We start from the raw sequence: 253,970 nt of genomic DNA, 5'->3' as shown, positions 1-253,970 counted from the left end.
AACTTTGGCTCCAGGAGACTAAAAGATGGCAAACGGTCATGACCTAAACCACAGCCTGGGCACACCTGAAGCTTCATGCCTGGCTCTCCCTGTTGTCTTCCAGTAGCATCCACCCTGCAAATGCCTACAGCCACGCCATAATATTGATGACTGTCTGGCGTGTTGGGACACCAGTTAACCCTGCTTTCCTCAGGGAAAAGACTGAGGCCCAGAAGGAAGAGTTTCTTGCATTAACCTGTGGGCGTTAGGCATCTCAGTCCTGGTGCCTCGCAGCTCTCATGCTCAGCCCCACGGTCATTGGCAGGTTCCATGCCCTGGGCAGGATGCTGGGCCCAGCCAGGACAGCTGGAGGAAATGGTAGAAGCAGAGAGACTCGGTCCTGGCACAGCACCTGCCTGCAGGTGAAGGCAGGAAGATCCTGGGAAGACAGAGGTGAGCTGACACTATCTGAGGGGGAAGAAAGCTCTCCCGTGTCCCTGACATTCTGCAATGTTCAGACATTTCCACTCGCACTGTCATTTGATTTTTATAGCTTCCCTGTGTCATTGCGGTTTTACTATCACCACTTTTCCAGAAGAGAAAGGAGGTGAGCTGCTCAAGGCCGCACATCAGGAAGCAAGCTGGCACCACAAGCCAGGCCCCCTGACCCTATCCAGTCACTGGGCCAGTCAACCCCCATTCCTTTGGCCCCACAGTTGGCCCTGAGTTCCCTCTTTTCTCAGGACTCCTTGATTTTGTTCAGTGATAACATGTCACCCAGTTCCCCTGAGTCTACGTCTCATGGAGAAGCATGAAAAAAAGAATAAGGAGGCCATTGAAGCAGTCCAGTTGAGAATTCATTCAGTAAATATTCTGAACACCTGTTATGTAAAAGGCACTGTCGACGGTGCTAGGGATACAGCAGGAGACAAAAAAAAATCCTGGCCCCTGACACCAGAAGCCAGTGAAGGCACGAATAAGCAAGGTGCGTGGGAGAAAGAACTACAGTGGTTTCATAGTGGCAGGGATGGGGGTAGGAGGGGGGAGGTACTCGAGAGAAGGTGGGCAAGGAACATCTGAGCCCTGAATAAGTCAGCCAAATTTCCAGGCTGGGGTAGCAACATGTTTAAAGCCCGGTATCTGAACAATATGACGAGGCCTGAACTGGCTTAGTAAGTGGGAGTGGAGAGGAGTGGATTCGTGAATACTTACATGGAAGGAATAACAGGATAGAGTGAATGGAGTGTCCGAATGGAGTGGCACCTTGCTGGAAGGAGGTGCCCAAGTTAGGGAGCTCTTAGAGCTTGAGGGTTTTAGCGACAGGCCTTTCGCCTCTAGGGGGCGCTCCTCCCATCTGTACGATAGGTTGAGCAGATAATATAACCAACCACCAAGGTTAGCACTTCAGAATACTATGATCCTCACACTTTCCTAAATATCAAATTGATCAAGATTACAACATAAAAATCAGTTCTAAAAGTAACAGGATAGGGACCTCCTTAGGGGTCCAATAGTTAAGACTCCAGGCTTCCAATGCAGGGGGTAAGGTTGGTTGGATCCCTGGTCAGGGAACTAAGATCTCAAAATGCCCTGTGGCATGGGGGGAAAATTTTTTTTTTTTTTTTTTTTTAAGAATAAACCATGGGAAGTACTTTTAAAATTTTTTTCTAAGCTCAGAGTGAGGAAGGCCTTTCAAACTACAACACAAAATCCAGAATCAAAGTAAAAGGATAAATTCGATCCCATGAACATCTGTTGTTTTTGCATGGCAAAAAAGCACTCTAGGCAAAGTCAAAAGTCAACAAACCGGGAAAAAATATTTGCAACTCATTTGACAAAGAGCTAGTGAACTATAAACCTGTAAGAAAAATCGGCAGAAATATAAGCAGACACAGACACAGCAGAAAGAGAAAATATATCTCTTAAATATATGAGGCTCACCGCACTTAACTGCAAATTAAACCATTTCTCAGCTAACAGACTGACAAAGATCATAAAGTTTAATAACGTGTTGATGAGGAAATGGAGAAAGCTCCTTTTCTACTCTAATGCAATGATTTTCAAATTATCAGTCTATTAAGTGCAGAATTGTATGTATAGTACATCACCATTTACTTTGTATGTATAAAATACCTCTAAAAGGCCATTTACAAACGGATTACATTGCCTCTAGGCCACCAGAGGTCAGAGCTGGTTAAGGTTTTTCACTGTATACCATTTGAACCAGTTAATGAATTATCCGTTCAACATATGATTTTTAAAATAAATAAAAACAGTAGAAACAAAACTTCTTTGTGGTTCTAGGTAAATTGGATTAGTGAAAAGAGACCCAATATTTATCGAGCTTCTACCACGTTCCAGATACTGTCCCAAGCTCTTTCACATCCACTTTTCGTTACCCTGGTAGTCCACTAAGATGGGATAAATTATTCTAATTTTACAAGTTAGAAAATGGTCCAGTGATGTAGCCAGTATCAAGCCTAATCCAGCTCCATAGTTCCAGCCTTCTTCACTTTCCACGTTGCTTTCATTAAAACAAGTCCTATTTTTAAAATAATACTGGTGTTACTTTATTGGGCACTTATGATGCGCTGGGATGTCCTATGGTTGCAGTTACTCTCCCCTTTTATAGAGAAAACAAACGGGACTCAACGAGCAGGGCGTAACGAGCCCAAGGTCACAGATATTTAGATGATTAGAAGCCAGGTTTAATTCCAAATCTCCTGCTCGAAAAGTCGAAGCCACTCCCGGTGCAAAGGACAAAAGCAGAAACACTGGCAGGATTGTGGAGGGAGACATGGACGCTTCCGGCGGAAGCGGCGAAGCCAGCGGGCTACGCTGCGCGCCGAGCTCGCGAGAGAACGTGCCGAGGGGATTGAAGGCCCAGCACCCGCCCGCACCGCCTGTCGATCACCTGGCCCCGCCCCACGCCGGCGCGCCCCCGGGCAGGCCCCGCCCCCGTCCCTGGCCGGGCGGGAAGCGAACGTGCTCTCTCCCTCCCGTTACCCTCCGCCTGCGGGGAGGCGGGAGGCGCGTGCTCGCGAGCTGCGTGCTCGCGTACGTCACCGGGTTCGGCTACGTCCGTCCCGCCACCCGCCCGTTGCCGCCGCCGCCGCCGCCGCCGCCGCCGCCGCCGCCGTCGCCGCGCTCTCGCTTCGCCGGCCGCCGCCTAAGGGGGGCTGGGGCCGGGCCAAGTAGCCGCCGCCGTTGCCGGGATGCCACGGGTGTACATCGGCCGCCTGAGCTACCAGGCCCGGGAGCGCGATGTGGAGCGCTTCTTTAAGGGCTATGGGAAGATCCTGGAGGTGGATCTGAAGAACGGGTGAGGAGGACTGAAGAGGGGCCTGCCATGTGGGAACGGGGCCCCCGGCGGTGGCGGGAGGCCATGGGGACGGGAGAGGGACGCCTGCCCCACTAGAAGCTGCTACCGGCCATCTCCGGCTCCGCCATAGTAGCGGCGCCTCGGGGGCGCGGGTAGGCCCCAGTTCCCACTGCGCCTGCGCGGGTGGGGGTGGCGGAGGGATAATGGGAGCGATGGTGAGCCGCTGAGTGGGACGCGGGGGAGGAAAACCCGAGTGGGATTGGGGCTGCGGGCGGGAGGGCACACAGCTCCAGGGCGGCCTGGGTTTTTCCTTCTCGGGCCCTGGGACCGGGGCCTGGTTCGTCTCCAGCAGAGACCAACCTTTCCCGCTCTGAGGGCTGCTGGAAACAGATTTCGTGCTTCCTTTTCACCTCTTACCCAGTTTACTGGATCAGATGGTCACAGCGCATCTCTCCCAGGGATGGGAGCTCTGAAGGGACCGCCCCCCCCCGCCTTCTTTTTTTTAGATTTGCCATGTGCTATTCTTTTTTGGGGCGGGAGACTGGTTTGAATAGTCTAGGGATGGTTTCAAAAGTATCGACTTGCGGTTCTGAAAGCCTTCACCGTTCCCTCTACAAGGGTAAATTAAAAGTCTTAGCCAGCTATCTTTTAAGACTGCGTACAGTTTCCATGCTGGGGTTTCCGTTCCTCAGCTTGCCAGGAAATTGCTCTGAGGTTGTCGAATTTGTTGGAGAATAGTGGCCACCTTGAGTTGTCAACTCGTTGATGTAGACGGAGACCTACAGTTAGAAAATTGCTGACTTCCTATACGGCTATGGTCTGTTACTTGTATTCTGATCTATCTTGGTAGAGCAGGGCCCACAGGAGCTACAAGTTTCAGGGATAACAGATGAGTCAGGACTGGAGAAGATATTCAACAGGGAAAACTGAGAACCAGGAAATGTTAGGTAGGACTTAAAAGACATGGATATTAAAAAGAGGAGTAGGGGAAATATTTTAGGGTACTAAACCTTGGATGTTAGAAGAACTCTTGGCTGCCTCGCCCCTTTTTAAGACCTGCTCTGCAACAGGTCTGACATGACTAGAGTTTATTCCCCAAAGTAATACCAGCAGCTAACACTTGAGAGGTTTATGAAGTTATAATTGAACATTGGAGAAAATCGGAAGCTAGAATTTACTCAAACTGTTGGCTGGGTTTAAAAAGTCATTTCAAATTGATTGTTAGGAAGAATCACCTTCTTATTAAGGGAAATGTTCTCCATCAGGTGTTCATTATGAATGCTAATTTCATTCAAAGTAGAAGGCTTAGGACATTCTTCATTTTGTACATTAGAGCTTTCAGCTCTTAAATTGGGCAGGGGGTTGTTACTGTGATAAATTTGTGTCTGAATGATTAAGTTCAAACTCCCGGTTTTCTTCGGAGCCCAACCAAGTTGACAGAATGAAAAAGTTTTGGGGAAAGCATGGGTTTTGAAAGCAGACAGGCCTGGGTCAAACCCTATCTTCACTACTTACTTTCTATGAACAAGTGACTTCTCTGATTCTGAGTTTCCTCATCCACCAGGAAAAGGAAGATTAGAGATAAGAACTGTAAAGCATTTGGCTTATAGCTGTAAATGGTGTTTATAATCAAAGGGATCTGACCATGATCATAAGGAGACAGCTTCTTAAGTGTTTAGTAGCATGAAAGCGTATTTGGTTAGGTCTGTTCTCTAAGGTTACTCAAGTGATAGTAAGAAATAATGTTGATACTAATGGGAAAATAACTAATGGAAACTAATTAATGAAAATGTTGATAACAACCAAGATGTCTGTTGATGTGCTAAATGAAGGGAGGAGGCAGAAAAACAATTCCACTAGAGTAAATTAAGTGCCTACATTTGAATTAAGAAATGCTTGCTCTCTGTTTAAACTCAGAGAGTGAAACTTGGAGTGGTTTGTTTGAAATAGGCTTTGAAGTATGGATTGCCGGCGTCTTGAAGTGAAGTGTCTGGGAATAGTGTATGTCTTAACTGGTGATGGTTGAATGAGGAAGAATTTTGAAATATAGTAAACAGCCTAGCTTGGATGAGTCTCACAAATGATCTAGAAGTTTAAAAACATAAATCAGAAACAACTATAAGGTTTTACACTAAACATTCAAAATCACGTGCTCTGGAGGGAACAATTGAGCAACCTGAGAAATGGTGATACAAGAGGAAGAACTACTGCTACTTCCAGGACCATATATACATGGGTCTCTAAGGGGAACTGTTTTTGCAGTTGTGCAGCTAAACCATGGTATGCATGAAATCTGCAGTTGAAAGTCAAAGGAATGAGGAATGGGAAGTCATTCTAGGGATTTGAAGGCAGGTGTGACAGACACCAAACTGGTGCACCTCCTGCAAGCATTCAGGAATCATTGCAGGGGAAGATGACTTCTGAACAAAGTAGATAGATGTATTTCAAACACAAATTGACTGGATTAGATGGCAGTAGTGCAGAGGAGTTTAAAAGGATGGCATAATTTAGCAACATATGTAAATTTATAGTCCTGAAAACTTAGGAAGCATAATAGAGCTCCTTGAGAATCATTTTTAACACATCTGGATTGTGATTATTAGTATCTCTGAAACTGAAAAGCAGAATTTTGGATGGTTAGGGCTTTGAAGATTGCTGAAGAGTTGGAAATTTGTAGAAGTGAGATTTATTGGTAGACAGTAGATAAGTTGAGCTGAAGGCCTGTGGGTAAAGTTCAGAATTAAATAGGCATAACGCAATGGTATACATAGAAAGTTTGACCAAACGAGGAAGCAGATGAACTCTCCAGAGGAGATTTAGTATCCAGAAGAGCATTTTATGGACCCTCTTGGGATCAGGAGAAGGGAGATGTATACAGGAGTGCATTGCCTGCTTTTATTGTACCAGGTAACCCTAATCTAGATTGCCTTTGTTTTAGAGAACTCCTGGAAAGATGGTTCAGTTTGGGACCACGAACACGTGCTGTAAATCTCCCACGACCATTTAGGCCTCTCCAGATCCCCTCTGGTCTCCTTCATCTGTCTGTGCCACACTGACTCCAGCAGGAGCACTGGGGGACCAGGGGTCAAGGAAGCAACAATATTAGCACCTGTTAGAGCCTTCCGGCTCTGTGGTAATTTTTGCTATCTTTGATTATTTGTGAATTCTGTGAACTTTCTTGTTAGTCACTTTTTTTCTTTTTTCATGTAAAATGTAGATGGTTTTTTTAATACACTATTTTGCCACACAATATTGTAGTCTTGCTCATAGATCTTTATACTTAAATTTTTTCCGTATTTTAGTTAGTGAATGAGACAGATCATATACTAGGATTATTTTATTTGCCTGGTAGCTGGACAGGTAAACCCCCAAACCATTGAGGAGTTGGGGGGGGGGTTGGTTTTTTCAGTTGGTTAAATGTGTGAATTAAAACTCTCCAGGGAAACTTCGCTATAAATTTCAAAACCTGTGTTTCATATTACAGTGAAACTGTGAACAGCCAGAATTTTCAGAGATGTAATTGGATTTTCGTGATATCTAAGTATTACCAAGAAGTTTTTTGTTTTCACTCTTTGCTTAAAATTCCTTCAAGTAGAAGATACCGTAGTTAATTTTTTAAATGTATTAAGGCTTCAGTGAGTTGCATCGTTTTTCTGTTAGTCCCTGAGCACTGTAGGACATTGTTAGGCCTGAGATACTGGGATAGAGTCTCTGCCAACCCCAGAACCTACACAGGGATGTTCTCTTTTGACTAAATCCTTAATGAGAGCTTGTTTTTTGTCTTGTTTTTTAAAGAGGCAATAAGGAAAATATAATTGAATTTGAAGTTATTGGTTTCTGGCTAATTGAACTATTATTAGTTTATTATTAAAAGCCCATTCTTGGGAATTCCCTGGCAGTCCAGTGGTTAGGACTCAGCGCTTTCACTGCTGAGGGCCTGGGTTCAGTCCCTGGTCAGGGAACTAAGATCCTGCAAGCTGTGAGGCATGCCCCACCCCCATCCCCAGAAAAAAAGCCCATACTTAATTTGTATGACATTTCAAAATACTGTTTTATTTCTGGTTAAAAATTTTTCATATTGTACAATTTTTAAAATACAGAGGACAAAAAATTAAAATGGCACTGTCTGCACTTGGGCTTTGCCTTCTCTTGCATGCACTTCTTCAGCCTCCTCGGCTCCCTTTTTCACAAACTTGGATTCAAGCTCTTAGGTTCTGTTTTGTAACCTGCTGCTACCTAACAGTCTGATCCTCTTCTTTGTCATTGAGTGATCTCCTGCAACCTAGTTCTTAAGTGCTACGTAGTATTCCCACATGTAAATACTGTTTAATATAATGTACATAAGCAAAACCATGTTGTACAACAAGGTGATTGTCTTTGGTCTTCCACTGTTTTGTACATATATAAATATCTTCCATATAAATATGGCAAATATCCTTTATGTAAATCTCAGGGCAGATTCCTGAAAATGGACTTGGGAGACAGAGTGTATACCGTTGTCCCTCAGTATACTCACAGGATTGGTTCTGGGACCCGTTGCAGAGACCCAAGTCTATGGATGCCCAGGTCCCATAGTCCACTCCCCACACCCACAAGTTCAATCAGCCACAGATGTGAAGAACTGACTATACACGTTTTGAACTTTGGCTACCTTTTGGCTTCCATATAATTTATTTATATTTTCACTTGCCATATTGAAGAGTTCCTATTTTTCTGAACTTACTTTTTACCATAATGTTTTAATATTACGACTTTTTAAATTAGAATATCCAAATATATGTTAGGAAGTTATCTTGCCGCCTTTAAGCCTTATCCATTTAGCTTACCAAGCATAACAGATTGAAGAACTTTTTTTAAAAAGTAACTTTTTGACTTAATGTTGAATAAATACAGAAATAAATATGAAAATAAATACAGGTTCATTGTAGATAATTTAGACAATACCAAAAGCATAAAGTATAAGTTATCATTAGTAACCCTTTTAACATAGACAAGGTTTTATGTGCAATTTTATGTCCCTCTTTGTATGCTTAATTTTTCTCACATATTTTATTCTGTTACATTAAAATCTTTGACATAAACATCATTTAGTGGCTACCTAAAATCCATTCTATGGCTGAATCATGCTTTACCCAAGCATTCGTCCTAGGTTGTCTCTAAATTCTTGCTGTTGTGTGTAACCTTGTGATGGATGTCATGTGTATAAAACTTTGTTTATATTTTTAATCATTCCTTAGAACAGGTTCTATGAAATAAAATGCATGTCACAGCAGGCGTGAACACTTTGAAAGCTCTCCATGGGTATAGCCAAATAAGTGTCAAGCAAAGCCATGCCAGTCACACTTGTATCAGCCGTGCATGGGCACACCCATCACAGCAGCTCATCTACACTGAGCAGCTGTGTTGTTTCAAGTCTCTGTTAGTTTACCAGGTGAGATGGTTTCAAGCGTCTTACCAAGAGCTTTGCTTAAACAAATAAGAAATCATGAAAAAACAGGACTGTGGATTAAGTAGCATTCTGTCACTGTTTTGTTATTAATGTAACTGTTACAAATGTGACCAAGTTGTTTTTGTACTGAAGTCAACATACCTCCAAAAAATATATATATTAAGTCTGTGTGTGTGTGTATATATATATATATTTTTTTTTTCCCCCCTTAAGCCGTGGGTAATTTTTAAATTTCTGTCTTTTTAAAAAGTCAGTGCCAAGAAATCATACCATGCTGTGATTTGACCAAATGTTACCTACCACCTTAAACTGCCCTGGCTTGAGACTTCCACTCCTCGTTCCTGCTTTCCCAATCAGTTTGTGAAAAGAATAAACATCTTCTATAGTAATCTGTCCAAGTCATCTTAAATCTCTATTCTCACTTTAATAGCTTGCTCCTCCTTTCCTGATTGAGGTATCAAATGAATATAAGGGCCACGTGAAATGTTCTTCCCTTCTTAAAAGGTAGGCACAGGATGTAAACTAGATAAAATGTGGTTTGGGTTCCCGGGATTTTTTTATTCTTCCTGGTAGCCTAAACAGAAGATTGTATTTTGAGTTCCTCAGAAGAAAGATGCTCAAAGCATCTGAGAGAATACTCTTGGGGATAGTATTTATGAATTTATAAGTTAACACTGAGATTTTAAAATAAACAAGTGTTATGTCTAGTTGGTACTGACAGGGAAACTGAGGCACAGGAATTTAGAGTAACTGGTCCAAGGTCACAAAATGAGTTATTAACAACTCTGGAAGCTGAAGATCTTCTTTATGCACATACCAGATACAACATGGGCTGTGTAAGTCAAAGCTGCTCTCACACTGTTCCAGATGGTTCAGTCCTGTCCTTTGGGGCCTCGCCTCCAGAGTGAGAAGATAGTTTGGGTTCCACCTCCAGAAGTCCTTAGTCTCTGCACCAGCTTCCAGCAGACCGACAAGTTACTGCCCGAAGTGAGATGGGGGTCTGTTTTGTGTTAATGACATTGGCCCTGGGCAGAGACTGCTCCTGATTCTCCTCAGGCTACTGTTTGAAGAGCTAAAGGGGGGTGTCAGCTCGGTGATGGCTGAGAACCAGGGTAGGATTTTGTGCAGGTAGAAGGCGTTGTTGTGCTGTCGTTGCTAGGGCTGGTCTTGGAGTATCCTGGAGGTGAGGGGTGGTTTGTGCCCTGGATTTGCACGCCTGTGTTTTGAGGAAATGCCCTCCATGACTTTTGCTGTATGTGGAGATGAAAGTCTAGAGGTCCTGGAACGGCACCTCTGGATTCCTGAAGAAGCACTCAGGACCCTCCGCCAGGGTCCCCAGCCGTGTCTTGTTCCTGGATGACAGAGGCAGGCCTTCATGAACACCGGTCTCCAAGACCCAGGGTGGGTGGGAGGACTGGAGGGAAAGAGGTGAGCAGGAGGCCCAAGCAAGGGGTTCAGGAACCACAGACCAGATGAACTGACTTTGAGAAAAGTTACTTCATGTGGATGAAATGAAGCTATTGATCCATTAATGTTTAAGGAATGTGAAACATGCATTAAAATATTAAGTGAATTAAATAATTTTCACGGGAAAGGCATCTCCAGGGTAGCATGGGGAGTGGCATCTTTAACCCAAAACAGAGACTGTGAGGCGGTTATGAGGGACGTGGAAAGAGCCAAGATGGTCCCAAGAGGCATAACCTCTCAGAGGCTTTAACGTCTGTTACCCTGCTTGTAGTGTCGTTTAGAGGTAAGTACAAACTGGTTTTGTTTGTAGCTTTGCTGTGGATCCAGATAGTGTTGTCTGCTGAGTGTACACCTTTGTTTCATTAACTGCAAGTGACAGTGATTCTATCTTCCATTCCAAGAGTTTTATTCTAAATCAGCAGTACGACTTTCATCTCTTTGAGTTCTTTTAAACTGTTTTTAATTTGTGAACGAGTCTTCATGAACCTCAAGTGTGTCATCAGAGAATAAAGTTAGTCTCTCAAGTCGTGTCCGACTTTCTGTGACCCCATGAACTATACAGTCCGTGGAATTCTCCAGGCTAGAATACTGGAGTGGTAGCCTTTCCCTTCCCCAGGGGATCTTCCCAACCCAGGGATCGAACCCAGGTCTCCCGCATTGCAGGCAGATTCTTTACCAGCTGAGCCACAAGGGAGGGACAAGAACACTGGAGCGGGTAGCCTGTCCCTTCCCCAGTGGATCTTCCCGACCCAGGAATCGAACTGGCGTCTCCTGCATCACTGGGGGATTCTTTACCGACTGAGCTGTCAGGGAAGCCCCATCAGAGAATAGTTGACCTCTTTTGAGACTTCTTAATTGCATTTACCCCTAATGTTGATAAGTGTCAGGAAATTGAAATGGATGCAGGTGTGATTGTGTTTACCCTCCCTCCTTTAAGGAAAGCAGCCCTGTTGACTTTAAAGGTCACAGTGATAGATTTCATTATGACAGAGGAGTTATGGTTGTGATAGATTCATCCACAAACTATTTACAAGTATGTTGCTTTCTAGGGGTAGTCCCATTTTTAGGGTAGGAATATGGTAACTGCATAGTGAAAGTGAATTTTCTTGGTTCATTCTTGAAATAGTTTGGATAGTTGAAAAAAATGGTAAATAAGCTCATAGACCGGTTGCACAGTAAAACTAGATGTGAATTTGGTTATAGATTCCCCTCTTCCTCCTGCTTTCTGAAGGAATTTTGTATTATCACTTAGTTTTTAGAATAATGAGTATTTGTGTTCTCTTTTCCTCACTCCAGTATGTGAATATTCCCTCAGAGAAGGGCTGGTGTCTTCTTAATGACTATATCATCTTTCTGTATATTCCTTGACTGGTGTTAATTTTGATAATTGACATATAGGTTTGGTTCCACTAGTAGCTTAGAGAATGTTCACAACTTACCAGTATTAGTGCACATCAGATGCAGAAATGATATTCCTTGTCATTTAATATTTCTCATAAGATGTTAATATTCATGTGGGCATTAGTCTTCCACAACACATAATTTGATGTAGCTGGTTTTCTGTGCTAGAGCTTATATTTCGCAAAATGTTTGCTCTATGGAGCACTTCTTTGCACTGGCACGGAGACAGTAGAGCATGGCGATGGAGTGTTGATTTTAGGTGAGGACCTAGGTCTAAAGGACCCCAGATATTGGGTAGCCTTTATTTAACTGTTCTAAGTCTTCATTTCTTCATCTGTGAAATTATCAGAAAAGCTCGGAGTTGTAAACATTATTATAGGGGATAATAATATATTATTATATGAAAAGGGAAAGAGGTGGGCTAGAATAGTCATGTTAATAGTGGTTTGGAAAAAAAAAAACAGTGGTTTGGAGTTAAATTATAGATGCCTGTCATCTGCAAAGTATTTTTCTAGTTTGCTGCTATAGTCATTGTTTAATTGAAAGTCTGTAAACCTTATCATATTCTTTGATTTCTGGTCTGTTTTTTTCCCACACCATTCATGCTTATATTTTTTGGTCCCAGTCACCATTCCTTACAAAACTAATTAAATGCATCCTTAAGTACATAATACTGTCAATGTCCATTCACATTTACCACCTCTAGGCCCAACTTTCCATCATCTCTATGCTGGTCTAGTTTTTGCTGAGCCTTAAAACCAAAGACCGATTCCAGGGGTTAATATGGGGCCTCCAGAATGGGGACTGCACAGAATAATCTTATTTTTCCTCTATTCTTCTAGTCTGTTATGTTCTGAACCCACACATGTTTTCGGAAGGACCAGATGGCTGACACTGGCTAATGGGAACCAAAAGAGGAGTGAAAGTAACCTGGTTGTCACATACCCCAAGCTTAGAGGTTCTTCACCTTCCCTAACATCAGTTTCTTTTTTGCTCTGGAGAATTTACCTGACTGTATCCAAAAAAAAAAGGTTAATACAGCCTGGCTTATCTGAGATTAGATTATCAAGCCAAGCAGCAGCATTTGTTGAATTTGGAAGAATTATATTCAGGACTGTGGGAGAGAAGAAACACCTGCCTTTACAAAGGCAGTGTGACCTTGTGGTTAAGAGCTTGGGTTTTGGAGTCAGATGGACCTGGGTTCGGAACTCCTTGACTCTGTGCAAATTGCCTAACCTCTCCCAGCTTCATTTTCTCATTGCAAAATGGGAGTAACAGTAGTGCATTCTTCGCATATCATATGAAGAATGAATGAAATATTATAGATGAAGTATTTACTTGTGCCAGGCACTATTTAGATACTAGCGTTTGTTAAAGAGCTCATAATCAAATGAGAAGATAAGCGCAAAGGAAAAAGAACAAGGCTTGACATTTTTCTACTCAATTATATTTTAATACTGAAAGAAATATGTGAGACCTAGTCAGTTCTGCCTTGATTAAAACTTAATTCCATTATATTCTGTTAAATCTGGTGGAAAAGGAAAAAAAAAGAACAAGGCTTTAAAGGTCACCAAAACATTATCATGTAAAACAAAAAATTGAATAGAGGTGCTGATGCGAGTTTTTGGGACTCGCGGAAGAGAATTCTCACGTCTACAGAAGCCGGTGGCTCTGATTCACCTTGTGTAATCAAGGCATTCCAGAGTTAGAGAATGGATCAACAAAGATTTTAGGAGTCAATATAGACCTCTGAGCCAAAGAATGATACAGCAGCTGGCTTTCCCTGCTACATGTAAACAGACAAGTTGACTAAGTAAAAGTAGCCACGTTCTAGAGCGAAGTGAGGTGAGACCCTACTTGTCTGCCAGAGAGGAAGAGAGCACCCTGAGAGCCCAGCAGAGGGAGCGCACTGTGGAGCGAGGCAGTGCACTGAGGGGTCACCGGGGGAGGCAGGCAGGGGCGATGACAGGGTGGTTAGGAGTGAATCTGACGGTCGGGGGACCGAGAAGAGAGGAATCATGAGGTAGGTTTTCTTCTTTGAAGGTGGGGAAAGATCAAGTGCAGACTGAGATGTGGCCAGCGTTTGCAGACCAGGAATCCACACCAGCTCTAAGCAGAGAGCTCTTGGTGTGCGGGAACTGCCAGTGTGCCGACGTGAAAAGAGCCCCAGACTGGGTACTGGTGAGCCCTGAAGTCGCACCCCAGCTCTGCCACTCAGTGAGCACGGGTAAGTCATCCACCTTCCACGGGTGGCCGTGATGGCCCTCCCTCCTTGGAGGCTAAAGAGAGGGAGGCCGGAATGCCCAGAGCAGCCTCCTTCCTGTCTCAGGATAGAAAGGATCTCAGGAACCCACTTTGTGTGGTAGCAGCTCCTAGCGGTGGGTTACATACAACCCCCAGTTACCGGGGTCGCCAAATTGCAACCATAATCCGTGACCCAGGGCAGTGAATGGGACATTGGTCAATTTTACTTTGAGGGCCTGACCACTGCTTCCCTGGAATTTTGCAGACTTTTGGTATTGGGGATAGTAACACAATTGGCACAAGCTTTCTGAGTTGGCCTCACCTGAGCACTAGAGAGTTGGTTGCAGAAGTGCCTGTCTGCAGTTTTCCCAGCACTTTGTGCAGAGAGCAAGAATTTCTGGTTTTTATTACAGTCCTGTCCGTGTGCCCCTTTTGCACCTCATCACACAAACTGACTGGAGCATAGGACCAACACTGAGTGCTTTGAAAGAGAGCTGTTTTGATTCCTGTTCACTGAATGCCATTTCTTTCAGGGTAGATTTAAGGGCTGTGCCCTTAAAGTACATTGCTTTTGACCCTAGTTTCAGGGTTCAAGCCACCCCATGGGTTAACTTCAACAGATGAAAATTTTTCCTTGGCTACAGCAACATCCCTAATCCTGACCAGCCATGGAGAGTTTCGGTTCTTGCCAGTGAATGTGGGAATGGCTCACCACATTGGGAAAACAAAACTCACATCCTGCTGATGTTGGCTGAGGACTGTCATGTCCACATACAAAGAAAAGCATGTGGCACAGTTTTAGGACAAAGGTGAGCAGAGATCCACCGTGGAAAGGGGCAAATTTTTCTTATAGAGCGAACATCCAAGGCGTGCCCCGCGGTAAGCAGCGCTGGCGGGTGAGGGCAGGCACACGCATGGAGGCTTGCTTCCCCTCGCCCCTTGGCCCCACTCCCCATCAGTCAGCTGGTGGTGCACACCCCCTCAGTCATCCCCATTCAGGGAAGGTGTCTGGAAGACAGAGGTGGCCCTAAGCCCTCCCTAGAGGGGTAAGGCAGACTCCCCATCCTCTTCAGTACGACATACAGAGTGGTATTGGGGACCACTGGTGTACGTTATTAGGATCGGGATGTGCAGCAATATCCCCACCTCGGGTGGTCGTTTTTCTTAGGTGAAAAAATGATCAGCTTTTCAAAAACTGAAGTCTTGAAATACTTCAGTTTTAAAAGCATGTCATTCCAGCTCTAGCATTTCAGAGTTCTGACTGACAGTCTGAGCAGTCCGTTAGCTGTTGAATGGGGAAGACCCGAGCATTGGCAGTGATGTCAGAATGGATTGAGGTTTAGAACCGCCCACGTAACTCAGAGGCTTTTGTACTGTCCCGATCACCTGTTACTGTTCAGTAAGAATCATGGTGCCCACTTTTCTTAGAAAATGGCAGGGATTCCTCTTCCCTCATTTTTTGACTAAATTTGTCAGGATTAAACATATTCTAGAGGAAAACAGTTTGGGAAAAGGCAGTTGTAAAAGAACACTGAAGAATTTTTCTTTTAATTGGAAAGATTTGCATTTAATAGGTAGGCCAGGCTTTTTGTTCTTTTACACAGGCATAGAGAGAGAGGGCAGATGTAACATCTGAGAGTCAAGCCAGAGGAGGCATACTGGTGGGGTTTTGGTTTGTGTTTTTATCAGTCCCTGCCTTAGAGGGATTTTATAATCTGTCATAGGTTCATTCTCCCAAATTCCTTCATCTTCATTCTCATACTAGAGTTACTGAAAGATGGTCATTTGGAAGGATGTCTTTAGCTAGAATTAAGAAATTTATCTGCTAGGTTGTGACCATCAGGCTTGTGTGCAGGTCACTTCAGCAGTGTCTGAGTGCACGCATGCCGGCTCATAGTGTGCATGCGTGCGAGTGTGTATTTTGTATCCCTACTTTGGCAAAGAATTCAAGAGGAGAGTGCTTTAGGGGAGAGGAGATCAGTTTCATGGGTCTTTTTGTTTGTTTGTTTGTTTTTGTTTTTGCTGCAAAGCACAAAGGAATTTTAAGATCTATTTAGAAAGATTCTCTGATGTTACCAGGGAGAGCTTTACTTTCTTAAAGGCACAAAAATTTAATTCAGAGACAAACTATTTAAAACTAAAAATTTTGTCCCATCATTAAGCCAGAGGAGGACTAACTTTATCATACATTTGATGTTAGGAGAAACCTGAGAGGTACGTAGTATAGCTCCCTAGGATTCAGAGAAATAAAATGATTTTAATGTGCTTTCAGAATTGGTTTGCAGTGGAACCCGAACTAAAATCCAGGCCAGTTCCTGCTGCTCCAGTCTTAATGGTGTTCTGAAGTCAGGCCGCAGCCTGAACATCTTCTGTTTTAATTGTTTAATGTAGTGTGCCTCAGTTTCTTCATCTGTAAAACAGATAACGGCACCTGGTTCTTGGGTACTGTGTTTATTAAATAAGTAACGTTTAGTACATAGAGGTTACTTAATATTAAGTACCATTTTATTGTTGCTATCTAGTCTTCTGCCTGATTTGGGGAACTCATTCACTCCACTTAGTGAGGTCATCCTTTTGGTAAGACAGACCTACACGAACAGTGATACGGTGGAAGCAACCACACACTGATCTGATCTTTGCTTAGAGAACAGGAATCATACCAGGCATGGTGTATGGGGCAGGAGGATGTTTTGCTTCGTCTTCCAGGCCCACCCAGCAAGTCAGTGACAGAGAGGAGTGACGGTCGGGTCCTGATTTAATCATTGGACTGGACTTTGGCATTAAAACGTTACAGACAGATTTTGTGGCTTTTCACAGAGTGGTAGCCAAGATTTTTCTGTGGGATAAATTATATCTTAAGTCAGCTGTTTTAATAAGTGGCTAAGATAGCCCCAAAATGTGGCTACTAAGTAATCGGCTCGCTCGGACTTCTTAGAAATGTAGTAAATACTAGGGAAGAGCTGCAGGGGTCATTTTCTTGTGACGAATCGCTGCAACTCAGGAGAGTTTTACTGGGAAGATGTGCCTTGCGTCAGCCTCAGCTGCAGAGGAAGACTGATCACTGTGAGCATTGTTGTTGTTGTTATCTTTTTTTAGATAACTGTGCCTCCACTTAGCAGATTGTCATCTTCTCTCAGAGGGCAGGATGAGCTCTTAGTGTGCGCAGGGTGATCCTGGAGTCTGGGAGGATGCTCTGCCGCAGGGTTCTGACCTAAGCTTCGCTTGTCAGCACGCATCTGGCTTTCTATTTCAGGTCACTTGCAGGGCTTGGGGTCTTGCATTCTCTGACTCCCAAGTGGTTGTAAACGCTAATCGTTGTGAAGAAAACAGGTGTTCTGTGATGTCTTTATATGATCCTCGCAAGTCAGCCGTAGTCCTTCTGACATCACATCAAATGAATTAAGGGCACTGAATGGTGCTGAGCCAGTGAGAGGGGGGAGGCCACTTCATCATGCCCGTGTTGGATGTTTTCTCTCATCCCTCTGTACTTGGCATCTGGGCAAGTTGGCAAAGCAGACCTGTGACCAGTCTTGACAGTTAAATTAAGCAATGTACTTCTGGGGGCAAGGAGGTGTTTTATTATCTATTTAGAAATAAACCAAAGTAGAAAAAAAAATTTTTAATTAGCTCTTTAATTTTGCCTCTAAAAGCAATAGTGTAGCTTTCCTGAAGACCCACTCTACTTGGGAAAAGACAGCTAGCTGCAGTGTATTTTATCTTTTAGAGATTTTTTTATGATCATAAAGCACTTTTTAACATAGTAAGTTACTGATTTGGAGAGGTTTTACTTGCTGTATCAACTGTGACAGTCATGGTCAAAACCATTCTTACTAAGCTGCTAGGCAGTTCCAGCTCATGGGAGGGTGAACCCCACTTTAAAGTCTCCATAAGCTGAACCAGGTGTTTTTTGAATTCTGTTCCTGCAGAACGTTTCCCATTAAACACTGAGTGTTTCTATGTTACTTTTCTTTAATGGAATTGAGCTTCAGTGACTCTTGAGGTTTGAATGCCACTCACAGACATTTCAGCATAACAAAGTTTTTAGCTATACATTGTCACCTTGAGAGACTCTTTAGTAAAGGAAGACGTCCTCAGTTTTGGTTCTCTTAACATGTTGCTGAGTACAGCATTACCTGCTAAAGAAGGTGGAATAATTTTGATCAGGCTGGATGAACTTCCGGCAGGTCTTATAACTTGTTTTTAGTTTCAGTAGGTTTAAACCCAGAGGAACACCAGTCAGTGTCTGTGTACATAGCTCTGTTAAAAGTTTAAAGGTGTTGATTGTAACTTGTATGATTAAGATGGTTTTGGTTTTTCAGTATAGGCAGTTCTCACAAAGCTAGACCTTTCACAGCCACATCAGACCAAACTAAGTTTATTGATAATATAGTTTATAGGGCGTTTGTTTGACTTTGCTTATAAATATCTTACAAATTTTGCATTTTGGTTTTATAAGTTTTTCCCTTCAACAGGCATTAATAGGATTGGGATAGGGGGTTGTTTTCTTTTGGATCTGTGTTAAACCACCAAACCTGTTTGTTTGCTGGGAAATTCCTAGCAGTACTATGTAAAAGAAGTTTGCACAGTTGTATATAGATTTTAGAGAATTTTAGCCTACCTATAAAGCTCATGGAAGTGAATTTGGAATATCATGAAGAAGAGAATAGCTCCAGATTTTTTTCATTGGTAGTTTTTAGAATAGTCAATTCACCTGTGACTTGTTTAGGTAGAGAAAAGGGGACTTTAAAAGCTTTTTTCTTTCACTGAGAACTACGATACTTTTTTTTTTTTTAACTTGGTTTATTACTTCAAGCATGATCTAACAGTTAAGACACAGTGCCTGAATGTAGATCTAACTACTCTCTAAGATACTACTTTGAGGCTAAAGCTAAAAAGATGAGTTTTTACCATGAGTCGAAAGAGCAAATATTCAATCTTGTAGGATTACATATTTTAATACCTTATACCAAGCATCCCTGTGGAGGTCTTTGCAGTTGCCACCAGCTACTTGGGGAACAGAAGAAATGATCTCTGAATATTTAGCCAGCCTCCTACTAGAAATACAGGAGTCAACCTTGAGAAGTCTCCCTGCCCTTTTGCGTGCCCACGGACACAAAACTGAATGGTTTCAGCTAAAGGGAAGAGAAAGCTGAGCCGTAGTTTGCCAAACCTGCCTAACCTTTGCTGAGCATGAACCTCAATGCTTTCTCTTTAATGTTAGTGAAACTGGTGTCAGAATGGTACCAGCCCGGATTGTGTTTGCTCTTTTCTAGATATGGGTTTGTGGAGTTTGATGATCTGCGAGATGCAGATGATGCTGTTTATGAGCTGAATGGCAAAGACCTTTGTGGTGAGCGAGTAATTGTTGAGCATGCCCGCGGCCCACGACGAGATGGCAGTTACGGTTCTGGACGCAGTAAGCATTTAAAGGGCATTTGTATCGGTGACATGCCTATGTTATTAAATGTTAATTTTTAAATTAATTAACTGATTAATGTTACATTAAAATGTATTGATTATTTAAGCCATTTGATTTATAAATTATGTATCTTTTTAAATGTAAAATTGTAAATAAACATCTTTAATAATGTTTAATTTTAATTAAATTAATGACATAAATTTCTTGTTTTAATACTTTATAAATATGTTTAATGATGTGTGTTTGTGTTGTTGTTTTTTTTCTCTGTAATGCAATTGTTTAACATAGATTTAACAAAGACCTCAATGTTTTAATTAAAAGAATCCTTTGAGGCTAAGATGACTGCCTGTTCCATTTGCTGACCTTGGGTTACCTTTCCATGCGTGGCTCTTTGAACCATTGTGGCCCTTGGCTGACCAAAAACAGGAAGCCATGTGACGACCGCAACCTTTCCCCATTAGACCTGGGTGGTGAGGATCCCAAGGGTTAGACACAGATGAGATTAAACTGAAATAGGTGCCTGAAAACTTTTTTTTTCCATATAAAATATTCACAAAAACTTTAATCACTGTGAGTAACACCAGTAACCGATTTAGTAATTTGGTTACTTATTTCTAAATTGTTAATAATTTGTAATTTATGCATGTTAATTTTAAATATAAGTATTAATGAATATATATACTTACAACTTTGTAAATTAAATTAAATTTTTGTGTTAGCTGATTGCTTATTTTAATCTAGATTAGAATTAAGGGTGGGGATGGAGTTAAACTATATATATATTCTTTGGGGTGGGGGTAGATGGTGCATTTAATAAGGGGAATGTGTGCTGTGTTGCTTTTTCTTTTTCCTCCACTGAAGTAATCTCATCTATTTGAACCTTCCAAAGGTGGATATGGTTATAGAAGAAGTGGCCGAGATAAATACGGCCCTCCTACACGCACAGAATACAGACTTATTGTGGAGAATTTGTCAAGTCGGTGCAGCTGGCAAGACCTAAAGGTTTGGGCCCTGTTAACCTTCTGGGATACAGTTGGGCAGGAGTTAAGGTTGGGAAAGAGGTCATTTTATACAGGCCCAGGCACACCGAGAAAGCTTTCCCAAAGTATCTGAAAATTTTCCACAGGAAAATTGAAGTTTCCACAGGAACACAATCAGAATCTCACTATCCTGTATGTTACAGGACCAGCATGCCGGGGACAACCTATGTTAATGAAGCTTGCTCTGTGGAGAATGTTAGAGAGATTACAGTGTAGTTTTGCCCTAATGAAAGAAAAAATTACAACTAACCGTGTTTCCTGCAGTAGTAGTTGTAATATGCAAGTTTGTGTCAGCTTCCAACTGGTGAAAATAACTATCTGACCCATGTTCTTTTCTAAGATTTGTTTGTTTTTCATCGAATTTGTTTACTACTGTTAATTGTTTTTGGCCACGGGGCTTGTGGGATCTTAGTTCCCCTATTCCTGCTGAGGATCGAACCTAGGCCCACAGCAGTGAAAGCACTGGACAGCCAGGGAATTCCCTATCCTGAACAAGTTTTAATCTCAAAAGGGAAAAAACCTTATTGAGTAGTGTCTTAACCTGAATGGTCTTAGGAGGGCAAATGTAAAGGAGGATTGGAGTTTCCTATCTCACTTCTTATTAAACAAGTTATCTCTAGCAAAATGTTAACTGCTCTCAACAGTCTTTAGCTAACAAAGATGAAATACAGGAAATGTTAGTTCACAGTTGGTCGTAGCAGAAGAGCTGGGATTAAAACATATGCTGGTATTTTTTTCTAGCACACTGTTGGTGTCAGTATTACAGCAGGCCCTGACTGAGTGTCTGCCAGCAAGACTGTGTTCCCCGAAGAAATGACTCCAGTATTCTGAGAATTAAGAATTGAACATTATGAGTTAAAACTAGAAAGACTTTCAAATTTGGGGTTAAAATGGAGCCTAGCCAACATCCTCAGTTGGTATTATGCTTCCATGCGCTTGGCAATTTAACTCAGGAGAGGAGAGCAATTGAGTTGATTTCCTAGGAAGTCAAGGGAGCCTTCAGAGCAGGACTTAGGAGCCCACCTGCCTGGGTGGATTCCCAGCTCTGCCACTTACTGGTTATTTTACTTGAGTAACTTACTTTCCTCTTGTGCCTCATACTCTTGACCTATAAAATAGGATTAATATTCATGTCTGTTGACAAAAATACTAATGCATTTTTATATGAAAAATTTGAATGGTTCCAGGCACAATAAATGCTAGCTATTAACCAAGAAAATGCAAAATAAAATAAGCGAAAGGAATACTGTCGGTTTTTAAAATGTGTAAATGCATGCTACCCACTGGTGATGTTGAGATGAACTACAGAAAATTGGTTGTTTCACCCACAGTGTGGGTGGTACTAAGAATTTACATTCTGAAGTCTGGATGTTATGTTCAGATCCAGCTCCTTCGCTTAATATTAGTACCTGAATGATCTTGAACAGTTTGCTTAATATCTCTTGTATTTCATTTTCCTGTAAAATGAGAGTAATGATTGTATCTACCTCATGTGACTGTGTATAGGACTGCATTAATTAAATCCTACTTATCAAACAACAGTCAATATGTTAGCTGTTATTAACAGTTTGGAAGTATGGCAATATCTCAACTTGCCCAGCATAGTCCCAGGTATGGCATAATGTAATAACATTTTCCTTACTCTTTAAGATGTATGCCAGTTTGGATGATAAATCACTGATATATGGGCCTTGTGCCTTTTGCCCAGAATCACCACTCCTGCAAATAATTCAGTTAAAGAAATTTTTGTATGAAGATGTTCATTGCTAGATTATGAATAGTAGCAAAAGACTATATGTAAAACCTAGAAGTCCCAACAGTTAGGAAGTATTGGACACACCAATTATGAAGAATGTAGGTTATGTTAAGACATGTAAATGTTTTATGACACTGAGCAAAGGAGTAGTATCACACAGCATATATTCAGTGTTGGTAACTTTGTAAAATATGGAGAGGAAAGCAATAACAAAAACGAATTGCTATGGGATATTTATGCATTCATTCCACAGATACTTATTTTGGGGTATATATTATATATGAACAAACATGGGGAAATTGGCCACAAGACCCTAAGTTTTAAATTTATCCAGATTTCGTTCTCTTTTTAAACACTAATCACGTCTCCTGTGTTCATCTGGCATGTTGGTTGTATTCTCTCCAGCCAACCAATTGCATTATAGTAAGTCCTCAGAGAGAATGAGCAAAGAGCCTTACAGTAGTCATTGCAGAAGCCAGGGCTGGACAACACTGTTCTGTTGTCTTCTTGTCTTTGCTAATCCATTATGATTTTGTTTACATTTTACCTTAGATATTTATCAACAACTATACATGTTTTCAATAAGAATTTATAATAAAATGTAAAAGACTTGACTTAAATGTAGTAACTTGAGTTTCTAAAGCTTCTATAATCAGAGAACCTACCACTAAAAAAATTGGGAAATGATGGTTAACTAAAAAATTTTATTTTCAATTGTAAAATTTATATTCAAACAAAACAGTTTAAAGGAACAGTTAAATATTTATCATCTCTACTACCCACCTAATGTCTGATGCTTTAAAGAACCTCAGTAAATAGTTGGTGTGTAGCTGGAAATACTTAAGGTCAACTTCATTCTGAGAAACCTGGCATTTCTTCTTAAAGGCAAGGGAAGACTTTCATGTTGATGATTGTGTTAGGTATTTTCATAAAATGTGTCTTAACCTATTCGGGGATTTTTTTTTTCTTAGGATTATATGCGTCAGGCAGGAGAAGTGACTTATGCAGATGCCCACAAGGGACGGAAAAATGAAGGGGTGATTGAATTTGTGTCTTACTCTGATATGAAAAGAGCTTTGGAAAAGTTAGATGGAACGGAAGTCAATGGCAGAAAAATCAGATTAGTTGAAGACAAGCCTGGCTCCAGAAGACGCAGGTCCTACTCCAGGAGCCGCAGTCACTCAAGGTACTGTTGATGTCTTCAAGTGTTAGAGCTTGCTATAAATTCATTAATGAACATGTGTTGTTTAGTCGCTAAGTCGTGTCCCACTCTTTGTGACCCCATGGAGTGTAGCCCACCAGGCTCCTCTGTCCATGGGATTTCCCAGGCAAGAATATGGGAGTGGGTTGCCACTTCCTGCTCTAAGGGATCCTCCCAACCCAGGGGTCAAACTTGAATCTCCTGCATTGCTAGTGGATTCTTTACCATTGACCCATCTGGGAAGCCCCAAAGAGCACATAGATAATCCATCTTCATTGTCCTGTGGAAGTCTTCAGTACTGTGGTTCTATCTGCTTCAGTAACTCAGAACTTTGACCTGAACATTTATTTGTAAAACTCTTGAACACTTTTGTCATGAGTACAAATAGAAGTAAAGTCCTTTCTCTGAGGCAGGTATCAGTGACCTCCTTTCACGTTTATTCCAGAGTCCCCTAGATTATACCATTACTGGGGGCAACATGACCACTGGCCCATTGGCTACTCTCCCAGATACTCCAGCTACTCAGGAATGGAGACTTGGTCTTATTCAACAGCTGCTCTGCAGGTGGATCAGACACTTGTAAATAAGACAGATAAGGTCCACGCTCTCATGAATCTCAGTCTAGTGGAGATGACTGGCATTGAGCAAATAATTACCATCGTGCCAGGATGTTAAAGGAAAAGTATACAGCCCCACTCTGAAGAACTGGCAGAGACTTCCCTGAGAACATGTCATAGAAACTGAGCCCTAAAGGCTGTGTTGGACATGATGGGCAAAGAGAGGGGATAATGCCTTTTAGGCAGAGATGACAATGTGTTTTGAAGGCGCTGTTGGGGGAATGAACAAAGCAGAGGAGGGCAGCTTGTGAAGAGACAGCAAAGAGCCAGTTACTGCTGAGCCACAGGCCAGATTAAGGGTTAAGAGCAGTGGAAAGGCATTAATCTAAGCTTTCCAGGTTTTGGTATTTTGTTTTTTAACTTTTTATTATGGAAAATATTAAATATATAAAACATTAGAGAAAATATGAACCTCAGCCCCTTAAACTTGCCCATCCAGCTTCAGTACTTTTTATTTTGCCAGTCTTGCTTCATCACCCTCTCCTGCTACACTGTTTTAAGGCCAAGTCTAGACATCCTGTCATTCCGTCTATAAATACTTCAGTGGGTATCTAACCTTGTAAATAAAATAAGCCACATCACAACAACACATCTGCGTTCAACTTTCCCCAGTTGCCTCAAATACATGTGTATATTTGTAGTTGGTTCATATTAGAATCCCAGTAGGTTTACACACTGCAATCAAATAACGTGTCTCAGTTCTTTAAATCACAACTATCTCCTTTACCCTCCTTATTCTCCATGCATTTAGTTGTGAAAGAAATAGTGTTCCGTTTTGAAGATTTTCCACAGTTGAAAGTTTGCAGATTGTATTTTTCTGGTGGTGTAGACACATCCCTCTATCTTATCCACTGTGTTTCCCATAATGTTGTAGTTAGATCTTGAGGGCACTTAGAGTAAGGCCAGGATTTTAGCGGGTGCTTTGTACTTCTGTTGCATCCCTTGTGTGGGGTCTGGATATCTCACTTTGAATGATGATAACATTTATCGGCGTGAGCCGCCCATTACACAGTTCTGCAGCAACAGTCCACCCCACAGTGTCAGTGTCTGCTCATAGTCATCGCCTCAGACCATTCAGTAGCAGTTGTAGCATGATGACTGTCTAATTTTCTCATTCTTTGTGCATTTAAAGACCTTAGTTCTGTGAGGGATGATTTCCCTCTTATACCCTTTTGCCACCACCCTAACAAAATATTTGTATAAGAAAAGGAAAATCAAAGTTGATATCTTTATTTACCAGTTTCCAGAATATTGAATGTGCCCAGCAACACCCAAAAGTGGTGATGAGGTTGTTTGTTTGGCATCATTTTGAATAAATTGTTGGATCTTGGTATATTTAGTGTTTGATGCATTGCAGTCAGTTTTCTATTGACTCGAACTATTCTGTCTTTGATCATTGGAAGCCCTTCAAGCTGGCTTCTGTGTCTTTTGGTTTTGTTTGATTTCTGTGTGAATGTGCTTTACTAAAGATTTACCCAAATTTTTCATTACAGCATTTTTAAACATTAAATGTTGACAGAATAGTTCATGAGCATTCATGCCCTCCCTGTAGCTTCAACAGAACTGAAAGTTTGCCCTTCTCTCTGTTTATAGACACACCCTATGCATTTATTTTGCTGTACCATTTAAAGAGAAGTTGTAGAAATTGACACTTCACCCCAACTACTTAATAATATGTCTCCAAGAATGAGATTAACCACACATATTTTTTTTAACCTAACAACGTTCATGGTGATTCCATAAAGTCATCTGATGTCCAGGTCATATTCAGGTCTCCCCAGCTGTTCATTGATGGCCTTGGAGCTGTGCTTTCTCCTGGCCAGGATCCGTCCAGTCATGCGTTGTAAGGAGTTGTTGGGTCTCTTCAGTCTGAAGTAGTCTGCCTGTATCATTCCCCGCTCCCACCCCACAACGTTTACTTTTCTTAGTCTCTTTTTTTTAAATACTGCCCCACATTCTGAATTTATGTTTTCTCTTTATATTGTTGAACTTATACTTTATTCCCTGAATTTCCATAAACTGGAGGTTAGGTCTAGAGGGGTGTGGTTGAGATACAGATTAAGTATTTTGAGCAGTTCTTTCATAGATAATAGTGTCCAGAAATCTTTGAAAGTCTCTGTCATGGTGATAAGTCCCATCTTTGCTTTTCCTGCAAAAGAATTGGTCATTTTCCCCAAGGAACCCTGGTTGCTTCTGGTAGGAAACAATAGTCTACAGCCTCGGTACTAAAGGTTTTTTAAATTTGAAGTGCACAGTTGACCCTTGAACAAAGTGGGGGTCGGGGCGCCTGCCATTCATATACAGAGTTCCCACACGCATGGATCCAACCAGCTGCAGACTGTAGTATTGCGGACCATGCTTATTGAAGAAAACCCCGTGTGTAAGTGGACCCGTGCAGCTCAAACTCACGTGCTTCAAGAGTCAACTGTAGATCTCAGTGAATTGCATGACTAGGTGAAAGGCAGAAGTGTATGTAGGAAGGCCAGTTAGGGGTCTCTGTGGTAGCAGGAGAGTGGTGGTGGCTTGCGGGGGGCGGCCGACGTAGTTAAGTGGAGAAGATTAAGAGGAGAGTCGCCAGTGCAGAAGAGGGTGAGGGAGGGAGGCATGTCCAGGATGGCTGTGGTTTCTGGCGCCAGGAGCTGGTGAAGCATGGTGGCATCGGTGGGAATAAGGAAGAAACCCGGCAAAACAGCAGGTGTGGGGGAGACGGGCGTTCAGTTTTGGAGGAGTGTTTGCAGGTGACTATCTCTGGGCCCAGAGCGTGGGAGAGAGTTCGCTTTCAACTTCGTGTCTGGAAACTGCCAGGGTCATGCATGTTTGATTGAAAAGATGTCTTAATTGACTTTTCACTCAGTGTTTTGTCAGCAAGTATTAAAAATACATATTTGCTCCCCTAGGTCTCGCTCTCGAAGCAGACACTCTCGTAAGAGCAGAAGCCGGAGCGGCAGCAGCAAAAGCAGTCATTCTAAGAGCAGATCCAGGTCCAGGTAGGCGTTCCTGGGGTTCGTGCAGGGCCCACCTGCACCTAGTCCCGCTCTGATGGTCACTGTGTTCCCAGCCTTCCCTCACCCCAGTTTTCTTAGCTCTAGGACTGCAGTCGTGGGGGTTCGGAAGGCAGTCCTGGGCCAGAACGAGCCGGGCCTTCTCTTGTGGGGCAGAGCTCCACGGGTAGCTGTAGTCCATCTCCCCTGACGGGGCCTGAGGTTTGAAGTCCCACGCAGCGACCCTGTCCCCCTATCTCACCAGGTCAGGCTCCCGTTCCCGGAGCAAGAGCCGCAGCCGCAGCCAGAGCCGCAGCCGCAGCAAGAAGGAAAAGAGCCGCAGCCCCAGCAAGGACAAGAGCCGCAGCCGCAGCCGCAGCGCCGACAAGCGCCGCAGCAAGAGCAAAGACCCGGCGGAGGAGAAGGTGCAGAACAGCGACCGCACTGGCAAGTCCAAGAGCCGCAGCCGCAGCCGGTGCAAGAGCAAGAGCCGCAGCCCCAGCCGGCGCAAGAGCAAGAGCCGCAGCCCCAGCCGGCGCAAGAGCAAGAGCCGCAGCCCCAGCCGGCGCAAGAGTAAGAGCCGCAGCCGCAGCCAGGAGAGGGGCGCGGAGGAGGCCCGGGGCAGCGCGAGCAGGAGCCGAAGCAAGGAGAAGAGCCTGCGCAAGAGCCGCAGCCGCAGCCAAGGGGGCAGCCGCAGCCGCAGCCGCAGCAAAAGCAAGGACAAGAGGAAGGGGAGGAAGAGGAGCCGGGAGGAGAGCCGCAGCCGCAGCCGCAGCAAGAGTGAGAGGAGCCGGAAACGGGGTGGCAAGCGAGACAGCAAGTCGGGCAGCGGCGGCGGGAGCGGCAGCAGCAAGAAGAAGAAGAAGGAAGACGCGGACCGCTCGCAGTCCAGGTCACGCTCCCGCTCGGGCTCCAAGGAGAGGGAGCGTGCCAAGTCCGAGTCCGGCCAGAGGGAAGGCCGAGGGGAGGGTGAGGATGCCGGCGCCAATCAGGAGACCCGGTCCAGGTCGAGGTCCAATTCCAAATCAAAACCAAACCTTCCATCAGAATCACGCTCCAGATCAAAGTCCGCCTCAAAAACCCGGTCTCGGTCCAGGTCTGGGTCCAGATCGCCCTCCCGATCTAGGTCCAGGTCTCACTCGAGGTCCTAACTGGCCGCGGCCACAGCTGGAACTCCCCGAGCTGTCTTTTTGTACATGTTTGGTAGCCGTAGCACAAGTGATTGGAGTAAAACACATGTCACACTGTACATTTTTACTTCCCCTAATGGTGTGTCTACAACTGTTAAATCTAAGTGCTTCCTCTCCATAAAGCCGCCTGGGCCCAGGCCTTCCTGCTCGACTGAAAACAATCTTCTCTTTGAAAACCCCTTTTACTCATGGCCCACGGTAGAATATCCAAAATGCCTTGGCTTTCAGGCCTGGCCTTTCCTACAGGGAGCTCAGAACCTGGATGGCTTTAAGGCTGGAATGATGTCATAGGTAGGTATGGTGAGTTCAACCATTTTGCCCCTGGATTGATGCCCTTTGATGTATGCCATTTAGTGAAAGTGCTAAGTCTTAAGTTTCCTACCACTTTGGTTTCATATTTTTGGACTTAACAAAGTTGTGAATAGCAAGCACAGTCAAGGAAAACTGATACCTGCAGTAACCCATAGGAAATAAACTGTAGAGTTCCATATTCTGGTATTGTGATTATATTGTTTTATATTAAAAAAAAGAAAAGAAAAGAATTTTTTTTAATTTTATTTTTCCCCGTCTTGCAAAGTATAGTGACCCCTGTTTCCATTAAATTTGAATAAAGACTATTTTTGCTTGACAAAATTTCATGTTGCTTGAATTAAAGTTTTGTTTCCTGATCTTTCTTGATATCTTTTTCTTAGCATAAAAAGTTCATGGTATAATTGCTATTTTGTTCCTTGAGATCACCCACGGGTAGGAAGCCAACACTTTGCCTGAAGAATTTTTCTCACCCTCAGAGTATGGTCACGTTTCCTGGAAATTCATAATTCCTTCCTCTCAAGACACTTGGAGCCAAGCTGATGAGAAGAGAATCAGTTTGGCAACTCAGCATCACTGGATGAGCTCTGAACAGAGATGTCTCTTCTGTGCTATTTGTTGAGGGTCTTGGCCGTGATCCATCTGAAGCGTAGTACATCGTCTTAGAATTGGGCTTAATCAGAACCAGAAGAAAAACCATTCAGGAACTTTGTCCCATTTGTCCCCTGCGTCACTTGTCTGACCCATCTCTAGAGGAGGTTCCAGAGATAAAGTGGTTCTGGTCTGGCCTCCACCCTTGGGAGGCTGTAGAAAGGCATCTGTCAAAGCTGGAGGGAAGCTGGAGGGCCTGTGTGGCTCTGCACCGAGCTTGGGAGGAGAGAGCACCACTTTTCAGACTGCTTCCTGGGCACCCACTGGGGGCTGTTCCTAGGCTTAAAATACTGCCCTGGGCCTTTTATAGACCATACCCTCTACGACTCACAGGGAAGACCCCGTCAGTGTTTCTTGCCCTCCTGGAGTTTGGTTGCAAGTGGTAAATACCACTGGGGTAAAGCAGGCACTCGGAGAAGGGAGTTGGAACTTCGCCTAGGTTCAGAGACGTCGAGAAGGAGACAGCCCTGAGGCTGAACCTTTGGAGACGGTGAGTTGGGTCGGAGGCCTTCTTAAGGAGATGGCTGTGAGCAAAGCCATGGAGCTGGGAAAGCATTGTGTGGGGCACTCTGTGGACTTCTGTCATGGGGAATAAGGAGGTTTGTCAAAGTGGATCAGGTCAGACGACTTGTAAATGTGTGGGGGAGGAACTCGGCCTTTGGGGAATGTAGAAGGTGCTGGAATAGAGAAGGCAGGTTGTAGAGCTGTGCTGCTGGAAGGTGGGCCCGAGGGCTTTCTCTGCAGTCCTGTGTCATCCTGACAATGACGGCTCCGGCCGTAGACCTCCCAGTGCCTCAGCTCTCAGGTTGGTCTCCAGTTGTTCAGTTGCTAAGTCACGTCCAACTCTGACTCCAGCAGATGACAAGGATTCAACATCCCTTAATTTTATCCCTGCAAGGTTGTGAACATCTGTTTGAGGGGGTTTTTTCCTCCAAGTTTAAATTTTTTTAAGCCTATTTTTTAAAAATTCACTCCAATTTTATAATTTCTAACAGAACTTTCTTTCCCCAAATTATCATTGTTTGTACTTTTAAACAGTTCTGTTGTGTTCATATAATTTAATGAACTTTGTCATGATGTCCACCCACCCCCGACAACTGCTAGGTTAACATTGGTAGCTTCTATGGACCAATCTCTGTTTTTGCAATTGCTCTGGTTAAATTTGAATTGCTCTGTCACTTCATCAAGACTCAAAGGCATGCCTGGGAGTGCCCATTTGGCTAAACCCAGGTTGTCGTCATCCCAGATCCTAGATGCCAAAGAGTGGTAAAGAGGGTGGCTCATTTTAGCGTCTATGATGCAGAACAGTACATTCATCCCCACAAAAATGCATTCAGTAGGGAGTTTCCCCAAAATTGGAAGCAGCCAAAGAAATGCCCAATATAAGTCAACTTCAGGATGCTCAAAACCCTGAAGTACCCTTCTTTCCAATTAATCTTCCTCTCCCCTGCCTCCTAAAAAGAGTGAAAGACAAAAATAGGAGCAGAGAACCAAGGTAATGGTTAGAAAACTATGTCAGAAATCACTTCAAATAATACTCTAAGTAACTGGGTTAAAAAGACCCAACTATATGTTGTCATTATTATCTAAAATGGGTTTCCTGCAGACCTAGTAGGAGTAAAGGTGTACAGGAAGATACCATAGTAACACAAATCAAAAGGTAGCTCTATTTCAGACAAAGCAGACAAGAGCAAGGAAAATTAGCAAGGACAAAGGCACTACATAATGATAAAGAGGTCAGTTCTCCAAGAAGATTGGGCTAATGCGTATGCACCTAACAGCAAAGCATCAAATATATGAGGCAAAAACAACCATAAGGAGAAAGAGATCCACTATTCAGATCAACGCACAGACATCTTTGAACAGTGCCATCAATGACTGGATCTCATTGACAGTGATACTTCCACCTACCAACAGCAGAATACACACGTTCTTAAGGCTTACATGGAACATTCACCAAGATCGACGACATTCTGGGCCATTAAACATATCTTAAATTTAAAAGAACAGAAGTCATTCTAAGAATGCTCTCAGACTACCGTAGAATTAATCTAAAAAAGTCAACAAAGAGCTGGAAAGTCCCAAAGTGCTTGGAGATTAAACAGCACACTGGTGTTTGTTTTTGGCCGAGCCGTGTGCCATGCAGGATCTTAGTCGCCCGACCACGCCCCCTGAATTGGGAGCACAGTCTTAATCACTAGACCATCAGGGAAGTTCCAAGCAATACACTTCTAAATAACACATAGATAAAAGGAGTCAAGAAAAATATTTTTGAGTTAAAGGAAAATATAACATCAAAATTTGTGAGATGCAGCAAAAGCAGTCCTTGGACATTTATAGCATTCAGTTCAGTTCAGTTCAGTTCAGTCGTGTCCGACTCCGCAACCCCATGAATTGCAGCACGCCAGGCCTCCCTGTCCATCACCAATCCCAGAGTTTACTCAAACTCATGTCCATCGAGTCGGTGATGCCATCCAGCCATCTCATCCTCTGTCGTCCCCTTCTCCTCCTGCCCCCAATCCCTCCCAGCATCAGAGTCTTTTCCAATGAATCAACTCTTCTCATGAGGTGGCCAAAGTATTGGAATTTCAGCTTTAGCATCATTCCTTCCAATAACACCCAGGACAAATCTTCAGAATGGACTGGTTGGATCTCCTTGCAGTAAAAGGGACTCTCAAGAGTCTTCTCCAACACCACAGTTCAAAAGCATCAATTCTTCAGCGCTCAGCTTTCTTCACTGTCCAACTGTCACATCCATACATGACCACAGGAAAAACCATAGCCTTGACTAGACAGACCTTCGTTGGCAAAGTAATGTCTCTGCTTTTCAATATGCTGTCTAGGTTGGTCATAATTTTCCTTCCAAGGAGTAAGCATCTTTGAATTTCATGGCTGCAATCACCATCTGCAATGATTTTGGAGCCCCAAAAAATAATGTCTGACATGGTTTCCACTGTTTCCCCATCTATTTCCCATGAAGTGATGGGACCAGATGCCATGATCTTCGTTTTCTGAATGTCGAGCTTTAAGCCAACTTTTTCACTCTCCACTTTCACCTTCATCAAGAGGCGTTTTAGTTCCTCTTCACTTTCTGCCATAAGGGTGGTGTCATCTGCATATCTGAGGTGATTGATATTTCTCCCGGCAATCTTGATTCCAGCTTGTGCTTCTTCCAGCCCAGCGCTTCTCATGATGTACTCTGCATATAAGTTAAATAAGCAGGGTGACAATATACAGCCTTGACGTACTCCTTTTCCTGTTTGGAACCAGTCTGTTGTTCCATGTCCAGTTCTAACTGTTGCTTCCTGTCCTGCATATATGTTTCTCAAGATGCAGGTCAGGTGGTCTGGTATTCCCATCTCTTTCAGAATTTTCCATAGTTTATTGTGATTCACACTATCAAAGGCTTTGGCATAGTCAATAAAGCAGAAATAGATGTTTTTCTGGAACTCTCTTCCTTTTTCCATGATTCATTAAATGCATCTATTTAAAAAGAAGAACTGAAATCAGTAAGAATCTGCTTCAGGGAACTAGAAAAAGCAAATTAAGTCTAAAGGAAGCAGAAGGAAAGAAATATTAGAGCAGATATCAATGAAACTAAAAGCAAGAAATCAACAAAAGAAAACAAAAGCTGAGTCCTTGAGAAAATTGATAAAACTTCTAGGCTAACCCATAAAAGGCTATGGTTTTTCCAGTGGTCATGTATGGATGTGAGAGTTGGACTGTGAAGAAAGCTGAGCGCTGAAGAATTGATGCTTTTGAACTGTGGTGTTGGAGAAGACTCTTGAGAGTCCCTTGGACTGCAAGGAGACCCAACCAGTCCATTCTAAAGGAGATCAGTCCTGGGTGTTCATTGGAAGGAATGATGCTAAAGCTGAAACTCCAGTACTTTGGCCACCTCATGTGAAGAGATGACTCATTGGAAAAGACTCTGATGCTGCGAGAGATTGGGGTCAGGAGGAGAAGGGGATGACAGAGGGTGAGATGGCTGGATGGCATCACTGACTCAATGTACGTGAGTTTGAGTGAACTCCGGGAGTTGGTGATGGACAGGGAGGCCTGGCGTGCTGCAATTCATGGGGTTGCAAAGAGTCAGACACGACTGAGCAACTGAACTGAACTGAACCCATAAAAAAAAAAAAAAAATGGAGATGATTACTAATATCAGAAACAGGGATTTAGATCAAGATAGTAGAATGGGACATTCTAGGAGCTCACCTCCCCCCCCATGAACACGTCAAAAATACATCTAGATGTGGAACAGTGCTCATAGAACCACTCACTAAAAACTAGCTGAAGAACTCCTATACAACCAAAGGTGTGAGAAAGATTTCCATGTAACCAGGTAGGGCAGACAAAAGGTGCGTCGGGACCTCCAGCCTTGGGAAGGGTCTGAAAGGAAGAGAAAGTCTGCATGGGTGGACCCTCATCCTGGGGAGCAAGCGGGTCAAGTTACCGACTGGGTAGCCCAGTCTGGGGTCCTACACAGAGGAGACAAGCCCCTTTGGCTACTGGGAGAACTGCAGGGATTGAGGGCTGGAAAAGCCTAGACTGCTCGTGAAGGGTGTGTGGGTGCTGGGTTGTCAACAATCAGAGCAGAGAGAGCTCTGCACTGGCAAGCTACCACCTTGCCACACTGCAAGTAGGGTGAACACTGCAGCCCCACCCACCCCTCACCACAGCTTGGTGCGGGACCTGGGCCAGACAGGTCCTGGGAAAGACCCAGAGGCAGCTTGGGGGCCTGGGGTGTGGCCCGAGAGGCCACAGTCACCATTTACTCCTGCGACAGCACCACAGGAGCCAGCATGATACGTTCAGTCTCCCAGCCTAGAAAAGACTCCAGCCCCACCCAACCCACCCCACGCCACAGTTTGATGCTGGATCTGGGGCAGAGAGGTCCTGAGAAAAGACGACCACAGAGGCACCCCAGGTCTCTGGCAACAGCACAGCCATCTTGATTCCTGCAGCCACAATGCCCTGACTGCCAGCCTAACAAACACCCTAGCTGCTCACTCTCCATGCCACAGCCTTGCATTAAGTCGGGTACAACCACAACAGAGAAGTAAGTGACCTTGGGCTACATCTAAGCTGAGCATGCTAAGTCGCTTCAGTCGTGTCCGACTCTTTGAGACCCCATGACTGCACCCCACCATCCTCCTCTGTCCACGAGATTCTCGAGGCAAGGATACCGGAGTGGGTTGCCATGCCCTCCTCCCAGGGATCTTCCCAGCCCAGCAATCAAACCTGTGTCTCAGGTCTCCTGCATTGGCAGGCAGGTTCTTTACCACCAGTGCCAGCTGGGAAACCCTGAGCTGAGCCAGACACCTACAAAGGCAAGGCATTTGACCTCCGAGGGCATGGGCCTCATGTGCTTCAGCTCTCCCACCCTTTGGGGCAGGGCAGCCACTCAAGGAGAATAACCCCTAAGGCATTCTGACCTGCAAGCTGACCCTTAAGGCTTCTAATCCAACAACGACAGAGCAGATCCCACCCCTGACAGAGCAGCAACTGCCCAGGCAGCCAAGAGGAAGTCCCGCCTCATGCCCTACACGGGCTTTAGAATCTCCAACACCAGCCACGCCCCTATCAAAGTGATAGCAGCCGCAGACCCAGAGGAAAGGCGTGGCTGGCCTCCTTATCAAAACCAGCTCTTATGGACCAAAGACACTGGACACGTGCAGTCCACACAGGGACGTCCCCACAGGAAAACACCCTTTCAAGACCGCAATAGGTAACTATTTCTCCTCAATTCATAGAGACAGAGAAAGTCAAGTAAAAGCAAAGAAATTGAGAATTAGTCTCAATTTAAAGAGCAAGAGAATTCCCCTGAAAGAACAAATAATGAAATAGAGCTCACCAGTCTGCTAGATCCCGAGTTCAAAAAGGTGGTAATAAGAATGCTAACTGAACCAAGACTGCCAGTATTAATGCAGAGCACTGTAACAGGGAACTAGAAACTGTAAAGATGAACCAGTCAGAACAGATAATTCAGTTTCCAAGACAAAAAGCAACCTAGAAGCAATGAATAGCAAACTAAATAACAAGGATAAATAAGTGAGCTGGAAGATAAAATAGAAACTGCCCAATCAGAACAGCAGATAGAAAGACAAATGGGAAAGAAAAAGCAACATACATGGGATAATACAAAACATCTCAACCTATGCATAATAGGGGTTCTAGAAAAAGAGAGGAAGAAGGGGATCAAAAACAATATGAAGAAATTATGGCGGAAAACTTCCCAAACCTAAAGAAGGAAATATAACCAGGTATAGAAGCAGAGAGAGTCCCAAAAGGATGAACACACACAGATCCACACCAAGACACATAATTAAAATGGCAAAAGTTAAAGAGAGATTTCTAAAGGCAGCAGGAGAAAAGGAGCTATTTACAAGGGAACCCTATAAGGCTCTCATCTGATTTGTCTGCAGAAATTCTGAAGGCAAGAAGGGAGTGACATGATATATTCAAAGTTCTAACAGGGAAAGCCCTGCAATCTGAGATATTCTACCCAGCAAGATAATCATTAAGAATAGAAGGAGAGAAAGAATCTCTTAGACAAGCAAAAGTAAAATAATTTAACAGTACTAAACCTATCCGAAAAGAAATATTGAAGGGTCTTTTCTAAATGAAAAAGAAGCAAGAATCTGTAGGAAAGAGAAAATCCCAATAGGAAAGGCAAATATATAAGACTGAGGATCACTTAATAAGACAGTATTTAGATTAAAAAACAAACCAAAAAATTATAAAATTGAATATAGCTTCAATAAAGAGTAAAAAGACAAGTATGAAGATGTAAAAACAGGACATCAAAACCACAAAATGTGGGATGGAATCTACATCTGAAAATGTAAATCTTTTAGAATGCGTTTGAACGACTATCAGTTGAAAGCAAGTAGACGTGATTAAGGGTTGGCAAACATGAACCCTGTGGTGATCACAAATCAAAGAACAGATTCACAAAAACCAGAAGACAGGAACTCAAGCGTACTCCAAAAGAGGATCGATTCCCGAAAGGAAAACCAAAAAGACAAATGAGCAAAGAAGAACTGCAAAACAAGAAATAAAATATCAATAAGTACATACCTGTAATAATTAAAGGCCAATGGACTGGGAATTATGGGATTAACAGACAGCTACACTACATAAAGCAGGTAAACCACAAAGTTACTATACAGCACAGGGAATTATATCCAATATTTTAAAATAACTTACTATGGAATATAATTTTTTTTAAATGAGCCACTATGCTCTACACCTGAAACTAACACAATATTGTAAGTCAATTATACTTCAATTAAAAAAAGGAGAAAGAAATGAAAGGTGCCATTACCACTGATCCCATGGCCATTAAAAGGAAAATAAAGGAATATTATAAGTAACTCTGTCTCCACAAATTTGATAATATGCATGAAACAGAACAATTTCTTGAAAAACACAATATACCAAAACTAACAGAAATAATCAAACATGCCTATATCTATTAAAGAAACTGAAGCTGGGAATTTCCTGACAGTACAGTGGTTAGGACTTGGCACTTTCACTGTCAGAGCCCAGGTCTCACCCCTGGTCATGAAGCTAAGATCCCATAAGTTGCTCAATACAGCCAAAAAAATTAAAACACTTGCTTAAAAAAAAAAAAATGTAGTGGTAGGAAAAAAAATAAGGAAATTGAGTCAATAATAAATTTTCGAAATAGAAAGTTCCAGGCCCAAATGACTTATAGTGAATTCTACCAAACATTTGAGAAGAAATTATGCTGCTGCTACTGCTGCTGCTAAGTCGCTTCAATAGTGTCCAACTCTGTGCGACCCCATAGATGGGGGCCCACTGTCTCTGGGATTCTCCAGGCAAGAACACTGGAGTGGGTGGCCATTTCCTTCTCCAATGCATGAAAGTGAAAAGCGAAAGTGAAGTCGCTCAGTCGTGTCTGACTCTTTGCGACCCCATGGACTGCAGCCCACCAGGCTCCTCCATCCATGGGATTTTTCAGGCAAGAGTACTGGAGTGGGGTGCCATTGCCTTCTCCGAAGAAGAAATTATGCCGATCCTCAAAAATAGAAGCACAAGAAATACTTTCTAACTTGAGACCAGCACCAAAATCAGACAGACATTATAAGAAAGGAAAACTACAGACCAATATTCATGAACACAGATACTAACATCCTCAACAAAATATTAGCAAATAGGATCCAATGATATAAAAAAAATTATACACCATTATCAGGTGAAATTTATTCCAGGTTATGCAAGACTATTTCAGCATTCAAAAATCAATTAATGGAATTCATCACATGAACAAAAAAAGCAACATGAGCATATCAACAGTTGCAGGAAAAACATTTAACAAAATCCAACACTTGATAAAAAAAAACTCTCAGCAATCTAGAAATAGAAAGGAGCTTCTCAACTTGATAATGAAATCTACAAAAGGCCTGCCAGTAACATCATACTGAATGGTGAGAAACTAAATGCTTTCCCCTAAAATCAGCAATAAGACAAGGATGTCTCCCCTCAGCACTCCAATTTGACCTCACTCTAAAGTCCCAGCAAATTCACTAAGACAAAGGGAAAAGAAGGTACGCAGGCAGGAGAGAAAAAAATTTAAATGGTCTCCATTTAGAAATAGCATGATTTGTGGGAAATCTCAAGAATGACATCAAAATTCCTGAAACTAATAAGCAATTATAGCAAGTCTCCAGGATACAAAATTCACATACGAAAGTCAATTGCTTTCCTGTGTACATCAATAAAAATTAGAATCTGAAATGAAAAACAATACCATTTACATTAGCACCCCCCAAAAATTAAATACTTAGATATACATCTAACAAAATTTGTACCAAGATCTCTGGTGAAAGAAATCAGAGAACAAAAGTCAATGGAGAGATATTCCATGATCACAAGTAGGAAGACTCACCATTGTTAAAAAAAAGTCTGTCCTTTCCAAATTAAGCCATAGATTTAGCGCAATCCCAGCAAGTTATTCTGAGGCTGTTACCAAACCAGGTTCCCTTTGCTGGACACGCAAGCAAGCCAAAATGCTGACACGCTGAGGTTTGCAGCAACGAGAGGCTTACCTACAGGGCAAGGAACTTAGGGTGTTTATGGGATTAAGAAAAAAGAGGCAGGGTGGTCTGAGGCACTGGGGGCGTGGGCCAAGGTAACCGGGGAAAGCTGTAGTAACTGTCATTCTGCACAGGTGTAACCAGGTCACAGGCCTCAGTGAGTTCAGAGGGTGGAGTTTCTGGCCCTCTGATGGCAAAAAGGAGACACTCACATATGCCCTGGTGGAAGGGTCAGGGGTCCTTAGCCAGTCTTAACTAACTAGAAGCAGTTGACTCTGAGTTCCTAGACAATAACTCAGGCAAATATGTAATCACGTAGGCTGGTGCCACTTGGAGGTCACGCCAGTCTTAACCTCGATTGGCGAAGGCAGGTAAAATGGATTTAAACTGATTTTCAAGTTTACACAGGCAAGCAGAAAACCCAGAGCAGCCAGCACCGAACTGAAATTAGACAAAGTCAGGGGACGCATACGACCCACCTTGAGGACTTACCCTGAGCTTCAGTCACCAAGACAGATTTGTACTGGCTGAAGACTAGACAAACGAGATCAATGGGACAGGATGAAGAGCCCAGAAATAGACCCACTGGTCTCTGGCAAAGGAGCAAAGTCGATGGGGCAACACAGAAAGGCGTTTGTTCAAAAACTGGTGCTGGAAGGGACTTTCTGGGAGGCTCAGTGGTTAAGAATCCCCCTTGCCAACCCAGGGGACATGGGTTCCATCCCTGGTCCAGGAAGATTCCACAAGCCCCAAGGCAACTGGGCCTGCCCCCCGACTACTGAGCCCCCCGACCACTGAGTCCAAGCCCCAGAGCCAGGCTCCACAACAAGAGGAGCCCCCACAAAGAGACGCCCCCACGCCACAACGAAGAGTAGCCCCTGCTCACCGCAACTAGAGGAAGCCCGCACGCAGCAGTGGAGACCCAGCACAGCCAGAAATAAATAAATGTTAAAACAGGTGCTGGAACGACCGGACCTCTACATGGAGGAAAACGAACCTAGATACAGCCCTTACAGTTCTCCCAAAAATCTTAATTCAAAATGGATTGTACACCAAAATGTAAAACACAAAACTGCCACAAGATAAGAGAGGAGAAAATCTAGATGACTTTGGGGTTGGTATTGACTTTCCAGCGTAAGACGCTGATAGAACAATCCATGAAAGAAAAACTGGTCAGCTGGACTGATCATTAAAAATTTCTCTGTGAAGGGAACTGCTAAGGGAAAATATTTGCAAACACACATCCAACACAGGACTTGAATCCAAAATATATACGGATTTTTTTAATTGAAGTATAGTTAATTTATGACGTGCCAATCTCTGTCAGTGTCAGCAAAGTGACTCAGCTATACATATATATATTCTATTTTATATTTTTTTCCATTATGATTTTTCACAAGATACTGTAGTTTCCCGTGCTATACAGTAGGACCTTGTTTATCCACTGCACACATAATCGTTTGCGACTACCAACCCCAGACTCCCAGCCCGTTCCTGTCCCTTTCCCCTCCCCCTTGTCAACCGCAAACCTCCTCTCAATGTCTATTGGTCAGTTTCTATGTTGTGGAGAACTTCCTTTGCGCCGTTTGTGAGGTTCCATATACGCGTGATGTCATACGGCGTTTGCCTTTCTCTGACTTCCTTCTCTTAGGATGATAGTCTCTGGTCGCATTTGTGTGGCTGCAAATGGCATTATTTTGCTCTTTTGAGGGGCTTTCCTGGTGGCTCGGATGGTAAAGAATCTGCCTGCAATGCGGGAGACCCAGGTTCGATCCCTGGGTTGGGAAGATCCTCTGGAGAAGGGAATGGCAACCCACTCCAGTACTCTTGCCTGGAGAATTCTACAGACAGAAGAGCCTGGCAAGATGCATGCAGTCCACGGGGTCACAGAGAGTCGGACATGACTGAGTCACTGACACACACACACACGGCTAAGTAATATTCCAGTGTATGCGTGTACCACATCTCCATCCATTCACCTGTCAGTGGGCGTTCAGGTCTCCACGTTTGGGGCACTGTGAACAGTGCTGCAGTGAGCATACAGGTATGTATATCTTTTTGAATTCTAGTTTTGTACAGGTGCTTCCCTGGCAGCTCAGAGGTTAAAGCATCTGCCTGCAATGCGGGAGACTCGGGTTCGATCCCTGGGTTGGGAATATCCCCTGGAGAAGGAAATGGCAAAGCATTCCAGTATTCTTGCCTGGAGAATCCCATGGAGAGAAGAGTCTGGTAGGCTATAGTCCACGGGGTCGCAAAGAGCTGGACACGACTGAGCAACTTCACTTTCACTTTCACAGGTATATTCCCAGAAGTGGGATTGCTGGGTCATAGGCTAAAAACACAACATTCAAAAACCTCAGATGATGGCATCTGGTCTCATCACTTCATGGCAAATAGATGGGGAAAAATGGAAACAATGACAGACTTTATTTCCTTGGGCTCCAAAATCACTGTGGACAGTGACTGCTTCCATGAAATTAAACGACACTTGCTCCTTGAAAGAAAAGCTATGACAAACCTAGACAGCATATTAAATTGCAGAGATATTACTTTGCCAATAAAGGTCTATCTAGTCAAACCTATGGTTTTTCCACTAATCATGTAGGAATGTGAGAGTTGGACCATAAAGAGGGCTGAGCGCCAAAGAATTGATGCTTCCATGCTGTGGTGTTGGAGAAGACTCTTGCGAATCACTTAGACTGTAAGGAAATCAAAGCAATCAATTCAAAAGGAAACCAACCCTGAATATTCATTCGAAGGACTGATGCTAAAACTGAAGCTCTAATTCTTTGGCCACATGATGCCAAGATTCAACTCATGGAAAAGACCCTGATGCTGGGAGAGACTGAGGGCAGGAGGAGAAGGGGGTGACAGCGGATGAGTTGGTTGGATGGCGTCACCGACTCAATGGACATGAGTCTGAGCAGGCTTCAGGAGATGGTGAAGGACAGGGAGACCCGGCGTGCTGCAGTCCGTGGGGTGGCAAAGAGTCAGAGACAACTGATGTAGGAGGGTTCCTTTTTCTCCACACCCTCTCCAGCAGTTATTGTTTGTAGACTTTTTAATGATAGCCATTCTGACCAGTGTGAAGTGATACCTCATTGTAGTTTGATTCACATTTCCCTAATAACTAGTGATGTTGAGCATCTTTTCATGTGCCTACTGGCAATCTAATGTCTTTTTCAAAGAAAAATCTATTAAGGTCTTCTGCCATTTTTCGACTGGGTTATTTGTTTTTTTGTTGTTGTTGAGTTGTAAAAGTTGTTTGTATACAAAATATACAAGAAACTTTTCAATCTCAATAATAAGAAAAATAAGCCAAAGTATTCATTTACTCTTTGGCCACACTGTGCAGCATTTGGGATCTTAATTCCCAAACCAAGGACAGAACCAGTACCCCCTGTATCAGAACTTACCCCTGGACCACCAGGGAAGTCCCCATTTAAGCTGATTTTTTAAAGGAAGTTTCTGCAGGCCACCTGTTATGAATCTACAGAGCAATCATAATGTTCTTAGTGCATTGAGACTCCAGCAGAAACTTGGGAACCCTACTGGATGCTGGGTGAGCATCCAGGCAATTCAGGACAACCAGCAGCAAGTTCCAACCAGCTGGTAGAGGGGGATCGAGTTTCCGCAGATTTGGAGAAAGGGGCGTGGCACTGCCTCCCCAAGACGCTCTGTAATGGGGATGGCTCCCCCAAAGTAGAAGGAGGAGGCTGGGAGGAGGGCGGTCAAACACCCACAAAGTTCTGCTGCTGCTAAGTCGCTTCAGTCGCGTCTGACTCTGTGCGACCCCATAGATGGCAGCCCACCAGGCTCCCCCGTCCCTGGGATTTTCCAGGCAAGAACACTGGAGTGGGTTGCCATTTCCTTCTCCAATGTACGAAAGTGAAAAGTCAAAGTGAGGTCGTTTAGTCGTGTCCGACCCTCAGCGACCCCACGGACTGCAGCCCACCAGGCTCCTCCATCCATGGGATTTTCCAGGCAAGAGTACTGGAGTGGGGTGCCATTGCCTTCTCTGCAAAGTTCTGCTACCTATTCTCAAAATCTGGTGTCATGTCCTGAGGAGGATTCAAAGATGAAGCAGAGATGAACCAGGCGTGGGACTCATCTTCAAGAAGCTTCACAACCTGAGTGTCCATTAACAGATGAGTGAATAAGGAAGAGGAAAGGCACACTGCAGCGGAACACTGCTCAGCCATGAAAAGAATGACGCCTTGCCGTTTGCTGCAACATGGATGGGCTTAGAGAGGGTTATGCTAAGTGTAATGAATCAGACAAAGACAAATACTGTCTGACATCACACAGCGAATACTGCACGATCCCACTCATATGTGCAGTCTGAAAAACACAGCTACTGAATACAGCCACAAAAAAGGAGATTCACAGACACAGAGAATAAACTAGTGGTCACCAGTGGGCACGGGGCGGGGGAGGGGCAAAATGAGGTAGAGAACTCAGAGGTACAAACTATTATGTATAAAATAAGCTACAGCCAATGTTTAATAATAATTATAAATGAAGTATAACCTTTAAAAATTGTGAACCAAGCATTCCCTGGTGGTCCAGTGGTTAGGACTCCACCCTTTCACTGTCAAGGGTATAGGTTCAATCCCTCCCCAGGGAACTAAGATCCTGCAAACTATGGCAGTGAGGCCAATAACATAATAAATAATAAAAAAATTTTAAATAAAATTGTGAATCACTATATTGTATACCTGTAACTTATATAATGTTATACATCAACTATAGTTCAGGACTTCCCAGGAGGTAAAGTGCTTAAGAGTCTGCTTCCTAATGCAAGGGACACAGGTTTGATCCCTGGTTCTGGAAGATTCCACATGCCTTGGAGCAACTAAGCCCGTGCGCCGAACTACTGAGCCGATGAGCTCTAGAGCCTGAGCTGCAACAAATGAGCCCACTCCCCACAACTACTGAAGTCCATGCGCTCTAGAGCCCAGCACAGTCAAAACCACATAAATAATTTAAAATATTGTTCAACACAAATTTCCTAAATGAGACTCAAGAGTTCAGAAAGCCTCATTTTTAATGCTAAAATCCAAATTTAAATTAATCCATGCTTGGTGCAGGAGTGCTAGCTGGATGAGGCAAAAATGCCAGGACTTGAAATGTAGAATGTTTCGTTTCAGCTAACACCCTAGGTAAATCAAAGAAAAGCAAAGTCACACAAGGAAAAAAGAGAGAGAAGAAAAAATAAAAGCAAAGCCAGCACCTGCACCTTTGGTGCAGACCTGCCAGCAGTAGGCAGGTACAGGACTGTCCTTAGCAGCTTTAAAGTAAGGGCTGGAAACTAGAAACAGCCCCAAAGTCTTTTCAATAGGAAAGTGGACAAGCCATGGCGTGTTTCTGTAACAGAATGAATACGAACGCAGAGGAATTTTACAAACTAGAAAGGCCAGACACACAGGTGAACACGACCTTAACCCCATGTACATAATACTCTTGCCTGGAGAACCCAATGGACGGAGGAGCCCAGCAAGCTGTAGTCCATGGGGTCGCAAAGAGCTGGACACGACTGAAGTGACTAAGAACACACATATACACTTCTACAACAGCCCCAGCTACACTGTAGCTGTTTAAAAAAAGAAAATAAAACTAAACTGTAACATTAGAAGTCAGAACAGTGAGTATTTTGGGGCGGAGGGAAGAGGAGGTGGTTGGAAACGGCCTCCTGGGGTGTGTCTGGTGGGAGTTAGGGGGGAATTTGCTTCAGGAAAGTTTATGGACCCTCAGGTTTATGTGCATTCCTGGATGTGTGTTATATTCACAATGAAAGAGTTTTACCAAAAGGCAAGAGGAGATTGACTCAGGTCCATGGGAACTGAAATTCCTTTTTTCCTAGATAGGATCCTTATCCTTATTTCACACTTCGCAGGAGATCCTGGTGTTTCTTAGAGAGTCTGTTAAGAACCTGAAGATAACCCTAAGAAAAGCAAATTTGAACAACCATTGGTAGTGTGTTTGCCTGTATCCACTATGAATCCCGGCTGTGATTCCAAGTGGGCACTGGGAGGGAAGCAGGAGGGAAAGCGCTGGGACCCCTGATCCCAGGCTTTCATCCTAAGGTGACAACTCAAAGAAAAGAGCTCCAAGTATTATACAAAGGGATTTATACTGGTGCCATTTATAAGAAGAAGATGCATGAGAACCATCCACGTGGGACCACAAGGCACTCCCCACAGTCTGTGTCCTAAGTCCCCTCCCAGGCCATTTCATAGCCCCCCACCATTGGAAGGAAAGTTATGACCAACCTAGACAGCATATTCAAAAGCAGAGACATTACTTTGCCGACTAAGGTCCGTCTAGTCAACGCTATGGTTTTTCCAGTAGTCATGTATGGATGTGAGAGTTGGACTGTGAAGAAAGCTGAGCGCTGAAGAATTGATGCTTTTGAACTGTGGTGTTGGAGAAGACTCTTGAGAGTCCCTTGGACTGCAAGGAGATCCAACCAGTCCATTCTGAAGGAGATCAGTCCTGGGTGTTCTTTGGAAGGAATGATGCTAAAGCTGAAACTCCAGTACTTTGGCCACCTCATGTGAAGAGATGACTCATTGGAAAAGACTTTGATGCTGGGAGAGATTGGGGGCAGGAGGAGAAGGGGACGACAGAGGATGAGATGGCTGGATGGCATCACTGACTCAATGGACGCGAGTCTGAGTGAACTCCGGGAGTTGGTGATGGACAGGGAGGCCTGGTGTGCTGCGATTCATGGGGTCACAAAGAATCGGACAAGACTGAGCGACTGAACTGAACTGAACTGAACTGAACTGAACACCCCAAATCAATGTGCAATTCCCTCCCTCAGTCCTGAGTTTATGTCTGTGAAAAATCTTACAAAGGCTTAAGAATCAAATATCATTCAGTGAATCACCTTTATTGGGAAGGCTTGAATTACTTGAAATGGACAATTCATGACCACACACATCACTGGCTCTGATATATGCTATCTTTGTTATTTAGCCACCATTCGTGTTGACTGCGGGGTCTTTCAATGACCTTTTAGCCATTTTAAAAGGTTTTCCCTCAAGCACCTCTTGGCAAGAAATCTGAGCAGTCTCTTGGAGCATCAGCAGTGGTTCTTCCAAACCAAAAACTTGTGCCAGAGCCAGCAATGTCACAGGCGAACAGCGAGTGCCCCAGACAGCGGCATCTTAGCTTGATGGCCAGAGGCCCCAGTGTGCCAGTAAAGAAGCTCTGCCGGGACTCGCGACTGTCTGAGGACATCGTCTCCTCCTCCTCTTGGCTATCTCTTCTTACTGGAATACGATCTGGGACATAAGGCTCCCGGGAAATAACAGTAGGGGACCAAGTGAATGCTCTAATGCCACCTGTGTGCCAGGGGCAGTGAAGGGTGGGGGGGGAGGTTGGTTACCAGTCAAGTCACCAGCTCTGTAAGGTCGGCGTGCTGTCCAAATTCTACAAATGAGGACATGAGAGATGCTAGGAAGGTGGGGACTCTCATTACTTTCTTGCTCTGTGAGCTTGGACAAGCCACTTAAACTCTCTGGGCCATAGTGTCCTCCTCTGGGAAACACGAATAATAATTCATATCCCCTATCTCCCAACTCAGTGTGGAAAAGACTCTGAAGTCAGACAGACTTGGCCCAGAGCTCTGATCCTGCGCCATACACTGTGTGACTTGGAGGATCGAAAGTCATTTCACCCACAGAACCTGGAAACCAGAAATAATCCAGTCCCTGCTACACTGCAAGGGAATGAGGTCAGTGGCCTCCTGCAGGCCGGGTGTAGAGTGCTCAGTGCGTGAGAGGTTTCCTCCAGCCCCAGGTGCCTTTCCTGAACCTTGAGAGTTCGCCTCACATCAGCTCCTCCATGGGGGCTGCCTCCTCCAGTCCCCACCTCTCGGCTTGGAGCTTCGAGGCTGGGGGCAGGGAGGTGCGGGCATCGGGGAGGGCTCTGCAGCCCCCCGCGTCCGTCCTCTTCGAATCATCTGTAAAATGGGCAGCAAAGCTACAAGGATGCGGGTGCCCCCGGGGCGAGCTGCTTTCCGCACCTCCCGAATCGGAAGTGAAGGCTGCCGGGGCAGGGGGCCTCGGATGTCCCCTCTGCGATGGGAAAACTGTCACTATAAATGTCAAAGGACGTGCGGCCTGATTTTTAAAAAGCCAGGATCTGCAGGCCAGAGCTGCACGGCCGAGCCAGGGACCCGGCCAGGGACGAGAGTGGAGGTGGGCAGGGGCGCAGGCGAGCCTGGGGCAAGTAACCCAGGGCTGGAGTCTGGGCTGAGAGCAGACAGTCCTGGGGGGCCCACCCAGCCCTGTCGGTACCTTTTCGTGTCTCCGAGCCGATCGCAGGGCTGGGCTGGGCCAGTGCTGCCCTCCCTGGGCCGTTAGGACATCGCAGGGGCTCCCATTTCAGGCGAGTATGACTCCAGCCTCCATCCACCCCCACGGCCACCCCTGGCTTTGTCCCCTGCGACCCGGCCCCGTCTCCCCCGACGTCCCCGGTGGGCAATCCTTTCTGTCGCCGGCAACCTGCAGTTTGCTCCGAATTCATCCGCGAGAGCCCAAGGCCGGCTACCCCGGGTTCGCAATGACCGCCAAAGACCGACACGTGCGCGCCCAGGATCCCCGCGTGGGGAGTCTGTGGAGAGACGGGATTGGGCCGCCGCTTTTCTATTCCGAGTGTGGGGGCGCGGCGACCCCTGGCGGGCCTCGGCGGGCTGGGTGCAGTGCCAGGAACTGTCCGCCAGGCGGCGCCCGCACGGGCCCGCCGCGTCCAGGCTTCCCCGGGCAGCTGGTCCACAGGCTCCCTGGCTCCACGGCTGTGCCTGTGACGCGTTTCTCGCCCCCGGCCCTGCCTCCGGCCGGGGTACCAAGGTTTCTGCATGGCCCGGAGGCAGGGGACTGCTGCCTGGAACTGGAGCCCTGCCTCACTGTGATAGGAGAGGGTGAACTGGGATGACTTGACTCTTCATCTTTCAGTGTCCTGTCTGTTTGCCTTTTCATGCTGTTCATGGGGTTCTCAAGGCAAGAATACTGAAGTGGTTTGCCATTCCCTTCTCCAGTGGACCACGTTTTGTCAGAACTCTCCACCATGACCCACCCATCTTGGGTGGCCCTACACAGCTTGGCTCATAGTTTCGTTGAGCTAGACAAGGCTGTGGTCCATGTGATCCATTTGGTTAGTTTTCTGTGATTGTGGTTTTCATTCTGTCTGCCCTCTGATGGAGAAGGATAGAGGCTTGTGGAAACTTCCTGATGGGAGAGACTGACTGAGGGGGAAACTGGGTCTTGTTCTGATGGGCGGAGCCATGCTCAGTTAAATCTTTAATCCAATTTTCTGCTGATGGGTGGAGCTGTGTTCCCTCCCTAGAAAACGAAGATCATGGCATCTGGTCCCATCACTTCATGACAAATAGATGGGGAAACAGTGCTTGACTTTATTTTGGGGGGGCTCCAGAATCACTGCAGATGGTGACTGCAGCCATGAGATTAAAAGACACTTGCTCCTTGGAAGAAAAGTTATGACCAACCTAGGTAGCATATTAAAAAGCAGAGACATTACTTTGCTAACAAAGGTCTGTCTAGTCAAGGCTATGCTTTTTCCAGTGGTCATGTATGGATGTGAGAGTTGGACCATAAAGAAAATTGAGCACCAAAGAATTGATGCTTTTGAACTGTGGTGTTGGAAAAGACTCTTGAGAGTCCCTTGGACTGCAAGGAGACCCAACCAGTCCATCCTAAAGGAGATCAATCCTGAATATTCATTGAAGGACTGATGCTGAAGCTGAAACTCCAATACTTTGGCCACCTGATGTGAAGAACTGACTCATTTGAAAAGACCCTGATGCTGGGAAAGATTGAGGGCAGGAGGAGAAAGAGACGACAGAGGATAAGATGGTTGGATGGCATCACCAACTCGATGGACATGAGTTCAAGTAGGCTCTGGGAGTTGGTGATGGACAGGGAAGCCTGGCATGCTGCAGTCCATGGGATCTCAAAGAGTCAAACGCGATTGAACGACTGAACTGAACTGACTCTTCACTGGGTTGTGTGACCTTGGACATGCCACTCACCCTCTCTTGGCCTGTTACTGTATCTTTACAGTACAGAAAACAGTTCATTCAAGATCTCTGGATTCTGGCACTTGACCCCATGTTGTAGACAGAACTGGCACCAGTTCAGCGTTGCAGTGTGGGGGTCGGAGAAATTGGACTGTATGATCTGAGAGCCTGAGAGCTGCTCTCTGCGGGATCAGGGTGACTGATAGGTAGATGGACAGAGAGAGAGTCCCCGCTGGTCCCTGGCTCTTTTGGCACAAAGGATGGGAGGATGCCTGGCTGGGCATGCTGCCAACACCAGGGCTCCCCTGACCAAGGGGCCTTGCCCACAGGATTCTCACCTTAAGAATCCCAGACTCCAGAGGGGCCAGCCCTACCCCCATCCCCAGTGCTGTGGCACTCCCTGGCTCATCTGCAGTGTGACTTGTCACCCAGTGGAGGTGCCACACCCCTGCTGTTTCTGTGGCAAGGACTCCTAGCCGTCTCCCGGCATCCATTTCCCAGCCTCCCTTGGAGATGAGTGTGGCCATATGCCCAGTTCTGACCAGTGGGAAAGAACATTCCCATTCTCCCTGGTTGGTCTGCAGACTCAGAACAGGGGATATTGAGCATCTTCAACTATGAAGATGGGGAGGGTGCTGTACCCTAAGGATGACAGAGCAAAAAGATGGACGGAGCCTGGGTCTTTAACTCTGCTGGGAGGGGGGTCTCCTTATTGATGCTGCACAGCTAGTGCCCCAGCTGTAAAGAGAAATACATGTTTAACTTGCTTAAAAATCTTTGTTCTTAACTTCTGCTCTAGCAACATCAGCAGTTTCCTTGTTCGGTCATTGAAATAAGACAATCATACGACTGCTGCTACTGCTGCTAAGTCGCTTCAGTCGTATCCGACTCTGTGCGACCCCATAGACGGCAGCCTACCAGGCTCCCCCGTCCCTGGGATTCTCCAGGCAAGAACACTGGAGTGGGTTGCCATTTCCTTCTCCAATGCATGAAAGTGAAAAGTGAAAGTGAATTTGCTCAGTCGTGTCCGACTCTTCGCAACCCCATGGACTGCAGCCTTCCAGGCTCCTCCGTCCATGGGATTTTCCAGGCAAGAGTGCTGGAGTGGGGTGCCATTGCCTAGCTACTATTTAACAAATGCTTACTGCACCAGGTGTATTAGTCAGCTTTCACTAGGTTATGCTGCAGTAACAAATTAGTGCAATCCCAGTGGTGTACAACAAACACACACTTCCTGATAGTGTTACATGTTGGCGGTGTGAGTTGTCTGCAGCCCTGCTCCACTTGAAGACATGCCTCCCTGAACAGTGCTGCTGTTCCTAACTTCCAAGGGAGGAGGGAGAACATGTAGGTGTGATTTTCTTGGATGAGGTTTCTTGCTCTGAGTTTCCTACTGTGACCTGTCTGCTGTGAGCCCTCCAGAGGGAACAGAGGGGAAAAAGATCTTCACTGGGAACCTCCTTTGCTGAGCACACATCATGGCTAAGGCCGTAGGTGGCAAATAGGTGCCCAAGGTCACATTTCTGGCCAGCAGGAAATCTTGCTAGGAGATCACTCAACTCCCAAGGCCCCATCTCTCTCCCCTAACCTGGCAGTCAGGACCTAGCAGCCTCCCCCAGGCTTCAGAGAGAATCTACATTTCTAGCCCCTACTCATTCGGACCTCCTGACCAGTTTCCCATTTCTAGTCCTTAGCTAATTGGACCAAAGAGACACCTGATCCAAGCTGAGCCAATCTGAATATTCAAGAAATTGAAAAAGGACACAGAAGATGAGATAGAATATTGGAATTAAATTAATAGCAATAGAAATAGTAACAGTGAAAATAACGGCAGCTAAGGTGTATCAGGCGCTTCTGGGTAGGATCTGTGAGGGCTTGACAAGTATGAAATCCTGGTAACTGACGGTAGTCAGATGAAGTGATCTGAGTCTCAGAGAGGGGAAAGGACTACCCTGAGGTTATCTGGGCATGCATACCTCTGTCTCCCCTGGGATTAACTTCTTGAACAGGGCATTCCAGGATCTTCAAGACCTGGTACCAGATCCCCTTCTACCCCAACCCCCCCCCCCTTCCCCCAGCTTTCTCCAAATGACTCACAATTCCTTTCCTTCCCACCTCCGCGCCTCTGCCCTTGCAGTGACTTCTGCCTGATCTTCTCCAAGTCCCTGCTCAAATACCTCCTCTTCCAGAAAGGCTCCATCATCTCTCTCCACTGCAGATGCCCTGGGCCCCCAGCGCTGGACACAACCCAGAGACCACAAGCGGCGCCCCCTCTGTGTGTCCATCTGCCCCGCAGATTGGCCTCCTTAAGGGCAGGGCCCGCTTCAGGTGGGTACAGGGAGCTGAGCCCTCTTGTGCCTGTCCCACTTCATTCTTTGGGAGCGGGGGATTATGTTTATATCACAACACCGCTTTACAGAGAGTGAAAGGGAAGGCTTGGGAGCACAGAGTGGCCTCCCCTGGGTCACACAGCCTGTTAAGTGGCCGAGCCACAGTTCCAGCCTCAGTCTCAGATGGCTAGGTCTGGGCCCTGATCTAAATCACTTCCTTCTCTAACTTCCTTCACTCCTGCCTCTGAAAAAGGAGGTGAGGAGGGTCCCAGGGCAGGGGTGAAGCAAGGGAACTGGGAGAGGTCTGGGTGGGCGGAGGCCAAAGCAGTTGGCTTCAAAAACAGAACCATAGGGCCTGGGAGATGGGGACTGCTGCTTCCAGACACTTTTCCCCTGGCTTCCTGGGGCCTCATCTCCTTTTGCAGGTGGTAAGTTTCCCCACCTGCTCCTGGGTCAGTCCCAGCTCCGTATCACGCCACTGCTCTCCCGGGCTCTCGGAGAAACAATTCAGGTTCCACACCGACAGTCTGTAAAGTCCTTCCCCAGGTACACAGGGATCCAGCCTCTCCTCTGTTTTCAGACCTCCAAGGGCTCGCAGTGCCAGGGGCTGAGCCCCAGGTTTTGAGTCTTCTGTTTGAGGTTCTCTGTAGTCTGGCCCTGACCCTGTTTCATGCCATGCTCTGCTCCCCTCTAGCACGTGACTCCCACCCATGCCTCCAGATCGCCTGCCTGCTCGCCTGGAATGTCTCCCCGCTCTGCAGCCAGAAAAATACGCTGACCCTGAGATCCAGCGGGAGGACTCTTCCTCCATGAAGTCCTCCCTGCTGTGTGCCCCTGACATGGGGTCAGCTGCTGCTTCCTCAACTTTTGGTGGCTGGTCTTTTTACCACCCCCACAAGAAGCATCTGGATGGGGCCCAGGGTTGATGCCTCTCTGGTCCCCAACAGCCAGCCCAGAGGAGGTGGCTAAGGAGACACAATCGCTAGCCTCAGCTTCACATTTTATTGGTGTAAGAACCGCTAAAGGCCAGAAAAACTAGCGTGGGGCTCCATCCTCATCGTAGCCCTTTGGGGTCATTCCAGCCATTGTCCCCACTTTGCAGAGGAGGGAAGAGAGGCAGAAAGCAAGGAGCCGATTGGGCCGCAGTCACGGGACTAGTGGGAAGTTATGTAACATCGTGGTTAAATCCGGTCCCCAGCTGTGCCACCAACCGCCGTGTGACCACAGGCAAGCCTGGATCTCACTGTCCCTGTCTCTGTACGCGTTGGCAAGGGGTGATGACGATGCCTTACTCTCACAGCTGCCTGGCACACTTAGGGAGGTAATGGGTATGAAGGGCCCGGCAGCAGGGAGCTCTGCGCGATGGTGGTGTTCCTGCTGTTGTCTCTCTGTCTAGGGGCTCAGGTAGGAGGCTGGCTTCATCCTGTCCTCCCAGGGCGGGGGTCTCAGCTCCCTGCCCTTCCAGTGTCACCCCTGCCCCTCTCTGGACTGCGGAGGGCAGCAGAGATGGGGAGCTGGTTCTGCCTGTGGCCCCGAGACACCTGGTGAGAAGCCCAGCTTGCCCAGCTCAGAGCTTCCCTGGGTGGGAGGAAACGGCTTTGGGGCCCATATCCCAGAGCCCTCTAAGGCCTTGAGCCCCAGTGGGACCTGTGACTCTGGGGCCTTGAAACCCAGCTCGCTATTTACCAGCCGGGTCACCCTGGTCAAGGCCCCGCCCCTCTGGGGCTGTTGGTGTCCATTCTTGTAACAGGGGGCCTCGGGACTGGGCTTCTGGACTCTACTTACCCATCAGTTCTCACTGAACGGGCAGCGCAGCCCTTTCCTCCCTGGGAAGGTCACGTTACACAGACAGGGGCTGTGACCTGGCTGAGGGCACCCAGCAAATGACTGAGCAGCGTAATCAAACCTGGGCTCAGAGCCAGGCTTCCACTCTGAACCAGGGTTCTGGATTCTTAGTTGAGGCTGTGGTTCCGGGTGCGGGTTGTGGGGAGGGGGAGCCCACTGGCACAGGGCTGTGAAGGTTTTAGACACCTCTGGGGCTCGGGCAAGAAATCCAGGGCAGACTAGCCCCAGGCAGATGCACTGTTCTAAAAATGATAATGAGAGAAGATGGATTCCCAGGTCCTGCCGATGTGTGGCCCCAGGGTGGGGCTGGGACACGCAGGTGTCACTAGTCGCTTCCTCCCCATGGTGGCTTATGGAAAGCACCTGGAGCCTCAGTTAGGCAGGGACCTCAGGGTCACCGTGTCTGTTTCTCTGCCTTCACGAGGGTCAGTGTAGCGCGCTGACCACTGTGGTCCCTAGGGGAAAGCTCACCCAGGTCCCTCCTGGTTCAGAAGTGGAGGGGTCCAGGTGACACAAGGCCAGGGTACAATTTGAGATCAGTGTCCCAATATTGAGACACTGGCTGTCTCCACACCTGCACACCAGGGCTAAACCATCAATGGACTTCCCTCTGTGGAGGGTCGGGGGCCACCAATGTGACTGCGTGTCTGCGGGCATGTCTCTTTGCTCCTCTGAACCTCATCTGTAAAGTGGGCATAATATTGACCTCCCTGAGCCCTCAAGAGAATTGAAAGGGGTTGTGTCCAAGAAGAGGGGCCCTTTTCTCCCCAGCCACCCCAAATGACCAGAGAAAGTTTCTCTGACCCACAAACATTGTCTTTGGGGTCTGACGCCCACGGGCAAAGGGGGAGCAGCTATTCAGTGGATGACCGCTTTGTGCCAGGGGCTGAGGACGTGGACTCTAACCTTCAAAACAACACTGGGAGTATTACTCCCCGCTTTTTTACAGATGGGGAAACAGAGTTTTATTTTGTTTTGTTTTGCTTTTTACCTCCTGTTGCCTGAAATGGGCCCCAGGGGTAGAAATTAGGAGGGGCCCAGTGGTGGGGGAGATGGGCCAGTTGAGGGCCAGTGGTGGGCAGGCACTGAGCTGGGCACAGGGGTGAGCAAGACAAGCTGAGTCCTGCCCCTCAGAGCTCATGGCCACAGAGGACACAGACAGGAAATAGACTCAGTTCCCAAACACTGATTTCAATTCACCTATGTGGAGTGCTGCTGCAGGGAGTCTTCTGTGTGTGTGTAGGTGGTGGGGGCGGGGAGAGGGAACAGAAGGGTAGAGGACAGGCTGGGCTGGGCTAGGGGCCCAGGGGAAGCCCAGCGAAGGTCTGAAGGATGAGTAGCAGGCAAGGGGACAACCAGGGGCGTGGGAGCTCCCAACAGGGGGCAAGGCACGTGCCAAGATCGGGAAGCCAGAACGCAGAGGATCTGGGGATAGAAACAAGCTCAGCTACCCAGGAGGCACGAGTGAGAGGGGCAGGGCTGGTTTGTGGAAGGAAGAGGGATCTAAACTCAACTCCAGTATTCTTGCCTGGAAAATCCCATGGACAGAGTAGCCTGGCGGGCTACAGCCCATAGGATTGCAAAGAGTCGGACACAACCGAAGCGACTTAGCACGCAGCACACAAACTACACTTGGAAAAAAACTGGGGAGCCCCCTGAGGGCTTGAAGCAGGGAGTGAGTGAGGAGTTCAGATTCACCCACCTCTGAGACCTGGATTCATCTGATCCTGAGTAGAAAGGTGCTTGGTGCCCACCTGCGGAGGAGCAAGGCCTGGCCTGTAGCAGGACAGGGGCACTGGGGCACTAATTCAAGATCCCTGGACCAGGGTCCACAGGGGCTTGATGGATTAGACAGAACTGGGAGAGGAAGGCGCCCCAGTTGACCCCTGAAGTATCTGCCCTTAGGCTGGGTGATGGGTCCATTCACAAAGTGAGAAGACGGGAAAGAGCAGGAACCGACTGCTCCCCGCGGTCCAGGCAGATGGCTGGCTGCTGGAAGCGGGGTTCCTCCTGGGGCTTAGGATGGAAGAAGCCCCAGCACTGAGGAGGGCAGAGTCCTGAGGAGGGCAGAAGGCGGGAGGAACAGGTGGTAAACGGCGGGGCAGGCGGGGCAGCGGGACGAGGCCCTGGAGACCCCGGGTTGGCCTCTGGAGTTGGTGACCCAATGAGCCAAGAGGGGCGACGGGGTCGGATGGGCCTTGGGGAAACGCTGAGAGGGCGGAGGTGGGGTCCGTGTGTGAGGAGCGGACCGAGGGCGAGACGAAAGGTCCTCCTGCGGAGCAAGAAGCGGGAGGAGGCAGGAAGAAGGCTGCGGCCCCGGCGGAGCGCCGGCCACAGCCCAGACGCGAGCTAGGGCCGCAGCAGCCTCGCGGCCCAAGCGGGCGGCAGGAAGGCGGTCTCGGACCCGCAGGGATGTGGCTCCGGGGAAGCCTCGCCCCCTTGCGGCCTCCTCGGGACCCAGGCCTCGGCGCGGTCGGCCCACCCGGGGAGGCCCCGCCCCCGGCAGTGGCCTCGGACTCTCCCGAGGATGCTCGGTCGCCGGTGGCGGGGCGAGGCGGCTTCCGGGGCGCCTACGCCACCCCTGGTCTCCTCGGCCGAGCTAGAGGACGGGAGCCTGGGTTCGAGGCCCAGTTGTGCAGTGTGGCTCCGGGACCCGGCAGCGGGCTTGGGGGCCCCGAGTTCCCCCGCCTGGCCCCCCGGCGCACAGCCGGGTCTCATTACTGCCCATCCCCCTTCACGAGCGCCCCGCGGGCCGGGGGGTCTCGGCGACCGGGGGAGGGGCGGGTTATAATCAATCCCAGGCCGGAAATTCCTCCCGAGGGGCCCTAGCTGGGCTGCGGGAGTGGGGTGTGGGGGCGGCCGGCGCGGAGGCTGGCAATTTGCCCGTACCTCCCCGCCCCCTCCTCCTCCGCCCCCCGCATCATGGAAACTGGGCCGCCGGCCGACCCCCTGGCTCCGCGCCACATTCTTGCCTCTGGGGGCGGGCGGGACACGAAGGCCCGGCAGCCCCCTGTGGACCGGTCCGCGCGGGGCGCCGCGGATTTCCGAACCCGCCTCCTGATTTGAGACGAGCACCGTCTCCCCACTCCCGCTAGGCAGCATCTTCTTCGGGAAGGCTAGGGAGGCCGGCGACGCTGCATCCGATTCCCTCGGCTCTGAGAATCCGGTTCTTCTCTATTTACCCTCCCCGCCAACGTGATTGGAGCAGGGCATGGCCACCGACTCCAGTATCCTGCCTGGAGAATCTCAAGGATAGAGAAGCCTGGCGGGCTAGAGTCCATGGGGGTCCCAAAGAGTCAGACACGACTTAGCAACTAAACAGCAAAGTGATTTCTCTTCCGAGCGCTCGGAGGCGTACCCCCGGCTGTGCCCCTCTAGTGTGCCCCGCCCTTGACGCCGGATTTTCACCCCTCGGCATCTTGTGAAGCAGAGACCATCACACCCATTTTACAGGTGAAGACTGTGAGGTTCAGATGCAGGAAGGTTCAGATAGTAAGGTCGGGCGGAGCGGGAACTCTGGCCGCCTCCTCGGGAAGCTCCTCGGACGGCGCTTGGCACCTGTGGGCTCTCAGTTGCCCTAGGGTCCTCTCCGGGGCACCTGGAAGGGACGGACTGTGCGAGGCCGGGGGAGGGCGTGCGGCTTCAATCCTGGGTCTGCTCGCTCCGGCTGCGGGGCGAGGCAGGGGTTTCAGTCTTCCCACGTGGGGAGGGCACCCTCCCAGGCCTTCTGAAAGACGTCAGCCGGGGACTTGGGGCCCTCGGATCCTCCGAGTCACCGAGAGTGCACACAGCTCTTACCTTCGAGCCTCAGCCTTGAGACTCGCTGCCTCCTTCCAGCCTTGGGGCCGGGCCGGACACTGGCTGGACACCGGCCGAACTGGCCCGGGGGCTCCCGGTGGGCGGGGCGGGGGCGGGGCCGGACCGGGGCGGGACCGGGCCAGGGGGCGGGACCGGGCGCCAAGAGTCCACGGAGACCGCGGCAGGGCTGGAGCCCAGGCGTGCGGACTCGGACCCGGACCCACTCCGGCGCTGAGCGCCAGGTGAGCGAAACTAGGGGCCTGGTGGGGTTCACCTCTCCACTTTCCCCAACTTTTTGTTTGGTCGCTCCCTCCAGAAAGGCCCTGGGCATGGGGAGGAGCGGGAGCGGGGTTCCCTTTTTTCCCGCGGCAGGAGTGTGGACGCTCGCAGAGGCGGGACCCCGGAGTGTTAGGAATCCGGCCCCCAGCAACTTCCTGCGACCAGGGATCTTCGGACTGTGGCTCCAAGTTGCTGCCTCTCCCGGGGTCCCCAGCGTCGACTCACACCCTCCAAAATCTCAGTGTCTGAGCTTGTCCCCATCCCTCTCTCGGCAGGCCTCCGTTTCCTTCCCTACTCCCCAGGACCCGCGGGTGGCTCGAGAGTTGGGACGGGGGCGCCAGCTCTGGGCTGGGCCGGGGGTGGTCATTTCTCCAGTTTGGGGCTGGGGAAAGAGCTCCATACTCAGAGACCAGGCAGGGAACGGGCCTCCCCTCCTCCCAGGACGCTCCCAGGGCTGTGCCGAGAAGTGCCCAGGGTTAGGTCCTGTGTGGACCCCGCGTCCTGCGTGGCGTGCGCTGCGTGACCCCAGCAGACCCATCCACCTCTCCGGGCCATAGTTTCCCTCTGTGAACCCCAGGCCTTGGACGCGGAAGACGCCGGGCTCCATGCTAGGGCCTGGGCCTTCAGCGCTCCTGTCGGAGGCAGGGATGGGATGTCCTGCTTTGAGCTTTGGGGTGCGGATGGGGAGAGGGAAGGGTAACAAGGCCTCCTTCCTGGCGCCTCGGCTACGGGTTCCAGAGATGCAGCTGTTAGGAAACCAGACTGGGGCAGTCAGGACGCACCACTGGACAGCACGGTCCTAACCCTCCTCTCCTGCGGGACCCGGAGCGCCTGGGCCGGGGCACCGTTTCCTCCCACACCCAGCCTTTCGTGGGGGCTACAGCACACGTGTCCCGGCTACTCCCGGCTGGCCCGGATTCTGTCCCTCAGGCCGCAGGCCGGGCCGCACCAGCAGCTGGGAAGGGCTTACACCGGGCGGCCCAGACCCTGGGGTGCAAGGGCGGTGCTGCTCTGGCCGGGACGAGGCCACTAAGGCCTCGGGCTGAGGAGGCCGGAAAGGAGGCCAGGCGGCGGGAAAGGGGGATGATTCATCCGGAGGAGCCCGAATTGGAAGCGCTGCAGCCTGGGGAACAGTGTTGCCTGGGCCGACAGGAGAGCCAGGAGAGGAGCTCACCGGCAAGGCCCGGAGCCTGGCACCCACGGCCCCCTGCCTCCTGCCCAGACCGTGGATGGGCGGCTGGAGGAGGGGAAGGGGGCTCTTCGCGGAGTTTCAAAAAATCCTGCGCAAAGTCTGCCGCTGGTTTGGTCTGAGCGGTCTTCTTGGAGTCTAGCTCAAGTCTGTCTTGCTGCAGCTTCAGTGCTGACTGAGGAGGTCTGGAAGAGGGGGCGGGCAGGAAGAGGCTGGAGTCCGTGACAACCCCCCCCCCCTTCCTCCGCTGCGGTACGTGTAGCGCAGTAGGGGGAAGGGGGTCCGCCAGCGACCCCGGCGGACCCGGGCGGCCAAGTGCCCCCTCCCTCCTTTACTATATGGTGCAGCCACGTGCGGGGGTGAGCTCGATCGCGGGCGGGACTTACCCTGCAGACGCCGCTGCCGGGGTCCCCACGCCTCCCTGAGCCCGGGACCCGCAAGCTGGCCAAGAGGGCGCCGGCGGCCGGAGCCCCGCAGCCGAGGATGCGTCAAGGAGCTGCCCGCGCCCCCCTCCCTCGTCTCCGCCCGCGGGCCCGGCCAACTCCGGCTTCTGCCGCGCGTCCCTGGCTCGGAGCTCCGCTGCGGAAAACCCGAGCGGGGGCGGCTCCCCGCCTCGCAGCCCGGGAAAATCCGGGGGTGGCCGCCAGGGATCTCCAAGCGTCCTGGGCGAGGCGGCCCCATCTTCCCTCCCGGATTGGGGCCCCCGACCTGGCGCTCCGACCGTAGGCCCGTCGGTTCAGTCCCTGCCTCCCCACTTCTCTCCGCAGAGCGCCCAGACGGCGGCGAGATGACGGCCGGGAGCCCTGGAGACTGCGGGGAGGTGCGGAGGAGCCCCGAGGGCCGCGTCTCGCGCCTGGGCCGCCGCCTGGGCCGCCGCCGGCGCGCGCGCTCCCCTCCTGAACCCCTGCGGGTGCGGGCGCGGCTGCGGCTGCGCTCGCCGTCGGGGGCGTTCGCGGCGCTGGGGGCGCTCGTGGTCCTGGTGGGCATGGGCATCGCGGTGGCCGGCTACTGGCCGCACCGCGCCGGAGTCCCGGGACCCCGGGCTGCGAACGCCAGCGCGCCTCCCCTGAGCGAGCTGCGGCGCGAGGGTCGCGGCGCCGGCCGAGCTCACGGCCCGCACGAGCGGCTGAGACTCCTTGGGCCGGTGGTCATGGGCGTCGGCCTGTTCGTGTTCATCTGCGCCAACACGCTGCTCTACGAGAACCGCGACCTGGAGACGCGACGGCTTCGCCAGGGGGTGCTGCGGGCTCAGGCGCTGCGGCCCCCGGACGGCCCAGGGTGGGACTGCGCGCTCCTCCCCAGCCCCGGCCCCAGGACTCCCCGAGCCGTAGGCTGCGTGGAACCAGAAAGCTGGGACCTGTCCCCGCGTCGGGGTACCTCACCCGTCCCGTCAGTGCGGAGTCTGCGTTCAGAGCCAGCTAATCCTCGCTTGGGGTTACCTGCCCTGCTTAACAGCTACCCGCTGAAGGGCTCAGGGCTGCATCCACCTTGGGGTCCGCGGCCCCAGGCCGGCCATGTGATCATCACCGTGCAGCCCTCCGGCTCCTGCATCGAACATTCCAAGTCTTTGGATCTGGGCCTCGGAGAGCTCCTGCTGGGGGCCCCAGCGGCTCGGGACTGTGCTCACCGAAGCTGGCCACGGCTGGACCGCCTCAGTCTGGGGGGTTATGCCAAGTTGGGAGCAGGAGGGGACTTGGGGGCCCGGGTCTGAGGAGGAGGGGCACAGCCTGCTGTGAGGCTGCAGCGTGGACCGTGGCACAGCCCTAGGAGTCCTGATGTCTAGCAGAGGTTTCAGTCACATCCCAGCGCGGGGGATGGATGCTCCAGCCCCAACAGCTGCCAAGGCCTCCTGACTTGCATGTCGGCAAAGAAATGCCAACTGCACAAGGGCTCAAAAAGCTAGAGAGGATGTGTTTCAATGTGGACTCTGGAGACCATCATGACTCAGCCTCAGGAATTCCCTCAGCCTCCAAAAGTGGCCTTAGCCCTGGACAGATACCTGATGGGGCTGGAGGTCCAGGGATGCATCTGGTGGGTGTCTTGGCAGACCCCAAGTGGTGGGTGAGGATCCTCAGACCTGGAAGGTAGGTTGTGGTGTTACAGGCTCCAAGGTGGCACTGGTGCTGGGATTTGGGCCTCTGGGAAGATGGGCAACGCTGTAGAGTTGAGACCTTCCACTGCCATCTGGGACTGAGCCTTTAACTCCCACCACCTAAACCTCTTTCTCCCTCAGCCGTGCTGGGTACATCCCGGTAAGGGCTATACTACTGCCAATGCTTCCGTACTAGGGTCTGGCCCCTCCCCAGACAGGTCTGAGAAGCCCCCTTCTCTCCTTTGTCCTGTGGCCCATGCTGTGAAATCTTCCTCCAGGTGGCAAAAAGCATTTGCCAGTTCTCAGAAATCCTTTTATATGTTGAAGCACCCTTTTGGTCAGTGTGGACAGCCTTAGAAAATGGCTTGGATTTGGGTTTCCCAAGGGGAAAGAGAACTTTAAAAGTTGATCAATCTTCACAGAGTCAGGTTTGTTTTTTTTTTTTTAGTTTATTGAAAAATGCAATACAAGAAGCAAGACCAAACAGTATCTAAACACTACTACCACTTCTCTTACTACAACAGGCCAAGATGGCAGACCTAAATATCGCCTATTTAATCTAAAGTTGTTGTCAATTTGATTCGGCTGCCATAGCTTCCTATTTTGTCGAGAAATGAAAACAACTACTTGATATGATTCATAATTTTTTTTTTAATTTACAAAGCTCCTTCATTTTTGTCACCAAAATAAAACATTTGAGATTTGTAAAATCAGCCAGCCCGGGGACTGAGATACTGGGCAGGTATTTCCCATGAGCATTCCTTGGTGTTGGTCAGGCCATAGCTCTGGCTCCATTTCCAAAGGTGGATTGCTGCCTCGCCACCCTTCGCTGCCCTGAGGAACACACGGCGGGGGCTGGAGGCGGGCAAAGATTCCCTGACAGGTCCCTGCAGCCAGGCTCTGTGGGCCCTCCGCTGATAAATTCAGGTCCTGCTTTGCGGGTGGGTGGGTGACAGAGACCTCACGTGGCTTGGAGGAAATCTTTATTTCTCAAGTGGAATAAAAATCAAATTGCAGCAAGAGTTGGTACTGTGGTGTGTCTGAGTCACTTTAGGAAAATGGCCGCCAAGTTGTTGACCCTGGAAATGAACTCTTCTCCCCTCTTCACCGTTTCCACCTGGACAGTCTGTTTTTCTTCTCACTCACGCACGCACACAATTGCAAGAAGGAAAATAAAAAATTCAAACAACTGCCAAACCCCAAGTTCGGTAACCAGAGAAGGAGGAAGGTGAAAGAGGCTTGGAAGGACACCCCTCATGTTGGCTTGTCCATATCATGGCTTCGCAGTGCCGGCAGGGCATTGGAGACCTTCTGGTCCAGTTTATAGTCAGGGAAGCAGGGAGAAGTGAAGTGAGCCGGTGACAGACCGAGGGGAAGTTCAGGCCCCCGATGAGTGGTCCAGGACTGAGAAAGCTGCCACTCTGAGCGGGTATCATGGGATATAGGGGCATCAGATTCCTGACGCACGTGCCCTGGCCTCTTCCTTTGCCCATCTCCATTCCACAGGTGTCAGCTCTGGGCTCCTGCAGCTCTTCCAAGCAGCAGAGCTGGCCACCGGCAAGCAAGCTCATCTGGCACACCTGCTTGATATGAGCTGGATTTCCAACCTCGCCACCACTCCGGGCCACAAAGCCCTTGGCTTGGGCACTGCCTGGAAAGCCCCGTCGCTCCAGACCTATGCTCCCAGGCTGTAAGTCTGTTCCTGAGACAGGGCGCTCTCCTTCCCTCACGGCCAGTGACACATCCTACCTGAGCTCCTCCCTGTCCCTGCCCAGAGAGAGAGCTACCTATGGGTTAGTAACAGTCTCAAGGAAGGACTCAGAGAAAAACGCACACGTGTGAGATCAGTTCAAACCAATCACGTCTGTCAAGACAAAGGTCAGCCAGTGCACTCCAGGCACGTGCTGCTGGGTCCCACTGCGGGGAGCAGAGGCTTGTAGCCGCCTCTGCTCCCCGCCCTGGAGCCCCCAGTGACGGCTGGGTGTGACCCACTGTCCACCTCAGGGAGCTGACCTTCTGTCCTAGACTTAGGATTCTAAGACCATGTAGGGAGATCTGTCTGTGGGAAGCGAGCTGGAAGATTAGAGAAGGCCTACTGAACAAAAATGCACCCCCCCCAAATCTTTACCAGGAATAGTGGAACTGGGGACATCAGTTCCTTATTTTCAAAAACAAACAAAAAGAAACCTTAAACCCACCACAAAAATCAAGTCACAAAACCGGACAGACCTCAGATGGCAGGTGGGAATGAGCAGAGCTGGTGTTTGTGCCCCTTTGTCAAGGGGGGTTTTGTGGGGAGGGAGGCCCGTGAAAGCCATTCCCCTGCTCCAGAAAGGATAATCTGAAAGCAGGTGCCGATGGTGAGGAGTAAGGTCATGGACCACAATTGCCTGCTGGGTTACACTCCTTGTCACCCAAGGATTAGAGAGAGAGGCCCAGGGATGGTCTCCTGGAAATACGTCCGAGCAGATCCAGCTGAGGCAAACCCCACCATGCTCCCATGTCAAGTGCACGTTCCCAGAACTAGAAAACCTTGAAAAAAAAATCTCATCAGCTTGCTTTGTCCACATCACCAGTAAAAATGTGCCGTCAGTGCTTCTGGCCCAAAGTGCCTATTTTTCGGTGAGTTCTGATCTCCTGAGATGGGAGGTGGCAGGGGAGCTCTTAGCTGAGCCACTGCTTCTGATGAGGTAAGAGGGCAGGGAGGGTGGGAAGGTGAAGGCCACGGATACGGTCAAACATTCACAGCATCAGATATGTCTGAAGCAACGTCTTATGTCTTTGATCTAAAGAGGCTCCAAAGAGAAAGAGCAGGGGAGAGGAAGGGAAACAGCGCTGCATTCTGAGCAGAGTCTCCGCCTCAGCAAAGGGACGGGGGGCACTCGCTTAGGGCCTGCGCCTTAGGGCAGCTGCCCTGCCTGACATTCTGGTAAAGGGACATCACTGGCTCTGAGGAAGGGCTGGTTCATGAAGTTTCTGCAGTCGTCTACAGACTATAGACTAGGGGAGGATCGGGGAGGCCCCATTAAGCTGGCTCTGTCCCCCCAACACAGCTGACAGTGTCACTGGAGGATTTCCAGAATGCTATGGACCCTGTCAGTCTAAGTGGGGAGAGGCTGGTCTGAAGGGGTTCCAAACCACCCCATTTAAAAAAAAAAAAAAGGAAAAAGCTCTTTAAAAACAGTCCATAGAGTGAAAAGTTGCACAATTTCTTGTATCACAATATAGAAAAATGTATTCAAAAGGATCAGTGATGTCTAGAAGACTTTCTTGGTATAAACTCCAAATAGAAAAAGAAATTGATTTTCTGGTGGTTTAGAATCAATCATCTTAAAAGTGAAGTCTAACTATTGCTGGTTAGCTTCTTTATCATTCCGCTGGTTTTTCTCTGGGATGGCAGACGGGCAGGGGGTGGGGGGTTGAGGGGAGAGGGTGGGAGAATTCCTAGAGGAAAGAAAGAAGCAGAGTTTAAAAATCTTGCAAAGGAGACTTCCTCATCCCCCTGCCAAGGCCACAGGTGACAATCAAGGCCTGAGTGGATTTTACAGGGCCCTGTCCTACCTGGTGGCTTCTTCAAATTATTTGTAAACTACTTTTAGGCATGGATTTATCTGGAACCCTGGTTCCCCAAAAGTCAGCTACCCTGCTTCCAACTCTCTAGTCTGGCCCCAGGGCTTCAGCCATCTCTCTCCTACCCCCGAAAAAGCCTCATTTCAGGACAACTAGTCCTGCTTTTCTTGGCTTTGTTCTCTTCCTCTGACCTCCCAGGACTAGACTCAGAGAGCCCTGTGACAGCAGAGAACACAGTAGCAGGGAGGAAGGGAGGTGGGGAAGCAAGAGGGTGAGGGATGATTCAAGAGGTGGGTGGGGTTTACATCCACGCATGGAGAATCTCTTCCAACCCATCACTGATGGGACTGCTGGGGCAGGAGGACACCTAGCTGCTTTAGTTGGGTGCCAGGGACTTAACAACCTCCCACACCCTCCTCCTCGGCCTTCCTCCGCCTTCAGTTGATCAAGTGTCGGTGTGGACCCCTCTGGAGGGATAGGTCTGCCCCCCAAGAACAGCCCCTACCTGAGCTCACTCCTCAGAGATTTCGGTTTCCTGATGGACGACCACCTTGGTCACTGACATGTCTGGGTGCTGCTCCTTTGCCTCCTTGATGGCCTGTACCAGGACCTGAGGAAGAGGAACGATGCCCATCAGACAGAAAGCAGCCTGGCTAGTGACGAAGGAAAGGGTCACGGGACCCCACTTCTCTGGCAAGTTCAACCTTGCTGTCTGTGGAACCATGGCTGAGGGTACGCTGAGCCACACTGATGATGGCTGAACCCATCCCGTGCTGCTTAGGGAGGGTGCTGGACTAAAACACCGACATGGGGAAAGCTAAGAGCTGTCTTCAGGAAGTCAGGGAGGACTTCAGAGGTGACAGCCTGGGTGGGTCTGGGAGGATTCAGTCAAGACAGGGCGTCTAAAGAACAAAGCAAAAGCTGTGCTCAGTGCAGGGTAACCGGGAAGCTCGGGACAGGAGAAGCAGATAATGAAGCATGACGCAAGAAGGAAGAGATGTCTTTGGCTGAAGTAGAGAAAGGTGTGTGACATCCCATTACTTACTATTATCTCTTGATCTTTACAACAACTCGATGAATCAAGGTAGTATCCTTAATTCCATTTGATAGAACCAAGGTTCAATGGTTAAAATGCTTAATGTTTCAGAGCTAGTAAGTAATATAAAGGGGATTTTCACTTAAGTCTATCAGACTTTCCCCTCTACCAGACTGTTTTTCAGCTTCAGCAGGAGGTGGAAGGGCATGATGACCCTATTTTAGTCTCTGGAGGAGTTTTGATCATTTTAGGAAAGCAAAAGGAGCAGATGAAAAGTTAAAGAAGAGTAATGACACCACTGGGCTTCCCTGGAGGCTCAGCGGTAAAGAATCCACCTGTGATGCAGAAGACACAGAGACCTAGGTTCAGTCCCTAAGTCAGGAAGATCCCCTGGAGGAGGGCATGGCAACCCATTCCAGTATTCTGGCCTGGAGAATCCCATGAACAGAGGAGCCTGGGCTACAGTCCACAGGGTCGCAGAGAGTCAGACACGACAGAAGTGACCAAGCACGCACGCACGCACAACGACACCGCTACTCCCCTTGGGCTGCAAGTCTCTGAGCCTCAAGCTCAGAGCACCCCAAGGTGGAAGAGCCCACTACACCCTTTGGGGGACGGCCGCATAGGATTATCAGAGACAGCCTGCGCCCCACCCTACCACCCACCAGAAAGGGCTCGAGGTTGATCTGACTGGCTGATTGTTGAATCTGGCTCTTAAGACTACCCCTAGGAGGGATGGGAAGAAGGGAAAGCCCTCTTTTGGTCTCCTGACTCCATGAAAGCCATTCCTGGAACTGCTACCCCTACAGAGCCCTGCTCATCCCCCCTCATCCTGTTTGCTCAACCAAGGCCCCGCCCACGCCCTCTCTCTGGTTCCTCTGGTCTGCACCTGCTCTCTGACAGCCTGCATCTTCTTCAAGAGCCCCCTCCCCATCCAGAGCCCGCCATGTCTTATTCCTGCCACGTGTCCCCATGTCTCAGGGACTGGAGGACAACCAAGCACCGCTCTGAGCTAGCAAGTTGCACGTGTCCCTTTGTCACAATAGCCTGAAAGAAACCTATGATTATTTTTGTTTTACAGATGGCAAACTACAGAAGAGAAGTCAAAGAACTTGCTCAAGGACATATAACCAGCAAGTTACAGAGTCAGGATTCAAGCCGGGTCTGTCTCACAGCAAAGCCAAAGCTCCTTCCCAGGCCGTCTAGCACAGACTAAGTACGTGGCAGGGGCTCAGAACACATCGGGCCGCGTGGGTGGATGCAGGCTGGTAGCGCGGCAGGATCCCCTGAGCTGGGGCAAAACCGGCTGCCAGGGCTCCCACCTGGGCTTCTGCAGCCTCGCTGCTGGGACCCTCAGTCCAGTGTTCTTAGCTGTAAGTCTCAACCCTGCTACCAAGGGAACGGCCAGCACTGCAGCTCAGTTTTTTTTTTTTTTTTAAGGCACTCAGCATATCAGCATAAAGGCCACAGAACTATGGCTCCAGCGCTCCTGTCAATGATTCCAGAAGCATTTGCATGCAGTCTCTTCCACCCCCTCTTCTCTGCAGCTTTACTGTTCTAACTTCAGCTCCCAGAGAATTGGGAACATTAATCCTGACCTTATTACTTGCTAATTGCTTCAAGCACACAATTAGCACCTAATTAACATAAAAGCATAGAATTTGAGCACTCACAAGGGCCCAGAAATGATCTAGATCAACCTACTCTCTTTTAGGAGACGAAACAAACAACCAAAAAAAAAAAAAAAATTAGAGGTAAAGTGATTTGCCCAAGGTCACACAACAAGTTCATGATAGGGCTGGGAAGAAAGCAGGTTCCAAGTCTCCTGAGTCCCAGCCTCTCACATGGTGTCCCTGCTCGCTGGCCCCTCCCAGTGCAGAGACCACAGGCTGGTCTGATCACCTCTACTGCCTCCAGCACAGGTTACAGGATCCCCCCTGAACAGCAGCAGTGTTTCCATTTGCTTGGAGTCCACTGCGTGCCACACGATGTACGTGTGTATCTCACTTGATTCTCACAACATCCTTGAAGGAAGATCTAGCTTATAGATGAGGAAACGGAGGCTGACGGAATTGGAGCTAAAATCTGGTAAGAACCAGGATCCGAGCTCAAGTCTTTTTGAGTCTACAGCCCATGTTCCTTTCATTCCACTTTGCTGCTTCCTCGATCTGCGGCACCCCCTCCCCACCCCCCACAGGTCTCCTGATCTGATTCCCTTTGTCCTCCTTCTTAATTGAGGGCTGGAGAAGCTGAGGGGGCTCTTTGGAGATAAAGCTGTTGTCTTGTGCAAGCCAACTCTGGTATCCATCGGTCAACCCCCTGGGAAACCTTCCCACATTCAGAATCTCCTTGGCATCCCCACCTGATCGTGGTCAATATCCGCATCTCCTGTGATCACAATTCTCTTTTCAATCCGGGTCTCTGAAATCCCACCTTTTACAGTCTGAAACCAAAGAGAAAAGTTATCATGTAAGAAAGAAATAAAGAAAGGAAGGGAGGAAGGAAGGAAGAAAAGAAAAACCCAAACAGCAAAACAAATAACAGCAAGCAGTCAGTCTGAAAACTATACTCCAAATTTTAATCTGCTGTGGGGTACTGCATAGAATCGCATTCTCACACACTTGTTCACAATTCGGACTGGATCTGCTAAAATGAGCACACCTCTGTTCCTCTGTATTGCTAAAAATTCTTAATAAGCTAAACATAATTCTCTGTGTAAACAAAACAGGTGTTTCTTTTTGCTCTTTTCCTGTATATTTTGATTATTTTCAAGAGGAAAAAAAATCAGAAGATTATAAAGAAAAATGTCATGCAGCTTGAAACTAAGCTCTTTGTTTTAAAACAGTTCCCTATGACTAACGTCAAACGATCCTCAAATAATGCCCCCTATTTGATATCTGAGGAAACCAAGGTCTAGATACACGAAGTAACTGGCTTCCATTCATCTGAGTGTTGATGAAGGAGTTTGGTCAGGTATCTAGATTTCTTACTTACAAGAACATGCTTTTTCCTCTAGTGCCACCGCAAACATGGATCATCTCTGATTTTCTGGGAGCAGTTCCAATTTTAGATACTTTGTCCCTCTTGCCCCCATAAACAATATTCTAATGATTCCAATATTTCAGCATCTGAACTATAGTTCCCATGGCCTCGATCCTCTACATGGCATAAAAATTCTTTGTGAGACCTTCTTTGTGAGACCCCAAGTTCTGATTTTTGGCTTAGAAAATACGGTTGCTTAATAATTCCAACAAAACTTGCCTTTAAACTGACCTCCCCAGCCAGACAGAGGACGCACTGACCAGGAAGACAGAGGAATGTGTAAAGAGAAAACCAAGTGACTCTGAGACCTCTAAGGAGGTGGGGATGCTCAGGGTCTCCCTGGCTTTATTACTGGGGAGAAAGCAGCAGGGCCTTTCCACCTGAACATGGGGAATGGGGAATAACTTGCCTCAGTAAGGATAAAGCTGAAAATCCTTGTTTATGGACTAGGATTCTTGCAGAGAGGCAGCAAGCCTGGCATGCCACTCGATTTCATAAGGAATTTCTAGCTGTCTGTTACCTTGGTAATTTGAGTTGTGGTGGTACTGCTGGTGGTCTCGGATGTGATGGTCTGAGCTGTCAGCAAAACTCCTGGGTCCAAGTCGCCGTTGCTGTCATCCGTCTGCAGAAGGAGACACAACGCGTCAGCATGCCTCTCAGGAAGCCTTGGGGGCAGATGCTGGAGATGCAGCTTTGCTCTGCAGCTGTACATCCTAAAGCAAACCCCCAATTCCCTTCCAGTGATCTCTTACTTAATAAATAAAAATAATCTCCTGGGAACAAAGCTCCTCCCAAAAAAGCTGGACGAGTCCAGCTTCCTCAGCATCGGGTCAGGGATAGGAGTGGATCAGAGACTGGAGGAGGCTGTGTAACCACAGATTCAAAACCAGTGACAGTAACTATGCGTAAGTATAGAGCATGTGACAGCTCACAAATGACTTTCAAAATGACTTCAGCTTGTTTTGATGCTTACATGAGTCCTATCAATATGAGCAGAAAAGGCAGAAACTTATTAGCACTCCCAGGTGAGACGTGTGTGTGCGCGCTTCGGTTGTGTCCAACTCTTTGCAACCCTATGGACTGGAGCCCGCCAGTCTCCTCCGTCCCTGGGATTCTCTAGGCAAGATCTGGGGTGGGTTGCCATGCCCTCCTCCAGGGGATCTTCCCGACCCAGTGATCTAACCCGCATCTCTTACATCTCCTGCACTGGCAGGTGGGGTTTTTGTTTTTGTTTTTGTTTTTTTACCACTAGAGGTAAGACTCAGGCTCAGAGAAAGTGAATGGTTTGCCCAAGGATTCAAAACCAATCCTCTCTACAAGTCTAGAGCTCTTTACACACCACCCAAGGCAAGAAGGAAAGGTATAAACTCTTGGTTGCTAAAGCAAGGCTAGATTCTGAGTCATATGCCAGAACTTTCCAGAAAGAACCAGGAAAGTTCCCTGCTGGGGGATAAGGAATCTCGGGCTATCTTCTTTGACGATCAATATGGAAGACTGGAGCACGTGAGGTATGTTCTTTCAAGGCTAAGTCGGGGGGAAATGCATAGAATATCTCAATGACAATTATTGAGACCAAAACTATCATTGAAATGATAAATCCCTCATTACAGGAGGGGTTTAAAAGTATTTCAAATGCTGGGCTACACAACTAATCTACATAGAGAACAAGGGCTCGGGCTACTTCTTGTTTCTCTGGAGCTCACTCTGCTAGGACCAAGATAAATATATGATGATCAGGCTGAGAAATGACATTAGCAAAAAATGAAGAGAAATGTTTGGCAGGAGCCAGACTCGGCCTGATGAACAGTTATCAGCAAGCATTTGGGCCAGTAGCAGACTCAGAGCTGCTGACAATCCCTGACCAAGATGAAAAGAAACGAGGGGAGGAGGATGGAGGCTACCTACAGCTACAAGCTTTTCAGACAGGCGTGGCCGGAACCGCCTGACACTGGCATCCTACACTGACTCAGCGGGGGATTTAGAGAACTGCAACTGTTTTCATAAAGTATCCTGCAGCAAGCAATGTGTTGGTTACTCTTTCTCTGCCTCTTTACAGAAGTCATCTGTATTACAAGCAGAGGCCTCCAACCCTTTTGAGTAAGGACCACATTTCATTGAGCCAAAAATTTGAGGCACTGGGGGGAGGGCAGGAAGAGGAGAAGAGCATTAGGGAAGAGTCCCTGGCTGGGTTCCCTTCCAGGTAGGAAGCTGGACAAAACAGAGGGAACCTGATGGTGTCACCTAAGTCTTTCACTCATGCCAGCCACCCTCATGCCAGGCATATTACTGACTAGTTCACTAACACCTTCTTCAGCCCAGACCCACTGATCTACCTTAGATTCAGACTCAACTAGTATTTATTGCACTCATGCTATATGCCAAGCACATAATGCAACTGTTACCTCAATCACACCTATCGATATCTGAAGCAGGTTCTATTATTACACTACATAGAAAGTTAACTTTCTATAACTTAACTATATAGAAAGTTAAGAAAACTGAGGTCCAGAGAAGTTAAATAAACTGTCAAGGTTCTATGCTAGTAAGTGTTTCAATTAGGACTGAGGGCAAAGACATCTTGTCTGAAGATTGGGGTTCAGGTCCCAGCTCAGACAGTGGCTGGCTATGGGATCTTAGCAAGTCATTCTGACTTTTCTGAGTTTTAGTTTTTCTCACTTTTACAACAGGAAATCTTGTGCTCTGCTTCCACTGTAGCTGTGAAGATCAAAAGAGATTTGAAAAATAAAAGTGTGTTGTAAGTTGTTAAGAATTTGTGTCCCAGTATACACACAATGGACTACTACTCAACCATAAGAAAGAATGAAATAATTTTGCCATTTGCAGCAACATGGATGAACCTAGAGATGATCATACTAAGTGAAGTCAGAAGAAGACAAACATTACATGATATCACTTATATGCGGACTCTTAAAAAAAGATACAAATGAACTTATTTGTAGAACAGAAAAAGATAACAGACACAGCAAAAGCAAGCTTATGATTACCAAAGAGGAAAGGGTGTGTAACAGAGAGGGATACATTAGGGGTCTGGGATTAAAATACAAGCTATTATATATAGAATAGATAACCAACAAGGACTTACTGTTGGTTATCTATAACCAACAGGGAACTATATTCAATATTTTATAATAACCAATAATGGAACAGAATCTAAAGAATGTATGTGTGTGTGTATATATATATATACACACACACACACACATATATACATATATATATATAACTGAATCACTTTGCTGTGTACCTGAAACACAACACTGTAAATCAACTGTATTTCAATATTTTTAAATTTAATTTTAAATTTATTTATTTCAATTAATTTATTTTTTAATTGAAAGCCACTTGCTTTACAGAACTGTGTTGGTTTCTGCCAAACATCAACATGAATCAGCCATAGGTCAATAACATTTTTAATTAAAAAAAAAAAAAGAAAAGAATTTGCGTGCCAGGAGGGCTAAATCTTCTTGAAGAGCTCCTCCTCTACTAAACCTGAGAATCTATTATCATCTACCTCCACCCACCCCCTTATTCCTCCTTTTCTGTCTTGAGAAGGTAGAAGAGGGAGGAGACACTGTTATGATTCCTGACTTACACTCTTCCCACATGGGGCCTCTTTTCTTGCCAGTGTTTCCTAGAAAGGGTACTGTGGCTTTCACAGTTGCTTATAAAGTTAACCATTCCCTTATCCTATGACACAGCAGTTCTACTCTTAGGTGTTTACCCAAGATAAGTGAAAACATGTGTCCACAGAAAGACTTGCACGTGAATGTTTAAAGCAGCTTTATTTATATTTCTCCCAAACTGGAATCAACTCAACTGTCCACCAAGAAATGAGAGGATAAACAAACTGCGGTATATTTGTACAACGGAATACTACTCAACGATACAAAACAGTGGACTATGGATTCATATAACATGGATGACCCTGAAAAACATCTTTAGACAGAAAAGGGTATGACTGTATACTTCCATTTATATGAAGTTCAAGAATAGGCAAAGACTGGAAAAGGCTATGAAGAAGTTTTCAGGGGTCATGGAAATGTTCTGTGTCCCCAAAATGTCTTGGTTACACAGATAGACACATTTATCAAAACCAATCAAACCGAACTCTTATCACCTGTGCTTATCACTGTATGTAAATATTACCTCAAGTACGCATACATACGTATACATGCAAAAAGTAAAAAACGCTTCCCCACCTCCTCTCACCATATCCCAAAGTGTAGGAATTATGGACCAACTGAAATAAGGTTCCCAGGTTTACTTGTCTGGCAAGATAATAAAAACAGGAGCAGAAATAACTATAGTAAATAGTAACAATAGCAAATAATTATCTGGTGCTTATCATGTGCCAGTCACTTTTTTTTATATATTACTTATACCATACTGTACTGTGCTTTTTCATTTACCAATTTATCATGTAGATATTCCCATTAGGAGCTTTAAAAAAAGTAACTGTAAAGAATTACCATAATTGGATGTACTATATATAATTTATTTAACCCGTTCCCTATTGAGGGGTATTTGGGTTGTTTCTATGTAGTGACAACTTAATCTGAAAGGCACATTTTATGTACATTAACTTATTCATTCCTTGCAACAACCCTATGAGGCAGAACTATTATTAGCCCCATTTTACAAGTGAGGAAACTGAGGCACAAAGTGATTTAGTAACTTGACTGGATACTAGTAAGTGATGGAACAGATTCAAATCCAGTAAATCCAATTTCAAAGTCAACACTTCCCCACCATACTTCACTGTCTAGTCAGTAAGAAGTAAGACAAATTACAAATTTTTTTTAAGCCTGATTAAAGTGAGATAAAGGTAGATGTATGCAAGTGAAATTCACTCAGTTGTATCCGTCTCTTTGCCACCCTATGAACTAAAGCCTGCCAGGTTCCTCTGGCAACGGAATTCTCCAGGCAAGAATACTGGAGTGGGTAGCCTATCACTCCTCCAGGGGATCTTCCCAACCCCCGAATCAAACCAGGGTCTCCTACATTGTAGGCAGATTCTTTACCAGCTGAGCTACTAGATAGCTGGTAGCTGGTTAAAGTGTCTTCAGCCTGGTTAAAATGAAATAAAGGTAGATGCATAACAATATAACAATAGCTACCATTTTGGAATAGCCACTATGCACCAGGAAAATACTATCTTTATCTCAATAACCTTATAAAGGTATTTCTCAGAAGAGAAAGCTAAGGCTTGGAGATTAAGTGACTTGCTAAAGGTCACAAAGTTACCAGGTGTTGGAATTAAGATCTAGGTTTCTTGAGGACTTCCCTGGTGGTCCAGTGGCTAAGACTCTGTACTCCCAGCACAGGGAGCCTGGGTTGCATCCCTGGTCAGGGAACTAGATCCCGCATGCCGCAACTAAAAGCTTGCATGCCACAGCTAAAGATCTCCCATGCCAAAATGAAGACCCAGTGCAGCTAAATAAATAAGTGACTATATATATATAAATATTTAAAGAAGATCCAGGCTTCTCTAACCCCAGGGCCCACAGGCTTTACCTTGTACATCATGGGGCCTCTGTATTTCTCTTACATGCTAGCATATTTTACAATGAATTTTTGTATGGGCTACACTCAAACCATACATGGGCTTCTGTGGGCAGAATGGCGCTAACAGTTTTTTAAGTAATTTATTTTGAACCATTAAAATTTTTTTTGATATGCACTTGTTACAAAATTTAAAATATTGAAAATGGAGATGAAATGTCAGTGTCCCTCCCACTCCTGACCACAGACTGAAGTCCCAGGCCTCTTCATCCCAGGCCACCCAGTGGTGGGTTTTTGTTTTTGCGTTTTTGAGTACCCACTCAAGAGACAGTATATTCACATATAAGCCTTTGTATACATACCTGTACATACAACCCTTTTCCCTCATATGAACAGCATATTATTTATAGCATATTGTACGGCGTTTTCTTCATTTACCAATTTATCACATAGATTATTCCCATCAAAAGTTTTTTTTAATGGTTACACATTATTACCTTAATTGGATGTACTATAAATTACAAACCTGTTCTCTATTGACAGACGGGTTGTTTCCATGGTAGTGACAGCTTAAAAGAGTTCCCTCCCATATGCAAGTGCTTCTTTTCAAAACACTCCTGGCTCACTGTGTGCACAATCTTAAAGGAACGTCCTCTGCCTTCCTCTGCAGTCCCCTCCACTGCCAAGTCCTGTTCATCCATCTCTGTCTCTCCTGACATAGCTCTTTCTTCTCGTTTCCTCAGGCTACACTTCAGTTCTTCGCAAGCATCCCCCTAAACCTGCCAGAAGCCATATCCCTGTCTCCAGGCAGCCCCGCCTTTAATAGATTCAGCACACAGCTTTAGGAACCATCTTCCAAAACTGCTTAAATGAGGCGACTTTATCACCACTGCCAGAAAAGCTGAAGCCATGGAGCAAACCATTATTTATCAAACTCAAATTCCACAGTTTAGACCACAAGAGGGAGAAGGCGGAAGTACACAACGTTAACCGAATGTCTAGGAACACACCAAGCACTGTCCAGACATCATTTCACTTCATCCCTCCCCAAAACTTGCAGTCGTAGGTAGTACTAGCCCCATTTTACAGGCAGGAAAGAGAGGCTTAGAGATTAGTGATTTGTTTAAAGTTATCCAGCTAGTACATGGTTGAGCTAGGATATAAATTCCACTTGTCTAATTGCAAAGAATGTGCTTTTAATTGGCGAGTGACAGTGCTTCCCAAAGGTGGATGTCATCACCCAGTTTATGGTGATGTGAGGATTAACCAAAAGGATTTGTGTGAAACCAGCCAGCCAGAGCTCCACACGGCCGCCTCCTTCCCATCATGCAGGCTTCAGCTAAAATGTCACCTTTTCAGAGAGGATTTCCTTGACTATTCCAGGCCCAGAATAGCAACTCTTCATGTTATCGTATATAGTCTGACTCTTGATCCTATTTTAGTTTCTTTAAAGCTCTTATCACTGTCTGAAATGTGTACATCTGTGTTTTATTGCCTGTCTCTCCAGACTAGAATGTCAGTTCCAGAGAGAAGGGCCTGTGTCCACCCTGTACATTGCTTTGGCTTAATACATAAATGCTCAAACAAATACTTGCTGCAGTAATGAATAAACAGTTCAGTTTATAGAAGAAGGGAAAGTTTTTTGCACTTTTGGCTTCTGTGAATGAAAAAGGAAATGACTCAACCTAAGCAAGATGAGTTCATTCAAATTATTAACAAGGAAGGAGAAATTTTACTAAAAGTTGGAAGTAAATAAAATTTTAAGCACTAAATTCTTATATGATTTTAATTGTAGTAAATTCATTATAATTGTTTTAGCTCTTACTTACTGAGACTTCCATGGTGGCTCAGACAGTAAAGCGTCTGCCTACAATGTGGGAGACTTGGGTTCGATCCCTGGGTCGGGAAGATCTCCTGGAGCAGGAAATGGCAACCCACTCCAGTATTCTTGCCTGGAAAATCCCATGGATGGAGGAGCCTGGTAGGCTACAGTCCATGGGACAGCAAAGAGTCGGACACGACTGAGCAGCTTCACTTTCTTTTACTTACTTACTTACACTTTCAGGTGTGGTGTTCAAGTACCGTCTTACACAAGTTTCACGACAGAATCATGAGGTAGATACTAAAACGGTGCAGGCGGGCGTGGGGGGTGGAGCGGGGCATCAGGGTTCCCAGATGCTCATCCACTTGTTTAAGTTAATATATGGAGAAGCTGGGACCTAAGCTCAAGTTTGTTTGACCCAAAGCCCATGTTCTCAACCATCACACTGGATTGTCTTCCCTAACTGAACTGGATGAATATAAGCCATCAGATCCAAGATAATTTTGCTTTTAATAAAGTATCTGGGGACATCTTGAGATGAGTGATCCCTTCTGAAAAGGACTACCCCAGAAAAGCCTAGCATTATTTGCAGCAAGTGATGAGAAACCCTGTGTAGAGAGGTGATACATCATGCTTACTGGATAGTCTCTGGTTCTGAAACACCGAACCATGTCCCACCTGGGCAGCCTCGTATGTGATGGTCTTGGTCTCCGTGTGGACGATAGGGACGTCTTTGGTTGGAATTTCACTTTTCACAGCATTGGCAGTGTCTGAGATGGTGACAGTCTGAGTCTTCACCAGGGGAGGCTGTGAGGCAGTAAAGAAAGAGAGTTACCGGAGTCCTCTGAAGGCTGTGGCTAGCTAATCTGACATTGATCTGATCAAAGTGATTGCTCTGATCAAGCAAAGGGCTAGCTCAACCTCTGCCCAGGACTTGGACACTACTCCAGTGTAGCCCTGCCAAGGTGTCGAATCACCAAGGACATTAAAGGCCGGCGCTACGGTTCACTTTCGCAGGCTCAATGGAAAGCAATAGCATCAGACAGCTACGCGTGGTGATACAAAACACTTCAGATGGACCTTTAGAATTTGAGTATAAAACTATCTGCCAAAGAGCAGTCGCTTCTGCTTGTCCTTGTGACTGTACCATTAAAATTAAGGAAATCAGCCACATTTCCTCCCCTTAGTACAAATGGTACATGACATAGCACTGGCCTTGGAACACATTACCCTGGAATTCATTAACTTCTTTCAAATCAATGTCAGACATTCACTTTGGAGTTATTGAAAATAAAACAGTATTGGGAAAAGTGGAGAGAAGAGAATCAGTTTTACCACCACCTGGTGATTAATCTCAGAATTTCCGAAGAATGAACTTAGGCGAAATATCATCAAAGGTTTCCTGTCCATCAGCTCGCCTTCCCCGAGACTATAAATCACCCTGAAACTAGCATATGATTGTGGTAGAGTTAAGTGGCCATCCACCTTAGCATAGGAGATTAGCGCCTACGATCACGGAAGCTCCCGTGAGTGCGGTCCGTGGGAGTGGTGGGCTGCACTGTGTGGCTGCAATACACAAGCCATTATTTGGGGCCTGACCCCTCATTTAAAAAGTCAATTACCCCTTTTAATTAATTAATTGCGTTTTGGGGGCAGGGTCTCAGAACACAGAAGGCCCCTCATCACAGAAGTCTCAGAAATTTGCCTCTTTACGAAGCTCGTTCTCAATCAAGGAAAAGACTTTTGGGGGTAGTGTTAATGACTCTGAATACATTTCTTTGTAGTAATCAAGAACTGCAATTTTATTCTGTGATTTTGGAAAAGAGCCAAGAGGCAACTATCCTCACCACTGCCACCACCAGCTCCTCCCAGAGTAGATCCCGGCCCTCTCCCAGAGTGAGTCGTTAGACCTGCATCACTGAATCAGTTACTACCTGGAAACTTCGAATGACGGTGGGGAATTGGTTACCCACACAAGAGTCAAGCAATGATCCGTTTTGCTTTCCCAGTGGCTCTCCTGGTGCAACACGTTGCTCACTACTCTCTGCCTTTTTGTCCCCAAGTTGCAGCTGGGAGGAAGCTGGTGAGACTGAGGCCTGTAAGGCACTGGCCTGTTCCTCCACTGCTATACACTCCCCACCGGGGCCGCTCAGCTCTTCCTTGATATCAAGAGAGCCAGCTGCCTCCAGCTCCTTCTCCTCTGTCTCCTTGCTGCTTAAGGAGAGGGAGCCAAAGTCAAAGTGTTTTGGAGACTCCGGTGAAGCGGTCATTTGGCTCTTACTAGGAATTACTGAACGCTTGGGGCCCTCCCATTCAGAGTCAGGGTTGGTAGATGGCCCCGTGGCCACGGCAGCCACCTCCTCGGTGCGAATGCCATTTATGTTCTACAAATGAATGAACACACACAAGAGCGAGAAGATTAGGAGTAGGTGGGGAACACAGTGAACTCTGAGAATCAACAATGATTTCTAAGAGGCCTCGAAAATATTAATACTAATATAAACCAGGAATCTTAGCTCCTGAAGGTGGTCAAAAGGAAGAATTACTTGCTGTTCGCTAAACACGTCAGCAGCTTAAACAATTCCAACCTCATTTTGGTCACAGTTTTACAACATGGTTAATCTGAGAAATGACTTTGATGTGCCTCACAGAGGAACAAACAGTTGGTGTCACTATGGTCTTCTCTGTTAAAACATACTCTTCATACTCAGAGGGGGCACTATTCCTAAATACCTAACTCATTGCTATGCACAGGACACAGTGCAATTCATGAGTCGATAAAACATAGCTAAATGAGTCTGCTCTGATCGAAAAATGTTCCATACATCTCCAAGCCATATGTATCATCATGCTGGCCCATGATGGAGAAGCTGAAATCTAGACTTTGGTTGGCAGAGATACGGGAGGTGAGTACATCCAGCACAGACAATCCAATCATGGCCAAAGAATTAACTATCGTATCAGAAATAGTGAAACAATGCTTTTAAACAGAATAAACGTGACTTATCAGCAGTTGAGAGGTATTTCTCCACAGATAAATGACAATGTCTGCAACTCCTGAGAAAAATAAATCCTGGAAACACAGAGTTCCCTCTTGGGCTAAATGCCTCACATCAAAGGATAAACAGATCTAAAATAAGAACTTTCAAGAGAATGTGGAAGAGAAGATAACATCACAGCATGTGGACCTATTCCTAATGTTTAAAGAAAAGTGCTGTGGTTGGAAGAAGAGTAGGCGCTCACACTAGCAGGAAAAGAACATGGACCATTTGAGAAATGAACAATCTAAAGAAGCCAAAGGTTAGGAAAACTGGCACGTGCTCACCAGAGAGCTATGAAGAGGCCACGCAGGCCTGAAATTTTGGTAAAATCAATTTACCATATTACATGCCATATAAGAAATTAACAGAAAAGCACTCTTTTAAAAAGGTGTTCCTGGAATAAACCACTTATGCTTGGACCAGCCTACACGTTTTAGTACTGAAATCACACTATATGTATTACATTTAAAAAAAATCATTAAATTGTAAACCAGTCTACACTGTGATGAATATAAACCAGCGGTCTAGTAAGAGAAGAAGAGATCCACTGCACTTAAGAACTCCAGGCCAACTTTACTTCTAAGAACAGTCTAACTTGAGAGCATCTCAAAGCGGTACAAGTTGAACTGACATTAGGTAGGTCTTTCATTGACTGATCATGAATATTACTTAGGACATGAAAAATGGAATTCAAAGATGACAAGAGAAACTGTCTTTGTCTGAAGATGTATCAGAGATATACAAACTATTCATGCTAAGCATATATGAATTTCCTCATATTTAAAATGAGAATAATACTTCGCTTGACTTACAGGGCTCTGAAAGATCAAATACAATAGTATATGAAAGCACTCTGTAAATTCTCAATTACCACATAGATTCACTTAATTCAATCAACATTATCTGAGCACCAATAATAGGCTAGGGCCTGGGGGACACCAGAATGAGTTTGTTGTTAAGTTACTAACACTCTGTACTACTTTCTAAGGCACTTATCTCACCATTTCTTTCGAGTCAGACAAGCTGTTATGGAGCTGCCCAAAATAGACTCGCTGGTAATAAACAGATAGGCTTTCTCAAATTGCTGTATGCTAGCTCTAATGCTGTGAACAGCAAATCCAAACCCACTCACACGGAGAGGCTTCTCCAAATAATTCTGTCACAACTGAGAAGGTTGATTAATAACCAGGAAAATGCCTAAGATAATCAAGGGAGAGCCAATTTTATACCAGTCTGACCAACTGATAGGTAGTGGTCTGTCATCAAGAAGCCATTTGTGAATCAAACATTGCTGAGGCCAGCACCACCTGGCCCAAAGTTGCCTATTGCTGAGTAAAATTAGATAGATCGAACATTTTTTTTCAAAGCAGGAATAGAGGAGACCAAGGGTAAAAGCTGTGGCCACAGTAATATCAATTCAACAAATATTTACTGATCACTGAATACATATTAGTCATTGGAAATAAAAGGAAAACTGATAACAGTTGGGTTGGATTACTACTTAGAGCACTCTCACATATGGTCGAATCAGCCGCTCCAGTTGGCTCTGCTGTCAAGATCTCAGGGACAACGCAGCCAACTACTTACTGGACACTCTCCCAGGCATATGGGATACAATATGCCCCAAACCAAACTCATCCAGTCCGCTTTAGTATGTCCCTTATCTGCTCTTCTCTATTCCCACACTTCACGTCTTCATTCAGGCTTTTATAATGCCTCACCCCGCTTACTACTAATGCCCTAAACACATTTGCTTTTCCTTCTTCCTTTCTCATCTCAATCCTTTCCTGAACACATCCTTGATTCTGCTATGAAAGCGTCTATTTCTAAAAATGAAACATTGAAAATTCCATTTTTCAGTTTAAAGTCCTTCAGTGACTCTTCACTGACTTTTGGGTAAAGTTCAGGTCCTTTTCTAAGACACAGAAAATACTTTAAAATATGACTCTTCTCTCTCTCTCCAGCTTCACCCTGCTATACCTCCACACACACCCTTCTCCTTACTAACTCAGGACAATTTGCAATTCTTAGAACAGAGCATGCTTTCTTTAGCCTCTGTGCCTTTGTCAATATTGTATTGCTCCTTCTGCCTGCAAGTCCACACTCAACTCATGTTAGTTCTTCTGGAAGTTTTCTCCTGGATGCCTAAAGTGTGTTTAGATATCATGACTCTTTCATTCCAGTTGACCCTGTCATTATTGATTTAGTCTTCTGTCTTTTCCATTAGACTGAGCTCCTTGGGGGATAAGGCCTTCTATAGTTCTTAGCTCTATATCTCTCTTGCACAGTTTTTGGCACATAATAGATGTTCATTAAAAACTTGCAGAAATTATACTAGATAAATTCAGGAGCCCTGAGAACTGTTTTGCCTCGAGCTATTTAAAAACTGAAAAGGCTTGTTTAGAAAGAACACAAAAAGTGGCTCACTTGACCAGACCAGCATTCAATGTTCTACATCAGTAAAATAAGAGGAAAACTAACATTACTGCATATTCACCATGTGACAGTCACTCTAACAAGTTTTCTCTTTTCATTTTTCACAACCTCATTACGAGGTAGTCACTATTTCTATTTTATAGATGAAAAAATGGAGAGGGTAAGCAGGTGAGAGCTAGGAACTAATGGAACTAGAGTTTAACCCAACCCTAAGGTCAGTGTCTGCTTCTAAAGGCTATTTCTTCCCACGGCAACAGAAAGTATTTCTGGTAGGCCCAAAGGACACGTCGTATTACATTCAAAAGAATATAAAATAAACCTGACTTTTCTTTTGGGAAGTACAAAAATTGCCCAAAGTCCTCTTAGCAGAGTCTGATTATAGTGGCTAACACCATACTTTGAAACATAAGCAGATGGCTGGAAAGCCAGAAGAAGAGACTGGGGCAAAAAGAAGATATAAAATCCTTATGACATAAGACACCCACAATTTGGCATCTAACATGAGTAAAGAATTTTAACTGACAGTGCTGTGCCTTTGGCTATGACCATCAGCATGGACCATTGGATTACATAAGATTCTGCACAGCTCCATATACCAAACTGGCCTGGAAACTTTAAACAGATCTTCTGAAGGATAAGTCACAAGGTTGTCTAGTTGGTTTCAAGAATATGAGAAGGAAAAATGTTAGACCAGTATTTAAGTGAGCAGGAACATTGTTTGACTGAAAACTCTGTTTTACTTAAGAAGTCAATAGTTCCTGCTAAGTATGATAAATCAGTATTTTCTTTGGGGGAGAAAAAACTCTTGATTTTTTTTTTGAAAAAAACTTTTCCCCTAAAGGGCTTTCTCTTGTAAGTGACTTACTCAAACAGATTATGTCACAGGATCATCAAGCCCTGAGCATGTATGTGCCTTTATGAGTTATAAATAACCTCTCTCTTAACTTAGGGATTACAGATATTATTAAAAGTGGGGTATGGGTGTTTTATATGTATTTTTCTGTTATTTCATTAAATGTAATCCAGAGTCTTCCTTTTTAGGTTATTTTTGAAGGAAGGGATTTATATATTTTATTGAAATAAATACAGTTATGCTGACAAGACCCTCTTATCCTATAAGCATCACAATGAAGATAAATCCTGAAATCTTTCTAAAATTTTGCTGCATAAGCAAGAGCCATATACTCTTTTTTTTTTCTTTTTTTCTGGAGGGTCTATGTAGTAATCCTCTCCATTCTGTCACTTGTTCTTTGCTTAGTAAAGTCCAATTTTACCTTTAGATGGCGATGGGAAAATAGTTCCTGTCTCTGTTAAAAAAAAAAAAAAAAAAAAGAACCTGCTATTGTCTCACTTTATCTTCATATATATTAAAATCCTGGGTAGGCAGTTAAGGACCAAGTGAAGAACAGCAACTTTTTCACTGTCAACCTTGTTACATGATTCCGGGGATATACTTTGATTTTAGGACCATGATTAGATTGTTGGAATGAGGGAAGGCGGCAAAAATGCTAACTTCAAAGACTAAATCTTCCTCTTGATAATATACTATGTTTTATTTCTTACCCATTTAAGAATTATACTTTCTAATATGTGTAATTATACACATGAAAAAGACCTCAAGGTATACTAAAATATCAATAGAGGTAGGACTGCAAGTAATTTAATTTCTTTCTTTATGTTTTTCACAAACTTTTTAAAATGAATATGCATTACCTTTATAATAAAAATGCTATTAAATGATTTTTCTTATGCAAGCTTTTACACTGGTTTCGTAATGAAATGATCTGTAAAACCTGAGGAGTCTGGTAAACTATATATGAAGGAAGTGACAATAAATCCTTAATATCCTCCAAGCCTTTGAAAACAGTTAAAAATAAACCTTAATGGTTTCCTAAATGAAAAAGCAGTTAATGGAAATAATAATAAGAAACGTCAGCAACTGGTAATAGTATACAAGTTCTTTTATATGGAGAATATAATATACAACACTAGTAATTTAGTGTTTTGAGTGGGGTTTGAAAGTCAAAGTCAATGGTGATGGACTTAATCTATTTGAGTGGAAAATATAGCTCAAATTTAAAGTGTAGCTTCATCACATTTTGTTAGAGATGGCAGTGATATTCTCAGGCATATGAATAAAAATATGGCTGTATCTGTGAGTTGTCACAGATTTTCTGTGAATGTCTTGTTAGACATCTGAAGACACATGGAAAATGATCATTCACTTGCCAAAGTCACAAAAGCCACTGGGAATATAAAATATTAAAGTATCCCAAGACCTGATCTGAACATTAACTCTAGATTAGTGATATTGACTATGGATAAACACGTACTTCACATCAGAATGCTTTATATTTCTTTTGTGTGTGTGGGTTTTGTTTGTTTTGGCTGAGTACTCTATACCTCAGGTTGAAATCTTCTCTTACTAAAATTAAGTACAAGACATCAGAATGAACTGACCAAATTCAGTAAATAGCTGTTTAATTGTCACCTCAGAAGAGAATCCTCCTCTTTTAGGTGATTTTGAGATAAATAAAAGAAGGAAGTCATCCAATTTCCAGGGTACTTAGATTTAGCTGAATGAAGATATTAACAATGATATATACAGACAGCAGTTGAGTATGTCTGCATAATAAACTCGGAGCTATGTGATGGTTGGGGCAATGATGGAAGCTTGGGGAGAAGGCAAACTTTTATCAGACTGGTGAGTAAGCTTAATTACAGTGTCTTGTGCGTGTGTGTGTGTGCATTTTCAGGTATTATAACATGACACTAAGCACTGAAATAAGCCAGTCAACAATGTTATTGAGTCCACCATTAGCAGAATTAGAGAGCTAACAGAACAATGTTAAAAGAAGGAATAAAATAGAGTCACATCAATTACAAAGCTAACTTCTAAAGAGAGCCTTGGAATCAAAGGTATGTTTAAGTTTTCAGAAAAATACTTCTCCTTCGTATTCTACTCAGTGTTTTCCAAGATCTATTTTTAGAATACCAATGAAAATTTTATCATCAAATAAACACATGCATGTGCAAACAGACATTATAGACAAATTAATAAATATTACACTTGCTGAAATTATACAGGACAAATTTTAAGAGAAGGGCAATTAACAGGATAAGGTGACATTTTATTTTATCAAATTGATTAAATTGAGAAGCAGGAAACACAAATGATGACTGCGAAAGAATTTCCTTAGTCTGGCCAGACCAAAATACAAATTCTGTCACTAAATGCATAACTATCCTGTCTTAACCCCCACTTTACCAGCGTCATCTTAAAGAGTCTCTAACACTCTCTTCCGAATCAACAAGAGTTTCACTTTTACATAAGTATACTTAGAGGCTTAAGCACAAAAAAACAGAAATACTCTTTGATGAAGAACAAATAATCATTACAGTTATAAAATGAATGTCTTTTGGTTCGATGACAACGTGTTTCTAGTTTGTTTCCTTTTGGACCCCAATATGATTTTCCTCAGAACTGGTACTTGAAATCTGATTTAATTACTGGGAATTTGAACTACTAATCTATCTGTTAATAATATTTCCAATAAATGTGTAAATGAAACAACTATTTTCTTCCAAACAAACTATTTTCTTCTGAATGATTTCAAGACCAAGAACCAGATTACCCCCAAGGCCAAAAAGAAGCCCTGAGACTCTGTCTCAACAATAGGCAAGGCTGCTTTTCTTTTTTTCTTCTGTATTTTGGCCACACCATGGCATGCATGATCTTAATTCCCCGACCACGGACCAAACCCATGCCCTCTGCAATGGAAGTGCAACGTCTTCACTATGGGACCACCAGGGAAGTCCCAAGGCCTCATTTCTTATGCCCTTCTGCTGGTTCCTACTGACTGAAAGATCCTGTTTCAGGTTCTGAGACATTCTATGAAACCACTTGAGGGATTTAAGGCAAGTTAAGGGCAGTCCAGGGTTAATAAATCAACTCATTAGTGGTTGGGGATCTTAAAGCACCATTTTTAATACGCAGTTTTATAAATCACTAGAGTCTCACAAATTCCAGCCTTCTTAATTTACTTTCTGCAACTTTCATCACATTTTCACTTGGGGACTAAGTGACTTAGGATATAGCTGTGGCGTAACAGAATACCATTGAACTGAAACATCAAAACCCTGCATTGCAGCTCTAGTTCTCTCACTTAAAAACTGCCTGTTCTTGAGCAGTCCTTGAACTGCCCTGAGACTCAGTTTTATCATATAAAGCCAGAACACCACTATATACCTGATATGGGTATTGTGAGGGATAACTGTGTCCTGTGTTCAAAATGAAGTGCTAAGCAAATACTAGATATTATTTGTCATTGTACTGTATTTCTCAAAATACTCCTTTTTGCAAAGAAACACGAACCAGAACTAGTCCCTGTATGAGTGTTTCTTAAGTATCCAAATTAGCCAACCCTATGGATTTAACTAATAGTAAAAGAAAGCAACCCTGAATATTCACTGGAAGGACTGATGCTGAAGCTGAAGCTCCAATACTTTGGCCACCTGATGTGAAGAGCCAAGTCACTGGAAAAGACCCTGATGCTGGGAAAGACTGAAGGCAGAAGAAGAGGGTGACAGAGGATGAGATGGATGGATGGCATCACTGACTCAACGGACATGAATTTGAGAAAACTCCAGGAGATAGTGAAGGACAGGGAAGCCTGGGGTGCTGCAGTCCATGAGGTCGCAAAGAGTCGGACACTACTTAGTGACTGAACACCACCACCATGGATTTAACTAGGCCGGTCTTCCTTGCAGCTTAGCACGTTCTGAGTCAGGTTCTAGTTATATATTAGAGGATATCACCGGTTAGAACTTAGAAGAAATTGTGACAGAAGATACTAACTAAAACTGATACACTCTGAAGAAATTTAAGTATTTCTGAGCCAAGATTCTCATGAAGAACACTGGATAGGCTATTTTAATATTTTTGAGAACATTTCTGATCAGTTACAAAAATTACTACTTTAGATGCTTCATAGATTTATTGCTGTTTCTAAGCCTAAAGTATATCTTTTTGTGTTACTACCCACAGATTCTGCTTCCAGAAATTACTGAATTTTCTGTAAAGAGAGGTTCAGAGTCAGCATACTGTCTCTATAATCACTTAACCCAAAGGAACCCTAAATCTCCTACATCTATTCAACTATCATTGGGTTTCCCATCTTCTTCCTTCTATTCTGCCATTCAATCAAGTAAACCGAGAGTCAGAACTGACCTTGGAAATCATGCTTAATGATACGATCAAATCTGTAATGTCACCATCATCTTTGCAATGACTTTGTGGCCTGTTGAAATGCAAATATCTCAGGGAAAGTTAACACATTAAACGTTTATCAGCATTTCTGCATGTCAGAAAAAAAGGGGGTTGGGGGATTCGTTAGGCTTATACAATTTCAAAAAACAAATTTTGATAAGGCAAAGGGAATGAGCAGAAGGTGGCAGTGGGATTGAGGGGGAGGGGTGTGCACAGACACACATACACCCACGTAGCACATTACCCTTGCTTTGCAAACCCAGTAAGAAATGCTTTGCACTGCAAATGCCCACAGAACCAGCAGGAATCGAGGTTATCTTGCTAAAGCACAGAAGGAAGATACCCAGCAGAAGAGTCCAGCTCCTGGTTCTGAACTAAAGTAAACAATAAATATTACAGTCACTTAAATGATCAAAATGTATTTAAATAACACCCCCAAAAGGTCTACAACATGCAAACTAAAAAATGTAGACTCCAATCCTGATAAAATCAGTTAATTGCGAGTGCTTTCTTTCCACATACTTCTCTCTAACAAAATATGGCAAGTTTATGTCTTAGCAAAGAATGGCTTTAAGTGCCTTGGGAAAAAGCTCTAAAAAACAAAACATATATCTTTATATATTTACTGTATTATTAATATTTATAATCTTATCCCTATTTTGAAAAATTAATAATATCAGTATTTCCCCTGGTTGTATAACAATGCTAACCTGGTGATTTTTTTTTTAATTTGTTAAGTTAAAACAAATGCTTTTAAAGGGGCACTTGCAATAAGAGATAAATCAGATGTGGTAATGGCTTCTTTTGTAAAAGCCATGTGTAAACAGCACATAAAGATGACAGGTCAAGCAGCAGTAGCCCATTCTTCAGCCAAAAAAGGAAACCAATGAAGAAAGGAGAACAAAAATCACCCAAAAGAAAAACACCCTCTGGCCCCTCCACTCCCAAAAGCTTCATAAATAATAGTTTTGATACACTTTTGGTGGAAAACTCAGATCAACTGGCAGTTTAGAAAAGGATATTAGGATCACAAGCACTCAAGATGGGGATAAACTAACAACAGAGTGGACAAGCAGCTAGCAAAAGATGGTTTTAAAATCCCATCTTTCCTCTCCAGTGGTTTTTTTTTTGCCACACTATACAGCGAAGAGGGATGGAACCCGGACCCCTGACAGTGAAGCGCAGGGTCGTCATAATCACTGGATTGTCAGGGATTTCCCATCTATGGTGTCATTCCTAATCATACAATATGTTTATCTTCATCCTACATTTTCTTTCTTGTCTATGTCCTCTCCTACTTTTTTTTTTTTTTTTTAATAAAGCTAGTGTGCTACTGGTGGTCCTTGGCTAGAAATACATCCTTGGGGTGATCGCTAGCTTCTCCACAAAATTTGAGTCATTTTCATGGTTCACTACTATTCTCTCTCGTATAAAAACTACATCTGGACAAAGGAGCTTATTTAGGAAGACACTGGCCTTTATTAAATTACAGTTGGTAGAACTGCCTATTGCAGGAAAATCACTCTAACGCAGCCTTTCATGAATGCCAGCAAATGGAATTTGCCAATGACAATTATCCTTCAAAAATAGTTTTTATCATTTCCTAAATAGTGCTGTTATTAGATTATCCCCAGAATAGGTGAATGCAAAAGCAAATTGCTGTAAAATATCAGTGCCTGATGCAAAATTTTAACTATTACATAATAGAAAATTTTGCCTTAACACTACACTCACCAGCAAGGACTCCACAGATCAAATGAGGGCTCTCAAACCTAAATAGAGCTATAGAAATCAAAGTGATTGAGCATATATTAAAGGTTATACTAAACACATCTAGGAGACCAGAAGCCTTTGGTCAGCCAATTTTATTTCATTATACTAAGAAGGGTTGAGTTGAAGAGAAGAGATGGAGAGTAAGAATCTATAATCAGCAATAACAACTCTGATCACTTAGTATGGAACACAAACATATTTGGCAGGATTTCTCAGAAGTCCCAATTCCAAAAATGATTAAAGCCATAATAAGCACTTAAGAAAAACATGATACCCCGATCTGATATCTAGAAAATAGCATCTTGGTTCCACAGAACTACATACAACAGAAAACAAGGATCAGATATTAATTAGCTGTGTCTTCTTTTCCTGAAAAATCCTATAATAATGAAAATGGCTTTCCATGTTAACATTTTCAATCAATTCCCAAAAGGAATATAGAGAAACACTACAAAATTTTGTATTACTCAGACATGGCCACAAGGTACATGCTTTGTGCTAGTAAATAGACCACTTCAAAATGTGTAATGTTGGTTTTAAGTAACCACCTGGGTAATACAATAGAATCTAGGACTGTGAGAGTAAGATAAGAGGTAAGGTTTGCCCATGGTTAAATAAGAGATTGAGCAGTGAGCCTTCTGTTAATTATAAAAGCAAGCTCTCTTCACACCTATATGTCCATACCTGTCCATCTGCTGTAGTAAAAAGAGAGAAAAGGAAAAAAAAATCTCTCTTTTTCCTGCAACATATCTTCATTTCTCAATATGATCAGAGAGGTATTAATAACTACTAATTTGTAGAGTGCTTCTTAAAAAAAAGACAAATTTAGCATATTAAAAATGCTTCTAACAGATGTGATAATTACATGTGGTGTAGTGACTGATTATGTGGGGTAGAAAAAAGTTATTTTTAAAACTTGGTATAAATAAGTCAAATCATTCCAAAGCAAATTTAAAACATTAATATTCTCAGAACTGAATGCATGTCAATAAATTATGTCTGTTTTAGGACTGAGCATAAGACAATTACTGGGCCACAGAAAAGTGAAAATATGGGGACAACAAGAGAATTGTTCTAGAAAGACTGGCTGACAGTATCTCTTGCTGATTTGCTGAAGCAGAGGTTCCTCCTCACCCCGCTTTTGGGTAGTGGGTCTATATATGTGCAGGATCGCTGACTCCTGTTTCTTTAATGATTAGTATCAACCAGAATCAGACTTGCAATAAGATTTATTCATGACCAATTTACATAATAACAGAGCAAGTAACATGAAAAAACATCAAAGAAAATATTCCCCAAAGAGAAGTATATCTTGCTCAACTCTAATGGATAAACAATTTATTTCACTGAGTGTCGTAGCTGAAGGATCCTGGACCAGGGGACTCAAAGGAACATAGTTTAGGAATGTATTACAGAGCACCTCCCAAAGCTAGTTATAGGTATGAAGAAATCCTTTAGAACACAACCATGTTGACTAGGGCACAAAGATGCCTCCAAAAGGACATAACTTTATTTTAACTTATTGATAAATACTGCCCAAGTAGGCCCTGAATTAGGGAATTCCTCTCAGAGAAATCTCTTTATTTTGAAAGGGGACCCTTTCAAATGTCTCCTTTAGTCCCCCAACCTTAAACTTACACACTATGGTGTACCAAAAGTTCAGAGTGAAAATCATGTCATCTTTCTTACCATGTTCACTAGATATCTTTAAAACCTGGCCAAAGAGAAGGTGAATTTGGGAACCTTAAAAATCCAACAGAACAAGGGGTTAACCGAATTTGTCACTGAATACGTTAAGAGCACAGCTAATAGAGAACAGTCTAGAAACTGACAGAGGCAGGGGTGCTGCGGTAGTGTGACATTTTAGCTTATAGTTCACATGTATCCTGACTGCCAGATAAACAGGAATGAGTGCCTCGTCTTTTGTTTTCCATTTCTAATCATAAACAAGACCAAAAATACTTCAACACTGAATGAAGATGCTAAGTGACTACAGCTCTTTGAAACAATACAAAGGCATAAAGTCTAACTAATCAGTTTTGTTTCTCTAGACCTATGTTGGGGGGTCAGCAGACTACAGCTCGCACCCAAAGCCAGCCCTTTCCTTGCTTCTGTACGGCTATGAGCCAAGAATGGTTTTACGTTTTTAAATGGCTAGGAAAAACACAGAAAAAATATTCAGTGACACAAATGATAAGAAATTCAGATTTCAGTTTGATTGGGACACATTCATGTTTCTTGGTTTATTATTGTCAATGCTGTTTTTACTCTACAACAGCAACGTTGAGTAGTTTTGATAGAGACGCTATGGCCTGCAAAGCCTAAAATGTTATCTGGTCCTTTACAGAAAAAGTTTGTGATCCCCTGGCCTATCTGATACACAAAAACTCTTGACAGCTCAAGTGCTTGATACATTTGGTGTTTTTATATCATGTAAAACACAAGACAAATGTACCAAACTGCTTTTGGAAATGTATTTTAGATTAAAAAAATGTCAAACAACAGGTACTCTTACTGATATCATATCCCAGGATGAATTTACACACATAAACAAGTACCCTGGTCTCGATAATATTGACAGTCTGTAATGAAAATAGTTGATTATTACCGTGATAAATGGACAAGAGCATTTAACTGAATCAAATTATAAGACATTAACAAGAGAGACTGACAACATCATAGAAGTGTATGTAGAGTCTTTGAATAAACCAAGGACTGTACTACATGATTAACAGGAGGGAGAGAGGCGTCTGGGCTGAACAGGGATTGTTTGGGCTACCTGCGTGGGCCTGCGGGGATCACTTGGTACAAATTTGTGCCCCAGTACAAGAGATTCTAAGTGAAAAGTTAGACTTTATCCATTATTGTAGAACTATTTAATTCAAATATTAATTATTTGTTATATATCTGAGATACAGAAGTATCTTTGGCAAAGAGATAAAACAAGGTTTCACACCTCTGAGAACCTCATGGCTTTGAGGAGACAGGTAAAACTAAAAGAGAGAGATTAACATTTCAAAATTTTAGTATCACTTTCTCTGGTGGGGCTCTACATCATCATCAGAATGTTACACAAAAAGTAAGTTTCTGTAACTATATCATATCAAAGTGGAATAAATCAAAGCACGTGGGGGTATTGCAGGATGCAAATCAGAGAAGGCAAGCAAACTTAGAATGCACACTCTGGGGATATGCTTCATGAGGGTACACTAATAACATCAATATAATCTTGTCAACAGGTTCTGGGCTACAAAAAGCTTCCAAAGCCACAAAAACAATCCCACCCCAGCCCCAACTCCTTCATCTAACAAACAAACAAACACCCCCTTGTGCCTTGTGATCTATGGTGAAGTTGAGATCTCCAGGAACTTCACAATGTTCTTTTAGAGAGGGAGAGTCAATGGCTAGGGACATAAAACTGAATAAACCACTGGGAATTAACCAAAGGACAATGGAGCCAGAAAGAAAAAGAGCTGATTAAACAAGAAAAGCTAGAGGAAGAAAGGAGAAGGATAACCTGCTAGGGGGAAAACTGGGACAGACCTGGATATCAGATGGTAAGTTATCTGAGGGCAAGAACTGTGACTCATTCCAGGACGACTTACTTTTAACTCTGTGAAGAGCTGATAATGTGGGAGATGGAAGATTCTTCAGAATGCCTCCATTTAGGACCCAGACTTTTGAAAGCTACAGGGAAACAGACTTTGACTGAATACATCAGTGATTAATACCCAAAGATCTGGGATGTCCAAAGACATAAGGTGTTATATCCTGGGAGATAATTAATCACAGGCTGGGAGACCACTTGGTCTCTGAATCTCTAAATGATACAGCACAGAAGAATTGAGCACTGGAAGGGAGAGGAGTTGGACTGGGGACCTATCCCATCCTAAAATTCTGATAATGCTGCCTCTTTGCTTCCCATCCCTGCAATACACTGCCTAGAGGGCAGTGATTGAAGAATGGATATCAGTAAACAGTGCTTTGCCTTTAATTCTAATCCCCTGTGCTGCATTGAGACAGGATTCTGTATATATGGAAACTCTTCTTTAAAGAGACAGTAGAGGTGAAAATGAGGGATTTAACTGCATCCGTTATTGATTTGGGGTCCCTGAAAAGAGAGTTGGGACTCTATGCCTCTCCACCTCCTTTAATCTTTAAGAGTAGATTTAATCCTGTTATTTACCCCAAATGGGATTTTGACTATCAAAAACCGGAGAGCCCCCTTCTAGGATATCAATCACAAAAGATTAGAAAAGCATTCTCAATGCAGATGTTTCCTTGGCAATTTGTCATCTGTATGTTTGGTTAGACTATTATTAAAGTTATTTAGCTTTCAACCTTTATTTCTGATCTGTGGGAGTAAAAAACCACTCTATTTTCTCTTCTTTTTATCTTTCAAGTTCTAGTATGGCAGGAATTCCATTTACAAAATGAAATACTTCATGAGTTTTTAATTGCTGATCATAGCTACCCTTCTTCCTCTTCCAACCTGACTTCCTCACTTTAACAACAACTTCTTAACCATTTCAAGCATCCATTCCTAAGGTCCACATCAACTTGTTTCTTTTTGCATCACGTTCTGACGCAGTAAAAAGAAGATCCCAAGGTATGAGGGGTAAAAGCAGCAGAAATGAACCAGACTTATGGATATTCTTCCCTACGGTGTAGAGGAGGCAGATGGAGTCATCCCACAGATGAAGAGTTGTCTCTGCTTCTACTACCAAAACTACCAACAACAGGGCTCATTTGAGTGCAGTGTAAAAAAGCAGAATTTCCATATATAATAGAATCAACATAACAATAATCTCTCTCAGTGTGACAGAGAATGCTGCAAAGAACTTTGGGATCTTACAATTTCTATGAAGAACAAAAGTGAAGAAAACTTGGTAGAAAAATTCTATATAGCTTTACTCTGCTCAATACTCCAGGCAAGAAAAAAAGCAACTTCCTAGTGTTTCATACTATTTTTGAATTTTCTGTCTTCCTTTCGTAATTACGTGGTCACTGGTAAAGTCTACATATAAATTTTGATTGGTTACGCCTTCAAAAAATAACCAAACCTCTGATGCAAAGATGTCTTGTATTCTTTTCTGTAGGAAATATTACAATAGTGACTTAGGAATGTAGGAAAAGGTGAATTGTCTTACATCCACAGGAATTTAAGTAACGTTTAATAGGAAGTACAGTAATATTTAATAGGAAGAAATGTACTAGGATCTGAGATGACAACAAAATCTAGTCCACAGATAATCCCTAGTCTCATGTTAGTCAACAGGGTCAGTATCTTCTCCCTTCAAAACGTTTGCTAAAGATACAAAGAAGTAATAGAACTGACCCATGAAAACTGAAGCTCCTTCATAATCCACATGTCTAATAATCCATATGTCTAGCATAAGAAGATGGCTAAAAGACAGGTCCAAAATACAGATGCTGGATTTATTTTCAAGAATGGTCCACTCTAAGTATACCACAGAGGTAAGATGAATTGCTTAAGAGTAAGAATTTCTAACTTTAGTTAAGTGTTTGCTCAAATATCTATAAGGAGTAGATGGAAATAAATACAGCTATTTAATTGCTTACTTTTATTTAAAAAATATCCAGGAAGCAAATGTGTCTTTGCTATTTTTTTTTTTTTAAAATTTCTAGTCCCCAAAAGACCAAGCATTCCATGCCCACCAGAGCTTCTGGTTCCTGGAACATTCTCAAGAGGTAGGTTTGTCTCTATATTATTAGGTGGAACTCTGGGCACCAAGGAGTTAAGTCAGCTTCTCAGAGTCACCCTAGGAATAAACCAGTAGCAAAACCAAGGCAAAAACCCAAGACTTTTTACTTAGCCCCAGTTGCTTTTTATTCATCAACCTGCTGTTAAGAAGGTTGAAGAAAAAAAAAAAAAAAAGGAGATTGAATCAAGCTAAAACCAACACACAGCTATTTGGATCTGTCTCTGGTATCAAGAATGAAATGAGATGTGAGAGGTAAACCAAGACTATTTACAGCTCTATGTTACACCTATGGACAGCAGTGTAAAATATTTTCCCTAAGATAACCGGACTGGCCCTTCTCTTCTCAACCATTCTTATTCTATTAACAGAAGAAAAGGCCTCTCCTTTGACCATCTGAGAACTCCTCCTGCTCTTCAGAAAACCAAAAAGGATTGCTGGCTTACACTAGAATTTTAATAGACTTGAAATCAACTCCAGTACAAAGGGAAACACAACTCAAGGTGATGCTTTAACAATAATAACGAGTAAAAAGCTATGTACAAGGATGCAAACTGGAAATATAATCTGAAACAGTTAAAAAAGTATCAATAAAATCCTAAGATTATTTCCTTGTTTCTCGAAAAAAATTTAAAAGAATCTAACTGATAACTATAGCTTTGTTACTTCATAAGGAAAGCTCCCATATGTCTATTTCAGATAAAGGGGAATATTATGATGCTCACTTTCTGTCTTACAGAACAGCTCTGCAGTATCAGATTGATTTGAGGTTTCTCTTTCCTTGTTATGAGTATAAACAAATAATGCTTAATTACAAAATATTTCTTATAAACAGACATAGCCTGCGACATGAAAGATATACACTTATACCAGACTTTAAATTTTAACTTGCTTTTCACTTCTTTCCCATCTTTTTGGAGAGCCTCTAATAACCTAGTCACAGTTTTCAGGAAATGCCATAGTATTATTTCTACATGTCTCCAGAAAGAATAACAGTGGTGGGTATTGAAGGACAAAAGAGTCTTGGCTCTACTGTTCTCTGTCTCTTTTTTTAAACTCTAAGAAGCTACCACCTTAAAAAGTCTTGTTTAGAAGTTTCATCAGCTGGAAAGTGTTGAGAAGTAAAGTGCAATAATCTCAGTTTGACAACTCTATGAACTCAGATTTCAAAACAAATATTTGAGACAACATTAACCAAATCATCCACATTGGTACATTCAAGTGCCATAAAAAGCAGGCTACATGCAAGATTTCATTAATACTGAGGGGAGAAAAACAGGTTAGGCATCCGAGTTGGGTTGTGAAGAGAGAGCACACGCATATTTACCACAGGGAAGCCTTAAAATCAGCATGCAAACGGAAGACACGTACTTGTCACAACAGAGCCTTAGCTCACAAGACCATGGATTAAAGACAATTAATTTCAATGCACATGTAAGAATAAACAGGTCTGAAATTTATCAGAAAAACAAAATATATCAATATATACTTTAACCTTATCATAATGGCTAAATATTGCTTTTAGCAATATAATTGCTTAATTCAATAAAGAAGTAACACAGTATTCTGATTCAGAGAAGGGTATGCGTATGTCCAGATCTTCAAGAAATTTGTTATTCCAGGACTTTTGCAGATGGGCAGAGTAGTCTGGAAAATTCAGCCCTGGCTGGAGGTTAAAGGGCACCAGCACCATTTTCCTTACACCATCAACATTACATTTGTGGAAAGCGCATTTAACTTTTGCAGACCTCTTCTGTACATTGGGCAGGATAAAAGTTGTTTGTCCCTGTACACCTCAGAAACATACATAAGAAGGCCACGGAAGTCAAAAGCCCCTTTCAGAAAAAGGGTTTTGTATGCACTGGCTTGATATCTCAAGAAAAGGAGTGGTTATGGATTCATAGATTAAAATGTACCATTTTAAGGCTTTGGAAAGGTTAGCAAGTTGAATTTTTTTTTTAACTACAAAGCCCATGCCACACAAGTAACTATCATCAAATGTGTCTACAGGATACCCTGCTTTGTGAGAAGCACTGGAGAGGAGTACTGAGCAACAGTATACAATAAGAACATGCAGAATAAAAGAATTAAAGCTTCTGGGGAAAGTACCAACCTGCTGCATGCTTAAATCCAATTTGCCTAAACTTGTTAAACTTCGGTGAGGAAAACTGGCTTTGGCAATCCATGGCTACTCCTTTGTACCCCACGATATATCGTCTACAAAGAGTAACATTGTATTGACAGAACATGATCACAAGCGCTCCCCTGGGACAGGAACTATCAAGGTCAGAGGGTAACACACAGGAGGTAACACAGTAGAAGCGAGCGACAAAGTTCAATGGTTTTAGTCTTGACATTTTAGACGAGCCCCCTATTTTCCGATCACAGAAAGACCAACCACCAGACAGCCAGTGCAAGAATCACGAGAAAAGACATCACGAAAGGAACACGAGGAGATGAAAAAGTACTAGAGTAGAGGTGGCACTTTTTGAGAAACTTGTGATCCTCAGGGATTGGAATAGAAACCTTGGGAAGAGTTTCTTCATTTTCTTGCTGGGGCAAGGCTCTTTCAGCAGATCTCTCTTGCCTTTTAATTTTCTCTTCGTCCTGCACTAACAGAGCACGTTCCTGTGTCTGCTTTCACGGTAGGAGATCAAGAAAGACAGAGAAAGATGAACAAAATGACAGATGGAAAATGCTCAAAAATGATACTTGGGGATGTGCAAAGGATTTGGGAAGATCTTTTGGACACTGTATTTTACTTTGCTTTGGTAATTATCCTAGCAAAGTTTCTATAACACAGTAGGGTACTCAATAGGTCATTTTTTGAGTGAATGAATGAAGATCAGAAATCCTCAAAGTTCAAGGAATCACTGGACTTCATTAGTTACAGTATTTATTCCTCTTTTAAGGATATTCACACCAATTTTCAGTCATTTTTCATTGCTTTGGTGCTGCCAATTTTTCTTAGATTAATTGGGCAAAGCCAATAATGAAACATTCTTCTTGCCATCAGAAAAGTTACTTTTATTACAAATAGAATGGCAGAATATAAAATGTTATCCTCGTATCTCTTCATATAGGCCTAAAAAAACTGCAATAGTTCATTCAGTATGGCAATTAGCTTTTGCTCAAGGGAATAAAAATCTTAATCCTATACATTTCAAAGATTGCAAAAAAACCACAGAAGTATAAAAGTTTATATGAGCCTCCAAGATCTACCAGAAAAAAATAAACCCTAACCCAAACCCTCACAAATCTCAATAGTTACAAACTCCCTCCCCACCCACTCAGAATCATGATTTTAAATAATAATCAGGACCATCACAAAGGTTTATACATCACATTAAGCAAACGTTTTTGATACTTTTAAGGAAAATTATTTTTTCCCAATTGAGAAATTTTTCTCCCCCAGCAATTCCTGTACTCTGCCATCCAGTCAAGACATATGTTTTCTATGAAAGGAAAAACTTGGCTCTAAGTTCTCTCAGTTGAGCCAGCCTTCTCTGATCTGTTCGGAAGTTCGACACTGGTTCTTTGCACACCCCTAAGTGATATGTATCAGGGAGAAAGTAGCTGGGGGACTGGTCAGCAAAAAAAGGAAAAAAAGGAAAATAAAGGATGCAAAATTAAAATGATTTTTAAAAGAACATAAGAGGGAGAAGAAAGACAACATAAAAAGAATAGGGTACAATTAAATTCGTTTTTCTCTCTGAATACATATTTACATCTTCATGCAGCTTTTCAACCAGCCATGCGCGGAAATAAGCAAATTGAAAGCTGCAAAATGCAGCAGTGAAAATGTTATATGTGTTAGGTCCAAAGGCGGTGGATATGAATTTACTAGTATAGCCAAAAGAAAAAAAAATCACTGAGCAGCTGCTGTTCAGTTTTGGGGGGACTATCTGCTTAGTGCCATAACAAGAGCAAATTCTGATTGAGAAGCACAAGTCATAACAGCAGCTTTACCTCTGGCCCACCAACCTTTCTTTCCGAGGGAAGGACAGAGGTTTTCTTCACCTGGTCACACACAAATTATATAAAATTCAGTTGCCTTGCAATGCAACAACAATGCTGTCAAAGGTGGAAGAGGTATCCCCAGAGAACAGAAATACTGCCCTAATTATCAAAGAAAAAGTAAGATATGCCAGAAAGTAGAATTAACCTACATAAAAGGTTATCACAGTATAGTTCTTATTTATTACATTATTCATTTAGAGGGGTAATACCATAACCCTAGAGCTAAAGCACTCCATATTGATCTAATTTAATTTGTAAAAGTCATTTCTTCAAAATCCACAGAATGAAACAGATATTCCCTAAATCAGCCCTGAGATGGTTTCTGAAGGGTTTCTATTAAGACACAAGATTATTTTCTGGAAATGGAGACTGGTTTGAATTTACCAAACCTCATCCAAGAGGGTACTAAGTTACTTTTTCAAAGTATTTGAGCATCTTTTATTACCTGCAATGAGTCAAAAAGAAAACATATTTAGAAAATATGCAGTTATGGGTTGCAGGGTTAGCCAGGTGAGGTAGCAACAGGTGCTTTCTCATGAGGTCATGGGCTTATAGAAGGTAGTCACTGTCTCATGCCCCAGGGCACGTGCAGATTTGGGATACGGAACTAAGGACCAGGGAGTGGAGGCTGAGAGGACAGAGAATAGGAAAAATTGCATCCTATCATCCCTGGTAACTTTTTCACTGCCCATCATTCAGGAATTCTCCAGCCTCTTGGTGAAGTGGGTTCAACTCTATTTGGAGAGCTATTAGCCAATTTTAATCACAGTTTGAAAAATATAAAATGTATCCTTTGTGAACAAACTTACTATCTTCTCCAGTTCCAGAAACTAAACAGTAAGTTGGAATAGTTTACCATGAACTCTGAATATAAAAACTAAATTTTGAAAAATTATTAAGATATCACTCTACCTTTCTTAAATAGAACTGCTATTGTTTTCAGGGAAAATCAGCACATAATTTTAAAATCATTACACTGTGACTATGACTATATATATACATACACAAACATACATACTTAACCTGTACAGGGTAAGATTAAGTAAAGGATTTTTGAATATGTGCTCAAAGTAACTTTCAATATGTTCTCATTACACAGATTCATTTATTCAGGTGTCGGATTTCTAAAATAGGGAATGACAACAATAATAGAAAAAGGACAGCCTCTAAAAGGTATCACCACTTCTAACTGTGACTATCTTAAAAAAAAGCAGTATATTAAATTTGATGTTACTCATAAAGTAAATCATCAATAGTTCTTCTAAAACTTAAATACAATCATTAAGACTTGGTATTCCCCATTTTCTGGCTTAGAGGCCGCCTCAGTTTATTATATAATTGTGGTCAACCATTCCAGACATTTCTAAGTTGTGCAAGTGTTCAAACAAAGTTTTTAAAAAATGCTTATCCCTTTCCAATTTTGATCTTACTAAATTTAGTAAACTCTCTGGCCCTTGAAGGCACAGTTGGGACATAAAGTTCTACTGGCTTATGGTCAATTTGTAAACATACACTGGGCAGAAGCATGCAGCTGCAGAGACAGAGCTCAGCGCCTAATCATCAACCAGTCGCTCTAAATGGCTCCCATGACTGGACTGGGTGGTTCACGTGACTTAAAAAGTTAAGTGTCTGATCACGAATGCTTTAAAGCAGGAATGAACTGATGAGACACCAAAGCTAGATTTCAGCTCTGAACTTTCAGATACAGATTATCAATATACAAAAGCATTTACTTCACTCATTCTCACAATTCATCACACAGACAAAGTACTTACTCCTTCTCCTGTAGGGATCTGCCCATTGATGTTAAGTGTTCGAAAGGGAGAGTGAGTGGATAAGCGTTTATCCCATTCACTAGGCCGTGGTTCTGGTACGGATTCCATGAAGTTCTTTTTCAGCTCACTGATGCTGGCATGATGTTTTTTGATCTCTTCTTGACTTTTGTCTAAATCCTATAGTTGAAAGGACAAAGATGCAAAACAATGAATACTCAGGGAAAAGCCCACATCAATGGAAGCCCACAGAATACTATGGGCACGGGTAGAAAATAACTCCACATCCAGGATAGATGTTATTAATCCATAAATTGCATTCAAATTGTAAATATACAATATGGTATATTTTCTTGTCTTTTATTTTTTTTTAACGTGGTGCTTTTCTTGGAAGCAGTAAAGCATCATCACCCTATAGCTCTTAGCAGTTATAGAACCCATAAAAAGCTCACTCCTTCATGTCACAACTCTTCTTCCCATCATGTCACAGCACTGGATCTCCAACTCCTCATCCCAAGCAGGTAATCCTACAGCCCAATCAGCCTCAGCTTGATAGGAACTGATTAAGGCTCAGCTCAGGCAGGATGGAGATAGCGATAGATAAGGAGAAACTGTTAAACGAAGGACATGGTGAAAGATTTGACCCCCACCACTGGCTGCCTTGCCTTAATGAACTGCAACTAACTGCACAGTATCCCTCCATCTCTACCCGGAGAGAATTTTGCTTTCTTATTACCTGGTGGCTGTTGTTGGGTTTCGGTAAATAGGAATAACCCCTTCTTGATACAAAAATGTATTATTGAAATTCCTGGCTCAAGCCTCCAGAGCAGATTGTTACTATCTCTGAGTAATTACTCAGGGATATACAGTATAATGGAATTTTTTGTCAGTACTATCCACACCCACTAAAAGCCTTATGTTTTCTACCTTCTGACAGCTTTACTTCATCCCTTAGTACCATTCAAAATAGGAACTGTCTTCTAGTTACTGTCAATGGATGGGGAGCAATTTAATAAGAACTTGTCAAATACCTTATTATGTCTCACTGACAACTTAAAATAACTATTGGAGCAGATGTGACTACTGGACAACTAGGGAAAAACTCTCATGGGGGATATTCCAAGGAGAAATGATCAAAACTGGACAAATAAAGCTAGAAATGATATAATAAATAACATTCAAGTTTATGTAACAGGAGGCAGAAACCAACTTTCAAAAGAGAGACTAGGCCAGAAATAATCTGGGAAATACAATGTGAAGACAAAAACTCAAATGTTCTTTGTCCAACATATTTCTTCAAAAAAAGTCAAAAGATCTGTGCTTGAAATCAAAACATGTGGGAGCCTGTCACTTGATGACTGCTAAAAATTCTGTGTTTATTATATATCAAGGCAGTTCTGTATCCAAGAAAAGCACAATACTAAATATATCTCTTAATATGCTCTGTGACTTTTGGGGATTAGTCTTTTTTTTTTCCCTTGGCTCCATGGGAAACAGCCTCATTTGGGGGTGGGGGGTGGGGAGGGGGAGGGGAGAAGGAACTTGTTTAAACAAAAATTTGCTTAAAAAGTTCCTCCTGGGGCAACAGAGGCTTCAATTAAGTAAATTTTCTTCAAAAGCAATGTCAAAGAGAATAAAGTATAAGAAAAAGAATCAGTGAAGCATATGACACAATTTTGATTCAGGAGATATTCATTCAGAAAATTCATTTAGTAGCCTATTCCTTTTATTTTTGCAAGACTGAAAGAGGTTTACGTGATCTGAGATCAAAGAGAAAACTAACCCCAAAAGGGCAATCCTGTAGCTCCCCCATTGCCTGCTGGGGTGACATGTGAGTATAGCTCATGAAAATGGGCGTCACCATGGGGAAACCACAGTTTGCACTTTTGTTCCAGCTGAAAGCAAGAAAACCACGTTTACTAGCTAAAGAAAAGCAGGAACAAGCTCTGTCAACGACTCCGTAGTTGGCTGAACAACCGAGACCCACCAGACATGTATGGCTCTTGACCTAGCTGCTGACAAAAATAAAATCTGCTCGGGCCAAGAACAACTAAACAGATTTGGGAGGGTTAAAGGTGAGAATGGAGCAAAACAAAAATGATCAAGAGATGCTATGATAAAACCATAACTCTCTCGGTTATTAGCCTCTTACTTATGAGAAACTGGTGATTTGTTACTTAGCCTGCTTAGCTTTTGTTTGGCTTGGAATCTGAGAAAATAAATGTTGCAATAAAATCAGTAGCTTCTGAGGGAGCTTCCTCCAACCTTTTTAGCTGGCTCTGTTGGAAACCTGTGGGGGCACAGAGGAAAATTCAGATTTCAAAGGGACCTGTTCCAAATAGAAATTGCCATAGACACTTGCTACAGGTTCTCTTTGGGAGATGGAGGAGGCGGCGGCAGATCTAAAAATGAACTCGACCTTATTTGTGCCAGAACAAAGCATTAGTGGGGGTGGGGTAGGAGTAGGGGGAGGAAAGAATACTTAAAAAAACCTGCTAGTATGACAGACAACTTGAGAGAACTTCCTTAAGTGGGGCTGGGGGTGTGCAGGGGAACTTTTACAATATAGAGAATGATGGTGAGCCAAACCATTTCGGCTGTTTTCAGGTGAGACACCTATCATCCTACAAGTTTAGCAGCAATCAAACCAAACACGTCATTAAACAGAAAATATTCTGGAAAGGTGGTTAGTAGCTTTAATTTTCAAACACACACTTGTTTAGAAATCCCCTCTCATGGCTGTCAATGAAATGCTGGGAAAAACACACCACACACAGGGACTCTGTGAGTCTCAGAAGCCATAACACACCTCGTGGAACAAAGGACAAATATATGATTGGCACTGCAGGTTCCAGTTAAGAGGAGGAATCAACGGCGGGCAAGCCAGGAAACAGGCACGTTTGGAACTGGGAGACGTTACACTGCTTGAGAATAAGGAGATCAGCTGACATCTGTTATTCTTCCTAATCTCAGGAGTGGAACCATTCAGGTCTAGTTTCAGTTACGTGCTAAAGCAGAGAGATCTAGTTACCAAGTTTAAAATGCCCTAGGATCCAGCCTAAGAAAACTCCATGTTACATGAGGTAAATATATATAAAGCACTTGGTACTGTGCCCACTGCGCAGGACATGGTTAATGAAAACTGGCCACAGTTTATTTTTATCGAAGTGTACTATACCTAGCAGGCACTCAAAATATATGTACTGATGAAGAATAAGATGAGGTTAACTAATTCCTGGAGGATAAGTTCCATCTAAAAAAATTTCTTCAAACTTCCACTTTAATAATACTTACTGGTACATATGTTCACCTTTCAGGTCTCAGCGAAGTGTTACCTCATCAGAGACAACTTCCCTGTCCACCTTATTTGGAGCAGATCCTTTTTATTAGCACACCATACTATCTCCTTCATAGCTTTTATAATAACTTATAATCATTTTATCAGTTTACTGGTTCACTGTTTCTCTCTTCCACTTGTCCCTACACTATATGCTTCCTGAAGGCAAGGACCACTTATCATCGTCCTACACAGTTACATTTCCTTTGCACTTGAGTTAAATCCATGATGTCAGAATTTATATTTGTTTATATTTATATAAACATAATTATAAATTTTTATTTATATTTGTGGTTCTGTCTTGAGTGGAGTCATAATTAGGTCATCAGAGAAGAGTTTCTGATGTGTAAACATGATCTGTTTTTTCACAGAATAACTCCAATTTCCTTCATGTTTCCTCATAGAGTTCCCCTAATCTTCTAGTTAGTTTTACGTTTCCTTATCCAGTGTGGAGTCTGAAACCAGATAAAGTATACTAACATAAGTTTGGTGAAAATCTGATCAATATTGAATATAATGACCTTACAATTCCTATAGCAGATAGTTATGTTGCTATTTCTGAATAGGAGAAAAGTGTAGTTTAATAATTATACGGATCCTAACACAAATCCAAGCTTTACCGATTTACTAGTCTATAACCGCAAAGAAATTACTTAATTTCTCTAAACCTCAATTTTTCTCTTTAAAATAAAAATTCCATACCCATAGACTTGTTTTGGGCTTCCCTTGTGGCTCAACTGGTAAAGAATCCGCCTACAATGCAGGAGACCTGGGTTCAGTCCCTGGGTTGGGAAGATGCCCTGGAGAAGGGAAAGGCTATCCACTCTAATATTCTGGCCTAGAGAATTCCATGGACTATACAGTCCATAGGGTCGCAAAGAGTTGAACACGACTGAGCGACTTTCACATTCAGACTTGTTTTATAATTAAACTATCTTATATATATTATATGAACTACTCATTAAATGCCAGCCTCCCTTCCTTCCTTCCTGCATTTTACTTTTTTCCCCAACTACTCTTTCGTCATTTTCACAAGCCCATTTTGAATTGTGATCATACTTTTCCACACTCTCTAGGTTCAGAAGATTAAAGAACCATACAAATTTGATGCTTGAGACATATAGGAATTTATACTCTTGGACAATTCAATAAACTTTTAAACAGTGATACAGTTCTTTCTAAAAGTGGGTAACACAATGGAACCATGGGATGCAGAGAGGTAGTCCCAATCATATATTTTTGGATAAGTATGAGAAATGGAAACTAAAGATTCACAAGTAGAGATGGTTGCATATCTTCATGTTTACCAACATGCAAAAGCATCTTAAACCTAAAGTTCTCTCATGCAATGGCATGCAAAACCAAACGCAGCACAGAAAGAAGAAAGAGGATCAGCGAAGAATGCAGGTTTACAGGCAACCAACTGAAATAAGCTTCAAGTTCATACAAACCTCCAACATTAAATTGCTATGTCTGATATAAATGTTTTCACCATCTAGTCTCTCTCTCTTTTTCTGTGAAAATGAAAGAGGGAAAAACAGAAAAGCATAAAAAATTAAAATGTTGTTCTTGCGGGAAAAAACTGCAAATTGGCAAACCAAAAAAATATTCAAAATTAAATGTCGACAGCGAAGCATATGCCAACATGAAATGGTCACAGAACCACAAGGACACACAGAGAACATGGTTACCAGCAGAGAATGGATGGCCTTGTTCATGAATGATGCGAGAATGCGATGATGTTATTTAAACAGACAGTGCTCCTGGCTTCATTGGCTTCTTACATAACAAGCTGTTTTATGTTCCTTTTTGAAGCTAAGCTGTTTGAGGGTTATCTTAAAACACATGACTTTAAGAAGTCTTGAATCTCTGTGTTCATGGAGTAGGGAAATGCTTTAAAACATTATTTAGCTTTTTGACATTGTTTCATATTTAGTAATACCACAGTACATACATCTCTAATACCTTCCATAAGAAAGATCTAAGGACATTTTACACAGAGTCAGTCAATATTCTATTCAGTAAAAACATTCACCCCACTCCCTGGCTAAGAAGAGTGAGACACAGAACAGCCAAACCCATAACTATTAGCAATGCTGGGAGCTGCTGCTATGACGGTTTCCATGATGCTGTTGTTTAGTTGCTAAGTCGTGTCTGACTCTTTATGATCCCATAGACAGAAGCACGCCAGGCTTCCCCGTCATTCAAGGACCCCCAGAGTTTACTCAAACTCAAGTCCATTGAGCATAAATACTGGATGCATATTGTTGATTCCAAGCATATGGTGCCACTGTGAAATATTTCTTATATAGTTTAAAGGACAGATTTGGCCTTCACTTATTTCATTGTATTTAAGAAGGTGTTTTCACACTGAAAAAGTTTATTTTAATGACATTTTTCAATATACAGTACAGGATTATAATTTCTTTAGTATACATATGTGTGTATATATATATATGCATATATATACATTTGTGTGTGTATATGTGTGTGTGTGTGTGTGTGTGTGTATACATCTGCTACTTGAAAGTATTCCCAGCTTAAGAGAAATCAATGAAAAGAATGGATCACTGTCTTTTTAATGCAATATGAAAGTCAGCAGGGATGATGGTAATATGATTTTGTGAAAGTGAAAAATAGCTAACCTTCCTCATTCTTATCAGATCTTCAGGTTTTTCTGCAAGCTTCTGTTTTGCCATTATTTAAAAAAAAAGAAAGAAAAATGATAAAATATTGGCTCATTGAAGTTTGTTTGAACTTTCATTATATATATATAATTTTTTTTTTTTTTAAGGAGCAGGGAAGACGGGAGAAGAAAAAATTGGGGAGGGAGGGAAAAAGGAACAAGTGGCCCGCTGGCACAAACCTGCGTTTGGTCACCGTTTGGGGTGGGTACTGTGACCTCGATGTGGGTTTTTTCCACCTACATTTAAGAAATAAAGTGGTAAAAACATTTCAGGTTAGTAGGTTTCTATGAATGGCAATATTTCCAAAACAGCCACATCCTTATGTGGTTGTGAAATAAACTGATATGATGCAATCATACAGGGGGTGTTACAGGGAAGGACGCTGTTCTCAATCGCAATCTGTCAGTTCACCAACACATTCTCAAGGCTGAAAAGGTAATATGGACAGCCAAAGGATCAAAAAAAAAAAATTAAGGTAATTATTCTATTAATGAAGAAAACATGTTTCTACTTGTTTCGTAAAAAGTATTTACTAAAAATAATAATTTAGGCTTTAAAAAGTCATGTTTTCCTTTTTAAAAAATGATGTAGAAGTATTTTCAATGACGGTTAAAAAGAAATTTACAAAGATATCCATGTGTGACATACGTGACAGAAACAAAAAGAAAATCTTTACACTTAAAGCACACATAAAATAAACCACATATGACACCAAACAGGCAAATATAAAAAAATTCTGTTAGTTGATCAATCTACTTAAGGAAGCAGTTTAACCCTTGAGTTTATTAGACAGCAACACATCAAAATAAACTCAATGCAAATGTTACTGATGCATGCAGTTACTTTCAAGGCTGATTTATAAATAAGCACACACAGGGCTCAGCTGCAACATTCAACACACTGTACTCCCCTCTCCAGGGAGTGGGAGCCCATGTGTTCGGTGGATATGAAAGATTCATCCTTAGTAGTAGGAAGATAGTAACTAAGGCCTCCTGCTTAGCTTTGAAATACCTTTAGTAGCAGTCATTGTATATGCCCCAAGTGGAGTAAGCATAAATTTAAAAAACAAGACTGTTAAGAGAAAGCATAATAGTAAGCAATGCCTAAAGCACTGGATATATCAAAATGAGAAAAATATTTTTATTAAGGGTCAAATCAATCACTTTGTATCTTTACATTCTTCACAGCACTTCATTAATTTGTGATTTTGACATATTCTTTGTTTTTGGCTTCCAAGTGGCTTGCTGGATCCTAGTTCCCCAAGCAGGGGTGGAAACCTGGGCCCTCAGCAGTGAAAGCGCAGTCTTAACCGCTGGACTGTCAGGGAATTTCCTTGACATCTTCTTCTTGATCACATTTGGCAGCCTTACCTCAGAATATAATGTCATTGTGCTGTTTCCTCTGGGACTGAATATAAGGAACATAAGAGGACAGCAAACTTTGTGACACTGTCAAATCATAAGCACATCTGGCTACAGCCCTTTTAACTGCTGGGGTAAGTAACAATTTGGGTTACTTCTGCTCTGAATCCCGGTAGACTTGCTGTGTGGCTGTTCACAAGTTATTTCACCTCTCTGAGTTTCAAGGTTTTTATTGATAGAATGGAGACAATATCTTCATAGAGTTGTAAGTGCTTAGCAAATGTAAGTTTTGAATTATTTGGTAAAGCTTAAATTACTTGTTTAAATGAATAATGACTTCTTGCTTGGGTCCTTAGCAATCCAACAGCAAGAAGTTGAGAGTCTCTATTTCAGTTTAAGAATGGAGACCAAGTAGTTCGGCGTATGCTCCTATAGAGAATATTAACTGAGATAAATCTGCACATGAGGAAAGGTACTGTCTCCACACCTGCAAAATAGGTCTTGTCAAATGACTCAAGATGCCAAAAAGCTCTATCTGGCACCAAATTAGTGTTAGGTAATAAGATTTCCACAATTACAGGGCTACTTTATTACTACTGCTGCTTTATATAGTAAATACAGCTTCAGGCAAATGCCATAATTAGTTTCTAACTGCTACACATAAAATTAACTCAAGTCTTTGTTAGCTGTGTCACTATTAGCACAGTAATAGAAGGTGATCAGAAATGGCTTTCAGTCTGATCTCAATACAAGTATCTGAAAATGTATTTATATAGAATTAACCAGCAAGAAGGCCCCCTCCTGGCACCTAAGTGGTGAGCATATAACAGGAAGTGATCTCTCCACTCTGCTGAGGCCCCAAGAGCAAAGGGAACCTATTCATGAAGATACTTTTATCTGCTAGATAGGTTTAAGAACAAGGAAGTTAGCACAAAGCCAAAGGAATCTCGGCCACCAGAAAGACTCCCTTGCCACTTCCACTGATTCAACATTTTCAGTTAGCAATATAAATGGAAAGACAGTCAAAGTGCCAGGTGAGCTACCCTAACATTAAAAACTGAAGTAGTCTAGCATCAAAAAGGCACTGTTGCTAGTGAACCTCGTGGCCAATGTCAAGCACATTTGGCTAGATACAAAACTGCACACACTCACCATTCATTCAGTGTCCCCTACCTCTGGACTCAAGTTGGTCTCAAACGACAGTGAGAACTATGTCACACTGAATACTTTTTTAATACAATCAAAGCCGAGCCAGACTGGCCACGCTTTATAGATAAACTAGAAATTGAACTGGCTCCAAAAGAACAGAAATAATCAATCTATCTGCCAAGGTGAGAGCACTTACTAAGGTCTTACCCAGTTTTACATTTCTTAACAGACATATAAAAATGTAGCTTTTCTTATAAAGAGTGTTTCTATTAATTTCTGTTGTCAACAGTGAGACTTGTATTTACTTTAATAAATCTGAGCTGACACCTCAACTCCATCGCTGCTTTAAATGTATTTTTTAAAGCTCAGCAACATATAAAAGACTAGTTCAGGTACAGTTACTCCTGGGAAATCAACTAATGAAACTTGTGATTTTTCAACAAAGTTCAGTGACTGTGGTACAATCAACTCAGAACTATAAACAATTCAGTAGCATAACTTTCCTTACGGAATGGATCTTCTTTTTATAAAGTTACTTAAGATTTGAACAACCACATATATGTGATTCATACAGTATCTGGATATTCTTTGGGCACGTTACACATATATCCATTTTAGGAAATCAAATTATATTTTAATCATACTAGCTGAGCTTACTCTGAGAAAGGAATGTGGAGATTCCTTCTGGATGAGTAAAAATTATTTTTAAAAGCAGATGATCACAGTGCTGGTGAGTTTTACAGACTCAGTTTTTAAAATTTAAGTTGGGTAAAGCTGTGTGTCACCTGAAAACATCTGGGAGAGCTTACAGTCTTCATGACATAATTCTTTGAAAATATTTTACAGGTCTACAGGGAGTTACCTTGTTTCAGAAAGAGTGAGGAAGAAATAACTTCGTTAGGATTCAACAAAAACCAGTGCTTTGAGAACCCTCCTGGTCAAGGAGTCAACACCTCTGAACCAAAACGTGAGCAAGCTGGACCTCTGGGCTTACGACATACCTTCCACGCTTCTGTGGGCTCTGGCTCTGCTTCCTCCGGCGGCGCCTCTTCCGGCTTCACTTCCAGCTGCACTGCTTCCGTCTGCGCTTTCTTGACAGGCGCACCTGGGGCACCGCCTTCCGCGGCTTGACTCGGAGCAATGGCGGGGGCAGAGGTGGGCCGAGGACTTCGGTCTGCTGACTCAACGGCCGCTGCTGCATGAAAGAAAGTGGAAGGGAAGTGAAGGCGAGAGTCACTGTACCACCTTCACAGCCACCGGGCGAAAGAACTGTGGCTTCAGGACACATATGAGGGTTACAGTGTCCAGTGGCTAACATACAGAAGGTAAAAAAAATGAATTATTAGCGTTCCGGCAGGAGACCAACGGCTTTAATGGACACAAAAGTTAGAAGAACCCTGACAGAAAAGGTAAAAACTCCTGATGATGATCATGTTCTATAAAGGGTGGGATCGGAGGCAGGACAGGGGGTGAATGTGGAAAGCAAAATACGAAAAAAAAAAAAAGAAAAGCTCATTTTACTAAAAAGTTGGCAAGATTATTTAACCTTGTAATCTATTAGCTTCAAGAACGTGCAAGGTAGTCTATGAAGGAGAAAAAGGGTTAATTAAGTCTGATTTCTTTCAGGAAGACTTTTTGAAATAAAGATGCATTTATTTATAGGTGATTTCAGCAACCTAAAAATATATTCTAGAAAAGAGGATTAAGTCTGATGTTTCTGTTAAGCCTCCTTGGAATGATTACAAAATAACTTGGAATGATTACAAAATAACTTGGGATAAAGGAATCTTCTTATAAGACATGTACAGTTTTTGATGGTTATTTAAGAGCAAATCTTTGAACCAGACACTTTCCTTTTTAACTTTTTCATTAAAAAGTAAAATTCAATCCATTCAGCTAGTTTATGTCTTCTGGCTGTGGTATTTAATCCATTTGTGGAATACTCTCTGACATAAATTGCAGCAAGATATTTTTTGATCCACTTCCAAGAATAATGAAAATAAAAACAAAAATAAACCAACAGAACCTAATTAAACTTAAAGCTTTTGCGCAGCAAAGAAAACTATAAACAAAACAAAAAGACGATCCACAGAATGGGAGAGAATATTTGCAAACAAAGTGACCAACGAGGGATTAATTTCCAAAATACACAAACAGCTTATGCAGCTCGATATCAAAAAAACAAACAACCCAATCAAAAAAACGGGTGGAAGATCTAAATAGGCATTTCTCCAAAGAAGATATGCAGATGACCAAGAGGCACATGAAAAAATGTTCAACATCACTAATTATTAGAGAAATGCAATTCAAAACTACAATGAGGTATCACATCAGTCAGAAGAGCCATCATCAAAAAAGTCTACAAACAATAAATGCTACAGAGAGTGTGGAGAAAGGGAGCCCTTCTACACTGCTGGTGGGAATGTAAATTGGTACAGCCACTATGGAGAACAGTATGCATGTCCCTTAAAACATTAAAAACGGAGCTACCGTATGATCCAGCCATTCCAACCCTGGGCATATATCTGGAGAAAATCATAACTCAAAAAGTTACATGCACCCTAATATTCATTGCAGCATCATTTACAACAGCCAGGGCATGGAGGCAACCTTAATGTCCATCAGTGGATGAATGAATGAATGAAGAAGATGTGGTATGTATATACAATGGAATATTACTCATCCATAGAAAAGAACAAGATAATGCCACTTGCAAGGACACAGATGGACCTAGAGATTGTCATACTGTGTGAATTAAGTCAGACAGAAAAGACAAATATCATGTGTTACCACTCATATGTGGAATATTAAGAAAAACAGTGTTATTGTGTTGGCTAAAAAGTTTGTTGAGGTTTTTCCTCAACACATGAAAAGATGTTTTTTGGCCAACCCAACACAAATGAGCTTATTTACAAAACAAAAACAGACTGACAGATGTAGAAAACAAACTTACGGCTACCAAAGGGGAAAGGGGTGGAGAGGAATAAATTGGGAAATTGGACTGACATATACATACTACTACATATAAAATAGATAACTAATAAGAACCTGCTGTATAGCACAGGGAATTCTACTCAATATGCTGTAGTGACCTATTGGGAAAGCAATCTAGAAAGAATGGAGATAGATATATATTATATATGTATGTATTATATATATATATATATCAGGTGTATATATACACTTGATTCACTGTGCTGTACAGCAGAAACTACCACGTTGTAAATCAACTACACTCCAATAAAAGTTAATTTAAAAAATAAAAAATTCAAAACCTTTGGTCTTTAGTCCTTAAACTAATCAAAACAACACTTTGAGTTCTACCCTACTCTCTTCCACAGTCTTATCAACCTGCATCATCACTCCCATTCTCATATATTTAGAGCAGCAGTTCTCAATCAGGGGTGATTTTGCCCCCCAGTCCATGAACATTTGGCAATATCTGGAGACATTTTTGGTTGTCAGAACTGAGGAGAGAAGTAGGAAGGGGTACTGGCTCTAGTGTGTACAGAATAAGCTTGCTGGTTCAGTTCAGTTCAGTTCAGTCACTTAGTCGTGTCCGACTCTTTGTGACCCCATGAACCGCAGCACACCAGGCCTCCCAACTCCCGGAGTCCACCCAAACCCATGTGCATTGTGTTGGTGATGCCATCCAACTATCTCATCCTCTGTTGTCCCCTTCTCCTCCTGCCTTCAATCTTTCCCAACATCAGGGTCTTTTCCAATGAGTCAGCTCTTCACATCAGGTGGCCAAAGTATTGGGACTTCAGCTTCAATATCAGTCTTCCAAAAAACACTCAGGACTGATTTCCCTTAGGAAGGACTGGTTGGATCTCCTTGCAGAAAAAGGGACTCTCAAGAGTCTTCTCCAACACCACAGTTCAAAAGCATCAATTCTTCTGTGCTCAGCTTTCTTTATAGTCCAACTCTAACATCCATACATGACCACTGGAAAAACCATAGCCCTGACTAGACGGACCTTTGTTGACAAAGTAATGTCTCTGCTTTTTAATACGCTGTGTTATTGGTCATAACTTTCCTTCCAAGGAGTAAGCGTCTTTTAATTTCATGGCTGCAATCACCAACTGCAGTGCTTTTGGAGCCCAGAAAAATAAAGTCAGCCATTGGTTCCACAGTTTCCCCATCTATTTCCCATGAAGTGATGGGACCGGATGCCATGATCTTCGTTTTCTGAATGTTGAGCTTTAAGCCAACTTTTTCACTCTCCTTTTTTACTTTCATCAAGAGGCTCTTTAGTTCTTCTTCGCTTTCTGCCATAAGGGTGGTGTCATCTGCATATCTGAGGTTATTGATATTTCTGCCACCAGTCTTGATTCCAGCTTGTGCTTCATCCAGACCAGCATTTCTCATGATGTCCTCTGCATATAAGTTAAATAAGCAGGGTGACAATATACAGCCTTGACATACTCCTTTTCCTATTTGGAACCAGTCTGTTGTTCCATGTCCAGTTCTAACTGTTGCTTCCTTACCTGCATACAAGCTTCTCAAGAGGCAGGTCAGGTGGTCTAGTATTCCCATCTCTTTCAGAATTTTCCACAGTTGATTGTGATCCACACAGTCAAAGGCTTTGGCATAGTCAATAAAGCAGAAATAGATGTTTTTCTGGAACTCTCTTGCTTTTTTGATGGTCCAGCGGACATTGGCAATTTGATCTCTGGCTCCTCTGCCTTTTCTAAAACCAGCTTGAACATCTGGAAGTTCACGGTTCATGTATTGCTGAAGCCTGGCTTGGAGAATTTTGAGCATTACTTTACCAGTGTGTGAGATGAGTACAATTGTGTGGTAGTTTGAGCATTCTATGGCATTGCCTTTCTTCGGGATTGGAATGAAAACGGACCTTTTCCAGTCCTGTGGCCACTGCTGAGTTTTCCAAATTTGCTGGCATATTGACTGCAGCACTTTCACAGCATCATCTTTTAGGATTTGAAATATCTCAACTGGAATTCCATCACCTCCATTAGCTTTGTTCATAGTGATGCTTCCTAAGGCCCACTTGACTTCACATTCTAGGATGTCTGGCTCTAGGTGGATGATCACACCGTTGTGATTATCTGGGTTGTGAAGATCTCTTTTGCACAGTTTTTCTGTGTATTCTCGCCACTTCTTCTTAATATCTTCTGCTTCTGTTAGGTCCATGCCATTTCTGTCCTTTATTGAGCCCATCTTTGCATGAAATGTTCCCTTGGTATCTCTAACTTTCTTGAAGAGAGCTCTAGGCTTTCCTATTGTTTTCCTCTATTTCTTTGCATTGATCGCTAGGTTAATTAACCCTAATTTAGGGCAAGGACTATATATAGATTGCTTTACAGGGAATATACAATATATGCTTATGACAAAAGCTTGATCTTCTCACAGAGTTAAGAGCTGTTTTGGTTTGGATTACTGGGCATCTAAGTTTCACATCACTCACTTAAAAACAATCACTCATACTCTTTTATGATTTTTATCTTCATTCTTTTAGGAACTAAAAGAGGACATACACACACTTTGTAGTAAGAGCTCACTGGCAATGTTTAGAAATGCAGTGTGTTTCCATATGATTTCATAGTTCTGATCATTAACCGTCATGTGCTGAGGCTTAAAATCTTAATTAAATTACATGGAAATCTGTATAATTTTTATTACATACTTTCCAGCATTCTTAAATTGAATATACCGAATTTAACTTTGCCTAATAAATCTAGACTCATAAGCAATAAAAATTAGGTAAAATAAAAGGAATTCCATGAATCAGAACAGATTAAAAAACTGAAATTCACAAGTATGTCATATACACAACACCAAAAAAGAAATGCTTGATGTACTGTAATGAGCTCTAGAGAAAGAAATCACTCTTCAGGGGATACACAGGAAAAAAAAAAAACAGAAACCCAAGGATCTAATTTATCTTTCAGTAGAAACTCTGTAGCCTCTTGCAAGTCCCTGCTCCTCATGGGTGCTCTGAGCCCATCAATGCAAGAATGGCAGATGGCAGACCAAATCTAACAACACAGGGGAATGTGACAAAATATTTTGCTCACAGTTGTGTTAAAGTATCATTATACATGTGTATTCACACCTCCTCTCAAAGAATTAATTCGACTCTGTCTGGCATCAGAGAAGCATAGCCCATTCTTTCACCATGTGTTATTTTGCCACTTGCATTTGGTTTCAATCCAACACTAATATTGCAGAGCCAAATGATCTAAGTTTTCAGTATTCCTAGCCCTGGCAATCTGTGCTGTAAGTGGAAAAGTAGGTATAAGTGTGGTAACTGGCAGTTAGAAACAGAGGCAGAAAGTTGCATCATTTGCAAAATACGGAAGATATTAACTCTATGGGAAGTTCAGCTCAGCTGCTCAGTCGTGTCTGACTCTGCAACCCCATGGACCGCAGCATGCCAGGCTTCCCTGTCCATCACCAACTTCTGGAGCTTGCTCAAACTAATGTCTATTGAGTTGGTGATGCCATCCAACCATTTCATCCTCTGTCCTCCCCTTCTCCTCCCACCTTCAATCTTTCTCAGCATCAGCGTCTTTTCCAGTGAGTCAGTTCTTCGCATACAGGTGGCCAAAGTATTGGAGCTTCAGTGCTTTCAATGAATATTCAGGATTGATTTCCTTTAGGATTGACTGGTTGGATCTCCTTGCAGTCCAAGGGACTCTCAAGAGTCTTCTCCAACATCACAGTTCAAAAGCATCAGTTCTTTGGTGCTCAGCTTTCTTTATGGTCCGACTCTCACATACATACAAGACTACTGGAAAAACCATAGCTTTGACTAGATGGAGCTTTGTTGGGAAAGTAATGTCTCTGCTTTTTAATATGCTATCTACGTTGGTCATAACTTTTCTTCCAAGGAGCAAGCATCTTTTAACTTCATGGCTGCAGTCACCAGCTGCAGTGATTTTGGAGCCCAAGAAAATAAAGTCTCTCACTGTTTCTATTGTTTCCCCATCTATTTCCCCAACTCTATGGGAAAGCTGGATATAAAAAATACATTAGAAATCCTAAATATTAGTAACTTTAAAGTCATACCTAGATCTTTGTATTTTTTTCTTACAGGTTAATATTATCTCAAGAGTTGCTGCTACTGCTGCTAAGTCGCTTCAGTCGTGTCCGACTCTGTGTGACCCCATAGATGGCAGCCCACCGGGCTCCCCTGTCTCTGGGATTCTCCAGGCAAGAACACTGGAATGGGTTGCCATTTCCTTCTCCAGTGCATGAAAGTGAAAAGTGAAAGTGAAGTCGCTCAGTCATGTCCAACCCTCAGTGACCCCATGGACTGCAGCCTTCCAGGCTCCTCTGTCCATGGGATTTTCCAGGCAAGAGTACTGGAGTGGAGTGCCATTGCCTTCTCCGATTTCAAGAGTATGTTGAGCAAAAACTTAACTATGTACACACTGATATGCAATTCAAGCGTAAAATATCACCTAGGACCTCTGGAGAGAAGTAAATTCCTTTTCTCCATAAAAAGGTATAAAAAGTATGGATCACAACAGAGAATCACAGTAGTGACCGTGGTTCTTGTCTTTTTATCATTTTATTTTTCTTGTATTTTTAAGCAACTTGAGATGTAAGTCACATACTATAAAATTCACCCACTTACTTAAACTGTATAATTCAATGCTTTTTCATGTATTCAGTGTTGGAGGGAGTGATTACTTTTTAAGATATTCTGGCTTTTCAGTTTTATGAGTTCACTTGTAAGCTATTAAAAGATTTTGGTGCATATATAGAGAACACTTAACTCAAAAAATTGAATTATCTCCCATTTCTGAAGGTCTAGACAAAGAAGAGTCCTGGTTGTGATCACTGTGTGGGCCCATTAACTCCAGTATCATATTGCTCTTATCTGACAACAATAGAATCGAATTATTTATTAGAGCAGTGAAGAGTAAAACTCAAAACGATCATCCTGAGTAAATGGAGTCTTACATTCTAGTTCTAGCTCTGTTACTGGCCCAATTTCTGCTAGGATGGCACAGGTACAATGGGCATGCAGTGGGTCAGTGGTTCCAGTATCAGAGGAGCCGATTCATCTTTGGATCTCGAAAAGATGAACAAAAACACCCAGCTGACGCTCATCTCCACCACAGACAGATGTGGTGTCTAAGAGTGAAGCTTGGGCATTTGTTTTGTTTTAAAGCTCCAAAGATGACATGGATGTATTCCCCTGGCAAGAATCACTGCCACCACTACTCACAGGATGGACACAGGTTGGTGTGTGAACCTAGGAAGTTATATGACTGTCTTGTGCCCCAGTTTCCTCAATAGTAAAACAAGAATTCCTAAACGTTTTTTGTCCACTGGATTGTTGGCACTAAATAGGAATATATAGAAATGGTTTGAAAAGTCAAAAAAAAATGCAACAAAAATATAAGCTGAAAAATCCTTGTCATCATTATTAAGCATATTCTTGTGACCTCCTACTCTATCATATAAATTGTGATCTGAATCAGTTTTAGTTCTTTAGCTGGTGAAGCAGATGCTCTGAGCACCAGGTATAACAAAAGAGAAAGGGAATGTTCATTAAAATGAGGTCTCTGATAAAGTAATACTTACTAAAGTTTCCCTAATACACTATCTTGAGCTTAGAGGCTTATATTAATTTTTTTTAAAAAAAGGGAGGCCTAATAGGGGAAAGTCTCTCTATTAAGAAGAATGGAAAAGGATCCGGGAAAAGGAGGAAAAATAGTTTTTATAGACACATTTTCAAATTCTTATACTGAGCAGACAGTACACAGAGAAACAGAAGACATTTGAAAACAGGACTACAAAAAGTGTCCTACTCAGTTTACATGCAATTTAGATGTTTAAAAGATAATATATATAAAACATCTAGAACAGCACCTAGAGCGTACTAAGTGCCCAGTGAACTGCCTAATGAAATCTTTTATCCTTCCTCTCCTACAGAAAAGAAGTTATCTTGGTGAAGGATGAAAAACATGGCACTGGCAGAACAGGTTTAGATATTCTTAACTCTGTCACTGACCATGTGACATTAGGCAAGGCACTTAGATTTAAGGTTTAGAATTTAATGATGATGAAAGAATAAACATCAGTGGATATTCTCTTAAGGAATTAGAAAAAGAACAGTTCAAACAAAGTAAAAAGAAAATAATAAAAATACTAGCTGGCAAAAACGAAATTAAAAATATATGACAGGAAGAAAACAAAACCCACAACTGGTTCTTTGGAAAGATGAATAAAATTAACAGATCAGTTGCAAGCTTGTTTTAAAAAAAAAAAATAGGGATAGGTGTATAACACCAATATGAGGAACACAAAAGGGGACACTGCTGTAGATCTTACAAATATTAAAAAGATACAACTTGAAAATGTAGATGGATTGGGCATTTCCTAGAAAAAGCACAATTACCAATTACCAAAACTGAAACAAGAAGGAGAACATCTTCATAGTCCTTCCTAATAAAGACAACGAATCTGGGAGCAAAGACCCTGCCACAGAGGGATCTTTAGAACCAGCTGGCTAGAATTTATAGGTGCATTCTTCCCAAACATTAAGGAAGAGATAATACCAATCTTACCCAAACGCTTCCAGGGAGCAGAAAGAGGGGATACTTCTCAATTTACTTTGAGGCCAGCATGAACTTGATACTAAAACCTGACAACATTTACAAGAAAGGAAAATTACAGGTCTATCTCTCTCATGAATATCATTGCAGAAAGCCTTAAATGACATAAGAAGAATATATTATGATCAAATTGAGTTTACTTCAAGAATGCCAAGAAGGCTTAACAATGGAAAGTCAATCAGTGTAAGCCATCATGTAACATAAAGAAGGAGAAAAACCCTATTACTGTATCAACTAATGAAGTGAAAAGCATTTGATAAAAGTCACCATTCATTCATGATAAAAACTCTCAGAAGTTTCCTTCTCTGATAAGAGGTAGCTACGTAAAACCCAGAGCAAACATCACACTTAATGATGAAATACTGATGCTTTCTCCCTGAGATTGAGACTAAGACAAGAGTATATAAAAAATATCTACATATTAATAAGACAGGTAGCCCAATAAAAATACAAGCAAAAGATCTGAACAGGTGCTTCAAAAATAATGATATGCAAGTAGCTATAAATTATGAAAAGGTACTTAAGTTCATTAGTCATCAGGATATGAGTGAAAACTTCTTTATGGTCAAAAAAGTTCATTTGGGTTTTTCTGTAATATCTTACAGATGTTCCTCCTAAGAACACAGTGTATAACTTAATAAGAACTAGCCAATATTAGTCAATAGACAGAGATATCAAGGTTTTTTAAAATCTTGAACTATGAGGTTTCTATAGCCAGAAAAAGAGAAACAGTCAACATGTGATTTCTACAAGTAATTGAAGAGTCTTTCTAAGTAAAACTTTCTAAATTGGTCAAAGTACCAAAGCTCAATAACCCTTGAACTGTTGGTTATTTTGCTATTAGAAAGAAAAGATACATCAGGCATAATATCTATATAACAATGAAATTTCATTAAGTGGAAAATGCCATGGAATATGGTATTGGATAGACATGGGTTTTTGTTTAAGCTATGTGAGAGATCTTGAACAAGCTGCTTAAATTTTCCAATTACAGTTTTCTCACTGAAAAATGGGGATAAAATAATGGGAGTGATAGCTCTCCAAAACTAAAGTAAATTGGAGGTAGGGTGATTTACTGGACAAGAAGGCGATGCCTGATATTGTTATAAGAATATGGCAGGACTTCCCTTGTTAAGGGAAGAATCTGGTTGAGAATCCAAGTGCAATGCAGGGGACATGGGTTTCATCCCTGGTTCAGAAAGATTCCACATGCCACGGGGCAACTAAGCCATGTGCCACAATTACTGAGCCTGCATGCTACAACTACTGAAGCCTTTGAAACTAGAGCCTGTGCTCAGCAACAAAAGAAGCTACTGCAATGAAAAGGCCGTGCACTGCAATGAACAGTAACCCCCACTAAACACAACCAGAGAAAGCCCGTGCAGAGCAACGAAGACCAAGCGCAACCAAAAATTAAATAAATTCAATTTTTAAAATTAAATAAATTCTTATTTTTAAATAAGAATATGGAAGACATGAAGACTGAGTCTTCATACCTTAGACTTAACATGTCCAACTCTGCTCCTCTCTCAGACTTTCCCACTGTACTAAATGATCAAGCCTAGGGAAAATCTTAATTTTCTTTTCCTTACCATCTCCAACACTTAATTTACCAGTAATCCTGTCAGGCCTGGCTTTTGAATTATATCCCTGATCAGTTTTCACTCTCTTTAATGCCAATACTCAAGTCCTAGCTTCTGCCATCTCTCAGGCAAATCCAGCAACAGACTTCACCATTATTCTGCTTTTCTACCCCTGGAGTGGAGTAGATCTTTGCACTAGCCACATGTGTCTATTTAAATTTAGTTTAAAATTATTTTCTCAGTTTCATAGCCACATTTCAGGTTCATAATGGCCACAGGTGGCTACTGGCTATCAAACTGGATGTCACAAAATAGAAGAATTTCATCAGCACAGAAAGTTCTATGGGATGGCACTGATCTAGACACCTGCCAAGCTCACTCCAACCTCCAGGGCTTCATACTCACTACTCTCTCTTCAAGAATGTTCTTCCCCCAGATTTATTTATTTAACCTCATAATTCAGGTTTCAGTTCAGATGAAGCTCCTCAGAGAAACCTTCTGAATTTAGATTGGACCACTCAGTCTGACTTATTAGAAAAGACCCCAAAGCTGGGAAAGATAGAGGGCAGGAGGAAAAGGGGACAACAGAGGATGAGATGGTCGGATGGCATCACCAACTCAATGGACATGAGTTTTAAGCAAATTCTGGGATATGGTGAAGGTCAGGGAAGCCTGGTGTGCTGCAGTCCACAGGGTCACAAAGAGTTGGACACAACTGAGAGACTGAACAACAATTTAGCCTGAAGCAGCTTCTCAACTGTCCCATCCCCAGACACTCTCCCTCCTATTACTCCGTTTTGTTTTCTTTATAGCACTTATCACTCTCCGAACTTGTTTTATTTTTTTTCTGTTTCTACCCATGAAACATAAGACCCATGAGAGCAGGACCATGTTTGTATGTTCACACCTGTATCCCCAGTAACTAGAATAATACCTGACACACAGAAATTTACAACAAATTGTTGAACAAAGTAGTAAATGAGTTAAGTATCCAACAACCAACATGTACTCCAACCCACTTACCTGCTATCATATCTTGAGAAAAATTATTTAATCTCTGAGCTTAATTTCTGTGTGTGTGTTATTCACTCAGTGGTCTCCAACTCTTTGTGACTCCATAGACTATAGCCTGCCAGGTGCCTCTGTCCAAGGAATTCTCCAGGGAAGAATACTGGATGGGTTGCCATTTCCTTCTCCAGAGAATCTTCCTGACCCAGGGATCAAACTTGGGTCTCCTGCATTGCAGGTGGATTCCTTACCATCTGAGCCATCAGGGAACTTAATTCTTAGTGTTATCATGAAGAGTAAATAAATCAAAGACTACAATCTGCCTTGTAGAGAAACACCAGAAAGAAAGAAACTTGATGTGCAGTACAGAAACAAAAATTCTACTGCTTGGATAATTTCCCAGTGTGGCTAACCCATTCCTGATTTCTCTAAAGTAAGTTACGTGTTTCTGAAATATGTTCCCACAATGCAACAAACCAGAATTCAGGAGCATAGTTCTGGATAATAATTAACAAAATAATAATTCTGTGGCCAGAACATTAACAATATCTTAATGATACTTAATATTTTAGTATCAATTATTAAGTGCCAACCACTGTGCTAAGCATATCATCTCATTTAGTTCTCATGAAAATTCAAGGTAATATTATAGTCTCATCATACCCACTTTATGAATGAGAAAACTCAGACAAACAGATTAAGTAACTCATTCAAGAAGATAGATCATAAATGTAGTGGCCGAGACTGGGAACCAGGTCTGATTCTATAACCCAAACCTTTAACTACTGTAACATGCATCTTGCTTTCACAGTAGACAGCATAGAGCTGCAATCAGCAATACTCTATTTTGCTTACTGCCTTCTGAACTTTCATTTGTTAGCCACCTCTTTTTAGTGGCATAAAGAACTGAATATGGCTTGGGAATTCCCTGGATTGTCAGTGGTTAGGACTCGGCACTTTCACTGCTGGGGCCTGGGTTCAATCCCTGGTCAGGGAACTAAGATCCTGCATACCATGCGGCACAGCCAGGGAAAAAAAAAGAAGAACTGAATATGGCTTATTACCTCATTTTATTAATGCTAATGCTCTAAAATCCTTAAGACTAAGAAAAACTGAAACAGATCTTCTGTCAGTATATACAATCATGAAACATTTATTTCCTCTTCCTTTTATTTAAACGAAATTTGGAGACTCCAATAATATGATTGTTTTTTCTGTCTATAATTGACATGACAAATATTCTAAACTTTTTCAATGATTTCCATTGAGGCAGACCCTCTCCTTCTTTTCTACTTGAAAAATAATTAAGAATGTCCAAGAGAGCATTAGTGTAGTATTTTACATTAGGTTTCTCCCTGTGGCAGAGAATTTTGAATTCTAATTCTAGTGGTATTTAACCCACCGCTACTTGGCAGTGGGACCCTGATCTAGTTACTACTCCCTCTGAACCTTTTTTCTTTTTTTTCTTGAGGTGCTTTCACTAAAGTATACAATTAGTAAGATCCTTTTCATTTTCCACTGACATTCTTTGATTCTCTTATAGATAACCGTACTTTCTTTGCACCTGATCACATCCGACAATCACATTTCCTTTACTTCTCTCTAAAGAGTGAGGACGACAAGGAATCATTAATTCTCAGTACAAACCTCCATCAAGGCTTCGGGATGCCCGTTTGCTTGCCGTGCGCTCAAAGTGTGGGGCAGGCCTGTCAATCAGAGCACTAGCTTGCCTGGTCTGAGCTTGAGTTCGGCCACTGTATCGGAATTTGGATCCCAGGGCGAGAAATTTGCTTTTAGGAATGGTGTCTGTAGATGTCAGTCTGGAGGGGAAAAACATAACAATCATATATTATATACATTATCTCACTCTAATGAGACTGAAATTAGAGCCAAAATCAAGAGTTTAAAAGTTTCATAACTCTCATCAGTTTAGTTCAGGCACTCAGTTGCGTTCGACTCTTTGCGACCCCGTGGACTGCAGCACGCCAGGCCTCCCTGTCCATCACCAACTCCTGGAGTTTACTCAAACTCATGTCCATCGAGTTGGTGATGCCATCCAACCATCTCATCCTCTGTTGTCCCCTTCTCCTCTCGCCTTCAATCTTTCCCAGTATCAGGGTCTTTTCCAGTGAGTCAGTTCTTCGTATCAGGTGGCCAAAGTATTGGAGCTTCAGCTTCAGCATCAGTCCTTCCAATGAATATTCAGGACTGATTTTCTTTAGGATGGACTGGTTGGATCTCCTTGCTGTCCAAGGGACTCTCAAGAGTCTTCTCCAACACCACAGTTCAAAAGCATCAATTCTTCGGGGCTCAGCTTTCTCTATAGTCCGGCTGTCACATCTATACATGACTGCTGGAAAAACCATAGCTTTGACTAGATGGACCTTTGTCAGCAATGTAATGCCTCTGCTTTTTAACATGCTATCTAGGTTGGTCATAGCTTTTCTTCCAAGGAGCAACTGTCTTTTAATTTCAAGGCTGCAATCACCATTGGCAGTGATCTTGGAGGCCAAGAAAATAAAATCTGTCACTGTTTCCATTGTTTCCCCATCTATTTGCCATAAAGTAATAGGACCGGATACCATGATCTTGGTCGCAAAGAGTCAGACACGACTGAGCGACTGAACTGAACTGAACCATGATCTTCATTTTTTGAACTTGAGTTTTAAGCCAGATTTTTCACTCTCCTCTTTCACTGTCATCAAGAGGCTCTTTAGTTCTTCTTCGCTTTCTGCCATAATGGTGGAGTCATCTGCATCCAGCCAGGCATTTCATATATAAGCAGGGTGACAATATACAGCCGTGACATACTCCTTTCCCAATTTGGAACCAGTCTGTTGTTCCATGTCTGGTTCTAACTGCTGCTTCTTGACCTGCATACAGATTTCTCAAGAGGCAGGTAAGGTGGTCTGGTATTCCCATCTCTTGAAGAATTATCACTATACCCCTGTAACATTTTCATCATTTTCTATATAAAAGAAACCGAACCTCAAAAAAGGCTACTTGCTTAAGGTCACATAGCTGTTAAGAAATAGGGTAGTCATAGAATTCAAGCCCAGAGCTCTTGCTCTACTCTCCTAGAATAATAATTTTGTCAAACACACTCCAAACTCAACGCCTGGTAATCTATTTAATAGATTTTTTTTGGTGTATTTTCAACTCAGAAACTCATCTTCTTTCTACACGGTACTCTCTGCTCTCTTTTGTCACAGCATTTACTACACTGAATTGAAACAATCCATGTTCTAGTCTCCACTGTGAGACTGTGAGCTCTCTGAGGGTAAAGAGTAAAGACTGACGTATTCATCTTTGTGTTTTAACTTCTGGCATAGTGCCTGGCATGAATCTGGCATTCAGTGAATGTTTGCTGAATAAATATATACATATATTGCTACATCAAATACTACCAGAAAGAGAGTCCTCCCCCACCCCTCTTTGGGGTAGCTTATTTTAATTCAGCAAACACTTTCTTTTATGTAATGAAGCATTGTTGTTTAGTCACAAGTTATGTCCAACTTTTTTGCAAGCCCATGGATTGTAGCCCACCAGGCTCCTCTGTCCATGGGATTTCCTATGCAAGAATACTGGAGTGGGTTGCTGTTTTCTTTCCAGGGAATCTTCTTGACCCACGGATTGAACTTAAGTCTCCTCCACTGGCAGGTGGATTTTTTAACACTGAGCCATCAGGGAAGCCCAATGAAGCATTACATGTCAATATATCCTCTTATTTTGATGCAGTGGATATCAGTATGCTATCCTACAAGTAAATATACCAGATGCAACTGAAATCTATACCACAGATATTAAACATTCAAAATAACTCTTATTTTTTTTGGTGGGGGGATAAACTAGGAGTTTGGGGTTAACATATACACACTACTATATTAAACAAATAACCAACAAGGATCTATTATAGGTGTGGGGAATGATACTCAGTATTTGGTAGTCATTATAAGGGAAAAGAACCTGAAATATATATATATATATATATGAAACTGAGTCACTTTGCTGAACACCTGAAACTAATACAACATTGTAAAGCAACTATAATTCAATTTTTTTTTTGAAAAAAGAAAAAAAGTTCTTTTTATTCTTCCTCACCTTCATTTAAAACTATTTTCTTGGTTTTAAAGTAGATGATGGAAGCATAAAGAAATATCTTAATGTCAATAATTAAGATGTTTTAATTGAGTATAACATGTAGCCTAGAGGAGCTATCCCACGTTGAAGGGCGGTGGTGAGGAGATAACCCTCATCCAAGGTAAGGAGCAGCAGCTGCGCTTTGCTGGAGCAGTCCTGAAGAGATACCCACGCCCAAGGTAAGAGATACCCAAGTTAAGATGGTAGGTGTTGCAAGAGGGCATCAGAGGGCAGACACACTGAAACTATACTCACAGAAAACTAGTCAATCTAATCACACTAGGACCACAGCCTTGTCTAACTCAATGAAACCAAGCCAGGCCCGCGGGGCAACCCAAGACGGGCGGGTCATGGTGGAGAGGTCTGACAGAATGTGGTCCACTGGAGAAGGGAATGGCAAACCACTTCAGTATTCTTGCCTTGAGAACCCCATGAACAGTAGGAAAAGGCAAAAGGATAGGATACTGAAAGAGGAACTCCCCAGGTCAGTAGGTACCCAATATGCTACTGGAGATCAGTGCAGAAATAACTCCAGAAAGAATGAAGGGATGGAGCCAAAGCAAAAACAATACCCACCTGTGGATGTGACTGGTGATAGAAGCAAGGTCCAATGCTGTAAAGAGCAATATTGCATAGGAACCTGGAATGTCAGGTCCATGAATCAAGGCAAATTGGAAGTGGATCAAACAGGAGATGGCAAGAGTGAACGTTGACATTCTAGGAATCAGTGAACTAAAATGGACTGGAATGGGTGAATTTAACTCAGATGACCATTATATCTACTACTGTGAGCAGGAATCCCTCAGAAGAAATGGAGTAGCCATCATGGATCAACAGGAGTCCAAAATGCAGTACTTAGATGCAATCTCAAAAACGACAGAATGATCTCTGTTCATTTCCAAGGCAAACCATTCAATATCACGGTAAGCCAAGTCTATGGCCCAGCCAGTATCGCTGAAGAAGCTGACGTTGAACGGTTCTGTGAAGACCTACAAGACCTTTTAGAACTAACACCCCAAAAAGATGTCCTTTTCATTATAGGGGACTGGAATGCAAAAGTAGGAAGTCAAACCACCTGGAGTAACAGGCAAATTTGGCCTTGGAATGCAGAATGAAGCAGGGCAAAGACTAATAGTTTTGCCAAGAAAATGCACTGGTCATAGCAAACACCCTCTTCCAACAACACAAGAGAAGACTCTACACATGGACATCACCAGATGGCCAACACTGAAATCAGATTGATTATATTCTTTGCAGCCAAAGATGGAGAAGCTCTATACAGTCAACAAAAACAAGACTGGGAGTGGACTGTGGCTCAGATCATGGACTCCTTATTGCCAAATTCAGACCTAAATTGAAGAAAGTAGGGAAAACCTCTAGACCATTCAGGTATGACCTAAATCAAATCCCTTATGATTATACAGTGGAACTGAGAAATAGATTTAAGGGACTAGATCTGATAGATAGAGTGCCTGATGAACTATGGAATGAGGTTCGAGACATTGTATAGGAGACAGGGATCAAGACCATCCCCATGGAAAAGAAATGCAAAAAAGCAAAATGGCTGTCTGGGGAGGCCTTACAAATAGTTGTGAAAAGAAGAGAAGCGAAAAGCAAAGGAGAAAAGGAAAGATATAAGCATCTGAATGCAGAGTTCCAGAGAATAGCAAGAAGAGATAAGAAAGCCTTCTTCAGCAATCAATGCAAAGAAATAGAGGAAAACAACAGAATGGGAAAGACTAGAGATCTCTTCAAGAAAATGAGAGATACCAAGGGAACATTTCATGCAAAGATGGACTCGATAAAGGACAGAAATGGTATGGACCTAGCAGAAGCAGAAGATATTAAGAAGAGGTGGCAAGAATACACAGAAGAACTGTACAAAAAAGATCTTCACGACCAAGATAATCATGATGGTGTGATCACTCATCTAGAGCCAGACATCCTGGAATGTGAAGTCAAGTGGGCCTTAGAAAGCATCACTACGAACAAAGCTAGTGGAGGTGATGGAATTCCAGTTGAGCTATTTCAAATCCTGAAAGATGATGCTGTGAAAGTGCTGCACTCAATATGACAGCAAATTTGGAAAACTCAGCAGTGGCCACAGGACTGGAAAAGGTCCGTTTTCATTCCAATCCCAAAGAAAGGCAATGCCAAAGAATGCTCAAAGTACCGCACAATTGCACTCATCTCACATGCTAGTAAAGTAATGCTCAAAATTCTCCAAGCCAGGCTTCAGCAATACGTGAACTGTGAACTCCCTGATGTTCAAGCTGGTTTTAGAAAAGGCAGAGGAACCAGAGATCAAATTGCCAACATCCACTGGATCATGGAAAAAGCAAGAGAGTTCCAGAAAAACATCTATTTCTGCTTTATTGACTATGCCAAAGCCTTTGCCTGTGTGGATCATAATAAATTGTGGAAAATTCTGAAAGAGATGGGAATACCAGACCACCTGACCTGCCTCCTGAGAAATCTGTATGCAGGTCAGGAAAGAACAGTTAGAGCTAGACATGGAACAACAGACTGGTTCCAAATAGGAAAAGGAGTACGTCAAGGTTGTATATTGTCACCCTGCTTATTTAACTTCTATGCAGAGTACATCATCAGAAACGCTGGACTGGAAGAAGCACAAGCTGGAATCAAGATTGCCGGGAGAAATATCAATAACCTCAGATATGCAGATGACACCACCCTTATGGCAGAAAGTGAAGAGGAACTAAAAAGCCTCTTGATGAAAGTGAAAGAGGAGTGCAAAAAAAGCTGGCTTAAAGCTCAACATTCAGAAAACGAAGATCATGGCATCCGGTCCCATCACTTCATGGGAAATAGATGGGGAAACAGTAGAAACAGTGTCAGACTTTATTTTTTTGGGCTCCAAAATCACTGCAGATGGTGACTGCAGCCATGAAATTAAAAGACGCTTACTCCTTGGAAGAAAAGTTTTGAGCAACCTAGATAGTATATTCAAAAGCAGAGACATTACTTTGCTGACTAAGGTCCGTCTAGTCAAGGCTATGGTTTTTCCTGTGGTCATGTATGGATGTGAGAGTTGGACTGTGAAGAAGGCTGAGCGCCAAACAATTGATGTGTTTTAACTGTGGTGTTGGAGAAGACTCTTGAGAGTCCCTTGGACTGCAAGGAGATCCAACCAGTCCATTTTGAAGGAGATCAACCCTGGGATTTCTTTGGAAGGAATGATGCTAAAGCTGAAACTCCAGTACTTGCCACCTCATGCGAAGAGTTGACTCATTGGAAAAGACTCATGCTGGGAGGGATTGTGGGCAGGAGGAGAAGGGGACGACCATGGATGAGATGGCTGGATGGCATCACTGACTCGATGGACGTGAGTCTGAGTGAACTCCGGGAGTTGGTGATGGACAAGGAGGCCTGGCGTGCTGCGATTCATGGGCTCGCAAAGAGTCGGACGCGACTGAGCCACTGAACTGAAATGAACGTGTTGCCTGATGGTTTATTTGAAATGAGAATTGAAGTGTTATTTTCCCTGACTTTTCTTTCTGTACTCTGTTCTTTAGTGCTAAGTATGACATAAAAAATACAAACAGAAGAAAAAAATATCATGGTTTTCTCTCTTGAGCACCATGTATAAAGAGTCACGTTTATTTATGAATGACATGGCTTAAGGTCTGGCATTTGCTTCAAAATAATCTGGGAAGTAGTAGGAAAGAGTGGGTGGGGATACAGATGAAACAAGATTGGCATTGGGGTGATAATTATTGGAGCTGGGGTTTGGTACAAGGAGAGTTTATTATATTATTCTCTTCACTGTGCTATGCATGCAATTTTCATTTTCTTAAAAAGGCTAAATGACAACAACTGGTTGGCTCTCCTTTCAACACAAGGAATGATTTGTCTGCTAGATTTTAAGTTCCATTAGGAATGGGACTAGAACTGCTAGGGGTTATTCCCAATGTCTGTATGAAGGGTAAGCATACAGGAAATGCTTGGCAAATGAACAGAGGGGTTAAGTATGTGGCCTCAGCGAAAATAAAGGAGATGAAGCTTTCTTCTGTCTTCTGTTTATCTGATACAACTGGGCTTCAAAGGTGGTTCTCTGTGCTCCCTTTCTGGGGTTGATTAGAACCAAGATAACGATCAGCTTCAAATCTTTAACCTTCCATAGTAAGAGACCCAAAGCAGGTAGTTAGGCACTCCTTTCTTGCCTGGTGGCTCAGAGGTTAAAGTGTCTGCCTGGAATGCGGGAGACCCTGGTTCAATCCCTGGGTTGGAAAGATCCCCTGGAGAAGGAAATGGCAACCCACTCCAGTACTCTCTCCAGGAGAATCCCATGGAGGGAGGAGCCTGGTAGGCTACAGTCCATGGGGTCGCAAAGAGTCCGACAGGACTTAGTGACTTCACTTACACTTTCTTTCTTTAGAAAAATTCCATGTGGAGGTCAGTCAGAGTACCTCTTCCTGGTAGGGCTGGATTTAGCCCCCTAGGGCAATCCCAGAGCCTCTTGTAAACACAAGCTCCTCTTCCTCACTCCCTCCTTCTTCCACCATACACAGAAAGATGCTCTGGGAATGGGGAGGTGGTGTTTTTCAACCCGAAGGAGGGGAACTAGATTCATTTTGTCTTGCTTAAGATGATCTCACCTGAGCTAAAGAAAAGACTGACAACCACACAAAGAAGGGAATTTCAACAGCAGGCTTAAAATAGAAACACGCATAAATAATTTATTCTTGAAAAATACTGAAGTGAGAACAATACCTGAAAAATGTGTGATGCTCTACACAGACTTTCCATAACTTCTTAGCTGCTCGGTAACTGGGAAGTTTGAATCCGATGGTACTTTCATACTGTTCTTGCTGTAAGGATACAAATAAACATGGAACAGAAAGTATTATTCAACTACAGTGATCCAGGACCAGAGAAATACGGTGCTACAGAGGAGATCACTGTGAATAAAAATAATGTTACTAGTCTAAGGACATAAACTAGCACTGGAAATTTTTTCCTACTTAACAAAAGAAATTTATTCACTGAGGGTGGTTTTCCATCTTATACTATTTACACATCTTATTTTGTTCAGAAACACACACGCATACATACACTGTACATTTTCTGAGACATAAATAAGTCATGTTTTGATCATCCAGACACTGTTCTTCCTGCATTTAGGATACTAGGCTACTCAATTATCAGGGACTAGGATAACAGATGATTCTTCCAATCAACCAGTATTATTATGCAATCATTTTTAGAAATAGGAACTAAAGATTGTGGTTCAAACCAGATTCTTGAATTATTAAATATCTTTTTTTTCTTTGATTGCTCATTAATTTATCTAGGTAACCTCTTTGACTGAAGCAAACCACATCCTGCAGGGCTACTGGAAACACTGTCCTGCTTCTCTTGCCTCTCTGTTTCTGCCTTAAGCATGCTTTTTACAATGGAAGGAAACTGACATTAACTTCTAGTGCCTATTATGGCCAATTATATGCCTGTTATAGCACTGTGATTGGATAGTATCATCTGTATTTTTACACCCTATACCACACTACTTCTAAATCATCTATTGTAGTCATAATATTATATTACACTTCTCAAAATCCTCCTGCTGTTCTTTATTGCTTTCTAAAGTAAGACTTCTGTATTTTTAGTATATATTATATAGTTAACATTTTAAGAAACAAAGGACTTCCATGATGGGAAGTCCTTCCTATATATATATGGTGTGTTTTTTTTCCCTGCCTTCCAACATAAAAAAAGGTAAGCCTGCAGAGGGAGAGACTCTTCTAGTCACTGTTCCTAGCCCCTAAAATAATGTCTGACACAAAGAAAGCTGTCAAAAAACATTTGTTGACTGAATGACTCTTGTATTTGGAACTCTTTAACTTTTGCTAGGCACAGGTAAATTATTACGGTCCTAAACAAATGCTTCAGCGATAACCCTTATCTGAAATTTTAAGGCTGCACATTCAGTATTTCCATGCTGAAACAATGAGTCATTTTTCACCAGTAGATGGTGATATACACACAGAAAAGCTTCTTTACATTAGTACGGTGCTTTTCTGTTAAGAGCTTTTACAGCTGTCATCTCATTTGATCTTCAAATCAACCTTGACAGAAGGAGGTACTATCCCCCTTGAGTGTTACAAAAATGCCTGAGATCTGTCAAGGGTCTTTTACTTAGTAGGTGGCAGAATAGGTATTGGAACTTTTTTTTAAATTTAATTCCTACGTGAACAAGTTTCTGCTATATCATGACAGTGCTTTAATATAAAAGTTAAACTTAGCCAGCATTGGTATATCCTGAAAATTGACTACCAACTAACAACTGAGTTATCTGGTACAAAGTTGAACATCCAACTCTACTACAAATCTAGAACTTGACCGTGGAACACATTTCCAGTCACTACCAGAAACTACACATACAAATAAATTTATTTATATAAAGTAAGGGATTTGTAGTACAAAATGAAAGTAATTTAACCTCACAGGTTAAATATCTCATGCTACTTAATTTAAAAATATTTTCCATCAAGTTTTTACCTGGAGCAAACAAGGAACAAGTTTATTAATCCAAATTTCACTGTTGGCCTTGGTGTATTTGCTTACATGAAGAGAACTGTGCAGAAAACCAACAAGAGTAAAGGAAGGAAGAAGCATCATGGGACTGATTACTTTAGGAAACAAAATACCAGCGCCTAAATAGTTGGCTGTAGAGAGACCTCAGAGATGATCACATGGAAAACAGGCAGGAAGCGATGTTTCAGACATGATCTGTGTTTGATTCAGGAGGAAAGGGAATCACGAGCTCTGTACCTCTCCAGGCCGAATCTTAATGAAAAAGCTGCTACGTTTGTAAGAAATCTTCAGCACTTTGGGCCAAGGAAAGCGGTTAATTCTCAGCTTTTCTTTGTAAACCAGAAGGCCACTAGAGCAGACACCTAGGATGATATCCACGCCCTCCAAGTCCTAAGGAAAAAAAGAGTTAGAATGTCAGTCTTGAGCCAAATGCTCAACATAGCCGACTCTTATTAGACAATCTGAAGCTATCAACAACCCAAAATAGTTACAAAGTACACAATGAAATATAAAGCTTAACCTAACAACCATAACCCATGGAATTACTTGGTCTATGTCAAAATGCTGTTACTATACCATGTTTTAAAAAATCAATGTTATTACCTATCATAAGTATTTTCAAAATTTCAAATGACACTCCTTAATACTATTTCTGTAATCTGCTCTAAGGAAATAATTCAAATCACAGAAAAAGCTTTATATATGATAATGTTCAGAATGTTTTAAGAGTGAAAAACTAGTATATAACCTAAATATCCAAGCATTAGGGTTAAATTTTGTCCATCCATATAGTGAAATATGATATAGCTGTTAAAATAGTTGGATTAGAATTTGGAAGATAACTGGGAAAATAACTATGTTGTTAACATTAAGTGAAATAAAGCAGGACAAAATTGCATATATAATTTGATTCCAACAATATAAAAGATTTTCAAAGATGTATACACCAAAATGTTAATAATGCCATTCTTTGGGCAGTACAATTACGAGCAATTTATTTTATCTTTCTATACTTTAATACAATAGACATGTATTGTCTTTTAAAAAGCATTCAAATGTCAAAAAACTAACACATGTATGTAAAAAATTCAAATAATACAGAAATGTGTAAAATTTAAAAATCTACCCTCGTCCTTCCATACTCTTTAACAGTAACCAGTACTAATTTGATAAGTTCCTGAATTACCCTATTTTCTAGGCACATACAATTATGTGTGCATAATACACATATGTGTGCTGTGTATGTGCTAAGTCACTTCAGTTGTGTCCAACTCTCTGTGACCTTATTGACTGTAGGCTGCCAGGGTCCTCTGTCAAATGATTCTCCTGGCAAGAATACTGGAGTGGGCTGCCATTTCCTGCTCCAATGGATCTTTCCAACCCAGGGATCAAACCCATGTCTCTTATGTCTCCTGATTGGCAGGTGGGCTCTTTACGACTAGCACCACATGGGAAACCCCAATATATACATACATACATGTAAATATGTTATTTATATATATGTCACCTTTATAATGAGGAAAACAACCAGAAAAAAATTAAAATTCAGTCCTCGAGGGTGGAAACTACATCTAAATCATTTCTGTATCACCTCAAATCCTGTTACTGACAATATGCTCGGTGTTTACATTGAGTTTGTTACCTGCCCATATTATTAATCACAATTGATTCAAGGAAAATAAATTTCACCTGAGTTCATCTCTACAGCTGACTATTTATTTAGATAAGTAATAAAAACCCGACATTACATGCTTCTAAATGACTCCTTTCCCCAAAATGAGTACAGAGAAACATATTAGTGTCTACATGGGCTATGTACAAGCACAATGGAGAGAAAAAGAAATAATATTCAGCTTCAACTCAATGACCACATAACACAATTTCCCAGAAGATGCCCCCTTAAGTTCTGAGAGAGCCTGTGAGTACCATTACATCCCTCTTTTAACTAGATGTTTTGAAGAAATCATTTGCTTTACAGCATTTGGCAAAGGAATATGCTGCCTGATTCCTCATGCATTCCTGATAACTACTGAACTGACACGAGCCTCCAGCAGAAATTGTGAAGCAAAACCTCACCAGTTCAGTTCTGGACCTGATCTGATCTTCCTACCATCTACTTTTGAGAGTCACAGAAGTTACAACACCCAGCCCCAAACAACCCAGAGCAACATCAAGAAAACTCACTAACATACAAAGGAATCTTATTAGGGTTATTAGAAATATAAATAAGGAAGAAACTTCAGATACAGATATTCAAGTTGGGAGAAGCCTGAAAGGTCACGTTAGTCCAATTACCACAAAATGTTTGAAGGTCCTTTTCTAAATTGCTACCAAGTGATTATTCTGCCTAACCTGGAATTTCTCCAGAGAACTCTGTCCCTTCTGAGGTAGCCCATCCCACCTTTGAAATAGCTCTGTTAGACAAACTGTCCACCTGAGCTGAATAGTATCTCCCTGCAGTTCCCAGTTTACCTGGTCCAGTGTTACAAAACCTCTACTTCACACAAATCCCTGAAACCCGTAAAGACTGCTATTATATCTTCCCTAAACTTTCCCTTCTGTGGGTTAAGTGTCCCTATTCTTTTGCCTGTTTCTCACTGGACATGGGTTTGATCCATCGTCCATCCTAGTTAAATTTCTCTGAATGAACTTCCGATCATCCCTTGAGTCTTTCCCCTCACGAACTCCTCAGCCTCCCCAGCCATTTCAGCAGCTGAAGGTGAGAGAAGTCAAGCGACACCCTGTCATCACTCATTGTGTTAGACTGTCTTGGGTTGAATGGGGATGAAAGCTCAAGTTTCCAGTTACCTAACCCCATGGTTCTCAAGTGAGCCATTTGTGTTCCTCCTGTGTGCATCAGAATCACCTGGAGAGCTTGTTAAAACAGAGAGCTGGGCCCTACCCACAGAGTTTCTGATTCAGTAACTCTGGGATGGGAACTGAAATGAGCATTTCAAACAAGTTCCTAGACAATGCTAAATGCTGGTTCAGAGACCACACGTTGTGAACTGCCTTATACCAGTGATTCTCAGATTCAAGCATGAAGGAGAATCATGTGAGATATTTATGAAATCTGGAGACTAAGCCTCTCCTCCACAGTCAGTCGGTATATCTGGGAGGAGCTCAGGAATCTGTATATTTAACAAATACCCCAGGTGATTCTGAGGTAGGTGACTGGCTATGAAACAAGCCTCGCCGTCACTCTGCATTTGCAAATATATCTGCATTTTAGGAAGTTATAATTTCTTTTGCTCTTGGCAGTATATCTTTTGATCTTTACAGTTGCTTAGGTGTGAAACCTCGTTCTGCTGGTGGAATTGCAAACAGGCAACTCAATTCATACACTTCATACACTTGACTGATTCAACTGACAGACAACATTCTAACAAGAATTACTATCTCTGAATGTTCAGTAATACCCTAGGTAAAGGTTGGTATGAGGTATTATATGACACAGGTCTGATACATGCATATTAATAAGTTACCATTACCTTTGCTTTATGAAGGTCAACACCATACATAGACAACTTTTTGGCATTCTCAAGAAATTCCAGGTCAGCCTGAGCTGGAGTCATGGACCTTTGATAGAAGAAAAAAAAAACTTTCAGTGTCACAGTGTAAATGCTTATAATAATAGCATTTGTATATCACTTTTACTTTACATAAACATATAAATATATACATACCAATTGATATGTAGATGTATTTCATGGTCCTAAAAATAGAATATTATGTATGGAAAAGGACTCTTATCCCTGTGTCTAGATAATTGAAATATGCCTTAGAAAAAGAGCTCTTGGAGAAACAAAGTTACCAAAAAGTTATTAGAAGAAAAGTTTTTTTTAAATCCTACTAAAATTCTGAAGGAGATCAGCCCTGGGATTTCTTTGGAAGGAATGATGCTAAACCTGAAACTCCAGTACTTTGGCCACCTCATGTGAAGAGTTGACTCATTGGAAAAGACCCTGATGCTGGGAGGGATTGAGGGCAGGAGGAGAAGGGGACGACAGAGGATGAGATGGCTGGATGGCATCACGGACTTGATGGACGTGAGTCTGAGTGAACTCTGGGAGCTGGTGATGGACAGGGAGGCCTGGCGTGCTGCGATTCATGGGGTCGCAGAGTCGGACGCAACTGAGCGACTGAACTGAACTGAACTGAAAATTCTTTAAAACTGCCTCATCCACCATCAGTTCTGTTCCTCCCTCTCCTTAGCCCTTTTCTTCAACACACATAAACTCCTCCCACTCATTTATCTTGCCAAGGAGGTGACCAAATTAAATCCTCTGAGGGCATGATACAGTTTACAATATCCTCTTAGCTGCCCTTTTCTCTCCATATCCCTGAATTGAGTTATTATGGAAATTAAACAGGAGGGCAGCTGAAGTTGCTTAACTGGGGATTCTTAATGGGGGCAGGCTTGATGAAAAGAAAATTTCTGGTAACAGATGGTGTCCTGCCCACTGATCTAAACAAAATAAATTGGTTAATAGAAGCATGTAGATAAAAGGGCTGCTCTGTTATTTAAGATGTCTTCATTACAAAGCATATAATGAATCAAATTTGTTTGAAAACAATCAGCCTCATAGTCTAAACACTCACTACAACAGTCTTTCCTTCTCCTTTATAACTTTCTTCTCTTTTGAAAAGTGCTCATGAGCTAGGCTGAGCTTTAAAGAAAAAGATATTACTCTTAGTGCTGCACAGTTCAGAACCAATCAAATAGAACTTCATAGTAACAATAATGCAGCCACACCCCCAAAGAAAAACCACCGTAAATGCCTGTTTCCCAAAAGACTGCCTGCCTCAAGCTATAATAAAGCAGCAGTGGCCTATTCATTTAACAAGAGAAAGTCTCTTTCAAAACCATCTGTCTTTATCCTCATTAAGAAGAACAAAGGAGGACTTCCCCGGTGGTTCAGTGGTTAAGACACCATGCTTCCAATGCAGGGGGTGTGAGTTTAATCCCTGGTTGGGGACCTAAGATCCCACGTGCTGCCTGGTGCAGCCAAAACAGAAAAGAAGAACAAAGGGTCCCTTGGAATAATAAACCCCCTCCCCAATTAAAAAAAAAAAAAAACTCAGGAAAGAAACTGCATACTTGTTAATGACTCAGCATCCCTGAATAAAAACTTCTGCAAGCGCAAAAATATCACACCTGAATGCTATTAATGACTAAAATTGAACATACACACAGAAAGAACAGGAAAATAAGCACTTGAACAAGCAATTTTGCATGTTCAAGTCATTAAGAACATCTCAGGAAAGTTTTATAGTTTTTTCTCTCACTTTAATTATACACGTTTCTAGTTAAGGTTACTCCCACTTTCCAGATTTGGGGTATTTTGTTGTTATTGTTAGTATTATTGATGGCTTGAAGTTTAGAATTTGAAGCTGGAATGGAGCTAGAAGATTAGAGTCCAACACTTTCATTCTGCTGATAAAGAAACAGGGCTCAAGGGATTACATGATCATGGGCAAGTTATAACTCTTGGTTTAAGGCAGCAGGCTTTAGCCAGGACCCCAGTCACATCATTAGAGCTGGCTCCTGCACTCAAGAGTATGAGATCAATCTCCTGTAAAGTAAAAACTGTAATAATACCTACTTCCTGAGACTAGTATAAGAAACGATTTTTTTTTTAATCTTTGGATGTAGCTGGAGTGTGTGTGTGTACTTATTTACATCTCTATCCATCCATCCATCCATCCATCCATTGGAAACAGTTTTTGTTGAAACTTGCAGTTTTAATGCAATACCATAGGAGTCATTTTAGTTTCCTTCTCACTGTAATTTCTATCTCCCTTTACTGACAGTCAGAAACTTGACTCCCATTATCCTTAATACACTAATTTGATCAACAACCCCTGCTCCCCCATATAGAACCAATCTCTACTTCCTGCCACTGACTCCTCCCCGACATGGATGCCCTCTTCACTGGCTTAGACTCTGAATTCCCCATGCTAGGCTGCTCCCCACACGTGTCCTCACTCAGATTCTGACCCATGGTGTTAGGCTACCCCTTCCATAGACATCTTCACCCTGCTCAGGATTCAACACCTGTATCAGATACCACTCCATACGGATGTCCTCTGCAGGCCTTACCCTTACATGGATGCCCCTCTCACTCTGTTCTGCCTCTGATAACCACAACCACGTGCCCACCCATGTCTCCCCTTTCATCCTATTTGAGCTCTGACTTCTCCTGCAAGGCTGGCCCCCCCAACAACAAACACTCTCCTCATCCTGCTTAGGCCCCAGTATCCCCAACCAGACTGCCTCCCAGCACAGATGACTATCTTGCTCTATCCCACCTACTGGCTTTAGAACACAATTGTTTCAGGAAGCTTTTTCTGATTATAAAAAATCATACATTCAATGTATAAAACTTGGAAAATATGTTTAAGAGCATAAAAAGAAAAACAGAAGAAAGTTTCCCATAATCCCACCAACCGCAGATACCTGTGCATGTAAATGCAATCATATTTTACAAATAAACCACAAATTAATTATTTTTGACTTAACATTTTAAAGATTATGGTTTTTCCTATATTTTCCAAGACTCTTGAAAGTAGTAACAAACTAGCTGGGAAGAGATTAGACAGCTCTAAACTATTTAGGAGTACTGTTTTGAATTTATTCAGTACCGCTTAATAATTTACTATTTGAAATTATTGTAGCTTACAAGAAGTACCTAATCAAAGAGATTTGGCACAGGTTAATTCTTGCTCATTAAAAAGAGAAGTTATAACAAAGTTTCCCCGTATTTATTTTGAGCAAGCGGAGTCAGGATACAAAGCCACTCAGTGAGTTCCAGTGTTAAATGACAGCTTTTTTCCTTTTTTTTTTTTTTTAATGGGAAAAGCTGCTTTATTCAGGAAGCCAGCAACCTAGGAAGATGGTGAGCTAATGTCCAAAAATCATCTCCAAGTTGCCCGTTAGGAGACAAAGGTTTTTAAGGCATTGTGAGGGAGGAGGCTACAGGTTGCATGATCAGCTCGTGTACAGTTCTCAGGTTGGTTGGCATAAACGCAAAGTTTCAAGCATCATCCATCTTCTGGATTTCAACCAATTTGGGGTCCACATGCTTGCAAGTCAACAGTTTTCATCTGGTGGGGGATGTGACAGCCTTTTAATAACATTGTTGCATCTCCAAATTAAAGACCGCGGTTTCAAATAATTAAGTAGGGGACAACTGACAACTTTACATTATCTTCCTAGTCCCCATAAATGGAGGACAATTAGTTTTAAACCTTGATTTGCTAGTGTATGTTTAATGTGAATTATAGCTTCACAGTTTCTGTCTAGGCAAACAAAGGGCCACTACTAAGGATTCCATGTATGTAGGCTGTCCTCTATTTGTCTGGGGAATAGGATCAATGCATAGTAAATGCTTCTGCCTAAGCAGAAGTCTCTTTGGACTGGTTAAAATGTCATATTGTTGGAATATAATTAAAATTCCCATTTGGCTTTCTGTTTGTCAGGACTGCCAATCTTTCCAAAAAGGAGCAAGTAAATTCCAAGATGACAGACCTCCAAGTTTTCTAATCATGGAGATACATTACTGCTCAATTTCTACCCATACACCTCACAGAACATCAACTGGAACATAACCATCTGTCCTCTGAGATAGTTTCACCTATTTGGATTTAAAGTCAGTTCCCAAGAGCAGTTCTCTAAACCCAGACTCACACTCATTGGCAAAATGGAATAAGAATTATTATTATCCTAACAAATATTAGAAATTTTACTATATACCAATCATTGTGCAAAGCTCTTTACATGAATTTCTGATTAAACAATCACAGAATTCACAGTATCATCCTTTTGTTTCAGATGAAAAAATGGAAACTCAGCTTAAGTAACTGGCATGCATGCGTGCTACATCGCTTCAGTTGTGTCAACTCTTTCTGATCCTGGAGACTGTAGCCCGCCAGGCTCCTCTGTGCAGGGGATTCTCCAGGCAAGAGTACTGCGAGTGGGTTGCCATGCCCTCCTCCAGGGGATCTTCCCATCTCAAGGACTGAACCTGGGTCTCCTGCATTTCAGGCAGATTCTTTACTATCTAAACCACCAGGGAAGCCTAGGAAGCACTTACGTAACTTACTAAGAATCATAAAGCTAATAAGGAATGGAGACTGAATTCAAAGTAAGACAGGCTGACTCCTGAGCCCAGGCTTTTGCCTTAGTGGTGCTCAGTGGTTCTCAAAATTTTGACCTCAGGATCCCTTCCTTCTCAATAATTACTGAGGACTCTAAAGAGCTTTTTAAATGTGGGTTATTTCTATCAATATTTACTATAATAGAAGGTAAAACTAATAAAATTTGAAACTACTGATTAAATCTTTAAAGAATAACAATAAAAAACTCATATTTTAACTTTTTTTTTTTAATAACAGCATTTTCCCAAACTGTTGTAAAGGAGCAGCATTGTTTTCCATATTTATAAAAATTTTTTAATGTGTGACTTAGAAGACAGCTGGATTCTCCTGTCTTCTAACTACTTCTGAATTCAATCTGTTGCAATATTTGAATTTGGTTGTAGTATATGAAGAAACCTGAGCTCATACAGATATGTAGTTGGAAAATGAAGAATTGATGATTAAAAATATTCTTCTTTGATCCTTACTACACTAAAACTCAACAATGGCAGTTTTCTAAGGGGGTTTCCAATGTGAAATCTGAAGACATAATGGTGAACTTTTGTAACATGTTATATTAAAATCCATTGGCCTATCTTGCATTTTGAATGGACCTTTTATAGTTATGCAGATTTTGTAATATCATGCATTTCATATCTGAAAAATATTGGTTGACTGAATAATCCAAGTCCTTCAAATCCTGACACATTTCATTGTACAGTATTAAAAGAAGAGAATCACATGCATTAAACTCATCACCAACTCCATCAGAAAAGTCTTTTAAGTATTTGGAGCCTGTCAAGACCATGATGGCAAATACAAGTTTTATAAAATTCCAATTTTCTCTTAAAAGCTTGAACTTTATCATTAGCAACAAATAGTCAGTTGTTTACCAACCGTTAAAGGACTGGCTCATTTCATTTTTTTGAGAACAAACAACCAAGTCTGAATAATCAAAGTCATTAATCATAGTGGTTTTTTTTCCAAGCGAAAAAGGTGTTGCATTTTAAAAAATGACTAATTCAGCTGAGAATATAAAATAATTATACAAGTGTTTTTCCCCAAGATAACTGTTGTACCTCAGTATGCAGCACAAGTGCTTTCTGGGTACTTCCTATTAAATCACACAGAATATTAAACAGAATGTATTTAAGATTTAAAATAATCAATACTTTTTACTACTTCATCATGAAAATTTTTAAGTGAACAGGCAGATTTAAAAATATTTCATCTTTTAACTGCAAGTTAAAAATAAAAGTGCATCCTAGAGAAGCATACAATGACCAGTAGCACAGTTTGGTGCCAACTGCCTTGATTTGTGCGCCACCATTTCAACAAAGGGCTTCCCAGGTGGCGCAGTGGCAAAGAATCTACCTGCCAATACAGAAGACACAGCAGACACACGTTCAATCCCTGGTCAGGAATATCCCCTGGAGTAGGAAATGGCAACCCATTCTTGTCTGGAAAATTCCAGGGACAGAGGAGCATGGCAGGCTACAGGCCATAGGGTCACAAAGAGTCAGACATGACTGAAGTGATTGAGCACACACAGCTTAATTCAAACAGTGGTTAAAAGATTGACTATATTATACATGAAGCGCTTAGCATGGTATCTGGCACATAATAACAGACACATAATAATTAGCTGCTTATGATATGATGATGACTATGTTAACAATGCATAAAGGAGAATCAAGCATTGCATGAAATTGAGACTGCAAAGTCCTCCCAAACCTGAAATCCTATTATGATCAAATATACATCAAAATCATCAGAGACAGAAGTAAGGCATCAATCACAATCCAGCACCACCATTTCCTGCTGTTGTGCTCCACAGCAGCAGTAAAATGTTTTCTTTTACCATTTTATTGATTACTCAAAGATTATACTAATAATAAAGATTATTTTTAAATTATTAGATAAAAAGAACACTTCTCTACAATCCTGACATTCTAACAAATAATTTTAATTGTTTCTTTCTACCACTTACTTTTGTGTACATGTATTTGTGTGCATAATTACATATTTTACATATATATATGTTTCTAGAATTATAATCAGAATATTAATAAGTATCTTAAACACATTATTTTGTACTTCCCTGATGGCTCAGCAGTAAAGAATCTGCCTGCAGTGCAGAAGACGTAAGTTCAGTCCCTAGGTTGAGAAGATCTCCTGGAGCAGGGAATGGCTAACCACTGCAGTATTCTTGCCTGGGAAATCTCATAGACAGAGGAAGCTGGTGGGCTGTATATAGTCCATGGGGGTCGCAAGAGTTGGATACGATAGTGACTAAACGGCCATCACCAAACACATATTTAAGGACAATACAACATCCTTTAAGTTAGAATCATCAACTGGTTGAAAGTGATTTATTAGTGGTTTTAGATATCAAAGTATTATAATGTATATACCCAAACTTGAAAAACAAACCTTGGTATCTGTAGAAACAGCGTGATCTCATGAGAGTGGGGTGATTGTTATAAGACTATTGTTACATAGATGAAAGACTTTTAAGTTCTTATGGTTCTCATGACTGAGGGACTGAAACCTACAGCAGGAATAAGGCGACTAGAACTGGGGGACCTTGAGTTAACACTCTCTTATCTGAAGCGTCTTAATCCATGCAATCCTATTGGAATCACTCTAAGGAAAATAAGATGGTTCAACAGCTAGATAGACTACTGTACGACCACTCAGGATTTCTCAGCAGTGTGACCTTCTGGGGCATCCTAGCCTAATTCATGCTAACATAATTCAAGGTGCCAACTCAAGGCCAGGATCAGACATTCTCCTTGATATGCCTAGGCAGCTGGTAAAATTTAGCTCGGAGAAGTCACTCATATAATAATAAGATATACTGTAGGAAGAAACACATTTTTCTGGGACATTAATACTAGCTAATGTTTATTAGATTTTTACTATGTGTAAGATGTTGTATAAGTTTTTACACCTATGACCTTTTCTAATCCGATGGATCTCTCTATTTCCTCTGAGATAATGATCTCTATCAGACATATAAGGAATCTGAAGTTCAGAGAGATTAAGTGAATTACCTGAGGTCACAAGGCTAGGACCAAGCAGAACAAAAATTCAACCCAGCTCAGTCTGACTAAAACCCTTGTTCTTGACCACTGTGTTATACCTCTCACATTACCAATTATTTAAAAAAAAAAAATTAGTGAATTCAAGAAAGAATCTTAAAATATCTTCAGGGGCTTTATGAGCCCTCTTAAGTCTATTCTTGCACAAAGACCCCAAGTTAAGAACCTCTGCTCGAAAGATCTCAAGGCATCTAATAGAGTATAATACATTAAATCCAAAAAAAAAAGTAAAAGGCAATAGTAATAATAGCTTCCATTTATTGAGCACCTACTATGTCCCAGCCACTGTGCTTAGTGCTTTATATATATTACCTCATTTAGTTTTCATCCAACAATGCAGCACCATTACTCTGAAAACTTAGGTTCAGAAGGCTTAGAATCCCAAAGAACTGGGAGAGGTCTGAGCTCAAGCTGACTCTCTCTCTGTTATCAGTTCCCACCAAGGTGAACACTAAAATCATCCCAGGTCAAGGATTTAAACTTACTGTCAAAGTAAAGACAGCTCAAACCCTGGAGATATATTTACCTGTATGACTTATGCAGTTCCATGACCTTCTCTTCAAGTTCCTTGGTCTGATTTGGGGCCAGTTTAAAATCACTAACATAATCTGCGCCATGGAGTTCTGGGTCATAGTCTCCCAGCTCAGACTGGATAGTATAAGAACCTAGCAACGCTAAGGTTGCAAAGGAACAGGGCAGACGTCCTGAAACTATGTCCTGCCGAAGCTGAAGACATAGGTAATACCTATAGCCAAAAGAGAAAAGATGTTACTATGTCAGCGACAGAAACAATAACAAAATATAGAGAGAGAAAAAGGAAGAAAATGGGAAAGACAGGGAGGGAGGGAGAAAGAAAAAGAGCAACTAAGTAAATATGAGTTAATATTAACAAACTGTTCAATCTAAGCAGAAGGTATATGGTTGTTCATTGTTCTGTTTCAGTGTCAGATCGCCCAAACTGGGTTCTTTCAATTTAATCATACCTTCCAGGTTTCCTGTTTGGTAAAAGAGTCTGAATTGGTTAACTCAGTCAGAAAAGGGCTAAGGAGGTCAGGGCCATGATTAATTAGAATCATATCTTGGCTTTGACTATAATAAGATATTGAATAACATATGCATCAGCAATCATTTTTGCTGTCTATGATTAGTTACTACATACATGTTTTTTAAAAAGTCAGAGCAATGCCAATCAAATCATTAAGAATCTTCAACTCCTCTAAAACATAGGTAGTTAGTATAGAATTTTAGGGATTTGTTATTTGTATACATAATAAACCTTAGCAAAGAAAGATGAGTAAGTAGCAACTCTAAGAGAAAGTATTACTTGTGAAACAGAAATAACCAAGATAATTTTTTCAGGCAGAGATATGGCATCTTAACTTCAAGAATGTACTAAGAATAACTAGATAACTTTTTTAATGGTATAGACACTTCACAGTACTTAACAACCGGACTTTTTAGGAGTCTTAGGTTATTCTCTTATTTGAGAGAGTATATTTGTCTGAAATCAGATGGTTGATAGCAAAATCAGAATTAGAAAGTAGTTTCTCAACAACAATTCGATTGAACAAACACTGCCAAATACCTACTATGTATATACAAGGCTCTACATAATATGCTATGAATAGAAATATGTACTGTAGTACTTTCTATTAGATATTGTTTTTCTATTTTCCTTTTTTGCTAGTATTTACATAGAATCCAATAAAAGACACTTTCTTAAAAGGAATCAGTGAGCTGTTTTTAAAGAGCACAAGATTTATTTCATAAATTAAGCAGGCTCAAAAATTACTGAGAAAGATTCAGTTCATGGACCTAATCCTACAATTTAAAAGAGGAATATGAAGAAAAAATAAGAACACTGAGACTTTAGTTTTTTTGATCCCTTAAAAAAGAGCATCATGAGAGAAGAGTATTTAAAACAAAAAAACAGCAGAGCTATTTTGCCACTCTATTTGTGTCCTGTTCTTTGGAGGATGGCATGGTTTATAGAGTTCCTGTCCACAGCACGGCATAATATCCTTGATATGCAAGGTTAATTCCCTGCCAATTTCCTCCAGGTGAGTCACAGATATTTGAGGTTTTTAGGCTCACTTATTTGTAAGCCTGCCTTGAAGTAACTAGAAACTTTTTATATTAGGTTTAATAATTCATTGTTTTTCTTTAATTCTGAATGAAGAGCTCCCCGGACCTTATGATAATGAAATTACTTATTACATATTTAACTTAATACATTATTTACCTTGTTATATCTTCTGTTAACTGTGCTGGGTCAGGTGGGTAAAACTTTACATTAAATGTGAAATTCCAGGGGACACCTGTAAAAATAAGCAAAGAGTTTTATACTTACGTCCAAGTTTCTGGTTGTTAGAATTACCTAGAAGTATTTTTTTTTAATCTTTTTTCCCCCTGAGGTCTTCTAATATTGATACTTCTTTGCTCTATGGATAAAATACTACCCTTATTTAAAAAGAAAAATAAGAAAGTTATTTAGAGACCATCTAAGAGATTATCTCATTTTTTATTACCAGACTTAATAGTTTTGCTTATAAAACAATATAAGCAAAATAACGTGAAACTATCCTCTAGGTCAACATGTTTGTAGCAATGGCTTTCAAAATGTGATCTATATACCGCTCTGGGTCCTTAAAAGTCCTTCAAGTGATTCATGGGTGTTTTCTTTCGGTATTGGTATTATTTATATGTTACATCTCTCAACATTATGTCAAATAAAGAAAAAACATTCTCCCCATTCATATGGGTGAGATTAGGAGATTACTTTAGAAATAAGAAGGAAGAGGCAATATACGCGGCTCTTAGAAACTATAGCTCTAATAAAATACTTTGGGTATGAAAACTACAAGAGTTCAATCCTAAAACTCATACAAGTGTTTTATACTTTTAATATACAATGAAAATCAGGGATTATGAGTACAAATTCAGTGGAGAATGCATTTCAATTTCTCCAGCTATGTGCTACCAGTTCTAGGTTTTTTAACGTGACTTTTAGTTTCCCAAAGAGTAGTGCCTGATCTTAGTATGATTAGTTATGATGCTAAGAGCTGCATTTTGTTCAGTACTTACCAGGCACTAAGCTAGCTCTCTTATAGTTCATTTTATTTATGAAGAAATAGAGGCTTAAGAAAATACATAGCTAATGAATCCAGGGTTCTCTTACTCCAAACCCCATGCTTTTAACCATTGGACTCTATACACTATAACATACAACTGTTTCAAACCTTGTTCTGTTTTATATCCATAGTATTTAATCTCCAAATATCATCTTTATTGCTATTGGTTACAATGACAAAATGCAAATTACAACCTGAAGTAGTTTGAATGTCTTAATGAATATGTAGTTTTAAACATCTGAAACATACAAGAGTCTCTTGGAAATGGCTGAAATTTTCCTTCAAACATTAAGTTAAAAGGCAAATTCCAGACAGTACAACAAACCTGTCTCAAATCTAGTCACTCTTAATGTCTACCATCAGCTCACTTTTAATGCTTCATATCCCCAAAACTTAAAATGGAACTTTAGATTAGAAAAGCAGCCATATAACTGTTTCTCATAAAAGGGGCAAATGGATAGGGGGGCAGTATTACAGTTCAAATGCTGTAAAACATTATCTATTGTTTCATTTTCTGATATGATAAAAATATCAATCTAATCACTGTTAACTCATAATTCCCACATAGGCTTTTTAAAAAGGTGACTTCTATGCTACCTATAAAAAACAATGTATTGGCTAAAGGAAATCAATATGGGAAACAAGACAGCTAAAAAATGTTCAATAAATGTGAATCCAGCATTTAAGAACTTTAAACATAAATTTAGTTGTTTCATATCCGCCCCCCCCCGCCCCCGTGCCCTTTGAGCTAACTGATATAAAAAGCTTGATATCACCCACAGTGGGTAGGGAAAGTAAGTACTTTCTTCTATTGCTGATGTGAATATAAAATGGCACAACACTGCAGAGAACAACTGACAATGTCTATCAAAATATAAAATGTATATGCCCTTTCACCCAGCAGTTCCACTTCCATAAATGTATCTAAACAGACACTTGAAAGGGGTCAAGTGATACATGTGTAAGACATTGTAACAGCAAAGGTCTGGAAACAACCTAAATGTACTTACTTAGCAAGAAAAGGTTACATCAACATTACATGCTGTTGAGTGGAAAAAAAAAAATCAAGGCAAAGAACAGTACACATAGAAAGCAACTGCAAAAGTTGGGGGTAGAAAAAAGTACATATTACAGGAATGATTATCTAGGCAAAGACTGCCCCTATGAGGATACACAGTAAACGGAGTATAGTAGCTACAAAACTAGAAAGGGGAACTCCCGGGGAGAGAAACAGAGGTGAGGGAAAGTGGTAGCAGAGACCCATTTTCACTATATACTCTTTTATACCACTTGAGCACACTGTGTGTGTGTGTGTGTGCATGCACACACACTTTCTAAGGGAAAATCTTCGTCTCCCACTATAAAGGAAATTCCTGAAGGTAAGATTTTTTTTTTCTGTTTTACATACGGTATATACCCCGAGCACCTATAACAGTGCTTGGCGTATCACAGATGCTCAAGAACTATTTGTTGAGTGAACAAATGACATGAAGTAACTGATCTCACAGCTTTGTTGTGAGGGTCATATGAGGACGCTGCTGCTGTTGGTCAGTCACCAAGTTGTCTCTGACTCTTTGTGACCCCCAAGGACTGTAGTTCGCCAGGTTCCTCTGTCCTCCACTATCTCCTGCAGTTTGCTCAAATTCATGCCCATAAAGTCAGTGATGCTCTCAAACCATCTCATCCTGTGTCACCCTCTTCTCCTTTTGCCTTCAATTTTCCCCAGAAACAGGGTGTTTTCCAATGAGTCAGCTGTTCACATCAGCTGGCCAAAGTATTGGAGCTTCATCAGGACCTGATTTCCTCTAGGATTGACTGGTTTGATATCCTTACTGTCCAAGGGACTCTCAAGAGTCTTCTCCAGCACCACAATTTGATAGCATCAATTCTTCAGTGCTCAGCTTTCTTTATGGTCCAACTCTCACATCTGTACCTGACTACTGGAAAAACCATTGCTTTGACTATAAAGACCTTTGTTGGCAAAGTGATGTCTCTGTTTTTTAATATGCTGTCCAGGTTTGTTAAGCCTTTTCTTCCAAGGAGCATGTGTCTTTGGAGCCCAGGAAAAGAAAATCTACTGCTGTTTCTACTTTTTCTCCTTCTATCTGCCATGACATAATGGGACTGGATGCTATGATCTTAGTTTTCTGATTGTTGAGTTTCAAGCCAGCTTTTTCATTCTCCTCTTTCATCCTCATCAAGAGGCTCTTTAGTTTGTCTTTGCCTTCTGCTATTAGAATGGTGTTATCTGCATATCTGAGGTTGTTGGTATTTCTCCTGGCAGTCTTGATTGCAGCCTGTGATTCATCCAGCCTGGCATTTTACATGATATACTCTGCATATAAGTTAAATAAGCGGGGTGACAGTACACAGCCTTGTTGTACTCCTTTCCCAATTTTGAACAAGAAAAAAATGGAGACTGGAAAAGCTCTAATATTCTTTAACACTAAAATTTCTGCCTTCTACCTCAGCAAAACTTTAATGACATTTCTGACGAAAGTGCGTAACCTGAAGACTCATGTACCATTAGGAAACATCAGACAAACTCAACGCGACCACTCACAGAATAACTACTCTGGACTCTGCAAAACTGTCAGTGTTATGAAATATTTTAAAGACTAACGAATTGTTCCAGATTAAAGAAAACTAGAGCAATGTGACAACTGAATGCAAAGCGTCACCTTGCATTTTCGCTATGAAGAATATTATTGACACAACTAATAAACAAGGTCTATAATTTATAGTATTGTTTCAATGCTAACTTCCAGCTTTTAGTAATTGTATTATGGCTATGTGAGGAAAATCTAGCTTTTAGGATCTGCAAACTGAAGTATTTAGGGGTAGAAAGCTATTGCAAAAAAAGCTAAGAGCAATTTACTCTTTTTTCTTTTTAACTGAGGTAGAATTCACATAATATTAACCATTTTCAAGTATACAATTTAGTACATTTAATGATACAATTCACTGGTATTTAGTATATTCACAATGTTGTATAACCATCACCTCTATTTCAAAATGTTTTCATCACCCACAAAGGAGACACTGTAGTCATTAAGCAATCGCTACTCCCTTGCCACCCTCCTCCTAGCCCCTGGAAACCTCTAGTCTGCTTTCTGTCCCTATGGATCTATACTTCATACAAATGGAATCAAATAATATGTGGCCTTTTATGTCTGGCTTCTCTCATTTAGCATCATGTTTGAAGCTTATCTATGTTGCAGCATGTATCAGTGTTCCATTCCTTTTCGAGAATAAATAATATTCCATAGTATATATGGAATATATATAACATATTTTTTATCCATCATCCATTGGTGGACATTTGGGTTATTTTCTCCTTTTTGCTATTGTGAATAGTGCTGCTATGATGCAACTTACTCTTAACTGGTTCAGAAAAAAAGGCCATGTGTGTGTATAAGAGAAAAAAAGATAAAATGAATGTAGTGAAATACCAACATCTGAGGAATCAGATGATACTCCTGAAGGGTATCCAGGAGTTCTTTGTACTACTCTTTCAACTTATAAGTCTGAAATTATAGCCCAACATTTTTAAAATTTCTGCCTTCTAAGTACACAGGAAAACAGGAACTATCTCATACACTACTGGTGGAGATGTAAGCTATTACAATCAATTTAAAGGAAATCAATTTGGCTATATCTGATAAAACTGAAAACAAACATACTCTATAATCCAGCAATTCCACCTTAAGGTATAAAGGTTAAATCAGGGCTGTTTAAAACTGTGAACTTATGATCCATTATGAAATCAGTTTAGTGAGTCAAAATAAGCATTTTAAAAAATGAAATAGAGTATAAAACAAAAAAGTCAGAAGAGGAATTCCCTGGTGGTCCAATGGTTAGAACTTGGTGCTTCCACTGCCAGGGCCCAGGTTCAATCCCTAGTCGGGGAACTAAGACCCTGCAAGCCACATGGCACAGCCAGAAAAAAAAAAGTCAGAGGATATCATTTTTAGTAAAGAATAAGAACTGTTTTGTGAAATTTTCTTTGTAACTGATATGAATTTCAAAATCATGTTCATAAGAAAAGCTAGCCACTATGACTGCTATATAATTTAATTTATATACATAAGAAATGCAGGTTCAATCCCTGAAGCAGGAAGATCCCCTGGAGGAGGGCATGGCAATTCAATCCAGTATTCTTGCCTGGAGAATCCCATGGACAGAGGAGCCTGGCAGCCTCCTGTCCATGGGGTCGCAAAGAGTCTGTCATGACTGAGCTACTTGAGCACACAGCACATGATGTTCAAAAAGGTAAAGCATAAATTTTAATGTTTCGATATTTATTGTATGAAACATTCAAACATCAGGTACTAAAAAAACATTGAAAAAATATGATGGACTCATTAACACAAAATTCAGGACCTCTGCAGGGGAAGGAGAGGGGGGCGCATTTAGAAAGAGCAAACTCTGGGCTATATAATTTCTTAAGCATAATTTGTATTCTTTTATATATCACTATTTTTCAGAGGTATAAGGATTTCTTGATTTTGCTCTGTGCTATGTCAGAAAGAGATGGAAGTAGCTAGCCCAATCAGCTCAGCAGGGGAGATTGCTCTCATTCAGAACCAAGGAAGTTAAAGAAAGCTAAAATTTAAGCTGGGAGAAGGGAGAGAGACTGATAGACCATATAAGAAAGTTCAAATGGAAAAAATTAGGTTGGAGGGAAATTTCAAAAACACAGCCAAAGCAATACTGTCTATTGTATACAGGTATGTATATATGAAGGAAAAATATAACATGGACTGAATCACCCCAAATTCATTAAAATACATTTCCATGGACAGATTTTGCAAAGGAAAACAAAAGAGATAAACCTTACCTGTACTGTTCTATTTTAAATGTAAAATGTTAACCCATGTTAATTCTGGGGGATGGGTACATGGGTATATGCTACATTAACTCAATACTTCTCTATATTTTTCTGAAATACAGAAAAAAATCTTGCTGGTGAATATCTATTACAAATTTAAATGTTCATACTTTTTTATTCTACTTCTAGGAATTTACTACAGATACATCTAGGTGCATGAGTGCTAAGTTGCTTCAGTCATGTCCGACTCTTTGTGACTGAATGGACTGTAGCCCATAAGGCTCCTCTGTCCATGGGATTCTCCAGGCAAGAATACTGGAGTGGGTCGCCATGCCCTCCTCCAAGGGCGCTTCCTGACCCAGGGATCAAACCTGCACCTCCCGTGGCTTCTGCATTGCAGGCAGATTCTTTACCACTGAGCCACTGGGGCAGTGCCCACATCAAGATGCACATATACATATATATATGTTGCACATACACATATACTATACACACATATATATATGTACTGGAAAAATGAAAGTATTAGTCACTCAGCTGTGCCCAACTCCTTGCAACCCCATGGGACTGTAGCCTGCAAGGCTCCTCTGTCCATGGGATTTTCCAGGCAATAATACTGGAGTGGGTTGCCATTCCCTTCTCCAGATCTTCCCAACCCAGGGATCAAACATGGTCTCCTGCATTTCAGGCGAATTCTCTACTGTCTGAGCCACCAGAGAAGACCTGCTGGAGTGGGTTGCCATTTCCTCCTCCAGGGGACCTTCCCAGCCCAGGAAGCTAACCCTAGTCTCTTGCGTCTCCTGCACTGGCTGGCAGATTCTTTACCACTGCACCACCAGGGAAGCCCTTTATATATGTTCACTGCAACCCAAAACATATATATGGTGCTAAAACTTTATAATCATTAAAAAAATTTTTAACAAATGAAATGAGAGGGAGAGGAAGAGAGAGAGAGGGGGGGAGAGAGAGAAGTGCTGCATGCTTCATCTTTGAGAGGAGGGGAAAACAAAAGACCTCAGCGGCAGTTTTGTGTTACTGTGTCTGGCTTAAAGAAGAAAATTCTAGACATCCAGGCTGACAGAATCAAAGCACAGCTGAGACTCCTTCTATCAAGAGAATTCTGTGATCTGAGAATGGGTTGGATCAGTACAGGTGGTCTGAGAAGACACTGATGAGGACCATGGAAAGGTGGGAGAGGACGTGCGGCTTCCCTGCTTCCTCTGAACAGAGCTCTAGGCACCACAAGGCCACATAAGGAGGGTGAGGTCCCTGGAGTGGACTATATTTTCATCACTGTTGAAGATTTTATGGAATTGGAGAAAAGTGGTGCTCTCCTAGAAAGTGGGACTTATGAAGGATCTACTCGAGGGCTTCTCCGGCATGGAGGCTGTGGTGTCTGACTGGGGCTGCCGCCATCTCTAATCTTGTGTCAGTTTTTCTTCGTTTTAAACCTTGACAAGCCACTGATAGAACCCCACCCAAAGTGAGGAAGCTCCATAATAAAGAGAACTCCACAAATTACCAGAATATAAAAAGGCCACCCCAAATGCAGCAATATAACCAAGATGAAGAGACAGAGGAATACTCAGCAGGTAAAGGAACAGGAGAGTTGCCCACCAAACCAAACAAAAGAGGAAGAAGTAGGGAATCTACCAGAGAAGGAATTCCGAATATTGATAGTGAAAATGATCCGAAATCTTGAAATCAAAATGGAATCACAGATAAATAGCCTAGAGACAAGGATTGAGAAGATGCAAGAAAGGTTTAACAAGGACCTAGAAGAAATAAAAAAGAGTCAAAATATAATGAATAACGCAATAAATGAGATCAGAAACACTCTGGAGGCAACAAATAGTAGAATAACGGAGGCAGAAGATAGGATTAGTGAAATAGAAGATAGAATGGTAGAAATAAATGAATCAGAGAGGAAACAAGAAAAACGAATTAAAAGAAACGAGGACAATCTCAGAGACCTCCAGGACAATATGAAACGCTCCAACATTCGAATTATAGGAGTCCCAGAAGAAGAAGACAGAAAGAAAGATCATGAGAAAATCCTTGAGGAGATAATAGTTGAAAACTTCCCAAAAATGGGGAAGGAAATAATCACCCAAGTCCAAGAAACACAGAGAGTTCCAAATAGGATAAACCCAAGGCTGAAACACCCCAAGACACATATTAATCAAATTAACAAAGATCAAACACAAAGAACAAATATTAAAAGCAGCAAGGGAAAAACAACAAATAACACATAAGGGGATTCCCATAAGGATAACAGCTGATCTTTCAATAGAAACTCTTCAGGCCAGGAGGGAATGGCAAGACATACTTAAAGTGATGAAAGACAATAACCTACAGCCCAGATTACTGTACCCAGCAAGGATATCATTCAAATATGAAGGAGAAATCAAAAGCTTTACAGACAAGCAAAAGCTGAGAGAATTCAGCACCACCAAACCAGCTCTCCAACAAATTCTAAAGGATATTCTCTAGACAGGAAACACGAAAAGGGTGTATAAACCCGAACCCAAAACAATAAAGTAAATGGTAACGGGATCATACTTATCAATAATTACCTTAAACGTAAATGGGTTGAACGCCCCAACCAAAAGACAAAGACTGGCCGAATGGATAAAAAAACAAGACCCCTCTATATGCTGCTTACAAGAGACCCACCTCAAAACAAGGGACACATACAGACTGAAAGTGAAGGGCTGGAAAAAGATATACCACGCAAAGAGAGACCAAAAGAAAGCAGGAGTGGCAATACTCATATCCGATAAAATAGACTTTAAAACAAAGGCTGTGAAAAGAGACAAAGAAGGCCACTACATAATGATCAAAGGAACAATCCAAGAAGAAGATATAACAATTATAAATATATATGCACCCAATATAGGAGCACCGCAATATGTAAGACAAATGCTAACAAGTATGAAAGGGGAAATCAACAATAACACAATAATAGTGGGAGACTTTAATACCCCACTCACACCTATGGACAGATCAACTAAACAGAAAATTAACAAAGAAACGCAAACTTTAAATGATACACTAGATCAGTTAGACCTAATTGATATCTATAGGACATTTCACCCCAAAACAATGAATTTCACCTTTTTTTCAAGTGCTCATGGAACCTTCTCCAGGATAGATCACATCCTGGGCCATAAATCTAAACTTGATAAATTCAAAAAAATCGAAATCATTCCAAGCATCTTTTCTGACCATAATGCATTAAGATTAGATCTCAATTACAGGAGAAAAACTATTAAAAATTCCAACATATGGAGGTTGAACAATACACTTCTGAATAACCAACAAATCACAGAAGAAATCAAAAAAGAAATCAAAATATGCATAGAAACTAATGAAAATGAAAACACAACAACCCAAAACCTGTGGGACACTATAAAAGCAGTGCTAAGAGGAAAGTTCATAGCAATACAGGCATACCTCAAGAAACAAGAAAAAAGTCAAATAAATAACCTAACTCTACAACTAAAGCAACTAGAAAAGGAAGAATTGGAGAACCCCAGAGTTAGTAGAAGGAAAGAAATCTTTAAAATTAGGGCAGAAATAAATGCAAAAGAAACAAAAGAGACCATAGCAAAAATCAACAAAGCCAAAAGCTGGTTCTTTGAAAGGATAAATAAAATTGACAAACCATTAGCCAGACTCATCAAGAAGCAAAGAGAGAAAAATCAAATCAATAAAATTAGAAATGAAAATGGAGAGATCACAACAGACAACACAGAAATACAAAGGATCATAAGAGACTACTATCAGCAGTTGTATGCCAATAAAATGGACAACGTGGAAGAAATGGACAAATTCTTAGAAAAGTACAATTTTCCAAAACTGAACCAGGAAGAAATAGAAAATCTTAACAGACCCATTACAAGCACGGAAATTGAAACCGTAATCAGAAATCTTCCAGCCAACAAAAGCCCAGGTCCAGACGGCTTCACAGCTGAAATCTACCAAAAATTTCGAGAGGAGCTAACACCTAGCCTCCTCAAACCCTTCCAGAAAATTGCAGAGGAAGGTAAACTTCCAAACTCATTCTATGAGGCCACCATCACCCTAATACCAAAACCTGACAAAGATGTCACAAAAAAAGAAAACTACAGGCCAATATCACTGATGAACATAGATGCAAAAATCCTCAACAAAATTCTAGCAATCAGAATCCAACAACACATTAAAAAGATCATACACCATGACCAAGTGGGCTTTATCCCAGGGATGCAAGGATTCTTCAATATCCGCAAATCAATCAATGTAATTCACCACATTAACAAATTGAAAAATAAAAACCATATGATTATCTCAATAGATGCAGAGAAGGCCTTTGACAAAATTCAACATCCATTTATGATAAAAACTCTCCAGAAAGCAGGAATAGAAGGAACATACCTCAACATAATAAAAGCTATATATGACAAACCCACAGCAAACATTATCCTCAATGGTGAAAAATTGAAAGCATTTCCCCTAAAGTCAGGAACAAGACAAGGGTGTCCACTTTCACCGCTACTATTCAACATAGTTCTAGAAGTTTTGGCCACAGCAATCAGAGCAGAAAAAGAAATAAAAGGAATCCAAATTGGAAAAGAAGAAGTAAAACTCTCACTGTTTGCAGATGACATGATCCTCTACATGGAAAACCCTAAAGACTCCACCAGAAAATTACTAGAGCTAATCAATGAATATAGTAAAGTTGCAGGATATAAAATCAACACACAGAAATCCCTTGCATTCCTATACACGAATAATGAGAAAGCAGAATAAGAAATTAAGGAAACAATTCCATTCACCATTGCAACGAAAAGAATAAAATACTTAGGAATATATCTACCTAAAGAAACTAAAGACCTATATATAGAAAACTATAAAACACTGATGAAATAAATCAAAGAGGACACTAATAGATGGAGAAATATACCATGTTCATGGATCGGAAGAATCAATATAGTGAAAATGAGTATACTACCCAAAGCAATTTACAAATTCAATGCAATCCCTATCAAGCTACCAGTCACATTTTTCACAGAACTAGAACAAATAATTTCAAGATTTGTATGGAAATACAAAAAACCTCGAATAGCCAAAGCAATCTTGAGAAAGAAGAATGGAACTGGAGGAATCAACTTGCCTGACTTCAGGCTCTACTACAAAGCCACAGTCATCAAGACAGTATGGTACTGGCACAAAGACAGACATATAGATCAATGGAACAAAATAGAAAGCCCAGAGATAAATCCACACACATATGGACACCTTATCTTTGACAAAGGAGGCAAGAATATACAATGGAGTAAAGACAATCTCTTTAACAAGTGGTGCTGGGAAAACTGGTCAACCACTTGTAAAAGAATGAAACTAGATCACTTTCTAACACCGCACACAAAAATAAACTCAAAATGGATTAAAGATCTAAATGTAAGACCAGAAACTATAAAACTCCTAGAGGAGAACATAGGCAACACACTCTCCGACATAAATCACAGTAGGATCCTCTATGATCCACCTCCCAGAATTCTGGAAATAAAAGCAAAAATAAACAAATGGGATCTAATTAAAATTAAAAGCTTCTGCACAACAAAGGAAAATATAAGCAAGGTGAAAAGACAGCCTTCTGAATGGGAGAAAATAATAGCAAATGAAGCAACTGACAAACAACTAATCTCAAAAATATACAAGCAAATTATGCAGCTCAATTCCAGAAAAATAAACGACCCAATCAAAAAATGGGCCAAAGAACTAAACGGACATTTCTCCAAAGAAGACATATGGATGGCTAACAAACACATGAAAAGATGCTCAACATCACTCATTATTAGAGAAATGCAAATCAAAACCACAATGAGGTACCACTTCACACCAGTCAGAATGGCTGCGATCCAAAAATCTGCAAGCAATAAATGCTGGAGAGGGTGTGGAGAAAAGGGAACCCTCCTACACTGTTGGTGGGAATGCAAACTAGTACAGCCACTATGGAGAACAGTGTGGAGATTCCTTAAAAAATTGCAAATAGAACTACCTTATGACCCAGCAATCCCACTGCTGGGCATACACACCGAGGAAACCAGAATTGAAAGAGACACATGTACCCCAATGTTCATCGCAGCACTGTTTATAATAGCCAGGACATGGAAACAACCTAGATGTCCATCAGCAGATGAATGGATAAGAAAGCTGTGGTACATATACACAATGGAGTATTACTCAGCCGTTACAAAGAATTCATTTGAATCAGTTCTGATGAGATGGATGAAACTGGAGCCGATTATACAGAGTGAAGTAAGCCAGAAAGAAAAACACCAATACAGTATACTAACACACATATATGGAATTTAGGAAGATGGCAATGACGACCCTGTATGCAAGACAGGAAAAAAGACACAGATGTGTATAACGGACTTTTGGACTCAGAGGGAGAGGGAGAGGGTGGGATGATTTGGGAGAATGGCATTCTAACATGTATACTATCATGTAAGAATTGAATCGCCAGTCTATGTCTGACGCAGGGTGCAGCATGCTTGGGGCTGGTGCATGCGGATGACCCAGAGAGATGTTGTGGGGAGAGAGGTGGGAGGGGAGTTCATGTTTGGGAATGCATGTAAGAATTAAAGATTTTAAAATTTAAAAAAAATAATAAAAAAAATAAAAAAAATTTAGACACAATTTAAAAAAATAACAAATGAAATGAATTTATATAGGTTAATATAAAGAGTATCCAAATTGTATTAAATAAATATTGCTTGCATGTGCACATTAAATACATATAGAATACACATATTTATCTCAAAATATATTTGTAAAGTATATTATATATAAATAGAATATACACATTAAATACACATTTATATTAAAATGTATTGTCTATATACACTCAGAACATCTCTGGAAAGAACACAAGAAGTTAGTTAAAGGACAGAGGAAGACAGGAAATTTATCTTGTTTCATATTCATCTGGGTCTTTTAATTTCATACTTCATATTTAAAAATGTTAAACTAGTAATACATATGACATAACACATAGAATACACAATATAAAACAATGTACAACATAACTGTATTTTTGAAAAGCAAAATTTATATATGCCTAGAAAAATCTTGTAGATTATACCAATTTAATAGTGATCCTATCTGGAGGGTAGGATTTAGAGGTCTTTTACTTTCTTCATGATATATTTTCATTATGTTTCAAATTTTCACAATGAGTATATATTATTTACAGGATAAAACTATCTTTTTAAAAAACCCAAAATCTTTCCATGGACATCAACAATGGACTGGTTCCAAATTGGGAAAGGAATAGATCAAGGCTGTATATTGTCACCCTGCTTATTTAACTTATACGCAGAATATATCATGTGAAATGCTTGATGGATAAAGTGTAAGCTGGAATTAAGATTGCCAGGAGAATTATCAATAAACTCAGATATGCAGATGACACCACCCTTATGGCAGAAAGCAAAGCGGAACTAAAGAACCTCTAGATGAAAGTGAAAAAGGAGAATGAAAAAGTTGGCTTAAAACTCAACATTCAGAAAACTAAGATAATGACATCCAGTCCCATCACTGCATGGCAAATAGATGGGGAAACAATGGAAACAGTGAGAGACTTTATTTTCTTGGGCTCCAAAATGACTGCAGATGGTGACTGCAGCCATGAAATTAAAAGATGCTTACTCCTTGGAAGAAAAGCTATGACCAACCTAGGCAGCATATTAAAAGACAGAGACATTACTTTGCCAACAAAAGTTCATCTAATCAAAGCTATGGTTTTTCCAGTAGTCACGTATAGATATGAGAGTCGGACCATAAAGGAAAGCTCAGCGCTGAAGAATTGATACCTTTGAACTGTGGTGTTGGAGAAGACTCTTGAGAGTCCCTTGGACAGGAAGGAGATCAAACTAGTCAGTCCTAAAGGAAATCAGTCCTGAATATTCATTGGAAGGACTGATGCTAGGGCTGAAGCTTCAATACTTGGGCCACCTGATGCAAAGAATTGACTCATTGGAAAAGACCCTGATGCTGGGAAAGACTGAAGGCAGGAGGAGAAGGGGACGACAGAGGATGAGGTGGTTGAATGGCATTACTGACTCAATGGATATGAGTTTGAGTAATCTCTGGGAGTTGGTGATGGACAGGGAAGCCTGGCGTGCTGCAGTCCATGGGGTCGCAAAGAGTCAGACATGACTGAGTGACTGAACTGAACTGAAAATCTTTGCAATAGGTAAATATCAATCTTCTCTTTGGTGCAATGAAATATTTACATTTTGATGTTAAGGTTTTTGTTACAGATATGGTTTTTCTTTCCCATATTGAAGGAAAGAGGTTTATTATTTTGTAAAGTTCTTAAAAAAATAAATGACAAACAGGTTATTTTTCTTAGTAAGAGTTTTTTTCCCCAATAGCCTGGAAGATAATCTACTAGATATTCATCTCTACTCATCATAAACTCTGTTTTAACTTTTCTTCCTAAAGAGTTTTCTAGTATAATCATTTACTCCTGAGTAATACTGAATATAAAAAGTATCCTCATTGAAAAGGGTTTGGAATCAAATTTTTTTTTGTCATGTCTCAAGTATTCTAAATATTTTTTACTCTGACTTTCATTTTAAAATGAGATTTTACAGGCAGGGAACAAATATGGAGAGTTGCCAGTCCAAATTAAGAAACATAAACAAACAGGGTCTAAAGGGAAACATTTTACCATAACAAAAGTGTTTTCTTTCAAAAACAAATGAAAAACAAAATTTGATTTCAGGTGGTACAGTTATAATTTACTAATCATGATTAGTAACACTTACTGCAGTTCCTACAAGTTTCCTGAAAAATAAAACTAAGGACTTCCTTGGTGGGCCAGTGGTTAAGAATCCACATTTCAACTGCAGGGGGCATGGGTTCAATCCCTGGTCAGGGAACTAAGATCCTGCATGCTGTGGTCAAAAAACAAATATAAAATAAAAGGACATCTAGTCATAAACAGGAGGGAAAAAGTCTCTACCCCTGTAGATACTGGGCCAGGGGCTACAAAATACCATGTATGGGCTTAGTCATGTCTGATTCTTTCTGACCTCATTGACTGCAGCCTGCCAGGCTCCTCTGCCCATGAAATTTTTCAGGCAAGAATACTAGAGCGGGTTTCCATTTGCTATTCCCAGGGATCTTCCCCACCCAGGGATCGAACCCATGTTTCCTGCACTGGCAGGCAGATTCTTTGCCACTAGTGCCACCTGGGAAGCTCACAAAATACTAATCTAGCCATTTTCAACCTAGAAGAATCTATCCCAAGGCACAAGTCTGAGCACGGTGTTCAGCAGTAGTTTGTGTCAACGGGCTCAGGGCAAAGAGAAAGCCACAATGACAAAAGGGTCACTGGCAAAGGCTTTCCATTCTTCGATCCCTTTTGTTCCTTCCACTGTTCCTTACATGCTTTGATTTGAAAGAAGGAACAAAAGAGAATGACAGAGAGGAAAACATGGAGAAGGTTAGGGCTCAATAGTCCAGGACAATTTAAATGGAACAGGATCAGGCAGCAAACTCCCGACTGTAGGCTGCTACAGTTTCAATCACTACCATTTTGAGAACTGACTCCATATCCTTTTCTTTTCTATTCTTTGTTCGTCTCCATCTTCTGTTTCTCTCTGTCATTCCTATCTTCCCCTACTTTGCTTAGTTGTAAAAAAAAAAAAATCAAGATCTGACCTACATCTCAGTAGTGTCCACCTCTGCTCTGCCTTTCTATTATGGAATCTCTACCTTTCAAAGGAAGGCTTTATCTCAATTTCAAAGCCATAGGCCATAGCCAGGATTCTAAAGTGACTCACCACTAGAAAAAGGTTGGAAATCCTCTGACCTACTTTAAAAAAGAGAGACAGAGCCATAAAATGGCTGTATTCACTTACCACGAACTTGCTTTTTTATTTCTTTGGCAGAATCCAGCCATGTCTGTAAAAAGAAGAAAAGGCATTCACATAGAACTCCAAAATACATTAACCACAGAGTACCAGAAGCAGGGTTACTGACCATCTCCAATAGTGTCTCCAGGTCAACCCACACTTTCAACATTTTTTGCATTTGTTTCACATAGTATAGCGCTTCTGATCAGAGAAACAAGGAGTTAGACAATTGGGCTTGAATCCTAGGTCTACTACTTCCTGGCTTAGTGATTTTAAGCATCTCTGTACCTCAGTTTCCTCATCTATTAGAGGAAATACAATGCGATATTAGAGGCAATAAAATGCAATATTAGAGGCAGTGCCTACCTCAGAGTTATTGTGAAGATTAAAAGAGTTCATATATAAAGTTTTCAGTAAATAAGAAATGTTAAATAAGCACTTGCTATTTTTATTATTCTGTAAAGCTCTACAACCAGGATTATTGATTGATATCACCCGGACCTTAATTTTCACTCCAACTTTAACCTCCAGTATCATTCAAGTTCTCCATGTCAGCACAGTACCTGGTACATGGTTCCTGCTCAGTTAATGTTTACTGAATGAATAACTATTTTGCTTTCTCTGACTACTCTTGCCCACACTAATTTCTCCCTTCCCTGTTCTCCAACCACAGTTAAGTCTGCACACCACGAAGGCAGGACTCCTCAACCCATCGTGGACCATGCAAAATTAACAGCACTTAAAAAGAGCCTCACCATTTCATAGGCAACTTGAGAAATGTTTAAAAACAGAAATTTCTAAATTGAATTGCCTAAGAGATTTTTTATTGACATAAGACATATACAAAAAGTACATAAAACATATGTACAGATCAATAAATTATCAAAGTGAACATACACCATTACAGGCACCCTAGAAGCCCATTCCATGCCTCCTCCCAATCCCCACCCTCTCACTATTCCCTCTTCCAAAAGTTTAGAATGGAATTTCAATTGTATTTAGAAGAGTAACGTATCTCTTCCTCACCCTGTACCACCCAGGGCAAAGTCCAAGGTGGCCATCCCTGCTCTACCCAAGGAGTGGGCTTGATCACCACAATCTTACATTTGATTATATATGATATTACTTTGAGGGCTCCTCTAGTGGCTCAGATGGTAAAGAATCTGCCTGCAATGCAGGAGACCCAGGTTCAATTATTCAATTCAGAGCATTTTCTTGAGCCAAAAGGTATTTGTAGAATACTTCCATGTGCTAGGCACCAAAGTTACAAACAAGGATTTAAAAATAGTGCTTGTCCTTAAAAATAGTGCTTGTCCCCAAGGAGCTGTCAGTCTAATGGAAGAGGTGTGTGTGTGTTAGCCACTCAGTCGTGTCTCACTCTTTATGACTCCATGGACAGTAGCCTGCCAGGCTCCTCTGTCCATGGGATCTCCAGACAAGAATACTGGAGTGTGTTGCCATTTCCTTCTCCAGGGGATCTTCCCGACCCAGGGATCAAACCCGGGTCTCCTGCATTGCAGGCAGATTCTTTACCATTTGAGCCACCAGGGAAGCCCATAGAAAAGGTTAATAGGGAACAATCAATACATCTTTAATTCTTAGAGACAGTTAGAAAATGTTTCTCAAAGGAACGTTTAGCGGGGAAAGGCCCTATGTTTCCCAGGATTCACTAGTCCACTGGATTCCCCAGAAGGGATTTTTGCAAACATGAGAGAAGCTGAAACTAGATTATGATTCAGAGACATCAACTTTTTTGCCCAGAAATATTTTATCTAAGGAAGGGGGACAATAAGCCCTTTTTTACACTGCCAGGTTTGTACTTTGCTGTATAAACAAACAAATTCAGCTTTTATATTGGACCCTTTAACATTATACATAAATATATCAATGAATATAAATAAAGAAATTTAATGTTTTCTCATTAAAAAATAAATAGGCTAGTAAGAGCTACCATAAGCAAATAAAACTTGCTGATATGACAGAGGGCAGATGACACTAACAAAGGCGAAAAGTTTTCAATGCAACTAACAGTTTTGTACCAATGTAAGCCCTGGAAGTTCAACTGCAAACTGAAAGAATTTTCACTGGCTGAATGCTGAGCCAGTTCCCAGCAATTTAAGAATATTTGGTTCATAGAAAAATTATAAGTGATATTAAAAAAAAAAGTAGGTGCCGGTACTTAATGACTTTATTTATATGCCAAATTCAAGTGTTCTCAGATACTGTAACATAAACCTGAATGGGGTACACACACATAATATAAAAACATCTGATTTTATCTCCCTGAGACTGTATAACACAAAATACTTCTCAGAATATTTTTCTCAGTTCATGGAAGAATTTGCTAACTCACAGCTGCAGAAAGCTTTTTGCTGTGGTTTTAGAGACATTGAGTTACCTTCGATCTTCCCTTACTAAGTTACACTATATCTTGGAGAGGTAGGCAGGCATAAATACATTCCTAACAACAACAAATGAATTAAAACAATTTTGGCAATGGGGACCAACCTAGTTGTTGTAGTTATCTGCTTCAAAATCAGCATAGGAAGAAATACAAATATATGTTTAATAAATACTTTCTGATAATAATAAAAAAAAGCAATTTGGGGAGGTCAGTTTCTTATATTACAAGCAGTCTTCTCACCTTTGAGGTTGCATTATCCCAAATGGCCAGACCAAAGTAGTCTTCTTCCAAAAGATTGAGGTGTTCACATACTCGTTTAAGTAAATCTTGTCCCTTAGCATGTTTCTGCAAAGATATACACATTCTGGTTGAGGTTTCCACTTGTTCTTTTATTTATTATGAAATAATATAAAATGTCAGGTTCCAATTTCCTCTTTTCTCCTTGGTTACTAACACTTTCAGATGGCTACCCAGTGTAAACAGAACAATGTAACGAAAGTCCTGTTTCTTGTCAGTTTAAACATGCATCACAGAGACGGTTGCTTGGAAATGGTGCTACAATTCAAAGCAAAATCCCACATTCCCTGCATCGAGCATCCCCCGCCCTCCATCTTAAACATTACATTCTTTATTTTTGGTGCGATATTTCCTGAAGATTGCTATGGGCTGCTGTCAGTCACTGTGAGCACCTGAAATAGCTAAATCAGCTGTCGACACTGATAGTTAACAGTAGCTATGGAAATCATCAGACTATCATTCCCAGATCAAAAGTCTCAAGTCAATGAGCTGTGTCTCAACTTACTGCCATCTCCTTCAGAAAAATGCATAAAGTATAAGATTTTAGCTGCTCTATAGACATTACTCCTACAATTGCGCTCCAAATAATTTCTTAACATTCTTCTACCTAGAAAATCAAACCACCACTAATTTGAGACACTTGTATTAATGCAGGCGGATTCTTTACCAGCTGAGCTACCAGGGAAGCCCTACACAGCACAGACATTACTCTTATAATTGTGCTACAACAGGACTGGAAAAGGTCAGTTTTCACTCCAATCCCAAAGAAAGGGAATGCCAAAGAATGCTCAAAGTACCGCACAATTGCACTCATCTCACATGCTAGTAAAGTAATGCTCAAAATTCTCCAAGCCAGGCTTCAGCAATACGTGAACCGTGAACTCCCTGATGTTCAAGCTGGTTTTAGAAAGGCAGAGGAACCAGAGATCAAATTGCCAACATCTGCTGGATCATCGAAAAAGCAAGAGAGTTCCAGAAAAACATCTATTTCTGCTTTATTGACTATGCCAAAGCCTTTGACTGTGTGGATCACAATCAACTGTGGAAAATTCTGAAAGAGATGGGAATACCAGACCACCTGACCTGCCTCCTGAGAAATCTGTATGCAGGTCAGGAAGCAACAGTTAGAACTGGACATGGAACAACAGACTGGTTCCAAATAGGAAAAGGAGTACGTCAAGGCTGTATATTGTCACCCTGCTTATTTAACTTATATGCAGAGTACATCATGAGAAATGCTGGACTGGAAGAAACACAAGCTGGAATCAAGATTGCCGGGAGAAATATCAATAACCTCAGATATGCAGATGACACCACCCTTATGGCAGAAAGTGAAGAGGAGCTAAAAAACCTCTTGATGAAAGTAAAAGAGGAGAGTGAAAAAGTTGGCTTAAAGCTCAACATTCAGAAAACGAAGATCATGGCATCCGGTCCCATCACTTCATGGGAAATAGATGGGGAAACACTGGCAACAGTGTCAGACTTTATTTTTGGGGGCTCCAAAATCACTGCAGATGGTGACTGCAGCCATGAAATTAAAAGACGCTTACTCCTTGGAAGGAAAGTTATGACCAACCTAGATAGCATATTCAAAAGCAGAGACATTACTTTGCCAACTAAGGTCCATCTAGTCAAGGCTATGGTTTTTCCTGTGGTCATGTATGGATGTGAGAGTTGGACTGTGAAGAAGGCTTAGCGCCGAAGAATTGATGTTTTTGAACTGTGGTGTTGGAGAAGACTCTTGAGAGTCCCTTGGACTGCAAGGTGATCCAACCAGTCCATTCTAAAGGAGATCAGCCCTGGGATTTCTTTGGAAGGAATGATGCTAAAGCTGAAACTCCAGTACTTTGGCCACCTCATGCGAAGAGTTGACTCATTGGAAAAGACTTTGATGCTGGGAGGGATTGTGGGCAGGAGGAGAAGGGGACGACAGAGGATGAGATGGCTGGATGGCATCATGGACTCAATGCACGTGAGTCTGAGTGAACTCCAGGAGATGGTGATGGATAGGGAGGCCTGGCGTGCTGCAATTCATGGGGTCGCAAAGAGTCAGACACAACTGAGCGACTGAACTGAACTGACAAGTAATTTCTTAACATTCCTCTACCTAGAAAATCAAACCACCACCAGTCTGAGATACTTATATTCTTGTTTATAGGGAGGAAATGCCATAACTTAGGGACTGAGAGTTAGAGTCAAAAAGTCCCAGCCTTTTCATTTACTAGCTAAACAACGTGAGTTGATTCAATTAATATTTCAGAACATTACTTTCTCATCTGAAAGATGATAAAAATATTTATATCTGTTCTACCTAACAACTGGAAATGTTGAAAAAATTAAACATGATAATACCCTCTGATAAATATAGTTTAAACATTTCAAAAAATTAGAAATCATTGGCACATCTACATGACACATACCCTTCTCTCAATGAGCTGTTATTTTTAATGACTATAAGTAATTCACATAGTTGCTAATTCATTTTTAGACTTATCCCATATTATCACATCATTTTCTTCATTTTCTCCCTTCTATGTTTCTAAAGGACAGAGATGATTTGAGAATTCTTCACATACAGGTCCCTACTCTCTACTTTATACTCTCAAAATTCAGAAGTCCTAAAAAGTAAAAGGTGACGTTTATTTTTTGCTCAAAGCTCATCTGAAGGCAAATTCTAACCTGATCCTTTATGGGCTATTTTTCATTTTTATTTATCCAACTTAGAGTTTTCATATATTTTACCATAGAAATAACATGCTTGGTCATGTGCCTACTGCTACACACTTGACTGGGTATATTATAAAATTTCCACAGTATGTACTGATTGCTTTTCTAAAGCCCCAAATATTTTGAATACCGAAACACATCTGCCCCCACGTGCTTCAGATAAAGGGATTCCTATCTAGATTTTGATCTGAGTGTGAAGAATGAATGCGGAATAGCTTTCTCCGTCTCTAGACTAGTTAGTAGTGAGAAGCAGAAAGAGCAGACCCTAGATCTCTAGTTACCAGGAATAGTAAAGCCATTTTTAAAATGCAATAGTGTATTTTTCTTGTTTTTCAAAACTTCAAAGGGGAATTTCTATTAATAAATACAATATTTTAGACACAATATAATATTTGTGCTTTATTTGCATATAAATAAATCAAATTCAAAATAATGTTATATACCTAAGATACAAGTATATATGAGTTATATGTGATAATCTTAATAATTGCTTTTTATCAGGCATATTATAATTGATAATTATTGCTCTAATTTTAAAAATAGCTATAGATTTTCAAGGATTTTAACTTGTCTTGAAGCAAAAGAATAACTGAAATATTAATAACTCTGACATTTCTATTCTTGATTCAATTATTTATTCTTCCTGGAAATAATAGAGAATTTTAACAAATGGCATTACTTGATGTAAGCTTTTTATATCCTATCTCATGGAGCTAAAGAAATACATTCAATAAACTAAAGCTTATTAAAGACAGCAAAAATGAACAGGTAGTAATTTTTTTTTTTTTTGACAAATACAATTATGGGGACTGCTAGACCTAGAAACTGAGGCTATCCTGGGAAATCAAGTCATGGAAAGTCACTCTATAAATAACCTTTTTTTTTTTTCTTAAAATTATTTTGGGTTATAAAAGTAACACATGCTCAATTCACAATACATATATTTGGCAGATATAGAAAAAACTGGAGATGAAAATAAGACTCACTCATAATCCTTCCACACCTCCACCCCTAGAAAATCACTATTAACATTTCAGTCCATAGAAACAGTCATTATACAGGGTCTTACCTCAGACCACAGCACCGCTTTATCCAATCCTACATGAAACAGATCTGTAAGCGTTCTAACTACTGGAAATCAAAATGCACTCACCTCCACCACACATTCGTAAACTGTGTCATCCAACAGAGAAACCTTGCAATGCATGCTTCCGTGCCTTCTGATGGATTTCTGGGAAGCTTTTAATTCTCTCTCTGCTTTTGATTCAGGACTTTCTTCTTTTACTTCTATTTTAGAGCACTCCTCAAGTCCTCCTTCTTCCTTAGTCTCAAAATCTGGATCTTCTCTGTGTTCTTCCTGAGCAGGCTACATAGCCATGACATCACCAAGTCAGTAATAAAGACACTTCACACAACATGCTGTACACATGTTTGCTTATAATATGGCTAGCAGTAAAAGCACTAACTGAAGAAGAAAACTGTTAAAACAAATAAAAGCGATGAGTAAATAATTTTTTTCTATAAAAGATATGATCTCCCCAAAGATCCACAGACTCTGCTAGTCTCAAAACTTTATAATATAAGGTAAAATTTGCTCTTTTTTTTCCCTAAAACTGAAGTGGGTAGCCATTCCCTTCTCCAGGGGATCTTCCCGACCCAGGGATCAAATTTGGATCTCCTGCATTGCAGGCAGATTCTTTACCCGCTGAGCCACCACGGAAGGCCCCTATAAGGTAAAATTCTATCTTCAGGTGGAGTGTCATTTTTCAAATCAATAAATGAAGGTTTCAGGTAAACTAGAGCATACCAATCTGTTGCTCTCAGCACTATACATTTTTACTGGCTATACCATTATCTATTCTTAAATTCTATCAAAATTTAAACATCTTTGCCCCTTGCTCCTCAATTCTAATGAGGTAGCCTTAGGAATTGCAAAACAGGCTGTTATTTGTCATGCGGTCTAAATTTTATGAATGGCTAAGAGGGGTTCTTGACCAATTTAGACCAAAAGGCAACAGATGTAGTAGGCTAACAATTGCAAATACCAGTGATCTAATTTTTACCAGGTATCACCCATGACAAATGCAAAGGAGATTCAAAGAAGCAAGAGACAGACTGAAAAGATTCAAAGAAGCAAGAGACAGACTGAGATCTGGATCCCCTAGGGCAATCATTAAGTCATCCCAAAGTAATGCAGGTAAGTGAGACGACATTTTGGCACACCCCTACTTACTTCTTACACAATAAAACTGCTGAAAGATTCTTAACTAAACCTCACTAATCCTTTTCTTGCCAAAGAAAACATAGTTGACATTTGAGAAGGAAGACTTAATTATTCGGCTGCTGCTCCTCCTGCATTAGATACTAGTGAAGTCGCTCAGTCGAGTCCGACTCTGCGACCCCGTGGACTGCAGGCTGCCAGGCTCCTCTGTCCGTGGAATATCCTATCTGGCCTATCCCGACTCCGCTAGTACTCTTCATGTCAGTACCCTGTTTGCTGCCTTCGTAACATTTATGACGATAAATAATTATTTTGTATTTACTACTTTTTTTGTCTCTTCCATTAGACAATAAAGTTATCACGAGAGCGCGGAGGGTCGAGGCAGAGCCGCGGAATCGCCGCGAGATCTGGTCTCGGTCCACGCTGCCCGTCGCGCCGCCCGTCGGCCAACCCAGCGTCCGCCGCTACCGCAGCTATGGGAGTGCAGGTGGAGACCATCTCTCCCGGAGACGGGCGCACCTTCCCGAAGCGTGGTCAGACCTGCGTGGTGCACTACACGGGGATGCTTGAAGATGGAAAGAAATTCGATTCCTCCCGGGACAGAAACAAGCCCTTCAAGTTTGTGCTGGGCAAGCAGGAGGTGATCCGAGGCTGGGAAGAAGGGGTTGCCCAGATGAGCGTGGGTCAGAGAGCCAAGCTGACTATCTCCCCAGACTATGCCTACGGTGCCACTGGGCACCCAGGCATCATCCCACCAAATGCCACTCTCATCTTTGACGTGGAACTTCTAAAACTGGAATGACAGGAGTGGCCTCCTCCCTGAGCTCCCCATTCTTGGATGTGCCACAGAAGGATCTGGCGCCACCAGACGCACACAGCGAGTCCGTGTGGAGCTCTTCCCGACGTTCCACTACACTCTTTGTATAAGCATCTTCCCAGACTGAATGTGTTCTGTCACCGGCTTTGCTCTTCCCCTTCTCCTCGTATGTGTGTTGACCTGAACTATATGCCATAAACCTCAAATTACTCAGTTTGTTTTTGTTTTGGGGTGAAGATTGAGTTTCAGTCCTTTGGATCTAGGTTTCCAATTAAGTATTAGTCAAGTATTAACAGCACAAGTAATGGGTTAACTTTAGACTAGGAATTGGTGTGTGGGGGGGTGCAAGAATCTTTATTTTATTTTATTTTTTTGGATAAAAGTTTTATCTATTATATATTAAACGTTCTTGCTGCTGCGCTGCAAAGCCATAGCAGATTCGAGGCGCTTTTGAGGGCCGAATTACTCTCCAAGTTGAGAGATGTCCTCGGGTTGAATTGAAAGCCCTACCCAAAACTGCAGTGGGAAGAGGGAGAGCCTTTGCCTCCACTGCCCCACCCTCACCCTCCTCGTAGACCCTCTGCCTTTTGAAAGCAGATCGTTTTCACTGAGATATTGGACATTGCAGATGTCTGTTCCCCAGGCCAGCAGGGACCTCTGAAACCTTCATGGCCTGGCCTTTTTTTTTTCCATCCTGTGGTTTTTCTAATGGATATCCAGGATTTTTGTAATTGCATAGCTATCCAAGCTCTACTTCCTAAATTTTAAGAACTTTAATCGAAAGTTAAATTGAAGGTGCTGTTTGTAGACACTTAACACCCATGAAAGCCCAGCCATCATGACAAATCCTTGAGTGTTGTCTTAAGAAAATGATGCTGGTCATCACAGCTTCAGCATCTCCTGTTTTTTGATGCTCAGCTCCCCCTGCTGATCTCAGAGTTTCCTGGCTTCTCCTTGCCCCCTCTCACCCCTTTGCTGTCCTGTGTAGTGATTTGGTGAGAGAAATTGCTGCCTACTCCCCCAGCCTACCCCCACCCCCTGCACTACACATGAGTTTCAAGTTTTATTATTGCAATAAAAGTGCTTTATGCTGGCTTTTCTCAAAAAAAAAAAAAAAAAAAAAAAAGTTATCACGAGTAGGGATCATGTTTGTTCAATAATAACAACAACAAACATTTATATAGAAATTACAATGGGTAATTATTGTTCTAAAAGCATTATTTATATGAACTCATCTAACCCTATGGGGAGTGTACTATTGTTATCTCCCCTTGACAAATAAAAAATTGAAGGCAGAGAAGTTAATTGGGTAGGATCATACAGTCAACAAGTCACATACCAGTCAGACTCCAGAATTCATGATCTCTTTGCCGTATTGCAGTTTTTTATTTACCAATGTCTGTCCAGCTTAGGGCCTGGCACACACAGTAGGTTTTCAGTAAATTTGTTGAGTGAATAAATTTAAAAGTATTAAAAAATGACACATGGTTTCCAAAAAAACCCAAAGTACCCTAGATGAAGGCCAGTGCAATCCTACAATGCAAACTCAATTTTAAAAAATCCTGTATAGAAAAGGACCATTCAAATGAAATTCTACTATGAAATCAATGAATGAGATTTTAGTTAAATCTAAAATTTGTCATCTGTTTCAACTTTAGTACAAATGTTATGATCTTTAGACCAAACAGACTAATCCTGATTCAAATGCTAACTACAACAAGATAGAGATTTTTCAGTACATAAAGCAAAGGGGGAAAAAAGCATCTAAAAACCTCTGGAAACTACCAGGCTTCCTGAAACATAACATAATTTAACTCCTTTGGTATTCCTAAAATTAAATTAAATTAATGACACTAAAATATGTGGTTTCTCTGCCTTTACTGTTTATATATTTTATTAACTAAGTAATAATAACTAACATTTATTCAGTGCTTATAGTATGTCAGGCAATGAAGTAAAAGTGTCAGTTGTCAGTGACTGAATCTTCTAGTCATACACTATAAATAAAACTTTGTCTTCAGCCTGCTTTCACTAATAACAAATACATAACAACTTTATTCTAAATTTTACTTAGAACTTTTAATATGCAAGCAATATTTTCATAAATACATATATTATTTTTTAAATCTAATAAAACTATATAGCCCAAGTCTGAAACCTATAATAGAAACATATAGGACTTACACATTTTACAAGGTACATAATGCCCACATGTTTCAAAAATAAAATACTTTGAAAACAACTCTTAATTTGTAATTCATTAAGCCTGAAAACAAATGACATGCCTAGAAAATAGTTTGAGTTGCAGTACTAATATTTTCCCAAGATTTTTGGACCGATGACCAGACTCACAACTCATTCTCAGTTTAACTACACTAACAATCAAGCCTCCCCGAAACTACTGTATATTACAAAGGTGATATAAAAGAGCTAAATTTCTGCATCTATATCTTACACTCTGTGGAAATATGATCTAGTTGTAGAAAACAACACGGATAAGGTAGACATTGTTCAAACTTATTACCTACTTCTGGGTGGCCTGAATCTACCCCAAGGCTTTTATAAAGATTTCCATAAAAGAACTATGTTTGTTGATAAATTATCCCATATCTAATAATTCCACCAAAATGAACTCTAAACCACTTCATTTCCTTCCCCCTCACCATTAAAACTCCTGGACTTGTTCCATTATTGTAGCAAAATATAAATTCATTTGATACATCTCTTTCATTTTCTCTTTTTTGATTTAGACAGTATAAGTATCTTTTTTTAAGTCTTTATTGAATTTGTTAAAGTACTGCTTCTGTTTCTTGCTTTTGTTTTTTGGCCAGGAGGCACCCGGGATCTTAGTTTCCCCACCAGGGATTGAACCTGCGACCCCAGCACTGAAGGTGAAGTCTTAACCACTGGACTGCCAGGGAAGTCCCCAACGTAAGTATCTTGACCCTGTGAATTTCTTTAGAGCAGAAACTCCAAAGCATTATGTTACTTATTACTAATACCTAAGTCAACTAGCTGGTAAGAAATAAAACCAAATGTTCTTGAAGGAAAATTGTTTAACCTGCCTTCACCTCCCACTCAATTGCATACCCTTACCTGTGTTTCTGCACTGCTTAATGAATGGAGATCCAAGGATGGGTCTGTTTTGAGCTCAGGTTCAGGAGCTGCAATTGGGGCCTTTAAAATGATTTCTTCATCAAGACTGGCTCCAAATTCTATCTCCTTCTGGCCTCCTTCACCTTTCTCTTTAGCTGACTCTACTTCTTTGCCTTCCTCCTCAGACACCTGAGATTTAGGCCTTTTGAGGAATGAGGAGAACAGCCGTGACAGGCCCCTGTTTTCTGATGCCCGCTCCTTGTTCCTGCTCAGGTCTTCATGTGTCGGCGTGTCTCCATTAGATGTCTTCAGCTTCTGCTCACACTGATTATCTCCCTCAGCTGCTGCTTGGGAAGCCTCTTCCAACTGAGCTTCCTGTTGACCGGAGCTCGTGGCTCCCTCACCCTCTTCCTTCTGCGGTCGGTGCTGTGGATTTTCAGCCTCAGCCACTAAACTCTTCTCTGTTGTCATGATGTTGCTATTAAAAAGAAGATGGCAAAGGGGGTCTCTTAGAAACAGAACGCATAACTGAAGGCAAAACCCTCAATCAGGTCAAGTGTGACAGAGTTAGTATCTTCAGGTATTTAACCACCAACAGACAGTGCTCTCATCCATTAAACATGAGACTTTCCATTAAAGCACAAAAATAACTTACCTATACATCCTGGATAAATTATTAATGCTTGACTTGCTAAAGTTATGACATAGAGAAATTAGCTTAAAATAGGACTCCCTGAAAGCCAGCTTAGTGAAATGCATATTTTAAATTCAAAGCTCAAAACTATGTATAGCACAGTTTTATCCTTCCTAAAAAAAGATCTTATTTATACACTGTTCTTTGACAGCATCAATCTGCGGGTACAAGGTTTGTAGAAATTATCTGCAAAATTCTCTACATCCCAAGAGATGATGGGATTAAGATTCCCCAGCTCTTCACTCTTATTGTTTATATTTCTCAGAATGCATATTATGAACAGAAATGTAGAATTCTGATCATTTGCTATCAGGCTTGACAACAGCAATGACAAGTATACAGTTAAAATAATCACAAAATAAATCCTTAGGATTTTGTGTTACAACATTAAATTGCCAAAGTCTCTGACTTAAAGTTTTTTAAGATCTTTTTTCCTCTAACAAATATGATTTAGAATACTCATCATTTTTAAGAGCAGCAGGTAACTATTACAAGAGAGGAAAATAGATAATAGAGGAAAATAAAGATGCAAAATAGAGAAGAAAAATATTGATTAAAAGCAAATACTGATTCAACTGTAAGAGAAGAGAAAGCAAGCTGTAGGCCTCACATATTCAAAAACTTGTTGATTTCTAGTTTCTTTCTCTCAAATCTCCCAGTACTATTAGTTAAGTCACATAATAATGCTAAAGAGTAATGTCACTAAAGGGTAACCACCATACCAGGGAACCACTGAGTAATGAAGTTGACTAATTACTTTGCCAACAAAGGTCCGTCCAGTCAAGGCTGTGGTCTTTCCAGTGGTCATGTATGGATGTGAGAGTTGGACTGTGAAGAAAGCTGAGCGCCGAAGAATTGATGCTTTTGAACTGTGGTGTTGGAAAAGACTCTTGAGAGTCCCTTGGGCTGCAAGGAGATCCAACCAGTCCATTCTAAGATTAGTCCTGGGTATTCTTTGAAAGGAATGATGCTAAAGCTGAAACTCCAATACTTTGGCCACCTCATGCGAAGAGCTGACTCATTGGAAAAGACCCTGAGGCTGGGAGGGATTGGGGGCAGGAGGAAAAGGGGACGACAGAGGATGAGATGGCTGCATGGCATCACTGATTCGATGGACGTGAGTTTGAGTGAACTCCGGGAGTTGGTGATGAACAGGGAGGCCTGGCGTGCTGCGATTCGTGGGGTCGCAAAGAGTTGGACATGACTGAGCAACTGAACTGAATAATGACCTTACGTTTTGATTCGCTGCTATACCTAAAAGTACTCCACTCAAAAAGCAGTGTTTACATTGTCTTTGCTTCTGCTCCATGCTGTTTAGATGAAGTAATTTAATTTGGATGCCAAAAATCTGAACTGATGAACTATATTTGGTCCATTCCATCCTCAGACCCTTTACACTTGCTGTTCTCTCTATTTTCCACTCCTGGATATTTGAAAGCAGGTCCCTCCTCATCATTACTGCCTCTGCTCAGATGTCACCTCTTTACAAAGGCTTCCCAATCACATCCTATCTAAAATAATGGTCCTCTAGATGGTCTCATAGCATTTATTACTATTTACAATTATCCTGTTAACTTGTTTACTGGTTTTTGTCTTCTTTCCCCCCAGCTAAAATTTAAGTTCCATGAGGACAGAATAGTACCTGGCACATTACAGGTAATAAAAAAGCCTGTTGAATAAATTAATTTCAATTGTATATATCTGACAAAAACTGCATAGGTCTTCTCTAAATTATTCAAGTAAATCTATTTCAAAAGCACAGGTCCTATGCTAGCGATACAACAGTAAACAAAACAAGTAGGTCTATGTCATCATGGAGTTTATAGTCTTGATTCAACTTTAATCAGTATAATGAAAGAATATTTAAGAGAATTCTTATTTACAATATACTGTTGCTGCTAAGTCGCTTCAGTTGTGTCCGACTCTGTGCAACCCCATAGACGGCAGCCCACCAGGCTCCCCCGTCCCTGGGATTCTCCAGGCAAGAACACTGGAGTGGGTTGCCATTTTCTTCTCCAATGCATGAAAGTGGAAAGTGAGCGTGAAGTCACTCAGTCGTGTCCGACTCTTAGCGACCCCATGGACTGCAGCCTTCCAGGCTCCTCCATCCATGGGATTTTCCAGGCAAGAGTACTGGAGTGGGGTGTCATAAATCTAAATAATTGTGTATAAGTGGAACAAAGTAGTGAAAAGGGAAGGAAGCTAATGGCATCAAGCACTATTTCTGCGTCAGGCCCCGGGGCCAGGGACATTATCTACAATATTTAAAGTAAGCCTTTCAATAACCCTGAAAGGGAAAGTGGAACCACTTAATCTCATCGTTGAAGAAACAAACTCAGAGTAAAACTGGCCCAAGGTCACACTGATAGTAGGTGACAAACCACTGTAAGTGAAACTGAAACAAATAAAGGTACATTAATAAAAGGAAAAGCCTTTATATGACTTCTTACTGCTGATCTACTCAAATTATTCTATTTTGAGCATTGAAAATATTTTTAAATAATCAAAATATTCGCAGAAGCATATTCTCCAGTTTCATCTACTAAGTCATCAAAACTACTCTGTGCTAATAAAAAACACAATAAGGTCTTTATAAACACTACTTAAACATTTACCAACCAATGTATATTCTGAATTTGCTACCCTTGAGTGAGGTACACTTGTCTTAATTCCTCCTTATATTAGGAGTAGGCAATTGATTTTTCCAAGGTTCTTTTTCTTTAATCTCTAAATAATCAAACTTGACCCAGAAAGAAAACATGAATATCAAACCACCAGTTACTCTTAAAGAGTTATGATTCAAGAGCACCAATTTACTTCAAACTTCCTTCACAAAAATAAACAAGAGGATGGGCTGAGGATTGAGCACTATTTTCCACGGATTTTGGATATCACTCATCTTACTGATAAGACACAGAAACCATTTCTACATTGAAATGTTCCTACACAACAGACTTTACAACAAGGTCTCTCACAAAGACCCATAAAAAATTATAAATCTTTCATGACCATTTTAGCAGATGTGAAAATCGCTTAAAGTCAATTCTAACAATCTTTTACTTGTATTTTCCAATAAATAGAGAGTATTTTTCTTGTGTTTTCAATTTTCTATCATTAAAAAAACAGAAAAGATCTTCTAAGGATATTCCTATAATTTCTTTCCCATGAAAAGATGTCATCTCAAAGTAGCTGAATGAGTATGAGTACTCAATAGTTGAAAATACACACATGGTTACAATTTGTGTGCTATATGTGTGCTTGTTAAATTTTAATGTGTGCTGAATCACCCAGTAATCTTAAAATACTGATTCTGATTCAGCAGGTCTGGAACAGGGCCTAAGACTCTACATTTTTAACGAGCTCCCAGATATTGCCAATGCTGCTGGCCCACTGACCACACTTTGAGTAGCAAGGCAGAGAAAACTATTATTTCTTTGGAAACATACTCAAAATGTCTGAGAAACAAAGATGGGAGAAAGCTACCTTCAGAAAGTAGTATGTGAACAGCGAGAAATAGTTGACACAATAAATGCCCAACAAATGCTTGCTGAATTAAGGAATGAATCAGCAAAGAATGCAGTATACTATTAAATGTGGAAGCTGACCATTAACATGTTTTTAGAACTCATTTGGTATTTAATCAAAAGTTAATCGAATTTTTCTAGCACAGATCTGTGGCGATTTCAAGTTGTCCATGCAGCCCTGACACTTGACACCTGACTTTCTCCATCAATATGATCTCTTGTGAGGCTTCCCTGGTGGCTCAGCAGGTTAAGAATCTGCTTCCAGTGCAGGAGACATGGGCTCAATTCCTGGGTGGTTAGACAACTCCACTGATATGAACCTCTTTGCACATTTAGGAAGGAATGATCAAGACATATGAATAAAGAATTAGAAAATAATATCTATCAGTACAAAACCAATATACTTTGCCACACATAATTATACTCATATTTTAAAAAAAAATCTGAATACAAGTGAAAAAGAGATGAGAACACATTATAAAGAACAGGTACACAAGCAGAAGGTTAAAAGAATTATCTTAGAGCATACAGAAACCAACCTCAGGTAATATCATAAATGCAAGAAAACAACCAGGGAATCAGACAACACAGATTCAGCAGAGATGCTACAATTCAGTCTATACAAGGATAAATGGAATAAAATTAATTATTAATGACAGTTTTCATATATGTCCTTTCCAGCCATGCACATATGGATAGCAATGCATTTACTAAGAGTCAGAAGAGCAAAAGGAGGTAGGGAGGATAGGAATATAACAAGTGAAACCAATAAATCAGCCAAGTATCTCCAGTTAACTCTGAAAAATAAATCGCAAAAACAAAAGTCCTACAGGCCATTTCCTAAAAGCTCAAATAAAGTCATCCTGACAAATCTGTTATACATGCAGCCAGGTTCTTCACATTACAATAGGTAGGATGGGTAACCAGGAAAAGAGATACAAAAAGTCAAGCAGCAAAGACAGGATAAATGCTCTACAAACAGGCTCTTCCTGTGTAAATGATACTATTTTTACTCTGGATACAAAACCAAAGGGAGTTATCATTTATTTAATGTCAGAAAAACGTCTTCTGATTTTAAAAAAGGGAAAAAAAGATCAGCATAGCCGAGAAGACAGTGATGAGTGGTCCCATTCCATCGTGATCCTAATCCTTCAAACCCAAGGAATTATGCTCCATCTGCTCTCAAAGATACACTTACTTTAATAGTGTACATCTGTTGACTTCAGGCAAATCAGATCTTCACAAACCTGATCCTGAGCAGATTGCAAGGGCCGGACGACATCTTTCATTTTTTTGGTATCTCTTTCTAACAGTACAGTCAGTGCTCCACTAATGTTTTTTAGGTGGAAAACTTGGTAAAAAACACTACAGTTTGGAATGACTAAGAAAATTTCCCTTACAGTCACCATTTAATGATAAAATTTAATTATTGGTAATACTCCTCAAATTAGTTCACTGAACATCTATCAGTGTTTACTGGGTGCTAATCATATATAAGGTTTTGGCTCAGCTCTTTGAGAGGGAAACAAAGAGGATAATATACAGTTCTCAAGGAGATAAGACATATACACAAATAACCAACGTACTACCTTGCGGTAGTACTTGGTGCTTAATCAGGCAAGGCTTCATGAGTGGAACCAATTAAGCACCAGAGAAGTACAAAGTACTTTCAACTAGAGTGATCACAAAAAGTCTCGTAGAAATTGTTTTTTAAGCTGTGCTATGGAGGATGAGTACAAGATGTCAACAGAAAGCAACCTGAAGCGCAAAGAACAGATGAAATTCTAGATGAGGAACTGAACTAGCATTAGTAGAATACTGTAGCTATTCAGGAACTAGTTAAGCAGTCCAGACTAGGTGATATGGGGCTACAAGGACATAAGGTTCCAATAGGTACAATTTAAAATGAATTCTAACTGAAATACTAATAATAGTAGGTCCCATTTATTGAGTACCTATGAAACACCATACATTACACAATTTACCATGGTATTCTAGAATCACTCTAAACGGTAGGTGTTTTCATTTCCCAGATAAATATAAGCTGGTTCTGGGAGGTTAAATTTTTTGTCACAGATCACAGAATTAAACCATGTTTTAACGAAACTATTAATATACTACAAGCTGGTGATTCTATTGTAAATTCCCAGAATAGTGTCTATCTTTCCAAATCGGGGTACTTCTATCCCACGGTTCTCTGCTAAAGAAACCCCTCTCTGGAACCCTCCTACGCTGTTGGTGGGAATGTAAATTGGCACAGTCACTACAGAAAACAATATGGATGTTCCTGAAAAAACTAAAAATACAGCTACCATATGATCCAGCAATCCTACTCTTGGGCATCTATCCAGAAAAGACAAAAACTAATTTGAAAAGATACATGTACCTCAGTGTTCACAGCAGCACTATTTACAACAGCCAGGACATAGAAATGACACACGTGCCCATCAACAGACAACTGATTTAAGGAAACGTGGGGGGTTGTGTGTGTGTGTATAATGGAATATTATTCGGCCATTAAAAGAATAAAACATTGCCATTTGTACAACATGGATGGCCCTAGAGAATATCACACTAAGTGAAGTAAATCAGAAAAAGACAAATATTATATCACCTTTTGTGGAATCAAAAACTAATACAAATAAATCCATACACAAAACAGAAACAGACTTACATAGAAAACACACTTGTTAGCAAAGGAGAAAAGGGAAGTGTGGGGAGGGATAAATTAGGATTAGCCAGAAGCAGAAGCTATTAGGAAGAGGGGGCAAGAATACACACTAGAACTATACAAAAAATATTTTCATGATACAGACAACATGATGGTGTAATCACTAACCGAGAGCTAGACATCCTGGAATGTGAAGTCAAGTGGGCCTTAGGAAGCATAACTGCGAACAAAGCTAGTGGAGATGATAGAATTCCAGTGGAGCTATTTCAAATCCTAAAAGGTGATGCTGTGAAAGTGCTGCACTCAACATGCCAGCAAATTTGGAAAACTCAGCAGTGGCCGCAGGACTGGAAAAGGTCAGTTTTTATTCCAACCCCAAAGAAAGGCAATGCAAAGAATGTTCAAACTACCACACAACTGCACTCATCTCACATGCTAGCAAAGTAATGCTCAAAATCCTCCAAGCCAGGCTTCAACAATATGTGAACCATGAACTTCCAAATGTTCAAGCTGGTTTTAGAAAAGGCAGAGGAACTAGAGATCAAATTGCCAATATCCACTGGATCATCAAAAAAGCAACAGAGTTCCAGAAAAACATCTACTTCTGCTTTAGTGACTATACCAAAGCCTTTGACTGTGTGGATCACAACAAACTGTGGAAAATTCTGAAAGAGATGGGAATACCAGATCACCTGACGTGCCTCCTGAGAAATCTGTATGCAGGTCAAGAAGCAATAGTTAGAACTGGACATGGAACAACAGACTGGTTCCAAATCAGGAAAGGAGTATGTCAAGGCTGTATATTGCTACCCTGCTTATTTAATGTATATGCAGAGTACATCATGAGAAATGCTGGGCTGGATGAAGCACAAGCTGGAATCAAGATTGCCGGGAGAAATATCAATAACCTCAGATATGCAGATGACACCACCCTTATGGCAGAAAGTGAAGAAGAACTGAAGAGCCTCTTGATGAAAGTGAAAGGGAGAGTGAAAAAGTTGGCTTAAAACTCAACATTCAGAAAACTAAAATCATGGCATCCAGTCCCATCATTTCATGGCAAATAGATGGGCAAACAATGGAAACAGTGAAGGTGAAGTCGCTCAGTCGTGTCCGACTCTTTGCGACCCCGTGGACTGTAGCCTACCAGGCTCCTCCATCCATGGGATTCTCCAGGCAAGAATACTGGAGTGGGTTGCCATTTCCTTCTCCAGGGCATCTTCCCAACCCAGGGATCGAACCGAGGTCTCCCTCATTGGAGGCAGACGGTTTAACCTCTGAGCCACCAGGGACTCCAAAACCACTACAGATGGTGACTGCAGCCATGAAATTAAAAGATGCTTGCTCCTTGGAAGAAAAGTTATGACCAACATACCCAGCATATTAAAAAAACAGAGACATTACTTTGCCAACAAAGATCCGTCTAGTCAAGGCTATGGTTTTTCCAGTGATCATGTATGGATGTGAGAGTTGGACTATAAAGAAAGCTGAGTACAGAAGAATTGATGCTTTTAAACTGTGGTATTGGAGAAGACTTTTGAGAGTCCCTTGGACTACAAGGAGATCCAACCAGTCCATCCTAAAGGAAATCAGCCCTGAACATTCATTGGAAGGACTGATGCTGAAGCTGAAACTCCAATACTTTGGCCACCTGATACAAAGAATTGACTCATTTGAAAAGACCCTGATGCTGGGAAAGATTGAAGGCAAGAGGAGAAGGGGGCAACAGAGGATGAGATGGTTGGACGGCATCACCGGCTCAATGGACATGAGTTTGAATAAGCTCCAGGAGTTAGTGATGGACAGGGAAGCCTGAAGTGCTGCAGTCTGTGTGGTGGCAAAGAGGCAGACATGACTGTGTGACTGAACTCTCAGCTGGATTAAAAGATACAAACTCCTATGCAAAAAATTAGATAAGCAACTATATAACACTGGGAACTATATTCAGTTTCTTTTAATGATCCAAAATGGAAAATGAGCTGAAGAAAAAAATATACATAACTGAATCACTTTGCTGTATACCTGAAATTAACACAATATTTTAATTCAAGTATACTTCAAGGAGGAGGAGGAGGAAGAAGAAAGGAGGAAATTCCTATCTGTTAAGAATTTATGGACAGGCTGTCAATCTGGCCAAGACTACCTCTATAGCCACCAATTTCAAGTTCACAATTTACGTACATATTTCTCTTCCCATGGAGTGTATGTGAAGGTGGAATTGGGAGACAAGGAAAGACAGACAAAGTAAACAGATTTTGAAAGGACTTGAATATCCAGCTAAATAGTTCAGACTTTATTCTGAAAACAGTGGAGAACCACTGGACATTTTTAAACAGGGAAGCGGGTAAACAAAGTGGAAGCAGGACAGGCCTAGACGCAGAGAGAAGCTCAACAAATGACTGGGTAAATTCAGGTTATCAGTGAATAAATTCACAATGGGTATCGCTGGGGAAGCTGAAACCAATCCTGAGCAGATAAACTTGAAAAGCCTTGCAACTGCCCTTAGTTTCTCTAGCTTGTTCTCATTAGCATGTTTCTCAATAACACGGGTAATTTCATGTCTGAGCCTGAAGGCATTTTTATAACACTTCATTAACCCACTCTGATAAATGGCTTAACAGAAGAGGTCTAGCATTAGAACCAAAATAGAAAAGAGAAAAGAAGTGAGATGGATATCTCACAGGCATCTTCAATACATGTCTAAAATTAAACTCTTGGATTCTTTTTCCTATACCAGGTTCGAACATACCATCCAGACGCTCTAACCAGAAAACCTAAGTGCCATCCTTGGCTCAGCCTCCTCCATTTCCCTTCCCAATCAAGTCCATCTGTTAGCCCTATAACCTCCCAAGTAGATTCAGAATCAGTCCATTTTCCACCTTCTGCACCACTATCCCATTTGTGCAAGCCTCCTTCACTTCTCCTTGTATGATCTCAACAACCTCACCTTGTTCCGTTTTCCTCCTGGCCTCTATCGTATGGTCATACTGCTGCTGCTGCTGCTAAGTCGCTTCAGCCAAGTGCTTTCCTGGCTAAAGTCGTTCGTGCATGCCATTTCCTTGGACTGGAATACACCCCACCCCCTGCAATAAATCTGGTTTCTTCTTATACCTTGCAATTCAGCTTGAATAATTCCTCCTCAAAGCAATCTGCCTTGACAACCCTAATGTCTACATAAGTCTGTCCATAAGTCCCTTCCCTAGTTCTCTATCCTAGTACCTACTTACTTACTTCACAGTATCCTCTTCTCAATGTATACAGTCACACTTGTCATTTACCTGTTTAATGTCTGTCTGCCCCATTCCAGCACCTCCAGCCACTCTGTAATAGCCCTGAGAGAAGGGCTGTTTTCTCTTCCATGGTATACTTAGTACCTAAAACAGAACTGGTGCTACTACTCCGCACAGAACCTAGGACTTTGAACAGAACCTAATACCTAGCACAGAACACTGCAGATACTCAATAAATATTTGTTCAGCAAATGGACAAATAAATAGGAAAAATAATAACTTAGGTTTGTTGTTGTTCAGTTGCTAAGTCGTGTCCGATTCTTTGTGACCCCATGGTCCGCAGGATGCCAGGCTTCCCTGTCCTTTACTATCTCCTGGAGTTTGCTCAGATTCACGTCCACTGAGTCAGTAATGCTAGCTAACCATCTCATACTCTGGCACCTCCTCCTCCTTTTGCCTTCAATCTTTTCAAGCATGAGGATCTTTTCCAGTGAGTCGGCTCTTCTCACCAGGTGGCCATGGTGTTGGAGCTTCAGCATCAGGTTAAACTTAGGTTTAACCATATTTATTATACATATACAGGATGGAGGTTGTCCAATTTAACAATGAAAGTGAAAGTCGCTCAGTCGTGGCAGACTCTTTTCAACCTCATGCACTATAGTCCATGGAATTCTCCAGGTCAGAATTCTGGAGTGGGTAGCCTTTCCCATCTCCAGGAGATCTTCCCAGCCCAGGGATCGAACCCAGGTCTCCTGCATTGCAGGCAGATTCTTTACTAGCTGAGCCATAAGGGAAGCCCACTCGAGTGGGCAGCCATTCCCTTCTCCAGGGCATCTTCCCAACCCAGGGATCGGACCCAGGTCTCCCACATTGCAGGTGGATTCTTTACCAGCTGAGCCACCAGGGAAGCCCAATTTAACAATAGTTCATAAGAATTTTAAGGTTTTGATTGTACACACTCCAACAGAGATAAAATCCCAAAGGAGCTACCAATCTTTAGCTGCATTTCTAGATTTACACTGGCCAAGGCACTCATTTGATTCTTCAACATAGATTTTCTGAGAGTAGTACAGTATTCTAGGCAATATGGTAAGCAGTGGGCTACAATAGTGAGGAAGACAAACATAATTACTGACCTCCTGGCCCACATTCTCCAATCACAAGGTCATGGAAAATAACAAGGTCTCAGTTCTTGTTATATATTTTACATCTTAAATCTTACATTCAGCTCTGGGCAGTTTAAAGAAGCCAGAGTCTGTCCAAAGAAGAGATATAAAATGATGATGGAATTTGAAAACATGTCATTAAGGTAAATAATTCAAAGAAACTGGGATACTTAGCCTAGAAAAAGAGAACAGAGAAAAGGAAAGCGATTGCAGCCCTCACAAATTTCCAGAGTTGCCAAATTTTATGTGATTCCTAAAAGAAAACTCAAATTAGTCAGTGGAAATTACAAAGACACAGTTTTCACCTCAATATAAAAGGAAGAGATTCCTAATAATTAGAGATACCTAATAATTAAATGACCTGCTTGGGAATAGTGAGCTTATTATCACTGGAAATATTCACTTAAAAGCTGAATGACCATCTATCATGGATGCCAGAGAAAAGATTCTTCCACTAAAGTGGGTTCTTGCATTAAATGACCTCTAAGGGACCCCTGATACTGGGAAAGATTGAGGGAAGGAGAAGAGGCAACAGAGGATGAGATGGTTGGATGGCTCACCAATTCAATGGACATGAGTTTGAGCAAACTGTGGGAGATAGTGAAGGGCAGGGAAGCCTGGTGTGCCACAGTCCATGGGATTGCAAAGAGTGAGACATAGATTAGCAATGGAAAAACAAGGTTCCATTCAATGCTAAGATTTTACAGATAGGAAGGAAGGTAAGGAAAAAAACTAAAGGGACACTAGAATAGTGATACAATTGGGTTATTTTTTAAAAGACTGTATTATAAAGTCAGAGTTACTATTTGGGTTATAATAAGAGGGGAAAAATCAAAAGTAAAAAACGGATAAAAGGCCATTTTACTATCAGAAAACAGAATTCAGTAACATTCCTTGACACAGAAAGAAAACAATGTTCAAGTACTGAAGTCTCAGAAAATCTGCTAGAAAATAGTTTGTGTCCCAATAAAATCAATAGTTTGTTTCCCAATGAGGTCAATCTCCTCAAAACCACAGGGAAAGAGTCTTTCCTTTATAACTCAATTTAAGTATGCTAATTAGCACTTTTAGAAAAACAGGAAAACTATCTACGTAAAATATTGAAATGGTAGCTTAAAATATACTAAAGAACTTCTTTGTGATTCTTCTTTCATCCTCCCCAAATTATTTGGACCTTAAAGTACTCCTTATGTGAACTTTTCTTGCCATATTGAGTGAATCAGGAATGTCACTCAGCATGAACATGCTGTTTTCAACAACTTTATTTTTAATTTAAGTCATTTCCATGGTGACTAACACCATTGAACCAACTCATTCAAAGATATTTTTAAATAAACAAACTCTTACTCATCTCCTTCTAAGAAGACCAAAATATGCTCTTTACTTCCCCACAGAATTCAAGCTTGTACTTAGATGATGTCTAGACATATTCTAAAAGTATAACACCTGGGCCCTCCCAGAAGAGTGCACCACCCTCACGATAGTGCAGTCATGATAGGAATCACTTTAGATGTGACACCAAACCATTCATTTCTCACAGAACTGAGTTTTACTCCCTTTAATTGTCAAAATGTGTTAGCCATTCTGAATGGAGATCTTTATTAAATGGATTATATGTCCCTTGTTTCATTAAAAAAAAAAACCCAGAGAACATATTAAATCTTTATTGACTTAGTCATCATTATGAACCTCAATTACTATGCAGAGCTAATGTCCTCAAGGACTAGCTGGGTTTATAGGGATGGTGAACTCTGCCATATGGATACCTGAGGACTGGGGTTGGGGGGGCAGCTTATGTATGTATCTGCCTTTAATAGTTTTCCTGTTTGTTCATTTGCAGAATTAACTTGTATTTCTTGCTGATGTCAAGATGGTCTGCCAATGAGTTGTTGTTGTTCAGTCGCTTAGTTGTATCCGATTCTTTGCGACCCCATGGACTGCAGCACACCAGGCTTCCCTGTCCATCACCATCTCCTGGAGCCTGCTCAAACTCATGTCCATTGAGTCCGTGATGCTATCCAACCATCTCATCCCTCTGTCGTCTCCTTCTCCTGCCTTCAATCTTTCCCAGCATCAGGGTCTTTTCCAATGAGTCAGGTCCTCACATCAGGTGGCCAAAGTATTGAAGCTTCAGCATCAGTCTTTCCAATGAATATTCAGGACTGATCTCCTTTAGATTGACTGGTTGGATCTCCTTGCAGTCCAAGGGACTCTCAAGAGTCTTCTCCAGCACCACTGTTCAAAAGCATCAATTCTTTGGCACTCTGCCTTCCTCATGGTCCAGCTCTCACATTCATACATGACTACTGGAAAAGCCATAGCTTCGAGTAGCTTCCAACATTTCCCTTTCTAATCTGCTGTTTGTTAGTCTACCATTGAATAGGAGATCAAATTGACAAATGTGTTAAACTTGTGTAAAAAATAAAAGAAGTGCAAAGGAAGAGAAAGATTAATGTTTCACATTATTCACTGAAATAATTTAGTCCCGTGGATTTTGTGGTATCTACTTCAGCCCTTCAAATATAAACCTACTTTGAGGTTCCCATTATACTGTGACTAGTTGAGACTGTTGGATGACTTTCTGATAAATCACTCCAATATAATGACATTCTCTTTCTTTACAAGTAGAGATCAAGAGTCTTTAATACTGTTATTTATATACAGTGTTACATTTCATATAAACTCTTTTGGAAAACCAAAAACAAAGTAACAGTTTAGCCTGAAAATGTAACAGAAAAGGAGGAGAACTACTTAATAGCATCAAAAATCTCAAGGCAGATACAAACAAAACATGAAAATTTCTAGCTGCAAACGGGGTTTGGCTAAGACTATGGAACTTTTCTTACACTCTTGTTTTTATTTTATTATCTTAGAGAATTCAATCTGATAATACTAACTTTAAACTCAAGAAATTCCCTAAGATTTATTATACTGGCAAACTTCACTTTAGCCAGAACACTACAGTAAAATAATTAAATATCAAATGTCATCTGATTAGAGTGTATGTATGAATAAAACACTGGATCATAGCTCGCATTAGCAGATATTGTGAAGATTGGAAAATGTGCTGTGACTGTCATTCAGTATTGTTAAATGTGAAAAATACACCATAGTCTATCAGAAGCTAAAACGCTTTCTCATACAGTGCTAACACTGGCACAGAAACAAGATTCAATAATGATGGAGTATTTCAAACAACCCACTATTTGCTAAAAGCATTCAGTAAAATTATTGACTAAGCTTGATGACATTTTTCTCTCTCAAAAAGGAGATGTCCTATTATTATGTTCTTAATTCTGAGCAATACAGAATAATTTGTTGGTGACATGAATATATCAGGAAACTTGGCAGAAAAAAATAACTTGATAAAGTTTGGGTTTTTTGTTTTTTTTTTTTTTGGCCACCCCAAGTGGCTTGTAGGACGCTAGTTCCCCTACCCGGGATAGAACTCAGGCCCCCTGCAGTGGAAGCATAGCGTCCTAAACATCAGACTGCCAGGGAATTCCTCACAAAGTTTTTATACTGAGAAAAGAGGTAGGTCATAGTCAAATATGTGAGCTTATTATAACAAATTTTTAATTTTTAATTTTCTTTAAACTTATTTTATTTAGCTGCATCGGCTCTTAGTTGTGGCTGGCTGGCTTAACTGCCCCACAGCATGTGGGATCTTAGTTCCCCCACCAGGGATCGAACCTGTCTCCCTGCATTGGAGGGCAGATTCTTAACCACTGGACCACCAGGGAAGTCCCCATAAACCAATCTGTAAACACTTAAAGAAGAGTAAGGCATGACTGCATGGCCAAGGAATCTACAAGCATATGGAATCTGTATGGATAAGGTAATTCTGGAAAGTAAAGTTCATTCATTACATTTCACAGATATACATCAAGTGCCAGATTCTTTTCTAGGCCCTGGGGATACGGCAGTGAAATTTTCTCTACACGATCAGAAATTTCTAGAAAACATGAGGAAAGTATTAGAGACCCAGTCGTGAACAGCAGGGAGATTGTAGAAATATATAATGAAGGTTTTAAAATAGCATTCCAAAGGACTACTTACAAAAATGATCAAAAGCCTGAACTCTAACAAACACTGGTGCAATCCCCCCACACCCGAAAGAAAAAAAAAAAAGAACATACAAAACAAAACTTCTAAAAATGGCAAAAAAGAAAGGAGAGGTGAGGAAAGAGAAGAAAAAGGAAGGTCAAATTCAGACTATAGCTTTGAGAGAAAAACAGTTAACATGTGCCAGAGACAAAATTAACTGTGCTCTTTGAAACGAAACAACATAAAGGAGGGTTTATAATCAAAGATAATTTAGGCTATTATATGTAACCTTATATGTTAAAATGCGTTTAGTTCTCCAATCCCAGAAAAACCTTATTTCAAAGTTCAGAAGTGACTTGCAAATTTTGATCTAAGATTACTAATAAACCTGAGTCTTTACCAAATTCACAGTTAGTATGACTGAATCAGAGTTCAAAAATATCTCAAGCTGGAAAGATCCATCAAAACCAACAAGGAGGAATTTAAAAACAATGTAAGGTTTCCACATTGAAGCTTGAAAAATAATGACAAAGAAAAAAAGTGGAAACAAATGTCCATCAATCAGGGAACAGATGGGGACTTCCTTGGTGGTCCAGCAGTTAAGACTTTGTACTTTTAATCCAGGGGACACGAGTTTGATCCCTGGCCAAGGGATTAAGATTCCACATGCTGTGTGGTGCACCCCCAAACATTTTTTTAAGGAAAAAAAAATCAGAAAATAGATGAAGTTATTAATAATAAATTCATAGGATGGAAACTATAGCAGCGAAATGGACTATAACCATACATATGAACATAGTGGAATGTCATGTTTGAGGGAAAAAGCATATTGAAGGATATATTTTGTGTAATACTATCTATACAGAATTGAAAAACATGCAATATCATATAAACTGCTTAGAAACACATAGGTAACAAAAGTATGAAAAAAATGCACAATCACAAAATGTAAAAGAGTGGTTATTTTCGAAGAAAGGGAGAGTAATGAGAATGGAGAGAGGTACCACAGGAACTCAGCTTTATCAATTATGTTCTATTTTGTAAACTGGGTAATGTTTATCTCCTTCTATTTCTTAAATATTTTACAAAAAAATTTTTAAGAATTACATAATTATATTATGGGAAAGACAACTTGGTAGCATTATTTTTAAAAGATTTCTTATGAGCCAAAAATGCAATGTGGTTTCTAGAAAGATTAACATAATCTTGATGAAAGTGCGGTATCCAGATTATGGAATTAACTAAACTGTTGTATTCCTTATAGTTAACCACAGAGTATTATTTCATTCTGAGCACTACAATTTAAGCAGGACATTAACCAAACCGAGTATATCCAATGACCAGAATAATGAGTAGTCTCGAAACCATAACTGCAGATAATCCATCAAAAGAGGTGGGGATGTTTTTCTCATTTTTTTTTTCCAGGAGGCTAACGAGACTGAAGGGAGAAACTATAGTTATCTAAATATAAACGCAAGAGTAAGATGAATGGATAAAATATAATGAATATATGCAATGGAACACTACCCAGTCTTAAAAAAAGAGAATGAAATTCTAACATATACTAGGAGAAGGCGATGGCACCCCACTCCAGTACTCTTGCTTGGAAAATCCCATGGACAGAGGAGCCTGGTAGGCTGCAGTCCATGGGGTTGCTAAGAGTCGGACACGACTGAGAGACTTCACTTTCACTTTTCACTTTCATGCATTGGAGAAGGAAATGGCAACCCACTCCAGTGTTCTTGCCTGGAGAATCCCAGGGATGGGGGAGCCTGGTGGGCTGCCGTCTATGGGGTCACACAGAGTCAGACACAACTGAAGTGACTTAGCAGCAGCAGCAACATATACTAGTATCAAATGGCTGAGCCTTGAAAACATTATTCTAAGTAAAATAAGGCAGACACAAAGGGACAAATATTACATGATTCCACCTATATAAGGCACCCGTAGTAGTTAAATTCATGGAGAGGGCAAGTAGCATAGTGGTTACCAGGAGCTGGGGGAAGGGAGGAATGGAAAGTTACGGTTTAATGGGTAGAGTTTCAGCTTGGGATAAAGAAGTTTTGGAGATGGACAGTGGTAATGACTGTGCAACAATGTCAGTATATTTAATGCCATTGAACTGTACACTTAAGATGGTAAACTTTATGTGTGCTTTCCCTTTTTTTTTCCAAAAAAAAAGGGGACAGTACATCCTTGCTAACTTTTCAAATCCTCACTCGCATGTGCCTTTGCAGTTCTAATAATTTCATATATATTACACTGTCCTATACAGCAACTGCTTAATGAAAAAGATTCAGTTCATTCATGTCTTCAAGGAATTTATGATCCAGTAGAGGAATATATTTTTTGTTTTCTAGCTGATAACCCAGTGTTGAAATGGCTATCCCTTCATTTTAGTTAGTTTGATATCACTATTAAAATCATGTATTAATAAATGTATAACTGAAAAATACCTTAATTATCAACTATCTCTCATTGAAATACAAGGTCACTATGGTTCAAAAAAAGATAAGCAAAGTCATTTACCTAAGGTCACTCAGCTAATAGTGACTTAAATACCAAATAACTTAATAACTGTTAACTCAGCTAATAACTAAGTCTGGGTGGTAGGAATGCAGGCCTTAAAACCTTCAGACCAATGCTACTTTCATTACATCAACATAAGGTTTTATCCCTATGAACTAAATCAGAGTTCCACTGGAACTCAGGGTAACAATGCACAAGACAAAAGTTAAGGAAAATGAATCGCCTTCTTAGCTACAATGATCTCAAGTTAACACCAAATATCCTGAACGATGCTTTTAATTCAAACACCACAGTCCACCCAAATGGAATGGGAAATCCTACCTACTGTCCCCAAACCCTCCAGGACATTTCATATCGTTCAGAAAAATAGCCAGTCTTTCCCACCACCTCCCCTGCTCCATCCACACGGGTCTTCCCACTGTTCCTGAAACATGCTAGGCACTCTGCACGCAGCCTTTGAATGTGCTGCTCTCTCTGCCTGGAAAGTTGCTTCCCAGGCAGCTACAAGCCTTGCTTCCTCTGGGTTTTTACTCAAATACCACTTTCTCAGTGAGGCTCTACTCAACCAGCCTACCTAAACTGGAGTCCCCACTGTACTTCTCCTTTTTCTACTGTAGTTTTCTCCACAGCAATTACTACTCCTTAAGGACATACTATATAGTCTTTACTAGTTTGTTTTTTGTCTGTCTACCCCACTAGAATATACAAAATGAAAGTCAAAGTCACTCAGCCACGTCTGACTCTTTGTGACCCCATGGACTATGCAGTCCATGGAATTCTCCAGGCCAGAATACTGGAGTGGGTAGCCTTTCCCTTCTCCAGGGGATCTTTCCAACCCAGGGATTGAACCAAGGTCTTCCGCATTGCAGGTGGATTCTTTACCAGCTGAAACTCCACTGGAAAAAGAATTTTGCCTGTTTTGTTCATTATTACATCCCTGGTACCTAGAACGTGGAGCCAATAAATATCAGTTGAAGAAATAAATGAGAAAATGAAAGAAACTGATACTGATATGCTTAAAGGCCAGAAACTATCTTCCTCATGATGAGATATACATACATCATTTGGTGAAGGATAAATGCTGGACTGGAAGAAACACAAGCTGGAATCAAGATTGCCAGGAGAAAAATCAATAACCTCAGATATGCAGATGACACCACCCTTATGGCAGAAAATGAAGAGGAACTAAAAAGCTTCTTGATGAAAGTGAAAGAGGAGAGTGAAAAAGTTGGCTTAAAGCTCAACATTCAGAAAACAAAGATCATGGCATCCAGTCCCATCACTTCATGGGAAATAGATGGGGAAACAGCGGAAACAGTGTCAGACTTTATTTTGGGGGGCTCCAGAATCACTGCAGATGGTGACTGCAGCCATGAAATTAAAAGACGCTTACTCCTTGGAAGAAAAGTTATGACCAACCTAGATAGCATATTCAAAAGCAGACGCATTACTTTGCCAACTAAGGTCTGTCTAGTCAAGGCTATGGTTTTTCCAGTGGTCATGTATGGATGTGAGAGTTGGACTGTGAAGAAGACTGAGCGCCAAAGAATTGATGCTTTTGAACTGTGGTGTTGGAGAAGACTCTTGAGGGTCCCTTGGACTGCAAGGAGATCCAACCAGTCCATTCTGAAGGAGATCAGCCCTGGGATTTCTTTGGAGGGAATGATGCTAAAGCTGAAACTCCAGTACTTTGGCCACCTCATGCGAAGAGTTGACTCACTGGAAAAGGCTTTGATGCTGGGAGGGATTGGGGGAAGGAGGAGAAGGGGATGACAGAGGATGAGATGGCTGGATGGCATCACGGACTCGATGGATGTGAATCTGAGTAAGCTCCGGGAGTTGGTGATGGACAGGGAGGCCTGGCGTGCTGCAATTCATGGGGTCGCAAAGAGTCGGACACGACTGAGTGACTGAACTGAACTGAAAGAAATTAAGATACTCCAGACACTCAAGAAGAATACAAAAGGTTTATTTACATTTCGAAGATACTCAGATACTACAGATGTGGACATGTTAACTCCTTTTAGGATAAATTGAGGATGGGCAATAATCAATATTAGAAACTTTGTGTTACTCTCCTAAAGTTTTTTTTTTTTTTAACTTACAAACACTATCTGAAAGAAAAACATTTGCTCATAGGAAAATGTTTTTGTTATTTAATTACAAAACAATTAGCTAAATTACTGTGTTGCCTAGCAGCAAAGTGAAATTAATGTGCCAAAACCTTGAAAATGCTCATTCATTCTAAATATTTCTTGGGTCACTAACAAAGGTAGCACGTAAAGGAAATCAGAGTGATGAGGGTCAACACGAGTGGTGATGACCTCAGATTCCCTAAGGGTATACAGTTCTGGGTCAGCTCCCCGGAGTCTGAGTCCAAAAAGAAGCAGGTCTAGCCATTCCTAACTAACCTCTAGGTCATTCTTCATTCATACGTGTTCTAAAAAAAAAAGAAAAAAAAATGAGGTTGTGTTTCAGCGCTGCCGAGAGAATTGTGAACCAAACTAGATACCCAGAAACACTGTTAACTCATTCTATATCTGTTCTGATTCATTCATCTTCTTCTCCTGAATACAGTCTCAGAACTAAAATCTATTCTTTTAAGTAATTACCCTATAAGAAACCCTATCAGGAAATCACTTTCAAAAAAATTCTCTAAAAAGTAATTATATATATAAGAAAATAAGTAACTATAAAGTGCTTCCCTGCATTATTTAGATTCTATGAAAATTTTTAAGCAGTATCATAAAATTCTCATTGGTTGCCAAGAAAATTATAGTATCGAAAACAGGATTTTTCCCCTTCCTTGAGTAACTAACTACTATTGTAGGCACCAAGCTAAAAGCTCCTAGATGTGGCTCCTATCCTCAAACAATGCACAATCTATTTTTAAAAAGACAGGCAAGAATAAGCACTAATGTAGTAATATATGCAGAAACTAAGTAGGGCAGAAAAAAGTCATTTAAACCAGCTATCAGAGAAGTCCTTTTAGAGACAATCTGTGCTGAGTCTTAAAGGATGAGTAGGAAGAGGTGATGAAAAGAGAAAAATGCAGTCATCTGGATGAGCACCTAGAAAGGGCATGAACACCTGAATGGGAAACAATCAGCGGTTTCCTACAACTGGAGTGTAAAATACAGGATGACAGAAAATAGTACCACAGTCCTCCCTTATCCTCGGGGATACCTTCCAAGACCTCGATGGATGCCTGAAACTGTAGACAGTACCAAAACCAGACAGAACCCAAACCTATATATACATATAAACCTACACGTACATACACATACACACACACATACACACCAGGTTTTCCCTATACAAACCTACCCATGATAAAGATTAATTTATAAATTAGGCACAATAAGAGATGAACAGCAATAACTAATAATAAAGTAGATAATTATAAAATAAAAGTTAGGTGAATGTGATCTCTCTGTCTCAAAATACCTATGCAGGTATTTTCAGGAAGCAGTTGACTGCAGATAATTGAACCCACAGAAAGCAAACGGTAGAGAAAGGGAGACTACCATAGAGGATATCACAAGCTTGCAACTATTAGAAAGGGGTAGATTAGGGTAGACCTTCCTTTGCAACTTCAAAAATCTATACTTTACTCTCTGTAATACAGGGAGCCATTAAAAGATTTTAAACATGGAAGTACCACAGTAAAAACTGCTTTAAGAGAATCTTCTTTGGTGAGCGAGTACAGAAGATGGGAGAAAACAGAAACAAGGAGACTGATTGGAAACTCTCAAAACAAGTCAAGACTGAGCCAAGATTGTTAAGACAGAAAAAGAAGATGGACTCTAAAACTACTGGGAAAAAAAGATGGCATGACAGAGTGGGCTACAACCAGCTGAGAGTCAGAAAAACTACTCACTGGCAACATGGCCTCTGGCAAATTAACTTTTCTAAGCCTCAGTTTCTCCATATATAAAAGCTTCACAGTGTTTTACAAGGATTAAATGAGAAACTGTAAATCACTTAGTTCAGTAATTGCTCTTGGTAAACACTAACTTCATAGTAGCAATTATTATTCATAAAGTAATGTGACCAGGCCTTGATGACTAAATATAAGTCATGAGAGACAGGAAATTAGGGTTGATGCACAGGTTTTTACCAAAGCAATAGATGAGAAAAGTACAAATTTAAAAGAAGAAACAGGTTTAAAGCGAAAGATGGTTATTCTGTTTTCAGACATGTTAAGGAGTCTATAGGACATCCAAAATAGTTAAAGCTGTTCCGAGTTTTCAAAAACAATCCTGAGGGTAAACACGACAAGTATACACGCTTAGCCTTGGGTATGATAAGCTGATCTAATCAGGATTATAATGAAACATCAGAGAATGCTAAACCTCAATCAGAATTCATAAATCATCTAGTTGAGTGATTCTTGATCTTTTTGTTGTCATGAGAATCTGATGAAAGCTAAAGACCTTCTCCTCAGAAATCTTCAAAAATAAAACTTCCCAATAATTGGTTAAGAACCTCCTGGTCTATTCTCCTCAAGGAACATGGAAATACAATTTGGCCGTGTTCACTTTCACTGCAAACAAAAGCAAAGTCCAAACCCAAACCCAGGTTCTCAATTCCATATGTTTTTTCTCCACTATTCCAGCAAACTGACATGATCCTTTCAAACTATGACAAACCTACACAGCATATTAAAAAGCAGAGACATCACTTTGCTGACAAAGGTGTATACAGGCAAAGCTATGGTTTTTCTAGTAGTCATGTATGTGAGAGCTGAATGTGACAATTGGACCTTAAAGAAGGCTGAGCGCCAAAGAATGATGCTTTTGAACTGTGGTGCTGGAGAAGATCTTGATAGTCCCTTGGACAGAAAGGAGATCAAACCAGTCAGTCCTAAAGAAAATCAACCCTGAATATTCAGTGGAAGGACTGATGCTGAAGCTCCAATACTTTGGCCACCTGATGCAAAGAACCAACTCATTGGAAAAGACCTTGATGCTGGGAAAGATTGAGGCAAGAGGAGAAGGGGGAAACAGAGGATGAGATAGTTGGATGGCATCACTGACTCAATGGACATGAGTTTGAGCAAACTGAAGGACAGGGAAGCCTGGCGTGCTGCAGTTCATGGAGTCACAAAGAATCAAACATGACTTAGCAACTGAACAACAACAAATCAGTTATGCAAAGTTAAAATCACACACACACACACACACACACAAATTTAGATTTTACTGACTACAGCTTGTAGCCCTCATCAGGCTTTCTAGATCCATCAGCATTTCCCAATAGTCAATTGTTTCCCATTTGTGCTAAGAGAATAGGCATTAGCACATCGAAAGAAGTAGAAACATTGGTTGTAGGTTGTTTTCGCTAGTTCCCTTTTCTAAAAAAATGAAAAGCTGTTTTACTTCTGAAATTTTTCTTCCTAATGAGAACTGATTATTTCCATGTAAGAGAATCCTATTACAATTTAATTCAATAAAAGCTACTACCACCTACCAAGAAGGTACTAAGAACACAAAGATATATAAAAATCCCAAGGTCATCCATTAAAAGCAAAATAAATAAATGGCTAAAACTTTAAGTGAAGGAATAGAAAACACCTTTATTTGTGCCAACATTTATTTAATCTCGCCTAATTTAAAAAAATTAGATATGTGGCAAAAGAGAATCCCATACTCAACCACTGACAGTTCAACATAGCCTGTGAGCTCAGTCATAAAGACCTTGACTGAGACGCAATGGCTCTGAATTTTGACAGACCTGAGCTCTAATCCCAGTTCTGTTTCCTCTAACCTGGGAACTTGAGAAAATTACCTAACTTCTCTAAACCTGTTGTCTTATTTGAAAATCATTAATGAACTCAGAGGACTGTTGTTAGGACTAAATGAGAAAATACACATTATAGTCAGCTATTATTCTGATAGAAAATTAGATTAACTTTTATATATTACATTTGTAAGTTATATAAATGACAGGTGTCTATATTAGCTAATAAATTCATTCTGCTTCATTAAAGTGGAATCTGCTTTTGTATCTATACTATATTATCCATTTTATATGTATACACCTTAATGTATCTATAGTAGATAGGTTTTATGATATTGTCAAAAGTATGAGTGAGTGAAGTCACTCAGTCATATCTTTGCGACCCCATGGATTGTAGCCTACCAGGCTCCTCCGTCCATGGAATTTTCCAGGCAAGAGTACTGGACTGGGGTGCCATTTCCTTCTCCAGGGGATCTTCCCGACCCAGGGATCTAACCCAGTTCTCCCACGCTGTAGGCAGACACTTTACCGTCTGAGCCACCAGGGAAGCCCAAAAGTATAAAGTCAAAAGTATACTTTCTCTTAAAAAATACTGCTTCAGAATTCAGTACACTTTAATACAGGCTAGCATGAACAGGAAATGGCAACCCACTCCAGTGTTCTTGCCTGGAGAATCCCAGGGACGGGGGAGCCTGGTGGGCTGCCATCTGTGGGGTTGCACAGAGTTGGACACGACTGAAGCGACTTAGAAGCAGCAGCAGCAGCAGCAGCAACATGAACAGATTAAGCAGACATCAAAATAACATAAAAACATATAATACCAAATAAGAGATCAGATTTCAAAAGATTATCAATTGCAGTTACTGATAGCATAATATTTATATTTGGAGTTAAACAATGACAGGCCAGTGGAACAGCATGGGCCTAATTCTCTCAGGACTAGTCAATATATTTTATTATGTATCAGTATGGATGTGAGAGTTGGACTGTGAAGAAGACTGAGCGCCAAAGAATTGATGCTTTTGAACTGTGGTGTTGGAGAAGACTCTTGAGAGTCCCTTGGACTGCAAGGAGATCCAACCAGTCCATTCTGAAGGAGATCAGCCCTGGGATTTCTTTGGAAGGAATGATGCTAAAGCTGAAACTCCAGTACTTTGGCCACCTCATGCAAAGAGTTGACTCATTGGAAAAGACTTTGATGCTGGGAGGGATTGGAGGCAGGAGGAGAAGGGGACGACCAAGGATGAGATGGCTGGATGGCATCTCTGACTCGATGGACGTGAATCTGAGTGAACTCCGGGAGCTGGTGATGGACAGGGAGGCCTGGTATGCTGTGATTCATGGGGTTGCAAAGAGTTGGACATGACTGAGAGACTGAACTGAACACACCATTCTTTCCTTTACATGAGAATACAACATAGAGACTTCTGATTTGCCTTTGCTAATCATTTATGTCAAATAAAACACTGAATTTTTAAATATATCAGTATTGTTAACAGAGAAAAGCTGAATAGAAGTTAATGGCATGCAAAAGCAAATAGCCATTTCCCTTACAGCACATTTCTGGTGGTGGTTTAGTTGTTAAGTTGTGTCCGACTCTTGCGACCCCACAGACTGTAGCTTGCCAGGCTCCTCTGCCCATGGGATTCTCCAGGCAAGAATACTGGAGTGTGTTGTCATTTCCTTTTCCAGGGGATCTTCCCAACCCAGGGATTGAACACAGGTCTCCTGTACTGCAGGCGGTTTCTTTACCAACTGAGGTATTAGGAGATTCCCTAAGAATATATAAAGAACTCTTACAACTCAACAATGAAAAGAAAAATAAACCAATTTTAATATGGGCAAAGGATTTGAATAGACAAGTCTCCAAGGAAGGTATACAAATGACCACCAAGTACTTGAAAAGATGTTCAACACCACTAACCAGTAAGGCAATGCAACTCAAAACCACAATGAGATAACACTTCATACCCATGGGGACAGCTACAATAAAAACAATAAACAGAAAACAACAAGTGTTGTTGAGGATGTGGAGAAACTGGTACCCTCATACTTTGCTGGCGGGGATGTAAAATGGTATAGCCACTGTGGAAAACGGTCTAAAATGTAAAGTGGTGGGGCCACTGAGGAAAACAGCGTGGAAGTTCCCTATAAATACCATTACCATAACTCAGCACTTCCACGTACAAACCCAAGAGAATAAAAACATGTTCACACAAAAACCTGTACAGGAATGTTCACAGCAGCATTATTCATAACAGCCAAAAAGTAGAAGCATTCCAAATGTGCATCAACTGCGGAACGGACAAACAAAACATGGTAGGTATATATCTATACAGTGAAATATTATTCAGCAATACACAGAAATGAAGTATTGATACATGCTATCACATGGGTGAACCTTGAAACATTATGTTAAGTGACAGAAGTGAAGTGAAAGTCACTCAGTCATGTCCGACTCTTTGCGAGCCCCATGGACTGTAGCCCCCAAGCTCCTCTGCCCATGGGGATTCTCCAGACAAGGATACTAGAGTGGGTTGCCATGCACTCCTCCAGGGGATCTTCCCAACCCAGGGATCGAACCCAGGTCTCCTGCATTGCAGGTGGATTCTTTACCAACTGAGCCACCAGTGAAAGAAGCCAGACACAAAGGCAACACATTGATGATTCAATTTACATCAAGGTCCAGACCAGCAAATTAGTAGAGAAAGAAAGTAGACTAATGGTTGCCAGGGGCCTGGGGCATGGGGGGAGAATAGGAAGCGACCACTAATATGTTAAGATGTTTCTTCAGGTGATGAAAATATGCTGGGACTAGATGGTAGTGATGGTTGTACAAATTTTGACAATATTAAAACCCACAAATTATAATACTTTAAGAGCAAATACCATAAAGAAAATGTGTGTGTATATCTATATATATATGACACACATAAATGTGTGTGTATATTACATTTAACCATAAAGAATACACACACACTGGAATACTACTCAGCCATAAAACAGAATTAAATAAAGCCACTTGCAGCAACATGGATGGACCTAGAGATTATCAGTGAAGTAAGTCAGAAAGAGAAATACAAATGCCGCAGGATATCATTTACATGTGGAATCTAACATATAACACAAATGAATCTCTCTACAAAACAGAAACAGGTTCACAGACATAGAGAACAGACTTATGATTGCCAAGGTAGGAAGTGGAGGAAGGAAGGATTGGGAGTTTGGGATTAGCAGATGTAAACTATTATATACAGGCATAGCATGTATGCTCGGTCAGGTCTGACTCTTTGCAGCCCCGTGGACTGTAGCCCGCCAGGCTCCTCTGTCTGTGGAATTTTCCAGGTAAGAATACTGGAATGGGTTGCCAGTTCCTACTCCAGGGGGTCTTTTCGACCCAGGGACTGAACCCACGCTTCTTGCGTCTCCTGCATTGGCAGGCGGATTCTTTACCACTGTACCACCTGGGAAGCCCATTATACATAGGATTGATAAATAAAAAGGGCCTACTGTATAGCACAGAGAACTATATTCAATATCCTGTGATAATCCATAAAATGGAAAAGAATACAAAAAATATATATATACAACTGAGTCACTTTGTTGTACAGGAGAGAGTCACACATTATAAATCAAATATATTTCAATAAAATTATATTTTTTCTTCAGTAGTTTTTATTTGAGGTAAAGTAAGCTTTCCTCGCTAAAAATAATATGTAATCAAAGAATTTAAGACAATGAAAAGCATGAAAGACAATGATTTAAATTATATAAACCCTCACCACATATAACCATCACTAACATTTTGGTGTATTTCTTCCTATTCTTTTCCTATTCTGTGGTATTCTAGTCTACTGATATGTGTCTGTATTGTTGTAAAAGCATCATATTGTTACAATAAACTTTAAGTATTAATAGAGCAGAAGTTCCCATTTATTATTTCTCAGTTTCTAACCTTTCCTGGCTAGTCTGTTTATTCTTTTAGATGAACCCTAAAAGTTTTTCAAGTTATCAAAATTCCACTTATATATTTCTCATAATGTTAAATTTGTAAATCAATGTTTGGAAAATGACACTTTTACACTATTGGGCCTTTTAACTAAAGTATGATATATCTCTCTGTTAATGAAAGACACTGTATATCTTCTTTTGTATAAGAAGAGCAAATTGATAACAGTTTCCTCTAAAAATGTAAAAGCACTCTCAAGACATACGGAACTCCTGGATCTGGATCTGGAAAAGAAGACTCAAACTTGAGTTATGACAGTAATTTGCACGAGTATAAAGCTGAATTTTTTATTTTTCCTTCATGAAAGTATGAGTTGAGATAAACATTCATATACATATCTTTGAAAATTGTATTACACATTAACACACACACGGAAGTACACAACTTCAGCAGTCAACAGTGTTACCTCACTTCATCCTACGAAGTAGACAGAACAGATATTATCCCCATTTTATCAAAAAATATAATCTTAGAGTGTAACACAATCTATTCAAGATCCTAGGATGTTAAAGCTGGGACTATAAACCAGGTGCTCGGATTCCTAGCCTGGTTTACATTCATTAGGCCTTCCCTGGTGCCTCAGCTGATAAAGAATCCACCTGCAATGTGGGAGACCTAGGCTCAACCCCTGGGTTGGGAAGATCCCCTGGAGAAGGGAATGGCTACCCATTCCAGTATTCTGGCCTGAAGAATTCAATGGACTGTATAGTCCATGGGGGTCACAAAGAGTCGGACACGACTGAGAAACCTTCACTTACATTCATTAAACTAATGCTCTTTAGCTTTAGTGTGCTGCTCTCTCCTTCATTAAACAAACCACTCAACCAATCCAATACATTGTTTATGGGGAAACGGAACTAATCTCCAAATTCCTTTCTTCATTTTGGCTGTGCTGGATCTTCACTGCTGTGCACACACAGCTACTTGCTCTAGTTGTCCTGGGCAGGCTTCTCATTGCAGTGGCCTCTGCTTATGGAGCACAGGCTCTCGGGCCTAGTGGCGGGAGCTACTTGCTCTAGTTGTCCTGGGCAGGCTTCTCATTGCAGTGGCCTCTGCTTATGGAGCACAGGCTCTCGGGCCCATGGGCTTCCATAGTTGCAGCTCCCAGGCTCTAGAGCACAGGCTCAATAGCTGTGCACAGGCTTAGTTGCTCCACGGCATATGGGATCTCCCTGGATCAGGGATCGAATCTGTGTCTCCTGCACCAGCAGGCGAATTCTTTACCACTGAGCCACCAGGGAAGCTCCAGCTCGTTGTTTTTAATAACTGCACAGTACTCCACTGTATAAATGTCACAGGTTTTACTCAAAAGTGACACACTTTTTTAAAAGCAAGGATGCATGTTCAGTCGCTCAGTCATCTCTAACTCTTAGAGACCCCATGGACTGCAGCCCACCCGGCTCCTCTGTCCGTGGGACTTCCCAGGCAAGAATTACTAGAGTGAGCTGCCATTTCCTATTCCAGAGGATCTTCCCAACCCAGGGATCGAACCCATGTCTCTTGTGTCTCCTGCATCAGCAGGCGGATTCTTTACCACTGTGCCACCTGGAAAGCCCTTTTTTTAAAGCATTATTTTTTTTATATGAAGAAAAAATTTCTATAATCCCACTGGCTGGATAATACCTGTTGATCCTTAAAAAAAAAAAAAAGTAATACTCAAAAACGCAAACAGCACAGAAAGAAATTTGCTAGAACTATAATGGTCACTTCCACTATATAAAGGGTTAAGGTAATCAAACTAGAGAAAGAAAAGGGTATAAAGAATTGAGGGACTAGCTCAGGTTCACTAACTGTTCACTGAAATTGATTCTTTTTTCCCCATAGTGAAACTGGCTACTTTTAAAGACCCATTCTTAAAACCAACAGCCTGTCATAAAAATGTTCTTGCTATGTTTCTGGCAGGCAGATTGAGCATTCTTTTCTTCTTTCGCTTTTTTTTTTGACAGTCTCTCCATATGCCACGATGACGTCTAAAACTACTTCAAATGTTCTCTAACGTCCCCTGCACAGCATCCCTCATGGGAAAGGCTTTGGCTACATAGTGTGGTTCTATCCCATCAAACCAGGTATGCCAGACCTAAGGTGCACCTACAGGGCACACTGCTCACACCAACTCAAGCTTCAGTGCAAAAGTCTCCTAACAGGGCTGACATTCCAGATTCAACCACACTCCAATCCATTCTTCACACTACATATGATCTAGTCTTTCTTAAGCAAAGCTTTCTTCATGTCTTGCTGATAGAATTCGCACTGCTTATTTCAAGGCCAAACTCAAGTTGCAGCTCTTCCAGGAAGCCTTCCCTAAACTCTAGCCCTCTGTAATTGCTCTTCCTCTTTTTGGAATTTAGAGAGCTTGTTTATGTCACATTATCCAGCATTTTATTAAATTCTGCTTTGTCCTCTTTATTTCATGAATATTACTAGACTGCAAACTCCTTGATGGTGGGGTTTATATCCTAAATGTCATTACATCCCACAGTACCTAATCAGAGGAACTGTACAGTAGGTGCTCAGTATTTTTAGATGATTCTTACTGTGAATTACCTTATAGTCACATAAATAGTAAACCTTTACATACAATTCTCTAGTCGTGGAATTCCTAAAGGATATTTGTAGTTATGTGTTGCATAAAGGCCGTAGTAGCAATACTGATTGCAACCCAACACAAAGATTAATGTCAAGCAACTTCCCAAGAGACAAAGAGATCAATCGGTGACAGTTCTATAGTTTCAAGGAAAAGTTCTTGTTCTTAGATCTGCTGAATAAGCCAGCAGTTATTTACTTTCAATTCCTCAAAACTAATTTTTCCATACAGCTGTGTTTACTCACACCATGGCTCATTTATGCGAGAGGTGTAAAACAGCAAAGCCCAGATCGCTCCCTCTTTTCTCTTCATATTTTCCCTCGCCTTTGTTATTTGCTTTTCTGCGGCTTGCTAGCCAAAGCTGTAATTAGTACCCCACAGGGATCTATACTTTTCTAATAAAGAACAGCCTACAGCACAATGACATTGTATACACACACAGCCATGTGTGTTCCTAACAAATTAGGAATATTTTGCACATGCAAGACTTCAATAGCTGAATGGGAACGTTTTACACAGCAGCTGCAACTGACTCACAACACTGACAGCAGATTGATTCATCCCTTTCTCTTACTCTATACACATCTAATTTCAAGGAGGGACTTATTTCACTTGAGACAAAGCAAAATTAGGAATACAGGTCCTAAAGCAATCCTTAATAAAGTTAACTAAGATTTGCTGAGAAAATTGCTTCTCAAGTTACAACAAAAGTTATAGTATTTGTTACTTACCAGTTTTCTGTGATTTTCCTGTAAAGTCATAGTTTTCAGTCAATCTGATTGATCGGTGCTTAAGACAGTTACACAGACAACATATATAAGCAGGATCTCTGGACCTTGTTTACAGTCCCATCACTGCCCAGGCTCCTCTGAGTCCCACCCAGCATCACTGTTCAGTCATTAACCTTGTCAAATTCCGAGCCACACCCATTGAGAAAATGGAGGAGAGCCAAGCAGTAGAATAAATCATCAGATTTTAAAGAACAAAACAACAACAACTTACTTCTTAACATTTAATTTACAAGTAGAAATAGGAAGAAAAGATTTGTCCCTTTCTCCCTTATGGCAATAGGAATGAAAATTCCTTCATTCTTGTACAACCTCCCATTTTAACTGGTCTGTGAGCTTTCACTAGCAAGTGCTGTTAATAATAAAAATAATAACCAATTTTATTGAAAGTAAAGGCCCCATGGGCTGTTGGAGGCTTTGAAGTTTATAAGACGTTCAAAAAGCCACTATTGTCTGTAGACTAAATAATGACTCCCATATATACTTGGTAGTTGCTCACTTGTGTCTGACTCTTTGCGACCCATGGACTATAGCCCACCAGGCTCCTCTGCCTACAGAATTCCTCAGGCGAGAATACTGGAGTGGGTTTCCATTTCCTTCTCCAGGGGATCTTTCCAAATCAGGGATCGAACCCAGGTCTCCTGCATCTGAGCCACCTGGGAAGCCCCGATATATATTACTGTTTCTCAAATGTATACAGATGTTGTTATGCTTAATAAAATCAAAATATACTTAAAAGATGTACTGATTTATAATAACTTTGTCATGTATTTTGTTAATCGAGAATTACTAAAATTATAGCTACTATCCCATGAAGATCTGCTAAAATGTTTTATCTAAAGAGGAGTCTACATAATTAATGGTTATTGAGGTTGAAAATAAAGAGTTTAATATCTTAACCTTAGGTAGAAAATTACTTCATGAGACTGGGCTCCTTGAATTAGGACTGTGCATAAGTCATTTTTGTTGCTGGTGACACATAGGAGTTATTTAATAAATTAGTTCTTGAACTAAACTGAACATGGCCTTAAATATGTGAACTCTGAAATCACCCTCCTGCATGTTTTTTCAAGTTGGTGAAAGATTTTTCAGCCCTAAAAGTGGGAGATCTGTGAAATGTAAAATAGAAATATTAGGGTATCATATGAAGCTAGAGCCTTTCCTTAGAAAAATGTTACTCAGGAACTGAAATTTTCTTACCACACTAACTGGCATGTCTAATCTGTTAAGATTCTACTGCAAATGTGATTGAAATGACATCACTCACCACTGGCCCACACACACACACACACACACACACACACACACACTCAACACACACTGGTTAATGAAAGTTCAGGATCTAAGGCTTTTTAAAGTGAAGTTATCTCTAAAGAAAAACCAAATTATTACATATAAAATTATATGTCTTGGATTTGCTTCACAATAACACGGGGAAGAGAAGCAGGTGGATGATAGAGATGAAATAAGATTGTCCGTGAGTTGATAGCTGTTGAAGCTGGGTGATGAGTACTTGGGGTTCATTACAGTACACTGTCAACTATTCTATTATACATGTTTAAAATCATTCAAAAATTTTATATAAGTTTTTAACTAAATCAAGTTTAAAGAGATTGGCAAAGCTATGACAGTAACGTTTGTCCCAAGTATTACCTGAAATACTGCAATCAGGAAAAGACTCAACATTTAAGTCTATTTAACACTTTTAGAACTTAAAAACACAAATCTGAGCACTGTACTTTGCAATTTAAGGGAAGAAATGGCTAAAAGTATATTCTTGTGACGAGGTCAGCCTTCTGAAGTCTTCGTAATTCTCTAAGAAACAATATGACCAGTATTTTACCATCCCAGTGTCTAGGTCCACACAGATGATTACGCTGATGACCTCAGCGGCCCAAGGCGTTATTAAGCGGGTGCAGTGTGTATGCATATGCTAGTTCTTCCCTTGAGCCACTCTATCAACCTCTCCCCAAATGCGGAGATGCAGGAACCACAGCTGAGGCCCTGCATCTGTCACACTTTCCAGGAAAAGACAAGCTAAACCTTTATCTTTAGTCTAATGTATACAAGTAATTCATTAACAGAAAGAAATGGGCAAAAACAGAGAGAGAAACTTCTAGAGAGCAGCCACTGTCTATAAATTTTTTTTGAAATGTGCATAATATACAAAATTGATAACCCAACACCAACATTATGGATATATCATATTTTAAAATGTTCTCTTGAATAAATGGTGCTTATCTTTCTGTAAAAGGATGTTTTTCCTTTCCCCTTTCTTGTATCTTCCAGATTTATAATGATGAATATTATCACATTGATAACCAGGGGGAAAAAAGGGTCCCTACAGTTCAGGAACAGAAGAAAACTTATATTACCACATTATGTAGTGAATTATAAGTCCCACTGCACAACTCAGTTTGGCCCAGTTTAACACATAGGCTACAATTTTGTTTTTCTTTTAGTCCTATCCTTGCTCATAGTCCCAGTGTGAACTAGACATCTTTTTCTTCATTCTCCTCATGAGTAAGAAGACAGTCATCTCTGTTTCTCCATAGGTTGATTTCAAAGGGTAGGTAACATTAATCTTCAAATAATTTCCGAATTTGAAATCTCCTGGTTTCAAGAAATATTCAGAAGCTAGAATCTTTTTCTAGACCAATTCTGGGCCATATAGCTATCCCTCTCACTTCAAGGCTTTTCTAACTGATTTGCTTCTGCTCTATTATTGTTCTCCTTTCAGTCTCTTGCTTCACGGTCTCCAAAATATATCAGATCACTTCATTTTTCGGTATCTTTTTTGCTTAAAACCTGCCCTACTTCTAAGCACTAATATACAATGGGATAATGCAAAAATAAACTAAAATTTCATGAGTCTACCTACAATGTTCAACCTGATGCTGGGTTCAATCTGATTATCTGATTCAGTCTCATTATTAATCACATGTAGAAGTAGGTTTTTATAAGCACATTTTTCTCAATAATTAAAAAGCAACAACTATAATACCATCCTTAGTAAATGGAAGAGGGTTGTATTTCTTCGCTTGGCTTTGATACGCATGTGTGGAAACTGCTGGGTGCCTATCCTATATGTTACTCTTTTTTCTTATTGACAAAATCCTCATATAATTAAGGGCCGAATGTGCTCGACTAAAAGGCTACATTTCCCAGCTCTCCTCACAGACACAGGTGACCCATAGGATATAAATGGAAGTCATTGCCCTTTGGCCTTCTACCCCTCCCCCCACTGCCTTCAACACAGATGGCTGGCTACAGTATAAGTAATCATCTCACGACCTTCAGAACAGAAGCCATATGTTAAGGCTGCTAGAGCATAAATTTAGAAGAAGACTAGGTCTCTAATTTCATGGGACCGAGAAAGTTTTTTTTTTTTAATATACACATAGGCAAAAGATGAACAGGGCAGCAGAGGATGAGATGATTAGATAGAATCACCAACTCAGTGGACACAAATTTGAGCAAACTCCAGGAGATAGTGAAGGACAGGGGAGCCTGGCGTGCTGCACTCCATGGGGTCACAAAGAGTCAGACATGACTTAGCGACTGAACAACAACAATACACATAGGTTTTTCTCTCTAAAATAGATCCATGACTTAAACGCTCTCACGAAAAAGCATTCTCATACACCATATCAAAAATCTGGCTGTGGACACTTACCATAGACAGGCAAAACAATTGACTGATTTTAAGAGTCTGGTTCTAAATTAGACAAACGTGAATCTGAACCTCTTCAGCCAACTGGCTACCCATGTGGCTTCTTGGACACATAACATCTCTAAGCCACTGTTTCTTTCTAAACTGTTGCTAAGTCATGAGTTATTCTGATTATTAAATGCTAGTTCTTAGTGCCATGCCTGGTATAATCTTGTAGAGCCAAACATGTACGCTCTCTCTCTCGTGTGCTGTCGTGTCTGACTCTCTGCCACCTCATGGACTCTTCGCAACGCAACGGGCTGCAGCACGCCAGGCTCCCCTATAGCCCTCCTCTGCCCGTGAAAGTTTTCCAGGCAAAGCAGTTCTACTCCTAAGTATCTACCCTAGAGAAACTCTGAGGTGCTCGTCCACAGCTACTCACCCAACACACACAAATACAAGCAGATATGTAGAAGAATGTTTACAGCAATGTCTATCATCGGGAAAATGAGCACATTAATTGAGGCGTAGTTACACAGTGGAATACTATACCATGGTAAAAGTGAGTCAACTACAGTCACAAGAAGTAGCATAAACGGACCTCTTAGAAACAACGTAGAGTGAAAAAACCAAATAGCAGGAGAATTCAAAACACACCATTTTCTTAAATCTCCAAACAAGCAAAACTAAATGCTATAATTTTAAGGATATATATTAATAGATTATTTTTTTAATTACTGTAAAATACAAAACGCACAGCAGCAGTTACCTCTGAGGGGAAGACAGGAGAATGGATAGGAGAGAGGGGTAGTATTGGTAATGTTCTTGTTCTTAAGTTGATAGTAGGTTCACAAGCATTCCTTTTATTATTATACTTTCTAAATTACATTTTATGTTTCATATATTCTTTTAATGTATCAAATATCACGTTAGGCATATAAAAGTAGTGTGATGAAAGAATACTGAGTGCTGATTTAAAGCATTAAAAAAAGATACTTCAGGGGAAAAAAACAAGATATTCCATTCTTGTTCCACTCACATAGTTGCCATTTCAGAGCCTCAATAGCCAATTTTTTCCACTTAAGTAAATATAGTATTGTCCTTCCCAGCTTTCCAAGAACTGTTGATATGCTTTGTTTTCTCTCAAAGTCATGACAAATTTCACTTGAAGAAACACAGTTTCTGGGCTTCCCCAGTGGCTCAGTGGTAAAGAATCCACCTGCCATTGCAGGAGACACAGGTTCGATTCCTGGTCCGGGAAGATCCCGCATGCCACAGAGCAACTAAGCTCCTGAACCACAATGACTGAGCCTGTGCTCCAGAGCCCAGGAACCGCACCTACCGAAACCCGCGCCCTCTAGAGCCTGCGCTCAGCAGCGAGAGGCCACCGCAGGGAGAAGCGCAAGCACCACCACACAGAGCAGCCCCCTCTTGCAGCAACTAGAGAAAAGCCAGGGCAGCACTGAGTTACTTAATTAAAAGAAACAAGATTTCCACGTGATCTGAGACAGATAAAGTATAGCCTCTACAGTATGAATAGTATAGAAGCTAGGATGTGACCATCTCCACAACCATGTTTTATAAGGAATCAGGGGAATGTTTAAAGAGAACATGCAAAACACACATTTGTAATTAAGTAACTTCAATTTGTGGCAAACCAAAATGTTTTCTAGTCAATATACTAAAATAATTTAAGCAATTTAGTTAACCAGAATTAATACAAAATACCCTAATAATAAACATTAAGATCTCCAACCTATTCTGTAGAATATCTAAAATTAGCTGCATTTTTAATAGCATCTAAACACTGGAAGGATCCCTAGCTGTACCTAACAAAAAGAAAGCCATTCATCCTCCAGGGATTAAGAGGCCTATTTAAAATTCATAATTAAGCAAAGAATTTAAAGTTACACTCATCCATTAATTTGGCCTCCCCTTTTGCACATGCCCACAGCTGCTGCATGCCCACTTCTGAATAAGCATGCATTCTCCCTTGTCTCACTTTTTCTTGTTTTGCCTCACTCTGCCTATCCTTGCCATACATAGGAGCTCTCTTCAGCCCTGATGTAGGCTTCTCCACCTCTCTCATTTTGTGTGCGTTACTTCATTCCACATTAAAAGCATAAACCACCTGAGGCATTCACTGAGCCCCAACTTGCCCTTACAAATGTCTTTAATAGATCAAGAGCACAAGTGAGGCCAGTGAACCCTCGGCGAGCCCTTTGAGAGTTGAACCAGCTAGCCATCTTCTTCATCACTTGATTTTTATTGGTCAGAGCTTTACGCTGAGTATTGAGGAGAGGAAGGAGTACAGGAGGAGGCATGAAACGAAACCCAGTCACTACGGAATGAAAGAAAAGTGGAGTCACTACTGCAAGTGCAAGTCTAATCAGCTGTTAACAGATCGAATGATGACTCGGAATACACATCAACACAATATGTATAGCTCATCTTTTACCTTAAAGAAAATAAAAGAAAAAGAACATTAAACACCTACACCTAGTACATTCTACTGGTGCACACTGCTTTCTTCTTTTAGAGTTATAAAACTCCTTTTGTTTCCTTTAGAGTGTCACTATGTTACAGTGTAAAATATTCTTCTATCTATTCTCGTTTCCAATATGCTGGGTGGGGAAACAACTCCTTTAAAAACCATCAGTTTAAAAACTGCCAAGTAGTCCTTATCATAAACAAACATTAACGGAACTCATATTATGTAACAGGTACATCCTTAAAGATGTATACACCATTTTTATAAACATGAAGAAGGAGAAGAGGGAGGAGGAGGGGGAGAGGGAGCAAAGGAAGAAGAAGGACAAAGGGAGGAGGGAGAAAAAAGAGAAGAAGGAAAAGATGACAACTTATATCCTAGGTGAGGTTCTCCTCAGCAATATATATTATACAAAGAATGGTCTGCATGTAATTATCGCCTGATAACTACCCAAGTAACAATAGGGGTTGCATGGACATACAGCCAATTATAGCATAATCAGAGACAATTCAGTTCACATCATCACTATTAAAAACTACTTTTACTACTCCCAAATTTATAGATGTTATAAATAGAATTATATTCTGCTTCTACAAATTCATTTTGAAATCTTGATTTTTCTCCCTTAGAACCAAATGAACTGTTATCTTCAAAGGCTTTTATCAAACTAACATTAGATTTTCTTTGTTTGCTCCATAGACCAGGGTTGAAAGCTATACTCCTAGCATGTATGTAGGGAAGGAATTTTTCTTTTCTCTTTTTTCTAATAAACTGAGTTTCCTATTATTATTCTATTATAATTAAAAGAACAAAGTAAGACTTCCCAAAGAAATCACAATGAGAGGGGTTGGAGGGATGAAATCCATAAGGCTCCGTATTATCTCAAAAAATGAAAACATAAAAGGCCAGAGAGAAATGCCATCAATATGTTTACAGTGCTACTGATATTTGATGATTATGGGTAATTTTTAATTTTGCATTCATACTTTTCTTTTTTGCTCCAAATTTCTAAAATTCCAGTTATTACTTTTAAAATTTACACAGACAAGACATTTTAAGTCATTGATTTCTATGGATCTTCTTTGCAGAAAACTATCTCTGCTGATAAATTAATACCATGGTATAGGTAATTTTTGACAAATATGTCTTAAAACTCGGTGTAGACTCAATAAAAAAGCTCTTCCTCCAAAGACTACTCATTTAATAAAACTTGCCTACAACTACCTACAACTCACTCTTCCTCATCATTTGTCTCCATAATAAAAGTTATTATAACCTGGTATACTCTCAAATACTAAGAAACATGTCTCAAAGACAAAATCACCATCTAGTGATTTTCCGTGAGGCCTTCTTGTGTGCTTTTCATATCCCATACCTCTGGGTAATGGGTAATTCATTCATTAAGACCTTGAGGCGTGAAAAGTCCCCAATTAAAAAAAAAAAAGTAAATGTCATGCTTTCATTTTCTTATCAAGCAACACATTGAATATCCTAATACATACTTCCTGCCACATCACAGGTCAGATCGTTGTAAACATTTTCTTTTAGTCACACAACATACAACCAATCTCTGAGTATTTTGGTTTCCCTACTTGGGACTCATCTCATAGTTTAATGTAATTGAAACCAGACTAGAACAGTTTCCCCAACAGACTTGATTTCAAAACCAAGCTTTGAACCCACCAAACATAACATCAAAACTAGTTATTTCAATCATTTCCCAAGAAATATTTTGCTATCTGATTTCAGGTGACATATTTTAATGTTAGTTACCTCAGTTTCATCACAGCATTTCCAAGAATTATTTTGAAAGTAGTGTACAGAAAAGGAAAGAACAGTTAAATTCAAGATTTAAGCTCTCAACCTAATTTAACATTTGTTTAAGAGCTATGGTAGTTTGCTTACGAAGACAGCCACCAACTCTTCCTATCAAGTATTAGAGTCACAGTATTAGGCCCTGTTTTCCAGCCAGCCTCCAGATGACGGACCACCCTAGCTGAAGCATCAGACATGAACCTGAGGCCACCTTGTGCCCTCCAGCTCCAGCCCCGCCACTGGGGCTTACTCCGCACGAAACAGAGACAAGCTGCCCGAGCTCACACCACACAGAGCAGAAACGAGCCACTTTCACAAAGCCCTGCCCAAAGCCTGTCAGGCTCATCCGTCCCTGGAAGTTTTTAGGCAAGAACACTGTAGTAGGCCTGTAAAATTTTTAAATACCAAGTGCTTTCAGGGATGGACAGAGCAACTAGACAGAAGACCAGCAAGGCAAAAGAAGACTTTCAGAACAGAATAAACCAACTTACTATGCCTCACAGACATCTTATAAAGAGCATTCTCCAAAAAAGACATAAATTAGACGATAAAACAAGCTTCGATACATTTGAAATGATTGAATTCATACAAAGAAGATTCTCTGATCACATGGAATAAAATTAGAAATCAATAATGGGATGAAATTTGGAGAATTCACAAATGTGAAAATTAAACAATACACTCCTAAATAACTAATGGATCAAATAAGAAATCACAAAAGAAATTAGAAAAGACTTTGAAATGAATGAAAATGAAAACACAACATACTTATGGTATGCAGAGAAACCAGTGCTCTGAGGGAAACTTACAGCTATAGACAATCACACTAAAAAAGAAAAAAGGTACCAAATCAATAACCTAAACTTCCACCTTAAGAAACTGGAAAAAAGAAGAGCAAGCTAACTAAAACAAAAAGAAAAAAAAAATGTAAGAGTGGGGAGAAAAGGTAGAAATAAACAACATGGAGAACAGAAAACCAATAGAGAAAACCAGTGAAATTACATTTTTTTCTTTGAAAGTTTGGATCAATATATAAAAATCAATCAGTGTAACACACCACATCAATAAAATGAAAGTTCTTCATGATCATCTCAATAGATGCAGAAAAAGCATCTGACAAAACCCAACACCCTTTCATGATTAAAAAAAAACACAAACAAGGAATAGATGGAAACTTCCTCAATCTGATGAAGAGTACAAAAAACTTACACCTAACATCAATACATACCACACACAGGGAAAAAGCTTTCTCCCTAATATCAGGAACAAAACCAGGATGTTTGCTCTTACCACTCCTATTTGACATCGTACTTAAGGTTCTAGCCAGGGCCATTAAACAAGAAAAAAATATAAAAGTGATACAGATTAGAAAGGTAGACGTAAGATTATATCAATTTACAGATGACACAATCTTGTACATTGAAAATTCTATGGAATTCATACAAACACACACACACACAAACCTACTACAAGAAGCAAGTTCAGCAAGATTGCAGGATACAAGATCAACATTCAAAAATCAACTGTATTTCAGACTTCCGTGGTGGTCCAGTGGTTAGCCAATGAAGGGGACACAGGTTCGATCCCTGCTCTGGGAAGATTCCACATGCCATGGGGCAACGAAGCCCATGGGCCACAATGAGCCCACATTCTAGAGCCTGGGAGCTACTGAGCCCACACACTCTAGAACCCATACTCTGCAACCAGAGAAGCCACCGAAATGAGAGGCTCATGCGCTGCAACTAGAGTCGCTCCCGCTTGCCGCAACTATAAAAAGCTTATGTACAGCAACAAAGACCCAGTGCAGCCAAAAATAAATAAATACATGTTTTTTAAAAAATGAATTGCATTTCTGTACATAAGCAATAAACAATGCAAAAATGAAATTAGGAAAACAATTCCACTTATAATAGAATCAAAACAATGCTATTTTCATGTGTCCTTCAAGAATTTACTCAGTCACTTCTTGGAAGGCTTTCCCTTGGCCACTCCCCTTGTGCCTAGTAGAATTTTCTTTTCTTCCTTGGTTTTCCTCCTCTGTAATCCCATAATGTCCTGTGTATATCTCCTTACGGAGCTATTCCCACTTTTACTGGTAGTATCCTTGAAGGTAGCAACTGTGCCATTTTCATCTCTGAAATTCTTATTTCTAGTACAGTGACTAGCAAAGAATAAAATATTGGATAGATGAATGGTGGAGAGAGGTGATGGCACAAAACATCCAAACGGAGTTATCCCAGAGACAGTGAAAAGACAGAAATGGAATATGGAACATGGGTGTCAAGATTGGAAAATACAGATCTTAGAGTCAACTGCTTCAGCCAAGAATCGTACCCTCATCTCTTGCATCTCCTGCATTGGCAGGTGGATTCTTTGCCACTAGCGCCACCTGGGAAGCCCCAATAGAAGCTCTAAGAATACATAAAATCTTAGAAAAATAGATGATGAAACATGGAGGAAAAGGCAAAGCTTCGCAATGTGTGAAGGGTTACTTTTATACACTAAAGTAAAACCAGTCCGTCTTGGTCATAGAACATGGTCTCTAATGAGAGTCAATAATCTATCATCTGTCATACCTGTTTTTCTAGATAATTTAAAATGAAGTAGAAGGGAAATCTAAATGAGAAATCATTTGCTATTTTAAAGTTTAGTAAAAAGGGAGGAGGGAAACAAAAAAAGACTTTAAAAAATCAATATGGACTTCCTTGGCGGTCCAGTAGTTAGGACTCTGCACTTGCAACATGAGGGGCGTGGGTTTTAATCCTGGTGGGGGAGCTGAGATCCCTCACATGCCAGGCGGCATGGCCAAAAAAAAAGAATATGTACTGACCATGTCTAAGATTTCTAGATGCCACAGGGAATGTGACAAAGTACAAGACTAAGCCCCCCACTTACAATCTTGTCACACACAGGAAAAATGATACAAGGCAGTATATGTCACATATATCTGCAAGTTTTTGGAAGAAAATGAAAGAAATCCTTCTTTGATGAGAATCAATTCTCCCTGGGGCTTGCCTGGTGGTCCAGTGGTTAAGAATCTGCCTTGCAATGCAGAGGACACCGGTTTGACCCCTGGTCTGGGTTCCACATGCTGTGGAGCAACTAAGATCATGCGCTACAACTACTAAGCCCGTGCTCTAGAGCCCAAGAGCCAAGACCACTGAGCCCACAAGCTGCACCTACTGAAGCCCGAGCGCCTAGGGCCTGCGCTCGGCAACAAGAGAAGCCCACACAAAAAGCCCACGCGCCGCAAGTCGAGTGGCCCCTGCTCACCAAAACTAAAGAAAGCCCCTGTGCAGCAGAGACCCAGCACAGCCAATAAAGAAATAATAATAACAAATTTAACAAACAATCAACTCTCCCTAATTTACCTTTTATTTTAAATTTGGATTTTCATCAATTGAGCTTTCCTAAAAAGATTCATTGTGTTTAGAATGTAACTACATAAAAATCAGAACAGAGATTGCCGCCTAAAGGGGGTAGGGAGGCAGGGATTAGCTGGGAAGGGAACTTGCTGAGATTATGATAATGCCTTCTATTAGTGATTCTCAGATTCCCAGACCAGCATCAATGTGTCACTGGGGACTTGTCACCGAGAAATGCAAATTCTCAGGCCCTACTCAGACCTATTGAATCAGAAACTCTCAGGATAGGGCCCTGCAATTAGTTTTTAGAAGCCCTTCCAAAATGGAAAATCACCATTAGAACACCACAGCAACAGTGGCTGCAGGCAACATCCCTGATGAAGACTAAAAGCAGTCAGCAAGACTTTACAGAGAAGCATGATGCTTGCAGGGCCTCCCCCAGGGCTCAGCTGGTAAAGAATCCACCTGCCAATGCAGGAGATGCAAGTGGCGCAGGTCAGAAGGACCCCCTGAAGAAGGAAAGGGCAACCCGTTCCAGTATTCTTGCCTGGAGAATTCCATGGACAGAGGAGCCTGGAGAGCTCCAGGTCATGGGGTTGCAAAGAGTTGGACATGACTAAGCGCACACACACACACGATATTTGCATAGCTTCAAAGTATCTCCCCCAAAATATTTATTAATTCCTGTGGCAGTTTTAACATACACCCATAAATTTTTTCAGATTCTCCCCTTCAGGAGATGGGGCTTGATTCCTGCCACCTTGAACCTAGGCTGGACTTAGGGACTCACTTTTGAGGAAAAGGAGATAGTTAGAAAAGACAAAAAAATTAGTAACTTTACAGTGGAGAAACCTAGCAGACTTTACCTTAGTGAAACTGAAGGTCACTCAGTCATGTCTGACTCTTTGCGACCCCATGGACTATACAGTCCATAGAATTCTCCAGGCCAGCATACTGGAGTGGGCAGCCATTCCCTTCCCCAAGGGATCTTCCCAACCCGGGGACTGAACCCATGTCTCCCACATTGCAGGCGTATTCTTTAGCAGCTGAGCTATCAGGGAAGCCCAAGAATACTGGAGTGGGTATCCTATCCCTTCTCCAGGAGATCTTTCTGACCCAGGAGTCGAACCGGGATCTCCTGCATTGCAGGTGGATTCTTTACCAGCTGAGCTACCAGGGAAGCCAAGACTTTACCTTAACCAGGAATAATAACTACTGATACCATATATCTCCTGACATGATGTGATGAGGACGCATTACCTCTGTGGTATTCTCCCCCCAAATGCACAACCTATCTAACCATGAAAAAAAAAAAAAACCTGGCAAACTTAAAATAAAGGGCATTCAACAAAATACCCAGCTAGTATCTGCATCTGGGATGGGCGAAGGAGTTAAAAAAATACCCTTTACAGTTTAGGATGATTCATTTGTACTGTACACTCCTGAAAGAAAAGATATTATAAAAATTTACAAAGATAAATGGATAATTAAACATTAAATCCAAGAACGATTCACAGGAAGTATCTTTTAACAAATAATTGTAATCAATGACTAGAACACAGAATAAGCATTTTACAATCTCCTAGATAATATCTTAAGCTTATTTACTATGCAGATGTAGGCTTACTATAAAGCTAAAGAAGCTTAAGCTTCAAGGTCCTCGTTTGTGTTGGTCCCTGCCAAGGCCAAGTGGTAGAAAGGAGACTGAATTATCTTTCTATGGTCTCTATAAAAATGATATTACAAAGTCATAATATGAAAATCTTTAGCAGCATGAATATAGGGGAAATTATAGCAGTGTATCAGGTAGTTAAAAAATATTATGCTGTTTTTCTGAATCTTGTGATATTTGGGTTTTTCAGCTCTTAAAATATATAGTTTAGGGAATTCCCTGGTGGTCCAGTGATTAGGATTCAGCACTCTCACTGCCAGGGGCTTGGTTCAATCTCTGGTTGGGGAACTAACATCTTATAAGCCACTTGGCACAACCAACAGAAAAATAAAGAAAATATATAATTTGTTGTGGTTTATTTCCTCATTCTGAATAAACATTTGTTTTTATCTCTAATTTTGTGTTCTTTTTCTTTTAAAAGCCCCTGTTATTAAGCATTTTGAATATGGATGGAATAATTTAGCCTGCCTCATACGTTTAGTACCAAATATTCATTTAAGTATCTCTCCTCCTATCATAGATCTTCAGTATTATTCATAACCGGGTAAAGTAAACCAAAGTATGGATCAAATTTCAATAGAACTTATTTAGAACTTTTATTTCTAAACCCATCTTCAGCCAGGGAGAGACTACAAGTAACAAGGGTGATGAAACAGAAAAGAACATTTCATGGATAGGTAGTATAATCTATTTTTTAAAAACACAAGAGATTCATTTGCAATGACTATCAATTTGAGCAAAACAGGGTACAGCTGAACAGTAAGAAGATAATAAAAAGAAATTCAGTAAGCTGTTGGTAACTAACAGCGAAGATGGCTATGGCTGTCAGCCATAGCAAAAAAACAGAAAACCATGCCGTCAAAGAGGAAAACATGATTAAAACCAATCAAGGATAGTTCTACAAAATGTTAACTTAGAATTACCATAAGGCCTGGAATTCCATTCCTATGTACATCCTCAGGAAAAATGAAAACATATGTTCACACAAAAACCTGTACATGAATGGTCACAGCAGCATTATTCATAACAGTCAAAAAGTGAAAACACCCCAAATGAATAAATAAAATGTAGCATGACCATACAATGGAATATTACTCAGCAATTAAATGGTATGAGCTACTGATACACTACTGCACAGACAGACCCTAAAAACACTCTGCTAACTGAAAGATGCTAACCACGAAAGGCCAGATGTTGTATGATTCCATTTATAAGAAAAGTTCAGAACAGACCAATTTACAGAGACACCAAGTAATGGTGCCTAGTACTAGGATTATTACAGGTTGGGGAATGGGTGCTGACTGCCAGTGGGTATGCAGTTCTTTCTTGGGGGAGAAAAATGACCTAAAGTTAGATTGAGATGACAGCTGCACACACTAGAAAACACTGAATTGTATATTTAAACGAGTATATTGTTAATTATATCTCAGTAAAGCTATCAAAAATGACAAGGTCAGAATATGTATAAATCAGAGAAGATGGATTTTACAGAAATGTCACTGAAAATAATAATTATTTTTTATTCATTAAGTGTCCACTGTGTCCTGGCACCAGGCGTGTGTGTGTCTGCACGCTCAGTTGTGTCCAACTCTTTGCCGCCCCGTGGACTATAGCCCACCAGGCTCCTCTGTCCACAGAATTTTCCAGGCAAGAATGCTAGAGTGGGTTACCATTTCCTACTCCAGGGGGTCTTCCCGACTCAAGGATTGAACCCGTGTCTCTTGTGTCTCCTGTATCGGCAGATGGATTCTTTACCACTAGGAGAAGGCAATGGCACCCCACTCCAGTACTCTTGCCTGGAAAATCCCATGGAGGGAGGAGCCTGGTGGGCAGCAGTCCATGGGGTCACTAAGAGTCAGACACGACTGAGCGACTTCACTTTCACTTTTCACTTTCATGCATTGGAGAAGGCAATGGCAACCCACTCCAGTGTTCTTGCCTGGAGAATCCCAGGGACGAGGGAGCCTGGTGGGCTGTGGTCTATGGGGTCGCACAGAGTTGGACACAACTGAAGCGACTTAGCAGCAGCAGTGCCACCCTATTACGTATTATTTCATCTTTTCAACAGTTCTAAAAGGTAGGTCATGTTAAACTTTATATAAATTTAACAAAGAGAGACTGAAAAATAGGGAGGCTAAGTTACTTATACATAGCGAAACAGTATCAGAGCCAGGATTATAAAGCAAGTCTGTGACTCCAAAGGTCTTTGACTCTGTTGTACTTTCTCTATATTTAAAACAAGCCAGAAACCTTGTATCAATAGCCTAGTTATATGCCCCCTCTGGAAATAATAGTCTGTGATACAAGAGACACTTCCTTTAACATTTAAACTGAGACTGCTCAGAGCACCAGGGGTTCCATCTTGATCACAACAAGTTACATTTACCGCCACTGTCCTCAGCCCAACTCTGGACCTGATTAAGGACTAGGATCTCTTCAAGCAAACCCTGAGATAAAATTACAACAAACTCAAAGAATAGCTCCTTAGGCATCCAACGATGTTAAGAATCAAAACATGGGGAGGGAATACTTACTGAGAGCTATTCTGTGCCAAATTTCTGAGTTACAATCAGAGTTTATATTATCTGAGATAAATGGTCAAAAAGAAGCTCCCCCTCCCACCTCTATTCCCAAACTCCTCTACCAATCTTGTGTTTTTTTTTTTCCTGCGAATGCTAATTAATAAGCTATGAGTAACAGTGGTCTCCCTTAAGGGTTGTATATACCTAGTGTTGATCACAAGGTTGTATATACCTAGTGTTGCTGGCTCCTCTCTCAAATATAACCAAAGGCTGGCAAAACAGAGAACTCCTTTTCACCTCTTGGCCTTCTCTGGATAGAGCACTCTGTATACGCTGTAGGCACTCCCAGGTAGAAATATTAGTGAAGACAGCTTCTGCCATGGGAAGGCAGACATGTGCGTTGCAGTTAAAAGGGGAGGCATCCCAAAAGAAAACCACCAATTAAAGAGGAGTTTTATCTTGTGAAACAGATTATACAGAAACATTCCAATAACTCAGTGCTCATTTCTCTTTCATATCTCCTAGCCTTTAGCAAAAGCAGAGACATTACTTTGCCGACTAAGGTCCGTCTAGTCAAGGCTATGGTTTTTCCTGTGGTCGTGTACGGATGTGAGAGCTGGACTGTGAAGAAGGCTGAGCACCAAAGAATTGATGCTTTTGAACTGTGGCGTTGGAGAAGACTCTTGAGAGTCCCTTGGACTGCAAGGAGATCCAACCAGTCCATTCTGAAGGAGATCAGCCCTGGGATTTCTTTGGAAGGAATGATGCTAAAGCTGAAATTCCAGTACTTTGGCCACCTCACGCGAAGAGTTGACTCATTGGAAAAGACTGATGCTGGGAGGGATTGGGGGCAGGAGGAGAAGGGGACGACAGAGGATGAGATGGCTGGATGGCATCACGGAGTCAATGGACGTGAATCTGAGTGAACTCCGAGAGATGGTGATGGACATAGAGGCCTGGCGTGCTGCAATTCATGGGGTCGCAAAGAGTCGGACACGACTGAGAGACTGAACTGAACTGAATTGAACTGAACTGAAATGTTCCAGCCTGGTCTCATCTGTGTACTACAGGAGTATTAAGAGAAGACTCACCTCTGGGGCCGAAAATTAAAAAGAAAGCAACACTCCCTGAGGCCAGCAAAGGATTCCCCAGGGAAAGGTGAATCTTTAGGAACAAAAGTTCTTGCTAGGAGCTCCAATTATCCCACCCCATGTGCAGAATCTCCTTCAAAAGCCAACTCTGGAGGAGCCTGGCTCTTATTTACTAACAGAGAAAGTAGTTTTTTTCTATCAAAACAGCCCAACTGTAAACTCAGGTCTATCTGATTCCAAAATCCATATTGTTACTGGCTGCTACATCACATTGCCTCCAAAATAATATTAACAGAAAACTGTTCAGCAAAAATATGGGAGAGAATGATTTAGGAGGAGGAAAAAGGGAGACAGAGAGGAAAGGGAAGGAGGAGAAAGAGGGAAAGAGAGAGAGATTTCTCCAAAGCAATGAAAACAACTCATTGCAGACTGAATGTCAAAAATGGAAATAGTTAATAGTAATGTATGCACTTAGTTAGCATAAATGAAGAGCAGTACCTACTACACAGCTAACATTTAACATGTGTTAATTCCTTTCCTTAAGAACAAAGACAAGAGCCTAGTAGAAAAATGCTGTTTTAAGTTTTGACTTTTAAAAAAGTTGAAGTGTAATGACATTAGAACAGATACCCAACAGCAACGATGACAAAAACTCTATATTCCCTTATTGAAAAAATACTCCGCAAGTGAAAAGAAACAGAATGGGGCTGACTATAAAGTCATTCCTCAGTCCTCTGTTTCAAACAAAAAGAGAAACACATTATCTCACTTCTCCAATATGTTTAAACACAAACACAAAATTCACGAATTCGTTAACTGCAAAATCATTTAATTTTTTATTAGTCCATGGCAATAAGGTATAACATCTTTCGTATCTTCTAAAAGTCAGAAAGATTCAAGGCACTTCAAATTTCAAGTGGCTTGTGTACAGTTCCCCTGCAAAAACACCCTCCCAACGAACATCAGCCAAACCTCTTCCTGTTTTTCAACCTTGTCTGTTTACTTTCACATCTGCTGTGAAAGATAAAAGCAACAATGGGGACATCAAGCACATGATCGTGTCCTACCGAACCGGAAATGAAGCTCTGAAGCCAGAGTGGCTGTGAAATGGGTCTTTAAGAATACTCACATGCAGGCTTAAAAATCCTACAGTGTAGGTCTGAATCAAATCCAAAGGCAGACAAAACCATATATGTTTCTAAAGAGCTATACTGTATTTGAAAGAAAGTGGAAGTGTTAATTGCTCAGTCATGTCCGACTCTTTCCAACCCCATGGACTGTAGCCCACCAGCCTCCTCTGTCCAGGGGATTCTCCAGGCAAGAATACTGGAGTGGGTTACCATTTCCTCCTCCAGGGGATCTTCCTGACCCAGGGATCAAACCCAGGTCTCCAGCATTGCAGGCAGATTCTTTACCAACTGAGCACCACAGATGCCCAACTGAAGTATGGAAAACGTATGGGGCAAGATATAAAAATTCTTCTTAACCAAAGATCATTTTCCCCATGTTCACAAGTCAGGTTTTATCAAAGGTAAAAGGGAACTAACATTCACTGATTATCTGTAGATGACGGGCACACTGCGAGGTTTGTTTCTGTCAATATTATGTATTCTGCGTAATGTATTATCCTTATTTTACAGAAGAGTCAACTGAGGCATAGTAAAGTACTTTCACAAGATCACATCATTAAGAAATCATCTCAGACAGAAAGCCTGCATCTCTCCTAACAAGTTTGTGGTTGTACTAAGTAAAGGTGCAGCAGTAAGGAATCTGGGGGTCTTCCCTTGGAGGTCCAGTGGTCTTAACCACTGCATGGGGCATAGGTTTGATCCCTGCTCAGGGAGCTAAGAATTCGACTGTGAGGCCAATTTTCACTTGCTAATTATAAAACTTTGGACAAGTTACTTAACTTTTAACCTGCTACTTAAAATATAAAATGGGATGACTCACACCTACTTCACAGGGCTGTGGTGAGGCTTAAATGTAAAAATAATGGCTAACATTTATCTGGTGCCAGACACTGTCCCACATACCTCGCATATATTAACTCATTTAATCAGCATAACAACCTTAAAAAGTATTTTTTATCATCCACATGTTATACAATGAGTAAACGGAGGTACAGAAGTAACTTGCCCAAGGTCACCACCAGTTTAAAAGTGACACACCAAGAATTTAAAACCAGGCATTCAAGCCCTCAGGCTCAAACCTTCAATACCTCATGTCATCCCTATAAAGAACACAGTCCAGAGCATGGCTCATAATAAGTCATCATTAAATACTAGCATTATTACTTTACCAAGCACATACAATGCCCCAGTAAATTGTGGCTGAAGGTGTTAAAACAAAGAGCCAGAACTTTAACCCAGGTTATACTCCATGCTCTTCCCATAACCATGTGTCTTTTGGACCTAAATGCCTCTATTCCTAAGCTTTATGTATATATTCAGTCATTTTTAAAATTAATTAATTAATTTGACTGTGCCAGGTCTTAGCTGCAGCATGCAGGATTTTTGCTTGAGGCATGAGAACTCTCCGTTGTGGCATATGGGATCTAGTTCCCAGACCAGGGATCGAACCCGGGCCTCCTGGATTGGGAGCACAGTCTTAGCTGCTGGACTACCAGTGAAGACCTGCCCAGGCATTTCTAGAGGCCTGGCATGCTGCGATTCATGGGGTCGCAAAGAGTCAGACACGACTAAGCGACCGAACTGAACTGAAACTTCCTTAGGAAAGAAGTCATGTCTTCTACATTTTTGTGACCACATACACCCACAAGGTCCTACTCATTGTAGATAATCAATTGTGTGTGTGTGCCCAATCGCTCAGTCATGTCCGACTCTTTGTGACCCCATGGACTATAGCCTGCCAGGCTCCTCTGTCTATGGGATTTTCCACCAAGAATACTGGAGTGGGTTGCCACTTCCTTCTCCAGGGGATCTTCCAGACCCAGGGACTGAACCCACATCGCCTGCATCTCCTGCACTGGCAGACAGATTCTTTACCACTGAGCCACCTGGGAAGCCCAGACAACCAATTAATACAAATTAATTAAATGACCATGCCACTCCTCTGCTCAAAACCCTCACAAAAATTCTCATCTCAGAAAAAAGTGCAAAGTCTGTAGCATACCTACCAGGGCACCACACCAACTGTTCCTCCCGCTTGCAGCCTCTCTCAACTCAGCTCCTACCATTTGCCCCTAGATGATCTTGATCTTGCCATGCTGGCTTACTTAATGCTTCTCAAACACACCAAACATCCTTCACCTTTGTACCTGTTGTTCTGCCTGGAATGCTCTTCTCCTGATATCATTTAGGACTCTGCTCAAAAGTTACCTTACCAGAAAGGTTGTTTCTGACCACTCTACCTCAAATATCCACCCCACTCCCCTCCCTCTTCCCTCCCTTGTTCTGCTTTCTCTGATCCTCACTAAAACCTTACATTTTATCCCTGATTTGTATACTTTGTTATTTGTCCTCTCCCACTAAATGTAAACTCCAAAGAACAGACATTTCTAATCTACTTTCTTCACTGTTATGTCCCAGTGTGCTTAGGATAGGACCTGGTAAATAGCAGATGATTCATAAATGTTTATTAAATTAATAAATGGTAGATGTATTGGGGCTTCCCCAAGGCTCAGCGGGTAAGGAATTCACCTGCAATGCAGGAAACGTAGGAGATACAGGTTCGATTCCTGGGTCAGGAAGATCCCCTGGAGGAGGAGGTGGCAACCCACTCTAGTATTCTTGCCTGGGAAATCCCATGGATAGAGGAGCCTGGCGGGTTACATTCCTCTGGGTTGCAAAGAGTTGGACATGACTGAGCGCGCACAGATGTATTAGTTATCTCTTGCCATATAACAAATTACCTCTGAAACTTGCTGATTTAAAACAACAAACATTTATTATCTCCGTTTCTATGGGTCAAGAACTCAAGCGCGTGGCTTAGCTCAACACCTTTGATTCAGAGTCTCTGGTGAACTTGCAGTCAAGCTGTCAACCAGGTTTACGCTCCTCTCAAAGCTCAACTCTGCCGGAAGAAACTGCTTCCAAGCTCACTATCATGGTAGTTACTAACAGACTTGGTTTCTCACCATGTGGGCCTCTCCATAGGCTGCCTGAATGTTCTTAGGATATAGCAGCTGGTGATCTGAGTGACAGGCAGAGAGCCAGAGATGAGAGATGAGAGAGCCCCAGGGAGAAACCACAGCCTTTTGTAACCTAATCTTGGAAGTGACATCCCACCACTGTGCTATATTCTATTCATCAGAAGTAAGTCACCAGGTCCAGGGCACACTCAAAGGGAAGGGATTACGCAAAGCATGAATACCAGGAGACCGGAATCACTGGGCCATCTTAAAGGCTGCTTACCATAGTACACATAAGAAAAATCCAAAAACACCCTGCCCTTTGGAAGACCAGCTTTTATCCTCATCAGTGGAAAACTGTGCAGTAGAATCTCAAAGTAGACCAGATGTGAACCTCAGGAGGGCTGGGAGTTTGTTCACTGCTGTATCCCCAGGAGACAGAGGCACACTAAATCTTTGTTGCATGAATGAAAACAAAACAAAAAAACACTTTGACCTTTGGAAACCCGGTATATCCTTTAAGATATGTATTTAAATATGATGCTATGATCATTATGCAATCATCGCCTCAATGCTAGTCTTTTCAATCTTATGAAAGACCAAAGGGAGTACATTAACTATTAAACATTTCTAGTTAACCAGTGTACCTTAACAGTCATGTTAGAGATAATACAACTACCAAAGAGAAGTCAACAAAAATAGCATCTGGAGAAAAAGAATACTATTGGATGACTCTTTCTAAGTAGATGACATACATCTTTTAAAAAATGGACTGGATATTGATTTTGTTATGTAAATATTGTTCATTTTCTTAGGTACGATAATGGTACAGTGATTATGTAGAATAAAGTCTTTATTCTTAGAAGATGCATAATGAAGTCTTTTAGGGGTAAATTTTCATATCTGCAACTTACTTTCCAAGAAAACACACATACAGAAAGGCAATCAGAAGCAGTCAGATTCGTAACCCGGTCTTAAATCTTAATTATCCTCGAATTCACATTCTCACTATACTTCTACATGTCTAGGATGTCCCCAGTGTTACGTATCTAACTGCCGTTCTAGGCAGCATCTGTGTCTGGGGGGATGAGGAGGGCAATGAAAGACAGGCTATTGACGCTCTGCTCTCCAGAAGCTGACAGTCTTACTAGGAAGCATCAGTTTCATGTGCAATACAAAGCAACACGTGACAAATTCAGTTTGTAACAAACAAACGCTGCAAGAGCTCAGAAAAAGATATCAATAAACTTTCAGAGAACAAAATATCTTTGAAACCTCTTTCTTCTAACAGTTCTCTTATTCTTGGCATCTTTTCCTTTAACCGCTTCTCCTTTACTTTATCTACTTGGCAACAACTGAGTGATTATTTCCTACTAACAAAACTATCTTGAGATGATCTAAACATAAAGCACATATTTTGCCTGTTTGGAATGCAAGATATGATTTTTAAAAATAAAATACTATTCACATTTTCACTGGGAAAAAAGCACTAAATATACTGTGTGAATTTTCTTGCCTTCAAAAGCAATTGTGTTATTTCAAGTGTTGAGGATGCCAGAAAGCTTGAAGATTTAAAAATAACCTCACAAAGAGCTCGTTTCCAACACCAGATGGAAAGAAATTACTCTAAAGACTCATGTGTGGGAGGACATATATACAATACAACATCATATGACACCATGCAAAAGGTTTATATAATTATGTAATACCATCAAGATTCGCAGGACTCTGCAGGTAGTAAGTTAGCAACGGTGTCGATTCTCTGAATCATTAAAAATCATAAAAGGGCAAGAAATTGCAAGTGGGTGGTAGCAAAAAAAAAAAAACAAAGAGCCTTCACTTTAAGCTGCCTTCCATGTGTCTCCACTACATGATGAAATGGTTGGCAGGTAAAATTTGAGAGCTTAAATCCTTGGAGCTCTTGACAGTTCTGCCTGTGTCCATATGGTCAAAACAAGCAGGGGAAATGAATTTCAAAAATCTGTACCAAGTGTATTATCAAGGTGAAACACTTTTAACTTGAATATATGTGGAATTTCAAACTGGTTAACTGAAATACATGCCTGACATATAAATTAAAATAGCATTTCTTTATAAGATGATGTACTGTTAAGATCCCATTGTGTTAAAATGATTATAGTAGTGTTATTAATTTACATAAGTATTAATAGCTCAAACACAATCACAACTGAACTTTGGCATAGTACTCTCCAGTCACAAATTAGCAAAAGTATACATTTTGTTACACTTATGGGTAACAGGCTTAAATGCAACCAATTCAAAATACTGCTATGCTCTATTGTTGTTAAATCACAGAATTTCTCACTCAAAACTTTTATAACTTTATATGGTAATGCTATCAAAATATAATAGTCTGAGTGACTATTAAGGCAGAAAGTAACTAAACCTTAGCCTATACTGTGTCCAGTGTCACAATTCAGACATATAAAGGGCCTACCAAAAAGTTTATTTGGATTTTTATAGGGGATGGAAGACACAAGGAGCAGACAGATTGCATTTATAAATCACAATAAACTACAGGAATATATACTATACCCAATTTTTTATCTTATTATTTCCACCTAGTTCCAAAAGAAATTGAGGTGTTCCTGTCGCTATTAATAGATAATATTTCTAGATAATACAGTTAACCCTTGAATAACAGGGGCTTGAACTGTGTGAGTTCACTTATACTTAGATTTTTTTCATGCGTAAGCTCTACAGTACTACAGCATCCAAGGTTGGTTGAATCCTCAGAGGCAGAATCACATACATGGAAGAACCACACATAGAGAGGTCCAACTATAAGTTACACATGGATTTCCAACTGTGCAGAACGTTAGCACCCCTAACCCCTGCATTAAGGATCAACTACAATGCAAAATTAGGGACATACATTGAATGTAGATAGAACAGAATTAGATAATATTAATAGAGCATCTGTTGTTTCTTCCAATTTTATCATTATATTTAACCATAGTTTCTATCTATTTTATCAGATAACCTTGCCTCTTCCTCCCCACTCTGCGAAGATTACACTAACCCTATCCAAGCTCTACTCTACATAGTTCAGAAACGTTAATTTCTATAAGCAGACATTGCCCTGAGAGTTGAAAAAGAAGACAGCCCAGATTAATTGGGAGGAAACGACCCAAAGAGCCCTCAACCATGGAAGGAAGAGAACGGCAATTCAATACACAAATCACCATTTAATGCACATGGATTTAGGTGGGAGATAATCAAGAGATACCTGCAGAATCAGGACTGGTCTTAATAAATATAATAATAAAACAACAAAGAATGAAATAAACAATAAAATAAACATGATACTAGAATGGCTCTGGAATTTCTCTTTGGAAAGGACTTTTTTAGGGGGGCATATTTACTTAGGTTGACTTGGGGGAAACTGATGAAAATTAGGAGGTAGGGTATATTAAAGTCTCTCCAAGTCATTCCTTGAATTATTCTGGCCACAAACGTGGAATGTTGCTTTTCTTTAAAGTTCAAAAAGTAATCAATTTATTTTCAAATACTTCAAGGTGGGTACAATCCCACTTAAATAAAAATAATTAGCAAAAATAAGTGTAAACAGACTTTTATCATAATCAGATTTTCCCACTATAACTTCCCTAAAACCAACATTTGAAGTAGTGTCAGTGAGGAAATTAATTCTAAGACCAGCACTCAAAACATCAAAGTTCTCTTTTCCAACACCTCCAATTTCTGAATAATGTCAACTGCTATACCTCTTTTATCCTTCTCCCTGTGTATTCATTAAATAACAGCACAGAAAATCAAAAAACAGTGTAGTAAATCAAAATACTAATCTAATCCAGTGTGTATACCTGGTAGATTGTCACAGGGCATTTTACTGTGCACATTATGAACCCACTCATAAAAAGGACACAGAGTAAGTCACCAGTGACGCACCAACAAACTTAAACAATAAGAATTAACATATCTATTTAGAATCTGGCTCTTCTCTAACTAAAAGCTATTACAAACACAATGAACCAATTCCCTTCCAGTAATTCTAGATTCTCTACATAAATAAGACTCGTAACTTATCAATTCAGAGGGCCCTTTTAAAAGTTTTTAAAAATCTAATCTTCGGGGGCTTTATTCAGAGAAAGAAAGCAAAGTTGTTCATAAGAAAAAAAAGTTGCTAGAATTATTCTTGTTTAGCTCACAAATAAAATTAGATGATTCTACGCTTAAGCAGTAGGTGGGGAAAAAAAATCCTTTAGAGGTAGCAATGAATCTGTATCTGAATAGGCATGTGACCAATCACGAATTTGATGGGACTCTTGGAAAAATACACTGGCAGCATTTGCTCTGACCTTCTTAGATAATAAGGAAACAGACTGTGATCTAACGTATGCACCTCTTGATTTCAGAACCACGTTCACCCCCTGATAGCTACCAACATTCCCAAGTTATAAAATCGGATCACCAATATTAAATTAGATTTGCACATTCAGAAAACAATATAAGCAATCCCTATCACTCGCGTCACAAATCACAGATTTCGTATTTTAAATCACAATCTACTGATAAGCATATCAAAGTACCTACAGAGAATTCAAGAATCCTGTGACTTGTAGGGAACTCTTCTGACAAGCTTAACTCTGAAGCTTTTTTTAGGAAACCAAACAGCACTGTAAGCACACTATCTCCCATAAAATGAATCTGTTTAAAATTAAGTCCATAAGTTAAAGAACGAAATGGACGGCTGGCTCTGTAATTTCCAAAAATGTTAAAGTCAAGCTGCATACAAAACAACACCCTGCTGAATTCTAAATGTGAGGTGTAAACCTGGCAACAGAGAAAAACAGGAAAAATGCATAGCTCATAGCTCAACAAAATGCTACAACTATTTTTTTTTAGAGTCAGGAATCATTTAAAATCATTTTTTTAATTTAAATATTAGCTTCGAAATGTTTCTAAAAAGAAAAAAGAAGATACAGGTACCTTTAAAATGAAAAGAGGAAGATTTGTGTTCTATTCTGTTAATATATAAATTATCATATCACATTATTTTATATATTATATTGATGACAAGCCTACTTTATAAGTCCCTAGGACTGCAAGGAGATCTAACCAGTCCATTCTAAAGGAAATCAGTCCTGAATATTCATTGGAAGGACTGGCGTTGAAACTGAAACTCCAATACTTTCTCTGCCCACCTGATGCAAAGAACTGACTTATTTGAAAAGACTCTGATGCTGGGAAAGATTGAAGGCAGGAGGAGAAGGGGACAACAGAGCATGAGGTGGTTGGATGGCATCACCGACTCAATGGACATGAGTTTCAGTAAACTCCAGGAATTGGTGATGGACAGGGAGGCCTGGCGTGCTGCAGTCCATGGGGTCACAAAGAGTCAGACACGACTGAGTGACTGAACGGAACTACTTTATAAAGGCTTCTCAGGTGGCGCTAGTGGTAAAGAACCCACCTGCCAAAGCAGGAAACAATCCCTGGGTCAGAAAGGTCCCCTGGAGAAGAAGGAAATAGCAACCTTCTCTAGCATTCTGGAGAAACCCCATAGAAAGAGAAGCCTGGTGGGCTCCATGGGGTTGCAAAGAGGCTGACACAACTGAAGCGACTGGGCAGGCACACAAGCCTACTTTAAAACGCAGGCTTGTTTACCACATCTACTACTCCGACACAATAAATATGACGTGAGTGTTTAACAAACATTAAGGAAATGTCAGCTCTTAGACCACCAAGAAACGGAAAAGATGTAGAGAAACCCACTTAAGAGATAAAACTTTCTTCTATTAGTTTAGTCTGTCTGTTGACAGCCAGAGTTTTCAAGTGTCCAACCGGTCAACTGGTGGAGTCCTTAGCTCTGAGCAGAATGGAACCCTAAGAGGTTTTCTTAATCTACCACCAGCCGTCTTCTACCACAAGGGTTGCGCATACTGATGGGGCATTTAGGACCTAATCCTTTTGACAAACACCACTCCAAATTCAACCAGCTGGCCATACTAATGAAGCTCAAAGAAAACTCAAAACAAAACAAAAAGTTCCATCAAGTTCCTTTCACAAAGGGACATTTCCCCCACACTTCAAATTATTAATAAGGAACATTCTTAAAGAGAACTGAAAACAGAAGGAATATACTGATAAATGACAAGCACAGATGGAAGCTCATGGCCAAAGGTACAAATGAGAAAGCATGGGTTATTACTAAGCAGTTAGTTCTTTTTGACTGGAAAAGAAAGAGAAGAAAGGTAGAAAGGTAGACCGGGGCCACACTATGTACTGCTGCTACTGCTAAGTCACTTCAGTCGTGTCTGACTCTGTGCGACACCATAGATGGCAGCCCACCGGGCTCCCCCATCTCTGGGATTCTCCAGGCAAGAACACTGGAGTGGGTTGCCATTTCCTTCTCCAACGCATGAAAGCGAAAAATGAAAGTGAAGTCACTCAGTCGTGTCCGACTCTTCACCACCCCATGGACTGCAGCCTACCAGGCTCCTCCGTCCATGAGATTTTCCAGGCAAGAGTACTGGAGTGGGGTGTTATAAAACACTGGTATGATAGGAGAATTTTGGTGAGGTCTAAAGAGTCAGATCATTTATTGATATTTCTAAGCCTGAATTCAATTATACAAGGGGAAAAAGTGTAGTTTTGTTCTAGAAGAAAGAGGAATCAGAAGGTTAGCATGCTGCAGGTAAGTTCACTTTTAATAGTAACAAAGATATACCATACTTCAGTTTCCCCAGGGATATAAATAATGCTTATCTTTACCTTAATTATAACCTTGCTGTAGAACGCATTCTGAATTAGCACCTTGATACCAAGGCAATGTGATGCTCAGTGTTTATATTCACTTTTTAATCTGTCATTTATTGAGAGCTTATTGTGTGCCATATATTGTTATGTACTCCATATGGATTATATTAATAACACCTCAAGAAACTATTTTATATAACCAAAATTGGTCAGCTGGCAAAGAACTTACTGTTTCCAACTTACAGAACAGGAAAACAAAGAGTATGTCAAGTTTCCCTAAAAAGCAAGAGTTAATAACAAAACTGAGATGAGAATTATATAAAGATGTATATATTTTATTTAAAGGATCAAAAATATTGTCAAGACTGAGAATGCAGAAAACAGTAACGATTAACAGCACTGGGTACAGCGTGCATCCTCCAGAGAGTATAAATTCACTATAATAATATCCAAGACAGAAGACATCACCATTTCTTCCAATCTTCCCTAAAAACAGAACAGAATAGCAGCTGTGAAATCACACAGACTACTAAAAAAAAAAAAAAAAAAAAAAAAGCTTGGCATTTCATGAAAAAAACTAACTCCTAATCAGCAATACATGCCAGAAAACGACAAGTCTCCACAGACTAGTCATTTACGGTTGGGTACAGTTAGAGAAAAAAACAGGATGAGAGTCGCTATTCATGTGGCCAGAAATCAATCCCTGGGCAATTTGTTTCACGTGAGATCACTTTCACTCTCAAGAGAACGCCGGTTTCTGGGAAGAACAAACCTGTTTTGGCAAACCCCCACCAGGAATAACAGCCTGGCGATACATCTCGGTGGACGAGATGTATCTCCACAGGTAAAGGCAGCCCAGCGGGCGGAGGAAATACGTCCAAGCCGACAGATGCACAAACTGAAAAAGGAGGTCACGAAGCTGGGAGAATCGGTTTAACCCCTTGGTCTCTGGGACCTGGGAAGACTCAGTGGGAGAGCATGGAGACCGGGGGGGTGGGGGGGGGCGGGGTGGATTATTATTTTTTTTTTTTTTTTATGATATGGGTGTCTGTGGCGGGAAGGCCTTCAAGTCCTTGCAGGCTCCCTCCACCCCTCACAACTGAGCCTGACTTCAGACCGCCCAGCTACCTCGTCACCGAGAAACCTCTCTGCGGCTGCACCCCACGCCTTCACCACCCGAAACCTGCAACTCGCCCCCCACCTGCTTTCCTTCAAGGGCTCCTGCCCACTGTACCATGACTGCCTGACCAGACGGTACCGATCGCCGCCTCGTCAAAAATGCACCCGGAGCCTAACTTTTAAACGCTCCCCTCCAGCGCCACCCCGGCCTTATTTCCTCCTCAGGCCGACTGCGTCCCGGCTCCAAGCCTTCGGTCGCCGGGTTGCAGAGAGGGCTTTCCGGAGGCCGTGCAGCCTGCGCCCCCCGGCCCGGGCCTGCAGAGGGGCTGGAGACAAAGAGGCGGCGGCGCCGCCGCGGCCTCCAGGACCGTCCCCTCGGGGACAGCTCCGCGCCCCCCACCTCCCTCCACCCCAGCTCCGCTCGCGCGCCACCACAGCCTAGCCTCACCGGTGGTTCTGGGGCCCGGGCTTCTCGCGCCCGCCGCCGCAGCCGCCAGACGAACAATGGCAGGAGAAGGCGCGGGCGTCCGAGGCTCGGCCCTCTGCGGCTCGCTGGCCCCGCGGGCTGCAGGCGGACTGACTGACTGACTACTAACCCGCCGGCCGGAGGGAGGGAACGAGCGAACGAGCAAAGGGAGCGAGCGGGCGGCCCCGGTGCGCACCCTCCCGCCTTCCCTCCGCGAGGCAAGGGCTGGCCCGGCCCGCAGCCAGCCCGCCCCGCGAGCCCCTCCCTCTCTGTTCGCCACAACATTGTAGTAAATTTCTATTGGACGGCGCCGGAGGGAAGGAGGGGGCCGGGCCCGCGGCCCGCCAGCCCATTGGCTAAGGCCGAGTTCTCGCTCCTCACGTTTCCCCCCGCCCTCCCCTAGGCCGGTAAAGAGAGGGGAGCGGAAGGGAAAAGAAGGGGAAAAGGCCAGGGGCTAGCCGCGTGTGCGCAAGCGCAGGTCGAACCCGCTCTCAGGTCCTTAAGTTCCCGGGGGCCCCGCGCTACCCACGTGGGGAACAGAGTAGCTAGTGCCCGAGACGAAGGTGACGCCCTTTCCCCCCTCCTCTCCCCACCCCTCTACCCCCCAGGGTAAGGGTGTGAGATTTGGAAGTTGCTCCCAAGCTAACCACGCTCGCTGGCTGTCCGCCAAATGCACCTACTGACCTTAGTTGAGTCATTCAGTTTTTCCGGGCCTCGGTTTCCCCATCTACTAACTTGACATCTCTAGGCGCCATCCGAACCCTGACAATCGATGAGGCTTTACCTCTCCTGGTAGCTATGTAAGACCTGAAATGGATGCTGAGTGTTGCGGCCACGCCAAAATTTTAGCTGTCTTCTGCATTTACGGGTTAATTCTGCTGTGGCACCCTCAAAATCGTGAGAACTTAGCTTCGGAAATCTGGTCTCCAGCTGAGCTTAGAATAGCTCCCACAATTGCCTGATGTGCCCGTTATTTCCTTTCATTAGCTTCAGAGGCCACTTGAACCTTCCACACTCCCTGCCAGACTGGTGCCTAAACCAGTGAGCAGAAAGAAGGCTCAGTTTTAAGCATAGTCCCTATAAGGTAAGATAGTTCTGGTATTCCCATTTTAGAGATGAAGAAACCCAAGCAGAGAGGCTTAGACCTGCCAGGATAAGAAGCCAGGCAATCTGACATGGGAGCCTGTATATGCCAGCTAGGCTGTCTCCTTGTATCTAATCCTAGACCCCTCACAACTCAGCTTGGCCTCTAGAAACAGACTGCTGCTGCTGCTAAGTCGCTTCAGTAGTGTCCGACTCTGTGCGACCCCATAGACGGCACCCCACCAAGCTCCCCCGTCCCTGGGATTCTCCAGGCAAGAACACTAGAGTGGGTTGCCATTTCCTTCTCCAATGCAAGAAAGTGAAAAGTGAAAGTGAAGTCGCTCAGTCGCAGTCCCATGGACTGAAGCCTTCCAGGCTCCTCTGTCCATGGGATTTTCCAGGCAAGAGTACTGGCGTGGGGTGCCATCGCCTTCTCCAGAAATAGACTACTTGAGTTCAATTCTGAGTCTCCCTGATTGTTTGGTCTACTCTGTGCTTGTTTCCAACACATAAAAGGGGATAGTAACAAACTCCTACCTACCTCATAAGAGTTACTGTAAAAATTAAATGAGTTACAATATGTAAATGACTTAGCTCACAGTAAGATCTACCTAAGTGTTAATTATTCCTGCTATTTGGAGACTAAAATATGGACTGAGAGGTGTGGGGCTCGCTGACATAACAATAATATATTTGGTAAGCACTAAATTGTCAGCACTGAGCAGAGCACTTTACATGGTTATCTGTTTGAAACATCCTAAGAGACCCTTTAGGATCACCTGACTATCCTATCTAAAACAGCCTCCACTAACACACCCTTATTGGAAAAGGAAATGGCAACCCACTCCAGTATTCTTGCCTGAAGAATCCCAGGGACAGAGGAGCCTGGTGGGCTGCCGTCTGTGGGGTCGCACAGAGTCGGACACAACTGATGTGACTTAGTAGCAGCAGCAACACACCCTTGCCATGCTTTAATTTTGCTTCATGGCACTTCTACCTGACTTTCTACTATATACTTATCTATTTGTCCCTCTCAATAAATTGCTGCAGTTTAGACTCACTAGATCACAAGCTCTGGGAGGGCAGGGACTCTGTCTTTTGGTTCATCTCCCAGAACAGTGCATACTCAATAAATATTTGCTGAATGAGTGAATGAGTTATCCCCATGTCATATAAAAGGAAGCTGAGGCTTAGGTGGCTTGGCCAAGGTCATTCTGTGTACTAGGGTGAAGCACCTGTGCTTGAATATTCTGGTCTCCTACCTCAGGTCCTCAGGTTCAGGGAGCTCTAGCTCTACCACCTATGTGCCTCAGAGGTTCCCTTCACCTATCAGACCTGGAAATCTGGTGCCATGAAGGATAAATCCTGAAGATCAATCACAAGACAGCTCACCACTACCATCACCGTGTTATCCAGCAAATACAGATTCATGAAAACCAATATTCTCTATGCTGTGAACTGCTAGGCAAGGATAATAGCTTCTATTTAAAGATGCTTGGTTGGAGTGGGTAATATTTAATAATCATCATCCTGAAAAAAAAAGTGGGGGTCTCAGACTAGAAGAAAACAGCTGAACATAAGGCATATATAAACCACTCAAATTTAGACTGCCGTGTGACACCACATCAAAAACTGTTGGCGCAGGCTTTAGAATCTTAAAATATTTAAAATCCAGTCCTGGCTTTTAATTCTTAGACTGGAGATGAAAGGGCTTTGTAAACTGTAAAGTACTATCCACACATGAGAGATTTTTTAGTTAGGTATACACCATAGCTTGTTAGGCTAAGTGCCAGATCCTTGTGCATAACTGGGCCTAACACATAGTAGAAAGTGAGAGGAAAAAGAAAAGGCAGAGAAACTACCCTAACTCCTGTGCCTATCTGCCCTCTCAGAAGAGGCCTCTGCAAACCAGACATCTGGTCCCAGCTCACCCCACAGAGGCTGCCTTTGAGTACAGGGTTAAAGGTCCCAAGCACCATCTCTGAAGCTAATTTCCTAGGAAGAAACTCAGCTCCCTCTCTCCCTCCCTGTCCTATGCTCACATCTGGGTGGCGGCTGTGCCACGCTCCAAGCCCCAAGACAGGGTCTCTAGGGGCCATCTCTATGCCGCCTGCCAGCTGAGCCCATTGCTGCCTCCCCCACCACCCCTCCTGTTTCTTCCTAGGGAATATAGGCCCTGCAAGCTGCCTCTCAGCCCCTGAGCGGTCAAGGGCACTAAGGAGAAAAAAGAGAAAAGATGGCATGAAAGGGTCCTAATCCTTCCCCATTACAAACTGAGCTCCAGCAAAAAAGCAACACCAGCTGCACAGAAGAGGGTGAAATTAGGTGGTGACCACTGAGGAAGGCCAGGGAGGGGAGATGGGGCCTCCGATGACCTGGAAGAGATGAGATTGGAAGAAAGCAGGGGTAGGTGGGGGAACAGTTGGAGAATAAACCATTCCCAAATCTGGGACGTGGATGGATTAGGGACACAGCTGGCCTGAAGCCCCAGTGATAGGGCTCATGGAAAGCATTTGTTGGTTGTGGGGGTAGCAAGAGATGAAGAGGGCTTTGAAAAGCTGGGCCCACCAAAGTGTTCTGAACAGTCACTACTGAATAAAAACCAACCCTGGTACCAAAAGTACATGAAGAGTAGAGCTTTCCATACGGCCCCTGGCAATAGAATTTAAGTCATTTTACAGCTTTTAAACACAAATGATAAACAAGCTATAACAGGGCAGAAAAATTGCTATTTTTACAATGGTATGCCTTTCTAAGGGATTACTTTTAGTAGTACTTGCATTGTTCACAAAAAAATAGTGAAATAATTTTAATCAGCATAAAGCCATCAATCAGAAATACCTACCATCAATATTTTGGTGAGAGATTTCCCTTCTAGTACCTCTCCTATCATATACTTTTATATATATATATATATATATATATTAAGTCACATGAAATTGCTGATTTTATAAGTTATTAGCAATTGCATATGGTTCAGCCTAATGCTTTTTTAAAATTTAGATCGTATTGTTTCAGAACCAACTTTTTTTTCTCCTAACAATATATTATGACACCCACAGTGCCCTCAAGTGGATGTACCGTAATTTAATTAAATTTAAATGTTAATCATTTAGGTTATTTCCCCTTTTTCTCTCTTTTTACTTTTTTCTCTTTTTTCTTTCCTCGTTTTTTTTTCTTCTTTGTCTTTTTCTGTTTTCCCATTTTTCTCTCTTAATACTTGACAATATCCTTTTTATATCTAAATTATACCCATGATTATTTTTTAGAATGCATTGACTGCAACATGTGTATATATATTTTAATTACAGCATACAAGGCTGCCTGTGCTAGACTTTTTCAAGACAAAAGCAAAAGAAATCGGCAGATGCAATGAAAGACAATATGTTAAATGAATACTCTTTCATATTTGAAAACACAGAGCACGTTTTGACCTCTCTGATAGAATGCACTTTGCTTACAAAAACTGAGTTAAGCTCTGTTTTAGAGAGTTCTCTGTGCATAGCAAAAGCAAAAAAAAAAAAAAGAACAGTAAATATGATTAAAATACATATACTGGAGTTGGCAATTTATGCCCTTTCTTCTATGAAGACACTCCAAGAAACAAGGGGCAAAAGGGAAGGAAGTTGAAATTGTAAAAGAGATTCCAGTGGACAGTCACTGAGGTATTCTTTAGGCCTCCAGATTCACAAAATGTAGAACTAGATAGGCCCTCAGAGATCAGCAAGCCCAAGCTACATTTAAACATTTTGGAAAAGGAGTCCAAAAACTGGAAGAGGCTTGCCTGAGCCTCACACAGCACAGGGGTGGCAGAGTCCAAACCTGAACTCAAGTTTTCTGACCCCTACTACAGATTCTGTTCACTTCCTTCTTCTAAGTCCAGCTCCTTTCTCTTCTGAAGTTGGAGGCCACAATAAATTGTACAGCCATAAAACCTAGGACTATCTGAGCCAGAAGGGAAATAACTTATTATTAAAAATAATGACCATTACATTTATTAGATATTTACTATGTGCCAGGTACATACTGAGTACTTTATATGCATTAATGCACTTAGCCTCATAGCACCCCTGCAAAGTGTTATTAGCCTCAATTATAGTCTAAGAAACTACAGTCTAGAAACATCAGATGATTTGCCCAATGTCACACAGCTTAAAACTAAATCTGTCTTCTACCACTGTCCTCGGCCACACACGGCTTTCATGTCACTCTCAAGAAAGCACTTGGAAATTAGATGAAGGAGCAACATCAATGTCTGTCCCAAAACCCCAGGGAATGGCTGCTGTGGCTGCTTCTGACTGGAGCCCTGGGACATTCAAGGAGGGACCTAAGGATCTGACCTCCCACGACCCTTCCAACCCCCTTCTCTTACCAGCTGGACTGAGCTTAATGGCCCTGATCCAGCCAAGCTTCCAGCGCACTCAAGCTTAACCCACTAATTCTCTCTCCCTCAGGCAGGGAAACCTGCAGGCCCAGAGGGCTTCCCAAGAAACATGGGGACAGGCTCAGTGCCACCAGCTAGCTGAGCCCCTTCTAAACCTGCTGAAGTCAGCCTACCCCAACCCTCCCTTGGGAGAGGGCAGAGGAGGAGCTATGACAAAGCAGGCAGGGACTGGGGGCCAGGCTTGACTTGCCCTAAGATCGTCCAAAGTTGCTGAAGCAGGACAGTTCCTGAACTGTCTGTGCTGCATTTAGCTAGTCTCCATTTCTAAGCCTTCCAGTGACTGAAGTTTCTCCATGGGGGAAAAAAGAGAGAAATCACTACAAATAAGCTCCAGCCTTAGCTCTGCAATAAGCTCACTGTGTGGCTCTGGGCAAGTCACTTACCCTCTCTCTTAGCTCAGGCTGCCTTAACAAAATGCCATAGACTGGGTGGCTTAAGCAATAGAAATTTATATTCTCACAGTTCTGGAGTCTGAAGTCCAAGATCAGGGTGCCACCCTGGTTAGATTCCAGTAAGAGCTCTCTTCCTGGTTCGTAGACAGCCACCTCTTCTCAGCCCCCCACATGGCAGAGAGAGGGGGAGCTTGCTGGTGTCTCTTCTCACAGGGACACTAATCTCATCATGAGGGCCCCTCCCCATGACCTCATCTAACCCTAATCACCTCCCAAAGGCCCCGTCTCCAAATACCATCACATTGGGATTAAGGCTTCAACGTGAATGTTGGACAGAACACAAATATTCATCCATTACACCCTCTCTGGGCTCCCATTTCCACACCAATCAAATGGAGGTGCCTATCCAGGATGTCACAGGGTAGCAAGAAGGATCAATTATGTAGGAGGTGCAAAGGGTTTTTCAGATGACAGGCCCACATCTGCACTGAGTATGAGTTATATTGTTTATTTTTATTTTATTCTGCTGTCAACAAAGCAGGAAAAAAACCTCTCAATCCCAAGGCAAAAGCCTCCCTGGAATTGAGGACACACTGGTCCCCCTTTCTTCAGCCAGCAGACATTTATTGAGCACCTCCTGTGTGTGGGCACTGGGGACCATGGAATGAATGAGATGAGTCCAGCAGCCCCAAGAACAAACATCCTCCACCTCATCCCATATTCGGGTGACGGCAAGAAGAGGTAAAAGGATCGGGGGCTTTTGAGGTAGGCAGACCTGGGTTTAAATCAAGGCTCCAGCAGGGACTTCCCTGGTGGTCCAGTGGCTAGGACTCCACACTCCCAGTACAAGGGGCCAGGTTTGATCCCTGGTCAGGGAATTAAATCCCACATGCTGCAACTACAGATCCCACATGCCACAACTAAGATCCAGTGCAGCCAAATTTAAATATATATATTTAATCCTTATTAAAAAAAAAAAAAAAAACAATAGCTCTACCACTAAGATGCTATGTGAGTTCAGGCGAGTCACCACTCCTCTTCCTTATCTATAAAATGGGGATGATATGTGCCAACCATTGTACCAAGTACTTTTTATGCAACATGTCACTGAACCTTTACAACAGCCCCTTGAGGAAGGTATGACTATAATGCCCATTTTACAGATAAGGAAATAAGAATCTCAGAAGTGAAAAACTTTCCCCAAATCACCCAGGTAGTAAGGATCAGAATTAGGATTCAAACCCACATCTGCCTGGCTTTACTGCTGGTGCTCTTGCAGCTTACAGATTGTCTGCATTTCTGTAATGGTTATTACAATAATACCAGTGTACAGAGCACCCTCTGTGTGCCTAGATCCTTTACCTGCATTCTCTTATTTAGTTCTCACAGCCCTACAGAGTGGGTACTATTTTAACCCCATTCTTTCGCTTTGGGAACAGAAGTCAGAGAGGTGAAGCAATTTGCCTAGTGTTACACAAGCTTCCCTGATAGCTCAGTGCATAAAGAACCCGCCTGCAATGCAGGAGACCCCAGTTCGATTCCTCAGTTGGGGAGACCCCTGGAGAAGGGATAGGCTACCCACTTCAGTATTCTTGGGGTTCCCTTGTGTCTCAGCTGGTAGAGAACCTGCCCACAATGTGGGAGACCTGGGTTTGATCCCTGGGTTGGGAAGATCCCCTGGAGAAGGGATAGGCTATCCACTCCAGTATTCTGGCCTGGAGAATTCCATGGACTCTATAGTCCATGGGGTCACAAAGAGTCAGACATGACTGAGCCACCTTCACTTTCACACAGCTAAGAAGGGGTATAGTGGGAAAGCCAAGTATGTCTGATTCTAGAACCCTATCCTTGCCTACTACTCTGTCCTGCCTCTCTTCCCCAGTGAAGCCACGTAGGCGTCTTTATCTGTTTATCTCTGTCTGGATGAGAAAGCTGAAGCCCAGCAAAAGTTAACAAAAAGCCTACGGGGACCCAACAACTCAGCAGCTAAGCAGGGACTTGAACCCAGGCTCCTGAGTCTTAAACACTGGGTTATTTCCTTCATCCACAATACCTGAATCCTGGGCATCAGAAAATGCCGCTGTGGGACTTCCCTGGTGGCCCAGTGGTTAGGAATCTACCTGCCAATGCAGGGGATATGGGTTTGATCTGTGGTCCAGGAAGATTCCACATACTTCAGGGCAACTAAGTCCGTGTGCCACAACTACTGAGCCCACATGCCCCGGAACCCGTGCTCTACAACAAGAGAAGCCGCTGCAATGAGAAGCCCATGCACCGAAACCAGAGCATAGCCCCACCTTGCCATAACTAGAGAAAGCCCATGTGTAGCAACAAAGACCCAGAGCAGTCAAAAAGAAATTTAAAAAAAAATTTTTTTTTTTTTTTAAAGAAAGAAAAAGCCCCTATGAGCTAGACCTTTGGAAAACACACCTAGCTGTTCCAGGGGCATGAGGATCCCTTCTAAACCAAGCCAGGCATGGAGAACCAAGGGTTTAAGGGAGAAGAAACTTTCCAGAACACTGCCTGGGAAAGACAGCAGTTAAACTGGTTATGCAGATGCCCTTAGCTTTGGGCATCTCTGCGTTGGTCTCTCTAAGCCATGGACCCATAGCTGGAAGTGGAGAGAGGAAGCAGCTCCAGGCCTGGGGCCCCACTGTCCAGCACAGCTGTCTGCTGTGATTTCTGCTGAGAAACAAAAAGCTCAATCCTCTGGGCCTAAGTGCTAATTACCAATAATGACATAATAACCATGTGGGCCCGACAGCCAAACAGTCCCAACTAGAAATTCTGCATAGCTCAGACTTAGGAACAAAAGATCTGGGCACTCCAATGGAAACTGATGCCCTGGCAGAAACTGTCAGAAGCTAAAGGGCTTCAGGATTGACCAACCAAAGTATTATCTGGCAAATGGAGAGAATGATGACCACTCACACAATTATTTATTAATTTGTTGTGTTTGTGTGTATGTGTGCATGCTCAGATTAGTGCTAGAGAAGAAAGCTTCATTTATTCATTAATTCACTCCACAAGGACTTCCCTGGTGGGCTAGTGGTTGAGCGTCCACATTCCAGCGCAGGCGTTTGATCCCTGATCTGGGAAGAGTCCATATACCACAGACGAACTAAGCTCATGTTCCACAGCTACTGAGCCCACGTTCTCGGCCCCGTGCTCCGCTACAAGAGAAGCCGTCACAAAGAGAAACCCATGCACCACATCCAGCCCTTGCTTGCTGCAACTAGAGAAAGCCTGTGAACAGCAACAAGGACCCAGAACAGTCAAAAATAACTTAATTAATTTTAAAAAATTCGCTCCACAAATATTTGTTGAGCACCTACTATGTACCACAGACTCTTCTAGGTACAAGAGATATGACATTGAAACAGACAGACAAATATCACCATCATCTCTGAGCTTACATGCCAGTGAGGGGAGTCAAACGATAAGCAGATACTCCATGAAATATTGTAGGTTAAAGAATGGTAAGAGATGTGGAGAAAAAAAAGCCGGGAGGGAGGAGAGGGAGTGTCACACTGTTAAACAGAGCTGTCTGGAAAGGCCTTACTGAGCAGGTGACATTTAAACAAAAAAAATTAAGAAGATGAGAGAACAAGTTATGGAAGGATCTGGGGTAGGTGTTCCAGGTTGAAGGACCAGCAAGTGCAAAGGCCCTGGGGTTGGCGGTATGGCTGGTAGATTCAAGGACTTGCCACCTGAGACAAACCTCCAAGTCGTTAACAGAAATAGGAAAGAAAAGGCATCAGCTAGACTGATCACCCACTGTATACTTGAGCTCTCTTACATCTTAGGACAGTTCTGGGGGTAAGGATAATGCTCACTTGTCTGGCTGCTTTATGGTTGAGGAAACAAGACCCAAAGAAGAGAGGTAATGATCCCACAGAGGCTTCCCAGGCTGTGCAGTGGTAAAGGGTGCAGCAGCCAGCGCAGGAGACGCAAGAGACGTGGGTTCGATCCCCGGGTTGGGAAGATCCCCTGGAATAGGAAATGGCAACCCACTCCAGTATTCTTGCCTGGAAAATTCCATGGTCAGAGGAGCCTGGCCGGCTATAGTCCACGGGGTCCCAAAGAGTCAGACCTGACTGAGCACATAGGCACACAGTGAGCCCACATCACACCGCTAGAACAGGCAGATCTGCTTGCCTCCGCTTTTCTCCAGCCTCCCTGCTCCTCTTCTCTGGGCCCTGTCTGTGCAAATCTAAATACGTCTGTGTTGAGTGAATGAACGGATGGGTGAATCCTGCACATTCTCAAGCCCTGCCTTCTTCATGAACTGCTCCCTAACTGGCCTTGGCTGATTTCTTCTTGCCTCTGCTAATCTCAGAATGACAATAACAGTAATTTCAGTGTGCCTGCTATGGAAGGAGTACTCTACCTGAATTATCTAATTTAGCCCTGAAGTACCAATGAGAAGCTGCTGATATTTTCCCTATTTCATAGGTGAGAAAACTGAGGGAGAACACCTTGCTAGGGGGCCCATGGCTGGTCAGTGGTGAAGCTGCGATCTAAACGGAGCTCTCTCTTGGCCCCCAAATCCCTCCTTTTAATCCTGTAGTGTTAGTAGAAACCTCTGACATCAATCCATCCCCTTTCTTTTATAAATCAGAAAAAAGGCTCCGAGAGGGCATGGGGAAGGGATACCGCCCTCCAGCCCGCAGTGTAGCAGTCTTCCACTCCACCAGATTTGGGGCCTGGACCAGGTTTGCCCTTTGAGACCTATCTCACAGCCTCTGCGAAAGTCTTAGTGTTGCCTTAGCTCCCTGAGGACAGTGCCAGAGAACTCAGAAGCCACCTCTGCCCCTGAGCCTTCAACTGTCCCCACAGTAAGAAAACCAGCCAAGGCCTGGGTGATGCAAGACCCTCCCAACTCTGCTTTTCCCAAGCACTTTCAGTGGCAATGGAGCAGAGGAGGCTGCAGAAGGGCAACCCTGTCCTCGTGTGACTCCTGGAAGAGAGGCCGTGCAGGCGTGGTGCCTGGAGGGCAGAGACAGGCCAGGGGCAGAGGCCAAAATCAGGCCAAGGGTGAGGCTAGAGTGTTCCAGCCAACCAGGAAGGCGGAAGTCAGGGGTGGTGGTGGGGGATGCTGAGCCTCTGACTTTGAAACCAGTCTACTGGATGTCATCTGTTCAACAAGAAGCTATGAATACTCCAAGCCCCTAGACTGAGATGTTCTCAGAGGCAGCAGTTATCACAGTTGCTATAACAGCTATCACAGCAGCAATCACAGTTGCTCCCTACCACTGGGAATTTCCAGGTGGTTCAGTGGCAAAGAAGCCACCTGCCGATGCAGGGGATGCGGGTTCAATCCCCTGGTGGGGAAGATCCCCTGGAGAAGGAAATGGCAACTCACTCCAGTGTTCTTGCCTAGGAAATCCCATGGACAGAGGAGCGCTGGGGACTATAGTCCATGGGGTCGCAAGAGTCAGACATGACTAAGCAACTGAGCACGCACGCGCGCGCGCGCACGCACACACACACACACACACACACACACACACACACACACAAACACATATACAATGATCCCGTATCACTGAGTGACTAAACAACAACCTACCATTGAGCCCTCACTGTGCTGAGCCCCAGACTAAGTGCTCTATTCACCTTACTGCCAGTCCTCACAGTAAAGTCACCCATTCCACAGCAGAGGAAAGAGAGGCTCAGGGAGGTGCCATGATAGCCAGCATCACAAGCATTCACAGAACCGTGCAAAACGTGTCCAGAGACCTACGTTCCTGCTCTGTGACCTTGTGCCATCAGCCGCCTACTCTGATCTGAATTTCCCACATCTGCACCAAAAGAGACTTGGTCACCAGCCTTTGCTGTAAAATCCAAGAGGCTCAGGGATCCAGTGCCACCCACAGATACAGGGCATGACATTTGCTCCTCTCCCAATCACCCAGAAAAACAAGGGCCTGATTATCAGCTTGCAGGGGAAAAAAATTAAGCTACATATTTTCAAAATTTTTGTCCCTTTTTCAGGGCTGCCGCTGGTTTTGGCCTCTAGTCTGGGAGGGGCTTTCTGGGTGGGGAGCTGGGGAGAGTCCAAGCCTTAAGACCACATGTCCTTGAGCCTGAGGCCAAGGGGGGCAAGGGACAGGAGGGAACAAGCTTGGCAGTGGGCCAGGACCCCTCTGGAGATATGGGGCTGTTTCTTAATCCTTTCCTTCCTTTGTTGGCTAGCGCTGGCTGCCAGGAGAGGGAGGGGAAGCAGTGGGTGGAACCAGGGAGACCAAGAAGTCCAAATCATGATGATTTCAGCAGAGCTGCCTTTGACGGGTGCCTATGACATTCAGACACCATACAAGGCCATTTGTGGGGCTTACCTCATTGAAGTCTCCACCCTTCCCTGTGAGGAAGGCCACTGTCCCCATTTCACTGAGGTGGAAACTGAGGTTCAGGGAGGGCAAAACGACTGAAGGCCACAAAACCCATAAGTGGCAGAGCCAGCAGGGACCTCAGTTTGTTGACTCCTGAGAGAGACAGCCACTGGGTGTGACTAGAGTTGGGGTGAGAGGAACAAGGAGGGAAGCAGGAGGGTGGGTGGGGAGAGGAGCACGGTGGAAAGGGCCCTGGCAGTCTCACTGGGGGCGGGGGGCAGCAGTTACGAAGGCGCAGGAAGAAAAGGGTACCAAGTGTGGGATCTGGGCCTGCCTCCCTGTCCAGCCTCATTGAAATCAGCACCAACCTCTCCCTTCCTGCTTCGGCCATACCAAACTAGGTACTTAGGACCTGAGCACGTGGGGTAGGTTCAACCCTTCACACATGCTGTTCCCTATGCCTAGGAGTCTGTTCCCTCCACTGCCTACCTAGAGAGCTCTTACTCATCCTTCAAATCCCAGCTGAGCTATCTCTCCCCCTGATGCCCAGTGTTAACCACCTGCTGGTCTGGGCTCAGTCACTTCAAGCTTCCTGAAGGGGAGGAACATCCTCTCTGCGCCATCTTTGTGCCCCCCCAGAACCTGGTACACAGTCTATGCTCGATAGATGTTTGTTGTCTCTGCTTGTATTTTCTCATTGAAACGTCGAGGCAAGCAAAACAGGTTTTCTTTTCTTAAAAAAGTTTATTACTTTTCACCTTTTTTCCCCCTTTGGCCTCACCTCACAGCATATGGAACTTCCCCAACCAACTGACCGGGGATCAAACCATGCCCTCTGCAGTGGAAGCACAGACTCTTAACTGCTGGACCAAAGGGAAGCCCCCAAAACAGATTTTCTCATCCACACTTCCAAGGCGAGGACAACAGGGCAAGAGAGGGGGTGATTTCCAGGGGCCACACAGACATCAGTGGCATTGGCAGGGCAAGACTCAAGGCTTATCTGCATCTCACAGCCCCACCCGGCCTCCACCCCCAAAGAGCTCTCACCCCTGCCAAAGTCACCACGAGGGACCCCTAAGGCAGGAGGAGGGGCATGGGCCCTGGGGGAACTGAGGCAGAAGGTGCAAGGAGCAGACAAGGGGCTCTTACCCCCTGACTCCAGCAGGTCCCATCACCCCCAGACCTAAGACATCACTCTCACCTCTGTCCCCTCCTGCCTGCCCACAGGGGTCCCTTGACACGCCCTGCAGGCTCCAGCTCTGCTTCCTGGACAGAGCTCACAACCACCCATGGTGCGTGTTCCCCCCTCCCCAGCTCAGTCCTAGGCCCCATACCCCAGCACTGCTCACCTGCAGAGTTGCCCTGCCCCTTCCCTCCTGTCTGTGTCCACACCAAGTGATCCAAGTGCAACACAAGCCTGACCACCCCCTTCCCCAGCTTCATGCCCAATGGCCCCCATGGCCTCCACGTCAAGTCCCCTAACTCCCCTGAACCTGTCTCGCCAGCCGTGTTCCCCCAAGTGCAGGTCACGGCTCTGTATGTGGCCAAGCAATTCCTTCCACTAGGATGGCTCTTTCTCCTTGTCTTCGCCTGAAGAGACAGTTGCAGGCCACACTTTGCATCCATCAGAGGTGGAGCTGGTAGTTCCCGTGTCCTCCTCCCCAGCCAGACTCCGAAATCCGCGGGGCAGGAGACAGCGGGGGCAGAGATTACACAGTCTCACCTCTGTGCCCCATGCCCAGCACAGGGCTGGGCACAGAGTGGGTGTGGGTGAAAGCAGACAGATAGGAAAGGGAGGGACATTCTTACTTCTAAGAGGCCTCCTCCCTTCCCACATGTGGGCCCCTTTCAGAACCTGTTAGATTGGTGACTACCCACCCATCCCCAGCGGGTTCCTCCCAGGCCTGGTCTCCACTGTCTCAAGAGGGATGTTTTTGTAATCCCAAAATAATACTCGTAATTATAATAACAATAATTGCTATCACTGAGTACTCACCGTGTGCCTTACGAGGCTGTAAGAATTCTTAAGAGGTAGGCAGGTTCTTTCTTTATTCCCATTTTACAGATAAGGACAGTATGGTTCTAAAAGGTTAAATGTCTTGCCCAAGGTCACACAACTAGAAAGCAACAGATCTAGGATTCAAAGCCAGGTCTATCTGACTCTCAACTACAACACTATCAGGCCTTTGGCTTTCTGTTCTCTCCTTTCAATACTTGGAGCACCAGAGTGGGCGGGGTGACATGCATGTGTGTGTGTGTGTGTGTGTGTGTGCAGCAAAGAGTCCAGCAGCCCCCACCAACCCTGTGTTGGGTGATGCAGACAGACAGAAAGGACTCAGACCCAGCCTCTACCTTCGTGGGGCAGGTGAGTCTCACATGAAGAACTGTGGCCGTGGGGTGAGCAGCCTTGTGTCTGAGCCCCATCTCCACCCCCAAATAACTCTGTGACTCTGTAACTCACTTGATTTACTCAGCACCAATTACATCATCCATAAAGTAGGGGCCATAATGCCTACCTCATAGGGTCACTGGGAGGACTAGATGAAATAATGTGTCTAGAATAACATAAAACAACCAGCCCAGCATATAAAAAAATCCAATAACCGGCAACAGTACATATGAGGACTCGAATCTGTACTATCCCCAGGCCAAGGTAGGATGCAATTCTCCAGGCTCCCTCACTGCAGCCTCCTCAGCCAGGGCCAAAGACTAACAATGAGAATAGTCCCTGCTCCACCCATTTGCTCACTGAATAATCCTTTGAGGGGAGTATGTTTTACTCACCCTGTTTTAACAGATGAGGTAACCGAGGCCCAGAGATGGTGGGTTATTGAATCAAGTCACACAACAACAAAAAAATGGCAGAGCTGAGTCCTCCGCTCAGCCACTTCCACACTGGGCAGAAGCCAGCCCTTATCCCTGGACCCTGGCCAGCCTGCTGGGGAGGCTAGGGCTCCTGACTCCTAGATTCTAGTTCCTCCTGGGTGGGAAGTTTAAAGTAGGAGAAAAGAGCCAAAAAGAGGAACCCTTTACTTTGTCCCCTCCCAGAATGAGCCCAGGGCGGGGAGGAAACCAACAGTTACCAAGCAGGGCCCTGTGCCCAGCACTTCTCACTAGCTCCTGCCACTGCCCACGTGGGGCAGGTGTTAGGATATGCATGTCTCTGATGAGGTCTCCAGGACTCAGAGAGGGTTGTGTCTTGTCTGAGGTCACACAGCTAGGAAACTGGCAGTCTTGGGAGGCAGAGTCCCTCCTCATCCCTCCCGCCTTCAGCCCTAGATCTCCTCAGCAAGCAGCTCCACCCTTCTGATGAAATCCAGAAGTTCCACCATTCATTCCCCAGACCTAAGCAGAGGCCCTGAGTCTAGCTGCCTATAGGCCACTCGCTCTGCTCCCTGATGCCTGCTTGGTACTTGACCCCACACTCAGCTCAGAGGACTCAGGGCTCACAGAGACCTGACCCCAAGGAATTCACCATCTTGGGAGCAAAGCGAGGACTCGCGTTCACTGAGCCCCTATAATGCTGCGCACTTCACACGTGTTAGCCTTTTAATCCAATACAAAGCACATTGATGGGTGCACCGTGACTCCGAATTTATATGCGCTTTCATTCAGAAATATTCACTGCACATCTACTACGAGCCATTCTATCCTCAGTGCTGGGGGACAGCAGTGAGCAGGAGAACAAACATCCCGGCTGCTTGTGGGGTTCACACGAATAAAACAACAAACATGCTTGTATCAGGCAGGCGTTAATATTCCCACCTCATAGAGGCAAAACCGAGACGCAAAGAGCTGCCTAGCTTGCACACGGCAGAGTAAGGATTCTAGTCCAGGCCAGTCTGCCCGGAGACCTTTGCATTGTGTCACGTGACCCAAAAACCACCACATCAGCATGCCAGGCATCCCGTGAGAAGTCAGCTGGTTGCGACAGGATCCGAACTTCAGAGTTAGGACCCTCCCTCGTCTCTTCCTCCCCCACCCCAGGCTTCCCTTTATACCTCCCAGTGGCCGTTCCTTAGCAGAACCAGTACTCACCCAGATCGGGATCCCGCAGCCGTCAGGGAAAAGCCGTGGAGCCATCGCCATGGTGACACATGGAAGGAAAAGACAGCAGTGAGACACAGCACAGCCAGCAAACACGTCTTCGGGGTCCCTCTTCAGCCTGAGCGTGGGCCCAGGGGAACCCTGCCCTCCCTCTGACTCAGGCTCTTTGGGACAGATACTCCCTTAGTCAGCAATCTGATAATCTACCCTGAGCTCATGAGGTTTCCCAGGGCCCAGCCCACTGGAAGCAGCAGGATCCCTGTGCACAAACATTAGCTGAGCACCTACTGTGTGCCAGGTGTCAGTCCTTGCCCTCATGGAACCTACAGTCAATGAGGAGGCAATCTTACAATAACTGAATTGCAATTGTGATGAGCGCTTCAAGGAGGAGACTCGAGAACTTGGCTCCATACCCTGGCTCTACGACATACTAGCTTTGTGATACCAGGCCTATTTCTTCATTTCTCTGCACCTCAGTTATTCTTCTGTAAAATGGGGAAGGTATTAGTACCCACCTCCAGGGCTGTTGTGAAGATTGAGTTAATAGATGTAAAACATTTTGAAGAATGTTTGGCACACAGTAACAGAGTAAACTCTTCAGAAATGTTAGCTACTATTACCATAGGGAGCTGTAGGCATGGGTTTCAGAGACCTCTAGTGTGGGTCAGGCCACCATTGACCTGAGAAGGTAGAGATGAAAGGAGATGAGAAGTGAAGCTCTGAGTCCAGTGCCTGGTGTCTGGTAACTAATTACTCAATAAATAGCAGTGACATTTATTGCTGACATAAATAGGACTGTTCTCCAGTGCAACCTCAGGATAGAGCATCTCGGCAGAGTTGCTGTCAGAAACGCTCCCTCCCCACAAACATACACCTAGAACTGCAGCTTTGAACTGAAAAATAACCAGCCCCCACCTTCTCACCTGATTCCACAAACATCTCTTCTCCTTTGACCTTTCCAGTAACCAAGGAAGTGGACAAAGACAGAATTATTACTATTCCCATTTTATAGATGAAGACAGTGAGGTGATGGGACTCTTCTCTGTGTGTTCTTAGCCCTCATTTCACATCTCCAAAACGAGTTAAGTGGTTGAGCCAAGATTCTAGCTGGCACCTGCCTGGATTTTGCTCTCCCTTCCATTTTTCCCTTCAGTCTCTGCAATACTATGTGTCCAGTCCTAGACAAGCCTTTGAACATCTCCAGCTTCAGTCCCTTCATCTGAAATCTCGAATCATAATTAGAACTGCAGCCTCCTGAGCACTTACTGTGCATGGCACTTTGTGCCAAGCCTTTCAAATGTCAAACAGCCAGCCCAGGATCCAAGCTTTCCCTCCACAGGCTCAGTCACTGCTACCTGACCCCTCCTCTAACCCTTGACCCTATCACCAACTTCAGCCACTCACCCACAGGCCAAGGAATGTCTGCACTCAACGACCCCAAACCCATGCTTTACTGATGGAGAAACTGAGGTCCAAATTGGCCACATACCCCAGGGTGCCTTTCATGCCCAGCTCTTGCACTGAGCATAGTCAGGTGGGGCTGGCCCTTTGGAGAAGCTCCCTGTGAGGCCCTGACCCACAAGTTGCTCCTCCTGTTCCTTACCCCACCCCTGCTCACTGGGCCCAGAGCGTACCCACACAGCCTGTCCCCCACCTCCCTAGCCTGAACATCACAGAGCTTGCTTTGAGCTCACCCAGCAGGGGTCAGGCAGGTTCTGCAAGTAAGGGTTAAGTAATGCGGGTGCCTCAGTACCTACTGGGTGGAGTCACCCTCTTGTAGCTGAACCTGAGCTTTGGAGTCAGACAGACCTGGCTTAGAATCCCCAATCACTTTCTAGTTATGTGACTCTGCTCAAGTCAGTTCACCTCCCTGAATAGAGATAATACCTAGTCCCTCAGGAGGATGTTGGGATTATGAGAAATACGTAATGTTGCATATGAAAGGCTTGGCACAACGCACCCTGCACAAGTGCTCAAGAGGCTACAGTTCTATGATTCGAGAACATAGGCCAAGAACAGGACTTGAGTGCCCGTTATACTCAACTTTGCCCTTTATCCCCATTCTCTCCCCTCCCCTCACGTGGGGTGAGGATTGTCCCAAACTAGGTCCTGGGGGCTGCAGTAATGAGTGCTGGAAGATCTTAGAGACTCTCTGTTCCTTCCCAGAAAGAGAAAACTGAGACCCTGGAGAGAAAAGTGACTGCCCACAGATGATCAGGGAGTATACTCCTGCCCCATTAACCAACATCAGAATCTTAGGCCCTGGAGAAACTCCGAGTGACCCATGTCCCAGGGGACTGTCATAAAAGTCTACTCCGCAAACCCCCAACAAATCTCAGGCCACCACGGCCTCCACAGTGAGCCTTTCATGGGTATCCTATTCGGCCCTGGTGGCTCAGACAGTAAAGAATCCGCCTGCAATGCGGGAGACCTGGGTTCAATCCCTGGCTTGGGAAGATCCCCTGGAGGAGGACATGACAACCCACTCCAATATTCTTGCCTGGAGAATCCCAGTGAGGATTCTGGTGGGCTATTGACCATGGGGTTGCAAAGAGTCAGATATGACTGAGTGACTAAGCACAGCACAGCACAGCACATTCAGCCCTTTGGCTAGCAGAGCCATACACGTCACACAGGAGGTGCTCTGGGAAGGCTTGGGGAATAACCACATGAAATTCCTCTCTGGTTCCACAGCTCCGCTCAGGCTCCCCCTCCAGGGGGTCTCTCTTTGCATCTCCCTTCCTTGCTCCCACCCTGGCCAGCCTCTGTCTCAGATCCTATCAGCAGCACACAACTCCAGCCAGCAGCACTCTGGGCCTCCAGAGGCCTCTACAGTGTCAGCATCTTCCCAGCCAGGCTGGGATGTTCCTGTCCGGCACAGCCAGCCAGGCTCCCGTCCAGTGTCCATTTTGCAAACAGGGTGCTGGCTTTGCCCTGCCACGGCCCCATTCCCACTGGCCTAGGGACTGGGGCAGCTGGGAGCTTCTGTTGGTACCTGGGGCCTTCAGGAGGGAGACTAGCCTGGTCTAGGCAGTTCAGGGATGGGCTGATCAGAAAATAGATGGGTGTCACCCACACAAGACACTCCACCCGTATCCCACGTTGCCAGGGACCTGGCAGGTCCTGCCTGACTCTTCTGTATACACAGAGGAAACCTCAGGGCTTCCTCACCCCATTCCCTTCTTAATGCACCCCTGCTGGCCTGTTCCCAGACCAGCTACCATTCCGGTCACTGCACACTCAGTGCTCATTTGATTCTGCTAATGCCTGTAAGATCTGGATTATTGATAAAGGAGGAACCTGGGGCTCAGAGAGGTGAAATGACTCATGCAAGGTCACATAGCAGGGAAATGGCAGGGCCAGGCTTCAAACCCAGTTCTGCTGCACGAAAAGCCTATAGGATCCCCGAAGTCCCCTTCTGTCCCTCCTCTCCGCGCTCCCTACAGCTTCGGAATGCCCTTCTTCCCCTAACTCCCACCTCCTCTGCCAAGTTTCTCCTCCCCACCCCTGGTCAGAATGAACAACTCCCACCTCACCGGTGCTCCTAACACCTTGTTTACATACACTGGACAGCTGCGGTGCAGGAGTTATTTCTGAGGCATCTGTTTCTCTGACACTCACAAGGACCCTGAAGGCAGAGAGTGACCCCACTAAGTGCCCCTTAGACCTGAGAGTCTGTCATTTATACCTCCACCCTCCCTCACGCCCCCTCCATGAAAAGTCTTCTGGTGGCCTCCTGTTGATCCCCTCCCCACCCCCAGCCTTCTGCCAAGGCCAGTCCCCAGCTTGTAACTGGGGTGAAGGTGGGAGCATGCAGTTAGTAGCCTCTGGGGCTCTGCTGCCAGTGCTCTGGGCGCCCTGGGGCCCCACCCTCATCCTTCAGTAGCTGAGCCGTTCTTCCAGGGACTTCCAGCTGCCCGAAGCCCCAACCCAGGTCAGGCTCTCCCCAAACATCCTCCCGGAGAAAGGGCTCAGAAGCAAAGGGGGGGTGGGGAGCTGCCTTCAGTTCTAATCTGGGAATTTAAGGGGTCACATTCAGTCACTCCTCTCCCAGAAGAATCTGTGGGCCTCCGGAGTAACCTCCCCTAATCCTACCAGGTAGTCCTCCCCGCCCTCCTTCTGGGGCAAGCTTGGGCTGAGGTTGGTCTGGACACGTCCTGGCCTCCAATTTGCTGGAGGGAAGAAGTCCTATCCCAACCCACAGAGGTGGGGTCTGCTAGAAAGTGTAGATGAGGGCAGGACAGGGAGAGGCCGGGCCACACACAGAGGAGACGAGAGACACAGGGAAACGGGAGATGAGATCTAGCCGGAACCAGAGCACGACAGGGAGACCCGGCCGACCGGAGGCAGAGAGAAGTCCCCTAAACCCAGCCTGGAAAGGGAGCGTGTGCGGCCGGGGCGGCGGCAGCAGAGCCACCCTGGCCGGCAGAGCCGGCGCCCCAGCTCGCGGGTCCCTCAGTCCGGAAACTCAAAGTCAGTTACGTAAGGGCCGGAGCGGGGCGCGGGGGCCGGGACCGGGCTGCCCGCTCCCGGCGCGCGCCGCCGTCCCACCCGCTCCAGCCGCGCTCAGCCCGCCCGGCAGGAGCACGCAGGGCCCACAGGGCGGAGTTCAGGGGGTGGTAGTGGGGGAAGCCTGGGCTGCAGCCCTCCGCAGAGACCCGCCCGCCCGCGCCTCACCCCGGACCCCCGCCCCAGACAGGCCCGGAACCGGCTGGGACCGCGCGCCCAGCGCCCAGCTCCGGACGCGAGCTCTCGGACCCCTTTCCTGCCTCCCCTGCCCCTCCCCGCACCCTGAACTTCGGGAATCCCAGACCACCCCCCGCTGGACCCCCAGTTGGAAACTGGGGACCCGGGACCTCTATAGCGCCCCCGACCCTGAGAACCAGACCTTTCCCGGCTCCCCGCGGGACGCCCCGGCCCTTGGGGAGTGCGTCCGTCTGTCTCTCACCCCGTCCCTCCCGGGACCCGGGCTCGTCCCTCAGGAGGTCCAGGCTCACCTGGGCTGGACAGGGCGGGGACCTGGCCGGGCCGGGCCGGGCCGCGTTCTCGCCCTCCGCCGCTCTCGCCCTTTAAGAGGTTCCTGCCACTTTGCCCCTTCGGGGGCCTCCACCTGCACTGACAGGGCAACTCTGGCGTGAGGCCCCGCCCCCGACCCGGGGTGCCTTAGGATTGGTGCAGGCAACTGCCAGTCAGCAGAGCGGCGGGGAGGAGGGGGGAGGAACTGGGCGGGGCAAAAAGAGCGTCGCAACCGGGAAGCGGCAAGGGCTGCAGGTGCGGCCTGACGGGACGCCCAGCGCTGGCCGGTAGGGTTGCTGACCCTCTGGGTCTGCGGAGGTTCGAACTGGGAGCGCCTGAATTGGCTGGTGCGGTGTCTAACGTCGTATGGCAAAAGTATGATGCAATTTGCCATGTGGTGCTACCCCCTAAGTCTGGAAGGGAGGCACGGACTTGGTCACAGGGGACTAGGGAAGTAATCCTGAAGAGGACCCCTGGATGCCCTGTGCCGTCTGTGTCAGAGTCACTACTCTGAAGCTGAGTTTCCTCAACTATAAATCTTGAAGAATATTTTCCTGAGAATTAGCAATATATGTTAAGTACCAAGCTCCGGGCTGGCGCACGGTGGGTGGTCTTCAGTAAATGTGGACTCTGGTCCCCTTTATTCGCATCTTCCCACTAAGAGACTTTCCCTTCCTTATTGTCTGTCCTATCAGCGCTGGAAGGGGCTTACATAGTCACTGGTCCAAATCCCCTCCCCTCTGTACCGCATTTCAGAGCTGTGCTCACAGACTTCCAGGTGGTTCAGTGGTAAAAGCATCCGCTTGCCAATGCAGGAGATACGGGTTCAATCCCAGGAAGATACCCTGGGAGAAGGAAATAGCAACCCACTCCAGTATTCTTATTGGGAAATCCCATGGACAGAGGAGCCTGGTGGAGTACAGTCCATACGCACACACTTTCAGTGATGGGAAGCTCATCACTTCCCAGTCAGGCCTCCTTCACTTTAAACCCGTCCGGAGACTTCAAAAGCTCTGCCTATTAAGGCCAACTCTGCCCTTTAGGAGTCCTGCCCACAAAGAACAAACCTAATCCCTCTTCCGAGCTGAGGAATGGCAGAATCACAAAATTATAGGCTACTTCATGTTGGAGACCCATGAATCCCTTTTGGGGGCAAATCGGACATACAGAAGCTCACTGGCAAGTGACTTCCTGTGACTTCAATGGTCTTTCTATTAGATGGACTCAGGAATCAGATTGCCGAGAGTCAGAACCTGCTACTACTTACAAGCTGTGGGCCGTTAAGTGAAATAACCCATGTAAAGTACTAATAAGAACAGTGCCAGTCTCAGGGTAAGCATTCCAGAAGCGCCAGCCTTTATTATAGAAATTCATGTTTTGCCCTCCAAATTCACCGAAGCCCCCTTTGGGTCAAGTCTTAGTCTTTAGTTTTCAGGGCCCAGGTCCCTGCCTTCAAGAAGCTCACAGTCTAGCAGAGGAAGGTCTGAGCTTCTACATCTTCTGATAAAGGTGCACAGTCTCCAGTGCACCACAGGAGCTATAGTTTCTTTAACCAGAAATTTGGACCCTTGAGACCCTTTCAGTCCCTCCCACAGTGGACCCCATAGGGAAAGCTGACACGCATCCAGGTTCCCAAGCCTACTGACACACCTTTCACTTGTCCACATTCTCACCTGCCCACCAGGTGGTATGGCTCAGCCCAGTGGTTAAGAGTTGGGGATCTGCAGATGATGGAGTCTAGGCTCTTCCACTTAGCCGCTCCGTACCTCTGGGTAAATCCCTTTCCCTCTGGATTAATAATAGCCCCAAATTCACATAGAGCTGTTGGGAAAATTAAATGAGCATGTGA

General features: G+C 42.2%; 4 protein-coding genes across 19 annotated transcripts; 3 read left to right on the top strand and 1 right to left on the bottom strand.

The window, feature by feature from the left end:
* On the top strand, nucleotides 2,879–28,702 carry SRSF4 (serine and arginine rich splicing factor 4). Of its 3 annotated transcripts, XM_018057187.1 has the most exons (8): nucleotides 3,219–3,301; nucleotides 13,662–13,845; nucleotides 14,507–14,671; nucleotides 19,136–19,278; nucleotides 20,171–20,283; nucleotides 23,049–23,263; nucleotides 26,793–26,882; nucleotides 27,142–28,702. In XM_018057187.1, exons 3-8 carry the CDS (start codon nucleotides 14,607–14,609, stop codon nucleotides 28,025–28,027), a joined length of 1,512 nt encoding a protein of 503 aa, XP_017912676.1. In that variant the 5' UTR covers nucleotides 3,219–3,301; nucleotides 13,662–13,845; nucleotides 14,507–14,606; the 3' UTR covers nucleotides 28,028–28,702. The 3 variants fall into 3 exon arrangements, with proteins under 3 accessions (XP_017912666.1, XP_017912676.1, XP_017912682.1); XM_018057177.1 differs by lacking the exons at nucleotides 13,662–13,845; nucleotides 14,507–14,671 and having other exon boundaries at nucleotides 2,879–3,301; XM_018057193.1 differs by lacking the exons at nucleotides 3,219–3,301; nucleotides 13,662–13,845; nucleotides 14,507–14,671 and adding an exon at nucleotides 19,603–19,751 and having other exon boundaries at nucleotides 19,188–19,278.
* Nucleotides 56,266–60,691, top strand: TMEM200B (transmembrane protein 200B). Its single transcript, XM_018057160.1, has 2 exons — nucleotides 56,266–56,351; nucleotides 58,345–60,691. Exon 2 carries the CDS (start codon nucleotides 58,365–58,367, stop codon nucleotides 59,286–59,288), a length of 924 nt encoding a protein of 307 aa, XP_017912649.1. The 5' UTR covers nucleotides 56,266–56,351; nucleotides 58,345–58,364; the 3' UTR covers nucleotides 59,289–60,691.
* On the bottom strand, nucleotides 60,116–252,254 carry EPB41 (erythrocyte membrane protein band 4.1). Of its 14 annotated transcripts, none has more exons than XM_018057127.1 (23): nucleotides 252,103–252,254; nucleotides 170,797–171,257; nucleotides 165,816–166,028; nucleotides 161,879–161,983; nucleotides 159,241–159,283; nucleotides 143,598–143,673; nucleotides 141,882–142,100; nucleotides 133,604–133,691; nucleotides 130,350–130,502; nucleotides 128,292–128,389; nucleotides 121,065–121,237; nucleotides 108,232–108,425; nucleotides 104,900–104,956; nucleotides 104,679–104,720; nucleotides 103,485–103,547; nucleotides 98,700–98,876; nucleotides 96,889–96,924; nucleotides 76,597–77,046; nucleotides 75,341–75,469; nucleotides 67,838–67,939; nucleotides 66,638–66,718; nucleotides 63,745–63,849; nucleotides 60,116–63,113 (listed from the first exon to the last, which is right to left on the bottom strand). In XM_018057127.1, exons 3-22 carry the CDS (start codon nucleotides 165,867–165,869, stop codon nucleotides 63,751–63,753), a joined length of 2,439 nt encoding a protein of 812 aa, XP_017912616.1. In that variant the 5' UTR covers nucleotides 165,870–166,028; nucleotides 170,797–171,257; nucleotides 252,103–252,254; the 3' UTR covers nucleotides 60,116–63,113; nucleotides 63,745–63,750. The 14 variants fall into 14 exon arrangements, with proteins under 14 accessions (XP_017912616.1, XP_017912625.1, XP_017912576.1 ...); XM_018057136.1 differs by lacking the exon at nucleotides 252,103–252,254 and adding an exon at nucleotides 251,994–252,079; XM_018057087.1 differs by lacking the exon at nucleotides 252,103–252,254 and adding an exon at nucleotides 247,097–247,316 and having other exon boundaries at nucleotides 170,797–171,274.
* LOC108637382 (peptidyl-prolyl cis-trans isomerase FKBP1A) lies at nucleotides 167,236–168,798 on the top strand. Its single transcript, XM_018057163.1, has one exon. It carries the CDS (start codon nucleotides 167,359–167,361, stop codon nucleotides 167,683–167,685), a length of 327 nt encoding a protein of 108 aa, XP_017912652.1. The 5' UTR covers nucleotides 167,236–167,358; the 3' UTR covers nucleotides 167,686–168,798.

This window comes from Capra hircus, chromosome 2 (assembly GCF_001704415.2).
Source record: "Capra hircus breed San Clemente chromosome 2, ASM170441v1, whole genome shotgun sequence".
Classification (NCBI taxonomy): domain Eukaryota; kingdom Metazoa; phylum Chordata; class Mammalia; order Artiodactyla; family Bovidae; genus Capra; species Capra hircus.
This window is presented reverse-complemented; position numbering and strand designations above follow the sequence as displayed.

Coding starts and splice junctions, on each gene's coding strand:
- SRSF4 (XM_018057177.1), top strand. CDS start 3,195: ATGCCACGGGTGTACATCGGCCGCCTGAGCTACCAGGCCCGGGAGCGC. Junction 3,302..19,135: donor GAGGTGGATCTGAAGAACGG/GTGAGGAGGACT, acceptor GCTCTTTTCTAG/ATATGGGTTTGTGGAGTTTG. Junction 23,264..26,792: donor AGGAGCCGCAGTCACTCAAG/GTACTGTTGATG, acceptor TTGCTCCCCTAG/GTCTCGCTCTCGAAGCAGAC.
- TMEM200B (XM_018057160.1), top strand. CDS start 58,365: ATGACGGCCGGGAGCCCTGGAGACTGCGGGGAGGTGCGGAGGAGCCCC.
- LOC108637382 (XM_018057163.1), top strand. CDS start 167,359: ATGGGAGTGCAGGTGGAGACCATCTCTCCCGGAGACGGGCGCACCTTC.
- EPB41 (XM_018057087.1), bottom strand. CDS start 171,267: ATGACAACAGAGAAGAGTTTAGTGGCTGAGGCTGAAAATCCACAGCAC. Junction 159,284..161,878: donor GGGATAATGCAACCTCAAAG/GTGAGAAGACTG, acceptor TTCTTTTTACAG/ACATGGCTGGATTCTGCCAA. Junction 98,877..103,484: donor ATAGCAATTTAATGTTGGAG/GTTTGTATGAAC, acceptor TTTCAACTATAG/GATTTAGACAAAAGTCAAGA.